This window comes from Hirundo rustica, chromosome 4, assembly GCF_015227805.2.
Source record: "Hirundo rustica isolate bHirRus1 chromosome 4, bHirRus1.pri.v3, whole genome shotgun sequence".
In the NCBI taxonomy this organism is placed as follows: domain Eukaryota; kingdom Metazoa; phylum Chordata; class Aves; order Passeriformes; family Hirundinidae; genus Hirundo; species Hirundo rustica.
The window spans coordinates 75,672,784-75,957,025 of record NC_053453.1 but is presented as its reverse complement, the minus strand read 5'-3'; the positions used below and the strand labels follow the sequence as shown (position 1 = coordinate 75,957,025).

Sequence of the window (284,242 nt, the reverse complement as noted above, 5' to 3'; positions counted from 1 at the left end):
CTGTCCAGGATCAACCTGCAACCAGCTGGGCATTATCCCTATGAATTTAAGACTCAGATCTTCTCCTATCCTCACTTCTTGTGCTAAGCTACACAGAACAGTGGAGAAGAAGCAGTTCTTCCCCCAGGACTTGTGATCAGGAAAAACAGAGAAAGGAAAGGTCGTCCCTGTTGCCTTGGCTGAAGGCTTGAGTCACATCCCACACAGCCAGTCCATATCAGGGTGCAGACCCTGGCCCTCTGGCACCAGGAACAGCCTTTACCACATAAGCATCTCCACAGGGGCCAGACAACACCCACCTGCTCTATCCCCAGCAAAGAGGACTCAGTGTTGTGAGGGTGTTCACCTGCAGTATAAAGACATTAGTTGCTTGTTCCTTGTGCCCATTAAGTTTCTTCACAAGAAAATGCACTTCCAGCTGCATGTCTTCAACCTGAGTTTTGTTCTCCACACAACAAAATCCCGAATTGTTGTAGAGCTTCTCTTGGAGGGAGGAGAATCAAAACTAAATGTGCTGGAGGTCTCTACCAGATGCTGGAAGAACCACAGCAAGGTCACCAGCAAACTGAGGAGCCTTTGGTATCCAGACTGCAGCTCCAAGAAGCACTCATGGGAGATAGGGAGCAGGGAGGGGATAGGAGGGGAGGGAGGAAGGGGATGGATGAGTTTGTTCAGGTCGCCAGTGCTGTGGAGACTGGGGAGAGCTTCAATAAAGGACTGAGTTACCGCTTTCAGAGTCAGAATCTCTTGCAGATATATAGGAAGGAAGGGCACAGACATAGACCCCAGAAACATCCCAGCAGCTGTACAGGCAAGGAAGCTGAGCTCCACTGCCAAAAACCATCAGAGCTTGCACGACCTTTGTGAAGGGTCACCAAGAACCTAGAGCACTGTCTGTCACGTTGATCCTTGGGGCTGAAACATTTAAGGCTGGGGAGGGCTGTCCCAGCTCCAGGGAGGGGCAGCTGAGCCCATGCCTCATCTGTGCATATCACCTAACCCATTCCCCAAGTTCTATCCACTGGAGACCCTCTCCAGAGAAGCTTGCCCCAGGTTTTCACAATAAGTACTGATACAGAATCTTTACTGAGCAATCATTTGCCCTCAGTACATTTTTCCCCAGCCCATAGGGACTGTGAGAAGCTTTCCAGTATTTGGGACCCCAGTACCATTTTCAGGTCATGCTCTGGGACAGTCATCTCCCCTCTTGCTCTGCCTGGTAGTGTCAGCTCCCTGGATGGAAGCCGGGGGGTGTTCATGCAGCAGGGCAGGGAGCAGCACCTGCAGGTCCATCCCCACTGCAACATGGGGGAGAGATGGTTCATGCCCCGCTTCTCTGCTGCAGCAGAAACAGCCCAGGATTTTGCTCAGTGAGAGGTTTTGGAGGTTGGTTGCTGCACCTCCCTGTTAACACCAAGGAGAATCCAGTTAGCTCTGCATGGGAGTGACAGACAGGAAAGTTGCCACCTTCCCAGAAAGTGGTGTCTTTCTTGACCAAGGGGACATTGCAATGCCAATGCCAACTGACGGAAGAAATTTAGGCATTGTGGTGGTGCAGCTGTGGGTAAAGCTGCACAAAGCCTGCTCCGCTTCACACTGCTCCAAGTGAACGCCAGGCTGGGCCGTCCTTGTTTGCTCAGCCCTCCAGCACCTTTTGGAAGACAGGAACAATCCTGCATCCTGCCTTGTCCTCAGGGTGCTGCACCACTCAGCCCCACAGCCAACCCAGTACGGATGGAGGAGAGCCCAGACCTGCAGCACTCTGCCCCAGGACTGCAAGTGCACACAGGTGGCTCCTTCCCACCACTGCTTCGACATTCCCTTCTCTGCCCCCGTGACACAGCTCACACCCCAAGACCAGACGCTGGTGTCCCAGCGGACTCACCTGCCTCACGGTGCCAGCCGACGGCGGGTCCCCGGGGCACGCAGAGCTGCTCACAGACGCCAGGCCAGGGATGCACATACAGACCTGCTCCCACACACAGAGGGGAGCTGTCAGCCCCTCCTGCCACCCGACCCTTCTCACCCCACACTGCTTCTCATTGCACTATCGATGAGTCCTTAATGAGCTTTGCGCTCACGTCCAGTCAAATCAACAGCCAGCATGTCGCGGGTGTGGGGCGGGGGGGTCCCACAGCCCTGGAAAATCACAGTCACTGGGAGAGAAGAGGCTCCAAGGGCATGGGCAGGAGGGAGGACAAAGCCAAAGGGCCTGATGCCAGAGAAGGGGGGAGCCATCAGGCAAGTGGGTTGCAAGGGGTTGGTTGAACCCATACTGCTGCAGCAGCTCCTGCAAGGACTTGTTAGTTCCTGCAAGGATTGAGTGCATTACAGGCTATGGTCAGGCTTTTGGGATGGAGGGGACAGCTGCAGGAAAATGGATACTTCTCCTTTGAAGTGGCAGGTACCAACTATCAGCCAGGAAAGGAGCCACGTGTGAATAACCAGTTTCTTAGTGTGTAAATCTTGTCATTGGCTCTAAACCAGCTTGTGAGGAACCTTTATTTCTCTTTTCTTTTCCTTTCTGGGGCCCAAGATAATTTCCATCCACTGGGAGTAGAGAGAAGTAGCTCTCAAAAGCAGCATGGGGGAGCTGCTGATGCTGTGAGCATCACCTTGTTAGAGGCAGGGGAAGGAGTCCAAGTGGGCTAAAACATAATTCTCCCCGGAGGTGAAACCTTAGCACTCCACCAGCTCCTCTCTTTTGTTAAAACAGAGGTAGGGATGCTTAAAACAGTGCCAACAGTACGTTTAGTGGCTTTCAGTGCCGAGAGTGACCTGACTGCCCTCCTGCTCCTGCATACAAAAGCTGGCTTCAGCCCTTTCATGACATTGCACCAGCTCCACGGAGGCTCAGCTAGGCTGAGGGCACCAAGGTAATACCACAGGTTTTGTTCCTTGCTATCAAAACTCCCCTTCTTTAAAGGCCCCCTCTGCCCCCTGAGAGCAGGCAATAACCCATCACAGCTAAACCTAACCCAGCTCATGGGCCAAAGTCCTTGCCCCACAGGGATGGGAGGGAAAACCTGCTGCCTTATAGCTTTGTTGAGGTTGCTGCTTGTGGTGCCACCTACATCTGTGCTCTTACCCTGCCAATAGGCAATGTTCAAGGATCACATTTCAGACTAAGTGGTCACTAGAGGAGCATGGAGGAGGCAGTAAGACCCCCATCAGGTATTTTTGGCCCTTAAAGGAGAAAGAAGTGGTGCCAGGAAGGCTGGCAAGAGGGAAATTGGAGAAAGGAAATTATTTTTACTGGGTAAACCCAGGGGGCTTTGAGAGCTGAGTGGCTCTCCAGCACACACACTGGAGGCATCCTGACAAAAAGGCATCCTCTCTGAGCTGAAGCAAATGCAGTGAGTGGTAATCCCTTCTGGGGGAAAGCTGTGGGTATGACAGAGCACCCCCATCCCTCTCCTCTTCAGGGAGTCTGTGTCCCTGCACACCACTCTGCTTATTTAGCAGCTAATGAAATTAAAGTAGAATTAAACTACATCTGTGTCAGAAATCTTTCCTTCAGGCTCTTAGCTGGGATAAAAAATCAGCCAGTGAACATGTGCTGCCTTTGCTCCCTAAGAAACCCATTCTGTATCTCAGCAGTTGAGCACAGCTTGCACTGGCCAGACCTGCAAGCACAGGGAGCACATAGTGCAGAACAGGGAAATCATTACCACCCACCATGCCATGGAACACTGCTGGAATTGCTGCTAGCTGAGTACTGCAGGGGCAAGATCAAATCCCTTCCTGATGAACTAAGGCTCACATTGTCTTGGAGAGCTTTTTCTATGGTGGTGGGGCTGGAACTAGAAGACCTTTAAGGTCCTTTCCAGCCCAAACCATTCTATGGTTCTATGACACAACCCTTGGTGAAAGCAGATCTGGCAGAGACACACTTCCCTGGGAAGTGTGCAGGCACAGACCTGGATGTGCTGGACCGTGTAGGAGGCTCAGCTCTCCCTCGTCTGCCTGGCTTGCTTTGCAGTTGCCACGGAGCCCAAGCCGGGTGAGGGTAATGCCTTGTTACTGGGTCAGATTTGCTTTGGCCAAACCAACCAAATTAAAGCAGGTACCTGCAGGTAGTTTCAGAGAGGAGCCAGCAGCAAAGCCCCAGCCTCCTTTTGTCAGAAAAACTTCAGATATCAAGATATCATAGCTCATCCTTTTCTGAGTCCGGCATTAGTCCATCCATCACTGCTCTCTCTCGGTCTTCAGTCTCTCCTCAAGACCACCTGCTGATGTGACACCTCCTAAAATAAAAAGAGAGAGAGAGACAGCAGCAATTTGCTTGCAGGGCAGGTGGAGATCTCAGGCCTGAGGGAACTAGCCTGTTACACGTATTTTCACAGCTCTCCGCAGAGTCCTGGCACCTGAGAACTGCAGCGGGACCACTGGAAGCACCAATTGCCACAGGCAGACTCCCTTCACGGGAAGCACAAGCCACCTCCCCACCCCATGCACTTCTGGTCTGGAAAGAAGAAGGGCCAGAAAGTGGCCATTTCCACTGAAGGGGTAAAAACCGGATATGAAAGCCACAGGTGTTTTCTGTATCACATTTGTTGTGTGAGTTAGAGGCAGAAGCAGGCTGTGAGTATCAAAGGTGCTGGAGAGAAAGAATGTCTCTCAGCATCAGTCTGAGCAACCTCTGCTTTTCCAGAAAAAAAGGGAAGTGGGACCAGGAAAAAAGAGAGTACCTGGATATTTCATACTTGGCAAAAACTAGACATGGACTGGTAAGCCCAAATGAATTTGGGAACATGCCACAGAAAATAAGCAGAATTCATTTGAAAAGATGGGGTTTGGAGCTGCTCTCTTGGTTGTTTTCCATAAATGTTCATGAGACTAAATTTTGATTCACCGATGTGTTCTCAGAAAATGAGAGCTTGGCAGATTCTCAGACAAATACTCGCTGGCTTTGGTATTTGCGTTTAAAGCATTTGGGCTGCCACCTCCAAAGCTTTTGGTGGCTTGGGAAATATCCAACAGAAGAACCCAACCCCACCATATAATCTGTGTGAGTAAACACAAGTGCAAAGAGTATTTTCTAAATAACAGCTATTGGATGTGATGACAGTGGTGAAAGCAGCCAAATAATCAGGCTAGACATCTCTTGGTTTAAAATTCATTTGCAAAAATCATTAACACAATCATTGCGAAATAAGCAGAAGTATAATCACTCAGGGATAATTTGCAGAGGAATAGGGCTGCACTCACTGAAAAGAGCTGTTATGAGGTAAGAAGCTGCCTGGTTCTGACCAAGCCCACCAAGTCCACCACCTCCAAAGGGAAGCAAAGCTGGCCAGCGCAGCAGAGCTGGCAGGCATTGCTTTTTTGAGCCCAGTCTAAGGCATGGCCTCCTCCTCTGCAACCTGAGCAATCCTGCCAGCCTGCAGTGGGGGCCAAGCTGGCCTTCCTCCCTGAGCAGGCTCAGAGATCAGGTCTGGTCTGATGCCTGACATCCAAGCCATCCTATCCTAAAGGGTGGCCAGTAGGGAATAGAGAGGGAAATGGTGTGAGACCAGGGTAGGCAAGACAGGACAATTCCTGTGCTCAATCCTCCCAGCTTCCACTCACAGGTGCTCTGTGTGACTCCCAGCCCAGGTGGCCTGTTGAAGACCCCCCCTTGTGTTGTCTGTCCAGAGTTTCTCCGTCACCAGTGGCAGGACTGCCAATACCTGGTAACATAATCACCTGCCAGCCTCACTGACCTCTTCTCCCCAGGAAAACTGCCAGAATCTCTGCTGCTCCTCACCTTGGGCATTCCCGGTCAAGCTGGGATGAGCTAGTCCTATGGCAGAGGGAAAGGTCTTGCCCCACACATTTATAGCTCTCCACAGGCTGCCAGCCATGTTTCCAGGGTACACAGCTTCTTTGAAATATTATTCATCTGGAAACCTGTCCAATATGTTTCACAGGCAGTACTTTTATTTACAATTACCTTCAGCCACTGGTATTAAATCTGCATTTATGCCACCTGGCCCTGCAGCTGCTAGAGCCCTTAGGAACAATTTCATCTGTAGATGACTTGTTTCAAAGTCTGGGCATTTTTAAATCTCTCCTGCTGTCAACAGCACAAACAGAACATGGTAAAGGAATAAGAAATATTGCAAGAACAAAACTGAAAATAAATACAAGAAATGAAAAGGAATTTCCACCACTGGAGGAGACTAAAGTGACCTGTCAATGAAAAATAGATTGGGTTGGAGCACTTTCATTCAGTGCCTACTCATTTTTTTTTCCCCTGGCATACTCTGGAGACAGGGAGAACTAGTGAGGTAATGTCACTGGATGTTCTGGCAGTAAGATTTTGTCAGGTGTGAAACAGCCAAGTTCTGTTAAGCTCAGCGGGTTTTGTGCCATTTGTCCTGTGCACCCTACCATAACTCATGTGGCTGTGAAATACCTGGGAGAAAAACTTCCTCTGCTAAAGATTTATCAGCACTAAGCTTTCGGTCAGCAAGTAAGACCTGAAGGACCAAGAGTCCCCCAGCACAAAATGAAGAAGATCAATCTGACAAGTCCTGAGACGTCTTATGGGAGAAGAGGGATATTAGGTAGAAGAGAAAGAAAAGACCACTAAAACAAAATCAATGCATTTAAAGATGCCTCTATGGCATTTTCCATATTCTTTCTTTCAATGAAGAGCCTTCACCTCCAGTTTGTGTGGGTAAAGTATTTCTAGGTGTGTGACCAGTTTTTCCATTTGATTGAAATAAACAAGGATGTACCCATTGATGTTTCTGAGAGAAGAGAAGCACACTGTTACACGCATTATTGTGTCTGTGGCTTTTGTCAACAGCTAAAGCACAGTGAAAGCTCAGCCCTCTGCTCCATCACGTCTCCCTCCCTGGGCACAGTGCAGCTGGTGCTGGTGCCTGAGGATGGCCTGTCCCTGTGAGTAGCCCAGGCCACTCTTCTGGTGGGCCTGACACCTGCAGCAGCTCAGTGCCACACAGGTTGAGTTTCCTGGTGGGCAGAGCCAGACCTGAGATGCCCTTCCAAAGCATGAGGTTTAATTACCAGTACCCGCCTCCCAGCAGCAGCCAGCAAGCTCCCAAGCTGATTGCTGGTTGGTCTCTAAGCACTGAGAGTAAGGCACCTGCTTTCAGCTTTCCCCACACATGCTCCAAGGGCTGGAGTCCCCAGAGCAAGCATGCCCGAGGTCCAGGTGACACAGGGACAGGGAGGTTCCCAGGTGGCCCCAGGAGCCACGAACCACTGGTGTCCGGTGCGATTTGGGAGCAGGTTTTAAGTGTGGCAGTCTCCCCTCACCCCCTTGTTCCCAGCCACAGGGGTGTTTGAGTGACACTGGGTGTGCTATGTCCCCGTGACACACCCAGCGCAGCAACAAGGAGCACAAGGCCCTGGGAACAGCAAGTGAGAGCTATCACAGACACAGGCCATGGGATTTCTGCAGGGAAGATTCCTGGTAGGACTTGAGTTACAGCAGCACCAACGCACTGCAGGGTGTTCTCTTAGGTCTTGTCTACCCAGCCAGTGTCACCCATCTAAATCAAAACAAATTGGGCTAAGTTAAACCAGAGCAGCCCACTTTGAAGCATGATTATTCCAGCCTAAAGACCATTTGGGTAATAAGTGGACATAGTCACATTGATGAAAGTGTGCCTGTGCCTGCAGGCTGTTTTGATAAATGTAGTTAAATAAACCCTGATCATCTTTCTGTCAGTGTCAGCAAGGGACTCACAAGGGACTGGAAAGATTTAGCTCTATTGCTTCTAATCCATCAAAAACAGTGTGAGCAGTAACGCTGTGTTCAACTTAGCTCAAACTTGATCCTGATGGACTTAATATAAATTAAAATTAGTGTGAATGGAACATAAACAGAAGTGTCCTCACATACTTTGGAAGATTTAACTGAAATCACATACTCTGTGAAACCAACCTAACTTTAAAGTAAATGTGCCCGTAGGTCTAGCTACATCATTGGTGTAACTCTCATTTTTTTTTCCCTCTTTATTTAAGAGGCTTATGCTAATAAGAGCTCTGATGTAGATGCTTCAAATCAGCATAACCACAGTTATACTGGTGGAGCTTATGCCACTTCCCAATAGAACCGTATGGCAATCTTTCCTACAGGGAGAAGCTTTATTGCATGGCTGTGTTTGACCTCAAAAGCACAGGAGTACAGGAAAAGATACCTGCAGAGGAAAAAGAGAACAGATTTGGGTATGAGATGCAAATGAGGGTTACTGGCAGAGGCACTATAACCACTGTCCACCACAGGTGTCATGATAAGTACACAGGCCTTGGGAAGGAAGAGCAAAGGCCTGGCTCCTCTGTGAAGTGTCACACAGGTACAACTTCATTTATTACTGCATCAGAAGGGACAGAGCCTCCACTGTAAGGGGAAACATCTCCAGCCTGCAGCCTTGTGTGAGGCACACAACCAGAACCAGCCCGTCTGCAGCAATCGAGTTTCACACACCCCCACCCTCCAGGGAAACTGCATCTATTGATAGGATTGGATGCTGGGAAATTGCTTTGCCATCGCTCGATGTATCCTATGTCAGCCTGCCCAAGGGACTATGGCCAGAACAACCAGAAGGCTCTGCTGACACCTCTGCCCACAGTCACTAAAACGCCCTTCCCTTCCTTCCAGAGAGGGAAAAATTTTTGTAACGTTTTACCAAGATTACAAATTACCTCTACTTGTAGTATAAGTCCAGTGCCTCACAAACTCAAAACACTGACAGCAACACATTTACCTGCCAGCCTCTGTCACAATGTCACGGTAGCGATGTCACTAAGGCAAAACTTAGCACAATTCTCCTCCAGATGCCCTAACACACCCCACACCCACGTGAAGACACTGATCTGAGATGTGCTGAGCCTCCAGCTTTCCAAAAGGGACCAGCTCCTTTTCACCTTTCTCCTCTTCACATAAAGCCTCACAGGTGCTCCAAGGCCAAACAGCAAAGGTTTTGTTGCCTCCTCCCTTGACCATGGAAACAGAAAAGTGTGACAGAGCTCAAAAACTCCTAAATGCAAGGGAAATGCCACCCCCTGTCTTGTAGTGCAACAGAGGCTGGAGCGTGCATCATATTAAAAAAAAAAAAAATTAGGCACCAAGTAACTTTTGAAAACTGATTACAGCAGGTAATTCATAAAAAGAAAAAAAATAATAATTCCTATTATTGTCTCAACTTAAACACTGTGAAATGACTATGTTCTGAAACTGCTCAAATATCCTCCACCCAGAGGTTCTGAAAAAAACTGACCTAACTGTGCCTGATCACACTGCTTGCTCCCATGCTTGGGATACCGGACAGGGAGCTTTACTGGAAAGGACAACTGGAGGCTGCCCCTGAGCCTCTGTTTTTCTTGGCTGGTAATTTATGAGTTAGCTAAGGTGTAAAGCACGTGTAAAGCTGAGCCCTGCACAAGAATTTTTGGAGTGGGAGAGCCCAGTGCTGGTGATGAGAGGCAGACACACATGAGACAGGATCACATGGAGCACAAATAGAGAACCCCACCACCATCTCCCACTTCCTTGACTGATGTATGCATCACACCAGCACCAAGGGGAGCCACAGTCACCTAGCCCGGGGAATTAATACCTCATCCAAAAGCACTGCACAAAAACTAACACTGCCTGGGCATGATTTCCCCAAAATTCTGAGCCCGAGCACCAGGCCAGGTCCCATTGCCAGGCTGCCTCCCACCACCCCAGCTAATCCAGGGTTACTGATTTACACCGCTGTGCCTTGCCTGATGGGATTTCTCTTCAGCAGCTCCTGGACCTGTGTGCACGCTGCCTGGAGCATTCCAGTATAAAGACCTCTGCTTCTGGAGAGCTTGATCAAGAAACCCCAGTTCCAGCTCTCAGTTCATCCTCACTTCAAAGCTAGAACGTGGGGAGGAAGCTCATGCTGCATCGATGGCCCTTCTCCAGGATAGGTGAAAGTGACAGGTCGCTTTTATGCTTGAGGAGGGTTTATTTCTCCATGAAAAAAAGAAGCCTATTTCATGTCCTGTTGAAATATGAGGTCCAGAAAGGCACCAGATGGCCTGTAATCTCCCATCCTCCTCCAGAGACCATTATCTACACCATGGTACAACAAAACTGCACACCCGATAAAGCATGTTTTGGAAAAGTTTAGTGGCCACTGGCAAATAATGATTGAGCGTAAGCATGCCTCTGGTCCAAACGAGCCATCCTAGTCCAGAGCTCCCATCCTGGCTGTAACCCAGGCTGGGCAGAAAACTATTCTACAGCCTGTAAAAACAAAACAAAACAAAATAGGAGAAAAAAAATCAAAAAGCCATTTAACAGAATGGTCTTGGCACGTCACCAAGACCAAGACAGGATGGAATTGCCCACAACAGGCTTTGCATAGACATTGAAAGCATTCCTCCCTGGGAGTATCTTTCCTTTCCACATAGCTTTCCAAGCTCAGGCTTGATAAACCAGAACAGACAGCTCCAAAAATACATGTCCTCCTTTGCAGCTGTGGGTCAGGGATTCAAACCAGACCCAGGCTCATGCTCCACGAGCAGTTGAAGGGGCAGGGCTTACTGTGGGTTTAAAAAACACCACAAAGCAAAACAACCTCTGCACTGTCCATCCATGCAGTGTTAGGCACATTTCTTCTCTTCCCTTGGGAGGTTCAGGAGTAAAGTCTTTCACTTTAATACCTCAAGCTTAATCCTGCAACTCTGCACAGGGAACGGGATAGCAGTATATGCACCTCTCCTCAGCCTTTCGAGTCTTCAATTTTATTATTTAATTTTAGAAATAAGTTTTTTTATCTTCTCCTTTGATGAACATTACTCCCTTCTTACCCCATTCAAGCACAATTTTAAGTAATTAGTAAGAGGTTATGTAAGCACATGCAACCTGATAAAGCAAAGGACTGCAAGAAGATGTGTTCTCTATGGCCTCATGACTGCTGACTGTCTCTTTCCCAGCCCTCATTTGCTGTGCAGCTAAGCCACCGGGCTCATGTATCTTATTTCTACCTGTGCAAGGCCCACCTCTCCTCAAGATGGGGAAAGCACCTGAGCAAACCCTTCCCACCACACACCAGGGAAGCAAAATCTCAGGGAAGTCCCCAGGTTCCAGCACAAACCACACAGCCACTGCAGAATACCCATAACTCACACAACATAAACACATTCTGAGATTGGAGAGATCCCTGTTCTAAGAGATTTCATTTCCTCCACTTCAGTCCCTACTGCCCTTTTCCATCTTCTGACCCTTGGCAAACTGCAATAACTGCGCTGGGGAAATCAAGAGCTTTGTTCAGGATGGAGCTGTGGTTCCAGCCCTTGGTAGTTAAACCCTGCACTAGGGCCAGCCCAAAAGCTAAGATGAGGCCTGGAGGGAGGGCATGGCTGCACCCCCACCTCATTGGAAGTTACAGCAGGTCACTGTCCTTTGCCTGAGTGCTACCAGACAGAAGAACATTTGAGAGCCAAGAATTCTCACTGCAATTCTCCTTCCCCCAAAAACTATGTTGAGGGTTGGAGTCACAACAGTTGAAGACATCCTGGTGATATTTGATTGTTTTATCTTCCTTTCTTCAAATTTTGTCCTGTACAAGTTTCAATGACCATTTCCTTCTTTTTTTGCCATTTGTCACTGTCAAAGGAAGAAGGGAGGGAAGGCTGAAGTGGGGGTGAACAGGAATAACAGGATGGAGAAGGATAATACAGGACCTTTTGGCTTGATTTCTTTTTTAACAAACTCTGTTAACCATCTTTTTCTTCTGGAGAGAGGCGTGAAAATGGCCTTTTTATGAAGAAAAAAAACACCAAACAAAACAAACCACCAAACCAACAACAAAAAACCCCACACCCAAACAAAAAAAATACCCCAGAACAACAAACAAACTGGAAACCCAGAAGTGGTAGTTAGGTGTTTACAGGTGTATGTCCTTTTTTCTGTATGCAGTGTTTTAATTCCAGCTGGGAGGAGCAGCCCAGTATGAAAACCTCGTACCTTCCTTGGACTTCAGCTTCAACTGCATTGTGTGCCTTGGCATGTTATCAACAATTACAGGAGAAAAAAAATAAAAATCTCTCCCTTCTCTCCATACCAACCCCTCAGCAGTGTATTCCTGGTGGTGTGCAGGACAGGAGAAGTTTCCCATCAGACTCAGAGGTCTCCAGAGGTGCCCACTTCCACAGGTTGATGGAGACCTGTCAGATCTGTCATACGCATGCAGCAATGCCCGAGACATTTGTATACATTTAACAAACCACAACTCAGTCTCTAATTGTGCTGGGGGTTCCACAGCAAAAGACAGCCACTGATGGCATTCCCCCCTGTTCCCCCAGCTAGGTGTATGTGGGTGTTTTAATTTTTAAAGGAAAGGGAATTAAATGACACTGGGTCACTGAGCTTAGACATAAAATTCCTGAAACTTTGTCAATTCCATCCAAAGAAACTGGATTAATTTCCTGATCCTGGGAGTTTCATGATTGCTTTCAATGGGCACAGCAATGCCTCCTCTAGCTTTATTAAAATAAGTTGCCTCCTGGCAGAGGTGGGATGCTATCGTCAGATTATACATAAGCAAGAGGAACAAGTTCCTGCAGTCAATAACACACCACATATTTGTGCTCCAAAATGAAGAGTTATTTGTTTCTGTCTAGGACTTTTGCAGCATTACTCAACTGCCTCAGCAAAAAAAGTGAACAGATCTCCATGACTTCTCTGACAGCACGACACTACCTCACATCTTAAAGGCATGGCAGCAGGAGTAAAGGGGTAAACGTCCTACCATGGATTGTACAAGAATCGAGATTGGGGGGAGCTGCTTCCCCCACCAAATTATGAACAACATTGGTGGGAGGAAGAGGAAAAATCACCAAAATGCTTACCATGAGGCATGACTGCAAGCCTCTGGGTGCTAAGCTCTTCCCACAGCTATTTGCAGCATGACATTCAGCTCTTTAAAAAATCAAAATACAATAAATGGTATCTTATGTGGTGCTGCAGTCCTTTGCAGGGAATGTGAATGAGGTTTGCCAGCTTTCTCCACCTTCCACAGTAAAACATCTCAAATGATAATGTCCCAGGGAGATACAAATTTTGATACTTAACTTTCAGCGTTCATTTCACCAGCATTTTGTAGTTTTTAGTTTTTAAAGGAAAGGAAATTAAATGGGGAAAAGATTGCCCTATGCTAATTCTCCAGTTAAACTCAGAGGAAACTGCAGCAGATAAGGTTCCCATAGCAATTGGAATAGGTACCGAGCCGCACAGATGAGGCCTGATTTCCGTGCTTACTTTCGGTGCCGGTCGTTTATCTCCACACAGCACAGGGAAAAGCAATTACTTGGAACAAGGAACAAGGGAAAGGAGCCTGTGGCATCTGTGTTTCATTTTGATGGCCATTCTCCAGCATGGTCGGATGCACCAATATTGCAGCACAGCCACACACCAGCGCACGTACCCTTGACCACAGCAAAGCTCCCAGGTGCATCCTGCCACTGGCTTTTCTGGTGTGTTTAGCTGTGAATTTTTGATAGGCCTTAAAGCAGGATTTGGCAGGAAGCTTTACAGCCCCAGCCTCCACAGGACAGAGTCATCTGGCACTGCACCAAACCCAGCATCAGAGAGCATTTCCTCCCACCCATTGCCTCACATTTTTGACTACCCTGGCAACAGCCAACCTGTAATTCGACACAATCTGCTTCCAATGAACCCATATTACCTATTAATTTTGCTTTATCTTGCCTGAGCTGATGATTATTGTGCTTGATTATGTCTTCCTTATCCCCTGAGCAGTCATCCGCAGCAAGGCCGAGGGAGTGCAGTCATTCTCCCACCCTCTTCCTAAAGCTACTCTGCAGCACAGGATCAGGCCCATCAACTCCTTCAATAATTCCTCTACAAAATGCCCCAGCAGTGCAGTTAAATTTGTGGGCATGCAGTCCTCAGGGTCTCATTTTCCCAGCTGTGCTGCAGCTCTTTTTCTTATCAACAGCTCTGGGACTTTTCTTGCACTCCATGAATTTTCTGAAAGAATTGTCAAATATGCATCGGTTTCACTCTTGGATGCATTTCCACTGGGCCGTGTAGCTGTGACCAAGAGCAAGTCCCCTAGATAGGCATTCCTGACTCCCTTTTCCAGACTGAGACTGCCTCAAGATCCATCATCGACAACTACAATTGCATTGAGCACTCTGTCACCCCTTTCCCTTCCAGTGACAGCTGAAGCTGTAACTACTGACACTGCAGTCTCCTTTTGTCATTGGCTATGACATGGTCCTGGCTCTCTCTCCCTTGCACAGAGGTGACCTAGTAATGCACTTTCCGTTGTCGTCCTCCAGCTTCTTACATACTTCTGAACCAACTTATTTACTTCCCATGCTAACACCCCACCATTTCATGCTTTTGCATGCCTAACTTGGTTCCTTCACACCTTTAATCTCTGCTCTCTCTCACCACCCTCATCACTGTGGTTTCTTTTCCCCCTCCTGATACGAATGCACTTTTTTCCCCCTTTTTTTCTTTTTTGCTACAATTCTGTTTTTCTCTTCCCAAGCAGTGTCAGTAAGGAAGGGCACTTTTGACAAGCTGCAGTCTCCAGAGCTGCCGGCAGGAAGAATTGTCCCCAGGGTGTAAAGGAAATGCTGTTGCCAGTGGGTGCAACCAGCTGGCTGGAAGGAGAGGAATTGCCCCAAATGCTTCCGTCAGAGACGTGAAGGAGAGAAGGGAAAAGTGACCACTTTGGGAAGGAGAGAACAAATCAGTCTGGGTTATGGAGGAAACATCCCAGGTGCCTTAGAAGTGGGTTTCTCTCTCTGTGATGCTGAGCACCTCCCGGACTGGAGGAGACGATCCCTCACGCCTCAGATCAGACGGCCCCGCCACGTTCTTCTTCGGCTGCGGCAGATCCTCCGCCGGGGAAATCAGCTGCATCAGTCGCTGCAGAGAGGAAGTCGCTGTTAATTAAGCTGATGAGCAAACTGACGGCCAATAGTGATCCGCAGCCACTGCTGGGGGCAAAGGCACGTAGAGAGCCAACTCTACATGTCCCAGCCCCCTCTTTGTCTCCTGCCGAACGGCTGTGAAACAGAGAAGGAGAGCAGGTTCGCAGGTTCGCTTTAGCTGCTCTCAGTGACAATTATTCTGCCTCTGAGCTCAAATCTGAGCTGATGATCTGATATAAAGCGTTTCTCACAGACCTGCTGCTGGGCGGGAGGATGCCAGCAAGTAGCACCACAGACATTTTCTGTGGCATTGGAAAAAAACCAAAAACCCATTTCTTTTCCTATACCAAGTAGCTTTCCATTGATTTTGGTGGGAGCTGTGAAATGGGCTGATCATCAGATGCTGGGCATCTCCTGCTACGATTCAAAACAGGATGGCAGGCGATAGATACCTCAGCGGCATTTCCCAGGTAAAGCAGTCGCTCTGCAGACTGGTTCCTGCCCCAAACCATCCTCAGCTCCCCTCTTCCCGTCAGCCAGACTGTGATGGTGAAGGCAGGCGTTGTGAGGCAGCTGCCTGCCCTTAGCTCCCTGTGTCCTGCGCAATGCAGGGTGCTACAGGCTGCTCCACACACACGTAGGCAGTGTTGGGACAACTTGGAGTTCATTCTTAAAAAACAAAAATATCTTTGAGCTCTTCAGCAAAAAGTGCTGGCTCAGAAAGACTCTGTAGTGAATTTCTGGTCTTTTTCATCCCATTTTTTAAGCCTCTCTGGTTAGCCACAGAACTTCCTGAAACTCCTGCTTTCCTCCCCCTTTCCATCCTGCAGCTGATGTCCTGCAGCAACCTGCCAGCTCCATAGGACAGCCTATCATTTCCCAGCTGAAACCTGACTTTCACAGTTGCTAACTTTCTCCATTACAAGCTGTTCAGGACAGTGCACGCTCACTCCCCATGCAGAGTGCATCACAAGCAGAGCAGGTAATTCATCCATGACTCGTTGGATTAATTTTAGTGCTCCCACTCCTTGTGAAGTGTCTGCCAGACTCACAGATTTTGTATATTTATTCAAAACTATTTGCCCCGTGATTTCCAAAATTGACCTTGGTCTGCAGCTGCCCTGTGGGTACTTTTTTGTGAGTTTTTATTATTTGGAACTTGAGCTGTCTTAATCAGTGATATTAGGAAACAACATTTGTTGTTTCTTGGTCAGTCAAGGGTAACGGGAGGAATCAGTTTGTAGCAGTGACTGATCATAAATCTTGCTTTCATTGAATAGTCTGCAATATTCAAAGACTGTTCCTGGAAACATCTATGTCAGGAAATTAATTCACTACAATTCTGGGGTGTGACTGGAAAAAGAGAACAAGTATATTTTGAGAAATTTTGTTTTAAAAACAGGTGCAACTATCCTAGAAGGTATTTCATGGCTGGCTTTGATTCTGCCCTGAATCAACCCAAGTTTAGCAGCCAATTCCTTCCCACACACCTAAACAGCATCCTTGGAAATTTCTTCATACTAATGTAGCTGAGGAATCCCTGGAAATTTCAATTAATATCATGTAAACCAAGACAAACAGAAAACTCCTTGATCTGAAATGGGCCAAATCAATTCCTCAGGTGTGCTCTACAATGAGCATTAACACTATTCCCAGCAGCATTTCAGTCCAAGGGCTTGAAGCACTTGATACCTGGTGAGAGATATTGCTTGTTTAACAGGCAGGACATGTGGGCCATTACTTCTCTGACAGCTCCAGGCCCTCATCTAGACATCGAAAGCTCCTGAGCTGTGGGGAGCCAGACATGTCAGCCATGGATTCACCTTCCCTGGGACAATGGAACAAATAAAGTCTTCCTGTACCCAGCTCATCCCTGGATGTGTTGGCAATGCAGGGTCCTCCTCTATATGAGCCCACAACGTGACTGTCAGACCTACGTTACAGCCACAGGGATGCTCCCATCCCCTGCTCACCTGCTCCCTCTGCCCACCCCACCCTCCAACCAGCTGCAGTGAGGATGGGGAAGGACTGGAAGCGAAATTGCATAGAAATTTAGATGTACTGTACATCACTCAGATCTTTCTTCATGGCTCAGATGAGGTGTCATCTCCATGATACCAACTCCCTAGATAGAGTTCTTCCTAGGGCAAGGACAAAGATGTCTACAGTGGAAGAGGACAGGCTCAGGCACGGCACAGGGTAGACCTTTACAGCTCTGTGAGCTGGTCCTCTTTTAATAACTACGGTTAATTTCTTTTTTGAAAATAACATGGTCCTGACCCAGGACTACAAGGGACGAGAAGTAAAGGCAAAACAGATCCTGGTTTTGCACTTGGTTTGCATTGGTAGCTACTGCATATACACGCCATAAATGTCTATATCCTGCACTGAGCATGATGGTGCAACACTGCGTGGAAGACCGGATATTCGATGATCAGCCGGGGAGCTGTGCTGAGACCCTCCAAGCTCTCCAAATTGCCAACAAGAGCTATATGGAGCATTCTGAGGAAGGGCACTTTTCAGAAGCCCTTACCTTTTCAGAGGAGAAATATGCTGTGTACCTCCTCCCTGGGGCCCATCCTGAAACCTCTATGGGGAGCAACAGCAGCACGCCCAGCGACCCCAATCCCAGTACCTGTTTCAGGGGTCCTTTGGTTTTCAGGAGGATGAAAACGGCATAGAGAGGAATACAGACCATGGAGGAGAGTGCCATCAGCCAGCCTAGCACATAGCCCCAGGGCGGGTACTCGTAGGAATTGTTGTATTTCAAGGGTGTGTACTTGATCAGAGAAAACAGGAAGACACCCTGGGGAGCAGAAAACACAAACATAAGCAGAGCCAAGGGGCAGACAATCCTGGCAGCTTGGCCACCCTGCAAGGACTGCAAGGGTGGCAATGGGTGTTCTGCCTTGCACAGGCCAGCAGGGACCTTGCTGGCTGCAGCAAGCAGAGAGCCTGGTGCATGCTGGCTGCACAAGGAGCTCTCAGAGCCAGGGCCAGGCATCTCTGCAGTGTAAAGCCTTCAGGCTTCCGAAGAGTTCGACATAAGCAAAGCTGGCAGCAGCTTTGAGGGTCCAGCAACATTCAGACAGAAATTTATTCATATCAAAGACAAGGACTGTTGTTCTGCCTGGTAGAAAGAACGAAAAGAACCAAACAGGCACAGACTTAGTCCTCCTGGGGCTCTCTAGCTACAAAGCTCTCAGACAATTTGGGCTGGTTTGAAAATTTCCCAGATCTTCAAGTCCTGCTGAAGCCTGGGGACAAAGGACTAGGAATCTTTTGTAAGTTGTAGCTATAGATCTCATCTGTGCCTCCACTGAGGTCAAAGTAAACAACTCTCAACATCAGATACAAGAACAGAATTCGGCTGAGAAAGCATGTAAAAGTCAGTGGAGCAAGACTGGACATAAATTCAAAACAGGCAAGAACTTTCCTGAATTTGGGTGCATTTTATTTAAACACAGTCAAAGAAGTTTTGGAAGATATTTAATAACATAAAAAGCAAATGGCTATACAAAGATATTTCTGAACCATGGGCAGTCCTAGGAACAGAGACTGAAGCAAGTATTTCAGAACAGGGTAATTTTCACTGGTCTTCTATTCATAGGTAAATTGACCAAACCTCTCCAAGCTCTGAGGACACATTCTCTTTTGCCTTCAAATAAACAACTGAGCTTTTCAGGCTCAATTAATTTTCCAGGCAAAACATAAGGCTTTACAAAGGAAATAAATAACCTCAGCTACGGACAAGCTTCTGCTTCTCCATACCAGTTTAAAAAATTTACAGCAGCACCTCAGAGATAAATCAGCCTTTTCTACTGAGATTTTGGGGACCCAGAGTGATGTGTCATGATGTCATAATTGCACTTACCAAGCACAGACCCGGGGTGAACACCAGCCAGCATATCTTGATCAAGGGCCACGGCCGGAAACCAATCATGTCCTCAATGTTGTCATAGAAGCGGTTGGCACCTTGGCCACCAACCAGCACAGAGACAAAGTCAGAGGTCAGATTGGTTTTGTTTCCTTCAACCACTATTCACATCAGATCCCCAACTTTCTTTATCCTCGGTGTTTACTCCTGGTGGAAATATGTCTGTCCTAACAATAGAGCAGCAGGTAATGGGGTTTCCTAGCACTGAAAAGACCCATTTGTGGCAGAATAGAGATGGAGGGTTTAATTTCATCCGTAAGTGTCAGAAAGATTGACATTGAAGAAAAGCACAGTCCTCAGATGGCAGCAGCTGTAAGTGAGAGGATGCAGCCCATGCACTGGTAAGGACTGCACAGGGTAAAGAGAAGTGCCTGGTTTACAGAGCAGCAAGAGAAATCTCTTGCAGGTTAAGCGTACGGGTTTGTGTGAAACCAAAGTGCTAAAAGGAGCAAAGAGAGTGGGGAACACCTAACAAAACCTTCTCTTTGTAAATAAACAACCTGGTATACCAAGGAAGTCATGTCAAGAATCACCACTGAGTTGGGCAGGACTCTTGTCATCTAAAGAGCCAGTCTTCCACGGAATATTTTATTATTGACATAAACTCAGAAAACCTGGCAATTATAACTCTTCTGAAAACCAAACCTTCCATCTGCAAGTGCTGCTGTAGTGTCCAGTGAGAGCTGTCTGGTGGGGTCTGATCTCCTCCTTCTCTTCTCATTAGTTTCACCTGCTGGATTGTTTTGTTCACAGTGTGTGGAACCCACCTAAATCTCATGGTGCCCTGGAATGGGACACACGTCAGAAAAGCACCTAAAAGTCCTGCCACCAGCCAGACTCTAACCATTGATTCTTCCCAACACAAAGCAACACAAAGCACTAAGAGCAAACTTATGCAGTGGCAGAGAGGAGACAATAAAATGCAGATGGATTTCAGTAGACCTTGCAATAAAGTCTGGGATGTCTTCAAGTATCAGAAGCCTAATGTTGGCCAGAAAGAGATGTAAAATGAAGAAAAAATCAAAGTCATTTATAAGGTGCCCTAGCACCTTTCTAACCAAAACTAACCAGGAAAACCAGACTGCCTCAGGCAAAATAAGACAACAATATTAGACAAAAAAAACCCTGAGCTAGTCTTTTCAGAAAAAGGGTTACCAGTTAAGCACCTCTGGGATTAAATAATACCCTATTTATCTTATTAAAGCTTTATCTTGGTGCTTAGCTGATAAAGAAGGACTCTGCTTTTGGGGATGTTCGTCCATCTGTGAATTCATGGTCAGGCCACAGCTCCCAGTTGCAAACATGAGAAGACTGCTTCTTTATATCTCAGCACCAGAGGGCTGGACTAGGCAAAATATGTGCCTAGAGAACTGGCCACAGTTGTGCGTGCTTGGGGAGTTTTATTTTGGTTTGTGGTTTTTATGTATCAGAATTAAACTCTCATATCATGTTTCCCTTAAATACAGTAATTCTACAAAAGCACATGATGCAGCTTTTTTTTTTTTTTTTTTTTTTTTTTGCAGATCTTTGCATTATTTTCTTTATCCCATGACTAATGCCGGCAGAAAATCTCTTTTAAACATGGTTTTTTGAAGTATTTGTGGGGACGGGGAAGGAGGAGGATAGTTCTTTGAACACCTCTTGGTGTTGAGTTGGCAAGTTAACAAGTAGCCTCAAGCAAAGACAATAAGATGTGGTATATCAGGGGACATGCAGCCTTGTGTGGGAGCCCAGCCTACACCAGAGAACTTCCAAGCTGTAAATATCATGAGGATTCAGACAGCGTTTCTGAAAATATATTGGGAATGAAAGGAAATGGTATTTAAAATCAATTTTGCCAAAAAGCCAAAATCTTCCACAGCGTGAAAAAAAGAAAAGAGATACAGACCATGAGAATTGCAGTTTAGAATATGAGCGCAGCACAGTGTCTTTCCCAGAAACACACTGTCATGTCAGACAGATGACAGATAAATTAATTCATTGTACAACTTCAGGGCAGATAAAGTGTCCCTGCCAATTTGGACCTAGGATCTAGTCAAAGGGCCATACCAATTAAAGAAATACGAATATGCCAAACAAAAAGAACATAAACATCCATCCTGCAACAAGGAAAAAAACCCACAACTTATGCTGCAAATTGTGATGTGCTTGTCCACCACCTGTCCTTGTCCCCTTTCTCTGAAGCACAACTGCCAGGCCCTAAATTTCCACAGCCACTGTGGCAGTCAGTGGGTGATGTGATGATACACAATGGGGACTGACATGAACATCCTCAGAGAGTAGATGAACAAGAGGTTTTACATATTCTGCATTTCACAGGCAGATGAAAAAGTAATCAAGCTTAAGAAGTCATCAGTTCAACCACTCAACACTGGCTTTTTGAGCAAATTAGAAGCTGGAGGACACATACTGGAGCAGTGTGCCCTTCCCTCCCAGCACATCAGAAGGATTGGATAAAGCTCCTGCAGAGAAAACCATAAAAACTTCCCCAAAGAGATTTTTGTTGGAGTGAACAAAGCCGTTTGCTTTTATCTCCAATATTCCAAGACGAGGAAGAATGGAATGCAATCACTGGACAATTAACCACGAATTCTGGTACCACTTTCCTTGTGCTGATCAATCCTATATACCTTCAAAGCGGTTGTGTGCTCCTCTGACAAATCATTTAGCCATGTAAATTCACAGGAATAAATTTCACATGAACCTAACTAGAGATTTGCTTACGTCCTTATCTCTTGTCCTAACGGAGCCCTTCTCATTTTACGCAGCTTATAAAAACAGCAAATGAGACCCAAATTAAAAGAGACAAAGATGTAGTTTTACTTTCACCATATTCAATGCACACTGAGTTTCACAATTCTGCTAGTTTGTAATCTATTAAAAATCCTCTCCCTGTCTTTTCCCCCGGGTTACATTTATTTGCAGTCATCTATATCAACTTTCACCCACAACACTGCAATAGGTGATGACCGTGGCTCCACGCCACAGCACCAAGCGTGTATCTGCTCCCTCTGTCTCAAACCTGCAGCATCGACACCTGCACCAAGCCTGTGCAAAGAGGCAGCCACGGAGGCGTTGTGGCACCACGGCCGTGCACCCTCTGGGTACCAGGCACGCAAAGCAGGCCCTTTATGGCCCATGAAGAAGCATGTAAGGTTGCTCACAGCCAATGCATCTGAGAGCATTCAGCACACAGAGCCAGAGCAAGACCAACAGGCAGGATCCAGTCAGGAGGAGGCTGCCATGCCACGCTGGTAGCTACGCTGCACATGAGAAAAAGAACCAGATTTATCACTGCACAATGTGGGTTTACCCCAAGGCCACCCACAGGTACCCTTTGGCATCAGTTTGCTTTAGCTGTTTAAAAAGTGCTAATGATTTCAGCCCTGGCTCTCCTGCAGTGAGGAAGGCCCTTGCTTTCTCCTGGAACAGCTACCCATAATGTGCATGCTGTGACTGCCTGGAAAATAGCCTCTGCAGCACATTTTGGTGGCACCATGCTGTGAATCTCAGTGTTCAAATGGCATGCCTAATTGTAGAAGGGCTGCCGGTCCCAGAGTGGAAGGGAGAGTGGAGAAGAGGTGGGGAGACACCAGAATCCCTCCAGGATCCACTCTCCTCTAGCGAACACGATCAGCAAGTCCAATGCTGCGTCATCCTTCCACAGGCAGGGAGCAGTACGGAGGAAATCCTCAGGTCTTTGGGAGAGCAGCTGCCTGGCAGCAGGGGGAAGCTGCCAAGTGGTGGGTGGCTGGCGTATGTGCTGGGAGAGGGGAAACTCAGAACGCACATTTGTGTTAGCAGAAATGTTGTAATTCTTCACAGGGTAAGCAAGAGGCTCAGTCCTGCCAATTCTGAGGCTGGGGAAAAAAACCCTTTAATCAGTACTACACACCTTCTTTTCCCCACTGTAACACCTCACCTTGGCCCTCTGACTGCATTTTGGACCAGAATCCTCCCAATGGATGCAAAGCAGAGCATCAAGAGGGTAAAATCACACTGAGTGGCACAAATGAACCCGTGGTGGTAAGGAAAATGGTCATTTCTCTGTCCCCAACTACTCCATCTCCCTTTGAAGCTGCTGGGGCAGCATCACCTCTCCTGTTACTCATTGCCTGCCATTGCTACTCTCCATGGGTCATCAGAAAAAGCATATGGCCTGTGTGACTGTAAAAATGCTATTAAACGTGAAAGTAATATTCAGTTTAATGAATTAAGCTAGAACGGTGATTCCCAACCTGTCACAGCTGGATGGGGATCTCCATGTCCCTTTAAATCCCAAAAGGACTGGGCAGAAGGTGACTCAAAATTAAAATCTGACCAGGATCTGTTACTGCAAGTTGTCAGGTGAGCTTACCTTGAAGGACATATTTCTAAAATAAATCCCTCTTACACGTCTGCTTCTCTTGTACTCCCTGGAGCCCAAGACCAAGCAGCTGGACTGGTTACCCCTTCGGTAAGAGAGGAGTTTATCCAAACTAGCAGTTGGCTCCTGCTATACATAAAGCATTTGGAGAAACTGGTAAGCCCTTCCTCAGCAGCTGCACTACAGCCAATGCAACCTCTATAAAACCGTAAGCACCAAAAGGAGCACACAGGGACTGACTGCCCATAACAAGGCAAAGGTGGCACCAAATGGAAGGTGCAGATTCAGAACAAGGAAAAGAAACTGACTCCTCACACAACACCTGAGAAAGCCATGGAACTCCTTGCTGCAGCATTTTGTGGATGACAGAACCTTAGCCAAGTCAACTGGAAAAAAAGAACAGAAGAGAAATAAATAGATTTTGCTTCTGGCACTGGAAATTCTTGGGCAATGAGCTGAGTACTGGATCTAGTTCTATGACCCCCAGCACAAGAAAGACACGGAGCTGTGGGTGCAGAGATGGACCGTGATGACTAAGAGAGGACTGAAACACCTGTGAAGACAGACTCAGAGAGTTTGGGCTGTCCAGCCTGGAAAAAAGAAAGCTCCAGGGAGACCTTGTTGCAGCCTTTGAATATATAAAGGGGGCTTGTAGTGACAAGGGCTAGCAGTTGTAAATTCAAAGGAGAGAGGTTTAGAGTGGATACAAGGAAGAAATTTTTGACTCTGAAGATCCTGAGACAGTGGAACCAGTTGCCCAGAGAGGCTGTGAATACACTACTATTGCAAATGTTCAAAGCCAGGTTGGACAGGGCTTTGAGCAACCTGGTCAAGTGGAAAGTGGCCAAGAGGGTGGACTAGGTGACCTTTAAAGGTTTCTTCCAACCCAAATGGTTCTATTATAAGTTGTGAAAAGCTGGAAGAACATTCACAGAAAGTATCATTCCTAATTTTTCTTCTATTGTATTCCTTCATGAGCATCCACTCCCACTCCTGACTGTTAAGACCCAACATGATGCTATGTTTGCAATCTTTCCCTGAGGTTATGATGGCAATGCTGCTTGAAGTAGTTGGGACCAGCAGATGTGTGACTGTAGGATGTTAAGGTCAGGTCTAAGCTGGCATCTACTACAGCTGTGCAAAATCCTCACAGGCTCATGTAGTTCCCTGAAGCAAAGAGAGGGAGCAGCTGCTCTGCATCACACACAGGATGCTTTGCCCAAAACCCATCAGCCTTGACACAAGCTTCAGGGAGAGGAACCAAAGCCTTTGTGGTCAGGAAGAGATCTCCACAGGATATCAGAGGAGACTCTGCTTACTGCATGGACTAACACACAGTTGGTTTCCTCCTGATAGTTCACGAAGCTCAGTTTTGTCCTGCTCCTGAGTAGTTACAGACTTCACTGAGAGCCAAAGCAGCCCCTCCTATTTTTTTTCTGAGTGCCATCACAGGGTAAATAGGAAGCAGGAATGATCGCAGAAGTAACACACAGCAAGTTTGCATCTCAGAATTTTGTGTTAAATTACTGGCAGGACTAAACTAAATGCACAATGTAAGCAGACAGGGACAGACACCAAAGTACAGCAGTCACTCCTCTAGAGCTGATTTGCTATTTCAAAGGGCAGATGGAAAGAACAGCAAGGTAGTTTAATATGAGGCACTTACAGAGAAGGAAAAAAACATTCCTAGTCTAAATGTGGAGCAATTAAAATGTTGCAAGGAAACACAGTGAAAACTGGACAAGAAAGAACATAATTACAGCACTTCTTTGCTCCCCTGAGGATCTTTTGTATCCACTCTCATTTCTCAATCCCTCATTCTTGCCTTGATAAAGAACAAGACAGATTTTTGTCCTCCACTTACCATACACCCATCCTATACAGACGACTTCAAAAACAGCCAGGAAGAGCAGGCACGTGCCACTGGCAGCATAGTAGTCAAAGAGCTGGAAGATGTACATGCCACCCTGTTGAAGAGATAGAGAAAACAGCCATGGCAAGACTGTTCCATGTCAGGGGAAAATGAGTAAGGCAGGCAGAAGAATAGCAGCAGAAACACTGGACCTAGAGGAGGTAGGAGAAGAGCTTTCTCGTGGGGCTGCCCTTGCTCTTCCAAGAACACAGTCAAACCTGGTGGCAGGAGAGCTTTTCATGCCCATTTTATAATACTGCTGGGCTAGGCTGGCTTCTATGTGCATAAGAGCAGAAGCTGGTTTGTTTGGTTGTTTTAAAACAGGAAGTTCCCAGAATCATTTTTGAAGTACCATGTACCAGTGCAGATCTTTGCACAAAAAAAATTGTGATCTTGAGCAAGGATATTCAGATACTTCATTTTACCTTCATCCAACCTTACATATTGCGCAAGTTCCAAGCTCTGCAATGGCAGAGGCATGTGGCTTTCCTGCTGCTCCTGACTTCAAGCTGAGCCCTGCAGAGTTGCCATCAGCTACCTGTACAGGCCCGTGGACGATTTTCATGTGATTTCTCCAAGAGAAAGCCTTGAAGGGCAAGTAGATGCTTTCAACAGTGTCACTCAAACTGATTACAGTAGGTGATGCCTTTAGCAGATCCATAGCCAGGATCCTGTTGGAGGATCATTCATCTGTGCCTCAGGGGTTTAACAGGAATTAGCTGTCAGTACAGAGCTCATGGAGGCAGCACAGGAGTGCTAAGACCCCCACCCAAGTTTGTGGTACACACAGAGCACATCACCGTGCAGGAAGAGGTAGAGCTTTTAGCTGCAGAGCAGTGCAAACACCGTCTGCATGGCATCACACCAGCACAGCTCTGCTCCTTCTGGTCCCGGGATGACAGGCTTCCCACGGGCTCCAGCAGGGAGGAGGTTATGGCACAGCCATTACCCCTAGGCTCCCCTCCTGCTGCTCTGCGTTGTGTGGAAAACAGCCAGCAAATGATTACTGCCCTTAGAAGAGCTTGTTTCCAAACAGCTCAGCTTGTTTTAGCTCCCAGGTCTGGTATTCGCACAAAGCCATGTGTCTGGCAGCCTCCCTGGGCTGTGGGACCAGGATCTCTGGAGGGCTCAGTGATGCAGTGAGTGCACCAGTGCCACACGGGGTCAAAGCAGCACCGGCTGTGAGAGACACTAGCTAATGCATTAGAAATGAGAGACAATTAACAGCATTGAAGACGAGTTTGCTGTCTCTGCCCAGACCTCCAGAGCTGTGTAGAAGGGGGTTGGGTGCTCAGCTGTACAACCCAGCTACTTCTTGCTCACCTCAGTGACCAGCAATAAGCCCAGCAGGTAGCATATGACTGCAATGGCCAGGATCAGCAGCTCCCGACGCCCCTTCTTCCGAAACACTCCTGGGAACATGTCAATAATAGCTGTCACCATGCTTTCCACACAGACAAACTGCAGAAGAAAACAGGTCAGAGAAATCAGCGTCTCTCCTTCCCCAAGCACACACTTCCCCTCACTGTCCTTTTTGTCCTCTCATCACTCAAATCCTTATTTTTTCATTTTTTCTTTTCATCTGCCTTGGTTCCACCAAAGGCCAGCAGAAACAGAGGAAAAAGGCCTGATTATCCAGGCACAAGGGCTGAAGTTTAACAGAGCAGAGCCTGAGCAAAACACCTGCCTGGTGGACATGCAGGACACCCTCTGCTTCCCTCATGCCAGCAGCAGAGCTGCACACTGCACTCCGCAGGGTTTGTTCCTGCCGTAACAAGGATATGGGATGTAAGGCATGGGCACACCAGTGAGAAGAGGACACAGGGAATGCTCTGGTGGGATGCAGCCCAATTCCCTGTCCCAGACTGCCCTGCTTTGTGCTGGGCCTCACTCTGCAGGGTGCAGTTTTGGGGGGATGTAGCTGGGACATCCTCTCATGCACACTGGGAGAAGATGCCAGCAGAGTGCCGGCCCACATAACCACTGGCCTGCCATTGGCCCCAGCTCTGAGCTCCCACAGTGTGGAAGGGTTGCATACAACGTAGAGAACCTATTTAAGGTATCAGCAAAGCACAGACCCACCTTTATCCTTTCCAATGACTGTGGGGAATGCTCAGGGTGGGGACAGGCCCCTGCATGTTAGATGAGGAGGGGGTTTGTTGTACCTGGCTGTCCAGTCCCAAGAAGATCAGCATGAGGAAGAAGAGGCAGGACCAGAGCTGAGACACAGGCATCATTGTTACTGCTGTTGGATATGCTATGAAAGCCAGGCCAGGACCTGCCAACAGACCACATGATGACCACGTGTGCCCCCCACACCATCACCTGCAGCACAGAGTAAGCTCACATACTTCTTCAAAGCTCCTATTGCCACAGCTCCTTGCCCACCCACGGCTGAAAGCTGTGTTGAGGAGTACCGGTCCTGCAGACCTCTCTGCAGACACCCGTAGTAATAGAGGATGTAGAGAACATCTTGGGTTTCACCTCAGACAAGTACCCTCCCCTTCAGGCTGTTTGTATTCCCTTGGCTCTGAAGCCCTCCAGAAAAACTTACCTGATTCGGCCACTTCTGAAATAGGTACGCCCTGCTCTCGAGCCATGAAGCCCAGTACAGAGAAAATGGCAAAGCCAGCAACGAAGCTGGTGGCACTGTTCAGGGAGCAGAGCATGATGCAGTCCCTGTAGGAAGGAGACCAGTGAGAAGTGGGGATTTCGTGCTGCAGAATGGATGCACTTAGGATCAAGTCTGTGCTCAGCATGCCTAACTGGACAGCACTACTGAGAAACAGCAATGTTGTTCTTGAACCCTTCAGAAGTAAAAAGCTCACAGCAGAACCGAGTTCAAGAGTTCCAGAACTATACATGGCAGAGCAGGGGAATGGGGCACAACCACACAGCATATAGCAATAAAAAAATGACAAGAGACCAGAGAATAGGAAAAACAACAGAGAAAATGAGGAAAACAGAAAACTAGAAGAGGAAAGAGGTTGCAAAAGGAAACAGTCAAGAAAGAGGAGTATTTGAAAGCATGAAGACATACAGGTTCAGCAGGTCTAGTAAAGCAAGGGCAATAAGATAATAAAAATCCTCACTGACAAGGGCTGTGTCTACACTGTCTTTATTGGCTATGCTCAGATGGAGGCTGGGATGTGCTGTGCTGCTTGTCCTGAAACTTCTGTGCACTTGGTCCTTGTGAAAATTGGGCACCACTCTGAGCTGGCTGGGCTGGAAGCCCCACACCCGTGGATCCTGCCTAGCAGGCGCCAGAGCTGAGCCACAGCATCAGCTACGGGGCAGGCACTGTGGACACACTTGGGACACCCAGAGCACAAGGCACGTAAGGAATTAGAGGAAGGAGTCAGCACACCACTTCATTGGTGACTGAAATATTTTGGGAGAGCCAGGAGAAAGTATTAACTGCCCAACCAGCAGCCATGGCAGCACCTATGGGACTACAGGAGAGACGACTGATGTCTCCCAAGCACAGTTCCATTTTACCAGCTGTGAGGGAGCAATATGTGAAAGAATAACAAAGTCCCTGCTTCTCAGGGCTCTGTAGAGGGTGTCAAATATGGTCCAGACAGCTCCACTGAGCTCCATCTCAGGCCATGGATAAAACAGATCTGTAATCCAAGGGCAAGGAGAAGGCCAGACAGACTTGATTAATCTCCTTGATAGGATCAAAAGGCCACTGGCAGTACATTACTCTGATGGTAATAAAGCACTGGAGACAGGGGGTCCAGATATCATCTTTCTACCTCCTCCCCTGCCTAGCAAGTGATGGCAGAGCTGGCCATGTCACCCCTGCCCACCTACTCTGTCAAAATACACAGTGCTGTCCACACAGTGGCTGGAGACACTCTCCATTCTCATTCCTCCCACTCCTCCAGTCTCTTGTTTCCACACTGAGCACTATTAAAGCCATTTGCTGGACTCTTCTCTTCCCTCAGCCATTCTCCATCCCTGTGCTGAGTCCTTGGCAGCTTCTGCACGCTGAGCAACTTAGTCACAGCAGCACGACCCAAGGTCTCCACCAGGGACAGAGCCTGCCTCTGATGCAGCTCTGTGCTATCTGAGGAAATTGCCAGAAGGAAATGAAGAGTCCAGGCTGTTCCTACCTGTAACAGTTGTTGGTGTATTTGTTGTAGCTGCCCAGAGCTGTCAGGCACCCCTCGCAGATGGCATAAGAGAAGAGGATTTGAGTGCCTGCATCCATCCAGACCTGGAACAGAGAAGGTCAGCGGTCTCCAGACCTGACAGCAAAACATACAAAAGGGTGTGCCCTGTTCTACTTTAGTGATGGAGAACAAACCCTGTGAGATGGCAAGGGGGTCTTCAGTGAATGCAGAATCTGGGATACCTGTCTGGAAAATCTGAGCCATAGAACTGGAAATGCTTTAGGAAAAGGCTCTAGAGGAGATGTATTTTCACATCCCACTGAAGGTAACACCATTTCTCCATCCCCCACCTTTGCATTCAGGGTCAAGATGGCATCCCTGACAGCATGGCTCCACCTGAAGCTCTCACTACATATGTCTGTGGTCCCTATATGGCCCAGATGATTAATCTCCTTGCAGAGTCACTGGTGAGTCACCCCAAATGACAGTGTGATCAACAATCTGTGTACTCCCTCCCCTGCTCCCAGATCTAGTTTCCCACCTCTCTGAGGCCACAGTGCACAGTGAAAGGCAGAAAATTACCAAAACGAGAGATTGCAGACCAGTGGGCTGTCATGCACCCAGGTTCCACTTTCTCTGGCACTCCACGGGAAAAGCTGAGTGAGGTTCCTCACCACTGCTCCAGCCCTCTCCTCGATGGAGAGCTTAACTGTGGGTGGAGCTGCAGCTCTGCTCTCACAGTCACAGCCCTGAGCTGGGAGTTTTAGGCAGGCAGAGAAACAGCCTGCCTTTCTGATGGTCTCCAGGTTCCCCACTCATGCTTTCTTTCCTCTAAGCAGCCCCCAGCTGTAAACATCCAGGCAGCTGGAATTTGGTAGCCTTCAAAGGATCGCAGCTCAGGCACTGCTGCCTAAGCTCACACTGATTTCTCACAGATAGGCATGTACACTTATCCCACGTGAACCAAAGCCCTACCTTCTGCCTCAACTCGGTAGCAGGATCTCACTGAAGGGCTCCAAGAGCTCCAAGGGCTGGCAGCAGGGATTGACCCTTTGGCTAGCCCCTGCCCTAGGCAGGTGGGATCAGCCCCCAGGACAAGTGAAGGGAACCCAGCTGGTCACAGCCCAAGTTACATGCAGGCCTTTGGTCTCTGCAGGCACAGGGACCACACATGTCCTGGGAGGGCTCTGATGGAGCCAAAGTGCTAAACAGGCCAGAAAAAAAAAATCAAAAGTGATAGATTATATAACCCTTCCCTTAATTATCTGCATTTAACAGCTAGAAAAACTATCTGTTACATGCTAAAGATTTTATATACTCTTCTTGTTTTGCTGAGCCCATGAGTAGAAATGACCTAATACACCCAAATGCTGCAGACCACAAGCAAAAAGGATGATGCACTCTGTAGGGGGACTAGACCCCTCTCAGAAGTTTTAAGGCTATTGGCTCCTGGACTTCCTTTCATAGATAACAGCTAGATGTTCAGGTCCAAAGGCCAGGGCACTGAGAACTTCTTGTGGCCAGTATTTGCCTGACACCACCCCGACACACCCACCTGTGGGTCTGCCAGCCTGGAGATATCCGGCTTCAGGTAGAAGATGATCCCCTCAGCAGCCCCTGGCAGCATCACCCCACGAACCAGCAGGATGAGGAGCATCACGTATGGGAAGGTGGCAGTGAAGTAAACAACCTGCAGGGACAGGGAAACGAGGAGAGGGGGTCAGAAGGGAGGGGGGCAGGCATCACTTCACCTCATCTCATCTGCAGACCCCCACCCCAGCAAACCTCCCTGACTCTGCTGTTGGCTGTAGCTGCTGCTGCTAACATAGAAGAGGGGAGGGAAAGGAATTAACCAAGGTTACTTCTCACTGGTGATTTAGTTAATCTGCATTTTGTTCTTCGTCCAAGACTGCCACTGGTGGCTCTGCTTTGTTTTTTCTTTCCAGTCAGTGTAATTTCTCTGCTCTCCAGCTGTTCCCTTCATCTTTCTAGAGCTGCAGAAGAAACCCGGATCTCTTCCTGTCACTGAGTTTTAATGAGGTATTAAAATGGTCCTACGCACAGCAAGAGCTTTCCAAATTAAATACCAACTTTTGCTGTCCAATTTGAGGCACCTATGCGGGGGTCTCATTTCCAGAAGTGCTCATGCGTCACTCTCATCCCTTCAATGACCCTGAGCTCACAGGTAAAAACTGGGGGCGACTCAAAGCCTTTAAAGAAAATGTAGACCATTATTTTTGTAATATCTATTTTTACTTCTTTTTGTGTGTGATATAAATAAATATTACAATAGAATTAATCGTCTCTAAACCATTTTTCTAATGTCACATATTCTTTTTTTCTATTTGCAAAATATTTGTGAGCAAGTTGCAGCTTCCTAACATTTATTCATTACTAAAATTCATCCAAGTAATGTGGAGGCTTGTTTACTCCATGGATTCATAGTGATGGGCCTGAAATGACATTTTTTTGTGCTTAGTGATAATTGGTCAAATAAGTCACAGTACATTGTACTTTTACTGTTCCCTGATTGAATGAGAATGGCACTCCTTTGGGCACAAGTATTAAAACCTACCTTCAGAAATCACTTTTAAGGAACATTTATGCACAACAGCTGAATGCATAAGGAAGAGAAACATAGGGCAAAATGAATAAAAGAAATAGGCTTTTAAAAGAAAATGAGTCTTTATGGAGTTATTTGAAGTTATTGTCCTGAGGTCATTATGGTTTCTTTAAATTCGGATTCCTTAAATCACAGAAGCAGAAACATAAGGATCTGGCACAGTTATCTGATTAGAGCAGCCTCTCAGGGAACCACAACCTCCTGTTTAATCTGGAGCTGCTGAACAAAGCTATGCACCTCTTCAGAATTCTTGGGTCTTCTCTAATGCTTGTCTTAGTATATTGTCAACAAAGAAAAAGAGGGAAGCAGATAAATTTTTTGACAGTACCCCTGTAATACTCAAAATTACTGCCTGCAGAGAAGACAGCTGACCTGTTTGACCTGTAGTATATCTGGGGACAGAAAACCCCCTCTCTTACTGTTGCACCATGTCCATAACACCAGGCTGGTAAATAGCCAATAGCCCCGTACCCTAAAAATTGTGATGGAAAAGTCTTCTGTAGTCTCAGGAAGACTATTCCATTTACTATATGTAGTCACTGTTTACTCTCACCTTCTGGCCTGGTTTTGCCAAACCAAGTCAGCTAAACCAGCCTGACTCATCTACTTTAGCTTTCTCCTTGTGGAAGTAGGTTTTGCACAATGGGGAAGCACCAGGCAAAGGAGAAACTCAGTGGAGAAGGCTGAGAGCTAAAGAGAACCTCGGGTGATTTCACTACTCTTCCATGCAGATCACACAGCTCTCAGACCCAATCTCTTGTGAAGACAGCACTGCGGTATTCAAATTAGGGAGCATCAGAGATTCAAGGTTTAAAATGCAGATCATCCATCCCGTCTCCCCATAAAGGTGGAGTTTGGCTCTCCTTCCTTCAGAAATGGTGCACAACAAGTCAGCACCAGCAAGAACCAGTCACCAGCAAAAAACTGGCAAAAATCTAGTCAAGGGTGCAAGCTGTTATCTCATTCTGTTGCAAGGGATGTCCAGCGCAGTTTTAAATTAGCAGATGGGGTTTAATACTGAAACACAGGTGTCAAGTATGAAAAGGAACATCCATGAAGAGCAGAGACAGTGATTTGAAGGAAGAAACCTGTTGCAGAAATTGGTTCCCTCCCTTTGCTATTGGGACATGCCCTGGACACCCACAAGACTAATCATTAATCATCAATCATTGTTAATGATCCGCCCATCTCATTGCAGCTCCAGGAAAGAAAGAGGTTCTGAGCAAGTCAAGGCCATGGCAGTGTCCCTAATACCCAGCCCAAGGCACCAGGTACTCATTCACTCCAAAAGGAAAACCAGTCCATGTGCCCTACAGGATAAACATCAGGAGGAAGTGCTGGCTCCAACATCATTAGCAAAATGCAGAAAGCGACCAACTGACCCCAAACCTGTAGATTCAGAAAGAGCACAAAGGAGAGAACAAGGACACTTCTCCCACCCCAAGTGTTCTGCAGAATATAGCAGGAGAGATTCATTATCTATTCTCTGAGCTGGTTACAGGCAGCAGCTTGTCTGTTTTGCTCAAGTGTTTAATTATTGCCAGGGATGGGAAGTCTGCCACTGCAGAGGTTCTTATTGAAAACACCCTCGAACCACAGCAGGACAATACAATACACTGGTGAGTGGATGATTCCCAAGGGCACTTGGGGAGAATTCATCAGCCACTATGGGTATTTGCAAGTGAAAATGGTAGATTCAAAACTCCCCTCAATTCCCAATTTCTTCCCCATTCTCCCCTCCCTGATGCACCTACTCATTTATTCTTCCTCTTCGGGTTTAAACACAACTGGTGTATGTCAGTATGGACTCAACAGGTTTTAGGTTTCACTTTGGTGCTGGGTCTCCTGCCTCAACTTCATGAAGAAGGAAAAGAGATTGCGGAAGACATATAAGATGGGTACAGGGAGGCTTATGGACTCAGAGGATAATCCCCATTCCTACTTTGCCTGTGGACTTGACCCCTTTCCAGATGCAGAAGTAGCAGATGATCCAGGCCAGCAGGAGACACAGAGCCAGCTCCCAGCGCACAGTGCCCAGTTTGTGAATACCATCCGTGAGCCCCAGGACTCGCTTCCTGCCAGTGTCCAGGGACAGGGAGAGAAGCATTAACACTCCAGACCCCACTCACCCACACAGACCTTTCCCATATTACCCCATCCAAAGGCTTAGCAGCCTATCTATAACACATCTGCCCAGGGCTCCCAGCCATGCAAATCATCCCAGCTCTGCTTAAGGCTCCCCTCTCTACTCACCTCTGCTCCACCATGTCCTGTAGCTGACCCAAACCCTCCCGCTCTCCAAACCCATGGTGCCATGCCCTTCAGATCCTCACTACACAAAATCAACCTGCTCCCCTTTGCTCCTCGAGCCTGGCAGCTCCCCAGCAGAGACAACTCAATCCAAAGCAGGCCACCAAAGCCACTGTCAGCCCACGGCTACCGTTCTTCCACCCCATATGCTACAGACACCCTATATGTAAGCATAAATTATCTCTATGATTCCCATGCTCTTCCCTTAGCCTCCTTCCTTGGAGATTCACCATCATGAAGGTAGGCCACACGAGAGCTCAGCACTGCAACTCATGCAGCTCCCAGAAGCCCAAGCCCACATGCACAACTCCTCTGCACGTTCTGCTCAAAACCACTTCCCTTGGTGTCCCCTTGCCCTCTCTACAGAAAACCCAGACAACTGTTTCAGGGGGGTCTCAGCTCTCACTGAACAGTATGTGCAAGGAGCAGGGCAGGAGAGGGGGGCCAGCACTGTGCAGACTCTCATTGCAAGCATGGGCACACATCATCTTCTATGTGCCCTGTGGTGTCTGCAACAGACAAAGGACAGCCAACCCTTTCAAAGGTACTTCAGGAGACAGAAATGGGGAAAAAATCCAAACCCAGCTGCTGAAGCTGTATCCTTGATACCCCTCTTCTTTAAAAGACTTTCTTCAGAAGCATGTGGAATGACAGGGTGGCACCAGCAGTCATTTCAACCTCTACAGGCTGCACTGATGTCCCTATCTGGGACACTGTCTGGCCTGCTGCAAGGGCCCTCACTCAGACTGTGTTTTAGTGCCTCTAGCACCAAATTCCTCAAAATTCTCCACCTTCCTCAAATTCTTCTCTAGCATCTCATGCATGCATCTCAGATTCCTGCTCTCCAGGGATGATCCTGAGCAGCCTGGTGGATCACTTTCCTTAGACAGCAAGCAGGACTGGGTCAAAAGAAGGTAAGAGTCAGTTTTTCCCCTTTGTGCTTCACTGTGGAGGACTGTTCAGTCTGCCCTGGCCTCTCATGACTGCCTGCCAACCTGGAACACCCAGCACACGTTTCCCGACTTGCAGCAAGCCCTCGCCTGCTTTTGGTGCCTCTCTTGATGGCCACACTCACCCGGGCACCTCAGTGCCAGAAAGGGAACGCACCCTCAAGATGCACAGGGGTACCCGCGGGCAGGCACACCGCGAGCTGCCTTTGGGGTGTGCCCAGTCCTCACACCCTGGGCTCTGTGCCCATCTCCTTGGCAGCTCCTTGTGCTCCCCGCGTTTGGATCTGACACGTGGCACCTCACTCCTAGAGATGCACAGGCCCTGCCCAGGGATTCCTGCAGCTGCAGCCTTTGGATGAGAGAGAGCCTATGCGGAGGGAAAGCATTCACATACTCCCAAAACTCAATCATTGAGGAGGTGGCGTTCGCAGGCAAGGTCCTGTTGTCCAGGCCGGATCTATTCAGAATGTCCACACAGAGATCTACCAAAAGAAAAGGAAGCCGATGACGTGAGAAATTCTCTAGGGCTCCTCCATGAGGGATGCTCCTTCCCCTCTGGGACACTAACCCTCACTCTGGCAGCACACAGATCCTTCATCTTGTGCCATAGATTATCTCATTAAACATCTCATCAAAATCTGGCTCTCTCCAGGTATGAATCCCAATCCAGCAGTCACAAGAGGGGCTTCAGGAAGGGAAGAGGGGAAGGGGAGAACAATTCCCTGCCAAATTGAAAACAGATAGCTACAAAACCTAGGTTATCAAGGGATAGAGACTGTGAGTAGTCAGGACAGAAAAACCCTTTCTCTTTCCACATCATGCACCATTCCCTGTCCACACATGCACAGACCACAGAAGCCTCCATGTTCTCCTTTGCCATCCCCAACCCTATTACAAAGCGTGAAATAAGTAAAAACAGAGGAGATGCCACGCATCCAGTGCACCTCATCTTGCATTTTGCCAGCAAAAGACAATTCACTGGAAAACCAAGGAAACCCAGCTGTTGCTCTCTGTTAAGAGAACATATGTGGCTTTCCCTACAAACAAAACCATTATGGGGGAGCTGAAGGAATTGGATCAGCTGGTTACTTCTGCTGGCATGAAAGAGCAAAGGGACCTGTGAGTAAAAGGCCCACGGGGCAGAGAAATTTAACTAATTACAGAATTTAATCATCTGACGCAAGAGAAAAAGGGAGGGAACCAAGCTGCTGCCATGAAAAACAACCTGTTCAACATGTTAAAAAAGTCCTGACAAAGACATTGGTGAGGATTACCTCACATCTACTCCATCTTCCCAGGCTCAGCACAAGTGCCTTGAGTAAAGCCAAAGCCAGATCTTCTCTGCAGAGCAGAGTTAAGTGAACTGTGTGCATGAAGCAATGAAACCCCTGGCGAATATAACAGTATGGAGGCTGCATGGATGTGATTAACCAGGAAAACAGTGCCCTTTGAGTTTTGTGATACTGGTTCCTTCACTGGAGGATCTCAACTGGCAAAATCCTACGGTGCAGGCTTGGCCTGATTTACCCAAAAGCTGAGTGCACAGAGGAAACTGTTCACAGGCAGCAACTGTCCCAGTAACTCCACAGGAATGGGGGAAAGTAAGGGAACTGTAAGACAAACTGTTGCACCAAAGCTAATAAATAGCTCCTGCCACATGAGGAGAGCTCTACATTGGCTTGAAAACTCTGCCATCCACCTCTCCTGCTTGCCAGAAAATGCCTATTTTTGGTGACATCACGTGGCGGCTCATGAGAGCTTCTTATGCAAACAACAACAAAAAATATTCTCAACAAAACCCAAAAAATTTCTGGGAATTGGAAAGAATCTAGAGGATGACCAAGGGAAGGTGTACCTGAGTTCCAGGCGTTATTGCAGCTGGCCCATGGTAGCACTGAAGTGAAGGAGCTGAACAGGTAGAAGAGTGCCCAGGACAGGATGATGATGTAGTAGACATTCAGATATCCCACAATGACTTGGGAAGCATATCCAATTCCTGTGAAGAAGAGCAAAGGAGGTGAGGATGGGACTGGCAACCAACTCCCAATACGTGAGGCCTAACCCCAAAGACACATATCACACTGTGGTAAGGATGCAACACCAACAACATGGCTCTCCAGGGAATAGTGCAAGATCTACCTAAGGGAAAGAGGAAGGATTTTGTGACTGTGCATGCAGACAGGAAACACTGTTGGTAACTCTAGACAGGTCTGTGGTGAAACAGCCAGAAAACCTTACGCTGATTTGAAACAAATTTTCTGATGGTTACCATGCCACAGCATCATAGTGCCTCTTCTTCAGAAAAATACAGCCCTAGCCTTTGAAGAAAAGGAATGCAGCCAAGTCTCTTACTTCTGGAAGGAGTCAGGCCAAAAACCATTCTTATAGCTGACATACACCATGCTCAGCTTTGGTCTTGGGTCCTGCTTGTGCCCGTTGCTCACTTCGGAAGATTTCGTAACAGTAATCAGACCAGAAAGGCCCAATTCATTTATTTAAAACTGGTTGTCAGTGACCTTTGAGATGCCCCTGCTGTCCAGCTCCAGGCCTGTGCCAGAGCACAGGGGTCTCCAGAGCAGGAGGTCCCAAACTCTCCATGGAGTTTCAAATAGCACTGCATGCCCATGCTCAAGCAAACTAACCAGGCCCCGCTCTGCCTGAGCAGAGATTTCTCCATCTGCAAAACATGGTTGATAAGCTCTCTTCTGGACAGGAGAATTGAGGAAATTATGTTCATCAATAAATTAATACCATTAAACAACCTTCCCCAGGGCCCCAGAAGTCCTGGTTCTTATCCCTGGGGTTTAACCTCAACCCCATCCCATCTCTGGGCTGTCCGGCCCAGTGCACGCAGTCTGATTCCCCCAGTTTGCAGGATGCCAGCCTGCAAATGCTGCCACAGCAGCCCTGGGCACGGGAGTGGGCAAGGAAAGCACAATAAACCAGACAGCTCTCCCCAATTTCTTCGCCTCTCACTATTTGCTCTGGACTGCACACAAGTGTTTGTACATTGATACTTCCATCCTCCTCCTTCAGCTTGAAGGGGCAGTTCCCTGACCCCTGTCTGTGCGAGTGAGGGTGTGTGGTGCTGGCTGGGGGCTGTGCTGGTCCTGCTTCTCCTCTCTCCCAGGCTCTGAGCTCCTCAGAGACCATGGTTCAGGTGGACCAGCACAGCCCCCAGCCAGCACCACACACCCTCACTCACATAGAGAGGGGTCAGGGAACTGCCCTTGCACGCACAGCAGGCAGCAGGAGGAATAACAAGGTTGGGAGAGAGAGGAAGGGGGGCAGAATAAAGGAGAAAGAAAAAAAAAGAATAATAATATTTAAAAAAAGGATCTGAGTCAATGGTGGTTAGAAAGTGTTGCCAGTAAATACTGTAACTTGACTGACCTTCAAAGAGGGGACAGATCTTCCTCCAGGCCGTCACCCCTCCCTGGCTTGTGTACTGCCCCAGCGCCGTCTCCAGGAAGAACAGGGGGATCCCACAGGTGAAGAGGAAGATGAGGTAGGGGATGAGGAAGGCTCCTGCAGAGAGGGGTAAAATGCTGCCTCAGAAACCTCTTCAAAAGCTTATCCTTAAAACCTCTTCTCTTGCCAAGTACCTGGGTTCACAGCTGGAATCAGCTACATAAACATAAATATTTCCCTGAACTTACTGTGCAACCTCTGCTAAAACAAAGAAGGTCTCCACCACCATAATTTCAAAAAAAAAAAAAAAAAAAAAAAAAAAATTATATATATATACACACACACACACACACACACACACACACACACACACACAAGGGTGGTCTGTCTTGTGTTACTGCAGTACTTCTGCATTTGGCATGGGCCAAAACCTAGAGGGAAGGAGTAGCCACGCAAGGAGCTAACAAAAGATAGTGCTGAAGAAGTCCTCCCTGCTTCATGCTCCTGACCTCATTCCAGCTTTCAGCAGGAATGGGGTGAGCAAAATAAGTCCTTGCTTCACATAACCACATTTGCTCTGCCTTTCAGGAGAGTCAGAGCAAAACTCCCACTTGCCCAGAGGATACAAACTTGGAGGCTGGTGACATTTCTTGGTAAGTAATAAATTTGCCAGGATATAAATTTACTTGAGACATATTCCACATCAAATTTGGAAAGCAGATTGCACCAGAAGAACGGAAATAGGGAAAGAATATCTTTCCATAATTTTCAAATTTAAGAAGTTTAATGCATACCTTCAAAACTCATTTTTTGCTAAAATATAGAGAAATGTCTGAAGAGAAATCAACCTGAAATGGCCCTCAGATAAACCCTTGTCAAAATGGAACAGGAAGGAGAGAAAGAGCAAGGCTCTTTCTGAGAAACAATGACCAGAAGAAACTAAGCATAAGAAAAGACAAACAAAAATAACAACAAAAAAGTTAAATGCCCTGAAAAAATGGTTTAGTGCTCTGTTCAGCTGTCTGAAAATTTTTTACACCTTTTCAGTTATGCTGCCAAACCAAAACACCAAATGAATTCACTGCTCTGCTCAAAACTGCTCCTGAGATCCTATTTTCACAGCTGACCTTCCTTCTGCCACCTCACTCTCTTTTTCCACATCCTTAGTGTAGATTTTCACACTTCTGCTTCCCTCCAAACAAGATAAGGTGACTGCCTTCCTCACTGAAACAACTGTGACAGTCTTGCCACTCCATACAATAACCTTTTGGTCATGAACACCTCTCTTGCCAGCGCCTGGAGAGCATCTCAGCTGCTTGCAACCAAGATTAGAGAGCCTTTCCCAGCCACTGTCCCCCCAGGCCCTCTTCTCCCCTGCCAGCACAGGCATCCACACTGACATTCCTTCCAGTGACAATGAGCAACTAGGAACACTTGCCCTTGTTTTTAAGCCAACAATGTTACAATAACAAAGAACATCCAAATTTCCCCTAAACACAGCTGTGTGTAGCTGCAGGAGACCTGGGGCCAGAGGGAAGGAGGCTGGTTCTCAGGGTCAGTCCAGGTTTGCGGGGTAGGAAATGAGAACTGCAGACCCTGAACTAGAGGCAGCTGCTCCTTTCAGTGCTGCAAGACATCTATATCAAATCTGCAGGACAGCTTTATTCTGCACACAGATGAGCCTTTCAGCAGATTCCAGACCCTCTCATCTGATACAATTTGTCCCAGAGGTTGACCCATTTTGGTCTCTGAGCAACAATGGTTTTCTTGCACCTCCATTGCCTTGTCTCTCGTAACTGTCCCACAGAAGCTGCCACTGAAACTCCAGCTCAGGAGAGCCCCTCTCCAATCTGCTGCTCCACTGACGGAGACTCAGTCCTGAGTGGGGCCCCAAAAACAGACCTTCCTTCCTTATGAGTCAATAGTAAGTTCATGATCTGAGCAATTAGATCAAATTTGACAGCGCAGCAATAGATAAAGTTGCAGTTGGTTGCTTTACAGAAAATAAGTATTACTGTTTCTATGGCATCTGTCTTCATAGCTGTATAACTATTTCAGTACATCCAAAGGTGGAGGAAGGTGACAGGACAGCAGGCTCAAGGGTTTGGGGGGTAAGGGTGGGACAGGGATGCAGCATCGGAGCACTGGAGAGAGAAAAGCACCTTCTACAGCAGTAGGGTACTTCCTGCAAAGCAATGTGTGAGCTGCGAGGGAAGGACTCTCCCATTCTAACCTTTCCCAAGCCTAGCCTCACTACCCTCTGAATCACAGCCTTAGATATCCCAGAGCAGTTTAATTGAAAAGACAAATGTTATTCAATAGATATTTAAAGTGAACAAAAGTAGCCTTTTTACTTACGCTAATTAGCATACAAATTGCAAGGACTGCTGAACCGGGTACCACAGGCATAAACTATGCAAAGATATCATCTGAGCTCAGGGAGAAATTTTCCATGAAAACCCCATGACTCCTCTCTCAAAGCATCACTGCAGAACAGGCTGTTCAATCAGATGTACCTCCAGTGTGTCCTAACCTGTGCCCATCTGACTTGCTCTTGGCGCCTCCCATCATAATATTGGAGAAGGAGACTGAAGGATCTGCTAAAAATCATCTCAGGTTCAAGAAAAACCTAACTCCATTTTCTTTAACCATTTCTTACCCTGCCCATCTTTGGTTTTGAGAACATATTTTATTGTCTCTTGTTTAATTTGGATAAACTCCAGAAACAGCACAGAGGACAGGAATTTGGAGGCCCTGAGAAAAATTACAGTGGAACCACTCAGCTATTTGTGAAAGCTCATAGCACCTTGGATAAGAAAGGCCTCTGGGGCATGGTCTGCCCAAAAAGGAAGCTCAAAGCAGGGCGGAGGGAAGCAAGTCCCAGACCATTATTTCAAGGTGTTTTTAGCGAACAAGAACAAAAGAGAAGTTGTTGCTGTATTTGACATGTAATTTGTTATTCCTCCTTTTCTTTTATAAAGTTAGATTTTTATTCACCGAGAAAAGTTAGTGACAGTCAATTATTCCCTTACATTTAATTTTATTGTTATGAGAAATTTCAACTTTTAACCATGTAATGATCTTATTGCAGTGTTACTGCAAGAAAAAAGGAGACACATGCAAAGAAATAAAACGGAAGTTGAATGAACCTTTTTTGGGGATGACTTTTCCTAGCAGTGGTTTGATCACTGTGAGAATTGCTCCATGGGTAGAGGCAGAAATCTCCTTCTAGGGCATATCAGGCCTTAGCTAGGATATCAGCAAAGGATACCAGCTCTATCTAAGCCTTTCCTCCTCTGTAGCAAGCGCCTGAAGAAGATGGATCTGACAGCAGGAGTAGGAAAAGGGAAATATGTAGGGGGAGGTTGATGTTGGCTTTCTGACCACTCACGGCATCTGATATTTTCCAAAGACCAATAATTTCTTGAGATGCCCAGAAGCCTTAAGTTGTTACTAGAGTTCAATTTTTTAGGAGTCCAGATTTGAGAATGCTGTTTTAAGAATGAGTACCCACTGGGGAGCTGGTTTCACTCCTGAGATTTCATACCTCCGGGTTTTGGCAGGAACTAACTTGTTGAAGGATCAAAAAAGGGAGTGCCTTAGAGCACACGTGGCATAGGAGAAATGGGCCCAGGCATATACATATCTCCCATCATACCTACAAATGGAGAACAACTCACGTGTGCTGTGAACTCACCACCACCATTCTTGTAGCAGAGGTATGGGAACCTCCACACGTTACCCAGGCCAATGATCTCCCCGGCCACAGACAGCACAAACTCCATTTTGTTCCGCCACTGGCCTCTCTCTTCCATTTCCTCCGTTTTTATCTCTTCAGGCGTTGTGGTGGCCCCGTTGGGTTCTCCTTCCTTGGATATGGCTCTCGTCATGGCTCTGTGGGGCAGAAGAGAAGGAGAACATGGGGTATAGGGAGCTGCTGCAGGACACACTTGTGGGAAGAGGAATAAGACTCGTTCCCAGTATTATTATGCAAATTTAGGTACATCTAACTGGTGGCATTACTGAGGAGAAGCTGGCCTTTCTAGAAGTGATTTGCTTTAGCAAGGGATACACATTCCTTTGTTGAGATTAGGAAAATAAACTGGAAACAAGTCTCACCAAAGCAGCAGCATCTCTGCTTCCATCCCCACCAGCTGGGACTGCAAAGAAATCAGGGTTTTGTTCCTTTGTAGCAATTTGCAAATTCATCTTGCCGGTGGTTTGGTAAGTTTTTTAATAGCACGTCTGTCATTCCTTCTGTGCCATCCAAAGGAACACCCCCATCTTCAGGGAGCAACAGAGACAGCAATCTGCATCACCCACAACACCCAGCCTTTCCACTGCCGCTGGATCTGCTCTGGACTACTCAAACTTGCTCTCTCCCTTGGCTCTAGAGGCAGCTCAGGCCAAGTACCTCTCCTAGTCAGCAGCTCATTGGTGAGCAGGAACTCATCACTTTTCATGTCTTTTACCTTACAGGACCACCAAACCTTCTATTGACCATTTGCACCAGGATGGTGCACCAAGACCATGATGGCAAAATATTCCCTCCCTTCTTGTGCCTGGTGTCTCTCCATGTCCTTCTGGACAAACACCAGGTATGAGCCATCTCACGGTGAGTAGGGACTACCAGGGAACCTGACCTAAATGGAAATATGAGCAAGTGTAGACCCTGACATCTAACTGTCCCAGCAGCCAAGGAATGCTATGGCACTCGTTTTGGTGTTGTTCTCAGTCAGGTGAGGAGGAAGTGGGAGCAGGAGCTGGTGGGCCATGTTTGCACTTATCCACACAAGACAGCATCATTATCAGTGTCTCATTTACTTCTGTAGAGGAAATTATTTCCTAAATGCTAACTCTCTGGATATATCAGGCCCTGGGGCAAAGAAAGATGCTTGTGTATGAAAAGACAACTTCTAATGAATGTTCACAGCAGAACAAGTAGCTCTTTGACACAGGCATGTTTCCTGCCTGTTATTCAAGTAAAGAAAGGAAATCAAAACTCACAGTGTAATACACCAACTGCTCTCTAACTGCCCTAGGCAACAACAGGCTTTGTTCCCCCATCTGCTTTCCTGAAGGACTCATCCAATTTGCTTTGCTCTCAGCCGCAGATTTCCGGGGACACGGAATGGAGGACTGAGTCTCATGCGAGACATCAACCAGTGTAAGAGGGGCTGCGACAAGATCAGGGGGACATAAACCATAGAGGAGAGCAGTCATGGGCTGGGCAAGATCATCCTCCAGGCAGATACAGCTTCCTCTTCAAAAACATGGCAGAACGGTCCTGGTCCCTATTAAATTCAAGCGGTTTTTAGAACTATTGTCAGTAAGAGCCCATATATGGGCAGCACTGCAGTGGGCACAACCAGTTTTGGCGTCAAATGCCGATGCATGAGGGCACTGAGGAAGCAACCTCTGTTTTATCTCCAGCCCTTGCCTTTTATGGTCTATATGCTGAAAAGCACCCATTTACTGGTATGGCTTGCACTGATCCAAACACCAAGGGCTAAAACTCCTGTGGATCTACATGAGAGCATGAAAGTGAATCAGCCCTCTAACACACTTCCACAAACCTTTAACCCCACATCTAAAGAAGGTGGTGGAACCCAGGAATCAAGGCACACACCCTAAATGCTGGCTTGTAGCTGCAGCTCTGCAGCTCCCCAGCAGCTCAGCAGTCCTTCCAGTCCCAGATTTGCCCCCTTCACTTAGCCCTTCTGCTGGGCTGCATTGGGAGGTGAAATCATCAGGTCCTCCTGCCTGCCATTTCTCACCTTCTAAAGCCCAGGCAAGGCCCTTCTTCCCACTGCCTGCCTGCAGTAAGGCCTGCCAGCTGGCTAATCAGTTTATTCTGACGCTGCAGCACAGCCTCCTCCTCTCTGAGAGGAGCAGAGCTCCACACACTGTCAAATGTGAGAGAAAAAGTAACATGTACTTAATGAAATGTGTTTGATCTGTCACAGCCCTTGGCACATTCCAATTTGCTGCAGTCCAGGGCACGTTATCAAATACATGATGTTTAAGTCTGGGTTTGTTAAGGATGTCCCAGGAACCTGGCAGGAGAAGACTAGCTAATTTGTTTTTATTCTTTTAATGTAAGGTGGATACAAGAGTCAGCCTATTTCTACTAATACTTGGGGTTTTATTTCATTTTTGCTAAACCCGTTTCCCACATGAGTGCAGAGGAAGGTCACAATCAGAAAATCATCTCCTCTCACCTAGCCCTGGGAAGGGAATGTATGAGTGCCAGCCCACAGCCACAACCCTGTCAACAGCCTCCACCTCAGGGACACCTGGACCAGGGTTTTTTATATGTCTTCTGACTCCTGAATAGGCAAACACGAAGGATAGAAGCTGGGATGCTGCAATGAGAAACACAGCTGGGAGAAACACGGAACAGCAGGGGAGACACAGCACTTCTGCCTTCATTTTCCTATTTTAAAAAGGGGGAAAGCACCCCAGCTATGAAATCAAACCTTTTCAAGTAGGAACAGATGGTGGATTAAACTGGTGCCCAAAGTTTCAGCCCTTCATGGAATGAACTGCAATGTCTCCTTTCCCAGACAAAGCTATGCACATTACACATCCCCACTACTTCCCCCTCTGTTTTGCCTGCTGTTTCTAGAACAAAACCTATTCATACACCTCCTGGCTCTTTCCCTGGACAGCTAATCCTACTGTGCCCCTGCTCTATATGTTCTTAGGCCAGATGGGGACTCAAATAACTTCTTGTTTCCAGCTAGGAAAAATTTGGTTCTCCCACAGCAGTCACAGCCACCTACCAGGTAACTTCCTTCCCAAGAGGCAAACATTTTCCTCTTTCTTTGGTTGCCCTCTCCTTAGTATGAGTTTGGAGTAAAGACTGTGCCCCTCACTGCTCACCTGCACTTTTTCTGCTGTTCCTTCACTGAAGTTTGGAGAAAAATCCAATGACTACTTCATTCCCTGCCTCTTTTTTACCTCTGCCATAAAGTTTTCCCAACAGCTAAAATTCCATTGTGATGCAATCCACAGTCTATCCCTCCCCGGACCCTCTCAACCATCACCACCATCCTTCCTCCTCAGCTCCCTCTGATCCCACTAGTCTCTTCTAGAGGTGCTCTGCTGTATTTTCAGCCCTCGGTACTTGGAGGAGATGGGTTTTTTGCCCTTCACAGAAATGAGCTGTAGTCTGTCATCTTCCCACAGAGAACAGTGAGCTCCATTCTATGCAGCTCCATAGGAAATGGTAAAATATTTGGTACTGCGTTTGGTGCATTGAGATAGCTGCATTTTTTCCCCAAAAGATTTATTGCTGGGAAAACAAGAATACACCCGGATTCCTGCAGGACCTGGAAAGAGAGCAGGCAGCACGCAGGCAGCCACAGACCCAAAGCAACGAGTTCCACTCTTGAACCTTTGAATGAGGCAATACAGTCTCTCCTCGGTCACAAATTTTGGACTTGTTTGTCCCACACCTACCACCATGGGATCCTTCAAGTACGGTCACAAAGAACAAGGAAAACCAAGGACTCCTCTGAAGCACTGTGGTCACTCAGCAGTTGCCTAAAATGTGCTGAACACACAGTGCAGGTATGCAGGAGAACAGCATTTTTTGGCTTTGTTTGGAAACAAGATGCCACTGAAGGGGAGAGGCAGTAATAAGAAAAAGAGGAGAAAGAAAGTGTCATTTGAAGCAGGATATGGTGCTATCCTCAGCCTCTCTCAGGGTAAAAAAGGGTTTTTCAAAGTTGCCCAGGTGAGGCAAGGAGCAAGAGTAAGACAAGAAAGATGAGAGAGAAGCCACGTGGAGTTTCGGCACCAGAGGAAGAAGCCAACAGCGATTCTCCTAAAGCTTTTCTTCCTGCAAACTTACTGTCTGCTCCAGACTGCTGTCAGATGGAGTTCCTACTGCTGGGAAGTTAACATCCTCCATTTGACCTCTTTTGCTGTTTTATCATAAGGTAAATGAGATGAGGACAGTCTCCAGAGGGAATAACGAAACAGAAGAAACAGTTGACAAAAATGCCTCAAAAAAAGCAGCTGATAACATTTATGAGAGGATGCATAGTGTTAAAGCTCCCTTGGACACTCGAAGGTGCTGCCTGAACTGCAGAACACAGAATCACAGGTGACAACGCAGACAGCTGCGCTGCATTTATACTTCTTGGTTTCATTTTGAAATAAGCAGCAGCCAAACACATAAACTGCAATTTAAGATGGGGAGGGAGGAATCAGGAAGCAAGAAGACTGGGCTGTGTTACAAAAGGAGGAGCAGGAGGACACAGAAAATTCTCTGGTTGAGCAATCAGAGCCAGCAGTTAGTCGGCAGCTGAAATCCTGCGCTGCATTTTAATGGCAGGAGGCGGGGGCAGCTGTGGGAGCAGAGACAAAATCAGGGCTCATCGAGGAACAACAGTGCCAAGGTACAGCTTAAGGAACCAACCCAGTTAAATTAGTGCAGGGGGTCTGCTACTGGAATTGGTCATCTCTGCAAGAAGGACAAGAAAATATGAGCAGTGGAAGGAAGGGCTTTCCAGCCCATCTAAGAGCAGCTACATGAGCAGAGACAGCTGCTTCCAAATGGGAATGCTGCTGGAGAATGGCTCACTCCAGCTGCATAATAGAGAAAGGCAAGGAAAGACGTAGAAAGAGAAAAACTGATCAACTCTAGGACTGCAGTAGAAATTAAAATGCCTTTCATTTCAAGTAATTGAAAGTTAGTTGGCTTCTTTACACTTTCTAATTAACTTCCAGGTTCTGTGGGCTGCAGGGTATTCTCAAAGCATCTGTTCAGCAACGTTCATGAGGCACAGGAGGCTGTTACAAGAATCAGATCCTACCTGTGTTTTCTCCAGGGTGAAATAAGAGCAATGCTTGTGCAGTCACTGAGTTTGCTACTTAGTGACACCAGAAAGAGTGAGATAAGGAACTCGGTGAGTTCCTTTTGAGTGAGTTCACCGATGGCACAGACATCTGCAATGCAAGATGCAAGGATTACAGAGCACCACCCTTCAGAGCACATGCCCCCAGTGTAGGATGGTGACAAATGGGTTCTGCTCTGTCTTCTGCTGCTGGACAGGAGACCCTCTGAAGCCCCTAACAGTGGCTGGACCTTCCTGAGGATCAATGGCAAATCTCTTGCTAAAAGCAATGTAGGCTGTTTTTCCCAGGGCCAGATCAGTCTCTCTTGGTGCCCATGGATCACCACCCCTGCTCTGGGCTACAGAGACACAGAGGTAGTTTCTTTCTCTAGCCTAGAAAAAAACCAAGACTAACGGATGAAGTCCATAAATGGTGCCTAAATATGACTAGAAACCAGCCTTTGCATCAAACCAGATAATCTCAAGACCTCCACTCAGCCCATAGTCCGGCTGTACCCAGTGCAACACAGCAGGAGGAGCAGCCACAACAGGATCCATCCTCCGTACAGAGCACCAGCTATAGGCCTGGTAGAGACACAGATCCATCCAGGCCCCAGTGGAGCCCCTAGAGCCACCTACCCAATGGCTGAGGCTGTCTGGCCAAAGTCCTGGGGCTGCATCAGGCTGGCTCAGAGGTCCTTGTGGGCAGCCAAAGCGTGCGGCCAGCACGGCTCCTGTCACTGGCTGGAGGAGCAGAGCAGGTGAATGGCACAGAGGGCAAAAGCCACGCTGCTCCCGCACCCACTCAGCAAACAGGTCCCTGCACAGCGGGGCAGCAACCTGTGGTGCAGCCCAGAGGTGCTCCACAGGGACAGGAAAGAGTCTGCGGGATGCCTACAGGGCTGCCACCTCTCTGGGGCAGCAACTGCATGGAGGGAGACACCAGCCAGCAGCCCCGAGCATGTCCGATGAAGAGATGGAGGCTGCCAGCTCCCAGCCCTGCTTGGCCACCTGCTACCATCCCTGCGGCTGGAGGCGAGGGCTGAGGGAAGAGTGGGAAGCAAAGCTGCTGGAGCAGTAGAGCAGAGGAGCCAGCACTGCAGCCAGTGGTTCAGAGGTGGGAGAGCAGCACAGGGAATTTGGTATCGCACTGCTCAAGGCACTTGTATCTAAACCCCCCCAGGTAGGCACACCCTGCCTGACCCCCCAAAAGCACAGCCTGGGGGCACTTGTTGTCAGTGAAAAGAAACAGGGAGCACGGAGGAAGAGCGCTCAAGCAAGACTCTTCCAAAAGCTGGGCAAGCTTGAGGCATAACACTGCCTTATGCTTCCCAGCAGGGAGGATGAGGGGAGCCAATTGTGTGTGGCAGAGCACGGTCCCTCAGCACAGACACGTGTGTGGGCAGCACGGAGCAGCAGAGCAGGGCCACAGGGGCTCCCTGCCGTGACTGCCCCCGCACCATGCTCACGGTTCAGCCCTGCACAAGCCCAGCAGCCCGCGTCTGACCCCAGGCAGGCTCGGCCAACTCCAGCTGATGCACAGGACGAGTCACAAGAGGTGAAATCAGCACAGGCAGGGGCACACAGAGACCATGACTCCAGCAGTGCCCTAAGTGTTTACCAGCAGTTCCTGCCATAATGCCACATTGTAATGTGGTGGGACTGCATCCACCTGCACCCTCCAAGGGGCCAGGTACCCGCTCTCCAGCCTGGGGCACCAAAACTTTCCTCTAGCCCTGCCCAGGAGCACAGTCAGGTAGAGATAAGGCACGGGGCTCTTTAGCCTGCCCTCTGCAAGGACCACATTTGCAACCGTGAATCCAGAACAGTTGGGCTGTTGCAGAGCTGCAAAGGTCAGGTCCAAGGTTCAGCCTCTCATATCAGCAGCTGTCAAAGAGGAAAACTAGGGCAATGGTATTTCCACTGGCATGAGATGAAAGCCCTGATTAGCAGTGATTACTTTAAAAGCACTGTTGATTTAAGAAGACACAGATCAGGTGTTATGAAACCCTCATGCGTTCTGCCTGCGTTTGTTCACAAATATGCCCACAGATTCCAAGAGTTTAGTACATGCAGAAACTCTGCTGTCTCCCTGCCTCACCCCTTCAGGAACAAATTTGATGAAACCTCAGGGGCAAGGAGAACAAGAAGTGCACTCCCAGGCACATCTTTTAAAACTAGAGCCCCTAAGTCAATGTACTGGGGTCAGCACCTCTGCAGGGCAGCACAGGAGGAGAGGACTCATGCTGGCAGTAGCTGAAATGCCTACAGCCTACTCCACTCCCAGAGCCTTGGCTCCTGTACCTATTATCAAACAGGCATCTCTGCCCTTCATCCCTGTCCCTGTCTCACTCACTGTTGTCTCTCTTCTCAATCTTTCTGCTGAGTACTTATCTATCACTCTCTCCCTTTCTCTCTGCTGCCACAACCTTCAGTATCAATTACCCATCCTTCAGGCATCTCTTTGCTCTCAGCTTCCCCCCGTGCAGCATCTCAGCCTGTTCTTTCCTTTTCCAAAGGAACCATTGAAAGAAAAACCTCTTCCCTGGGTTGATCCAAAAGGATTATTTGCCCCTTACTTTCCATCTCGTTCTTGCTTTATTTAATGTTGGGAAGATTTTGCCCTTGCAGATTTGCTGGCCCGCTCTCCAGAGCACAGCAAGCAGCTGGCTGCAGGAGGACCGGAGCCACCGGCACTGCCAGGGTGGCACACGCATCCAGCCAGATCTGCTCAACAAGCTAACACCCAACTCACCTGAAGCCAGCGCAGGTCTCCCCCAGGCAAGCCCCTCCCGTCCTATCCTTTCCCGTCCCACTGGAGTCCAGGCAGGGGATCCACTGAGTGCCAAAGAGACACAGCAAGAGTTAAGGCAGAGACTACCCTCTCTCCTCCTCCTGTCCCACCCCTTCCATCAGCTCCCCCCACCAAATCATCACCCAGCTCATGCGTGGGTGGTGGGACGAAGGGAAGGGAGGTGCATCAGGGCAGAAGAACTTTCTCCCCAGTCCCTTACAACATGCACCTCTCCAGACCTTGAACTGTGGCCCTGACAAGAAAGCAAGATGAGAAAGCAGCCACAGGCAGGCAGGGTAAAGGCCCAGAATTTGTAAATACCAACTACAGCAGTCAGGGAGTAACTCCACAGCCTCTTAACGTTCAGGGCAGGAACTCTCCCTTTGCAGACCCCACAGCCCAGGCTGCCTGCCACATACTCCCACTGTTCTAGGGCTCCACCACTTTAGTGGGATAGGGGCATCCCTCAGTGTCATCCTACAAACATGCAGAATGAAATCTCCACAGAGCATTACGTTAAATCTGTGGCCAAATTCAAGTATCACCAACACCATCAGGTAGGTGGAGTAAAAGGCAGAGTGTGAGTGAGGGAACACTCTGGGGTCACGCAGCCCCTCCATGCCTGTGCCAGATGCTGAGAATACAAACACAGCTCGTGGGACAGAGCTCTGCCAGCAAGGGGAGGCACTGCTGGAGTCTTTATACTGTTTGAGTGCTCAGTAGAAGTGAGAAATCCCCCTTTGGCTTTGCCCTGGCAGCTTTCTTTGTATCCATCCCAGCCCTGATGCGCTTTTCCGGAACTTCCCATGACCAACACCAGTAGCAGGCATGCCAGCCACATTATTTTTTTCAAGATACTTCAGCTCAGCTTTTCTCCTTTTTTAATGGTTGTGTTTAATGCTATCACTCTTTTGTCTTGTCTGCCAATGTGCCTGCTAAATTCCTATTGACCTTTTCATGCACCCATGTGGGAGGGAATGTGGGACATAGCCGACACAAGCTCGGCTATGTCTGGACCCACCACAGGAGCATTTCTCAGCCCCCCAGTTGGAAACACAGGAGCTGACAAAAGTCCTCACTGCCACAGTGTGGGGAAGAAGTAGGTGCCTGCACACTCTATAGAGGTGGTCTGTAATGCTGTCTCTAGAAAATCCTCCACGGGTGCTAGAAGCCAGTGAATCAGATCCCATTAGAGCGTGCTGGATTGCCCTAGGGACAAATGATGCTGGAGAGATGAATAAGGGGAATCAACCCTGGCCTGAGTGGGATCCTCATGATAAACCACTGAGGCAAAGTCTGGAGGTAATAAGGGAAAACATCTCCATTTATTTAGGGCTGTTTCTGGGATTAAACTTTCCAAGCATGCTATTTCCAAAGCTCTTGGCTTTCACCGACCCAGCGGGCTAGTTGAGCGGATTGGTCCCATACTCAAAGAAATGCAGGCTGATTCTTCTTCCTTTGTGAGATCTGGCATCACATCAGACAGGACAGGCTCCCCCTTTTGCCTTTTAGGGCCTGTCTCCAGGGTCCTGAAAGACTGCAAGGTGAAGAGCATGTGCTGGCTCTGCGTTGCCTCTGACCCTACTCGTGGAGGACAGTGCCACTGCCTGTCCTATCACAGAGGACTGGCATGACCCAGCACAACAGAGGAAAAGGTGTAATAGAGGTTATCCAGATATGAAAAGGAGATTGAGATAAGCCTAGGTAAGCAGAGCTGACCTAAAAAACTTGATTTATCCATACTGAAGTGTTTCACAGGAACATCGCAGGGGTTTTGCAAAGCTGTAGATGGGAAATGACCTGTGACATTAAGGTAAAACAAGAAGAAAGTCAACCTAAATGAAAACTTTATCCAGCAATGTGTGAAAATCATTCTTCAGGAGGGAAAAAAAAAAAAAAAAGGCTATTTCTATTTGCCAGCCCAGAAGGTACCAGAAGTTACACTCAGGCTTCAGAGTTTCCCACCAGGCAATAATTCACAGGGTTTTTAAATCCTGCTACAGGCAGAAGCACCTTCATCGCACCACACCAGCTTCCATGTGAGGGATCTCACTGGTGCGATGACCCAGACTGAAAAACACAAATCACACTCTGAGCAGCTCAGCTGGTGGGGTACAGACTGTGCTCAGACCCATCCCAGGAGAGAACAAGGAAAGGGGTGATGCACTCCCTGACCTCCAGTTGGGAGAGTCAGCCCTGAGCAGGCACTCTGGCAGAGCAGCTGTGTAGGTAGGACAGGGCTGCTAAGGATGTGACAATCTGCTGGTCACCCCATGATGTGGGCTCCTCCTCCACAAGTGTGGGTGAGGCTGCTCTTAAACATGCATCCTCAAGAGAAGCACTGCTTGCAATAAATCCCGGAAATGTCCAAAGCACCCCCTCTCCAGGCAGCACGAACCCCCTGTTAAAAGCGGCTCACACACCAGCACTGCTCAGATCTCCACAGCTCTCCCATGGTGCACCCTGAGGAAGCCTCATCACTGCACCCAAGGGTGTACAGGAAAACTGAGAAAGCACTGCTCTCCAGCCACACAGAGGTGTTCACTCCCTCTGCAGCCGCCAGCTCAGAGCCAGCTGCACAGGTTTCCACCCCCTCTCAAAAGCAGAGGAGGAAAACTTTCTTTGAATGCACCAGATACCCTCAACCTGCCAGGCTCAGGGTAGCTGGAGACCAGGACTCAGCCTTTGCTCTGAAGGATGGATGACGCCAACCTCAGATCTGTCCTGCACCTACTCAAAGGTGTCCTCCTCTCCACCCTGCTCACCACCTGCCAGCTGGCAGTGCCCTCTTGCCTCTCCTTTTACCATTTCTTTTCTCAGAACACATGCTGGCTTTTCCCATCATCTGTGTGTCCCCACCCTTTCCTCCCTTACAGCCAGCTCTGACATGCCTACTGAAGAGCCAGCCCAGAGCAGCAGGCTGCCAACCTCAGCCCACGCTAGGGCCATGCTTCCCAGCAGCAGTGAGTCCTGGGCCCCTGAGCAGTAAGACACAAGGCTTCAAGCCAAAACGAGTCCAATCTCCCCGAAGCCCAGATTTTGGAAGAGGTCTGTCAGCACGACAGCCTGTGGGCGAATCCTAACTGTGCTTTACAAACGTTAGAGGCTGCAGAGGCAGCCTCTGGGACAGCTGTTGGACACAGTGAAGCCTGCAGCCCTGGCTGCCCCCCTTCGCTGAGCCACCTAGGGGAGAACTACTGCTGCCCTCATTTGTCCAGACTAATCCCGTCTTTTAACACTTCTGCTAACAAAACAGGAGAAATGCTGATTGCCCCATGGGCACGATGCCGCCGCTTCTTTGGCTGAGAATGTGCCTTGCTGACTGAACACTATGTTTGCAGGGGATTTTCCCCTAGGCATTTGGTATAATTTATTTTTCATGTTTATGGCTAATTTCTGCTTGAGTAAGCCCATGACTTCTGACAACAGTTTCACTGTAACTGATGACAAGTGAACATAACCAGAGCAACAAGAGCTAATGAGGCCCCACAGAACCCTGATGGGCTCCAGCAGCCACAGCACCACTCTGGCGCCGGGCTCCCAGGGAGGAGGAGGCTGCCAGGAGTCTTTACCTGTGAAAGTACAGGCAGGGTGAGACATTGCCTGTTTCACAGCACCCCTGGTATGGCAGAGGATGAGGCAAGGGCAAATGGCTTATGAGCCCAGAGTCAGCAATAAAGGCGGTCAGGAGGGAGGACTGGCAATGCTGGGGAGACATCTGTAGTCTAACAGCCTCTGAGTCGCACAGCAACGCTCGCTCTTGATCACAGAACAAAGGCAGGCAGAGGACACATGGCTATGTGCCTGTTTGCTCCTGCTTTCCCTCCCTGCTCCCTCAGGGCAGCTGAGCCTGGCGTTGTGGGATATGTGACAGCAAACACCTCTGATGCACAGGGCACAAGGACACAAAGGACAAGGTCAGATGGAGATGCAGAGAGGTGCCTGTGCTGCTGCCCAAGGTGTTGCAGCTCTGGGCAGGTCAGATGGAGACAGGGGTAACAAAACCACTGGTACTTCTTGGAAGTAACAGCTTCTCCAGTGTGCCTTTGTGCCCACTCATGCTTTCCTTATCTGCACCATGCAGAGCCCCCTCCTGCAAGCTGCTAACCACGTCAGCACCAAGGGCTCAGCCAAACGTCCTGCATGTAGGACACACTTCACAGGTTATTTGGAGATCTCAGCTTCACAGGATTATGTATCCCAGGAGTGAACATGTTCATCTTACTCTGTTCTCTCCATTTATGCACCACGGCATCCAACACATCCATTTTCTTGTCACCAAAATGTGCAACATGACCCACAATACATCATTCTGCAACAACCATGGAAAACTGCCTTGTAGTTACCACAAAGGGCAAAAGGAAAAAACCTCTCAAGCATCTGTTCAAACATCCCAGGATTTGGGATGCTTTCCATGGCTGCAGATGCATCCTCATTGATGGGTCCGTCCTCGAGATCTGAAGTCTTTCCCCTGCCCTATGTGAGCAGCTCCATCCACAGACAAGGAAAGCTGAGTTTTCTCCACAGGCACCACTGACACAAAAAGGGAAAAGCAGAGCCTGGTTTTCATGGACGGATGGATGGACAGGCCATCCTATCCAAGCACCAATGACCTGGGGCAGAATCTCAGGGACTTCTTTATTTTTAGGTGGACTTCTCATTTGAAAAAAAGAAAAAAACCCACCAAAAATAAAACAAACAAACAAACCCAGGGGAAAAAAAAAAAAAAATCAACACACACACATTAAAAAACCCCACCACTGCAAAATCAACCAAACAAAAAAAAAAATCAAATCAAAACTAACCAAACAAAACAATCAACACCAAAAAACAATCCATGAAAAAAAGAGCCTTTTAATCTCATGCCTGTTATCCAGTAAGTAGTGGGTTGAGTTCCCAGGCAAATTTGTAGGTTTTAGATTCTGAAGGTGCAAAACATCCGATGACCACACCCCTCTTGTCTAAAGGGAGATCAGCATCTCCCCAGCTGGCAAAAGTATGGTGCAAATTCCACAGACTGTAAGGCTAATCTTGGATGCAATGAAAATCCCTTTCACCACATTCCAAATCATAAACAATCACTGTATGTTGATATCACCATATTCCAAATTTCACCAAAACCTCCTTTTAAGCATGGGGTCTTAAAAGTGTGAAAAACTGTCTGCACATTTCAAATAAATTAATTTCAAATTTAGTCCATCACCCTTTTCAATGAGCAAGTTAGAATATACTTGATTCATATTTCAAGCCAGGCGCCATCAAGCCTAACACTTCACTTAAAGTCATGTTAGAAATAAGACACTTTATTTAAGAGTATTCAGCAAAATCTTTGGTTCTCTTGCTTATCTGACCTATCTAGCTCATCCAAAGCTTTACAGCAATTGGGTCATGTAAGAACACAGGCTTGGGAGATTTCCTGGCTCATATATAACCAGATCAATAAACCACATGCCCAATTCACTGGACACCAGTCTATTTTGAAACAAAGCAAATCACAAGGCTGTCAGCAAACTCACACTTTGCCTACATGCAGCCAAGCAGACTTTTACATCAGTTAGATTTTAGAGATAGCTGCGGACAATTACTGTTTTCCACTGTGGTTAAAATATCTTCCCAGTGGGACAAGCCTCTTGTGGATATTACTGGAAAATGAAAGTATAATTCTATTTAAGGTTAAAATTACATTAATAAAAATATCTGTTGCTAGAACTTCTGTATTGAAGTCACTTCTCTCATTTCTAGAAGTAATATTTACCAGACAGTTCCGTATCCAAGTGGCAGGGCAGCTGGTTGGCTCTGTCTTCCATCACGTTGTTGGTCGTTTCCAAAAGGGGCTTTCCTCACATTTCTCAGTTCTTTACTACCCTCAGCTCATGCATGAGCACCACGAAGCACAGTGGTAGCAGGGGAATCTGGAGCTCTGAGGCTGCCCATGAAAACTGGGGCAACCAGCAGAGCTCCCAGCTTCCCGATGTTCTCCAGAGGCAGGGAGGGAGGCACGCAGAAACCTGAGATTTTAACGTGGGAGGTGCAGGCCTACCGGGGGGCAACCCATGGTTGCACATGCAGCCTAGTAAAAGGAACCCAACCCCCTCACAGTCCCTGTGGAAAACAGGCTGGGATAAGGGAAGACAGGCTGGCAATGCAGCCTAGTAAAAGGAACCCAACCCCCTCACAGTCCCTGTGGAAAACAGGCTGGGATAAGGGAAGACAGGCTGGCAATGAGATGAGGTTTCCACGGCCACGCCGGAAGAGGGGCAGAGGAGCCCGGCGGGCCTCAGCCCAGTGGGCGCTCCGTCCTGCAGGTTAAATCCGCAGCGTCACAGGGCCTCCCGAGCAAATCCCCTCAGCACCTGGTGCTCACCGGAGTTTCGCAGCCTCCATGAGCAAAAGTCCGTAACTCCTTTCCACAACGACCTGTGTTCCACCTCAGGTTTCCAGCCTCCAAGAACACTAAACAAGGGGAAACTGAGCCCAGGAAAACCAAACTCGGGAACTTGCCCTTGCCTAGAGGACTAAATCCGTTGGTGCCACCGCTGGGAGCACCGTTCTGAGATGGCCGCTCCCTGTGGGAGGCAGACGCCCGCAGAGAAAAGTTCCTCAGGGGAGCGGGAAGGAAGCGCGAGGAGGATGGCCGGGTCCCTCAGCCCGCCGGCGGGAACCCCTTCCCGTGCCAAGGCTGAGGGCCTGGGGCCACCTTGTGGCTAATGGCGCGGATTGCGCTAATTTGCTTTAATTTGCTTTAATTCGCGTCTTCTGCCCGCGGCAGCAAAAGCCTTGGCCGTGGCGTGGTGCCCGCCGGTGTCCTGGTGTGCTTCAGGAAGCCGAGTGCCTCCGGCTGCTGGCTCAGCTCTGTCCAGGCTCCAGCTTCCTCAGGGTTTCCTGGGAGCCATCCAGCTTCCCAGGGTTACGTGTCCTCTGGCTGCCCTCCTCAGATGCTGGGGCTACAGCACTTAAAAACACAAGCTCTTTTGAGTTTTATTTCTTTTATTCAAACACCCTGGAAACTAGGGCCCCTGTTCGTTGACATAACACACCGATTCCGTTTCCACCACTCAGCCCTTCTTCCATTCACAGGAAAACCGAAATGACTGGCTCCTGAGCACCTGGAATGTAGCACAGAAAAAGACACGGACCTGCAGAGGCGAGGGAGAGCTTCCCATGATCCTTCTCTTGCAAGAAGAAAACACAAATCCACATGCTCCTCTCAGACCCCAGGAACAGCCCAATGACTCATCAGACAGATGACACTTCTGTCTGAGAGCTGGCAGTGGCTCCAGCAGAAGGTGGCATTGCACTCGTCACCAGGATTTACCGCTCAGAGGAGCCTCTAAACCACTGCTTTGTTTTTTGCTTCCTACCCTAACCAAGCTTCCTCTCCTCTGGCCACCCTCCCATATCACTGTGCCAGTGCAACAGACCCAGATGCCCAGCACAGCTCGGCTGACACACATCTCACCTAACATGCTGTTGGCAAGGAATGCCAGTGGGACAAAATAGAGACAGAGCAGATCTAGTCAGGAAAAACACAGATTTAATGGAATGAATGGAGAAGTTCCCAAAGTCCATGCTGGAGCCACAGCTCTGAGACTCTGACACTCTTTACTCCAGGGTCAGTCCTTCCTTTCTGCCCGCCAGAAGCCTGGGGATGCTCAGGAACACTGGTGCTTGATGTGCTCCTTCAGAGGTCTCAGGGAGAGAATTAAGGTGCATTGCTAACTCCACACAGACCATCTCCATGGCAGCCTCTTCCTCAGCCCTTCAAATCTTCCAGAGAAGGGAGCTCAGCCCAGAAATCCCTCTCTTCTTGGCGAGGGAAGAATCCTTGCTTTATCCAAGAGGTGGCAAAGGCTGTATAGAAGCCATCCTGGGGGGAGGGAGGGAGAGCCACACTGGTCCTAGCAATGAGACTCAAGCTCTGTCAGCGTCAAGAGGCCATCTCTGGTGGAGGGAAGGGCCTGTCCTGTGCCCGGCCTGGAAGGCAAATCCTCAAGTGGGCAGGTGAGTTGGCGGAACCTCTGGAAGGCAAAGACAGGCACTAAACACAGCTGCAAGGACAAAAAGTGACCTGGGCCCTCACCTACCAGTCACTGGTTTCATTCAGCCAGCCAGGCCCAGCTGCAGATCCGGTCCATAAATGCCAGAGATGTCCAAAATAAGGACAGTCAGTGCTTCAGGAACTGAGGGGATACACTCATCTTCCAACCACTCATCCCAAGGCAAGCACTGAGAACATGATATATCTAACACAGGGATAATGGAGGAAAGCTCTGTCCTCCATTTGCTCCAGGCCAGGGCTAGAAAACAGTGCAAAGGAAGGTTGGTGACCAAGTACCTCCAGGTCATGCCCTCCATCAGCACGGAGCCTGTGCACACAGGATTGGCTTTAACTGGGACAAGTTCATATGGGGTTACTCTCATACCACATCGTGCTGTGCAGCCTTGCCATGCCCCTGCAGCTGTTTCCACTCCTCCCTGTCTGTGCTGGACACAAGGGTCAGGGGCCCATTGCTGTCATGACCCATTCTTGAACACTTGCAGGAGGCAGGGAATGAGAGGGAACCTGGGGGTTCAGGACTGTTTGTGAAACCTCACCCTGAAACCATGAGCTGTGTTGGGGATGGAATGCTCACCTGGAAGCAAGGCCTGGTTTTCTAGCTTCCTGCCCCTCCAGTGTAATACAGGGCAACCAGCAATGCATCACCTTGAAAGCAGGACGGACCCAGAGCACTAAGACTGATGAGAACTCCAAATTCCCAGTGATCCCCTCCATTCCAAATCTATGGCCTCAGCAGAGACTGGTAAACTCAGCTGACCATAATGCTCAGGGGATCTGGAGCTTTCTCAGAGCAAGTCCTCAAGCCTCAGGTAAGGGCAGCATGGAGACCATCTTTATCCTCTCCATCTAATGACCTTTTTCCTGGTGGTACTTGCCAAGAGACAGAGAAATGAAAGAAGGGTACCATGAGGCAGCAGCCAGCTTGGAGTAGCTCTCCAGCAAGGCAGAACTTTAAAAAAACAGGTCTGTTACAGAAATTAACTCATTTAATTCATTTATTCTGGGCTCCTTGCTAATCAACCTGCAACACACAAATGATTCCACTGCAGGGCTGGAGTTCAATACAAGCACAGCCCATGCCCTGATCCTAGAGCACCAACCTCACCTCTCTGAGGGAGCCCTTGATGGTGGAGAGTTTGTAGACGATCCAGAGAGGGATGCACACCATGGAGGAGAGGGCCAGCAGCCAGCCCAGGGTGTCTCCCCACCACGGGTACACATACTTCTTGTTGTACGTCAGTGGGGTGTATTTGATCAAAGAAAACAGGAAGGTTGCCTGGCAAGGTGAAAGACACCAAGAAAAAAAAGAGAAAGAAAATCAACACCATGAGCAAAGAGAGATCTTCCTGGTGAAGTCTGCACAGAGACTCGTGGTAAAAAGGAGCACCTCAGGGCAGCAACAGAGGAGACATCCGTTAAACAGGGTTTGCTGGGACAGCCCCCACGGGCAACACGGGTCATGGTATCAAGGAGCTTGTCCCACTAGCAAACACCTCTGTCACAGCTGAGCCCCACCTGGCTCCCAAAGCTACAAGCACAAAAAAAAAAAGGCCCCCATGGTCCAGGCCACATAACCCGCTATACATATGCACGTCCCTCTGTATATCTGTAGGTGTCTGTATCTCAGAAGCACCCAGCTCTGCCCATCTTCCTCCCCACAGCTCTTCCTCCTGTGTGTCCTCACCATGCAAACCGCAGGGGTGATGAAAAGCCAGCAGTATTTGATGATGGGCCATGGCCGGTAGCCGATCATATCTTCAATGTTATCGTAGAATCGCTCAGCACCTGCAGAAAGAGGGCAAGTGTGGGATCCCTCACTGCCACCAGGGAAGGAGGGCAGCAGGGTCTGCCTGTCCACAGTCCTGCTTCACCACTGTTCAGGCGGCAACAGCCTCAGCGTAGCCAGCAGTCAGGTCAGGGAGCTCCTCAGGAGCGTGGCCAGCTTTGGTCTTTGTCCTGGAATAACTTCCTACCCCCCAGAACAGCTCAATAGGTCAGCAGGGCCAGCCCCTCAGCATCTCCAAGGCTAGGACCTCAGCCCAGGTTTTACCCATACCTGATGAGCATCAAGACTGAGAGAGGGCTCTTTAAAAGGTTTGAGTCACAAGCCCTCTGAACACAGGTTGAGAAAAGATTTTTCAGACACTCCAATTCCCCAGGGAAGGAGGGTCTCAAAAGCAGGAGTGTGTAGGAACATGCAAGGGATATCTGCCAAGCAGATCCCCCAGGGTGTTCCTGTGAGGATGTCCCTGCCAGCTGAGTCCAGGAGCACCAAAGCAAAGGTTTAGATTCTGCCTTGCACTGCGAAGCAATTACCAAGTTGAGCTACCAACCAGCATTTAGAAAATGAACCAGACAAGACCATGAGATGCCGGAGCTATGGACCCCCCCTAGTTTATACTCACCATAGACCCAGGCGATGCAGAGTGTCTCAAAGATGGCCACAAAGAGCAGGCACATGCCACTGGCAGCATAGTAATCAAAGAGCTGGAAGACGTACATCCCACCCTGGGAAGGCCCAAGTGGGCAGCAAGGTGAGAGAGAGGGGAGAGGAATCAGGCAAAGAGCTAGAGCCAGAGCAGGAAACAAACTCAGTTATCTTCCCCAGAGCTGGAGGCATCTCCCCCTCTGGGATAGGGTTTTAGCCTACAGAAAAGGCTTCACAGAGACACGCAGCAACCCTGCTGCTCTCAGGAGTCTCTGCAGCCCTTCATTTCAATGCAGGGCAGCACAGCAGACAGCAACTGACTGCCAGAGATTGTGGGGGTGCTTTAGAAGACAAAACCTAGGCAGCTCTTGCAGCTGGAAGTGAGGATGTGAACCCCCTTTACAATACACATTCCATCTGATTGACTTTAAAGTCCCAGTTTGCAGAAGGAAATAACTGCATGCAGCCTGGCTGTTTCACTGCCTAGGTTTGCAGGGCTGCCTACAAAACAGGCCTGTGGGTAAGTCCAGGCACAATGTTGCATGTACAACATCAGAGACAGCTTTTCCAACAGTTATGCCCAAATGAAAACAGAAAGTGCCAAGAGCATTCCAGCACTATCAATCCACACACGCATATTGCTAGGCAGAGTTAAAAGTTTTAAACAAGAACAGTTTGGCTCCCAGGCAATTAATCACAAGGATAATACAGAGGATATCAGTATAATAGAAAAGGGGTGCACTCAGGCCTGACAAGTTTCCTTATAGCAAATGTTCCTGTAGCTCCATTCAGAAAGAAAGAGAAGGACAAGGACACTCCCCTTCCCATGCAACAGGCTACAGCTGTAAAGGTTTGGTCTGTGTCAAGATAAATTTACAAATAGGCTGTCCAGAGCTCCTGCTATCAGGCTCGGCAGAAGAAGTATGAGGACTGTGACTGGCACAAGGGGTAAGGGCTGGAAGGGAGAAGATAAATGGCATGAGAAAGGCAGGGCAGCCTCCTGCAGGTCCAGGGCAGCAAGATGGGACACAGCAGCAAGCTCTCAGCCCCAGTGTAGACCTCACCACCCACCAAGCACCATGCAGGTGGTCTGAGCCCAAAATACCTCTGTGAGCATCACCAAGCCAACCAGATATGAGAGGATGGAGACCAGCAGGATGAGGGTCTCCCGGCGGTTCTTCTTGCGGAAGATGGTGGGGTACATGTCCACAAGAGCTGTCACAAGGCTCTCCACGCAGACAAACTGCAAAAAGCAGAGATCCCACCTCTGTCAGCCCATGCTGATCAGCTTCCCAGCCCCGCTGGCTCCCCCTCAGCCAAGCTGAAGCCTGTCCTGAAGAGACAGTGGCTTTTCTCTGGTAGGGAATCACTCCACTCCTGCAGCTTTACCTGGCTGTCCAGTCCCAGCAAAACAACCATGAGGAAGAAGAAGCAGGCCCAGAGTGGGGAAAAGGGCAGCATGACCACAGCCCGAGGGTAGGCGATGAATGCCAGGCCAGGCCCTGCAGGGAGAAGGGCTTTCAGAGCAATGGCATGGCAGCAGAGCACAGCACAGCCGGTTCAGACCTGCCTGAGGCAGCCACCCAGCCAAGGCACAGCTTGTGGCCATGCAGCCTCTCACTCCAGGAACACCTGTGAAACTCAGGCTCCTAAAGGAGAAGCAGGAAGGGAGGTAAGGGGACATGGCAGCCTCTGACTGCTTCGCTGTTGCAAGGGCTGGGAGCCAGGAGAAGCCTATGAGCCCAGGGAGCACAGCACAAGCCCGGGCATATGCCATGCAGGCACCTCAGCACCCTCCCCACAAGACACAGCAGCTGCCTAACCCAAACCCTCACCCTTAGAGGCAGCTTTTATTAGGCCCAACCCACAGCTACTGCATCTCAGTACTTCATGAGCGTGCACTCATTTGTACTCATTTCTCTCTGCTTTTTGGAGGCAGAGAGCAAGGGATGGGAACCTGCAGCTGCAGGCATCCCCTGGTCGCTGGGGGCTCAAGTGGCAGCACCCCCACAGTCCCATCCCACCAGGGCCTCCACTCACCTGACTCGGCCACCTCGGCGATGGGCACACCCTGCTCCTCTGCCATGAAGCCCAGGATGGAGAAGATGGCAAAGCCAGCCACAAAGCTGGTGCCGCTGTTGAGGAAGCACAGGGCCACACAGTCCCTGGGAGAAGGGGGCAAAGCATCAGCCAGGTATGACCCACACCCCATGGCAGCCCCCCAGGGCAGCTCCCGCTTTTCCATCCCAGCCAGCGTGTCTCTCCTAATACACCTGCAGCTTGACTCAGCACCAGGAGCCGCAGAAAGATGCCCCAGGCTGGACAATACAGCAGGACTCCCCCAAGGGAAGCCTTGTCCAAGGACAGCATGAAGATGCATTGCTCACCTAAGTTCCTTGCTTGTGGGATAGTCTTCCTGCACAACTAAATGTCAGGGGTTTTTCTTTTTTTTCCTCTCTCTCCCCTGGTCCCTCCTGTAGCAGCATGTAACAATTTATTTTTGTCTGAGAAGGGAACATTTTTTTTTCCTTAATAGATTTCTCAGCCCAGCTACAGTCTTCTGGGTTCTCAGCACTACTAGGTATCTTCTGGTCTTTGCATTATGAGAAAAAGATAATCACAGCCATCCAATTTATTTTGTCTGATCTATTCCCTTTTGTCTCTGTTTCATCTCATTCTCATCCATCAGCACTTTAAACTGAACATCTCTTATCTATCCAATTCTTTTTCACGCTCGAGTCTGCCTAATCCTCTTGTGACTGCAACCCTGGGGACAACAATAACATTTGCAGCATCATTCTGAGATATTCTGAACCAAACTGAATGCACCCCTTCTGGCATTTCATGACCTGCTCTGACTTTATTAAATGCTACTCTGTAAATCCAGTGTGACTTTTCTGTATCAGTCTTCAGTTATATAGCATTTTTGGGGCTTCATGCTCCGGCTTGCATGTTAACTAGGTCAGAGCCCCTGCATCATACAAATTCAAATTATTCCTTCCAAAGCACAGCCTTTGGCATTGTCAAGGACTGCACAGCACCCAGCACCATTGCTTTGCCTTTGCATTTGGTTTCTAAGGCCCAATGAATCTCCCAGCTGGATAGAAAGGCCACACTCCACCAATCCCAGCTACCCAATGGGAAGCCCAAGCCAGAACCTCATTTCTCCAGTTGCTATAAACTGCCTGCTCTCCACTCAAATTATATTCTCAGTAATTTGATACAAATTCTCACATGTTTCAAATAGTTCCTCGTCCTTCCTGGTGTTTCTCCCTCTTTCCCCTGGATGTATCCATGACAGGTCAAACCCTCCTTGGAAAGGCATGGGCTGGAAGGTGTTCTCCCATTATCTGGAAGGTGGGAAGGGGTGTCACGGTAGAGAGTAAAATGAGGGGATGGCCAGATCAGAGAGATCTCTGCAGATTTACACCTGAAAGGGAGCCAGGAAGATCTGAAGAATTCCCTTGTTTTGACAGGAAACAAGAAATGGTCGATACTCTTTGATGCCATCTTGGACCACTGCCATATGAATGATGGTTCTTTTCCAGGTCACCAAAGGTTATATCTGGCCTGGTATAACAAAAATGGGGCACCATACTGATGTCCCTCTCCCCTGCTAAATCCTGGTTCTGTCTTCTTATCCAAAATAAGCCTGTAAAGCCCAGGACTAACTCATTAAAACTGGGTCCATGCCTGGGAAAGCCTAGCCAAAGGTTTGACACCAAAACTAAGACCAGCGTTCCTAGAAAAGCCAAACAGCACATAGTGTTAAAAGCACAGCACCATATGCAGACGGAGGTCTCTCCCCTTTCTACAGCAACTCCAGCTGCAGTTACAAAAGGTCTTTACAACCCTGTTGCTGAGCAGCCCCTGTCATTATCTCCATGTTACACATTAGACCAAAGGCTAATGTCCAAGGACACGTTGAAGGCCAGAAACAGATGCATTATCTCTTCTTTTCCTACAGCTTTTTCTCTCAAAACTGAATGTGGGAGAAGGGACATGAAAAGAAACAGGCATCCTAGCTCAGCTGTTGTTGGAGAGGCAGCCCTGCAGCAGGAATGAACTCCTAAAGTGAAGAAAGATGCCAAACAAGGATCATGTAGCCAGTGGTGTGCCTGGACCTTTGATGGCAACAACCACAATTTTGAATTTAAAAGATGGAGGGAGAAAGTGCCAGGAGCAACCCAATCAGCACATAAAGTATGGGAAGAGAGGTGGTCTCTTCTCACACAAGCCTTTTAACCCAGAGGATGAATACACCTACAGCAATATGAGTTTATTTTCACTGGACCACTTCAACTCAGCAGCCTGATTCTATCTGGCAACCTGGTCCATCTCTGTTCCTGCAGTCCAGCATGCAATAAACCATCTGCAGGCTCGTATGTAACCATAAATGGCACACAGGAACCCAGAGCACTAACAGCTCTGCCAGTCACTGGGTCCAAATGAACCACAGAAGGATAAATCACAAGGTGAAAGGACTCCAGTTGAGAGCCATTAGATTTCACAGTTCTGTGGCTGCTTGTGCACCCATGTAATAAGGGAGGTTGCAGTGTGGGTTGGGGTCACAAAGTTAGTAAAGAGGATCTGCCTTTGCAGAGTGTGGAAGAGGAGACAGACAGACAACTCCCTTGGGTATAAATCACAGAGAACTGGATTTGGGGAGAAAACACCTGCAAAGAGTTTTCCTATGCCCCAAGTAGAAACAGAAATCATGACACTTCCAAAGGCCAACAGCCTCCAGCAGATCCCTGATGTTCAGAGAGGGGAAGGCTCGAGGCAGCAGTTACCTGTAGCAGTTGTTATGGTATTTGTTATAGCTGCCCAGGGCTGTCAGGCATCCCAGACAAATTGCATACGAAAAGAAGATTTGAGTGCCTGCATCCATCCAGACCTGCAAGGGAGATGCAAACACAGGTGAAAAGACAAGGCCAGCACAGACACTGCACAGATGGGAATAGGAAGAGCCCGAAGGCTGCTGTAAGCACCAGAAAGGCCAGCAGGACTCTGCATTGAAACAAGCCTTTTCTAGGTGCAAGTTTTACAGTGCCAGGAATTACAGTGCTCAGTGAGGCACCGGGGGGAGCTAGGAGTGCCAAAGGGAAGGGATACATCAGGAGCCTCATCCACCCAAGTCACATATAGCTCTTCATCACCACCTCTTTCTTTCTTTGACAAATTTGCAGCACCCTGTGACACTCAAGAGCCTTCCAGCAAGAGGAGAGCTGAAGGAGCCCTCTGCCACCAGAGGAAGGGTATTTGATTTGGGCAAGCCTAGTCTCCCGCTGGCCAGAGCAGGTACATACAGCTTGTGGTGGTGGCCCTTCCCTCCAAGACATAACAGAAAGACTCCAAAACTTAAAAGAAATTCAACTGGGGAGGAATACTAGAAATAAACAGAGTAGATTTCAAAAGACAGTTCCTAAAAGAACATACAAGAAGACTGTTATTCCCATGAGGCCCTTTGCTCTCACTGTCAATAACACAGCCCAGGGCTCTAAGGCTGACATTTGTCAACGCCAAATTTCATCTGAAAGCCTAGCTGTGTTCAGTCACCAGTTCAGCCACTGTCACTGCCTTCTGCAGACAACAGCAAAAGCAGGAACCAACGGTGAGGAATGAAGCAATGACAAAGATTATTAAATAAGCCTCTGTTCTCTAAGATCATTTTTTCCTAGGGGTTTTATAAAACAGAGATAAGACAATCATTCAACCAAAGCTGAAGGGTAGTCACATTGTCAAGGCAAAAGAAAACCAGAAATAAAGTATTGCTGGGACAACTTTATAAGAAAAGTCTTCATTTGACTGCACTCTCCTCTCCCAGAGTGGCAGTGCCAGAAAGCCCTCAGGCAAACGCCAGCCTTGCCCCAGAGCCCCTCTGAGAAGAACCCGAGCCAATGGAAAGCACCACAGTGCTTTCCACAGGTTTTGATGACTTCAAATCACACCCGTATCTGTCAGCCAAGACATCATGTCCTCAGGCGATGGTCAGCTGGGCAGCACCTGCCCAACCATCCCTGTTGCTCAGGCTGCCCTTACCTTACATGGTTCTGCCTTTCCTCTTCCATACTGGCCAAAGTACAATCATGTGGTAAGAGATTTTGCTTTATATTTACTTCTTCCTCCTGGGCTGATGGGCCTTATGAAGGCATGTTCCAATCCCTTTAACTGTCGTTTTCCCAGAAGAAATTCTGGATTCAGCTCAAGGCACAGATGCACAGAATAAATCCTCGCCTCATCCACTGCTGCAAACACCAGCAGGGAGAGAAGGCGAAGTGCTGCTAGGGCTAGGTTTGGTAAAACTGCTCTCCCTGACTGTGCTGCAAGCCACTTGTCTAACATTCAACCCCTCAACCATCACTTAAGTCCATGGAAACCCCGGACTCTGGGTTTTAGATCAAACAGGGAGCAAGCTCAAATCTCTGATTTGTAGAATAGGAAGGGACAGGTGATAAGATGGGACTGGAAAAACTAATTCAAGGCACTAGGAAGTCAAAAAAGTAATTGACCTTGGCATATTTTACTATTTTTGGAGATGAATGGGAAGATGGGTTTAGAGAGCAAGGTATTAATTTTTTCAGTTGAAAAATATTAGAAAAAGATCAAAGCTCTTTTAAAAAATTATTTCTAAAGCATCAGTGTGCTCGTGGGCAGTAAGGGCACAGCTTTCATTTTGCAGCTACATTTCAGGCACAGCAAGGCACTAAGGTGAGCTAGACCAGCAGACACCTTTGCCTCTGTCATTCAAATATCTTTGCACAGAGTGGGATCAAATACTTTGTTAGGTTTGCTTTTTATTTTGCTGTTCATTGTTAGAGCTCTTGTTTTCCATCAGATTTGAGCTGAAACACACCCACTCATGGGGTTTGTAGCTCTTGTAGCTTAATTTGTCAAGATAACAGGACTTTTGCCATTAAACTGTCATTAGACTCAGTTGATGCTTTTCAATCAGATTTAACAGTTGTCAGAAACCTGAAGGATATCGACGACCTATATGGACTGCACAACAGTTAGGGAATGGGAAAAAGACAGGAACTCAGGGTGCCCACTGAGCAGAAAGCTACAGGGAAGAAGAGTCAACCAGTGTTAAATATCACATAAATCACACAGGCAAAGGAGAAATACCCCTCAGGCAGGAAAAGAACGGGTGCTTTACCAGCCACGGTGGAAGCCAAATACCAAGAGGCCAAGCTTCATTAGCTCTGTGGCTTTATGACGTGGCTCATTTCTAAAATCCAGCCATAACCCTGACTGTGTAGCAGAGACCAGCATGGGGTCAGTGGGCTCCTCTCTTCACTGCCTGCTCTTCCCAGTCTCACACCTGTGGGGTGCACACCTGGCTGTGTGGGTGTCCGGCCCCAAAGGGATATCTTTAGGGAATACACGACCTGCCTTAGCATATGCTTTCGTTTGAAGCAAGGCAGCCTGTGGCTGAATCTGTAAATAAAGCTCAGCTTGACTTACAGAGCTTATGATCCTACTTAGCATGACTGTGAATGCCAGCTCAGGCTGCCTACACATTATTTTACAAATTACAAGGTTACTGCAGCTCTTGGGCCAAAGACAAGAGACATCTACAACCTTCCCAGTTTCCTTACAATTCTCAAATTGCTTGAGGGTCAAAGGACTGCCAAAGGACTGATGCCATGTGTGCTCCTGACCCACTGGCGATGGGGTCAAGCAGCAAGTCCCAGGACTGGGGGTTCACTGGGAGGGGAAGGGGTCCAGCCTCCTCCAGCCTCTCACCAGCAGCACCACTGCCCATCCAGCCCCACAGGGCTCATGGGGGCTACATGGACCACTCACAAAGAGCAACTCAAACCTTTTCCCCCCAGCCTGATGCCTGTGCTCATTTCTCTCCCTGTAGTGTCTCAGAAAAATGGATTTTTTTCAGCTGTTCCCAGACCACTCTGACTAAAAGGCCTCACAGGGTCAGGCAGGACTTTCTTTCCACTGCAGATAAAAGTATCCTGCTGTTCTCTGGCCACTGCTCCCAGAGAGACTGGTAAAGTTTATCCTGTTCAGATTTTGCTGGCATATTGGCAGCATGGGTATTTTGATTTAATTATTGTCTGCATGTTTCTAAGCCATCTGCTTTATTTAATTCATAATTCAATTTCTTTGAACATGTTGTTTGCTCCAGTTTGCAATAGCCTCCTACTCTGTTTTTAGCCAAAACCTTTACACCTGAGCTGCAGTCATCCAAGATGCTTATGGCCATTCCTTCGTCCCTAATTTTCTCAGCAATATTCACTTTATTACATGTACTAGAATTTTATAGCTCCCAGTACCAAAACAGATCCTTTCTTAGGAAGTTCTCAAAGCACTTACAAGTAACAGAAAGGCCACTTTCGAGCAAAACGTTATTGAACCCTGGTGGATGCCATACATCAAATACAGGTGGCTTGCTGAGAAGCACTGAACTGTTCCCATCAGCAAGCAGAGACAGAACATCACAGAGTGGGTACGTGCCGTGTGGAGGGTCACGCTTGGTGTAATGCATAGCAGAGAGCAAAAACTAGTCAAGTCTTGAGCTACAGTTCAAGCAGCGTTTCTTTCGCTCACAACATCATGGCTCAGGAGTCAGCCTGAGGCACTGCCACTACCCACCAGCCACCCCACTGCAGCACACAAACACATCCCTGCCTTAGAAGGGGAGATGGTGACTCCTAAGGTTTTACTGCAAGACTCCCAGGGCACGATTTCCAGATGATTGATGCTCCCCTTCACTCAGGACTGGCCCACAGGCTCTCGCCCAAAGGTGCAGCCCACGTCCCACAGCGCTGCACCGGCACAGAGCTGAGACCCTGCTGCACAGCCCGGGGTAATGCTTCCCCCCAGCCCCATTCACCCCAGCAGAGAGGAGACAGCGAGTGGGTCACTGACATTTGTAAAGCGTTCCTGTTCTGTCTGCCCAGCCAACACCCAGCCAAGCATCATGGTCCCAATCCCGTGCCCCGTCTGCTTGGAAAATACTCCTCGGGAGTAAGAATGGAGCTTTGTTCCCCAGTTCATCTCCCTGTGCCAGCACTCGAGGCCCCCACAGTGCCCTGCCTGAGAACACTGATCTCACATTATCCCTGCACCTCAGGACACCTGGGGACCGGCGGGGGCATCGGGCACCCAGGAGCGCCCTCCCAGCGCTGGGGTTACTTTAAACACCGCGAGAAAATAGATTTCTGGTTCGTCCCAAGGAACGCAGCTGCGTGCCCCGGAGGTGCAAAGGGGCGAGCGGGGCTCCGAGGGTCGCTCCTTGCTGCCCGGGAAGCAGCACGGCTTTGCGGTCCTCCCCGCCCTGCTGCTGCGGGCACACAGACGGACAGACACACAGCCAGACAGCCAGCTTCATTCCTTCCTGCCGTGTCAGAGCTGAGATCAGGCGCAGCAGGGCTGGGAACAGGCATGGCACAGGGAGCGGAGGAAGCGTCCAAGGTAAATACAGCTGTGCTTGGCCCCACGGGGATGCCCCGCTGCAGCAAGGCGGAGCAGGACTCCAGCCCCTGTGGCACGCTGTGGGAGCATCACGCTCTCCCTGCCTGCTGCCCGGTGCCTGCTCTCTGTCCCCCACGGAGCGGAAGCAGTGCCCGGCCTCGCAGCCCCTGCCCAGGCCCGGGGAGAGCGGTGGGGACACGGCCACAGCCCACGGGCACAGGGCACAGCTCACAGCAGGAGCACACGGGCACAGAGCACACGGGTACAGCCCGAGCACACGGACACAGCCCACGGGCACAGAGCGCACGGGCACAGCCCACGGGCACAGAGCGCACGGGCACAGCCCGAACACATGGACACAGCAGGAGCACACGGGCACAGAGCACACGGGCACAGCCCGAGCACACGGGCACAGAGCACACAGGCACAACCCGAGCACATGGACACAGAGCACACGGACACAGCCCGAACACACACACACAGCCCACGGGCACAGAGCGTACGGGCACAGCCCGAGCGCACGGGCACAGCAGGAGCACACGGGCACAGAGCACATGGACACAGCCCGAACACACGGGCACAGAGCACATGGACACAACCCACAGACACAGCCCAAACACACACACACAGCCCACGGGCACAGCCCAAACACACGGGCACAGAGCACACGGACACAGCCCAAGGGTGCACGGGCACACGGATACAGCCCGAACACATGGACCCAGAGCACACAGACACAGCCCACGGGCACAGAGCACACAGACACAGCCCGAGCACACGGACACAGCCCACGGGCACAGAGCACACGGACACAGCCCGAGCACACGGACACAGCCCACGGGCACAGAGCACACAGACACAGCCCGAGCACACGGACACAGCCCACGGGCACAGAGCACACAGACACAGCCCGAGCACACGGACACAGCCCACGGGCACAGAGCACACGGACACAGCCCGAACACACGGACACAGCCCACGGGCACACGGACACAGAGCACATGGGCACAGCCCGAGCACATGGGCACAGCCCATGGGCACAGAGCACACAGACACAGCCCGAGCACACGGACACAGCCCGAGCACACGGACACAGCCCATGGGCACAGAGCACACAGACACAGCCCACGGGCACAGAGCACACAGACACAGCCCGAGCACACAGACACAGCCCATGGGCACAGAGCACACAGACACAGCCCGAGCACACGGACACAGCCCGAGCACACGGACACAGCCCATGGGCACAGAGCACACAGACACAGCCCACGGGCACAGAGCACACAGACACAGCCCGAGCACACAGACACAGCCCATGGGCACAGAGCACACAGACACAGCCCGAGCACACGGACACAGCCCGAGCACACGGGCACAGCCCGAGCACACGGACACAGCCCCCGCAGAGCATCGTAACAAACACCCGCCTGCAGAACGGGAAAGCTCCGCAAACCCAGCACGCTGCCTTGCGGCAAAGGCCTGCTGGGAAAACAATAAATACGGGGAACAGATAATATTTACGCGGCCTGTGGTCGCCCTCCCCTCTCCCAGGGAAGCAGCAGCGTTTGCTGGCCATGGAGCAGCAGCAGGAAGGGCCTGGATTTGGGGCTCTGACCCCTTCCCAGCATGGCTACAGGGGCCCACGGTTAACGCAGCAGGTGCCAGCCCTGCAAGAGGCACACATCTCTCATCCTCCCGTGGTGGCTGGAGGGGCTTATCCCGTGCTCAGCATTGACCGTAAGAGCTGCCCTAGTCCAAACCATGACCTCAGTGTTCTCCCTCTGCCGCCACGGGCAGAGGGGACAGAGCCCTCCCAAGTAAAACTGGGGGCATCTTCTCTTGCCTTCCCTTTCTGTCCTATCTGTTGGGAAGCAAGGGCCACGAGGGAAATCTGCAGGGACAAACACTCCAAAAACCAGTCATCAGGGAAATCGGTGAAAGAAAATGCGAGGGATGTAGGGAAGGATGTTCAGAAAGAAATGCACAACTCTGCTGATCATTGGCACCTCCAGTGCTTCTCCGCCCCAGGACTGGGATATAGCCCCCAAATTCAGGGGCCTTCAGCACATCTGGGATGGGTAGAAAGCAGCTTATCACAGAAGCATATTTCTTTATATAAAGACTGGATAAAGTACAAGCAAATACTGCATGGTGGGTGTTTGCTGGAAATTTCGAGAGGAAAATAAGAGTGGGAGGCTTTGAGAAACAATTGCTGATTTTCCAGAGAGACAGAAACTCAGCAGGCTCTGAGAACCTCTCCTCCTCCATTCTCACTCATTAAACCTAAGGAAATCTAGCTAAGAGACTTGATACCAGAGTGAAAGGACACTATTACATTTCTTCTCTTTAAAGCAAACCCAAACACACAAGACAGGCCTTTCTGCATCAAGCCCGTCCATCCTCTCTTTATATCTGTCTATCTAAACAGTGACTGGCAGTGATGTGAAAGCTTCCATTAACAGAAAGCCTGACAGCACCTGAAAAAAGTTCTTTTAATGACAAGTTTTACACACTTAAAACTTAGTTCTACTCTGAATTCCTCTCATTTCATCTTCTCACTGGTGGATCCCACTATGCATCCCTCTCCTTAATCATATTCATAAATTTCCAGAATTTCCAGCTGAATAAAACAATTGATAAAACTGATAAAAGCAAAAGGTTGAGTGATCGAAAGTAGAAATGGAAGATGACCCCAAGACCCTCTGTTGTTCCACACTGTGAAATACACAGGATACATCTGAAGCACAGCAACAGGGTCAAGAAGTGGGAAAAGACTTTGGGCCTAGTTATGGCTGACATGCCAACATCATAATATTAAATCATGTACATATGAAAACAGTGAGCTATGAGCTGTTTTTTTGATTTTTTTCTTTTTTTTTTTTTTAATTTAGGGACATGCAGTTCAAAATAGATGATCTCTCTGGTGGCTTTGCTGTTGCCTGCACATATTTGGGCATAACTGGTATTGATTATTCAACACCTTGGTTTGGCAGTTCTCTGTATGGTCTGATCTACCTATCAAATGTAATTCACTTACCATTCTAATTATAGGCATTTCACAGATTGAGGAAATGAAGATGCAGGAAGATTTGGGGCACTGTAGACTTTGCAGCCAGAAGAGGCCATCATTGATCAGCTCGACTGAGCTGTCATAAGGCAGAATTTCACAGTTCTGTCCAAGGTCACTTGGCAGGTGAAAAGCAATGATTTCCACACACCAGCTTGATATTCTGACATTTAATCACATCTCAGCTGTTGCTGCTCCCCTGGTAGGGTCTGATAAATAATTCATCCCCTCTTTTCACCTAGTTTTTCTTATACTTTACAAGAGCTTTGATTTTGTCCCCTTGTATATTGTTTGCCTTTTGTTTAAACCTCCCCTTGAGGTGCCTTCTCATAAGGCTCAGATTGGAAAGGCTATTTTTTTTTTTTTTTTTTTTTTTTTGTTATTTTCCAGAATCCCTTCCCAAGGACTAAAGAATCTTCTATTTTTCCAGGCATTGCAGGATTGCTGGTAAACAATTACAGCTCACTGTCCTTTGAGCACAAATCAGTTATTATCAACTTGGTCCCCATGGGATGGCAGGACTCTCACCACAGTCCCTACACAGAGACAGGGGGCACAGCCACACCTGTGGGGTTCGGGGCACTAACCCTTCCCTCTCTGATGGGAAGACACAAGAGGAGACTCGAGCCCTGCTATGCAAGTTCAGGAGGATGGTTAAAACATGCTAGAGGAAGGCAACCAGTGCTGCCAAATCCTGCTTTTCTCCCTCAGAAGCGAAGCGTTCATTGGGGAAAGTGGAGTGGGCAGGGAGAAGCAGGTTTTCCCCCCATGGTTCAGCAGAGTTTTCCTTCCCTGGTTCAGAGCCATCATCTTACTTTGAAGGGTTACTCTGCCTTTCCACCAGCATTATCTAGGCTGGAAGCCCTGCTTCTAAAGCACAAGCTGCAATTGAAAAAGTTTGTCAGGACAGACCTAATGAGGACACAGCTAAAACCAACCATGCCACGCCTGAGGTGGCTTAGTTCAGTCCCCTGGGCAACACAGCCACGGTAACAACAGGACTTTTCATATGAGAAGGAGCACCATTCAAAAATATTATTTCATTTCAGAAGCCTCTTGCTCCTCATCAGTGCAAAGGGAGACACAATTGCAGCAAACACAGACGTGTCCTCACGCCCTCCACGCTTTGTTGTAGCTTCATGCCGAGGTCCTACCCACAGCCAGCAGCGCTTCCGTTCCTATTCGCAGCATTAACAACCCGGGCAGCGCTGGTGCTAGACCAGAAAGAGTTAATGGGGTTACCAAGGGTTTTGCTGGCCTATTTTCCAGGCAGGCACCCTTTAATCTCCTTTGGAAACACCTTCACACAAAGGCTGGTACAGCAGCTCAGCTGGAGCCAGGATTTAACGTGGAAGAACGTGTCCCAAAGAGATTAAAAGCAGCAGTCGGGCACTGACCCTCCTGTCAAACAGGCAGGAATTTCTCACTGGGGATGGGGAGGAGAGGAAGGCAGCCAGGTGCCAGGGACCACTCCTGCAGCCTGCCACGGCTCCCACCATCCATGCGCCTGGCGTGCTTCCCAAGGAAGATGGAGCCAATATGCCAGGAGCAGGGCTCACCCCCACAAGCTGCTGGCACCCCAAGCACTGTCTGGTTACACAGCAGAGGAGCCTCCCCAGGAAACGGGAGGGATAGCTTGCACCACCCATGAGAAAGGATTAAATCCCCACTGCCCATAGCCCTGAGCAATTCAGACCCAACTCAGACAGGAAAACACGGGAACAGCACTGGAGGGCAAGAGAGCAGGGACTATCAGAAAACACACCAATATCACAGCTCTGCTTCACGGCCACAGAGGGGAAAAGAGGGGTCAGAAAGCAGAAATTGGAAGAGACTAGGAAAACAAAAAAGAGAATGAGGGCTGACAGAGGAATCCATGCAAGCACAGCTTAGCTGTTCATTCCCCCCCTCCACCTTACCTGAGGGTCCCCAAGGCGGCTGATGTCTGGATAAAGGTAAAAGAGGATTCCCTGGGATGCCCCAGGTAAGGAGACTCCCCTGATCAGCAGAACTATCAGCATGAGGTATGGGAACGTGGCAGTGAAATAAACCACCTGGAAGGAGCAGGAAGGGACAAATGTGAGAGAGCAGCACAGGCCAGAGCACACAGTGCCGGCCAGTAGCACAGCACTGACCCCTAGGCTGGGAGAGGTGGGCAGGGGACGGGCCAGGCTGCTTTGCTGAGCACCTTGCTGTCTCCTGCAGCAGAAAGAAAGGTGTTTTAAAATGCACTCAGGAAGCTTAGGACGTGCCATTGCATATCTGGAGCCAGGGAAAACCTTTCTAGTCCTAAGGGCGACCCAGACCCTGAGCCAGGCTGTCAGCAGGTGGGAGTCCCAGTGGGTCTGCTGAAGCCAAGGGTGTGATACCTACATGCATCAGAGAAGGAGCTGCCCCCAGTACCCATCTTCACATCCCTACTCCAAATAGTCTGAGTGACATATAGACAGTCTCTTCTCCACCCTTCGTGGCAAGGGTGAAGGGGTGTGCAGGTAATGCCCTGGAACATGACTGCCACTGAAGAGCCTCCAGGGACAATGCTGGGGGTCCCCAGCTCAGAGCTGGAACTGGCAAAGGGGTTGTGCCCAGCCCTGCTCACTGCAGTGACTCGCAGCCACCGCCTCTGGGTGACCCCAGTTCAGTCACCCACCGTGGGCATTTCAGGCACAGCGGGGCTGCACGCCTCGGAACTGCCACCAAGGATGCAGACCCAAACGGGACCTGGAACACGTGTCCTCTTTCTTTTTCTGCCACCAGCCCCACGAGCATTGCAGACACACTCAGGTAGGGTTAAAATCCTTCTCCTCTAGCAAAGGAGCTACATCCCTTGGGGGAAAGCTGGAAACCACTATCAGCTAATCCTTCCAGGGATTTCACCTCTAGAAAATGTGACACTCAGTCTGGGGACTACCAGGGTGCTTTCAGGACTGTTCAGGCTGTAGCATGCCACAATGACACCACGTTGCACTCTGTTTCCCACACAAACTGATATCGAGAGCTCATGCAACCTCCTCAACAATTCAAGTAATGTGATTAATCCTTTGGCATTGCTTCCACACCTTAAAGTATTATTGACCACCTTGAGAGGAGGTTGTTCATTATCATGCTAGGCCAAAAAAAGAAATGTTGCTTCTTCAGGTTTTTCCTGTGTGGACGTGCTGAGTGAGGACTTGCATCAGCATGCTTCACCTGAACGCTACCCTACAGCTCTTTTCTCAGCTCTGGCAGTTGTGCTCTGGAGAGCTCATCTCTGGAGAAAGTGCAAAATGTAATGATGTGAAGTGATCCATTTCTCACACCTGCCCATCCATCCAGAATAAGTTGTTTAAATTCCACCTAAAGCCCACCATCCCTTAGTGGGAGTCACAGGCTGTGACTCATCTTTGGCGGTTTCTGCATTAGGGAACATGCTACTGAGAACAAGCATATAATTTCCCTGGACAGTATGACCACTTCTGCTCTGCCCCTGGGTAATCTTTATGATCTGAGTAGTGATTCAAAGAGATTTTGTCTTCTGGATCCACTCTGGTAGACTCCCTCTGAATAAAGCAATGTCCAAAGCACCTGATTCTGCGAGTCCTCCCCCAAGTCAGGACACACACTCTCCAGTGATTCAGTTTTGTATTGCAGGACAGGATTTGAAAGATATCTCATCCTTGAAAAAACCCAGTGCTAGACTATCATCTCTATCTGCAGCTCCAGGTCTTCTATGCATTTCGTGTGCCCTGCTCTGTGTATCTCAGCAGTCATGGATAACACTGACACAGAGATCAGTGAAAAATACCTCCTTGCTGAGGCTCTGGATTGCCTGAGATGTGTGGAGCAGGTTCATCCCTGTCCCTCTGAACCTGCTTCCTGAACACTGTAGAAACCAAGGACAGGATCCTTCAGCACAAGTAAATGCCATCGTTCCCATAGTCTCAAGTTTTCAAGGAGCCTCTGATTTAGAGCTGTACAGTGACAGTAAATCAAATCTGCAGGTCCTGCAAGTTTAACCATCGTCACTGTATTTACCACACAGCCAAGGTCTTCCTTCAGGAAATAACAGGATGCAAGCCTAAGCTTTCTCAGCCCATGAAAGCAAGATTAAAAACAAAGATCATAAAAACAAGTCACTGTCTTTAGAACCTTAGTGTGTGTTCTTCCAGGATGCCGGGTTGCACATTCTTGGCTTAGTCTCTAAATAACATCATTTAGGAGCTCAGGGTACAAACTGGTACTTGTCTGGCATACGATTTGGATTCACATTTTGGTAACACCCTATGTGCTTCACAGCCCGTGTGAATTAGTGTGATAAGATTTCCACTCCACTCACACCTCCACCGAGACCAGAGGCTGAATTTGGAGAGTGTTTTTCTGGATTAAGTTTGCCAAGCTTCTATCTAACAACAGGAACATCTGGATCCAATCAGATATTACTCAGTGCTTGGCTCAGACCCAATCTTTTTTATTTTTTGGGCATTGTTAGGACTAACTACATCACTAGGAACCTTGCTGGGATCAGTGTGATCGTTCTGTCACATGCTGGTCAACAACATCCATGGTTTTATTTGAATCTGATCCACATGCCTCGGCAAAGTGGTTCCATCTGTGACAGCCTCCTGCCTGTGGGAGCACTCCTGGGGTCAGGCACTGCCTGTGCTGGAGGATGAGAACCACTGATCTGACTAGGGTGATTTCAGCTCAGGGTGTTTGACCCTCCACAGGCAAATCCTCAGAATTAAGGAATATTTCTTTCCCAGTGGGGTTATATTCCTACAGCCATCATTTTAGTCAGATTATGAAATACATGGAGGGCTGATAAACCTATGGACACTGTTGCTTCACTGAAAGAAGGTTTCTGTTTTCAAGATCTCACCATCACTAGCACTTCTTGCCAAAAATCACTTGCATTTGACTGAGAACTTGTATCTAAAATGGATGGCATTTGTTCTCAGGACTACCACACTACGTTTGCTGTATCTTAGTACATATTTGCTGTTATTAGACCGCCTCTGTTTTCTTTTACTAGGCCACCACGGCAAGCAGTTGCTCTTTTCTTCTAATTTTACTCCATGGAAACCAGAAAATATCCCTGCAAGCTGCTTGATTTCCCTGTCAAGTTTCATAATCCCAGACCATTCTGGAAGCAAGAGAAGCTGCTAACATCCATGCCATCAACTTGATGGGAACAGGTGCAGCCAAAATTTACACCCCGTCACACATGATGGCTTGTTTGAGACACGCAGAGAAGACACCATTTAGGAAGCACACTAAACCTTTTCATTTCCTTCTGTTCTTGCTGGCCCCAGACAAAGCTGGCTGGGAATGGGGTCAGGAGGCGGTAGCAGAAACTAAGTAATGGGGTCAGTGCAAATGAGAGTGGCACACTCTGTAACAGACAGCATGGAATGGAGCCGGACAGTCACAGCAGCTCTTCCCAAAAACATCCAAAGAAATAACTCTGTGGTGACCAGTGTGGGGAAAGAAAAAGGAGACCTTTATTGCTGGAGGACATGAGCAACTGTAGGAAGAGCTGGGACAAACAAAAAGCATAAAGCTCCTATGGTGCTGAGGCAGAGAGGGCGTTGGGGCCATCACGGTTACCTTTGTTTATGTCTAACGAATTTGAAGATTTTCCAGCTGTGCTTGCCAGCAGAGGCAAAAACATGCTGTTTGCTCATGCTGTGGTGGGAAGGAAGGAACGTGCAATCACCCCACAGGGAGGAAGACTGCAGGGTCTCCTGGGCCTGGGTATGCAGAGGGACTAGATGGGGGCATACACTTTGGAGGTTAATGCTCTGAGAGGCCTCAGTGCTCCCCCCCTTTCCTACCCAAAACCACAGAGCCTGGCTCACGCTGCTGCTGCACATTGAGCCCTACGGGCTCCTGCCAGCCTGCACAGACAGTGGCTCCCAGGGGACCTCAAGGACCTCTCTGAACCTATAAAAGTTGATTAGAACCAGTGCTGGGACCAAGGGAAGAGGCTTGACCTGAACCAAACACTCACCTTGCCCGTGGACTTGACCCCTTTCCAGATGCAGAAGTAGCAGATGATCCAGGCCAGGAGGAGACACAGAGCCAACTCCCAGCGGAGACCACCCAGGTGCTGGATGCCATCAGAGATCTTCAGCACTCGCCTCCTGCATGGGGGGAAGCAAAGGAACACGCAAGGGTCACTGATGCTGGCCACTAATGTTCCCAACACCATGCTGGTTCTCACCTCCTCAGTGCCTGATGGCTCTGGGGAGAAAAGCCCAACTAACAAGGTTCAGGTCTGAGCTGCAAGCCTCAGAGGAATTAAGCAGTGCTCTTCTCTGAAAAATACTGTCAGCCTGGCCCATCACACGTGGGCACACGAAGTTCACCTACATTTCTGACAGGCTCCAACCCTCACTGCGAGGGACACACTGCACTTACCATGCAGAATGCATCAGGACCCCCCAAGAAGCACTGCTGTCCAACCCCATCTCCATAGCACACTTCTCTCTTGAGGCAGCAGCATAATTGACACAGAGCAGCGCAGCATCCCCTTCTGTGACTAAGGCCCAGCCAAGACCACCATAATCCCCACTGCACAGGCAGAGGAGGCCACCTAGAGCATCCTCTTGCAGCCAGTGTGGAGATAAAATCCTGGGCTATGTGGACCCTGGTACAAATGAGGTCAGATAATAGCAGGATTTCCATGTCACATGTATGTCAAATCATTCTCAACACTTACAAAAGTAAGGACTCATCCTCCTCCATCTCCTACACCCTTTGAACCTGAGTGTGAAACCCCAGGGTGCAGCCCCAGAAACCCAAGCCTGAGACAGGCAGAGAGGGACTCGAACTACGCTGAAGCCCAGCAACAACATTCACCCTGTTGCAAAAGACAGCAAATATCCCAAAATAAAGGTGCTGCCGGAGAACCCCTGTCTATGGCACACTGCTGCTGCCCTCCTTGCCCCACAGCCTTGCAGCACATTGAGGGGGTGAGAGAAGGGTTGGAAAAATCACACTGCTCTCTCAGATACGCTTTGTCATGTTGCTCTTTGCCTGCTTCTAAGGATGTGGACTCTAACCAGTGCAAAGGGTGCCACTGGACTGGAACTAACTGGGTGCTGCACTGCAGCCAGAAGAGATCTGTGGAGTGTGCCATCAGCCCACTGGCAGGTCAGAGCTCCTCAAAGAAATGCTGGTCTCCTACCTCCCTGCCCAGGGAGGGCAGGAACAGATGCTGCAGCAGAAGTAACGGACAGTGGAAATTTCCAGTCCCATGCTGCTTATTCACAGGGACGGTCACAGCAGTGATAGAAACAACAGCTCTTGCAGTGTTCAGCCACAGGAAAAGCAGTCTAAGGCCACCGTCTAATCCTTTGTGAGCAACAGGCAGAGGGAGAGCACAGGCTCAGGGAGCACACAGGAGACAAAGAAAATTTAAAAACTTTGAAGTTTAAAAACAGTGTGCCTGTGCTGAGCTGAGGAACCCTGGGGGTGCTGTATGTGCGCTCCATCAACCCCCGAGGACAGGAGAGGACTGAGCCCTCCATCCATCCAAACAAGGGAAATGCACGGTGGCGGCAGAGGGGTTCCCTGCAGGCATTCAGCCAGGGCTCAGTGCTTAACTCAGCCTGCTGAGGATCATCAGGGATCCTGAGCCAACAGACACAGGCCTTTGTGACACATATAAAACTCTGTAGCTCAGGGTAACTAACACAAGGGGAGAGAACAATGAATGCAAGGGACCGGATTTCAGTGTGAAGTCATCTGACCCTAGCACTTCATTTCAATTTTGGTGACTTCCTTAACTTGCATATTAGCTGCCCTATAGCAAAACCATCATTTTTTCTATTTTTGAGATAAGACCGGTGCACACACAGAAGTCGCCAGCCACCATGCCAGAGCCTCCCAAGAACATGCTGGTATCACACAGCAGCATGGATTCAAAGGAAAGAGCTCAGTGAGACCAAAAAGGCCAAACAGTCATAGGGACAGGGACAAAGCATCAAAGAAGGACAAAATCAGGTGGCGCTGAGGCATGCCAGCACAGCTCCAGAGCAACGCCATGGGCACAGTGAAGTTAACCTTGACTGACAGGGCTGTCCCTGAGAATCTTCGCTCTGACCTGCCCAGCTTCCCCCCACGTGTCCTCTCCTAGCAAGGCTGGGTTGATAGCATGTGCTACTGCAGTTTGTCCCTTGCCCAGGGAAATTCTGTCTGAGAGGGAAGGGGTGTGCAGGCCTTCCTTCACTTACTCCCAGAACTCGATGACCGGGGACGTGGCGTTTTCGCTGGTCACGTTGAGCGTTGAGTTCGCCTTCTGCAGCTCCAGGCAGTTCCCTGCAGGAAAGGCCCAGGGACAGGAGAACTTTAAGCAGCAGTGCTCAAAGTACCAGAGGATCTGAAAAGTCCCTCCCTGTCCATCCATAGTGTTGAGACTCACTGACATTGACTCCAGGACAAGTTTTGTATAGTCCCAAGGATGCACAAAAAACGCCCCCTCCCTTCTATGGAAAGGCTGGCAAGAAATCTAGGACACTTAAAAAGGTAGCATTTAATTTTTCCTTCCAGTGGGTATGATCCTGATCAGCACTGGGCCTGTGGCTAACACACAGAACAGGATTGGAAGATGCCAGGAAGGAGGGCACCCATGTTAGCTGGAGTCCAGAGCAGGAGGCACCAGGGAGGTCACCACTGCACAGCACTGGTGCTCTCTAGCAAAGACCGAGATCAACCAAGCGCCAACAGCACTGCAGTCACCCGGCACCCCAAACCCTGTATCCCACCCACACAGGAGCAAGACACTCTCCCGAGGCTTGGCCCTGGGCAGCAGCAGGTTTCCCTCAGCTGGGATCTGCTGGAGGATAGGGAAAGGCTCCACACCCACCTGTGTTCCACTCGTGGTCACAGCTGCCCCAGGGGAGGTCAATGGTGAACGAACTGAAGAGATAAAACAAGGCCCAGGCCAGGACAATGATGTAGTAGAAGTTCAGCAGTATGACGATGACCTGTGAGGCGTAGCCAATTCCTGCAGAAAGCAAGCCCCGAAGGCCGGTGACCCACAGGCCAGGGCACAGGAACAGGATTCCCTCTAGGAGCTGGCAGCTGCCCACAGGATCAGCGTCTGTGCCTGCTGCCCTGCCGGATCAGTGTCACTGGAGTGGCCACCAGAGCCACCGTGGGCAGCACTCCCATCAGTGGGCATCCAGTCAGGGGCCCCAGGCCCCTCTTCCTGCTGCCTTCCCTGCTGAAAGGGTGGCAGTGGCAGGGACCAGGGCAGGGGGTGGGCGGGTTACGGTCGGAATGCCACCCAAAGGGGCAGAAGCATACAATGGCACCTGCTGAGTCACGTCTCTTCTAACAAAAGTCACTTTTAAATATTTTTCACTTTCCTTTTCACTTTTATTTGGGAAGCTCTTTCATTAACACTGCACACCTTCTCTGGGAGGTGTTGGAGAAGCACATGAGGAGGAGGCAACTGTGACTTTCAGAGAAATCAGGGAAATTGGCTTGAGGCTGGATAACTGTGATGAAACAGTGCTAGAAACAGAGGCTCTGACTACTAACAATTCATTAAGACAGCTGACACCTTCAGCAGTAAGGTTTTACACCACCTGCAAGCTCACAAAGATGACAGAGTGTCAACTATAAAAAAGACCAGCAGCATGCTTTAGGTTCCTCATATCCACCAACAGCATTTTCCCCATTCACCTCTTAGAGAACGACCTTGGCTGGGCACAAAAGTCCTGGCCGGAGCTGTGGCCATGAAGAAGGAAACTGGGATGCAATGTAACAGTGAGAACTGTCTGGTAAAGGAGGTAATCCATTTTTCCATCAGGATTTTGCAAAGGGGGCAGCCAGTGGCCCTCCCAGGAAGTGGGCAGGGGATGTGTGGAGGTGAATAACAATCCAGGTTGTGGGGAGACACCTCCTTGCTCACACCCCCCGGTCCCAGGGTCCTCCCCATGCCCCCCCAGCTCCCTCCACTCACCCTCAAAGAGGGGACAGATCTTCCTCCAGGCCGTCACCCCTCCCTGGCTCGTGTACTGCCCCAGCGCCGTCTCCAGGAAGAACACGGGGATCCCACAGGTGAAGAGGAAGATGAGGTAGGGGATGAAGAAGGCACCTGGCAGATTCAAGCGGCAGATAGAAAAATAAGCCCCATGAGGGCACTGAGGTCAGGCTGTCTCCAGGCAGATTCCTCCTGAGTGGGACAGACCTGGAGGGATGGTGGCTGTGGAGATTGGGAGATCACAGGATGACAGGAAAAAAAAAAAAAAAAATCCTCACATTTCATCTTCTGGAGTGATGTGATTACATGAATAATTCAATATGTAAAAAGAATGGAGAAAAAAGTTACAAACAGCTGTATGAAAATACAGAAGAACACTCGCTGTAAAGACTTGACAACTTCTGATCAGGTCGGTGGCTTCTTTCACATCGATTATTGTGACTGAATTAAGCTGACAAACCCATGGATGCTGATACCAAGGCTCTGAGGAGCACGTGGAGACTGACGCCTTTGCCCAGTCTGGGTCGCTCAGTCGTTGGCAAAAAGCAGCAGACATGCCAAGGAAGAGCAAGTAGTGCAGGAAAGGATGAACCTCAGAGCAGCAGCCAGGGCTGCCCTCCTGTTCCAGCCCTGCCATGGAACAGGCAGGGAGAGATTAAATGCTTCAGGCTTTTGATTACCCCAGGCTAACGTTAATTGCAGTAATGGCCTTTACCCCCAGCCCCACAAGAGGGTCCATGCACATCACGTGCCACTCACACGTCACGTGCCGCTGGAGCAGCTCAAGCCCTGCTGCAGGCAGGGACACGGGTCAGGAAAGAGCTGGACTCAGGCAGAGAGCAGCGGCTTGGCCGGGGTGGGCTCAGAGGGCACGCAGGGTCAGAGCTGGCAACCCAGGCAGGCACTGAGTGTGGTTCCCTGCACAGGCCTTTTCCCTGCCTGTGTGAGGCTAACTGTGGGCTCAGCACGACGGGGGAGTAATGGGAAATAACAATCCTGATGCACGAGAGAACTCCGAACAGGGGGATTTCATTAAGGAGCTTAGCTAGCATGCAGGGGCTGGGAAAAGGAAGGGGCACTTTGGGGACTGGCTGGGATTCCCACCCTGTGCTCATCTCAGCCAGGTACAGAGCCACAGCCCCCCTTCTTGCAAAAAAAAAAAACAACATGAGCAAAATAGACATGGAGCTGGACAGTCACACCAGTGCACAAACAGGAGCTGAAAGGGGTGCTGCTTAATGGTTTGACTCAATGATCTTAGAGGCCTCTTCTAATCTCAGTGATTCTGTGATACCTGACAGTCCTGTGGGAACAATGCACAGCTGCATGCATGCTGTCCCCCTACCAGTAAACAAAAATTGGTGAAGGCATATGGCAGGGGAAATGGTTGTCCCAACACCATCCCCTCAACTGCCAACTTGCACAAAATCATATCATCACGAAAGTCAAGCACGTTTCCAAAAAAGATTGTTGTCATATAAAAGTTTGTATTTAACTAAACTCTGGGAGAGGTCTCTGATGCAGCAGCAAGTCAAGCTTTCCAGCCCAGTTTTCCCTTATTTTCAGCCTGCAGTCTGGCCTGTTCCCTAACCCCTGGTTATCTTGTGTTTCAGGAAGGTTTCAGGAGGGTCCTGACATGTAGGCTGTGAAATAGCACAGAATTACGGTGGAGAGAAGGAAAACTTTGCAGAGACATGTCTCTGTGATCTGCCCTAATCCCCTCGCATCCCAGGGGGGACTGGTGTGCTGAGGCCTGAGCAATAGGGCTCAGCCAGGGTTGACTCAGAGGACGAATCCTGGGCCCTGTCTGATTAACACCATCAGTATTATTTAGCTAAAAATAAATGACAAAGACACTCAGGCTAGCTCTGTGTAACCTTGTGTGGTTAACTACGAGAAATGTATCATTTTAAGGAATGTTTCCCAACTGCTTATTTGTAGGGTATCTTAGGGGAAAAACCCTCCCAGCTGGGGGCTGGGCTCTGGCTGGTCCTGGCTGGTCAGGCCGTGTGCCATCAGATCCAGGGGTTTCTGTGCTAAAAATACCATCAGGTCACTTTGGCTAACTGATTTGGGCCTATAAAAGCCAGAGCCACTTTTCAGCTGCGGGTGGATGCACCATGTAGGATTTCCCGGTGACTGGGAAGCGTTCTCCAGGTCCTCGCTGCAGACCGGGGCTCCCCAGCCTCTGCAGGCTCTGGCTGATGGTGGGGTGCTCAGGCAATTGGTGATGGACCTTCCTCAATCCCTACCCTTTCTCTCATTCAGCAATGATTAAGTGCATCACCTTGCTTCCTTTTGCTCGTTGCTAAAGCCGAGCGCGCATTTTGTTGAATGTATCATTTTATCATTTTACTTTTGTGTCGCCTTTGTATTCATAGTAAAAGAAGACCGCTCTTTCCGTCGGTGTCTGTGTTCTTTAAAAGGCCTCTGTCAGCTGGCAGAACAGGGGACACAGGGAGAAATGACTCCCTAAGCAGCCCCAGCGCCCTCCCCATCTCCTTTTCAGCAGAGGGGCCTCGGGACTGGCAGGTGTGGGGAGCTGGGGAGGGGGTGCAGCGCCAGCAGCCACACCACCGACAGGCTTCCCTGGTATTTCCCAATCAGCGGGGCCAGCCTGCCCAGGGAGGGCCTGACCCTGCCACTGCAGGGGAAAGCAAGAGCAAACAAGAGCAAAAAGTACAATTTTTTGCTATTTGTTGTTTGTCCCTGTGTGGGGCTTTGGTATCATTACATGCTTTGGCACTGAGCATTAAATGTGTGAGGGACTACTCTTCCCCTGTTATGTGAAAACATCCCTAAAGAAAGGAAGAGTGCCTGGCTCTTTGCATAACTCAGATTTTGCAGATACCGTTTTTTTGAAGAGGCTCATATTTAGGCAAGCAAAGCAAGATCTGAGAGCAGTGATCACCACTGCCTGCACAGAGTTCAGAAGGGAGAAAGTTATCCAGCAGGGCAGAACTGCCTCAGACTGATGGGAGTGCTGGCACAAGAGTTAATGGTTGTAGGCCGGCTATGACTGACCTGGGGCTGGAAATTAAATAAAGGCCCTGCACCTTTATAGAAGAATGGGAGAAGCAAGTGCCTGGGCCAGCATTCCTAAAGGAGTATAAGGCAAAACCTCTGGCAACTTTTAAAATTCAACTTCATTCCAAGGATTTTGATACAGTGCTGTCTGCAGTGGGCTGGGTTCCATGGGAGCCTTATGTCCTGCACCACCTGATCACACTGCCCCAGGAGAAATCATACAGAAACTTCTTTCCTCGCCACACAAGAGTCTCGAGCCCCATCCTTGCTCTGACCTTATGGAAAGGGAGCAGGAGATGAAAAATTTGCCTGGGACTTCAAATTCCTAAGAGCCTCTACTGCTTCACAGGACTTTGCTTCAGGCCCATTTCTCCAGGGAAAAAAGGCTGAGAAATCCCTTTGTGTCTTGCCTCTGCTGCTCAGGCAGCAGGTCCCCTCTCCCCTGAGCTCTCCCCTGGACCCAGGGCAAGGGGTGCCTGGACAGGATTCCAGCTCCCATCGATGGAATAGTACCCAAGGAAAGTTACAGCAGCGGGACCAGACACAGCTCAACAAGCAGCCAAGAAGCATTTACCACAGGAAAAGAACATGTGGAAAATTTCTCCTTTTTCAACAGGGAAAGAGACTGCCTGACCACCTGGTGAAAAGAAACAAGCACCAAACAAAGCACGGCGTGAAAGTAGCTAAACAGTGTTTAATCCTCTTTTATACCACTGGGATGAAAGCAGTTTAGTGAGGCCCATGAGACTACCCCAGGCTCAAGCCAGGGGATTTCAGCCCCGGCTACTCAGTGCTCACTCCCTGCCAGCTCCCAGCCAGGCACCGCTTCCCTTCTCCCCTGCCCTTCTGGAGGGCCAAATAACAGCAAATCGCCAGACAGGGAGAGCAGCTCGCTCTCTCTACACGTCTCTGAGCCAAAGTTGAAAAAAACTTGGTGTTTTCATGTTTGAAGGTTTTGTCCTTTAAAAGGCAGCCACAAACTGTGAGAGCCCCCAGCAAGGCTCCACCTGCACAGCAAGCAGGCAGCTGTGTGCTGCCAAGGCGCAGTACAGCCTGGCCTCAGGGGCATGGCTGAGCACAGCCCGAGCAGCACTGGAGTGCTGGCACCGCATCAGCCACGTCCTTCCGCACCCTCACAGCCCTGCTGTGGGGATCAGAGGCAGGAGTCCCCTCTCCCCCACTTACATCTCCAGCAGATGCCAAGGGAGCACCATGTGGGGTGGGAGAAACCCCTTCACTATGCCCTGTCCCTGCCACCTGCCTGCAGCACCCAGGGCACAGCCATGGACACACAGGAGCAGGACCTGTGTTCAAGAACTCCTGGGAACTCCCCTGGACCTTTCCTACCCACAGAGCCTCCAACGACATTAGGGCCCTGTGGCCTCTCACAGCACTCCCTGCTCTCACACCAGGACCCACCATCCCATTTGCACAGGATGCCTGAAGTGAGACACACGGCTCAGAAAGCTGAGCTGCCTCCCTGCTCTTCCAGCCTTCCCTCTGCCTAGAGCCACCCACTTCAGCAGCAGGAGCAGAGCTCCATTCATCTCAGGGAAACACAGCTACAGGCACCAGAAACCCAGGGATACTGCCACAGTTATCCATGTTCCATTTGGTTCAAAACAAGCCCCGGCTGGGGCCCAGCTGGCGGCACCATATCAGCAGGTTGGCATCTTCTCTTCAGCCTTGTGATTTGGGCACACCTGAGGAGCTGGCAGGGGCGCTGGGGTGGTGCTGGTGACCAGGTGGCCCAGCCTGCACTTACCTCCACCGTTCTTGTAGCAGAGGTAGGGGAAGCGCCAGACATTTCCCAGGCCAATGATTTCCCCAGCCACAGACAGGACATATTCCAGCTTGTTGTTCCATTGACCACGCTCCAGTGTCTGGTCCTTCTCCTCTTCTTCCTCCTTCTCCTTTTCCATGCCAGGGTGTGTGGGCACCATTTCACCATTGCTGACAGCACCGGGGACTCTGTAATCCATCCCACCTTCAAAAAGAGTTTCCTTCATTACATTCAGCACAAGCCATGCAAAGAGGAAGAAATTTGGACCGTGGGAGGCAAGAACGTGTACACACACACACCTCAAACTGTTCTTCTCTTTCTCCCCATACCGATTCCTGCTGGTTCTCAGAGCACAAACCAGTCCTCAAAAGCCACTCTTAGTTTCATTATTTCAAATTTCCTCATCTCAAAACGTTCCCACCTCTGGATGCTCATCCTCTAAGCCCAGTGTTACACAGAAGACTCAGCAGTTCACCCTGGAGCTCCCACTGTGTCAGGTGTGGGGAACAGACTTAGGGCTGGAGGGGGATGACAGCAGGATCAAATACTTGACAAGGTATTTTATAAGGGTTTCTCTTCTCTTCTGTTGCTGCCTACCAAGGCCTGGTTTTACAGATTGTGCAATGGATGCACAAAGCACACAGAAGTCCTAGACACGGGAAGAGAACAAATTGAAACAATAGGAAAACAAGTTTATCCTTTCAATGGCAGCAACTGTTGCTTCAAGGCTGCATGAAAAGGTGATTTTCAGAATGGTGCTATCCTTCTAACAGCAGGATGAAGCGTGCAGAAGTCATTGGCATCTGGGATCTTGCCTTTCTCAAGGTCTGCCCATTTCCTGCAAAGCTCCCCACAGTACTGCTCTCAGGTCCGAGGGCACCATCTCTAATTACACCTGTGCTAAGAGAAGATCAGCAGAGAGCAGGTGGGCACCACCTCACCGTCCCACCTTCCCCAGGTACCTGCAAGGGGACACCATTTGGATCAGGGAGGGCTGAGCCTATTCCTTCCAGGCAGGACGCTCCGCTGGCTGCCGAGTTCCTCAGCAAGAAGGGTGAGGATTGTGGTTCTTAGCAATTCCCTGTGTCAGAGCTGGGATTGCTGAGGACCTCATGCCAAGGAGGGCGCCTTTCCTGCACGGTGCCAGCCCTCAGTGCTCCGTGCCCTGCAGAGCGCGCTCCCCCAGCCCCAGCCTTACGCTGACATTCATCCCTGCCCCAAACTTCCTCGCCAAGAGAGCAGGAAAAGGCACTGGCAGCAAATGACACTCTCCCCTGCCCAGGGAGAATGAAAAAAGGGCAAACCAGCACTTTCAACCTCTCCTCTCCGCCTAGCTAGTCCCCCTACAGAACACCTGGGGACAAGAAGAAGAGTAAGAAACACTGGCAAGCGTTTGACAGCAGCCGAAGGGAAGGGCTGGGAGGACTCCTCCACGCTAGAAAATGATTAAACAGGGAGAAAACGCTCCGTGACCTCTCCTCCAGGCAGCCCCGGGAGGGTGAGGGGCACAGGGGGAGCAGGGCAGAAGCAAACGGGGGCAGAGGTGTTACCTTGCTGTCGGCGCTGTCGGGGCGCGGGCGACGGGAGAGGCGAAGGCAGGACCGAAAGGTGCTGGCTATTTAAAGTGTGGAAAGAAAAAATTCAGCGGTGGTGTAATCCTAGACTTCGCCCAACCCACATTCCTTCCCCCACCCCCCAGGGCCGGACAAAACCCTACACATGACTGATTTCATGGCCAGTGCGAAGGGGCTCGTTCCCCCCGCCCCAGAAGCGCTCTGTCCCGGCCGGCATCGCCTCCCTGCCCCGCTCTGTCCCCGGAGAAAGGGACACCACCGCTCACAGGTGCCTCCACAGCGCTGCCTGAGGGAGCTGAAGCCTGCTGGGAGGAGGTAAGGACAAAATACGAATTTCCAGTGAATTCCCTGCCATCGCTGCTCCTCAGCGGGGACGGCACGGGCAGAGGGCGCAGCCTGGCCCGCGATTTCCAGCACCGTGATGTGGCCAGGAGCCGTGGCAGGCAGCAAAGCTGGAAATCAACTCAGCTAAGAGCTCTGCTGCTTCTTACTAAGGGCCCAGAACAGCCCCATTGAGAAACTTGGCAGGTTGCAAACTCTCTTCCCTCACACACAGGGATCTTTGCCACCGGTGTTTCCCAGCAGCAGCGCTGCCCCATCCCAGGACATCACTCCAGAAGCTGCAATGGGAACAGAAAACCAAGCAGCAGATGAAAAGTTGTACAGCAAGGAGACAACCATCCCCAGCTCTGCACACCCAGCACTGGGCTGCAAAATGAGCTGTTCTTGCTCCAGAAGAAGGTCTTGGGATCACAGCAGGTAATGACGACATTAGCTCCATGCTTAGAGGCCATAAAAGAGGCAAACAGAACAGGATATTATTCATGGTGGATATGCTACAGCTGTGATGGTCCAAGGAAGTACATGAGACAAGGCTTTAAAATATTTTCATTACATCTGTTCATAATATCTGAGGCAAGAGAGAACAGGGGAAAAACAAAACTTTGGGGTCAGCATCCTTGTATGAGGTATGTAAAGCATCTACAAAACGTGTACAGGCAGTCTGAGAAGGAAGAACACCAGGAAAGAACCAGCAAACACTGTGGTGTCACCATATGAATCTGTGGTAAATCCACACAGCACCAGACTTCCCACAGGAGAAACAAGGAATTGGAAGAGAGGCAGGCAGAGGTAAGGAATTAATTCAGCCAAGCAGTGACCAAATATGCAACTCCTCATTTCAGGAACAGATGCTTGGTTGAAAAGAGGGTGACAACAAAGGTCCAGGAGAAAGGAAGACAGAGATGAGTATGTCATTCACTACATCTCAGTGTAACAACTAATGTCATTTGATGAAAAATTCAGATTTAAAATAAATTTAAATACCTTTTCCTCCCGTTGTGCATAATGAATTAAACATGGTACCTGTGGCCATTACCACAGAATACTATTTGGAAAGGAACCAGGCAAATCCACATGGAGCTGCTCCTCTTCCGCAGCAATTAAACAGGGTGGTCCAAACCAGTGATTCTTGAAAACCGAGGAAGATGGTTTTCCCGTAATTCCTCTTCCAGCAGAGAAATCGTGCAATACGGTGAGAAACAGAAAACATCCCATTTTGTACAGAAAGCCTCTCACAGTGAATAGTGCCGCTGTTAAGCGGAGTAAGAATGCAGGGACTAAAAACAACAGTAAAGACAAATATCTTGCCTTGTGCAACAGATCGGTGTAAGGAGAGAGGAGATTGATTAAGGAAATATTTCTATAGATTGTCAAACTATTGCATCTGTCAGCAGCACTGCACGAATATCCCTCGGTAAGCACAATTACTGCAGCGTCCAGATAGCAGTAATCTTATCAACAAGATGACAAGCTAATTGGCAGGAACTAATAGACTATGATAGGAAAATGTGCAATCAATTACAGACTATTTGACTTGCACCCAGTGAGATAAGGACTGCGCTGAACACAACAATAACCCGAAAATGAAAACAAATGTTTAGTGTAAACATAAGCAGCGAGGGGAAATATTAAATCTACAAGTGCAAAAGCAAGCTGGAAAATCCTGAGCAAAGCATGCTTAAAGTAAAACATCACTTTACACGTATTCTGGAGTGAACTAAGAAAAAGTCCATATGGTTCTGGGAGATATCACTTGAAAGGCCGATTTTTTTTTTTTTTTTTTTTAATCTTTCTATGGAAAATAGAGAAAAGAACCAACAATGCCACAAAGGATCAGTTAAGACTACAGAAAATAAAAGATACTTTCAATACATATTTTTGAAACGGTAGAAGGCAAAGAAATTGAGAGGGATTTTAAACAATTAGAGGCAATAAAAAAATCTAAAGGGAAAAATGCAAAGGATGAAATCTCAATGTCTACGATTTGAGTGTAACTGTATCTAAGGCAAGGGGAAGAACAGGGACAGTCAGAAACAAAGCTTTACCAAACAAGTTTGCGAGAAACAAATAAGAGAAATGGAAAAATGTGAATCTTAAAAAAATATTAAAAAGGAACAAACCTAGGTAATAGGCATGCTGTACTAATAGGAAAACAACTTCATCCAGAGAGCCACCAAAATAACACCATTTAAAAATATTTGGATAGAGGCACACGCATATATTTATATGGATAAGGAGAACAGGGAGGAGCTTTTGTGGCAGCGTGTGCCACCTGCAATCGTGCAAGCTGAACCCCTCAGGCAGCTACAGAGCACCTTCCGGTGCCACAAGTGCTGGCACCTGTCCCACAAGCATCAGTCTCATGCCAACCCCCAGCACGGCACAAGGGGCTTCCTGTGTGGGCGGCCTCCCCTGCAGAGGTGTGAAAGGAGAGGCCGCCTGCTCCGTAAGCTCCCAGCACAGGGCTGATGAGGTGCCAGGCTGTCACCCACCGCTGACTGGGACAGCCCGTGCTGCAGCAGTGCCTCCAGAGCGGGTACCGCAGAGCCAGGCCCGCTGCCAAGCACGGAGCAGCTGGGGCACAGCTGGCTGAGACACTTCTCCCCAACACCCGTTCTGGAGAAGAGCAAGAGCTCTGCACCAGGGGGTCGCTGTCAGCCAGGAAAAGAGCTGGGAGAAGCCACAGAACCTAGTCCCAGGTCTGGTCTTGCTTCGCATCTATGTCCAGCTGAGCAGGGAATGAGTGTTGGATTTCCCTCCTCCAAAGCACCTCCAGCCACCCGGAGAGAGAGCTCAAACCTGAGAAGAGGAGGGTTTCAAAAGGCACCTACTTAGAGGAATGAGGAGGGGAAAAGACAAGAGGGAAATTTTACGAGGAGACAAACACACCCTCTCACGCCTGTGCAAGTAGCAGATACTTTAAAATTAATTACGCCCCAAACCACCAAAGTCTTTTCAGGAGAGTGGCCTGGGCACAACACTGCAGCTGCTTTGTGTTCCCAACACAAAAAGCCATCAGCCATATCTGGCCTTTGCTGAGCACTGACAGCAACTGTGTCCCCAGTGCCACCTCCCCCTCTGCTCCTCTGTCACTCAGGACAAACTGTGTCCACGTGTGTGGGGGCAATGCAATCTTGTGAGCCACCTCCCAGCTTCCAGGAACACAATTTGCCGTTACATTATCTGGGAACCAAAGGCCAGAGCAAATACGATGCATTTCCTCCATCTGATAACAACCCTGCCACTGGCCTCTTCAGACCGAAAATGTTGCTCTGCTTAAAGCAACCATGGCTGTAGTGAGCAAAAATGTCACAAATATGCACAGAAAAGGGATAAATAGAGGCTGACACATTACAGGACCTGGAGACTGCTCAGCAGAGAAAGAAACTGAAGAACAAAGGATTGACTCCTGCATGAGCCACAAGCTCTGTCCCAGAAAGGCACTTACAAATTGAAACTACAGTAGCAGAAGCACAAAACCAGGGCCTGCAGTCCCTGCGTGACAGATCCTGCTGCAGCCTTTCAAACAACCTCATTCAGAGACAGCCTCCCTAGTGAAGAACTGCTTCCAAATAATGACTTGAGGAGGCAGAATCCTGAGGCTGGAAGAACCCTGTCCTCACTGGATGCCTGCAGAGCAGCTGAGCCCTCACTTCTGTGCCTGGGTTTGTGTGTGACATACTCTGTGTGGACACTGTGCTCTGCACACCAGAGACAAACAAGTGACATTTCTTCAGGAGCCAGAGCTCAGGGACAGCTCAGAGTGCTGGAAAACCTGCTCCTGAGGATATCACTGCCGTTCCCCGGCTCCTCTGCAGGCGGAAGCCATGGGCAGTACTTACACAGTGCTCGGTGTGTAGGTGACAGTGTGCTGGTTTGTCCCTCTCCACAACCATGGCAGAGCACAGGAGATCAGCTGAGACCAAAAGAACAGTGCCCCTAGACCTGCTCTGGTTGCAACAGGAATTCCCAGCAGCAGCAGCAGAGCTGCAGATTGCTGTCACCACTCCCTGGCCATGCACCAGCGGATTCCCCCAGACCAGGATGAAAGCAGCAGCTGCTCCTCAGGAGTGCACTTGGCTGGTGGGAGCACCAAACCCAAGACTAAAGCAGGAACATGCAGCATTGCGTGCACAACCACAGGTGCAGCGGGAGTGCAGGAGGCAGATCTGCATCCAAACTCTGCTTTTCTTAGTACCCTATCCCCATTAAACACTGGCCCTTTGCACACATGAGCAAGGAAGAGGGGCTTTTCTGCTCAGAATTCAAAAGTATCCTCATTTCTTTATGGGCAAAATGAAAGCACTGCAAGGTTATGCCCTTATAAGCACATAAGTATAGATACCTATACACATGTATATAAAATGATAAAACACAATATAATATAAGCAGGAGCTGAGTAACAAGCGAAGACTCCTGAGCCTGAAGACTTCAGGTTTTTTTTAGCATCTCCTCTTACTTTCCCCTCAACTCCAACAGGTACCACCACCAGTTCTCAGGCCTCTTTCCTATTCCCACTTTATCAGCAACCTGAACAAACCCTTGCAGAGTAACTGGGAATAGAGCCTGAACACATTCTAAGGAAAGGGCAGAAGTCACTGCTCTTCCAAAATCTAGTCATGGGCTCCCTGATGTGAAAGTTTATAGTTGCATCAAGAAATTAAAACCCACCAGTTTGTTGTTGCAGTCAAGGAAACAACTGGAGGACACTTTCACACCAAGAACCATATACCAAAAGAAAGCTTAATTCAGCAGTCGTGCTGAAGTGACCCAGAACTGAGAGGCACGGGATGAGCAGATTGCTTAGGCACAGGGTAAACTGAGGGATGGAAAAGAAAGCTGTATATTGGGACCACTGATGGTCTTTCCTTATGCTCTGCACATCCTACTCCTTTGAGGTGAAGATAGAAGTCTGAAAGCACCTGCCTGCAGAAAGAATTACATCAAAGCCATTGAAAGGGCAGAGATTTGCATGTCCCTGCATCCTGTCTGCCTGCAAGGGGGATGTTCTGGCAGAAAAAGGAAAAATGTTTCTCAGAGGTTAGACAGGGCTGAATCCTGACAGGAAACCCATAATCTGCTTCTAAACAAGCAAGATTTGGGCAGTGATCTCAGAGCATCCGTTCATACTTGCTTAAATACTCCAAAAAGTATAGAGAAAACAAAAAGATACTTCTTAATTCCCGACTACTGGGCTGGTAAGTACTCAGAACACAACGTTTCAATTCTAAGACTCTAATTCACGACTACTGGGCTGGTAACTACTCAGAACACAACGTTTCTATTCAGGGAGGATCCAATAATGAGCTAGTCAGTCATTGCTTGACAGAATGAGAGGTCTTCAGAGGTTTCTCAAAAAAGTAGTTTCCTAGGCAAAAGTCAGCAAAGTGAAAACTTGGGCATTCAAAAATGGTCAAAAAGAAATAAAGCATAAGTTCAGTTTTTCCAGCTTCCAAAAATCAGAATTACGGCAGATTAAAAATAATAATAATCCTTGCACTGCCAGGAGATAGTCTCTGTTAAAAACATTGCAGGCAGCCCTGGCCCGAGCACAAGGCCCGAGCACAAGGAGTGAGCGAGAGCCACCAGCTCCTGGCCACTGCTCAGCAGCAGCAGTTGGTCTCTTGTTTTGCTCCTCTGGTCACCAGCAGCCCGAGGCAGTGCAGGAGGAAGCAGAGACCTGTGCTGCCAGGCTGCTGCTCTAACCTGCCCTTGGCTGCCCTGCTGGGGTCCCGGCACACAGCACTCACCCACTGCACTGGCTCCGTGCCTGGTGGGGTTCTGAGACATAGCATGAGCAAGACCTGGGGCCTTCACTCAGCTTCCCAGGTGGGTGGAATTCTGCCTGAAGCAAGAATCACAAGTCTTCATACCATGGCTTGATCCCCTGTCTACAAGTCATTCCTGTTCTGGTAGTCAGTTGCAACACATGGCACCAAGTCTCTTTCAGGCTTATTCATTTTTCTCAAAGAAAAAAAAAAAATAAAGGAAAGTAATTTGTCAGTTTTGATAACTTAAGGCAATCTTGTTTCTTGTTTTTCTATTGAAGAATGCCAGAGATGAAAAAGTTAAGGTTGAAAATAGATACAGCTGATGCCTAGAGCAGAAAGCTAACCCTTCCAGCCCAGAGGAGGAGAGGCAGCGGAACAGGGAACGGGTGCCCAGCACCAGGCACAGAGGGTTTAGTGGCACATGCATTTGGTCTGCTTGGGCTCACTCACACACACACCCAAAGGAGAAGGTGGCCCGAGAGCCCTCTGGAGAGAATGAAAGGGCGGCTGCTGCTGCTCATCAGCTTCACCCTCTGCCATTTTTGACTATCAAATCCCAAGCCACGTCACCCTTTTGCCACCATGAATTCAAACAGTGATGCTCAGGGGGCTGACCAGATCAAGAGGTCACACGAAGAAATAAACCCAAACACAAGGTACTTCCTCCATAAACATTACCTCCCTTCAGCCAGAGAGGCTTGTAACATCACTGCTCTTTGAACAAGGACACTTCATTCCTGATCCCTGCAAGCTAATGCAGAGGGTCAGGCATTGCCTGCCAATCATCTGGCAAGTGCTGGGAATGTGGTTTCATTAAGTCTGGCACAGCCCAAATACAAAGCTTGCATGGTGATCAGGGGAGAAAAAAAAAAAAACCAAAAAAACCCACAGTGATGTGTTCAGATCAGGGAAATAACTGAAAACATGAAGCCACTGGAACTTTTAATTTTGGTGTTCACCGTAACTGGGACCTAGAGGAAAAGGGAGACTGGTCTTTGATGTTCTGATTTACCTTGAAAGGTTCCTACTACTGGGTTTGAACCGCATACACCCTAGTGCTAGAATAGAACCCATGAACTCACATGAGCAAAGCTGTGTTACTGCTGCCCAAATCTGGCCCGAGATGCCAGTGGACAGTCTGCAGTCACACAGCTTCTGGGGAAGGAGCCAGGCAGCCCTAGGAGGGTGGGAGGTGAGATCTCCCCTGCTGCAAAGGAAAAGCCGTTTGGGAGGAGCCAGAGAAAAAGGCTGCAAAGGGAGTTTGTCCCGATTTCCTTTGGCCTCACTTCCCTGAGAACAGGGACTGCCCAAGGTGTAATGAAAAGGCCCTGGGGGACAAAAGCAAAAAGCACAAGAAACAATCATGTTTCTCTGAGATCACCAGAGCTGAGAAACAGGGAAATGGAACAGCTGCTGCTTAGGGCAAAGGAAAGCAAGCTCCTTTTTGCAGAAATCTCAGGTGGTGCTCATCCAGCAGCACTCCCTGCACGCTCTGTAAACAGGAGTTACACAAAGGTCATGCCCACTGTCTGGTCCAAGCAGGTATCTGACCCACCAGCTTCCTAGAATCACATTACTCAGCAGGAAGAAATAATCCTGTATGTTATGAACACCTTTCCTGTGGCTGTGCACTATTCCATTATTTATTTGTTCAGCTTTGTGTACTAACTGCCCTAAACCCCAGAGTCTGGCCATTCCAAGACTATTTGTAGCAGAAGCCAGAGGAAACCAGTGCCATGGCAGATGGTGAGGTACAGTGAGTGAGAACCTGGGCTGTGTTCAAAGCTTACCAGTAGGATACAAACCTGGTAACGGGCTACACCAGTGGAGCCTTCCCTTCTGGCAGCAGCAGCACACTCTCACCTGGGGCTGGTCCCTCAGCATCAGGCAGGGTGCTGCCAGGGATTCCACTCCTCCACCAGGTGTTCTCAGCAGCCACTGTCTCCCCCAGGAATGTTCCTAGGCAAAGCTAAAGCATCCACCTCCTGCCTAAGAGACTATCAGGAAAGGAAATAATGCGATGTAGCGTGATCAATACACTGACAATGTCTAATTAACTGCATTTCCAGCTGTATGAAGTGAAAAGTTAAATCACTAGCTGACAGAAGTAAACAGTGTGGTACTCATCCCATATCCCACTAAAACCTGAGTTGTTTTTCAAACACATAGCATGGACTTGTGTGGGCTCTGCTGCCACTGTCCCAGCCAAGCAGCAGCAAACACCTTTCCCTGGGGAGCAGCAGCTGTGCCCATTGCTTGGGGCTGAGCTGAGCACGGGCTGCACCAACCTGCACAAGGACACAGCCCTTCGTCTGCTGGCCTATCACCCAGTCATTAAAAGCAGATGCCAGGCTGGCCAGAGACACCAACCCTCATCCCAGGACCTGTGTGTGCAGAGGTGGCTGCTCCCCTTGGATATAAACACCCACAGCAGTCCCCCTGGCACTTGGCTTTAAATGCCTTTTTTTTTTTTTTTTTGGGGGGGGGGGGGGGTGGGGGTGGGTGATGATACCCAGACTACCAAAAATTGACCTCTGAAAAGCCTCCAATTAAGATACAATCCCTGCCTCGGATTAAAACTATTCACTGCAGCATGGCTTTTGTTTCAAAGCCATTCCAAGCACAGCTCCTTACAAATACTTGTTTTTCAATGACTCCTTGCTACTTTCGTTTCCTTTACCTACAACTTGACACTCGCTTGTGCTGTGCCATCCCATGACACAAAGCTCAGTGCTCTCCATGTCTTGCTGTGCAGTTTCCAGCTGCTACACACATTTATCATCCTCCCAAAGCCAGCCTGGCTGGAATGCCGATAAGGGCTGGATTTACTGCACCTCCTGCTGCCCTGGTGCTCCAAGCAGAGCTCCTGTTTGGTTCAGGCAGGCTGACCAAACACATTCTTAGTGACCACAGCTGGAGAGGATGCGAAGGAGGAGTTCCCTGCTTTTCCTTTGCATCTAACTGGAGTAAGCCTCAAATCGTGCTTTTAGCAGACCACAGCACTCAACTTCTTACAGCAATTTTAACAGTTCTCTCAGGGATATTAAGAAGCTTTTTCCACCCCTAGAAAAACATCTGAACCCCAAGAAAAATAGGAAAATCACTTTCTTGATAGACTGTGATGAACCCTCAGTACATCATGCCATTCAATGAAGAGGAGAAAGACGATGGAACTGATCCTCCTCAAACCAACATCCACGCCCATGAGGGATAATGTGACTGGTAACAGTCACCACTATAACCTTAGCCCGATCTGGTTCCCTCTGTGGGGAACTCCATAGACAAGGGGAGAGCAGTGGGTGCTTTACCTTGACTTACAGCAAAAAAACACTTAGGGAATGGATGGACGACCCACAACGGCAGTGAAAAATGGGGTGGACTTCTATGCTCAGGCTTCAGCAGTCACCAGTTTGAAGTCTTGGAGATGGACAGCTGCAAGTGCAGTACCTCAGGTGTTTTCTTACCCACCTGGGTAGTGGCATAGAGCACACTCAGATGACATCAAACAATGCTGGCAGAGGACAGGAGCAGCAGAGCCCGAAGAACGGGAGGAGGGAAATCCCATTCAGCTGGATCTTTCCTGGCTGAAGTGATGTGCTGATGGAAAGTTAAATTCTGCATCTCAGAAATTACAAACCAGAAGACCTGGGGCTAAGAATGAAAAGGAGTCAGCAGTACTTGCAGCTATACAGGCCAGCCCTGTAGGAGGCTGCACAGCAAAACTATGAGCAGCAGCCTGAAGGAAAGTTATTTTTCCCCACTATCCAACACTTTTAAGCTGTATCTAGAGTAACACATCCAGTGTTACTGGGCTCCTCAGAACATTGACCAACCTGAAACACGGACCACCAAGAGTGTCAGAAGGCTGCAGCTCATGCCACGGCTCAAGGGAGGCTGAGCTGTGTTTGTTCAGCTTGGAAACCAAGGCTGCAGGACCTGCAGTCTCCAACTACCTAATGGATGATTAGAGAAAATCAGGAAATTAGAGAAATGGAGCCAGACTCCAGCAACAAGCACATTACAGCAAGTGAATTTTGCACTGAAGAGGCTACAAAACCAAATGGGAAATCGGAAAAGTCATTGAATGCTCATCCCTGGAAATACTCAGAATTTTATGGGACACAGCCCTCAAAAAATTCCCCTGCTTTTAAAGTCGGCACTGCTCTGGTCAGGAGGCTGACCCAGATGACCCCCAGAAGTAGCCCCCAACCTAAATTACTCTGTGGTTCTAAAAACTGAAAAGATCAATGCAAGTTTCACAGTGTGGCTGATACAACAGACAACTGCCTGTTACTTTATACTGTGTGACTGCGTTCCAAGCCCTTCAGGTAATTCCCATAATATCAACAATATTACCTCTTAAAGTCTTCATTTCCAATGGTCCAGGCTGCACAAGCATTCAGCTACAGATCTGTCAAAAGCATAAATCCTAAAGGAAATGGTACTGAAGGTCAGCAGTGACATTTATCTCTCTGCAAGCAAAGCTGTCAGATTCCAGGCCCTGTTTTTTACAAGAAAAACCTGAAAACACACAGTTTGTACAAGCTATACAACTCAAGCCCTGGCCATTTTCAGCTCCTCACAACAGCTCAGGTAATTTCTTTGACCTTTTGTGTCGGACACATGAAAAGAAATAACACCAGCAGCAGCAAGTAGCCTTTGTAGACTACAGCATTAAGACATGTACCTTTCTAGATACACGAGCTGATTATTTTTTGTGTACTGAGATTTTGTCCCCAAAGCACGAGAGTTTTCCCACAGCTGCAGCAGACCTGTAAGAACATTTTTATCTTGGCTTCAGCTGGCTTCTTTTTTCATATGCTTTTATAAAATTCAAACTCCTAGGATTTGGAGACAATACCACCGCTGTAGCTTCAGGTTTTTCAACCACTAACTACAGGTTTTTCCAAAAGTTAACATTTATTCATAAGTTCATACTATCAGCAATCCTTTGATAGGAATTATACTCTTAAAAAACAAGCTTAAAACAATAAGATGTAAAGCTAATAATGGTCTTCAGTTTATGAACACCTTATCCAAGAGCAGTCGAGACATCTGTGACCAGAAAAAAATGTGGCAACCTCCTTCCAACAGTGGAACAGAGGCTCTCCATGCAGCTACATGAAAAAGAGCTACTAAAAACGTGACTTTTGCATATGATTTGCACATTTCTTTCTGCTGTTTGCTCTTTTCTGTGCTTGTTACAAGCAGAATGACCACGGTTGCATTGTAGAGCTGTTTGTTTCCATCTTGCTGCAACTATTGCTACTGTCAACACTCTCCACCACACCTTCTACGCAGAGAAACAGGAACATGCAATGCAGGTTTACTCCAAGGTCTCTTTTCCAGTTGATGGAAATTACATACAACGACTTCATCGCGACAGAGAATGCGGGAATGGTTACGAGGATATGCTCGGTGGTAACAGGAGATGCTAACCGTATTTTCCCTGTTGTGTCACAAATTCTAGGAGTCAGGAAAGAATACAGAACACTGGGATTCTTTAAGAAATCTTGTACTAGTCTACTTCTGGAACGATTAAACATCTGTGACAGATAGTTTATCCACTCCATATAGGGAAACATTTATGTAGTACCATCAGTTAAAGCTTGAAGGAAAAGTAACAACTGTTTAAATCAGCTTACCAAAACTAAGTGTACATTGAGAAGAAAAAAAGAGTAATTGGAGGCAAAAAGAGGGTATGTCTATCTAAAGCATAGACTCCTTTATAAATAAGTAAACAAATAATACTCTTAAATTTGCTAGGGTGCCCGTTCAGCCACACGCTTAACCACAGCTTGCTTTTGCTTTTAACACCACATGAAGTCTTTAAGGAGCAGGAATTACAAGTCTGTGTCCAATTTGCACTCAAAGCTCCCAAGACTCTGGATCTTCTGCCCTCCATCTTATTTCTTTTTCTTTTGCACATTTTCCTCTTCCCAGGTAGCAGGCACACATAGAAGAAAACAAAGTTCTGTCTACCTGAGCTGAGTTTTCTGTTGGGTTTTTTTTTTTTTTTTTTTTTTTTGGATGGATAATTCTGCCAGATAAATAAACTTTCAAATATCAGAGAACAAGAGAAGGGACACCGAACAGTCAAGACAGCACACTTTTGTTTTTGTCAATATTTCTTTAAATCCCAATCCAGCTCCTAGTAAGACTGGACACTACTTACAACACTCCTAGAACTGCAGAAGAATGGAAACACAATAGGGAGCGAGTGGAGAGGGACGAGACAGCCCAGGGGCTGACTTCAGACATTCACAGACACAAGGCCAGCATCCACGGGAGTCATTAAGGCCCAGATGCCCCACTAATAGGAACAAACCCAAACACAAAGGTAGCACATGAAATGTATTTACCTATTTAAACACAGGCAGCTGGTCAAGCTAGAATGGGGAAGGTAACTGCTAATTCCTTGTACTACAAGGAAGGAATGGAGTAAAAAAACCCAAGCCCACGGGCAGGTTTTTGCTTTGTGAACCTCTGTCTGTGCTGCTGGTTAACAGTGGTAAGTATAAAAAAATCAAAGAAAAATAATCTATTTATAGAACAAGTCAGTAGTCTGAGACATTTAGAAAAAAGTAAAAACAAGTCCTTCTTTAAAAATGGATTTACTAAAACAACTGTCACCCAGTATGACCCCAAGCCCTCTGGTCCCCTGGCAAAGCCAGGGGCAATTTCTAACAAGAACTGTTGCTGATTGTACACTGGTACACATCCAGCAAAGCCAGCAGGGAGGGGTTTGCACTGTGAACAGTATCTGCAGACTGTTTGCTGGTATCACAGGAGGCCGTGCCCGTAGCCTGGTGATACTGGAAAGAGTTGTGAGTGAAACTTTTCACAGAAGCACATGTCAGTGTAACCTCTGAGGTAAGTGGGCTGTCTTCTTTCCTTCCCATCCCTGCGTACAGGTCTCAGAAGCTGTGCCCTGGGCGCTGTACCTCCTCGCCAGCTCCATCCTGCGCCACACAACTTTAATGTGCAGGAGTGCAGAACTCTAAGCAAAGCCTAGAACAGGAGAGAGCATCCCTGTGGAAAGGGAAGCACTCTGCTCTTCCCAAGTTCTGGTCTAGCTAAACATTATCAATGCTTTCTGGCCCTCCTCAGGACAGGAAGATCAGCTGTTTCCCACCGAGGAAAAAATTTTGCCTAGTGGAGTAGAGTTGGGTTTCTTTTTTGGTAAACAGAACCTTTGCTGATTTCTGAGATTATGAGCTCCTCTGCCCTTTAGCTACAAAAGAGAAATTAAAAGAAATTCATCCACTTGCTCCCACCCTTATAGTGTAGTGTTAGCTGCCTGGATACGGAGGCAATTTCATTCTCCCAAGAACACTGCTCCACACACCGGGTTGGCATGGAGAGGCAAAAGTAACTTCCGAAGTCACCTCCTTAGGGAAACCTGGGAGGTCTAAGAGCTCCAGCCTATGCCCACCAGTTCCAGGCCAGCTCCACTGCCAACATGTACTTCTAACACCCTGAAGGGTCTAATCTAACGGCCTCGAGTTTGCTCAGTCCTTGAGAGCAACAGCCACAGTCCAAGATGGAAACACTCGAGTCAGAAAACACTGGCTGGAGCTCCTCATCGGGCGGCGTCTGCAGAGACGAGCCGGTGCCACGCGCCTCGACGTTCCCGCTGTCCGAGGGACGGACCGACTCCTGCACGTCTGTACATCCTTGCAAGAGAAGCTCCGGGGCTACATCAGCTTCAAACCCTCCCCTTCTGAAGGGTTCCAGTGGTCCATTCCCAACAAGTTCTGGGCACCGAGTCGTTGCTAACTCGTCTCCTTGAGATCTTCCATTGGTAGTTTGTAGCTCAACAAGAAGGGAGGAGGTGGGGCGTGGGCAGGGCTGCCGGCTCCCTGCAGGGGCTTCTTGGCACAGTTTATACAGATGTAATCCTCGTTCTCAGCCATCTCTGGGGAGACCCCCACACACACCTGATGGAACCACTCATCGCAGCCCCCGTCACACTGCACCCAGTCCACCTGCAAGAGAGCACAAGAGCAGCACACAGCCTGTTACAAGGACAGGCACAGTTCCTGTGAAGAAAATACCTCCTGTTAAACCTACCTGAGCTACCAAGAATATAAAAGCTCTGGGGCAAAAATTAATGCCCCTATAGAGCTTGTTTAAAGAAGATACCTCAGTTTAGTAAAAACTAACTCTTCCAACAAACCTTGCCCCTCTTGCATCCTCCTTACACTGCAATAATACAAAACCACTCTATTACTCCTGAGGAAGATGACTCTGCTCTCCCCCGATGAAAGGAGGTGTACTAAAAGACATTTAAAATGCTCAGGGATGGTTACAGCATAGGTGAGAGTCTCCAAACACACCCTCTTAGATGGCATTACCAAACAGTGGCTTGTCTAAGTCCTAAGTGTCAGGACATTTAAGCTACAATATAAACTTTGAGCTGAACTTAATGTAGAACAATTTGGAAAAGACAAAAAAATGAGTTAGAATGTAGGAAGGAAAAAAAAATAATGACTTGATTTCTGTAATTCCTTGAATAAAATGTTAATTGGAGTCAGTGGGCAGAAATTCAGATTTGCAGGGTCAGGAACACAGATTCTCCATTTTAATGGCATCCACTGGTATAGCTATAAAATTGTTACTGCTGTAGTTCTGCTTTCCACTTACAGGGGAACATAAAACTGTAGCAGAAAAACAACCATAGTGGAAACCTATATAAAATGAAGAACATTATCAACATACAGATTTTACTTCAGTTTGTAGCCAGCTACTCCTGAACAAATTTTCCAAAGTGATTAGTAATGGACATCAACAGCTGCAGCTTCAGTCATTACATTCCTGTACCTGACATCTTTTAACAAGTATGGCATCCACCTATTCAAAGTACGAAAGTACAGAAATGTACAGAAAAAAAATTATAAAAAAAATTTCATCAGTTCATGTTAAAAGCTGACAGTCACGACAGCCAGTACCACAGAGAGAGGCAGATCAAGTCTTTTTTGTAATAATCCAATCAGATCTAAAATAATTGATTATTTATCTCCAACAAGCAAAATGAACCACTGAAGTCTGCAGATCACTCAGCCTGTGGCATCACTGTTTAAGAGAGTGTATGCAAGAAATACAGAAAATCTACTTCGTTTAGGAACATCACACATCCCACGCCCGCTCAGAAATACAGTCAAGTCAGGAACATTTCTCTCTGAGTCAAAGAATAAGTCCTTTGAATCAGGCAATGCATGTGGCACACAGTCAACAAAAAAAATTGCACAGCTTGAAGTTCAACTTCCCAACCAAAGCCCAGTACCTTTTCCCAGATTCCCATTTTCTATCTTCTGTTTTGAACTACCTAAGAGAATAAGGAAGTTCTACAGTTTAATCTGCTAAATCCATGTACCTACCCAAGTACTACTCAATCCTCTCTCGTTTGTAACCAGACCACTTTGGTTCCTCATGCTGCTCAACTTAATATTACCTGGCACAGGGGTTCTGACTTAGCACGGAATTGCCTGTGACAGAACTAAGGGGAAACTCACTTTGTCCTTGCAGGGCCTTTGGCAGTTCTGAGCAGCACACACAGCATTCTCATCATCCGACTCTTCTGCTCCTGACCAGTCATACTTGGAAGGAATATCCAGAACCTTCTTCTCTCTTTTTTTCTCTGCGCTCTCCTTCGCCAGTTCTACCTTTGCTACAACTGCCTTCTCTCGCTTCTTCTTCCGCTCCTCTTCCTTAGCCAGTTTCTTTGCCAGCTTGTTCAGCTCCTTTGTCTTATCCATGGTGAGTTTTAGCTTCTTCTTCTTGGGTTTTTCCAGTTTCTTCAGCTCTTTAGATTTTTGCTTCATATCTCCAAAGAACTGCTCTGCTCTCTCCAGTTTTCGTTTCCGCTTCCTCTCAGAAGAGTCCCTTCCTCTCATTTTCAGTGGTTTTTCATCCATGCTGTCATCCTTCACAGAAAAAGATACATATTTTACTCAAATACAAACTTCCTGCAAACCTGAGGTCTGAGAAATGTACTTACCTCTGCCTTTACCCTGATATGGCACAAAGAAATCTAGTCAGCAACATACTGTTACAAATTCTAAACAAAAAAAAATCACTTAACTTCATTTCCACCATACTATAAAATCTTCCTAGAGTGTTATCAACTGTGTCAAAGCAGAATCAGCCAAAAATACCCAGTCGAAAAAGTAAACTATCAGCAAGGGTAAGAAGGCAAAATAAGCAATAATTACAACTCCTTTCTCACATTGTTTTTTAATAGAAGTTGAGAATATTAATCATTTGTTAGATGCTCTTGCTTATTTTTCATCCGAGGTCAGTCTTGCCTGTAATTATTTTTGAGAGAAAGCAACTGCTATTTTGGAGATTAAGGAAGAGTAATTGGTGAATTCTTAAAATGTATCAGCAACTCAAGCAAGAAGAGAAAGAGACATCCATTATTTGAATGGCTTCCAAACTGGCAGACATTGTAAATATCCTGGCGTCATCAAGAGCTCTTAAATAACAGATTCAGATCACAAATGGGGCTTAAAACTGGCCAGCTCTGTTCCTGCAGGTAGAATTCAGAGTGACAAGTCCCATTCACACCTGAAAGATTCACTTGTGTAGTCCTTTGTACATCGACTTGATTTCAGTCAATGCAGCTATATACTTTAACCTTAATTATTAATAGATTAAGAACATACTATAAACCAGTAAGGAGTCTGTTTATTGTACATTACTTAATATAGGTAGTCCACCCAAAACCAAATCCTCTCAAGATTATTTCACAGAAGCCTACTTATTTTGAATGCAAATAGACATAGAATATATTCAATTCAAAATGAGCACTTCTGGTCAAGCAAGTATTCACGAAGGTTAACCAGAAAATGTTGTAATGCACGCACACTCTACACTCCTCACCCCACTCCCCTGGAAAAAAGCTTTGCTTAGCTATTAATAAAACAGTCTGGCATATTATTTATAAATTGTTATTTGCTGGCATTCAAACTGCTCTCCAGTCATCTCCCTGCCAAACCCATTACATTAAAAGAGCATTAGATTTTACCAGGGGTGAAAGGTGGTAAAGCAGCGGTACTTGGGAGGAAGGGGCAGTTTTATACTCCACACTTCTAACTGATGCAGTTTGGCAACACTTTAACTCATCCATTGTGTATGGATGGCACGCAGAAAATGAGATACCAATTAATATGTTCACCTAACCTCACTGTTCACAGCATGCAACCGTCCATCTTGTACTACTGTACACCGCCAAAAAGCCAGGAAAGAGCCATCATCTCATCTTCTTCCTGGGCAGCTCAGTAACCCAACGAACCATCATAAAATCCATAGCTACACATGGTCAAATTGACCCCTAACTGCAGCTGACAGATGATAAAAAATGGGTTCCACTGAAGCTCTTCAACCCAGCAGCTGACCCTCTTTTCCAGCACACATCCCTTGCCCTCTGCATCAATGTAGCTAAGTGGTTTTGACTAGACCTCAGAATCAGCAGATAAACCTGCCTGATCCACTGGCAGCTGGGCAAAGCGATCAGGACATCTTCGCAGTAGATCAATAAAAAAACTGCCATGTCTGTGTTACTCTGAGGAAGAAGAGGAATCTTATTGTCTGCATTATCAAAACATGTCCTCCCCAGTAACAAAGTTCAGTAACATACAAGTATCATGTTATAAGTGTAACTTTTCATCTTCCTAAATGTTTCCTGTAACTGTTTTGCAGATTGGTTCTGTTTCCAGGCATAATCAAGAAGAGTGTTTCCTCCCTTAACCTGTTATCTTCCAAACTAACGTTCGCACATGGACCTACTTGAGAAAACTGTTCTAAACGTGGTTAACTGTGGAGGACAGTGCTATGTGGCATGAGTGATCAAGAACTGAATTTCTGGATCACTTATTCTGTTATTTTCTGTAATCTACTACTCTCTCCAGGTGAAATCCAAACATGACAAGCAACTGAATGCTCAGCTATTCAAGATCATCTTTATATGAATTCGACTGAATGTGGTAAGTTTTTTGTTCCACACCAGAATATTTCTTCGAGTTCCCTACCTCCATGACATGGAGAAACCTGTCCTCAGAGGGTGGATGAGTGGCCTGTAAAATCCGCCAGATGTGCTGAGTTTCATCCAGAGATACCTCCAGTAGATCTCCTACCATCATCAGATCTTCCAGCTGAGCTTTTGCTCCAGGTGACAGCTCCAGCACGGGGGGCTCCAAGCTGCGAGGTACCAGCGGGCTCTTGCGAGGCTGCTTCCTTGGTGTGCCAGAACCTTTCAGACAGCAGCCAAGACACGGAATCGTTAAGGCTGGGAAAGACCTCTGAGATGATCGCGTCTGTGCCCAGCCCACCACTAAACCACGTCCCCAAGGCCACACCCCACCTGTCTTCTGAACACTTCCAGGGACAGTGATTCCACCACTTCCCCAGGCAGCCTGTTCCAATGCCTGACCACCCCTCCAGTGAAGAAATCTTTCCCAATATCCCATCTAAACCTCCCCAGGCAAAGCCACATCAAGAAAAAAGGAAGAGATCAAAACCGAAAGAAATTATATTATTTTTTTACAACATTTTAAGGTGGGAAACTGTAACAACCAAAACACATTGGCACAGGTTTATATATCAAGTATCAGGAAACTAACTGCAACGTAACTCTGCTGTACATTCCTCTGGACAACATATCCTGGACAAGTAGTATGGAGAGCAGTTCCACTCCTCACCGACTCTCATCCTGGGTTAGCTACTTAATTTTATCTCAATGTATACAAAAGCAAATACCTTGAGAGCAGCTTTTAGAAGCAGAGGAATAGGCGTGTTCAGCACAGAAGGAGGGAGCGGTCCACATGTGTGTCACCACCTCCTCTGATTTAATGGGGATTTCCTCATCACAAAACAAATTGGGCTCCAAGCTGCTGGAAGATTTTACACTGGCACTGTCCTAAAAAAGACCCACAGAAAACATGCAGTATCAGAATCTAGAAAATACCTACTTCAAAGTAAATTCTACTACGACTGAGCAGCCTGCTGCTCCTAAAGCCCTTCTCTGAAGCACTCTATCGCAGATACCAAGACCAAAGGTAAAAGTTATATCCCTAGTTAAATGTGGATGAACACAGGAACTATGCAGATAGGTCAGTACATTTACAGCTAGTGTATGAGAAACACTTGACAAGCTTCCTCACTCAGCAGTCCCTTAAGGACGGCCTTCAGAAGTCAACAGCATGAAAAGAGGCTCTCTCTTAGTCTACATAATTTATTATTTTGCTTTAAAAGTCTGACTGCAAGCCCAGAAAGACTTGTATCATGAGTAAAGTGGGGGTATGCTGAGTAAATTACAGTGACTAGAGAAAGAAATGATTTAATATTTTAGAAGTATAGGAAAAAAGGGCACTCCAGCACAGCAACAAATATCAACATAATCGCAATCTACACTGCCCTGGAACCAGTATTTTATGGCAGTGTTAAATCAGTTTAAGTTAGGACCAAACACTGAAAGAAGAGGGCTCTTGTGAATATTTCCAGGAACAGAGTAATGATGGCACTGGCTTGTGCTCAGCTCAGTGTGTTGAGTAAGACACTGAACAAGGTATTGGGCAAGACGCTGTCATTTCATGACATAAAAAGGGAGTTTAAGAATTGTAATCTCTCTCTCCGTGGCCTTCAGTGTCATGTTTAAAAGAAAGTGATATACAGACTAATGATTTCTGTACAGAACTGCAAGTAAGAAATTCAAATTTAAATTGCCCAGATGAAAAGGTAGAACAAATATACTCAGAAAGAGAAAGATATTTCTCCCTACACTGTAAAGAGTTTGTATCCTGAACAGTATCTTATGGGTAACATAACAAGGAAGTTCAGGGCTAACATATAAATTGATTTTAAAAAAAATCAGTAGTGGCCATAGGCAGTACTTGTGCAAAGAAATGAGAAAAAAATACAAGACAAAAAAATGAAAACCGATTATAGGTGATTTGACCAGTAAATGTGTCTGCTTGGAAAAAATTTTATAAAAAAATCTAGCTATTGAACTCCTAATGAAGATTTACTGGCAAGAACCATGTTTTAATTACGAGACATAATCAGATCATATTCCTATCTACTTCTGTAACAACTGTGCTCTTGAGAAGACAAAGACTGGTTTTCAAAATGCAGTCTAGGGACCCTTAGGAATTGAAGACTACTTCTACAGGGTTCATGACAAGAGCAAATTCATACATGATGCAGAACGATCTGTATCTTTTTTTAAACAGCCTGGAACATGTCTATGCATCAAAAAGTGAAAAAAACCCAACCCTTAAAAGTCAACTATAAAAATAATTAAATTCTGAGCAACTGTGGGTTTGGGTTTTTTTTAAATCTTGCTTCTCCTAGTCCATACCTGAAGAATTTTATTGGTTGCTTGAAAATCTGTTTCCTATTCCAATCATATTAACTGACCCAACACAACACATTTCTGGTCTCTATCAGCTTTGCTTAAACAGATTTTTACTTTTAGGTTTCTACAATTACATATGATGAACATTCAAATCAAAAGGGTTAAGTAAGATCTTTAAATTATGTCAACAGAATCATAAAAGAAATGAAATTATGCTCCTGCATAACCCTGAGATCCTGGCAAGCATATGCCATCTTTTTTGACATATGCTTTATCACAATCTCAGAAAATGCCACAATCTTCAGAAACGCCTTATTAAGATTCCTGATGCAAAGAAGTTTTGGGAATTACTTTTATATATAAAACTAAATTAATTAAAAGCTGTAGCACCCAACAGCAATGTGTTCTTGTTGGCATTTCACAGGGGAGTGCAAGACAAATTGTGTATTTCCATCAGGCTGCTGGGAAACAAAACACTTAAAAATAGGAGATCACAGCAAATCACACCTGGAGAATGTCCTGCCCCTCTATAAATCAGAATATCCGCCTTAGAAGAATTTACACATCTCTTAAGATAGTGTCAACTCTGCTGTAAAAGACGCTATCAACTAAAAAGAAAACACTGCTCAAGAAGAAACTGTGCCATTGTCTTTGTCTCTACATATTTCAAAAGGACATTTCAGTATCTTGAAAACACGTGGTTTTCTCCACAACTGCCTTTTCTCATGAAGTTCCTCTCTAGATAAAATACTTCAAAAATTTAACTGCAGTTATAATTTCTGTACTGAATCCTGACACTAATTTTACAACACGATCCAGACATCTTGTCTCAAAAAATTCCACACTCCAAACTGGAACACGTGTACCTCCTTTATACAAAGGCTGAATGAAGGGAAAGGTATGAAAACATGAACACAGCTCGAGCATCAGGAAACTTTTTACACTGCATGCCATTTTTGAAGGCTAATCTTTTTGCTGCAGCAAAAACTTTCCAAGAGCTCTCCATATAGATACTTGTATTCATGACTCTTATGGTATCTCTGAACTGGGCAGAAAAACAATGTTTATCCTCCAGGGTGTTATAAATACAAATCCCTTTGTAAGTGTATCTTTTTCCTCCGCACTAAGAGGCACCTTTTGAAATTCAAACAGGACTTTGGAAATTTAGCACAAAAACATTACAAAACTTCCCAATAGTTCAGAGGATGGGGACATGCAAATAAAAATCAAGAAGTACCTCTTCTGCCACAGGCACTAGGGCAGAATATACATCGCTTAAGGTACAATAAATATTCTGGAAAAAAATGGATTAATAAAAGGCAGGTCTTCTGTATTAATTCCATGCAAACAAACCATTCTGGATTATTTACCTTTATGTCATAGCCATACGTCTCCCTGATGTCCTCATCAGAGTCTGTCTCTTCATCATCATAATCCAAAGTCTGCCGTGGGGATGAGGACACACTCCCTATCACTCTGTTAAAGGCTGACTGCTGAAAACTTGTCAAGTGTCCCTAAAAAAAATTTGGAATATGGAAGTGAGACAACAAAATTCCAGGAAAAATCTGTAAAAACCTGAAGTTATTAACAAAGCAAACAGTGGTTCTTTTGGCCTGAGGATACCTGCCTGGACATGACAAAAGAGACCAGTTACACCAAGATGTGAAAAAAGATAGGGAAATACATCAAAGTAAAATGTTTCATTAGATTCTGATTACCTATTTTTTAATAACAGATCTTTTTAATAGAAAGATCAAGATACTGCTTTCCAGTGCTACAAATTATAGCTTCTTTACCACAGCATGACCTGACCTCACTCTCAAGGTGAAGAGATCAGCTATGGAATTATCAGTGTTTGACTACATTCCTCACTGGAATTTCCTAACAAGACACCAAACGCCTGGGAATGACAATCCATGAGGAATAATGAATACTGAGACCTTTGATTCTGTCAAGAGGAAAATGGAATTTGGACACTAAAGTAGCAACAGTTTTAGATCTTGAGGCCTGTACCCAGCTGTGAGAGCTGACCTGGTGTTTCCTACACACACCTTTGGCAGCTGCTATTGACAGCGAGTACAGAGCAACAGGCCCCTTCGTGGAGCAGCAACGTACCAACAGAAGCCAGCCAAAACCCACGGAGCACTGAACTAAGCAAGAAGTTTTACCGGGTGGAGTGCTCAGCTTTTCACCACCCTCCCCTCTCCCCCACACCTCTCCAAGAAAAACAAGGCATTTGGACACAGTAAGTTAGGGCAAGCACAGGGGAAAGCAAGATGCTCCTGTCCCTACCTGCAGGTCGGGGTTAGCTGCTGCCTTCTGCAGCTCCGCACTGATGATCTTCTCCGTTTTCTCCCGAGCTGCCTGCTCCACCATTCGCTGGCTGAGCACGGAGAGCTTGGCCAGCGCGGAGGACAGCTCGTCGGTGGCCAGGGCCTGCCGTGCCCGGTCCTGCCAGCTCATGGCTCGCTCCGTCAGGCACTGCAGGGCCTCTCCCTCGGGCAGGCGCACGGGCAGCTTCTGCAGGGACACCAGCAGGGACAGGATGGTCTCCAGCCGCGGCCGGCGGGAGCGCTGGCACAGGGGGCACAGGAACTTCACCTCCTTGGCCTGCCAGCTGGAGCCCTTCTTCTGAGAGCTGCTTTTGGGCAGGGGCACGCAGCCGCTGTGGAACCAGTCCTTGCACAGCTCGCACTGCAGCATGAACCCGCTGGCCGTCTTGCGGCAGATGCAGAACTTGACTTCCTCGATTCGGTCCACCATGGTCATCTTGGCCAGGTTGGCTGCCCTGAGAGCATGCATGGCTTCAATTTCCTTCTGTTCCCGCTCCTTGAATACAGCCACCTGCCCAGCAAGGACAAAAACACGTCACGACCTTCATAGCTAAGAGATTCCATTTTATTAGCAGCACAGGAAAAGCAAAAAAAACAGCCAACCCAAACAGATCAAGAGATCTAAACTAGCCCAAAATTCAGCAACTATGTGAGCCAATTAAAACTTTTATCTAAGATACCTCCTCCTCAGTTGCTCATTGCTTCAGATGACCTTCTCAATATCTACAAAGTTTCTGAAGTTCATACTATAAGGCCACCAGAAGAACAGGGTTTGACTCCAGAGAAGGAGTCGGAATCTGTTCCATTCATCTGTTTACCGAGACAATGGAGCTGAGCATTGTTTCAGAAGCATCTGAGTGACCACATATCTTCTGAAGCAACTTGTACTGCCTTAATGTTTCCATCCAGGTAGCTATAACCAAACATACTACAGTAAAATAGATTGTGTATAAGCAATATTAATGACCCTGCATATATTTGCTTTATTCCCAGGAAAAGGGCAGCCAGATGACAGCAAATTCTTCCAATAAGTAGCATGAATATCCTCCAAAAAAGAGGAACCAAATAAAACATTCCCCCAGTCCAGTGCCCATGACCAAGCATTTGCAGGCTGACCACAAAATTGACCTAACCAAATATGTGTTAGTTCTGGTTGAGGCAGAGCTGCACCTCATTACTTCCACGTGATTTCAATAAATGTTAATCTTAGGTGAGCAGCCACAAACGTTAACCCAAGAGCATTTAAGTCTTACACATAACCCATGGTATTAAATACCAGCAGTTACACTCTGAACTGTGCTCCCTCTACTTTCAGTGCAATTAAAGTTGAACTACATTCTCGTGTCAAACACCGTACTACGAGGTATCTTTTTCAGTGAAATTAATTTATCAGTTCTTCCCTAGAACTTCTACAGATTAGAGATAACTTAAGCCCTCACAGCAGGAGACACCACCTTTCCCTGCTCCTTACCACAGCTGCAGCATCCCTGGCCTCCTCCAGCCCGTCCTCCAGCTCACTCAGGGATTCCAAGTCAAGATCTTTCTCCTTTTCCTTCTCCATCAACTCCTTGGCCCTCTTCCTCCTGTTCTTACTGCTCCCATAAACACCGATATCAGTGCGTGGACTCAGAACCTGCAAGCAGCAAGGAAACCCATCCTGTCAGAGCCGAGGACGCCAGGCACATCTCCTCAAGGAATGACACCAGGGAACAGGAACCACCCAGCAATCTAACCCCCGTGACACCTCTCAGCTAATGCTAGGAAAAAGACAACACACAGATAAGGACAGAAGTATCTCAGTTACACAACTGGAATGGAATCAGCAACCAGTAACATGGCAGGCCAAAGTGAGAGCCACTGAGTCTGCTGATTGAATTACAGAGTTTATTTAGATTACACTACCATACATATAGCTAACCAAAATACTACACGCAGTTAGGCATCCATAGTTCAACATTAACTTCAAGGGCCTTTATCAATCAAGCCTTGAAAATTATTTCATATTTACATCAGCAATTTGGTGCCTGAAAAACCCCTAAAGGTATGCTATAAGCCTTTTAATATCAATATGAGAGGCTGAAAAGCACTTGTAAGGACAAGGATAAAGCTTTAAGTCATCATGATTAGTTGGAATGCATACTTAAATAAGAAATCTAGCAAATTTAATTCAATATAGGAAAGCTCTAGTTGCTACATTTAGGAAAACGCAAGACCAGAACATATTAAATAACTAGTTAGGCAGAAGAATATAGAGAAAACGCTGTATCTAGAGTGTATCATAAACTGAACAAAAATTAGCGTGAAGAGGTTGCAATAGGGAAAATCCCACCGGAAAACATTAAACATCAGTACCCCCTTTGAGACACAAGATGTAATTACTGCACTTCACACAGCACTAAGGAGTCAGAAGGTGGGGATTCTGTCTGGATGTGGACATCTCACTAAAAGTGAAGACAAACTGCAGAGAATTAACAACAACATAATAAAATGATAAATACAGCCCCTGAGAATGCAGCTGAACTGGAACTGTTTTCCTCAGAAAAGGGAAGCCTCTCAAGTAGATATGATAGATCTTCAAACACATGATTGATTTTTATGAAAACAAGGACAATCACTACATCCACTAAGTGAAATAAACACTAGCTGACTGATTTTTCTTAAACAGTTTATAAAGTATTTAATCTATTTTCTTAGCATTTAAACAATGAGGCAAGTGAAAACATTTATCAATCTGAGACAGGTCTGTGTCCATTTCAGGCCTACATTTCTTCATTGACAAAAAAAAAGCTTTACTTTCCCTCTTCCTTCAAAAGTAAGAGATGAGGTTGTCTATACATAAAACAGGACTAAGCAGACAGACCTTCTGCCTTTTTGAGTCTTTTCAGTGGAGCACAGCTGGACTTACATTCTGTTCTGAAAAGAAACTGTAACCCAGTGTAACCGAACCAGCTCTTCCCTCCAGACAGCTGAGGGCCACCAGGATCAATTTCTGACAGAGAAGTGTGTTCTCCTGGCAGGGCAGTGTGTGCTGCTCACCTGTAGCAGACTGTAGCTGGAGTTCTTCTTGAGGAAGGTCCTTCCCGTGCGCTCCCTCCAGGCACGAGCTGCAGCCACCTGGGACTCCAGCTGGGGCAGGGCATCCAGGCGCACCGGGATGGGGCGGCCCTTGGCAGACAAGCTCTCCAGCTGCTCCAGGTACGCATAGTTGCTCCCATTCTGGGGTGAAATAAATTTCTCTAAGCCAACAATTCCATCCTTATATCAGCTGCCAGCCTAAGTGCAAGCCATACACTATTTTGCCACTGCCTAAAATAGAGTTCCACAGGAAAGGAAAGGAGGGCAGTGTTTCAATCCGCTGTTATTTTAAACAAGTCTCTCATACAGCTTTTATTTTAACAGCCATTTTGACAGGGCAAGCTGGCTTAGGGAGTCAGACAACATTCCATTCCTAGTTATCTGCTGTCTGTTTAACAGCAAGAGTCGTATAGGGGATGACATGGAATCAACTGGGATTCTCACTTCAACTCCCAACAAGTGCCTGGTATAGGATAAGCTGTTCTAGTTCAGCAATCAGCACCCAGAAATATCACAGAACTCTGCACCAAGTTATGTGGTAGACTAGTAGAAGGGGAGTTAATGAATTAATTCATCTCTTTCAGAAAATTCTGGCCACCAGTGCCATTAAATCTTTTACAGCATTTTAGGAAGAAAACAAAACAAAACAAACAAAACAAAACAAACCCAAAAAAATCCACAGCCAGATCCAAAACTGAAAACCTGAGAACATCGTCTGCTGCAGCTAAGTATTTCCAGTTCCAAAACCAAATACCCTATCATAATGAATTTGCTGGCTTTTACATCCACTCTGAAATGCATAAAAGGAAGGGAAATCAGATAGCCAGCGGGGAAACAAATGCACAAAAAGAAAATCAAGTACACAAGCTCCAGTAAGCACGTTTAAGAGCCATAGCAAGGCTTCTCTTCCGGCCACCTTTGTGAGGGGAGGTGCTAGGACACATATAAATAAAAGAATAAAGGACACACCTAAATAAAAGAGTGCAAGGAGAAGATACCAGTCCCTGCTGTAACCCCTACCTGAATGGCCTCCACCTTGGCTGTCCAGTCTCTAGCCCGCTGCAGGGCTTCTTTCAGTGCCAGCACATTGGGCAGGTAAGCAGGGATGTTCTTGGCTTCGTTCACGATGCCCTCCAGAGCCATCATACTTTGGCGTGGTCTAGAGTAAGAAAAACCCAATTCCAGCCTTCTCTCAAAATGCCAGGCATCTAAAGCCACAGGTTTGACAGGCTGCTGATGCAACTTCATCACTACACGGCAGTGTAGGATACCACGGCTCTATGCTTGGAGGGTGCTACAAATAACGGGGTGAGAAAGCTGATGGGCTTGGTGCAATCAAGCTCAAAAGGGCACAGCATCACAACCCCGTAACACCAAGAAAGCTGTCTCGTGTTGGGAGCATGGTCAGGGTTCTTTGTCGAGGGGGATGAATAGCAAAGACAGCAGCAACACCCACAGCTTCAGCCGCCTGCCACTGTGCAACATGAGAGGGAATCAACACTTTTGCAATTCATCAATCTCAAATCCAGCTCTTGAGCAATCTAACTGCTGGGAGGTAAGAAAAAAAAAACAACAAAACCCAACTAAATAAGAAAGGTAACTACAGCTTCAAGGATCCAACTCTTCACCACACTTCTCAGAAGAGGATGAGAAAGTGCACAAAAGTATGTGACTTCTAAGAACAGTTTGGAAAGGAACACTCACCTGGCCTGCAGGCAGACCTTGGCCTTCTCCTCCCACCTCTCTGAGACTGTGAGCAGCTCCTGCAGCTCAGCCATGGCTTTTTCCACAGCGTGATGCGGTGCCAAGCCCACACCAGAGTCAATCAGCTTCTTCATCACGTCCAGGGTGACTCTCTGGGGATCCAACAGGGTGGACCTCACCTCATCCAGCCACCGTGCCTGCTGCAGTTCTTGCTTCAACCTTGGCAGTTCAGGAAGTTCAACATAAAGGCCAGAGCCCATGTCTATCAGCTCCTGCAGCTTGGAAGAGTCTGGGACCTCATCAACCATCGCTTCTTGAGCACGCTCGTGAAATTCTTCCACATCGTCGAGCAGATTCTGAAGTAACATACAGTACAAATTAATTAGGAAAAAACACCCACAGGATCCAAAAGAAAATCCAACTGAGGGATCAGTCAGCAGCGAATTTGCACGTGATCATCATATCATCAGTCTGAGCTTCTACACACAATGCCAGCTAGCTGTCACAAGCCATCACATCCGACAGAAATTAAGTAACAGACCATCCAAACTTATTTGATGGCCTAATGTTTGATACCCTAAGGCATATTAGTTGCATCAAACTCTGAACCTAAAATAGTACAACTGCAAATGACAACAGCTCCCAACAAAACAGAATATTTAGTGCTGCCCAATCAATGTTAGTTTTAAAATAGCGGGGAGAAAAGGGACTTCTGCAAACAGGTCATCATTTCACTGGTGTCAGGGGCATTACAGTAATGACAGCAACACACAGCGGAAAAAAACACACTGAGGAGAAATAACAAGCCAGAAGACGTATGAGAACACAAATACCACAGGTCATGAAAATAATAATGGTGAAGTTTGAAAGTAATATTCCCTAGAGCAGGACCACCACTTATAAGCATGAGGGCTTTATTGCACTAAAGGAAGAAATGAAAATGCAAAACCCTCTTATTAAAGGAGACAATTTCACAGAAATCCAACTGCACTGCTGCAGTTGTCCTCATCCTCGTGTTTTGGCACTGCAATGAAAAAATATCCAAGATAGCAAACAGACAGGAAATAATCTCTGCAGGAGATTCATTCAAGGACATTCAACCAGCATCCTCAATTGATTCACCCCCAAGTCTCTCAAAAAGAGACAGGCATTTCTGACAGCAAGCCGATGGCACAATGAGGAGCAAACCCTGCATTTCCTAACCCTTAGCGTGCTGCCCATTTTGTCTGATGCTGCTTTTCATGACTGTCTGGAAATCAGAAGGCATTTAGAAGAAAGAACAAGATCTACATTAGAAAGATTTTGATTTAGGGAACATGCTCTGAATGCTCCATAGTGGCAACAGTAAATTACTACAGTTTAATAATTACAATGTCTTTTGTGTTAAAAAAATACTCATCATCCAACATGACAATTATTTTGCTATTCATTATGACGGATAATTGCATTCAAATACCATGCTAAAAGCCAGTGAGTGCTTAGGCATAAATTATCATTATCTGACTTCATTCAGAAACTAAAAGACTATAGTCTGTAATTCGTAAAACGATAATATTTATTTAGGGTATTTGACTACTGATTATGCTGAGGCTTCGAGAACATGCACATGCAAAGGCACAGTACTTGAACTAGAACCAGATCCTGAATGCTGAGGGGTAGGGGAAGATGGACTAGCTGGGATAAGAAGGTATTAGACAAAAATACAAAACTGTTAGGAGTTAATTCTACGCCTGCAGCCCTCTCATCTATGAATTATGTTTTAATTAGAAGCAGCTTTTAAATACATCAAAAACAAAAATGTCCTTCTGAGAACAATCTTACATGTCTATCTAACAGATGATGACAAAATTTCATTAATAAATATCAGTAAGTATTTTTAGGTTGTGTATGTGGAAAGAAGTGATGTAAAAACATCCTATCATGAGGATGAGAAAGCACTTTCCACTTTATTAGATGCTGGCAAACTGGTCAAAGAACACATTTGAAGGACAAAGATCAGCATCAACAAGCCTGGCAAACCCACACACTAGAGCCCTGTGGTTTTTTGAAGGAAAATGTTTTCAGCAAAAAAAGCCATTATTATGTAAACAATAAGAAATTCCAATATAAAGCCTCTCTTATCAACACTGAGCTATCATGGAAAAGTTTATACGAAATTCATGAATGGAGGACACAAAACACTAACAAACACTTATGGAAAAAAGGTCTTCTAAAAAAACCCTAACTTATTTTTAAACTTATTTTCAACTAATTTGCCTATGTAGCAGCAGCTGCACCTATGGTAATGTTCGGGCCTCATCCAGTACTATACAACACCTGTAAAACTGTACAAGCAGAGCATGCAGGTTAATAAGTGATTAACATACATCTCAGAAAGTGTTTCTCTAGGCAACAAATCTTCATTAAGGACATTTCTTAAGGAGTTTTCTACAAGTTGGTTAGTAGGTGAAATACTGTTTAGTATTTCATCACCAGTGACAGAGAAACAAATTAAGAGTGCTGCTGAAAACACGCTGTGATGCAGAGTGCCAGAATGATAAATGGTAACAGCAGCCAGGGAAATCAGTAAGATCTGGATTACTTATTAGTCTAGATTCATTCACAGACAGGTGCAAAGATAAATATGAAGGGCAAGAAATGCAGGCCATGCATACAGATTAAGGTGGCTCTAGCCTGGAAAGCAAAGCTGAGATGTATTTATGGAATAACTGACAGTGTGGCAATGCTTTCCTGCTGCCCTGAAAAAGCACGCCAATGTAACCCTCAGAGGTTTCTACAAAAACATAAAGGGTAGGATTTAGCCAGAAACTTCACCTCTACAGACAGCATCGATGATGGAATAAGAGTAACCGGTTCAGAGATACAGAACTGGGCTGCCTGGACAGTGACAGGGGAAGGAGATCTTTTATCTTTGTTTAGCTGCACCACCGGAGCTGACAATGCCTGTTGTCAAACAGGCACCTTGAAAAAGTACACATATGTTTCACATCAGAAGCTTTTCATCCTCTGCACAGGGCAAAATCATCTGTTTAAAAAAAACATACTACCACACCACCAGAACAAAGTAAAAGGTACAACATTATCAGATGAGCAGATGCAAACTCACCTTTACTTGTCGGGCCTGGCTGATAACACACGGCAAGCTGAACAGCTGCTGCACAAATGCTTTCAGCTCCTCCATAGTCAGCTTGGTCCGTGTCCTTCCACTGTCTGGGCTCACTCTGCTGTACAAACGGGCATAATTAACTATCAGGTGAGAGATAAGACAATGATCCTTGGATTTATTCACAGTGACAGAAATTATCTATCAAGTTTACTGAGAAGCTATCAAAAACATTTCATCACCTAAGAACTCAAAAAGAAAAACGTAACTCAAACTGAACAAGAATTCCAAAATTCAGAAAACAAAATTTAACACAATTCCCCTAAGCCTCTTCAGGATCATTTACCCTGCCCTTCAGAGCTACAATTGTCTAAGTGAGTTTCAAACTGAGTTTGTTACAAATAGAAGAATATAGCCCTATAAAGTCTGCTTTAGGCAGCTCAGGAAGTCGACTGTCATGCAGTCTGCCATGCCGGGAGTTCTACAAGCAATAAAAAACAAACAGGAGAGCCTTCTTTATCCTCCAAATACAGAAAAAAATGCTTCTCTATCATGTAACATATCAGCTTTCCAGTTAGAACATACTGTTACACTTGGATCTGTGGAGCAACTAACACTGAAGTGTTCAAATTCAAACAATTATGATATATGCATTATGTTCTGTGTAACAAAGTTGGGCATTATAATTAACAAGGTATTTAGTTTTTACTCTCTCAAAATGTCTTAAGTAATACAAAAACCACACATGCAAGAAACACAACCAACTACAAAACCAAATCTTACCCTCAACAGAGGAACTGCAAGCTACATAAATTTACTGTACAACTGCTGCCACAAGAAATACAATGAATCAATAGTCATTGAGCTATTTTCTATGGGACTTTTTTTCAGTGCACAAAACATACAGGATAGAAGGAAGAACGTGCTCCTGAAAGCTCATGAGAGCAGAACAAGGAACACATGCAGCAGACTGCAGAGGCAGGGCCCTGCAGGGACAGAGTAAGGCTGAGCAGCCACAGCAAGGCAGGCAAGACGGAGAACCAAGGGAATTGCATTGCCCCAAGTCACCGAGGCAAGTCACTGCTTTTCAGCCACCTCACTACCTCCCACAGTCCTTCCTAAATGTAACAGATTGGCTGAAACTATGGACTGGTTTTGCTCTCTGTACTGCTGTGCTCCTCCAGATCCTTTTGTCACAAACATTCAAAGTCAGAACTTACTCTCATTACATTTTTACCACCAGCTGTCTTTCCCTACAACCCTCCCACACGTTCAGGGAAATACTTCATCAGCAATCAAACACAGCTTCTCCAAAGGACTTCACATTTCAGTACATAAGTCAGCGGAAAGCAGAACGTTTATCACACTCCAGCTAAGTCCACCTTTTGGCCCTTTGTGCCACTGTACCTGCCTCCACTCCTCCCTACTCTCAGTGAGTCACAGCACAAAGGAAAGCAAACACTGAAAGAAGCCTGCACGAAGTAAAACCTCAGGGGTTTTAACTCTTCCAAGTTCAACAAAGTAACAAAGAGGCAGATGGAAAGTACTGAAAACCTGCCTGTCCTACCTGTGTTTTTGCTTTTTGCTCAGAAGCAGCTGTGCTACTGAAGCACAGGTCTCTGCTTCTTTCACAGCATCTCGGAGCCTGCGGAAAAGATCGTTCTCCGGGTATTTCCTGTCTTCAGCATCCTCCAACATCACTCTCAGCTCAATCACATCTGTAATAAGAGCACGTAAACAATTTGTATGCAAAAAAAAAAAAAAGGCAAGATATTTTAGACTGCTCCAAAGGCCTTCAATCAAGGTTCCAACAGGGTAGTTCAATTTGAAATGCAAAATCCTAATCCGCATTACATTCTTGCATTATTTCTTTTTTCCAATACATAAACCACAGTACTTCTCTCATTAAATGACAGCACAGAATACAAGTAGGAGTTTCAGGACATCCTATTAAGAATGACAGAAGTCTGACCTTTCTTGTGGTTGAGATTGGCAGACAGAGCCTCTGTAACTCTACTGACCCAAGTGTCGTAAGACTGCGCTCTAACTTTCACTCCATACAACAAAGAAGGAAGGTCTTCTAGTGGATAGCGGTACCTGAAGGGATGGAAAAAAAGAAAAAGTATTAATGCCCATGTCAAACCCAGGATATTGGTAATACTGCTACTTGCTACAGCAAGGCCAGAAAAACAGTACAGGTACAATACCTGTTTGCCTAGGAACCAAGAGACAGAGAGGATAAAAATACTCCTTGAATAGAGGAGGAAAAAAGTGTGACCAAATGCATTTGGCCACTGGGCTACAGCAAACTACTAGATATGAAAGAAAAGTAAGGAGAAAAAAAATCCCGTGTACCTTAGACATTTCTTCTGCATGGGGCAGGGACATAAATCAGAGGGATGATACAAGCACACCAGGCGCTCGGGATTACAGGAACACGTAAGAGCTGACAAGAAGCACGTGGTTCTGCAAGCTGTGCACTGACGTTCATCATCTGGAACCAGCTCAAACACCTCTTCTTCAGACATCAACACTCCCTGACAAAAAGAATTAGACACTTGCTCGAAAATTCTAATATGAGCGGGGGGAGAGGGAAGCAGAAGTTCTTTTGCAAGAAAGGGCTGTCTCTTATTACTCACCATCTGTACAACAGACTCCCTCAGCCGTGTCTCCTCCTCTATCAGCAGAGTCATCTCCTTGCAGACCATGGCAGCCAGCCCGACATCCAGGCACTCTGGATCTGCAGCCATCTTGAAGATGAGCTCCTCGTGGGAGAACACGCAGTGACGTCCCAGCCTTCGGTAGTGACTCACACACTGACGTCCAATGGGCAGCTGCAGAAAACCACATCACCATCATCCAGGGAAAAAAATCATCTCTCAGCTCCCATTTGCCTTCCTTTGACAAAAACTGGGAAAAGACTGAGACTAAGAGATGTATTTGATGCCACAGAGAAAATTATAACAATCTTAAATTGTGTCACAGACAAGGACCAACAGGGTATCAATGCTGGGGAGGGGCATCTTCCATAACCTTATGCACCTAACTTAGAGACTAAAATTTAAGAGTTGTCCTAAGCTCTTTTTTACTTCCAGGGGCAAGAAACTGGCACCAAAGAGAAGCCATCTGGCCTACACTAAGGTGAAAGCATTCCCCTCTGTATATTACTATGCTTAGACATAGACATTTTACCTAAGATTCCTAGAGCTAACCAAAACTGGTATCACTCATTTTGTGCCCTTTAAAGCAAAAGGCTGCTAAAAGAATTTGCCACAAATATTTCTGCTTACATTTTACATAAGCGAAGGAAATTTCACGTGGCTGGTGCAAGTTAAGCAGTTTTTCACAGAGGCTACACACATATTACATCATGAGCACTGGAAGAAAAAAAGGAGCCCTGACCCAGTGCCAGTCCTGCAGACAATTTTTCTGATAAATGAATCAAAGTCTCTGGAAAAGGGCTAAAATTTCCCTTTGTAGTTTAAAAAGCAAAACTAGAGATAGGTTAAGCTAGAGATAAGAGCATAACTTCCACCTGTAAACCCTGGATAGTAACAGAACTCCTTCGACAATTTCCTGAACAATCCACAAGAGCTATGCCCTGATGTGGCACAGCTATCAAATGGTGTTTGCAGCACTAATTTGAATAAAAGGCACAACGACCTGGCACAAAAGAGGAACAAAGACTGTTATAAACCTATCTCCAACATTCAAATGATAACAGTACTTCAAGACAGGACACAGACCTATATCAAATTCAGAAAGCGGCATCACAGAAATACTAAAGGCTCTGTGAGATGCCACTTTTTGATTAACCAATAATTAAAAAGGAAGAACATGTGCCCAAAGTTTCAGTTTGAAGTTGCCTAAAATTACATGCACACCAAAATTACTTTGTATAATGGAAACTTCCCTCAGTTTCTATAAACATAAAACACACTATTTAACTGAAAAGACTGTTCAGGTAGTTAAGTTGCTAACACACCATCTGCAGAGGTCACATAGCAAATATATACAGCAGAACAGACCCAGTCAGCGGTGCAGAAGTTCACAGCTTCAGCAAAGTTATATCCCTGGTTAAATCCAGAGTGATAGGCACGAGGAAAGGTCACAACAAATTCGCCAGCACACTGATTGGTCCTGAAAACCTAAAAAAGGGAGGATAAAGGAAAGAAAAAATATGTAAGATGCAACAGCTTAAGACACGAAAGTACAAGATGTTTGAACGCCACTTTTTGTACCCATAGATCACCATAGGCACAACAGCTATCCCAGCAGTGGTAAGGATTGTTTCTGCCTTCTTAACATGAATACTAGATTTACAGCCTTTTTCAAAAAGAGATGGATATATAAGCCAACAGTTGAAAATTGTCTTTATGAATCCCAAAAGGGATGTTTCTCTATCATCATTTAATCCACTGGACCACAAAGTGCAAAAGCTTCTGGAAAAAAGTTTATGGTTTGCTTTGTTGGGGTATTTGCCAGGGAAGCAATTTATCCTAAGACAAAAGCAAACGACAGTCACTGCTGCTTAGAGGTCTGCAGTCAATTATGTTTGGTCAGAAAAACATTTTGTAATGCTGAGATTTCTACTGAATGCAAGACAAGTATTTTACTATCAAAAGCTTCTAAAGCCATTTCAGACAAGCTTGCTGTTACACAAGGGAAGGGATTTTTTTCTATTAAAAATTAAGTGTAATACACAGCATATGCTTGTTCTGGAAGGTATTTTATGTAGGAAGCTTGGCACACTCACTTCTGTTACGAGATAATTTAAATTTCCTGGTTAGTCTAGGGAAGAGTCTGAAAAACAGCTTTAAAAAAACACCCTATAAGTAATGAATATGCAAATACCCACCATAAAATTTCTTCAGAGTTATGCCAAACCATTGTTATATAAAATCTGGCATAGAATGAAAAAAAGAGAGCACATAGAAGTACTTATGAAAAAATGCTTGTGTGCTACTCACTGGTACACCATGTTCCATCAGTACATTGGGGTTCATAATAGTGACCAGCTGATGCAGGAGATCAGGTTGGGATTCAAACAGCTCAGGAGCCAATTCCTTCATCACATCTTCCAGCTGCTCTGCTGCATGAGAGGGCACACCATACCACGTCTTCGGCTCTCCCCTGCCAGAACACAAGCAGAGGAATGAATACAAGTCAGAGGGAACGGATGCGCACCCAGATGTAAAGCACACCTCACACCAGCAGCACTTTCCTCATGAGCCACTTTACACCTAGATTAAAAAAATGTCTTCAGTCAACAAGCATCTTCTTCAGGATGTGCTATTCTAATCTGAAAAATCAGTTACACTCCAACACAATTCTCAACATACCTGGCAGTAGATTTGCATTGACAAGCCTAACATGGAAGATAATTGTCACTTACCATGCTCCAAAGGGATAAAATGGGCAATCATTTTCCTTCAGGAAGAAGGAATTAGGTTAAATAAACAAGACCGGGGCTGTCACAGCTATGGTCTAAGAAAGATCATGGAACTCCTTGGCTTGGAGTAATTATATTCCTAAATCCAACAGAACAGTATACCAGCCATTGGAATAAAATACATGCAATCTCTCTAATATTCACAACTAATTACTAAAAACCGGTGATCCACTTGACTATTAAGATGAAAAATGCCAACATGGATTAGTTAAGTATGAGGAAACAAAAAGATTAAGAGGACCAAAATTAAACGAGTAATGACTCAAGTACTATTCCAGTCCTTTCTTAACCAAAACAAACTGTGACAACCTAGCATCTCCAGTGCTAAGATTTATTTTTAAAATCTACTTTACTAAGTACAAGCAGCGGTGTGCTGGTACACCTGACAGGGTTTCATGTACTGCACTGTCTGTTACCCAGGCTCCTGGCACACCTGATGGGCTTCCATGTACTGTACTGTGTGTTTTGGATTACACCGCACTGTACCATGGATTACACCGCGCTGTGTGTTACGGATTACACCGCACTGTACCATGGATTACACCGCGCTGTGTGTTACGGATTACACCGCACTGTACCATGGATTACACCATGCTGTGTGTTACGGATTACACTGCACTGTACCATGGATCACCACACACTGCACTGTGTGTTACGGATTACACTGCACTGTACCATGGATTACACCGCGCTGTGTGTTATGGGTTACACCGCACTGTACCATGGATTACACCGCGCTGTGTGTTACGGATTACACTGCACTGTACCATGGATTACACCGCGCTGTGTGTTACGGATTACACTGCACTGTACCATGGATCACCACACACTGCACTGTGTGTTATGGATTACACTGCACTGTACCATGGATTACACTGCACTGCGTGCCATGGATTACACTGCACTGTACCATGGATTACACCGCGCTGTGTGTTACGGATTACACCGCACTGTACCATGGATCACCACACACTGCACTGCGTGCCATGGATTACACTGCACTGTACCATGGATTACACCGCGCTGTGTGTTACGGATTACACCGCACTGTACCATGGATTACACCATGCTGTGTGTTACGGATTACACTGCACTGTACCATGGATCACCACACACTGCACTGTGTGTTACGGATTACACTGCACTGTACCATGGATTACACCGCGCTGTGTGTTATGGGTTACACCGCACTGTACCATGGATTACACCGCGCTGTGTGTTACGGATTACACTGCACTGTACCATGGATTACACCGCGCTGTGTGTTACGGATTACACTGCACTGTACCATGGATCACCACACACTGCACTGTGTGTTACGGATTACACTGCACTGTACCATGGATTACACTGCGCTGTGTGTTATGGGTTACACCGCACTGTACCATGGATCACCACACACTGCACTGTGTGTTACGGATTACGCTGCACTGTACCATGGATCACCACACACTGCACTGTGTGTTACGGATTACGCTGCACTGTACCATGGATCACCACACACTGCGCTGTGTGTTACGGATTACACTGCACTGTACCATGGATCACCACACACTGCACTGTGTGTTACGGATTACACTGCACTGTACCATGGATTACACCGCGCTGTGTGTTACGGATTACACCGCACTGTACCATGGATTACACCACGCTGTGTGTTACGGATTACACCGTGCTGTACCATGGATTACAATGCACTGTGTGTTACGGATTACACCGCGCTGTGTGTTACGGATTACACCGTGCTGTACCATGGATTACACCGCGCTGTGTGTTACGGATTACACCGTGCTGTACCATGGATTACACCGCGCTGTGTGTTACGGATTACACTGCACTGTACCATGGACTACACCGCGCTGTGTGTTACGGATTACACTGCACCATGGACTACACCGCGCTGTGTGTTACGGATTACACCGTGCTGTACCATGGATTACACCGCGCTGTGTGTTACGGATTACACTGCACTGTACCATGGATTACAATGCACTGTGTGTTACAGATTACACCGTACTGTACCATGGATTACACCGCGCTGTTACGGATTACACTGCACTGTACCACGGATTACAATGCACTGTGTGTTACGGATTACACCGCGCTGTACCATGGATTACAATGCACTGTGTGTTACGGATTACACCGCACTGTACCATGGATTACACCGCGCTGTTACGGATTACACTGCACTGTACCATGGATTACACCGCGCTGTGTGTTACGGATTACACCGCACTGTACCATGGATTACAATGCACTGTGTGTTACAGATTACACCGCACTGTACCATGGATTACAATGCACTGTGTGTTACAGATTACACCGCACTGTACCATGGATTACACCGCGCTGTGTGTTACGGATTACACCGCACTGTACCATGGATTACAATGCACTGTGTGTTACAGATTACACCGTGCTGTACCATGGATTACAATGCACTGTGTGTTACAGATTACACCGCACTGTACCATGGATTACACCGCGCTGTGTGTTACGGATTACACCGCACTGTACCATGGATTACACCGCGCTGTGTGTTACGGATTACACCGTGCTGTACCATGGATTACACCGCACTGTACCATGGATTACAATGCACTGTGTGTTACGGATTACATCGTGCTGTACCATGGATTACACCGCGCTGTGTGTTACGGATTACACCGCACTGTACCATGGATTACAATGCACTGTGTGTTACGGATTACACTGCACTGTACCATGGATTACACCGCGCTGTGTGTTTTGGATTACACCGCACTGTACCATGGATTACACCGCACTGTGTGTTACGGATTACACTGCACTGTACCATGGATTACACCGCGCTGTGTGTTACGGATTACACCGCACTGTACCATGGATTACAATGCACTGTGTGTTACGGATTACACCGCACTGTACCATGGATTACACCGCGCTGTTACGGATTACACTGCACTGTACCATGGACTACACCGCACTGCGCGTTACGGATCACCACGCACGCCCCGCAGCAGCGTTCCCGGCGGTCCCTGCTGCCCCCTGCCGGCAGCCCGGGGCGGTGCCGCTCCGCGCACAGGCGGGCCCAGCCAGCAGCCCCGAAGGAACGCGGCTGGAAACAAAGCTAATGCCATTCCCGAGTCTGCCCTCAAACCCTGCGGGCAAGCGTGCTTCCTCGAACACGCGCTGCTCCGCTTTGAAGGCCAGGAGCTCCGCCTCTCCCACACGTCCAGCAAAGTTCCCAAAGTTTCCCGCAGCTCCCCGCTTCCACTGGCTGCGACCGTGTCTGACAACTGGAAACACTGCAATGCCTGAACATCACAACACTTCCAGGACTGTCCCAACAGGCAGAGTTACTCCCAAATTTCTCTTTACAAGGAATACTTCCGTGTGTATGTGGGTCTGCTGCCTCTAGAAGCCATAAGACAGCAGACTTCACTTCCCAGACATCCCAACTTTAAATCATAAACCAGGGAACCAGTGAACTCTTAACTCAGTTCTAAACAAAAAAACTTTCTTTAAAAAGATAGCATCCTGTAAAGCACAATTTTATGGTCACACTGGAACATTGGCCACAAATGAATATTTCATCAGTTAATGAAAAGCACTAATTTCCTTGTCCTGGGTTTGCCTCAACTGAATGCCCTGTCTTGATCCCACCAGAACGCTTTAAAAAGCATCGGTATCCACTCTCAATCAGCCACAGCTAAGAATACTGCACATTTAGCTCTTCATTTACAAACATCCTCAGCGTGCAGAGGCACTCTGACGTAGAACTACAAACTTCCTAAAGCAAGCAGGGCAGTGTAAGGCAGATGCAGGAAGGACAGCCCATACCAATGCAGGTAGTTGATGGAATAGCTCCAGTGGTCTTCAATATGCCAGCAGAAGGAGGAGAAGCACATCCCTACGTACAGCCAGGGCACCTTCATGCCAGAGATGTCTGCATTGATGTGAGCAAGGACTGACTGCTCGAGAATGGGCATGTTGTTCAGGTTCCAACCAGAGAGAGCATAATCCTGCCAAAGGGAGAAAATTTGAACAAATCAGAAGGAACATAAGGACACCAAGTCCGGAAAAGAAAAGTACAAATGAAAACATCAGCTGATCAATTTCTATAGTAGGTAATGGAAAACTTCCTGCAACAAGGAGACATCAAAACCAGAAATAATTCCTTAAATACCACAGTCATCATACAATCATGCTAAGACTTTAACACCAGTTCTAGTATTTCAACATAGCCCATCTTCTTTGGTTCAAGGCTTATACACTTAGGTTTTGACTTCTTCCGCATCACAAGACTGCAGGTTTCATGCTTTTCTGGTGGAATAAAATACCAGCAACACCAGCAGAAGAGCTAAAGGTAGAAGTCTTCAGTAACACAGGACAACTTTAAATTGTAAATAATGCAGTGAATCTCACGTTACTATTTCAGCTTTTTTTAACGCCCATTTTACCATGCTGCACTTTCTACTTTAGAAAGCTTTCTCCTTCTAAGGGAAGAAATTCCTACACACTCATTTGTGAGAGGACAGCATCACCTGTTAAGCACTCTCACCCTCACTTTCAAACACACATAATTTGCTTAAAAAATTGTAATCCTGACAGCCTTAAAAGCCCATTAGTGTCCTTTAGCATTAATTTACTTTCCACTTTTACAAAAGCTGTAAGCACAGATTGATTGGAATTTTAGATATATCCCGTAGGTGCTGCAAGGACCAATCAGGCCCCCAGCCAAACATTGCTGCTGTTTTCCTTTGCTCTGACACTACAAAGACATTGCAGTGAGTCAGAAGACTTAAGTGATCTGGTTAAGAAAATTTTTAAATGACTACCTTCATACAAATACATAAACAATCAGTGCTGACTCACAAAGCAGCTACACAATCACGGCATAGCCAACAAAGGTACACACAGGAAGGTGCAGGAATAGGTGGAAGACAACAGTGAACAGGATTACCTCTTCCAGTGAGCAGTATAAATTGATTAGGGGCTGTGTAACCTTTACCATGTCTGAATTTAAGCATACAAGCGGCAAGAAAATTGCTTTGCTACAGTAAGGTCTGAACGACAACAGGTAATATACTCTCCAGATGATCTTTACAGAATTTTTTATAATTGAATGCTGTATCTACTTCTTCTAATTCTTACAGTATGCACAGAGAAACAAGCTAAATCCAGTTAAATTGTTTCACCCATTAAGAACCTCCTAAGGATGATAGAATCATGTTTCTGGAGCTAACTCTATAATGAAAAGGTTTGGAACACGAAAGAAAAAATATTATTGAAGAGTCTCCTCATACTCTGACAAACTGCAACAACTTGTATATCCTTGCCGGCTAAGACCAAGTGATAGAAAACAGGTGTGACTTAAATCATGAAACAGACCTTGGTTATCAGCAACCAGATCTGTAAAAGAACCTCAAATATCAGAGTAAAGCCTTGCTCAAAAGGAATGTTAAGTACAAAAGCTTGAAACAATTTCTTCCTGTAAAAATCCAAACTGATTTCTGACCTAAATTCTTAATGTGAAATCTTATGCAGAGGAAAGAACGGCGACAGTTTGCATATCCTGTTCCTCACCTCCTCTTCTGGCATCAGCTTTCGTCGGCCATCCTTCACTGGGAAGCCACTCCCAAAGTCCTTGGATGAGATATCAGCCCCATATTCCACAATAACATCTTCTTCTATGCTGCTCACTAAGCGCCAGAACTCTTTTTCTACCAGCTCAGTGGGAACCATCTGAAAGCAGAAGAGATGTTATGGTATGTGCAGATGACAAAAATTATCATTCAAGCAATAAATTGCTATTAACTCCCCGTGAATTTTCATACACCAAGGTCACTCCCCCTCTCCCTCCATCTCTTCGAAGTCATAGTTTGGTCTGTACTCCTCCACAGTGGCTGGGATGTTTCAGAAATATACCACATCACGAAGGAAAGAATAAGCAGAAGAGATGGAATCACCTCAAGTACAGCAAAATACAGGGGGAAGAGGGGACCGCCAACAGAAATCAAGCAGCAGACAGAACAAACCAGCATGCAAATTCCAAACTATTTCAGAGGATAATGACCAGGATTTCTAAACAACAGTAAGGAAATTCAGATATCAGATTGTGTTCAGGAGTTTGATCTTCATATAACTCATCATTACTCTTACATATATGTATTTATTTATGAAGCTTATTCATAAAATAAGCTTTGTTCCCTGTTCCCAAGTTGTATCATAAATTGCAGTCCTTGAAAGATAGAGGCTTAAGCAAGAATGTCCATGAAATAACAAAGAACATGAGAGGAGGAAGACCTCGGTGCTGCATGCAGTCTACAGGACAGAAATGCTAGCCTGAAAAATGCTGCTGTGATGCAAAACAAAACAAAAAAAACCTAACAAAACAAAACACACACACACAAAAAACCCCCAACAACAACAACAAAAAAACCCAAAACCAACCAACCAACCAAAAAAAACCAACAACACCAAAACAAAAGCACAGTGATTATCAGACAGATTCAGTCTATTGATCTGTCTACAAGAAAATACTGTAAGAGGAAGGAAAACAAAGATTTATCCTCTGGACAAACTAAACCAAGACAAAGGGCACAGGAAGGGCAGAAGAAGGGCCCCTATTCCAAACAAGAGCGAGATACTTAGTCCAGTTTATCAAAAAGGGCAAGAACTTTATAACTAGAGTATACCCAATACAGAAAACTCTAACAGTTTACTCAACAGTAAAGCTGTCTGTCCATTGCGGGGAAAAGGTAAAATGAAGCTGAAACGAGACCAGATGCCAGCAAGCAAAACAAATTGTTGATGTGTTTGAAGCTTATGGTGCCTCTTTAAACAAGGCTGAGATGTCTTAGCAAAAATCCAGGATCAGCTGAAACCTCTTCTCTTTTTCCCTTACAAGGAATCCCAACAAAAGCTGAAACTCACATGGACCGGCATGTTGAAATAATCAGACTTGAAGTTATCAGCCATTTCACCAAAGCTCTGGAGAGTATATTCCCTGACAGCTTGTTCAAATCCAAAGGCCTCTCGGGGTTTGTTGCATTCCTAGGAGACAGAACATAGAAATATTGTTCCCTGCAGCAGAGTGACACAGTTACATTTTTAGCAAGAAGCCCCAGCGTCCATGTGAGTCCTTACCCAGCACAATAAGCTGCCAGTTTGGAGACTTTTCCAGCCCAGGCAGCGGTCCCACAACGGAAACAGCCCAGAATTAACGGCCCAGAAGCTAATCTAACACTGTAACCCCAGTGCTCCACACTTCTGCTTTCCTGCCCCCAGCTACACTCCATCAGCTACCGCTGCCAGCCACAGAGCAAGACTGCGCACAAGATGCTTAGGCAGCCGCACTGGATTCAAGCACCTGCAGAATAACTGCTAAGGAACAAACCCCCCAAGTGTTTCAGTCTGATCAAGTCAGCAAATCATCCAGAGATTTGACACTGTGAAAAAATATAACAGGGAAGAAGAAAAAGGAAATTAGAACAGGGCAACCCAGCCAACAACAGACAAGGCCCATCTGAAAGAAAATCTCCAAGTCTTTCACTGTTCTATCTCCGTTCATCCTGAAAAACGCAAAAAATACTGGTGGACATTTCAGCTCCTCTCCCCACTCATTTCTAATGTGTCCTTCTCAGCTCCTTTGGAACTGATACCATATTTATATATACAAGACATAGAGGAACACAAAGATGATGTAAAATTATCTGATAGTCAGCTTTTCAGTCAAACAAACAGGACTGGAAAGGAATTCATCAGTAGTTTCTCTTTTTCTCAAGAGGAACTATCCTTAGACTAATCCGAACACGCAAAGTGGTTCTTAAACGGAGCTTGTGACAGAGAATCTACAACATCTGTGAACACTGTCAAACAATGTTGACCTAAATACATAAAAGGAGCCCTTACCCTACTCTTCCCAGCTTCTGTTCCAGTACCCTGCTGTAAAATTACATTAAGCATATGTGCACAATTAACATCAAAAGTAAAAACTGAGGCAAAAAGTACTAGTGAATACTTCAAACATCTTTCTGCTGTTACTTGCTTACTTTCCAGTACATGTTATAGACACGTTTTCTCCTTCTACCTCTTATTTTCAATGTATTTCCAAATTTTTTCAAGTATTTTCTGTATTATTTGCTAGTAAAAACTTACTTGGCACCAGATCTTTCCTGTGTTTGTTCCTGCTCGCATATTTTTCTTTGGTAACAATCTATCCCTGTTCTTATTAGCAACAATGAAATTTCTTGGGTTTCCACATTCTTAAACTGTTGCAACCTCTCTATTTCCTACCACAGTCTCTAAATTAATTCGAAGTTAGATCGCTGCATTTGCTAACACTTCATTATTGCTCTTAAGAGAAAATAAAGAAGTAGGTTAATCCACCGTCTGAGCAGCAGCTCAAAGGGAAAGTTTCATCTCTTTCCTTGCCTGCAGCAATGAATTTCCACCTCTCTTTAAGCAGCATTTTCCTGAATTAATCTGACAGCCTCATCTCTCAGTGAAGGGTTAGAGCAGCGAGCTGATCCAGCTCTCGTGGCTGCACAACTCTGCAAACACCACCATAAAGGAACCAGCAGGAGCCAGCACTGCGGCAGGGCAAGGGGGGAAATGGGCAGAAAAACGTGCGCACAACTGCTCCTTTTGGAAACAACACAGCCTGAAGAGTAAAAGCCAGTCCCATAAGCACAGAGTTACAAACAGTAAGCTTCTTCCTCTGAATCCTACATCTACCAACTTTTTGAGCTTGCAAAATTTGTTTCCTTTAGACAAATATGAAGCCAATCAAGTGATGTTTGCTGTCTGTCAATCAATCGTCTCTTGGAACTGGGTAGCTCTTCTTTTTCAGCAATGAAATTCAGCTAGCTTCCGCTTTCAGAGCCTAAGCAGTTCCTTTTTTAGACTAAACCAAATCTAAAATAGCTACAACACAACGCTGCATTAGTTCTTTCACTTTCTGCTACAGGCCATTCTGAACAATGCTATAATGTCTTTCCAATAATCAAAGCTCCCTGTTATGCCAAAATTTCATACTTTATTTACTGCAGTTTACAAACTGTGTCATCATTATGTGGAAACATCCATTATAATCCTAGTTCTCACACTTAGTTTCCCACTACCAGATTATCAAGCTGAGTTTCAGCTCTAAACATACCAAGGTCAATTTTTGTGCTGTCACATGACCATATAATAAACTAAGGTTATGTCCAAGCTCTAGAAGGAATGTTTCTCTCTCCTTATGGCTCATCCACCAAAATTCAAGGCTCATCTTGACAATATTCCAAACCAAACTATGCATTCTATATGGATGGATTGCTGAACTGCTCTTCTGATCTTTCCAGGTACACACACAAAGTTTCAGTAGCTCTTGAACTGTACCTCAGCAACGCACTTTGGACACCTCCAGTCACCCTTGGGTACATCAGGAAGAGGAGGAATCAAGCAGAAAGTGTGATAGCTGTCATCACATCCATCACACAGCAGCAGCTTATCCTCGTTATTTCCTCTACCACAAAATAAGCAAACATAGAGATCAACCTGTGGGGGGCAAAAAAAAGAAAAAAGTTACAAGAAGTTCCTCATCCAGAGCCTGCCTTTCTTAAGCTAAGGCACAAAGGATGATATCCTGAAGTCCCATATATGATCATCAACAGTCTCCTCTGGTTTTTGAGAATGATAGCTTATGTTTCATTTCCAAAGCAGCACTATGAGGGGGCAGGAGGACTTTGGCTGCTGCAAATTCACTATCCTTTGCTAACTCAAGTAGCATCTCATTCATGTTATTCTAAGGCAAAACAGTAAGTTAGTTTTTAGAAGGCCCTCTCTTCATCCCTCATATTGTGGAAAACAATTAAAACTAAATCTCTACAAAGACTGCATAGCTAAGGAAAATTTCAAGAAGGTATTTCAGAAATATACACATCATTTGGAAAAGCAGAACAGTACCTTTGCAACAAAAAAGATAACAAACCCCACAAACCTACAGATTTCCATCTAAAAATTCACAAGGAATTAAAGGAAACCACATGTAAAGGTACCAACTTTCTAATTTTTCCCAAAGCAAAGGATAAAAACTCCAAATGATAAGAGAGAAGTATCAATCCCAATACAATAGCAAACAGTTTTTGGAAGTTGTTCAAGACAGTCTCTCAACAAGAACAACACTGACTGGGAGACATTCTCTGGGGTCAGAGAGAAACCCATATAAAGAGATTTCAAATTTTCTCTGCTCTTACTTCCTGTACTGTACAGAGAACTTTAATTAATAGAAACATTTAATATAATATTGAAGAACTTTAACAATCTAAATAAAAAAGAAAAAAGTGGGTATTACTTTATCACTGCTAAAAATTACCTTACACATAAATTTTTACTAACAGCATGAACTTCATGAATAACACCTTCCCCAAATTCTGCTATTACTCCCACCAGCCCCTAGCACATCAGGCTGCAGGTACTCCCTTCACACAGGTCAAAATAACACCAGTAGAGGTGGGGCTGCGTTGGCGGGGTCTGGTAATTTAATCAGCATGTCACAAAAACATGTGCATTTCAGCTGATTAGGCTCAGGTGGATTAAATAGTTAATGACAAACCCATCTCGAGTTACAGCTGCCTAGTTAAATATGCAACCTCCTAGCTATGCAATAACATACTTCTTAAGGAGACTGCTCAGGTTTCCTAAGAAACTATTTGAAAAAATAATGCAGCTCTACTCAGAGGTGTATCGCTTTCCCCTTTAAAAGAAACTCCACACACTCACACCCTCATGGAATACCATGTCTGCCCAAAGCACCAAACCAGCTGCTTTTGGTGCAAGTACATACAAGGGAGGGAGGGCAACTCAGCAGATACTTACTTCCATGTTCTCTTCCCAAAACTAAACAATGCATGAAAATGGCAATCCTAAGTTTTCTATGGTCCTTGCTAGCTACCTCTCACTGGTGATACCTTCTTCTCTCTAAATTCCCATTAATACATGCAATCTCTATGTTAGCGTAAGTGATGATGTTGCAAATACAAAACCTGCACTGAAATAGATACTCACAACAAGCAGACCTCTGACTATGCAGCAACCACAAAAAGTCCTGCTAGCCACGTAACAAAACAGTGTACAACCACGATGACACTTAACATCAAGGGGAGAGGAGGAGATAAAAAGGTGTATTTTATCTCCCACTTAGTAATTCACCAAATAAAATCAATTTCATAGTTAGCATTTAAAAAAAAAAGATACATGAATGATGGAGAAATATACACAAAACTGCACCACAGTGTTTTTCAGTCTAATGTTATATGAGGTGAATGCATCACCAGTGCATTTAGGACTGCTTTCCTCATCCAAGTGTTAAAAAAATGTGTGGAACCAAATAGTACTGCGTCAGAGAATTTCAAAAGATAAGAGTTACAGCAATACAGTTTCTAAACAACAGTTCTGTTGTTACAGCATTTTCATTTTTCACTTATAAATACAGGTCAAATAAAAAGAGTAAGCAAATAATAGCACTCCATTAAAAAAAGTAATAATGAAACTAGACAAAATATTTTAAAATTGAAGTATAGTTAAAATGATCAAATTTACATGGCCTAGGAAAACCATATACTCAGAAGTAGTAGCACAATTGAAAAAATTCAAGTCACACAAATCCTAACTTATCTGCAATGGCTTTTAAATAATAGATGGCTTTTAAACATCCAAATTCTCCCACCTTCCCCCCCCATATAAATATGGTCACTGGAGTCCTTGGGTTGCCTTGGCCTGCCATGGTTGAAATTTAAGATAAAGCTTTTGCAAGTGTTCTCAGGCTAAGAGAAAAAAAGGAACCGCTGAATTCTAAATGAAGAATCTAATTCTTTAGACAGTAAAAGCACAGCCCTTCATTCATGGCTGCACACACACGTTAAGTTATAACACTTTAAAAATAGGAAGTCACATTCTATGAAAGACATTAAGATCAACTGTACATTGCTTTTCCATGGACAAACATCAGAGAATTAAACCAATTTATTTTTATAAAGAAACAGTTTTATTTTTCCTGTTCAAATTCAAAAGAGAAAAGACATAAGATGTGGAATTGCTAAAATCAAACTCCTGAAGCAGTGGAGCACCTCAGAATCTCTTCTAAAGGAAAGCAGCAGTATTACAGCAGTTCTACTAAGGGGAGCTCAAACCAAAACTGAACTACTGAAAGCATTCAAGCATGTGGCAAGTATGATCAGCAAAAAGCTTCCCATTGCAACAGCATTCTTGTCCAAAAGATTAAAACAAAAGCCCAGAGCACAGATTGTTTTTCAAAATACTGTTCTTTCTTCCCGTAACACTACCATCTGCTGCGGCATGCATTCGTTCATCAGTTTGGAGGGGTGGGGATTCTTTCAGGGGAAAAAGAAAAATCTTGGAAAATCAACCAAGTCCTTTCTGTCAGAAATCCCAGCAAAGGCAGCAAACTTACAAAGTTGACAGAAAGAGTTCCTTTGCGCTGCCTCATCTGCATTCCAAACGCTTCTGATCTGGTTCCCTTGCGCCTTCGCGTCACTTCATCTGGAGTAAAATGAAGTTAAACGCTATTAATATCACATCAAGATAGACTTCACCTGTAAAAACACCACAGATACCCAGCTTGGTACCCTGCCTTTCAGATCAGACACTACTTAACAGTCCAAAGAAAGCAAAAATGTCATGTTATACCTGGCCAATCTAAAATCAACAGGGATTAGGGAAAACATCTTTTGCTTATCCTCACAGGTGATCCCAATGGTCTCACAAAAACCAGTGAATTAAACACCTAAAGTTGTGCACTTTGCTGGCAGGATCAGCTTCAGTACTTTTAAATCCTGCTTTCTTTCAGCATGTTCATGGAACAGCTGCTTAATTGTTATTGTTACTATATAATACATAAAGAGCTGAAACTCTGCCAAATTTTAGGGAGCACTCTGTAAATCTCTTGTGAATGTAACCCTAGAACACTTAGCTTTCTTTTTCCAGTTTTGATTTGTCTTCTTCTTAATACTGTCTCTAGAGACATTCAGGAAGATTTAACAGTCTCACCGAAAGCAAAGAGCCCAAGATTTCATTACCCTCTTTATCCTTTGCTCCCAATGCTAGTCCCATCATCTTGGGTCCAGCTCCAAAGATCTGCAGCTTCTTTAGTTCAGTGTTTCTACTCATTTCTCCTGCCTCTGCCTAAAAATAAAAACAAGACCACATCAGCACAAACCACCACTATTTCCCCTCCAGGTTTCTTCACAATTTGTTTCTATTCCACTCTCGAGAATGCGTACTCTTCAAAAGAAGCAGACCTGAAAAGATATGCTTTTCTGCTCCTAAAGGCAATGAACATATGCAAATGCAGTAAGAGACAGACCCTTCTGTCCCAAACTTCCAAATTATTTCCCATCTAATATTCCAGATCAACTACAAGAAGTCACCTCTACACCAAATAAAAGAACTAAGTTTGACATTTTGCAAAAAAAAAAAAAAAAAAAAAAAAGAATGCCAGAGCAACTTTTTCCAAAATCACTATGATTCAGTCAAGTGCCTGGATTTTAATGCAGTTCCAGCAGGATTTCCTTTCTGCTTCCTTGAGTAGAAACATCCACACTACACCAAAGAGTTCCAGAAAACTGCATCAAGCTTGGCAGCTTCTGGGTTTATCTGGGATGAAATGTTGTGAACACACCTCAGATCACAGCTACTCATGTTGCAAGCTCAAAATCAGAAGTAAAAGACCCATTTGGTGATAGCTCCATGCCCCTGCCAGCAAAGTTTCCTCAAGTGTTCTGCTCAAATGAACTTCTTCCTGTTTCTCGTTACTGAGCTACCTCATTTTCTCACATCACTGCCACTAATCTGACAATGAAAAGAAGGAAATATTCTGCTTTTACCTGCAACACAATCACCTTGGCATTCCTCTTTACGCTGCCTCCTTATACTTTGAAAAATCTCTCTGATGTGGTATGGGAGGCCACTACATTCTCACTGTTTAAATCTCCCTCCTGAAATTCACTCAAAAGATCTCAGCAAGCCTATCGGTTTTGAAGGTGGGTATGTACTTTAACAGAAGTTATTCTTCAGTTAACTTCCTGATGACACTTCACCTGTTATTTTTCAAAATTATGGCCTGATATCTCATGCCTGTCCTGCGGGGTGACATGCCTTCGAAGTTTTTAATCAATTATTAGAAAAACCCACAAAATTTTCTTCCAAAATTGCATTTAACGTAACTTTTAAAACATTTGCAATAAACATAAAAAAGATCGTTTTTCTGCCTAAATCAGTAGTTTTTCTTGCTTCCAAAAGACCTTTGAAGATATGGTTTCCTATGCATTATTACTCTGAGGAATTTTTAGTGATATTTACAGTCCCTGTTCCCACTGAACTGGGCATGAATTATGCTAACAGGCATCTTTCCAACCTAATTACCGCTGATATACTAATTTTGAACATTTAGATGTTGCCATTAAATTATTTTCACTTTATATATCCAACTTTGTAAATCTACTGTGCAACTGTGCAAATTTTTCCTCACCAATTCCTCCCTTTTCGGCTAACAAGCCATAAGGAGACACACCCAGAGACTTCCTAGTCCCTCATTTTCCGTTTGAAATTCACTACCTCTACCATTCTCTCAACTAATAGAACATGACAGAATCAACCCACATATTTCAGCACAGACTTCATTTCAACAACAGTCTCCTCAATTTCTACTACTATTGTGAGCAAATACATTTTTCTCAATGAGATATGAAAAACAGCTTTATTATCATATTTACTAGAAGTAAAATCATTAACATGCAGCAATAAAGCTTTACAGCTTAGTTTAAAAATACATTGCCTAAATATATTTTTGTATCTCCAGATTTACTTGAATACCACTAAACCTTATGGATGAAATCCATTCATGCTCAGGTGGAAAGAGCTATAGAGTTTTGAAAAAGAACAGTTTGCATACTGGAAGATGAATGTTTTTTAAAAATCAGGTACCTGTGTAACCTCATGAACACTGACAGGATATTGACACTTAAAGGTGTAAATACCAAAGGTATTCAGAAGCCCTACTGAGCATTTTTTCTGCTGTGTCCTTTAAGACTGTGAAAAAAGTCAAAACTGTGAATGCATGGAAGCAGCAGCATGGTGCATTCCTTGCCATTTCATCACTGCTAAAAACACAGAACTCCAGCTCACTTTTGCACTATGTTTCCTCTACCTAAGTGAAAGGAACTTGATTAAACTGTGATTCTATTCTTATTTCCTCTTTGTCCTGCAGGATACAGACTGTCTTTTACCTTCTCAACTGCAAGTACAACCCAAGGGCTTTTCCTGTATATGGGCCAAGCCTAATCATTGCGATCCACTTACACTGGACTCACTCACTCTTCTCTTGTCTCACCCCTCATCAATTTTGAAACGTTTGCATCCCCACTCCTCCACCCCCAATGCACAAGACTACAATGGTTACAACCAACAACCAAAATATTTACATGTTTGGGGCATGTGTCAGCATCTCCCAGAGTTCTTTTGTTTCACTATTTTTTTTCACAGTTATTCCCATGGAAAGAAATCTTTCAAGCAAAAAGAACTGAAGCTTCTTTTCTTGTGTTATTCTGCAATCATAAAGAAACCTGAAAGCAGATATACTACTTAGAATTGTTTTTAAGAAAATTCTCTGGACATCAAGTTAATATCCTTTGAGAAGACAGCATTTTTGTTCCAGTACTGCAAGTTTTTACCAGAAATCATCACGACATAACCTCATTAGACAAATCCCTTGTCAGCTAAAACACACCCTAATAGATCATCTATGAAGATACACTACCCCTTCCTGAGAAAGTATTCTCAGAAATAAATTTAAGCTTTCCTTATGGATAATTCTCTTTTCCTAATCTCCATTAATTTACCTTTTACTGGAATTTTCTTTACAAGCCTTTAGGAACTCAGCTGCCTTTCTCCAGCTTTTATTTGTGACATCTTTCTTCAGAGAAGAGAGGATAAAGCATTAAGTTTATTTGCTAAACAAAACCTCTCACCATCTAATTATTCCCTTCCTAATTAGAGACAATGTTTTCAACTGACATTTGATTATAGTATCCAGAGATTCTCAAGCCACTCTTCACAGAGGAGAACACCCATTCCCCATCTTCTTCCATTTTCCATATTCTTCGAAAATCCTGAAATTTACTTTTTCAAAGTCTCTCACCCCCTTCTACTGCAGAGGATGTTTCTCTGTTTCAGTAATTCCTGATTACTATATTTATACTTATCTTATTCATTGCCCATTCTAAGGCAAATTATCTGCAAGAAGATGCAGAGGATCTTTGGAAACAACTTCTAGCACCTGGAAATTATCTAGGGAGCTGCAGAGGTCTGTGGAATTCTCCATGCTCACTAAGCAGGCACTGGATTACTGGCATTCAGTAAAATCATTCAGATGTTTCAGCTAGAGCAGAATGACATTTTTTAGCAGGTTTTTACATTACTTGCATATTACCTGCTCTCTAAAGATTGTTTAGACAACCTCTGGTCCAACTCCAGGTGTACATTTCAGACAATAAACAGAGTCCTGGCTACAATAAAAAGGTGCACTGAAATCTGGAACAATGTCTCCATGTTCTCAGATACTTATTTACACTGCTACCATTTCTGGCTGCTGAGGAAAAAATGTCTCTAAATGCTGCTCCAGGGATGCCTTAATATAGTTATTATACACAGCTTCCAACACAGCCAAAACTTACTTCTGTCTGTGCAAGCAGGATGAGTTTTTCCTGTATTCAAGATTTTGCTTCAACCATTTTAAAAACTGTAATGCTTAAACGATAATTCAGCTACAAGCCTAATAAAAAACATTTAAATATATATACATTTTTGCAGATGATCTAAACAAAATGATCTCTTATTTCTGAATTGCAGGCCCTTTAAACAAAGTGAAACAGCTGTACAGTGCTAGGATCACCAAAGAATCATCTTTCCAACGTGGAGAAATGACAAGTACCACTACCCTACTGAAATCAGGAGGAAAAAAGCCCCCACAGGACCTTAATAGCACAGTGACACTTTTACACCACGTGCGAGAAAAAGGACACACTGGCATTTTGCCGTAAGATTCATTCAAATCCGAAGAAGAATTCCACGTAGCAAATGACTGCTGAAGTCCATGCAGCACTCTCAGATCTTCTGGATAGCTCACTACCAATACCTTGTTTGAGAGATCTGGGAAGATCAAGGAGCCTGGGACTGTTTGTGTGATGCACTGCTGTACGGCTATGATAAATAACTTAAGTCAGCTTCAGCAAGCTGAGAAAACACACTAAAAAGGACAATTCAGGCCAAATCATCAGAGAAGAAGGTGAAAATTTATAAAGGACACTCAAACACCTCAGTGACAAGAAAGGTGCATTGTTAAAAAAAAAGCAGTTGAAGAGCATTTGACAGAACTTTGCGGTGCTGGAGCTAAGTCTAGAATGGTCTGAAGCAAGTAGGAAGTTGTGTGCATATCAATCCAGCTTTCGCCCACGCTCTGCTGACGAGCCAGCAGGGAGCCACCAGACTTCATGAGAAAAGCCTCAGGATGCTGCCTGCAAGGACTATCTCTGTCAAACGGGGAAGGCCTGATCTAAATAGTGTGACAGAGCCATCAGGCCAATACCCCACAATTATTTCTAGTAAGACAGCATTTTAAATGGTGGTGATTCAGCCTTGATTCAGATTTTCTCAGGGGTACCTCCCAGGATTTAATATCACCTACTAGAATACCAGAAATTCCTACAACACCAGTAATTCAGAAGGAAGGAAACTGCTTCTCAGCAGAAAAACTGTAGAACTCCTGTATAGCTCCAGCCATCACTGATCATCTCCTCACACATCTGTTTCAGTTCTTCAGAAGAACTGCCTGCCCAGCTTGAGATAGCTACTCCCACATGTAATTCCACAGTTAACCATTACCTACATGTATTTGCATTTATGTCATTAAGGGGTATATTTTAAAAAGGTTTTAGAACTTCACACAAGCAGAAGCTAATTTAACATCAACTCACACACAGCCTTCTGTCTCATTTTCACAGATACACTCAATACCAAGGTACTTAGGCCACTTGTCAGAAAACAAAAAGCAACTTTTACAAGTTTTGACACAAACTGCATCTGCTGCATCAAACCAGGTCTCAGAGCGACAAACTTCTCTGAATTTTAGTTAAATGAAGACTGCTTCCCAGTGGTGCCTCTGAGCAGGCTTCAACAGCCAAAGGCTGTCACGCTTGTGGGAGAAGTAAGTGTTCTCTTTCTGTAAGAGCTGATTGACAAGAATACCTGGGATTTGACACGCCTGGTTCTCTTCAGCATAACATTCATCCTTGAGGCCTGCTTTGGGGAAGCCTGGGTGTCTGAGCTGAGGTCCTCAGCCTCCACTTTTTCCTTAAGATCCAAGTTAGGCTTTTGGATGCCCTAGAGGAGCAGAGCACAGGACACTGTGTTGGTCAGGCAGTGCTGATCGTTCCACAGCCTGTGAATCATTCTCTTTGCTATGAAACAGGACAAGTGAAGTCACACAGCAGTACACACACCATTTGGAAAAGAGGCCAATTAATTCATTCACCCTTCAAAGAAGAAAACTGAATCCCAGCTAGCAGGTTATCAAAAGAAAAATAAACATTTCCAATTAAGCATATAATTTTGCCACATTTTCCTTCCCAACACGGTTGACTCCAGTCCTATAAAGAAATACCAGAAAATAACTACATGAGGTGACATTGCAACTTCTAGCACTATTCTGTCACAGATAAGTACAAGGGTGGCTCCAGCTTTGCTGGCACAGCTGGAGCTTCCAGCAGCCCTGACCCCAGGTCCCAGTCTCACAGGGAGTAGCACAGCACCGGGTGTGCCTTTGGGGCCCCTCTGCACAGCAGGAAAGATGAGAGTCTCACCATGAGGCTGACCCCGGACTGGAAGAGCTCGTAGGGATACAGGATCCGCTCATAGTGAGACTTGAGCAATGAGCCCGTGCCTTTTCCTGGCAGGTAGCCAAGCCGGCTCGCCACTTTAGACCACTTCTTCTCTTTGGTCACCACTTCAAAGCCTCCTTTGTTGGCAACAATCTGAAATGCATAAATAAAAATTTAAGGGTTTTGAGCTGCTCTCACCAGCTTGTGTAAAGCAAGAATCAATTAAACCAACCAAATGTTAAGAGGTTGCATGAAAAGCAACAGAATCCTGAAATTAGCTTCTGTTTCCTGAAGAACTAGTCCTCTAACAACAAAGCACTTACTTATTGTTTCCTATATTTAATGTGATTTTTAATTTACTAGCAAATGAAAACTACATGCTGTCCCGGACAGGAGGGCTCCAACAGTTAAGGTTTATGATGTGCTGGAAAAAATACAAAATCTACCATAAGAACAAACTGAAAAGTTAATTCTCACCAGACTTGCACTCGGCTGTAAAACACAAGTCTGGCCAGCAATAAAGCCCATTCTAACAGATCCCAGGCAGAAGGGAGTGTTGGAACTCAGAACTTACACAAAACCCTGAAGTGAAGAGGCTACTATAAAAAGAGGGAAAAGTGAATTCACTTTCCAACTCAGTCCAGTTATTACACGTGACTTCAACTGGTTTGAGATCAGTAATTCACACACAGAACTATCACTGCTTATATCTATATGTAAACAGAATTAAAAACAAGACCATTTGCCTGCAAGCAATGATCATAACAGCATATGAGTTGCTTCCTCCAACACGCAGGCCACATTTCCACTGCCTCCATTCCTTTTACAGCTTCACTGCCAAGCAACTTAAAACAAAAATGGGTTATAATTCCATTTATATTATTGTAAGACTAATATAATTTTTACAGCAGCGTAGTTTTGCGTTGCACTTCTTTACACACAAGGACTAAATTTCAATGTTTCACATTGATAGAAACCTCAAGGCAAAAACATTTCGTTACTGGAGTGAAATGTATGATTTGCTTGTGAGGCTGAGGTAAACTAAGAAGTCTAACTGTGACAGCGACAAGTAAATTCGTTAATTCTGATTTCTCCTATAATCACACAGAGTTACACTTAAATAAAACAATAATATTATTGATCATTATTTTTCTTCGTATTTACAGAAGAGTTCTAGAAACAACTTTTAAAATTAAACCATCCCCAAACTTCAATTTATCATTAAAATTTCCAGGGAAACTTGTTTTCTAAAATTATCTATGCCCGAACAATGGCTAAAGAAGCCAGTAACGAACCTAATCAACTCAGAGCTGTAAATCTACAGCCAACTGAAAGGCTCCAGTTCATTACAGTGACCCAGATATTTTCCAGTACCAATATTCTGCATATCCCAGTAAGCCACAAAAAGAAAAAAATATTGAAAGACATTTTATCAGCTTTTCTCTGCATTTTATCAGCCCTTCCAGACTTTCCAAAATACTTGACTTTCTTTAAAAGTAAAACATACTCAGGTCTTTACATTTTTACTTACCTAAGAGAAATAAATCTTGATGGGGAACAGAAACCGATGCTCTAACCTAGAAGCACTAGAACTACCAGAACTTTGGTCTTTTCCCTGCAAAAAGAAATCTACCTACTTATATTTAATAGCAGCTAAGTTTATAATGGTACATATGTTTCGCCAGTGCAAAACCAAATTCCAACAGAGATTTGTGTGTAAACTTTGTGTGAAGTTTGGTGTGTTCACCAACTGTAACTACAGAAACATTAATTTCTAGCCAGCCTTACGCCAAGTCTGTTTTGGAAATTAAAGTAAGTATTCCTGAAGTTGACGTTATAAATTTTCAAAGATACATGTTTATAGAAACCTCTGCAGGAAGAGAGGAAGGAGAAATTGCAACAATTCATTACAGAATTGTTGATCAGAGCTGAACTGCACACAGGCACACTGCTGCCTTCCCAAAGAACCCCTTAAACTCCTGCAGCTCCACCACAGGTAAAAGTGTAGAACTAAAAATCCTGATGGCAGCTGACATCAGGACATTCAAGCTAGAGAAGGTAATAAATACCTGCTGTATGGAATCCAGCCAATCCAACTAAAGGTAACTAATTTAATTACACTGTGACATGTTTGGCATAAACATTCAAATCAGAAATGTTTTTTCACTGTTTTTCCCACTTATTTAACCTCCAGATTAATGAGATTAGTGCTGTAACCCAAGCCCTTCCTGTTGCTTGGCTCCTTGAGCTTGAATGAGAACTGAAATCCCTGTCTGCCTAAGGCCTACAAATACTTACCTTGCTCAGACCATAGAGATCCAGTATTTTTCTCTCGACCACAGGGATTTTTAAATTGGATCCTTGGAGTTCCCAAAATTTTGCTAACTGATCCAAGAAGTCCAGTTTCACTCTGGTCATTGCCTGGAATCAGTAAAGGTAGACAATCACATATGTTCAATACCAAATGTGAAAAAACCTTATAGTCCTGAGAGAAAACAAAGTTTTTATAGTGTTTCCATTTTCAATGTGCAACTTGGCAGGGGAGGTATTTCTTTGTCACATTTAAAAAAAACCAAACAAACAAAAAAACTCCACCCTAGAAATAGAAACGTTGACAAAAAGAAAGACCTTTACAAAAAGAAAAGTATATATGCTTCTTCTCTCTGCATTTAAGACCCTATAAATTAAATTCCTACCAAATAACTTCTTGGTCTGAAAACAAAATGCATACTTATGAAATAATCAGCATTCCAGGGAGAAACACAAGAACAATTATTAAAATATACATTGGTGGGGAGGAGGGAAATTACAAGCAGTTTTTATACATGCCTTAACCACACAAAGGGCCTCCTCCCTGGAGTATTTCTGGAGTACTCAAATCACTTTCCATAAGGAGACCCATTTACAAGCCAAACGACATTTTGGTATGTGAACAAAGCAAGACTTTGAGAAATGTTGTAGAGAAAAGGAAAAACCAGGACAGAATGGAGGTCATACTGCTTTCAAGACAGCTCCCTTAACTTTTTAAATCATAAAATTAACCAGCTATAATAAGCCTATAAAAGATCATTTTAAGGCTTAAAAGGCATTATCACAACAGTATGAGGTAACCAGAGGCATCAGAGCAGCAATAAATATTTTAAGAGGAAAAAACTCATTGCTTGTGGATCTCTGAAAGCTAGACACTGGCTGCTCTTACTACACACATGATATTTGGAATTCATTTCAGACACTTGCAGTTGAATGTGAAAAACTCATGTGGTTATTCTAAGTAATAAAATAAAAGCCAGATTTTTCTCAAAGCCAGGGAGAGTTATTTTATACAAACTCTGCCACTGCCAAGTATAAACATTGATGTGGTCTATGGGCTTCTAAAGTGTCTCACATCCAGAAACCTGCCAAGATGCAAATCTCAGGCAGGGAGACTTTCTGCTTTCAGTGCAAACACTAAATTATATCAACAGTGGAAAAGCTCACCTCCAGTTCATTCAGGCGCTGAATTCGTGGAGTGAAACGAAAACTTTGTACTTCACATGCAAATGGAGGCTGCCAGTCCTAAACAGAGACAGAAAGACATTTTATTGCTTCCAGAAACTTCTCTGAAATATGCACAAAACCAAACACCCGAATAACGCCTGAGTAAACAAGCTTCCAACAGTAAATTAGCTTCTCAGAACAACTGGTGATATCATTTTCCAATTTTAAGACATTTTTGTGCTTATACAACAATGTTCCTCCCACCATATTTTAGTTTGAAGAAAGATCCTCACAGATTCAAAAATGTCAAAGAAAATAAGGTTCAAAGCATCTCAGTATGCACTACCTCATGCTAAGCTCAAACATGAGATACACTCTGTATAGCTAATGGGTTATTTATTTACTTCAATAAAAGAATCCACGTATCTTGCACACTGAAAAATCCTCAGTGTCCACAGCAACAAAGACTAAATCAGGCACATTATAACACATCTAACATTTTCCTGCTTGTCTACAGCCATTTCAATAAACACAACACCACTGGCCCGGAGCCCAATCCTTTAACAGGAATGGAGCCTTTAATAATGACTGTCTCAGCACTGTCAGGGCTCTGTGCACCACAAGTACCTCTCAAAACTGCGTTATGACATCAAAACATGCAATTCAGCTTTTTAGCACTTTTTACCAAGGCTTCAGTTAGAGCAGATTGTCCACCTGGCAGTGACTGCACCAGAGGATGAACACGCCATTACAGGTGGACAAGCCACACAAAACGTTTGCTATTTGCTCTGCTGCAGCACATAAAGGCCCTGAGCACAACCTTAAATATTTACAACTTCTAATACTAGAAAAGAGCAATAAATCAGCCAGCTTAGTATGAAACGGCTGATTTAGCAATTATTGCAGGTTGCAAATCAACCCAATGCATGCATCCTGCGAAACCCTGCAAGGCAAACAGCTCAGCAGGCCCGGAAAAACACAAATGCATCCAAAGGCCAGGAAAGTTCCAGTTATCCTCAATGAACAGGCTCTGCATCCGTTCCTTGTGGCCTCTCAACCTGAGCTATGCATCTTATTTTAGAAAGGGCAGCCACCTTGGAGGTCAAGTTTTCACGACGTCATTAAACCAACTAAACACATTCTGGGAACCAAAACAGGTCAGGAGAGAAAGAACCACGAAATCCAATCAGCAACCCCCAGGCCCACACTGTTCTCAGCTACACGCTCTCTTTTCAGGTTTTTACCTCTCTCGCTGTTTTCAAGTCTCTTATTAACAGCCTCATTTGAAGTTTATTTGTACTTTAATAATTTAGTGACGTAAGTGCCTTTTGCCAAGCTGCCCAATGCTCTCCCTGTGATGACCTGCCTTGCCAGGTCACTGGGCTGTAAGGAAGAGAGATGAAGCTGCTGCCTCCTGAAAAGCTGCGCACAAACGTAATGTCCGAACGCGAACAGGCCGGCCGCCCTCCTCTTAATGCTCTAAAACCTATGTTCATGAACAGTGATCGATTACGAACAAATACCCTTCCTTCTCCCTCTTCCCCGCCCGGAGCAAACGCCCGATTTCACCTACAAAGCCTTCCCAGCTTTCACAAGTCGACCGCCGGCGTTTTGGAATTAAAAATAGCGCAGAGTCCCGGGCACGGCCCCGCACTATTCGCTTCTCGCTGCTCCAAAGCAGGCTCTAGAAAGCCCCGCTCGGAGGTCAAAGACTCTACAGGTTCCTCGGGTCCCTGGCACGGACACCGCGGCCTATGGCAAGCAACACACGAAACCCCCGAGCGGGTAGGGAGCGCGGGGGAAGCGCCCGCCCAGCTCCTCACGTCCTCCGCTGGGCCACCGAGGGCCCGGCCGCGCTCAGACCGCCCGGCGCACCCCGGGGACCCCCCGGGCGCAGCCCCCAGGGCGGGCGGTACCTTGGGGGGCCGGATCTTGCAGATGCCGGTTTTCTCGGCCAGGCCGCGGATGCGGCCGATAAAGCCGAGCGGGTCGCTGAACTCCTCCCAGCTGGGCTCGAACACGGGGCACTCGGGCGGCGGCACGAACTCGGCCGCGTAGCGCGACCCGCCGCCCCCCGCCATGGCCGCAGGGGGAGGGGGGCGCCGCCGCCGCCGGGAGCGCAGGGCGGAGAGGGGCGGCCGGGGGGCTCAGGGGCCGGGCCGGGGGCCGAGGCGCATGCCCCGGCGGCGCTGCCGGGCGGGGCGGCGGGACCTGCTACCGAGCGCCGCTGTCGCCGTCCCGGCCGGGGCCGCTCCCCCCCGCCGAGCCCCGCTCCTCGCGTCCCGGCCCGCCGGAAGTGACGCGTCTTTCTAAGCCCTCCCCGGAAGTTTCGCACATTGCCTTCCGATCCAAAAAGTAGTCCCTCCGCCGCGCTTCTTCTGGCGAGGTGGCTTCCGCGTCCGCCGCTCTCGGAAACGGCCCCGCGACAGATTCCAGCGCAAGTCCGCCCGGCCCGCCGCCCCTCAGGGCACTGCGCGGGGCAAGAGGGAAGGGGGACGGGGGAGGGCGGGGCCGCCGCCACTTCCGCCGCGGAGGAATGTGCGACGAACGCAGCCATTCACTTCCGGTTCCGCGGGCCGCGTCGCCCATTGTCTGTGACTGACGTCAGGAGCGCCGCTGGAGGCCACGCCCCCGGCCCCGCCCCTCGCGGGACCCGCCCCTGCCCTCAGGAGCCGCCGGTCGGTAACGATGGAAGTGTCGGGATCGGGAGGGGAGCGCTCGGGTCCGCGAGTCCCACACCGGCCCTGCCCAGGACAGCCCGAGAGTCACACCGTGTGCCCCAGAGCCTTGTCCAAACGCTCCCGGAGCTCCGGCAGGCTGCTGCTGTGCCCGCTGCCCTGGGGAGCTGTTCCAGCGCATGAACAACCTCTGGGGAAAAACCTTTTCCTGACAGCCACCTAAACCTGCCCTGGCACAGCTTCGGGCCATCCCCTGGGGCCCTGGCACTGACACCACAGAGAGATCTGTATCTTTTACCTATCCACAGTCTTCCAAAGTAAATTGCACGACTTTCTGTTTTTAACCAGAACTCTGCCTTCAGTGTACACCAAACACCACATTTCACTTTATTCTTACTGATTATTCAAATCTCCGTGTTGGTGTTTTATTTCAGCTTCAGAAGAAGTTAATTTCCTCCTCCATTACCCGGAGGCTTTACAAGATCTGCTGCACGCAGATCAAAACATTTACCTGCATCACTTCCCTGCCAGATTAAAAGAGGTGTCTCCCACCTTTTACATGCGGGAAACACACCTCCAAGGCAAATGGCTAATTTTCACAGAAGTTACAGGTAAGAACCAAACTGATCTTATGAAACACTGAGCAAATTTACGTTATTGTGTTGTTGCTAGGTATTCCTGCATTTTGTAGGAGGTTTCTGATACGGATGCTTGATCATTTTATGTAAAACTATATAAGCATATAGAACGCAGATGGTGTCCCTACTAGGATCTAGAGGTGACTTATTAAAGAAATATGGGTATTGATCTAGTATCGATACCCAACTGTGACGGACAAAAACTCTCTAACAGTTTAAAGTTAGAAAGTGTATGTTTATTATGGCCGGGCAGCACGGCGGGATATTTCCCTAATTCACACTGCAAAATTCACAGGTAATTACAAAGCCTTTTATTTACAAAAGTGTTGAATAGCCAAAATACAGATGCATATTCATACCCCTGTCACCTCCCATTCCTCGCTTCCTATGCCAATTGGCAAAAAGGCTATTAAGCATGCGTACTTAAAATGAGTCGGAGTCTCTTCTGGGAAGGGTTCACCCGAAATGAGGAAGTAAGATGCGTCTTCCTCGTCCTGACCTTTCTAGCTTTTCAGTGCATTCATGACACAGAATCCTTGGTAAAACTTATAGTTTCCTGCGTTGAATGGGTTCTTTAAGCAGGAAGTCTGCAGTTATCTTGTATCTTTTTTACTGCATCTTGTTTTTTCGTTACAGGCAGAGCTACATAAGCATAAAGTTGACAAGCAGTGAGTTACTAAATCCGGGGTAGCTTATCTAAGATCTGGCTTTTGTTAACTGCTAACAAAGATTACCTATCTACTTCAGCTAATTCAGCAACTTATTATCTTAACTTTCCTAAAAATCTTAGTTCCTCAAAATTAACATCTCAGAGGTTATATATTTCTACACAATCCTTCCACCTTTTTTCTGTTATTATTTGGTTGTGTCTCTCTTCTGATGAGCTATACCAGATTATTTTGAGTAACTACACGTTTTGTATTCCCAACAACAAAATCACCACGTCCCCAATTTCTAAGACAAGCAATGATTTTCAAAAGCTTTGTTTTGAGATCCAGCCTTTTCTGGTTTCCCTGTGGACGCCTCGAGGTTGTTCTTTGTTTACATTAATATGTTTAGGCTAGCGGAGGTCTCTGGAAGGCAATGCTGGGAATGTTGCAGGTTTTCTTAACAGCAAAAACCTAAAAATCTCAGATAACCTGAGGGGGAAGTTTTCTCATCAGTTTGGCAAGAGATCCTTTTTGAAAGAGAATTTTAAGCTTTTCTCTATTACTTGCTCTGGTTTGGGGGCTGTTGGCCTTTAAAACACCACGACATGGAGTCCATGCGTACTCCATATCAGTTTTTATTCTTCTTGGTTATCTGAGGATATTTCTCACATCCCTGAGAGAAGACTTCAGCTCCCTGTACAATGTATGCAGCTGCTTTATGAGCAGCAGGGAGAGCACCCAGGGAATCATAAATATCCTGAGCTGGAAGGGACCAACCAACAAGGGCCATCAGGGCCAACAGCAGCTTTTCTTCTGAACTTTGCCAAGAGATATTGTCTGCCCTGCTCTTTTCTCTGTTTCATGAGAAAATTGATTTGAAGAAGAATCACAGAATCCCAGAATGTTCTGAGCTGTGAGGGACCCCCCGGGATGAGGGAGCGCAGCTGCCGGCCCTGCCCAGGACACCCCGAGAGTCACACCGTGTGCCCCAGAGCCTTGTCCAAACGCTCCCGGAGCTCCGGCAGGCTGCTGCTGTGCCCGCTGCCCTGGGGAGCTGTTCCAGCGCATGAACAACCTCTGGGGAAAAACCTTTCCCTGACAGCCACCTAAACCTGCCCTGGCACAGCTTCGGGCCATCCCTGGGGCCCTGGCACTGACACCACAGAGAGGAGATCAGTGCCTGCCCCCTCTTCCCCTCACAAGGAAGCTGCAAATTGTGATGAGGAAGAACCTCATGCTTTCTTAAGTAAGCCCCCCCCTTCCCCCCCCCCCCCTTTTTTTTTTTCCTTGTCATATAGAAAGTCCATATCTTTAAACAAAGTGCTAAGGTAAAAAGAACCCTAGTTTATTATTGAGCAAATTGTTCTTTCTCCAGCACACTTCATAAATTAGGAAATCGTTTGGTGCATAAATGGCAAGACTACTACTAGGTACTACTGGGAATACACGAGGAGGATGAGGAGGCTAAAAAGCATCAGGATGACCTAAGAACACATTCAATTCAGCCAGAATTCGAGCCAGTAACTTCTCGTGGCTGCTTCCTAATGCCAGTTCATTTTCAAAGAAAAGGGGGCGTTTTGCGTGGCGTGTTTCGCTGGTTTTTACCTTGCCCTCACAAAAGCAGGGTCAGTCGGCGCAGGCCCCGCCTTCCGCCCCGTGCCGTGGCCGCGCACGCGCCAGGGGCCCTCCGCGCGCCCCGGGACCACAACTCCCAGAGGGGCCGGCGCGGAACTGCTGCAGCTCGTGTCCCGGGCGCTGATTGGCCTGGGCCGTCGGCCCTCTATGAAAGCCTGTCTGTGATTGGAGGGGGTGGCGGGGGCGGGGCGTCGCGCCGTTTAAGCCGCGGCGGGGGCGGTGTGGCGGTTGCTCGGCCGTTGGGGCTGTGAGGAGGAGGAGGCGGCAGCGGCGGGACCCCCCTCCCGGGACCTCTATCCCGGGACTCTTCCAGCGGGGCTCCCGCCGGGCGCCCTCCTCCGCCCGCCTGCCGGGGTGCCCGAAGCCGCTGTCCCCCGCCCACGGAGAGCCCGATGCTCTGCAGGGGCGCGATGAGCGCAGCGGACCGCGCTGCGGAGACCCCGCGCAGCGCAAGGTAGTGAGTGCGGGGCTGCTCCTGCCGGGACACGGCGGCTCCCGGAGCCCTTTCCCTACTGCCTGCTAGGCTGGTTTGCTGTAGAGCGCCGTTTGGTCTGCTCCTGTGCCTGCTGTGCGTCCTCGTTCTTCCGTCTTCACGGCTCTCCTGCTCTTCAGTTCAGCAGTGAGGCGCTCACCTTATTGCCTGGGTTACCGCTTTCCTTCTAGTGTTATTTCTCTAAGTGTGTTGTTTAAGGCGTTTCTGGTCCTGCAGAAAGCTGTTGCGCGCAATGCTTACACTTTTGCCTATTTAATGCTTTCCTACAGTGCCTAGAGTTTTTAGGAATGTGCACTGGGGTTCTGATCCAAGCAGCTTTGGTGAGTGGCTCCATAAAGGTCACCATTGCCTCAGCGTCACCTGCTAAATCACTTTCTCATCATTCCTGATCCTCCAGGACCAGATTCTGAACTGTGTTTTCGTTAAGCAGCTTTGTAGTCAAGAGACTTCTTAGCTTCTGTTATTCATAATACCATGTACAAAGAAAAGTCATATCAATATAAATAATGAAAACATCACTTGCTGAGGTTTTTTACTTTGCAGCTCTCTTTGCAAATTTGGTGCTTGTTTTAACAGACTAGATGTTTGAATGCACCAAATATTGTTTTGAAGAAAAATAAAATACATAATTATACATATCTTTGGTTTGATTTACATAATATTGACCTGCTTTCCATGTAGCACTTCAACATAAGATTCAAGAAATTGGCAGCTTCTATTTCAGTGTTGAGGGTGGACAAGCTATGTGAATAAGAACATTAAATACACCAGAAAGGAAAGCACATAGATTCCTAGATCTACACCTTAAATTATAATGACTGGTGCATCAGCTAGCCTGAGTTGTCGTCTTTATTTGATTGTCTGTCTTTAGAAAGTGTTTTTCTCTCTGGGTATCAGATAGTGACTGTCAGAGATTGTTTTCCTGTTTATTTCACAGTGGCGGCTGCTTCTAATTGAACAGCAATGGACTTTTTATCTTCCGAGTTCTGTCCTTCTCTTCTTCTTGTCCTCTTTTCATAGTCATCTTCCCCAAGCAATGTATGAGGCTTTGCTTCCATAACATCTTCTTTTATTTTTCCCATCGGCTGGGCCCTCCTCCACGGTACAATACACCTGCAAGCTTTATCAAAGTTCTTGGTTCTCCTACATGCTGTGATCTCCTGTTAATACCCAGAGAACAGCCAAGCTAATCTGTGTTTTGAACTGAATCTGTGTGACAAATTAAAATCTTTTTAGCTACTTTAGGGAGTGTTTTAATTTTCCTGTCTGAAGCTTACATGTCACCAGCGACTGTTTCTCCGCAGGCTGCCAACCCCCCATGCCTCTTCCAGATCTGCTGAGTCCTGGGCTCCGAGCCAGGAGGACTTTACTCCTCTCCCATCAGTCAGTGAGCGCTTGGGCCATCTAAACCCTTCCCATGAGCTCCTGGAATATTACCGCAAGAAGATTGCCGACTTCGATGAGGAACATGAGGAGCTGATAAAGAGGCTGGAGAAGTACAAACAAACCTATGATGAACAGGTTAGCAAATGGGTTTTTGAACAAGCATGGACTACATGCACAAGCTTAGTATTTTTTTTAATTGAAAACTCAGCACGGAAATCTTGGGATTTACCAGTAACATGGTAGAGGTAGGAAGAAATCAGTAGATTTTGGGGGTTGATTTTAAAATCTGCTCTCTGTCCTCTGTCAAATCAAATGGAAACATGCCTGTAGAATGTTCTTCTAAAGTCATTATGGCTTGGGACAGTGGGAATTTTGTTTTTTGGGTTTTTTTTTTTTATATTAAGGCCTGAGTTTAGATACTCATTTCTGATATTGTCCAGCTTTTTCCCCTTGCTTCTTGTAGTGAAGGAATGCTCTTTTGTACAAATTTAATAGACTTTGACTTACAGATATAATTTGTATTTACTGCAGTGGAATTTATAAGCTTGGCCATGAGCTGTTAAGCAGAAATCTAAAGATTTGCCTTTTAAGAGGATAAAATCTCACAGAATATCTCCAAGATACACAGTGCTCTGGTAGATATCATATATAGCATATATCTGCCTAGCAGTCATCTTTGTGATTGTGGATGGTTCTTTGGAAATAAAACAGTCACTTCTGAAGTTATTGTGGTGCCTCCTCCAGCACTGCTTGAAGCAGCTTGAAAGTCCTTGGGGAAGTATGTACTGCACATCTTACTGTCACATGGGAAAAAGAGAGGCAGGTTGCAAAATAATGCTTTTTTTGTACAGAAATGGTTGGTAGCTTCCTATACCAGATGGAAAAAATAAAACATAGTAACTAGCTGGGTTTCTTGCTGCTAAACCATACAGATATTCGTTCTTCAGTGACTTATTTCAAAAGTAAATGCTGTTATGGAAGCTTTGCTGAGTTTTTGTTGATGCCAGACTCCCCATACCTGCTCTGACCACCAGTGTGGAAGTGCAACCACGGGGGGCACAAGCTGAGGCCTCATTTCCCTGGTGTGTAGTGACAGTGATTCTCAGGGCTCTGAACTCCCAGCTGAAACATTTTAAAATAATTTTTCCAATACTGCCCTCATCTGGTCAAATATTATAGGATAATAAAGTAATTCTTGAGCTGGCTGTTCTAGGCCAGTTCCAGGCTCAGAGCACAAGCAGTTTGAGGTTTGTAAGCGCTGTCCAGTGCTGCGATTAATTTCAAGCACCTCATTCTCTCCTCTCAGCACCAGTTGCAGTGGGAAGTCCGCCACTTGGAAGAGGAGATTGCGGAGCTGCAGAAGGCTTTGAGTGACATGCAGGTGTTCCTGTTCCAGGAGAAGGAGCAAGTCCTTCGCCTGTACTCGGAGAACGACCGGCTGAAGCTCAGGTGGGCTGAGGCACTGCCAGCAGCAGTCGTGCACCGCGTTCTCAGCCAGGCCGGGGGTTCCCAGAGCAGCGATTGCTCCACGCTTCCCGTGAGACCGCACCAGCGAGGGGCAGTGCAATCTCTGGGGCTGCTAAATGTGTCTCCACTTACTATTCTGGTAGTAGAAGGAAGGGCAGGAGTTGAACACTGGTTCAGATTTGAATTGTGTGTTACCGGCTTGAATGAGTTTTGATTGAAGCTGTCTCTGGTGAGCTGACCTTGGCTGGATGCCAGGTGCCCACCAGGACTCTTTATCACTCATCTCCTCTGCTGGGCAGGGGAGAGAAAATACTAGAAAATACATGGGTCAAGATAAGGACAGAGAGGTCATTCACCAGTTACTATCACAGACAAACCAGACTTAACTGGGGGAAATTATTAACAATTAAATGACCAGAGGGCTGGAGCCTCTGTCTTACAAAGACAGGCTGAGAGAGTAGAGGAGACTCTTCTCTTCTGTTCAACCTCGAGAAGAGAAGGCTCCAGGGAGCCCTTTTAGCAGCCCTCCAGCACTTAGAGGGCCTACAAGAGAGCTGGAGAGGGACTATTACAGGAGCATGTAGTGACAGGATGAGGGGCATGGCTTCAACTGAAAGAGGGTGGCTTTAGATTTGTTGTTGGCAGGAAATTCTTCACTATGAGGATGGTGAGGCACTGGAACAGGTTGCCAAGAGAAGTTCTGGATGCCCCATCCCTGGAAGTGTTCAAGGCTGGGTTGGATGAGTCTCTGAGAAAGCTGGTCTAGTGGAAGGTTCCCTGCCTGTGGCAAGGAGCTTTAAACTAAATGATCTGAGGTCTCTTCCAACCCAAATCATTCAATGAAATCAGAGTAGGATAATGGAAAATAAACCCAGATCTTAAAATAACTTTCTTATACACCTTTCTTCTCCCAGCTCAACTTCACTGATGAATTTTCTACCTCTTCCTGAGGAGCACAGGGGGACAGGGAATGGAGGCTGTGGTCAATTTATTATATATTGTCTCTGCTACTTCTTTCTTCTCACTCTCTTTCCCTGTTCCAGCATGAATTTTTCAGTTCAAGATTTAAGAACTGAAATCAAAACATGTTGCTGTGCTTTAACACTTCTCAGGAGTGTGAAAAAAGTCTGATACAGCCCTTAGTGTAGTTTGCTTTAAAAACAATGGACACTTAGAATCTGAAAGATTTTAGGTGGTTCATTATTCTTAAAGCAAAGTCTTTTCACCATGTGCTATTATATCAGCCTACATAGTATTGTCATGCTTGAAAAGAGAAATACTCTCCAATCCTGGAAAAATTGTTGGTGTTCTGGTATTGGCAACATCAGGAATATCTTTGCGAGCTTGTTTTTAAAGCAATATTCTCAGGAACTGCAACAGGTTGGAAAACTTGCAAGCATCAACAGGTAAAGTAAAAGGACAGTGTGTCATGATGTATTAAAAAAAAAAAAAAATCTGCTGACCATTTCCTTTGTATTCCAGGGAATTGGAGGACAGAAAAAAAATCCAACAACTCCTGGCTATACTGGGAACAAATAAAGGAGAAGTTACATATTTTCATAAGGAGCCTCCACATAAGGCAAGTTCCATTTTTTCTGTAGATCTCCTCTTTGGATTGTAACACGCATATCTGTATCCCAGAGTCTGAACACAGGCCAGATCCATCCCACAAGTCAAAGGTTGCTAAATGAGCCCAAAGCAAGAGGGGTCTGTAGCAACATTGGATTTTAGTATAATTCATGGAAGGTAAGTAAGAGCAAGCACACTGGAAGTAGGTCCTCTTAGCATCAGCCTCCTTCTACCTTCAAAACATTCCTCCATTTTGGATTTTTTGGTTTCTGAAATATGAGACAGTCTGGAGTCATCTGACAAATGGCTGTCAAGAAGATGGCAAGAACACCGCAAAAAGGAAAAAAAAGAGTGCAGAAAATGACCAGGCACAGTGTTTGGAGCTCAGCTGTCTCAACATGCCTGTCTCTTAGAGCTTCTGTAAAGAGGAATGTGTCAAGGTTGCTGCAGCAGTTTCCCGGGCTGAAGACTGCTGAAGAGCCATCCCCTCTAGAAAACATTGTGTTGCATATTTTGGAAATTATGTTGAATTGTGTAAATGGCAGTGCATATGATGTGCAATGTAGTTGAACCTACTCAAGAAAGTCATGAGTGGTTTGGATATATAGAAACTACAATGGTAATATAGAATTTATTTTGGAGTAAAGTGCAGAAAAAGGCTGAAATATGCTGCATTGTTCATGGTTGCTCTGCACTGCTCAAGCTCTTCAAAAATCTTGCAGAAGCTTTAAAATTCCTGGTTTAGAGTAACTCTAAAATTAGGCCTATTATGTAATATCAACCTAAAGATAAGCATTGGTGTTATAGCTTGCTCTTTTGTGGACTCCTCTTTTTTTTTAGGTGGGTTTCAGTATTTTTATCACTTAGCTTTTATCTCCGGCTTGTTCAGTATCTTGAATGAAAGTGCTGATAACTGAAGCTTCATGTTTCTCTGTCTTGCTGAGACAAGAAGGAGTATAACAGAAAGAAATAACATAATTTTCACCTTCCTCTTCTCTCTGTGTCTGAAATACCTCCTTTTCCTGCTGAGGGTGCTGATTTTCATCCTAATGAAACCATCAGAGGCAGAATTACTTTCCACTTTTTCTGGTGAAAAATATAGAGGCAGTAATGGCAAAACTCAGCCACAATAAAGGAAAATCTTCAGCATGGGCATTACACTTGTGAATGCCTTCCTTGTCTTGTGGTAGAAGTAAGGTAATGCTATTCTTTTGGATATCTCGTTTTAACTTTTTAAGATTTGTTCTTGACCATTGCACCTTTGGGGAAGTAGACGCTCAGTGCAGATGTTTTGTTTCTGTAGGTTACTGTTCAGCAAAGGCCAGCAGATACCCAGGAACAAGATGATGCTTCTAGCACAGGTACCACACCAAGCTGAGTAGCAGCAGCTCAGCTCTTGCTTTTTTTGTGTTTGTCTCCCGAATGCCAAAATAATTCCTGTTTGTGAATGCTTTGGTAAATCTCCATGAAGTTCCCTGAATGTGTCCATACATATCTGTGCAGTGCTCTTGGCTTCCCTTCAACGTCCTTTAAGAGAGCCTTAGCAGGCTCTCGTGTCGCTGATGTGCTCAGCTGAGGAGGAGGCTGGATGACCCCCACGTGGCTGTCCTGGAGCTGGCAGGGACAGCAGCCAGGCACCTTGGCCACAGTCCCTGCGAGCTGTGAGGTTCTGCTTGCCTCTGCTGCAGACAGTAGTGTGGGTCTGTATGCCTGCATACTCATGTTCTCTTTTGGAATAACTCTCTCATCAAATTGACTGAAATTAGCCTACAAGCTCAAAACTCATTCAGGCCTTGATGTTTGTGCAGCTGTGCCATCTGCCTGTTTATAATTTACTTTAAGAAAACATATCAAGTTTTCTTTCAATATATGCCAGCAAAATTAGGAGGGTGCCCAAATACTGCAATATGATAGAGGGGATAAAGGTATGTCATCAACCAAAGTTCTGGAATTCTTTTCTTTCAGCTAACCCTCCTAGAAGTCCTCATAACTGTAGCAGTGACAACCTGTTTGGTATTCCTGATGAAATTCCTGCTATTCCTTTCCTGACCCTTTCCTACTTCTGTTACATTTTTTTAGTAGGCACGGAGAAGAGCACTCCAAAACCAACAGCAAAAAGAGAGAAACCAGAAAGTTCTGGGAGATACCAAAAAGATGATGAAACACTTCTACTACAGGTAAAAACATTTGCTAACTGATGGGCGTAATTGCTGACTTGCAGAAAATTATTATTTAAAAAATGCTGTCTGCTTAGAGAAGATGTAGATGTACCAGTTGTATAAATCCCTGCATCTTACTATGGATTCACACTTAGTCAGTTTACTTAGCTGTTTCTTTGCTGTGAATGTAAATTTAAGAACAGATTCTGGAAGCTTTATGTAAGCAGATGTTCCGGTAATGTCAACTGAAATACGTTGTCCTTAGTATAGAATGTGTAATTGATGTTATCTCCCATAATTTGATAGCAGACAGGAATTTACATTAAACCCACTGAAGATGTGCAGGGTTGGGTGTTCTGTGGAAGTTTGACAAAAGCAATGTGTTCGAGACAGTATTAGGCAGCCCCCACAAGGTGCACTGATACAATGAAATGTTCCCTTTTTGAGACTTGCATTTAGGTATAGGTAGCATGACAGAATGAAAGAGAAAATGTGCAGAATTATGAATTGGGGAAGATGCCAGAAGCTGTATGTAAGGTATAAGGAAGGATGACTCAAAAAAGCAAACAATGCACAAACTTGTACAGCAGATATTCATGGTGGCTGTTGTTTTTATTATTATACATTCAAGTAGAGGTACAGAAGTGTCTCTGCATATTGCATGGGATTTGTTAGATATGTGCAGTTTAAATCTTAACAATATAAAAATTTTAACAGTCTAATGTTGCTCCTTGTGGTATGCCTCTCTTGCCTACAGCATGATTTTTAAAAAACATTTTAGTTGTTTGAAATGCTTAGCATTAAAACAAAACCAGAAGATTGAGAAATTAGAACTGCCAAAGGTACTATCAGGTAGAGTTTTTGATCTAAATCTTGGAATTTAAGAGACTTGCAAGGTCAGGAGCAGAGCTGGTGTGAGGTCCTGTTCTGTAACGTCTTTGCTTATGCAGGTGAAGGCCCTGCAAGCTCAGCTGGAAGAACAGACACGATTAACCAAGGAACAGGTTGCGGCACTACTGGAGGACAGGCGCATTCAGATGGAGGAAGCTGAGGTCCGGCATCGGAGGGACCAGGACAAGATAAAAGCTATAACAGAAAAGTGAGTGTGAGAACGTGACCATGGTGTAGTCATGAGATGAGGAGAGAAGGAGCAATAAAAATGTTCTGACTTTCAGTGTGTTGCTTCCTGCAACAGGCAGAAAAGCAAATTATGCAGCCATCTGGTAGCGTGTGTGGAAGATGAATGGAATAATCTGCTTATTAAAAATCCTCTCTTGCACTGGAAGAAGAGCACTTCTTTCATTAGATGAGTTAAACTCACATTTAGACCACCTGTCTTCTGTGCTTCTTCCAAGTTGCAGTGATGATTAATGAAATTAAGGTAGGCACTAGGAAAGAAGGTAACTCCACTGGGATCCCTTTTTGCAGGCTCCATAAGACTCAAAATCTCTTATATGAGAGTACCCGGGACTTTCTGCAGCTCAAGTTTGATGCCAGAGCCAATGAGAAAGCATGGATGGCAGAGAAGGACACTCTGTTGAGGAAACTTAGCAAAGACCTGGATCATCTTGTTTTCAGCACAGAGTCAGGAAAAGTAAAGCACAGAGAGCTGAAGAAGATGCTTCAAGTAAATGATGGAGCTTCAAAACACCACAGCAGAGAAATAAAGGTAATTCTTATTTTTGTCTTTGGTTGAAGGCTCTTTTAACAATTTTTGACTAGAAAATTAAAGCACCTTGGCTTTGGCACAATAGACAGTCACTAGCAGCAGCAGTTTCAGAGTTGAACTAGATTGCCTTAAGTTACATTATTGTTGGCACTAATCTAAATTAAAAAAACTCTCCTGCTTCAAAATCAGCATCACTTTCAAATTCCAGATAAAATGTGTAGTTAGGATTTATGGTAGCATGTCACTGTCAGTTTCTTTCATGCCCAGAAAATATCCCTAATTCTATAAGCCATGTGATAAGTGGGGCCAACAGTTTTTAGCCTGCTGATTGCACATGGCTCTCTGTTCCTGTAAGTGCTCTGAGCTAATGGTCTTAGAATGCTGTGTCTGGATCTTCCTTGCTGCTGTCAGGGGAGAATGAGTCCTCAATTGATGTCTTCCAGCTCTTCTCTAGCAGAGTGATTTTTTTTTTTTTTTTTTTTTTCTTCCACTGCACTTCCAGTGAGATGTTGGGAGGTCAGAATAAGGAACTGGAAAGTTAACAGGCAATAGGGGATTGTTTCCATCTAGCCCTGAAATGCAGTACTGGGCAGGCAGCTGTGAAAGGGGAGTTACAGAACTAGTTGAATGTTATTTTTAATGGTGAGCAGTCATACAAAAAGGGTAACTTAATTCAAAGGTCTTGGTAATGGGACTGATGTTGGAATATTGTCCTCACATACTTATGAGCTGTAGTTCCAGTTGTTAATTTTTATTTTTCCTGTCAATAGCTATGGTGTTATCACACTTGCTGATCCAGGGAAGGGGAAGGTTTGTAAGCACAGTCTGGAGTTAATTCTTTCTGTTCCTCCTATGTCCCAGTTACTGCAAGACAAGCTAATGCAGGAGAAACACCTGTCACACATGTACAGAGAGCAGTGTGTCTCCCTGGAAGGGGAGGTGGCTAGGATCTGTGAGGAGAGAGATGCTGGCAAAGAACTCTTTAAGGTAATTAGTCTGTAGTCATCTGCTGGCTGTGTGATGATCTTGCAGCATTTATTTTGTATAGCCTATTGAGTTTTCATCTCCATAGGAACGCTCGGAAAAGATGGGGAAGCGCCTGAAACTGATGACTCAGCGGTGTGAAGCCTTGGAAAAACGGCGTAGTATGGAAGTAGAGGGCTTCAAGAATGACATTAAAAGGCTTCAGCAGAAAGTGAAAGATGTAGAGAAGCACATTTATAAGGTATTAGCTAAGCTTTTCTGAGGCAGACTGTTTTGGGCTTATCCTGTAAATGTGTATTCTCAGTATTTAATGTAGTATTCCCCTAGGGTTAAGGAAATAATTCCTATTCTAAATGTTCCTTTAAATATCAGTATCTGACAAAATTTGCCTCATCTGTATTTTACAAAGCAAAAACGATTTGTCTCTGTTTATCAATTAGGCATCAAGCTTACCAGGAACTGTCCTGGCTATATATTAGCTGTGTATGTTTGTTTTCGCTCTCAAAAGTTCTTATGTGACACCTGTAGCTTACTTGGCTCTCTCAAAATTGCAAGGCAGTAGTTTGATTCAGAAATTTATCCTGCAAAGAAAATGATTATTTTGTTTGTGGGAGCCATAGTGTTTGGTTCTGTTCCAGTAAGAGGTAGATCATTGTCTTAAGTATTGTGAATATTCTGTTTATTACTTTATGTCTTTTGTGACTTTGCACAAATCACTGCAGAAGCATTGGCTGGAAGTCGAAGCTGTGTTCTCTGTAGTAGCTCCCAGATGTGTAGGTGAACATCAGGACAGCTTACAGGAAAAGGCACAGCCTTGATGTTGCTTGGAGTTTAGGATGAAACATTTATCTGTAACATGCTTGAGAGGATGATCTTGGCATGGCTTGGACTCTCCTGCAGGAGTCTGGCAGTGCTACTGATTCATTCTTTTCCTGTACTTTTGAGGCACAGTTCAGTTTACACAGACCAATGCATTTATTTTGATTAAAGACTTCAATTTTATTTTTTTAATGGCCTGTGGGTTTTTCAACTTTATTCTTTAAGGACTAACAGCAGTATATAAAAGGAGGGGGAAAGTGTGCATGATGCCTTTACTACAAACTTGTATGTTTTAAATCTGTGGGTGTGCTCTTTATTGTGTTCTCAATTTCTTGATGCTGTTAACCACAAGAGGGCAGGGGAACCAAATACTTGCAAGAAGTCTCCAGAGTGCTCATCCAATCCTCATCATTTGAGGTCAAAATGACTAGAGATGACTAAATTTCCTGATTTGCATATGAAAATCTTTGACCAAGAACTGCATGATGACACAGTAAGAAACCGTGATGGGTCAAGAGAGTAGAGGGATTTTAGAGCAGCCTCTCCAGTGCTGTGCCCTTGAGAGCGGCTGGGCTGCCATGCTATCCAATTGCAGGGTGAGAGGAAATGTCAGCCCTGCCAGCTTGCCCTCAGGAATTCTGATTATCCAGCAGCCTTTGTTTGGCTTAGTACAGGCCATGTGGCACTGCCTGAGTCAAGGCATTGGACTTGAACTGCTCTTGAATCCTGTGCAGTTCACAGGGCAGCAGGTCAGCCACAGCAGTTAGAACACCTCTAGTTTTAATAGCAAAAGATAAAATGTCATCTTATCTCCTGAGGTACTTAGAACTAGATAGGAGCTACTTGATAAATACTTTACCTTGCCCCTTTTTGTGTGTCTCTAAATACAGGAACTAGAAAGGAGGCAGCAGGCTATGAGTCAACATGGTTATATTCTATTAAGATTTCTTCCTTGCTGGTACTATAATACAACAACATAATGTTAGGAAAGCTTTGTTCTTTATTTTTGGTTCTAGGGCACCTTTCTACTGGTGATGTGCATGATCCTAGAGCTATTAACTTAGACATACTCTTTGCTGGCTACAAAGGGTCTCCTTTAGCGTTGTCTCCCTTATAAACTTGTCATAATACTCCCTAAATTGAATTCTGTAAGGCTTTGTTTTTCTTTTTGTTTTTCAGGTGGCTTTGAATTTGGGACCAGACCAGGATCTTGCAGTTCTACGTGAGGTCCGCCAAGGAAACAAACTAACACATAGAATTCAAGGAGAACTAAAAGACTTAAAAGCAAAAATCTACAGCTTAGAGGATGAACTACGGCACTGCTGAAGCTGAATTATTAGCTGGCATCCTAATTTTAGTAGTAGGACACTGCTAGACTTGAATGGTCATATGCAAGAACAGCTCCTGCTTGTCTGTTTCCTGGCATCCATTGACAAAAGGCTGAGAAAATCTGCAGTTAATATCATAAGTGTACACGAGCCGTTCCTAATGTACCACATTACATTGCTGTTTGAGCTGAGAGATGGCACCTGATAAAACTGACTTTAAAAGTACATGATGACTGATGCATCAGGAGTGTGTGTATGACTGTATCTTCATATCTGGTGTAGGGATCAGTGTATGCTGTCCTTTGCCTTTATTTGCAGCGTATTATAAATCACATAGATGGTTCTTATGAAATTATTAATGATAGAAGGATCTCGTTGAAGATCTGAATTTTAGCTGACATTTTCCTATGTGAGAAGCAGCTTTTAAAATAGTTTATATGATTACTGTGTTGATGCACCTCAAGATGTAACTGGAAATTCTCACATAAAAAGTCAGTACTAAAATGTCTTACATTTGACTCCTGGACAGGAGAACTATATTAAAATGGCTCCCATTTGCTTGGTTTTAACCTAATTGGAGCAAACCTAACTAATTTAATATGGTGGGAAAAGATAGCCCACTGTAGAACTCTTCTGCAAGGATGAGCAATGTTTACAGGAGTTCTGAATGCTTGGTGGGGAGGGAGGTACCTCACAACTGAAATTCATCTTCTCTCCATTTTCTTACAGTTTTTTTAACACACAGAAGAAGCCCATAATAAAGGGGAGCTATTAGCTGTCTTTGTAGCTCTAAAGAAGATAGTGGTTTTGTGCAGAGAAATCGTGGTCAGCTTTTGCTAGAGCAGTTGTTGGTACTGCATTGTAACAAACGGGTGGAAGAGCAGGTGCCCACTTGCTCCATGAGAGCTGTAACTGTAGCTTTATAACGATTCTCCAGCCATATGGTGCTTGTCTTCATACCAGACATCGCAATTCTAGGTGAAATTCTGACAAGGGTTACAACATGGCTTCAGCCCAGTTTATAATTGCAGGTATTCGTGCTTTTACAGTAGTGTCAGCCAATCTTGTTCACCTTGCAGCCTGAGAGCAGAGCCGTACTGGAGAAGGGATTTCAATGCCTCTGTTTCCTACTTTACCTTTTTTTCACCTTGTTTTGAAGTATACGCCGTGTAGGCTACTCGCACTTCCTTTCCCTTTGAGAAGAACTCAGTGTGTGAAAGCAGGCAATTTCTTCTGGGTGTGGAAGTGGCCATGATCATTATGTAGTGTTTCATAGGTGGATATGGAGAAGATGGATGTCTATGTGCTGTGACGGTTTGGAAAAGGAAGACTTGTTTTTATAGCATTAGCTAAAGCAATGCAGGAGGGGAAATGCCCTTAAAACATCCATACCCAATTCAGTTGTCTTAACCTTTTTGTGACAAGCTTGCTGTCCCTTATGGTCCTGTACGGTGGCCTTTATTCTGTATGTGTTCTTGAGGGTGATTAATGACAGACTTCAGTGTGAGTGGCTGGCTGTCCCTGGGTGCTCACCTATGCTGCAGCTTGCGAGGGGCTCTTTGAAAGGGTGTTGAGTTGAAGGTGCTGAACTGTTCAGAAACTGGTTCATGAACAGCTCCTGTGCCGATGTGGACAGGTAAGGAAGGGTATTTAATGCTATCCATCATTTAGTCTCGCTCTCCCCTAGATGGCTGATACTTTCTGAGAGAAATCAAGCTAATTAAAGTGAGTTCATAGGTGAAATGACATACTGCTGTTTTGAAGGTAAGATATCAATCCTAGCATAGGGCCTAAAAGGCTGCTTCTGAAAATTGCTACATAATGAAGCCTTAGCCACTCATTCAGCTGATGGGAACCTAGCAAAAAGGTCTCTTGAACCTATAGAATCCTGATTATTTTCAACTCTTCCAAGCTAAAGAATTGCCTTTGAAATGCCATTCTCCTCACTTGAAAGCCATTAAGTGTATCTGGGTAAAGACTTCAAGCTTTGACATTCAGATTTGTAGGAGTGGGAGGAAGTATTGGGGGAAGAAGGATGTAAATGTTTAATTTCCTGTCTTCCTTACCAATATTCTTTAGACTTCAGAAAGACTGAACAGAATAAAATGACAACATTCCTAATATATCTGCTAGTGTATCAAAATCAAAGTGCAGTTTGAACATGATTCTTAATGTGTCACTAGGCTATGAACACTTCCTACGTGAGGGGGGTGGGAGGGAAATTACGCTATTGTTACTCTGTAAACCCATTTTATTTGGAAGCTTGAATATTTTTCCAAGTGCAGGAAGTGCAAAGTATTGTACATGCTCTTTCTGTGTGACATCACGTGATCATGTGAAATGTTGCCAAAACAAATGGGGACCTTTCATGCCAAGAGCTGCTTTAAAGAGCCAAATGCTTCCTACCACTGACAACTACCCTTTAAAATGTCAACAAAGCATTAATGGCATTTTCAAAAGGCTTTCCTGGGAGAAGTTCCACTACCTTCCTTAATTACTCAATTTTTTCCTACAGTTTTTGGGTAGAAATCAAAAAATAGCATTTACTCCAAAGATGGATTAGCTTTTTTGCTCATTGAAGTTAGTAATGTGTGACTTGTATCATTTCAATACAGCTAATGCTGGGTTCTGAGTGTAGGAGCACAGAATGTGAAAGATTTGCAAAATGTCTGCTTCTAAGATTAGAGACAACTATACTACAGGATTAAAGGTTAGAACTGGACAAATGTTCTTATTGTGAGCCAAGATACTAAAATCTCTTGCATAACTAGGAGAAAAATGAGGAGCGGAGGAAACCTTGTTGTGTAGCTTCATTTAAGTAAGGAAGGAGTGCCTTCTTTTCAGAAGGAATGTTGAAATATTGGTTAAGGCACAGAACCACAGATGATTCAGAGGAAGAGACGAGGTTGTGCAAGAGCTCATTTTGTCTTGCATTAAGAAGACTGATTAATGTGAGTCTCTTGAAGACAATAAAAAAAACACCTATCAAAGGCCTCTATCCTAGCAAGGCAATGCTGAGCAGCAACAAGTAGCCTGAACCTGAAGTTAATTTATAAGGGCATACATTTTTAACAGATTGTGCTTTTTCCCCTTATTATAACAAACTAGGTGTGGAGGTAACAAATTCTCCATCTCTTATCTTCAAATCAAGAAATTATTTCACCTCTGGAGAAGGTAGCTTGTTTTAATATGTTTGACCCATTAGAGCTTAATGAACTATAATGACATGAGCTAAGAGGATATCATTTAGTGGTTCCTTCTGGCTTCAAACCTGTGATGTATTTGTATGCAGTATTTGTTGGAGTTTTTCAGTTTTCATGCAGTTGCTTTAATTACAGGGGCATGCTCTGTCAGCTAGCCCTGCACAGCAAGGTTGCACAAGGCAAAACAAAGCCAAACCAAAATTTAAAAAAACCCTCATGAACTTCCTCTCTCACAATTTGCAGTAACTCCCAAGTGAATTGATGCTGTGACTGCACTCAGGCAGATCAACAGTTCTCATAGGTGTTAGAATAAATCTAAATAATAATGTAGTATATGCTTGTATGCAGTGGCTATATTTAAATTGCTTATGTAAATAGGATGATCACTTCAGAAACAGATACATTTTACCACTGTGGATGGACTCTCCATCCACATAAGGCTGTGATGGGCAGCTTTATGTTCTGGAATTGAAGTGTTTCTATGTAGGCCAGGAATTCTTTGATAATCAGATAGTATTTTTGAGTCTAGCTGGGAGCAACATGCCAGTGTACTTTGTTTCTGGTAGATCTGTTCATACTCATTCAAAGTGATGTTGTTCAGACTTTTAATTAAAGCTCACAAACACATTTAAATGGATGTACTAGAATGTGTTTGTGCCTGCTCAGTCAAAATCCTAATAAAGGTGTCCTATTTGTCCCCATTCAAAGCGGTACCACAGGTCATTAGTGTATTATGGACATTTTAAGAGTTTTTCTTTCTAATTTTTCTGCAATATTTTGCTCTTCTATCTTCCAGTTGCTTTACATTGTAAGAAGACATCCCCCTTACTCCCTAAAGAGTCTTCCTTAAATGTGCAAGTCTTGCTGTAGAAGTATACACATTTTTAGCCTGCGGACTGGGATTACGCACCAAAACATTCTTGGACACAGTGTAGGAAATGTGAGTGGTGGGAGCTGCAGTGGTTCCTTTTGACTGCTGTCTTCAAAGGGTTTTAGACAAAAAGAGCCAAGTTTGGATTCTTAGGTTGCATCAAAAGTTGAGGAGTTTCTGTCCAAAACAGGCCATCAGAGGTAACCAATATTTAACCCACTGGCAGGAAACATTTCTGCTATGACTGAAGTATTTGAGAAGAGTGTGGTGGACTTCTGGTATTTCCCATTTAGCACCAAGTGAACTGTTGGAGAAAGGGCATCTTTGAATATGGGGTAGAGTGGCTGCCCTTCAAGGAAGCTCCAGAAATACAGTTGAAAAACAGAGCCCTCAATAGTGTTGACTGTTCACTTACTAAATTGCATATTTTAAGAATTGTGATGCTGTTGGACTGGGGACAGATGTGTAAATACAGATTATTTGGGTTTATTCAGAAACCTAGAAGGGCTTTTAACACAGAAGTGCTTCAATGTTAAAGCAAGACAATTATTAACTGCACAGGCATGAAGGGATTCAGTCTTGAAATGGGTTTGATTTTAATAAAAAGCTCGGGATTTACCCTGTCTGGGATGTGCCGAACGCTCCTGTATTGATTCAAAGATCAAACGGCTTTTCTTTGACTGTAACCACTTGTCTCAGAGTGATGTCACTTCTAAACCATCCCATACAACAGTTTTTCCTCTTCAGTCCTAGCTTGGGTGGACAGATGTCTACAGGGAGTGCTGCTCATCTTTGTGCTCCAGGATGTCTCTGATAACATGACTGTGATGCATCTTTGGGACTTCTTCAAAAGTAAGCATGATGAGCACAGTCACTTAAAATATAAACCAAGTATTATTATGTTTAAGACAGGGGAAGGAAGAAATTATGCAAGACTAGATTGAAAACATGGATTTCCCAAATTATCAAATACATCTATTAACCTTTTGTTATGGTAAATATCTAAAACCTGCAAAGTCTCTTGAAAGTTCTCAGCTTAAAAGTATAGAAAATCCTTTCTCAGGAAGTGCAAGTGTGTGCTCTAGAGATCAAGAGAATGTTCTGATGTGTAAAAAGCAATTTAGGTCAACTCCTGGGGCAGGACCTGCAATCAGGAGGTGTTCCTAGAGGCACTGGATGAAATTCATGTGAAAATGTGTTCTCTTGCCAGCTGAAAAGGAAGGGCAACCATTTCTATGTGACCTTATCTGGACAGTGAGGACTTGAGAGCTACGGAAAGAGTTATGTACTGAAAAGACAGAATCCTGAATGAGGCTTTCCACTCAGACAGCCAAGTTGTAGGAGAGCAATGGGATTGTGATCCTGTCAGTCAAATCCATGGCTGTGTGTGCAGCAAAAGGAAGTCACAAACCCCAGCCCAGGCCACGCCACACAAATGCTGGCAGTGTAATTGCATTGGTAAAATACGGCCATGTTAGCACAGCCCACTGCCCAGCACCACTTAACTGGGCAAGGAGGTCCTTCTGCTGACGGGTTGTTAATTGTGGGGCCACTCTGATCCCCTTACAGTGATGTTCAACTGCAGCACTGACAGGCATTTTTCTGGGATTGCTCCACCACTAATGCCTTTTAGAGCCCAATCAAATCCTGAGGAGCCAGAGAGAAATAATGGGGAGCAGTGTCTTCAGAAACTGCCTATTCCTCTTAGAAACACTTCTGCCTTTGAGCCATTTCTATGAAGAATGTGGAGATGAAGTCATTGTTTGTGCTTCAGAGCATAGCTGAGGTCAGGAAGAGGAGTACGGAGCCACCAGGGTGGTGAAATCTAGGGACCGTTGGGTATCTTTGGTGTGGAGCTTGTAATTAGCGCTGAAAATTACACAAGAAGACAGAAGGGAAAGAGCAAGTGGCAGATAATTGAACCTTTGGGGAACCTACAGAGAAACAATGTTGGCATGGAGTTAAAAGTGATTTACAGAACAGAGAAACGGTTGTTAGATAACTGGAAGCAAAAACATAACAAGAAGCAGAGATGCTCAGAGATGGATCTAGAGAGGGGTGAGCCAGGAGGAACGGGAGATGCACATTAAGTGCTGCATTGTGTCAAAGGCTGTTTTTACCATGAGGAAGCATAGCCAAAATAGAAAACAAAGAGCAGCCAAAAAATACTCTAGTTGGCTCCTCTGGCAACAAGTCTGTTTCTTTGAAGTGAGTGTTTAGGGTAGGCTGGGAGAGATGTGTCCTGGAGCCAGCAGCAATGTCCAGTATTCAAGGATGGCCCATCAGGCAGGCAGCAGTGGCAGCCCTGTCCCAGTCAGCCCCACCAGCACGGGCCCCATTCCTACTCCAGCTCTCCTGGAACAGCTCAGCTGCTCCTGTCCCTGCTGGGCTGACCCCAGCGCATGCTGCACACAGTGAGGGTGAGAGAACTGGAGCTCTGGGCACGCTCTCGTGTGACTTGGGATGCCTGAGAATTTGAGACTGCTAGTAGACTTGAGATAAAAACAATTGTGTGAGGTGCTTTTAAACATCACTGCCAGAATCTTATTCCTGGACATCTGTTCTTTCTGCAATAAATAAATGATCCAAAATTAGTTATTTTAAGTACAGTGCAGAGCCATTCAAGTTTGAGTTCACTTTTTATTACACATTCAGATTAATTTTGTCATAAATACTGTTTTGTTGTAACTATATTTTAACAGATAGTACCATGCCATAGTAATTTCCTTAAGCTTTTTCTCTAGAGACAAGAGCTTTTCTGTATCACAGCACAGTTCTATTAGGAAAAAGTTGGGTTTCTTTAGAAGTCAACAATACTGCTGTTAGCCTCTACTTTCACCCTGCCCTCCATTTTAGTACAATGTTCACTAAAATATGATTACTTATTTTAATATGCAACAAAGTGCAGTTGTTATTTTTCAAGCATTAGGTTGTTCATTTAAGAAATGAAGACACTTTCCTGTTAAGAATACATCATTCAATTCTCTTTCTTTAAATGGTAAACAAAGTTTAGTTTAGATCTGTATTTATTACACACTTTTCTGCCTTTTTTGGGACAAATACAACAACGTGGTTTATTTCTCTCATGCTGGATAAACCTCAAACTAACACGCCAACAAAAAACTCTAACAGTGTTGTGTCCTCATGAGAGTCCTGCTTTGTAATGATTACACTGCACACAGTTTCCCATTTTTAGTTGTGTGGGTACTGGTGGTGTCTGGCAGCTCTTTCTGTTTACTCTGGAGGACTTCTCCCCCATTATTGAAGCTCGAGTGATGGATGGGCATCTGTCAAGCGGGGTAGGAAGGAGGAACACAAGCACTGCATCCCCAAAGCTGCACACTGGACCTTGTCCCAGGGAGGCTGAGGAAGTCCAAGGACAGAGCCTCTCACCAGGCTCCCCCACCATGGGCTTGTTTCCAAGCTGAGAAACGTCTTTGCAGCTCTGCAATGGGCTACAAACCCTCTGCATGTGCTTTCCCTGAGCAAGAGAAACCTTCCCAGCACAGGCCTGGAGGGAGGTGGCTCTGAAACCTTTGTGAGACGTTCATAAAGGAAACCTGTCATCCCTTGGTCCATCCCAGCGCCGTGACCGGCAACAGCAGCGTCCCTCGGTGCCGCCTGCATGCTGGGGACGTGCTGATCAGCACTTGCTGCCCGGGACGACGGAGGATGCTCCAGCTCCCCGGGCACTGCCGGCACTCTGCCAAGGGTCAGCCTGTCCCTGCGGGACTCACGCTGCTGCTCCGTGTCCCTCAGTGTCATTTAAAATGCTTTCGGAACATTTTAAAAGCTGAAGAACGGCAAGCGTCCTTTTGCGCAGCCTCACACAAAAGAGTACCATCAATTCATTAATTTTAAAAAACAACTTCAGCCTGAGAGTTTCTGTTCGTGGTCCCACACGGCACAGGAGCTGCATCTGTGCAGGAGTGGAGCTGTGAAGGAAAGCAGTTGCCACCACTGACCCAACGCCCACATCACACATTTTTGGAAAGGGGTAACTCTGGACTAGTTCCCCAGCTGGAAACACGATGTACACCCCAGCTGTTATCTCCCATTTTCCTTCACCGAGGAAGGAATCCAGTTTGCAGCCTCCGAGACAGCTCGGTGTTGTGAGTGAAATCAAAGCACGGGAAGGACTCTGAGAAGTCACTTCAAAAGTGCTTGAGACGTATAATGAAGCAGCAATTTCACCCGGGGAAGGTCGTGGTCTTCCCGTAAGCCCCCGACACCCTCCCGCTGAGGGGGCTGACAGCGTAACATCGCATCTGCTCAGCCGCTTCAGAAAGCAGGACTGGAGGCTTCACCAGCCGTCCTCCTCTTCCTCACCGAGCGACGCGCTTCCAAGTACGCACACCTGTTGCACCAGGTGCAAGACACTGTAAAACGGATTCAGCTGTGCGCAGTAACAGCGGATTTGAATCGCCCCCTCTCGTTCTACTCCCCTCTCGGCAGAGGAGTTATCATATCATCTCCCGTTCCCTCACCCGGGGACGCCGGTACCGCCGCTCCCGCGCCACCGCGGCGGCTTTCCGTGCCGGGGCCGGAGCGGAGCCGCCGGCAGCGCTGCCCGGGGCCGGCCCGCGGGGCGGGGGCGGGCGCAGGTGCGGGGGGCGGCGGAGCGGGCCCGGAGCTGCCGCGGGGGCGGCACCGCAGCGCCCGCACCTGGGCCCGCCCCGCGCCGGGGCCGTGCGCCGGGGCCAGCGGCATGTCCCGGGCCGGCGGCGGGGCTCGGGCCGGCGGTAGCGTGTCCCGGGCCGGCAGCGGCAGCAGCGGCAGCGGCGGCACGTCCCGGAGCCGCGGGGGCCCGGCGCCCTGAGCGGCGCCATGCGGGGCCGGCTGCTGGCGCGGCTGCGGCGCCGGAGGCAGCTGCGGCTGCTGCTGGCCCTGGGCGCGCTGGCCCTGGGGCTCTGGGCCGCCTACCTGGAGCTGGTGGCGATGGCCGGCGGCGGGGCCGTCCCGGAGCGCAGTGAGTGAGGCCGGGGCGCGGGGGGAGCGGGGGTCCGGTCCTGGGGCAAACGTTCCCGGGCGCGCCGCGATGCTCGGGAGCCCCTGCGCTGCCCCCTCTCCGCTGTCCCGGCGGTGACCGCGGGGCTTCGGGCGCCGGGGGTTCCCTTCGTGCCTCCGGCCTGCCGGCTCTCACCCCTCTCTGTGGGGAGACCTCCCCGGATCTGGCCGTGCTGGAACTATAGAGCCTGGAGCCACGGCTTTGAGCCGTCTCTCGTTCTTGGTGCCCCGGTGCGAACCCGGGAGGCGGCAAAGATGCTTTGAATGCGGCTTTGATGCGAGAGAAGCGTATGCAGAGCGGCAGGGAATGCATACCCTGGAGAGGCGCACCGCCCGCCCGCTGCCGGCTCGCTCTGGGCACGCTTCGGGGCTGCGGCGGGCTCAGGCGAAGTGCAAGGAGCTGCGCCTGCTTTTTTTTTCTGAGGGAGAGGAAAAGTCTATCAGTGTCGTGTGGCTTCTCTTTCTTGAGTTGTAGGAAAGTTTCAATGGCGCACGGTTTTGTAGAAGGCTGTGATGGTGCTGCTGGGTTTTAAACAATATCAGTACTTGGTGCTAATCTAATTTGAACGTATGTTTTCTACTACGCGTTAGTGTTTAACTATTTATACTTTCCAGTGTATTGGTCCTTTCATTTCGTGCTACAAACATCCTAATTTTTACTCACACGAGCCAGGCTTGTTTTCAGTCTTAAAGCTTTGGACCGTGGCTGTGCAAGGAGCATCGTGAATGTTGACTCCCACAAAGTCCATTACAGGACTTCAGCTTGTATATTTGTTCTGTATTATATGTGATATTAAGGCTAAAAACGCGTATTTATTGTTCCAGTCGTGTAACAGATCTGATTTCTTTGGCTAGGATAAATCCTCTAGTAGTAATCCTCTTTCTGTGCCTGGTGGAATGAGAAGATGAATTGTGCTACGAGTCTACTTTGCATTACATCTTTCATGCGCTCTCACCGTGCCTTTTGTTGTACATCGCTTTGGCAAAACCCCACCAAAAATGCTTAGAGAAGATTTGCACAGGAGGGCAGAGGGCTTGCGCAGAAGCAAGGGAGGAAACAACTGAGAAGTGTTTAAAATAGTGGTTATGAGGAGAGAGGGGCCGAGTCAGGTGTTTGGAGTTGTACAGCTGATGGTCCTTTCACTGCCAGAAATGCTAAGGGGGAAGGAGGGGAGGGAGAAGTGGGCTGGGAGAGTGGGGACGGCAGAGATGTGCAGGAGAAAACAACTTTTGTAGTGAATTGGGTTCTTCCTCTGCTTTTAGACAGGGTTATTTTTATATCTCTGTTACAAACGGCATTCTGTTTTAAGACTGAAACTGGAAACAGTGAGATGACTGCAGTTACTACCAACTAAAACAGAACAGGCACAAAATAATTGCATTACATTAAAGTTCAATTATATAAAATTCCAGGTTCTCCCAAATCCTCCGGAGACATTGCTGCTTGTTGCAAACAGAAGGTATTTAAATGCTGCTGGAAAGGATGGGAGGGTAAAATCCTCTGGCAGGCAGTTCCTCACGGCTCAGCATCACACTGGGCACTCGGTGTCATGTTTTCTTGGCCTTGTAGCCAGAATCCTGGAACCTGCTAACAGGAGGAAGGTTAAGCTGTGACCTTCCCCACCCTTCCTCTTGCCCTACTACCTCTAAAAGCCTGTTTTGTTTTAAGAGAAATCAGAAATCTGAGCAGAAGATAAACAGTATTTGTTTTCTGTTGGCTGCTAAAACTAAGTGATATTTTCTTCTCTGGGACAGGGACGGCTGTGTTTGTGACTCCATGTGGTGACTCTTTTCCAGGATCCTGGGAAGCTGGTGGGGGGGAGCGTCTCTGCAAGCAATTAAGAGTTTTCTTCTTGTTCTTGCATTGTTTTCTGTTGCATGTCCCAGGTGGGAGCCCTACTGTGAGTCACTCCTGGGACCGACCAAGAGCTGCCACCTCAACTTAGCTGATGCAACACCTCCCCAGTTATTAATGATAAAATACAAAAGCTCTTTATTGGGCAATTTTTCTAGGCACGAGGCTAAAAGTCTCCATTGGGGTCAGGAAGATGAAAAGCTGCTGGGCTTGAAAGATCTACAGGAGATCACTGTTTCCATCTCCTCTATCTGTAATGGAGTTTCTTGCCTCTCTAAAAGGCATTGTAGTCCAGCCTGTATGGAAAGCCAAGTAAGTTTTTCTCTTTCCAGGGAAGTGATTCCTCCTCTTGCAAAGCTGTAAGGACTCAGAGAAAATATTACTTTTCCTCTCAGCCATGCATGAGATGGAGCACAAGCCCCTCTGCTACCTCCACACCATCCCTGCTCTCAAGTCAGGGTCTTAGAGCATGTCTCCAGGTGTGGGATCCTCCTGAGCTTTATGCTCCTCTCTTCCTCCTACCCCCTAGAGCAGTGTGTGGTGGAGAGAGCAGATGCCCAGGGCTGGGTGTTTGAGCAAGTAAAGCTTAAAAATTGGGGCTCTGACTGTCCTCTCTTGAGGTATTTGCGGCTCTGCTGTGCAAAGTCAAGCATATAAAATAGTTTGGGTAAAAGTGAATGAGGAGTCTAGGAGAATATCCTGTAATCATTGGTATCCCCTGGCATTCGTGTGCTTCATCACCATATGCTGAGAGAGTCTCTGGCATGAGGTAAAGTTTGCTGGAATGTTAAAGTCAAAGGTTGAGGGATCAGCCTGAGGTGCAGAACTCGCACCTGGTGCACACCATGCCTTGGGATTTCTGTGTGCCAAAGCTGATCTGGAAAGCTGAGCTTTCAGGGAGGTTGGGATGGGCTGGACAGGCACAGAGGATAGGATGGGCTCTTGTGAGTGATGACTTTCCTTTGAAGGTGATGCTGAAATGAGTAGTTGGTCAAGGAAAAAAACTTTTGTTTGTTTGTTTTCTTGTGATGTGAGTGTATTAAGGTGAAATTCCTCCATGTTCTTCCCAGGGAGCCTTGTTGGCAGGACTGTTTGCTCATGGGTAGGAGGGTGTTTCTGTTGTTGTGGGGTTTGCGTTTTTGTTCCTTTTTTTTCTTTTTTTAATTGAGCATGTTTGGCTGGTTTGCTGCCCAGTAGGTGTTTATAGGAATCTTAAAGATGTTTACAGCTGAGTGAAGAGAAACAAGCAGGCTGCTGTGAGCTGAAGATGGGCACACTCTCCTCATATGAAATGTGGGCTGTTGTCATCCAAAACAAGTTGTAACAGGCAGGACACTGCCTCCCTGCCAGGAAAGCCAGGAGCTGGAGACAGGCTGTTTACTGCTGCTGCTGCTGACAGGCACCAACCTCTCTGGAGTGAGCTCTCCACCTGGAATGTTTTCTCATCTTTATGAGCTGCTACACAGCACACTTTGCTCCTGCTGGAGATGGGGAAACTTTATTATTTCAAGGGTGAATGAGGTGTTGGGGAGGGAGAAAACACAGAGGTCTGGAGAGCAAGTCCTGCATCCTGCTTTGCTGCTGTAATGCAGTTCCTTGGCAGCAGGGATGAAAGGGACAAGGGCAGGGAGAGGTCTTTCCTCAGAGAAGACCTTCTTCCTAAAATGCTGCTGCTTCCCAGAGCTGCTGCAGTGCTGTTTGGATGGAAGGAGTGGTGGGTCTGACAGCTCCTCCTGCTCTGTTTTTCTCTTCTGTGCCCAGCAGTTCCTCTCTTGCCCACCTGTGCAGAAGGGCTTGACTGAGGGAACAAGGCTGGTGTCAGTGGGCTGTGTTTGCAGGCAGGATGGGCAACAACTCTTTGCTCTGAAATCTTGTGTCACCGTAGTAAAAACAACCCCATCCCTGAAGAAACTTGAAGGTGAGGTCGTTCCCAGCCATTGCTGTGCAGAATCTGTTTTTTCTGCTGCAGCGACCATGATATTTCTGGAGCCTATAAACCATTTGCACTGATTTCTTTTATTGCAGGTGTGTGTGTCACACTGAGCCAGGCACAAGGAGGGCTAGGTTAGAATCCTAGGAGGTGCAGCTTGTAGGAACAAGGAGTTGGGGCCCCCTTTTTTAACCTGCCCTTCCCAAGTGCTTTAACCTATCCCTGTTCCTCCACATTTTATTATTGTGAGTAAAGAACACTGGGAGCGTGTTATCTTCCTGTCTTGGATTGTGTCAGTGGTTTGTGTCTCACTTAGGTTTTCAGGCTGCTCTTTTCTAACTCAGGCGTGCACACTCCCACTCTCTAAAGTGGAAGATAGGAGGGCTCAGAAGAACCCGTGGAAATGTGCAAATAAAGAAGTCCTTATGGCTAGACTTCCAACTCCCCAGTATATACATCTTCAATATCCCTTTGCTTTCCCAGAACATTGGATTCTTAGCGTGCCTGCACCGTGTGAGCTCTAAGCTGATGTGAATGGGCAGGTGCACGTATTTGTGTGAGAAGAGGATCTGCCAGAAAGGTGAAGTTGGACATTTCATGTAATGTATCACCTTCTCCTCTGCCCCGGTGCACAGGGAGGAGCACACCCACACCTGCAGGTTGGTTCCCGCTCAGGGGCTGCCTCTCGCAATCCCTCACGTGCGTGCTGACCTGCCTGGGCACGCACGGTGTCCTTCGCCTGCAGAGCTGATTGTGCCCGAGGTTCCTCGGTGCTCCTGCACAGAAACGGGGCCGTGTGGTGTCTGGGGTGTGTATTTCCTGTCTGTGCGAGCTGCTGGCCCAGGTATCCCCCTCAAAGGGAGGACTGAGGGTTTGTCTGTCATACCACGAGGCTTGCAGGTGGTGTTTCTGTGCTTGGAAGGACCCCTGTGTCCTTTGCTCCGGGGGTCTGTGCCAGGCAGCACCGTGGCCAAAGCACGCTGTGGGCTCAGGGCTGGGCCCTGCAGGGTGAGCAGAGGTGCTGGGGCATCCTGCCCTGGTGTGTGTAAGGAGAGCCAGCATCCCCAGGCCCGTCTTCACTGCACACACGGCTCTCACAGGCTCCGGGGGACCATCCAGGCTTACAGGGGCTGCATCCCCCTGCAGCTTTGCTTTATGGGGCTCACTGATGCAGCACACATGGGGAAGCCCAGACCTCACGATGCCCGTGCCATGCTTGTCCTGGGCCAGTGCATCCCTGCACTGCTGCTGGGATGTGTGCTGCAGGTAGGTTCTGAACCTGGTGCTTTTTCTCCACTTGACTTGAAGTTAGGTGGGTGTTGGTTTCCTTGGAACTTGGCCTGCAGTTTGTCAGGCCTCAGCCAATCCCCAAATAATTTGCCAAGATTACATATTACCTTTATAAATAAGCTCTTGTGTCATCTCTTCATGTATTCGTGTTAACTATGACAGATTTATGTAGTGGTGTGCCAAAACAGCATGTATTCCTGCACACACGTTCCTGAGGTGAGCTGGGCTGGGTTAGGACAGCTTGGATCTCAGAGGGGTGCCCTCCTGTGCGTGCCCCCCACACCGCAGGCTTGGCAGAGCAGTGTTTTCTCTCCTGCAGATGTGTTTCTTGTGCTGCAGTAGGGGAGGCTCTGCCTTCTCTCACCTGCAGCTTCAGGCAGATGTGAGGGAAGATGGATGTCATCTTTGGTCGGGTGGTTTGAAATGACTGACATCTGCAGGGTGGAAAAAGGCAGGATGCTTCCCTGAGGACAGAGACTGCCATGCAGGTTCTCCACTTGGGAGTGGAGTGATGATGGGGTTCTTCCTCCAGGGCTTACAGGGCTAGCCTCAGGAATTTATATATTTTCTCGAGTTTCCCTTTCCTATTTGTTCTTGCTCTGCACTGATGTTGCCTCTCACAGTCACTTCCCCATTCCATTGCTTTTTTTAGGCTTGCAGTAATAGCTGAGAAGGACTTTCCAGAAAAGGAAATAAGCTGGCTTATTTACATATGGTGTGAGATTTCAGAAAGATCCATGTGCCTTGGGTGGAAACAGTTGTGAATCTGGGCCTCGGATACTCACCCTTTTCATCATGTTAGAAATTCAGAGCCTGTGTGTGTCATGAGCCGAGCCAAAGTACACTGGGATCTTGACCAGAGCTGCTCTGTATTTCTGTTTTTCTGAGAGGACCTTCCCATGCCAAAGTGCAAAGGCCTTGATGTTCCTGATCTGGAGAGAGTTCCTGATGCTTTGAGATGCTTAGATGCTCTGGGATTGTGCTGCCATTAAGTTCTCCTAAGACATCACAGAAAAATAATTCATGTTGCCATAATAAATAATTTAAATCAACTACACAGAATGATATTCAAGTAGCCAGTCTTTAAAATGTGGAATCATTTCAGACAATTCAAATCTTGCTGGGTGGACGAGAGTCCCCTTGAAGCATCAGTGCCCCTCAGAAGATCACGAATTCTGATTTTATGATTTCCCAAGGCTTGGTTATTTCAGCCTTCTCTGACTATTTCCCATTTGAGTTGTCGTGGGGGTTTTTTTGAAGGGAAAAGGGATCAATGTGGGTTTTTTCCCAACATCTAGAAGAAGGGGATTGAGCTGTCACAGATTACTTTACAGTGTAGGTCTGATACCCTTACATGGCAAAATTGTGACATCTGGGGTTATTTTTCCTTTTCCATCAGATACAAATGGTAAGTCCCAGGCCTTTGCATCATCCATGGGACTTTCTTACTCCAGTGACCTCGATGTTAATTTCTGACAATTCAAATATTCTTGGGTTGTTTGGTTTTTTTTACCAGTTGGAAATTGACAGCCAGTGCAAGTCAGGATTGTGAAAACACTGAATCCAGAGCCTTGACTGTAACAGGCACGTGTCATCTTTTTGACTTTCTTTCCGTCGTGCCTTCTGAATTATGAGCATTAGGAACCAGTAGCCTCACATGGCAGCCTGTGTTTCACTGAAATATGTAAATTCAGACTCGCCAGATGGTAGTTCATGGTCGCATACTGTTGTATTCCATTTACCAGTAAAAATGTTTGATCTGTGTCATCACCTGTGATGGCCACAGAATTGCCTAGTAGATCTCTCTTGGACTGGGGATAATCTGCATTTATGATGTATGTATTTTTTCCTGCCATTCTAAATAAATCTTTCTGCCTTCCTTGAAGAGGCTGCTTATTTATTTCCATGTCATTAGCGTGGGCTTGGCCCATACATTTGGAGTTGGCAACTCCGACAGCTTCCTCAGCGCCGCCGCTGATTCCAGCCGAGTTCAGATCTCTGCAGCCCTTCTGGTAAATACTTCACTTCCTAAATTGGTTTTATTTATATTTCGTAATGCAATTTTCTGTAAAATTGTAGTAGTCATGTCTGGATGCTATTAACCCCATGTGAGCTGCAGAGCAAAGTTTATAATGGGCTGAGAATATCCTGTCCAGAGCACCCTGTGCTAACAGCAGGCATTACCTGCTGCAGCAGCTCACTCTGCACACAGTCCCTGTTTTGTTGTAAGCTGGCAGTTGGGAGTGTTTTGTTTGTTTTCCATCAAAAATGCAAAATAAACTAACGATCTGCCAAAACCAAGTTTTCCCGTCGAACCTGACTGGACTATATTTTCCAGAGGTGTACCTTGGTAATAATTGTCTGCCTTACATAAGGGGTAAATAGCAATTGCAGAATGGGCCTTCTCCATGTCCTGAAAACATCAATGCATGCCTGCATCAGAGTAAATTCTGTGACCTGCACTTCTGCCCCATAGTCTGTCCTCTCATACCAGTGGGAGTAGTTGCATCTACTTGGAAATTCAAGATAACATCCAAGCCAAGGGGTTAAGAATGAAGACATTATTAAGTTCTTTCCCAGCTGGTGTGTCATTTCTTTTTCTTGTTAGGGGAACAACAACAACAGCAAGGCGGTGAGAAGGTTTGTTTTTAAATCTGGAGTAGAGCAAGGGTGAGCCCTGAGGAGGAAGGAAAGGCAGGGAGCTCCCTGTGTGGGGCTCCTGTTGTGCCACGCAGTGGGCAGAGGGAGCTCAGCCCCATCCCCTGCCCTCCCTGGGGTGCCCCAGGCAGTGCTGCTGAGCGTCTGCAGGGAGCTGGGTCGGTGGGGTCACAAAGGGCCACACTGCCCCTCCCTGCTCCCCGGAATGTTCCAGGCACGGTCTCCTGGGGAATCCCAGGCATGGCTGAGGGGGAGACCGCAGCCTGATTCCCTGGGCATGGCTGAGGGGGAGACCGCAGCCTGATTCCATTCCCCGGGCATGGCTGAGGGGGAGACCACAGCCTGATTCCATTCCCTGGGCATGGCTGAGGGGGAGACCACAGCCTGATTCCATTCCCCGGGCATGGCTGAGGGGGAGACCGCAGCCTGATTCCCTGGGCATGGCTGAGGGGGAGACCACAGCCTGATTCCATTCCCTAGGCATGGCTGAGGGGGAGACTGCAGCCTGATTCCATTCCCCGGGCAGGGCTGAGGCGGAGACCACAGCCTGATTTCCATTCCCTGGGCATGGCTGAGGGGGAGACTGCAGCCTGATTCCATTCCCTGGGCATGGCTGAGGGGGAGACCGCAGCCTGATTCCCTGGGCATGGCTGAGGGGGAGATCACAGCCTGATTCCATTCCCTGGGCATGGCTGAGGGGGAGACCGCAGCCTGATTCCATTCCCTGGGCATGGCTGAGGGGGAGATCACAGCCTGATTCCATTCCCTGGGCATGGCTGAGGGGGAGACCGCAGCCTGATTCCATTCCCTGGGCATGGCTGAGGGGGAGACCACAGCCTGATTCCATTCCCCGGGCATGGCTGAGGGGGAGACCGCAGCCTGATTCCCTGGGCATGGCTGAGGGGGAGACCACAGCCTGATTCCATTCCCTGGGCATGGCTGAGGGGGAGACCGCAGCCTGATTCCATTCCCCGGGCATGGCTGAGGGGGAGACCGCAGCCTGATTCCATTCCCTGGGCATGGCTGAGGGGGAGACCACAGCCTGGAGTACCCCAGGGGAGCTGGAGGGCAGCCTGGCGACAGCTGAATGGTGGGATCCCCAGGAAGGGGCCCTCAGCGCCCCTCGGCCTCTTCCCGGTCTCCCGGGAAGTAGATCATCCTTGGTGCCACAGGTGTCCCAAGTCCCCGGGAGCCACCCTTGGCGCTGTGCGGTGCCCCTTGCTGTGAGGCCCTCGCTGCCCGCTGCTGTGGGCCCTGCAGCTGCCGGGGCTGTCTGTGCCTGCTGAGCCGCTGCTCCCTGAGCTTCGGGGCCCTCAGTGTCTGTTCAGAGCTCGGGGGACCCACGGCAGCAGGGTGAGTGGTTGCTCAGTTTTTTGTGGAAGGCAGATGATATCCGTCAGCCATGTGTGGTGGTGATGTAAATATCTGCATGGATTTAAATTCATGTGGGTCCTAGAAAGATTTTCAATGCTAAACACAACCTGAAGGGTGCTTTGTGGAAAAAGGTTTTGCCAGATCGATGCTTGGTTTCTCTCCACGTGCTGGCTGGACCACCAGCTGTAAACACCTCGAGGCCCAGAGGTGTATCATTCTCCTCTCCCCTCTCAGGCAGGGGCAAAACCCTCTTTATACAGGTGTTTAATTCTTCAGTACATAAGCAGTCGTGTTTGTGGGTTGAGGAGCATGGCAGAGCTTGTTCCAGCCCTTTTTTTTTGCCCATGTACCTTGGCTGCTCAGTCTCTGTCGTCAATTCCCAGAGCTATTCCTGATCCTGCTCTTTCTCAGCTGCTTCCTCAGCCAGGAAGGGCTTTGTAAGTTGCATGAGTTGAAGGACGATTGTACTGCTCCGTGTTGTGCTATGCTGGGAGCTTAATACTTGAAAAGATGTATTCTAATTCTGTCTCTGCTGTTTTGGTTACTTCTTCTTCTTCAGGGAATTGCACACGCTTTGTGAGACCCGGGGCTTGACAGAATTTAACCTCGGCAATGGTTGTTTTCCTTTCCCATGGAATTACTGGCTGCAGCTGATGATCTGCATTTACTTGTTCACGTTGCTCACCTGCTCCGGTAGCAGAGCTAAGATTGTCAGCATTGAGCCTGAATTTAATTTGCTTTTTTTGCCAGTGCCTTTCATCCAGGGGCAGCTTCTCTGCTGCTGGCACGGTGCTGCTCACCCGCTCCTGGTTTGCAGCTAATAAATGCTTCCACCTTTCTTGTTCCTTCCCTTCTCTGAGCCCTCATCCTCACCCCTGCTGCTCTGCAGGAGTGCAGGTGTTGCTGGCACGGCTCTGCTCCTGCCAGCCCTTTCCTGCGTGTCTCCCGAGGCTTTTCCAGGCACATCCTCCGGGCTGGCCCCTCTGGCTGCAGTGGGCAGGGGGCTCTCGGTGTGTGCTGCTGAGCAGGGAGGTGCTCTCCCTCTGAACTCCTGCTGCACCCTGCCTCAGTCTGGCCGGTATTATTCCAGTTTGCCTGAACTGTCTGATCGCTGTCTGCATTCCATCAGCCCCAGCCGTGCGTTCCTTTGCTTTGCAAATTGTAATTGCTTTGCCGATTAACTCTGGGTCTTCCAGTACTCTTTCTTGAGTGCTTTTCCCCAAAACTCCATGCTTCCCAAAGGCATGACTAGTTGGGGCTTTTTTCCCCCTGTTTTTTTTTTTTTTTTATTCTTTGTAAATTGTGTTTTCACCTTTTTCTTATAACTCTTCGTTTGAATTTGATACACAACATAGGCAGATCAAGGAGGCAAAGAAGCATTTTAGCAAGCTCATTGGAGCTCGTGCAGAAGTAGAGGAAGAAAGAAAAGTGGAAGGTAAAAGCAGAAGAAGAGGAAGCATTTGCAAGTACAGATGACAGAAATCATTTAACAAAAGTAAAGAGTGGCCAAAAATGGGACATAGCGAGGTGAGTGTCAGAGCGGAGTGAGCCACTAAAATATTGTAATGTGGAAAGAACTTGAAAGCTAGATTGGAAGCTAATACTTGAGTTTTCAGTGGAGCAGAGAGGCTGGAACAGAGATCAAAAAAAGAGATGTAGAAAGATGAGGGCACAGGATAAACCACTGTTTTAGGTTTAAAAGAGGTGGAGGGATAGAAGTTGCAGAAGCTTGTAGGGATCACAAGCAGCCCTACCAGGGTGGTTAAGAATGTATTTGGTGTCATATGGGTGTTTGGTGCCTTGAAAATCATCAGCTTGCTGGTTTTGTACTGTGATCAATGTCTGCTGAGGCACCTGCTTCCCTGTGCAGGCCACTCAGTGTGCAGATGCTGCTCTTGACTGGCTCGCTGTGGTTACCTCTTTTTGTCCTGGGTGTCAAACAAATGCTCAGCACTTTGCCAGTTTTTTATACAGAAAAAGGATTTGCTAACATAGGGGGTTTTGTGCATCCCTCCTTATTTACAAAGGATGCGAAGTCCCTTTTCTCTAGGTACAGTGAAAATAGTGAAAATTCAATCAAATATGCTTGGTTTGCCCATAGTCCTGTGGTTTATGGTCAGGTAGTGTTTAATCCAGAAACCCTCTGTATTTGCTGAGGTTCATGCTGCTCTTTTCATAAACCTCAGGGCTCCCTCTCTGGCTTGCTGTGCCTTTTGGGGGTTTTCCTCTTACACAGAGGGGCAGGTGTTGTTTGCTGGGACCAGTGCAAGTTTGCATCCCGACATGGGGAAATTCTTCCTGCTCGTCTCCCACTCCCCCGGGCACTGACTGCCTCAGCAGGGACTGCAGACTCCGCAGGGAGGGCATCCCATCCCCAGGTAACAGTTCTGGGTAGGCGGCGTGCTGGACAAGGGACCGCTATGGGAAAGAGGCAGAGCAGGCTCTGCTGTGAGCAGCGTTTGCAGAGTGATGCCTGTTCAGCTTGGCACGCTGGCATCCAAGGTGCACCGCCTCCAGGATTGCTCCAGGTGTGTAAGACGCACGGGATCCTGTTGCGGGTTTGCAGCCTCAGTTATTCCTGTGGGCAGGATGAGAGCCCTGAGGGCGCTGCCCGGCCCCAGGAGCAGATCCCGGGGAGCTGCAGTTTGTCCTTGCTCCATCAGCCCTCCATCGTGGCACCCCTTTACCCTGAGTGTGCTCACCTCGGTGCTGCCCAGCCTTCCTCAGCGCCTGGGCTGTGCTCTGGGCCTGGAGAGCCCCAGGCTAAAATTATCAGGGTGCTCTCTTGCCAAGTGCTGTGTGTGACCCTGCTGGGCTCGTGGGGAGAGGAAAAAGCTCTTCAGTCTCTGCACACAGAGCACAGTGCACCCTACTGCCTCCGAGAGGGTCCCTGCCAGGGCTGGAGGTGCTTGGGGGGTGCTGGAGCAGTTGGGAGAGCAGGGTAGTGCCAGGACAGTCCTGGGGCACAGTAGGAAATCCTGATTCTCGGAGCTCCGTTTCCTTCTTGTTCCCCCTTTGAATATCACACAAACAGCCCGGGAGGCCAGCTCCTGCTCCTGGACACCTGCAGGGCTCCAGGCGTATCCTCGCTTGTGAGAAGGTTTTTTGGGTAGATGAGGGGTTGGGCTGCCCTAGGTGTGTATTCACCACTGCCATCCTGCCAGAGCAAGCTGCTAGAGACCTCACTGTCCCCAGTAGCTGCCCACCCTAAATGAGAGCTGGGCTGCTCTCTGTTACAGGCTGGCCTGCAGGAGGGGCCCTGGCCTGGTGGTCACAGCACAGATTTGGGTGGACAGGGACGTGGGCCAGCCTTGTCTCTGCTGCTGAGCAGCCAAGGCTTCAGAACAAGCCACTTTGACCTCGCGTGCCTCAGTTAGGGTCTGTGTCAAAGGTGTCAGTGACAATTGTTATTTATTCTTTGGAAATACGTAATGTCCATGAATGGAAGAGCATTCACTGGGCTCCAAGTGCGTTCACTGTGAGGGGAGAGCCTGTTGTTTCTTTTATTCTGCTGCACCCAGCCTGCCCTGCTGGAGCAGCCCTGCTGCTTTGGCTTCCCCAGGAGCGCTGCCTCCCTGCCTTTTGGGAGCCAGCTCTGCTGTTGTGTGTAGAGCAGGGGCAGGAGCTTCTCTGGGCCCCCAGAATACAGATCTCACCTCTGACCTTTCCCATTCATTGCACTTGCCTGAACTGCACAGCCCGGGGCAAAAAAAAAAAAAGGGTGGAAGAATGCAACTGAGGTGAGGACTTGGTCTTTAAACCCTGTTCCTTTTCCCGAGGCCCTTGGGTAGAGCTGTGCAAGGGCAAAGTGTGACCATTGCAGGGAGAGTTACCGAGGAGTTTGCACCTTACTGGTCCTGACAGCTCTAGAGGAGGCAGTCTGAGGAACACCACGGGTGTGGGGGAGAAAAGGGAGCACCCCTTGACAGCCTAATAGAGGTCAGAGTAAGTGTTAACATGGTTTGCATTGGGATTTGGATTTTATCTGCAATGGTTGGCAGGCACAGCTTCTAGGGAAAGCTGGGCCAGCTGCAGGAAGAAGAAAAGAGGAAGGCATGTTCACAGACTGTCTGAGGCATGTTCACAGACTGTCTGAGTTCCTGCCAAAAGCGACGTGAAATTCCCCTTTTCCTGCAAATAGCAGAGAAATGGGAGCAGCTGGGATAGCTGCACTAGCTGTGTCTTCTGCATTTGACCAGCCAGCTTGGGAAGTGTCCTGTCTGTACCTGGAGGCGTATACAGACCATGTATACAGCCCTCTGCCAGCCCTCCACGGCTTTAGATGGACGGGGAAGAGAGAGAGCTGCAGGAACTGCAGGGGGTGTGGTCCTGGCAGGCTCCCCCCTTGCTCCTGCCTCAGCTCCAGGCACAGGTGCCTCCCCCCTCTGTGGTTTCATGCTGGTGAGGTAAAGGAAACAAAACTGTCAAGTGGGTCTCTGGCTTCCCTTTCCTTTTCCCTGCCAGAGTTGGAGTGAGCACTGTCCATGTGAAGGACGTCAAGGTATTTTTAGCATGGGTGAGGAAAGGCAAAGTATGAAATACATAGGCAAATATGCCTCCTACAGCTGCAAGAGGACCTGCCAGGGGCTACTGGTTTTGCTAGAAAGATTTATTTGCCTGAAGCCCAGCAAGGTGAAGAAGACACCACTTTCTTTCACCCCAGGCCAGGGGAAAAGGCAAATGTGTCTTGCTCTTCCTCGCTCACACAAATCCTCATAGAGGATTTTGTCCTGGTGCTGGCACCCCAGGCTCCTGGCAGCTCCGGGCTGTGTGCTGGCAGTGGGAGTGCAGGAGGGCTGGGGATGGAGCCATCCTGTGGGGCACTGGCACTGCTGGGCCAGGGGCTTGAGGCATTTGTGTCACTTCAGCTCACAAGCCTCAGAGGATGGGCTTCCCTTTTCCTAGGTGAGTCCCGTTCTGTGATGGAAAAGTGGCTTTTTCCTGCACTTGCTGAAAACAATGAGAGGGGCCTCCTTGCCCTTAGTGATCATTTACTGCGAAGTGGCTAAAGTGCTTCTTCCATGTTCCCTTCCCCTTGCTGAACTCTGCTCTGATGCTGACTACTGGCAGAAATACAATTTTCTCACCAGACAGTCACCTGAAGTGGCCTGCCTTTGCTGTCTGAGGCTGTCCAGGAGGAGTCTGTGTTCCAGCTGGGCTCCCCTGTCTGTGCCAGCCAGGCTGAGCATCCCTGCCCTGCCCAGTTGCTGGGAAGATGCTCTGTGGTGTAAGTGCTTTAGGCAGTGTGCAGTGGGGCTCCCCCTCTGCCCTGGAGAAGGCGTTGGGAAGGGACTGGAGCTTCCCTGGGGCTGGAGCAACGTTCACTGCCAGCCCTTGGGCCACTGAGGGTGGGCTGGATATTACTTGGAGGGTGCCGCATGTCCCCATGCTGAATTCAGCTCTGCACCCAGTTTGTTTAAAATCCACCACTGCAATGTTTTGCTGCCTCCCCTCTGGAGAGCTGGGCATTTACAAGCTCTGCGGAGATCTCTGCTCAAAGTTAAGCTGCTAAAATTCACAGAGATGCCTTTCTTGGGCTCAGCAGGTCTCAAGGCTGTTCACAGTTCTTGTCTCAGACCCTGAGACTGGTACTGGTACTGGGCTGATACTCTTTCCTGAGGGTGGTTCACTGCTGGGGCAGTTTTACCTGCACTTCACTGCCCAGGGTGGTCTGTGGGGAGCTGGTCTGTAATCAACATCCAGCTGCAGCTCTTCTCTCTCTGAACCAGAGGAGGCCACAGTGTGGAGTGGAGATGAGGTGAGGGTTTTGGCAGCTAGGCAGCGTGCTGCTGCTCCTAAACAACATGCTGACAGCGCTCGGTGAATTGTTCTACAGACCAGAGGCACTTCTTCAACGCCGGCTTTGCTGTTCTGCATAAAAGCCTTGCAGGCTGCAGTGTTTCCTTTGTGTGGAGCCAGGGTGTGGGAGGCTTCATTACACTCTGCCCTGATGCTTAAGATTACAGTTAATGTTAAGGTACAGCCTGAGATCTGTGGGATCAGTATTGGATGCAGTCTTGAAACATAATGAGTGATACAGGCTGTCCTCTGCATTTGCTGTGCACCAGAGGAGCAACTGTTTTCAGGCACTTTCTCTGCAGTCTTGGTCCCTTGCTGCCGTGGGGTTTCTCTTGTTGCCCTCCCTGATGATGGCCAGGGATCCTGTCTGTGTGCAGAAGTGAAGGCACTTCAGGAAACAGTACATGCCCGTTAAGTGCTGCTGTCTCCCGGTAAAACTGTCCCAAGGAAGCACTGTACGTTTGTGGGCACATCACAGGTGTGTGCTGCAGTTTCTGTACCAGCTCCCTGCCCAGGGGAGGTTGGCAGCACTTGAAGAACCCCGGTGTCAGTGGTTGCAGTGCTGTTCACTCCTTTAGGTTGTTGCACCGGTTTCCCCTCCTCCGTCCTTCCACACCCAAAGCCCTGCATTGCTCTGCTCCTCCCTGCACATCTCTCCTCCAGCCAAAAGGCATCCCTTCATCTCTGAGGCTGTCCACCCACCTCACATCCCAGCTTCACGCTCCTCCCTGTGCTCTCTGGGCCGTGGATGTGCTCCCCTCACGTTCCCTCCTCTTCACACATACCTGTCCACCCAGCGTGCAAGTACCTGCTCGTTGCTGACCTCGCCTACTTAGTGCTGTTTCACTGTGTTCCCCTGCATGTTTTCATCACTCTGAAAGCCTTGCTGTCTCCTGCCAGACTCCTGGGACTGCACAGCTTGCAGCATGTTACAGTCCTTTCACCTTCTGGGATCCTTTAAGGGGGAGAACAACGTTGATGTATGCGAGAGGTCGGATCCTGGAATCAATAAGTCATGACATGGCCATTGCCAGGTTCCTTTCTAGGATTGCAAGTGTGCATTTACATTGCAAATCCCTGTCCCACACCATCTCCTCACCTGGAGGGGTGGCACTGTATGGAACAGGAGGGTTACAGTGTACAGAGCTCACAGCTGGGAGCCTCTGGGGAACACTCAAGGTGCAAACAAATAAGGCACGTGTCGTTGTGGGAGGCTACTGTAGACCTCCCAGCCAGGACAATGACACCGACAAATTAGTCTTTGAGGAGTTCAGGGAACGCTTCCAAGTCAACTGCCCATGTCCTTGTGGGGAACTTCAACTTGCCAGAAGTTAACTGGGGGCATCACACAGCTGGTACAACCTGGGAACAACCAGAAGATCCAGAAGAACTGGATGACAGCTTCATGGAACAGGTCCTAAGGGAGCTGACTTGGAAAGATGCTCTCCTTGATCTGCTGCTTGTCTACAGAGGGGGCCACATTGTTGAAGTGGAGATTGGTGGCCATCCTGGCCACAGCGACCACAAAGTGATCAAGTTTGAGATCTCTGTTGACAGGAGGAAAAGTGCTGGCAAGCCCTCAGCCCTGGACACGAGGAGAGCAGGTGAGAGTTCTACACAGGACCGGAAGGGATAGTAAGTTTGTTTGCAGGCCATACAAAGCTGTGAGGAGCTGCTGACTCCCTTGAGGGCAGGAAGGCGCTGCAGAGACCTGGACGTGGCTGGGCAAACACCAACCGTGTGAAGTTCAGCAAGGGAAAGTGACAGAGTTTCCCCAGGGATTTGCTTTAGGCAAGCCAGTCTCACCTCCAAGAATTCCTGCAGGAGGGGAGCAGAGGATGTCACGACAGGGTCTGAACTACAGGAAGCACCTGCTTGATATGGTGGAACTTGATGGCTTAGGGGCTCCGGGGTTTGAAACAGGGCCCTGCAAGTCTGGGTTTGCCTGGAGCTGCTCCCATGGCCATTTAGTGGTCAGCCCTTGCAGGAGTGTAAAAGAAGGTCAGAACTTCACTTGAGGGTGCAAATACTGTTCTCAAAACTCTGCTGCTCAGGAGAGTGACTCCAGACGTACCACAGCACTTCTGAGCCCAAAGACAGGCCATAAGGAGCTGATGAAAGCCAGGCTGTATGAGATTTGAGATGGTCAAACCAGTACATCCTTCATCTGCATAGCTGGATCCCTTTGAGTTACTGGAGTTGTTTGGAAAGGCCACAATGAAAGCGGACACCTTGCACTGAAACCGAAAAATACGAGGAAACCTCTTTCACAAATGGTCACACAGGCACTGCTCAGGAGGAGAGGTGACCAGGGGTCAGTCACTGGTCCGAAGGGTGAAAAGTTGGCTGTGCGACCAAGCTGTCTGTCTCGCTTGCTGCAGCTCATCAAAACATAAATAGAGTGAGTCCAGAGCTGGATCTCAGCCCGGCAGGCAGCGGTAGGGCTCCCACTGGGCTGCAGCCAATGTGGCCGGAGCAGCTTTGTTTTAAAAATGGAAGGGAACATAAACAGGCAGGACTGAGCTCTGACATTGCCTTGAACCCAGATACATCTCTGTCTGGAGCAGAGCAGCTAGCTCAGTGCTCAGGGATAGCGTGAGGTCTCCGAAGGACCAAGGGGAAGAGCTGAGGCAGAAGAGATTTTCTTGTGACAGGATTTACTTGTGTGAGATATCTGTGTCCTTATTTTTTTTCCCCCCCTGTGAAGAGAGACAACGCTGGTCCTACAGCAGAATTCAAAGTGTCTTTGGAGATGGAATCAGTTTCTTGATTTCCCTCAGCACCGTACCGTTTAATGGCAGTTACACATGATCCTGTAAAGCAGTGTTTGGAAAATAAGTCTGTTGTGTGTGTGCTGGGTAATCTCGGCATAGTTAATCCAGTGCTGCAGGAGCCAATGGTGCAAGTGGCGTGGCTGGTATGTTTTTTTAAGGGTTGGATAATTTTATGACTGATAGTAACACTTGCAACTATGCATGGTAAGAGAAGAGTAATTACAATTTGTGCTGCAGGGCATAAGCTGACTGTTTCTGTAGGTCATCAGGACTTTTTTTTCCTTCTCTGTAAAGTAATACAGCTAAAGGTACTTCTGAAGGTTGTTTTCTTCTGCCTTTTAAACATTAGATGTTGGCTGCTGGTCAAAGGTGGATTATCTGATGGGATGAACCAATGGCCTGATCTGCTAATTATTGAATTCCTACGTAAGGCTTTTATTTCCTGCACAGTGAGGCACTGGGACTTTTCAGAGAGACCCTTTTTTGTAAGATGGAGTTAAAGCACCAGCTCTGGCTCCTAATTGAAACCAGCAGCATTCAGTGAGTTTGGACCATGTCTGCCTGCTGAGCAGCCCTGGGCAAGCCTCTGTGGTTTCTGTTCTGTGCACAGGAACTGTATCTCTGGCAGAAGGTCTTAGGGTTGAGTGAAGAAATGGCAATAGATAATCTACCATTTTTATTTCACTTTGTTTGTTTGCTTCTGCAACTTCCAGGAGCAGATCAAAATCTCCTGGCATGTATTTGATATTGTTTAGCAGTTGTATGGGCGCTGCTTTTTCTCTTTCATTTTCCTCCTGACCTGACTAAGGTTAGCCTTTAGACAATCGAGGCTTGTTGTGGATGCCTGTAAAAAGTGAATTAAAAGCTGACCCTCTCTGAGTAAACCAAAACATGGTTTGAAAATATGTTGGGGTTGATTCTTCCAGGGTGGTTCAATCACTCAGAAAACTGACAGAAGGCTATTTTAATTACTGGGAAGCAGAGTGGTAGAAAGAATCCCTTTAATGTTGCTGGTTGTGGCAGCTTGGTTTTGCTCTGTTCCTTCCACTCCTATAGCTGTGCAGCTCTGTACAAACTGTGTACAGCTTTGCACACAAGTCAGCAGCTGGGCAGTTTTGACCATCGGGCAAAATCCCTGGTGGGTGATGATTTTGTTTTTAAAGAGCAAAAAATAACCTGGCTTGGTTTTCCAGCTTGTGGTTTGCGGCACCATTGGTTAGAAAACATCCTTTTGATATAAAAGCAGAGTGAACTGGAGCAAGCTGATAAAAAGAGAAAATACAGGATACTGAGATGCTGCCCTGTATCACCTCTTTGACTGTAATTGCATTTTGGCATCTCATGGGTCCTACTTAAAGCCTGCACATGGAGTTGCCGAACAAATGTGCTCCCTGAGGCTCCTGCTTTGCTTGTGGTATTGAAGCAGTCGGGATTTCACTCGGGGTTTATTCTTTGGTCTCGGATTCACGGGTACCGCAGCCTCCCCAAATCCTGCTCCCATCGGTCTGTTAGAGGCCAGAGGTCCATCTTGTCAGACTGGGGAGGGGGAAGGACTCGCTTTGCTGTGGGAAGTGTGGCCCTGCACTGAGGGACCCTGCACTGAGAGTTCCCCAGGCCTTTGCAATAGGTCAAGAGTCAGCAGGGCCACTTGGTGTCCGCCACACCCAGACCCTGCTGGAGCTCTGGGAGCTTGCTGTCGTGGTTTAATTAGTGCTTTTCTCATGTCTGGGATAGGGAAGTCCTGGGTGGAAAGAATAGCTTATAATTTTTCTTCATAGGACAGTTACTCTTTTTTCTCCTCGTCCTTGGTTCTTTTCTTAGATTTACCCTGGGGTGAGGGATGAGTCACAAAATCCAATGAGCTTTTGTGAGCGGAGCCTTGGGCAGCAGGCAGGGAAGGAGCAGGGAGTGGCAGCTGATCCCCTGGGAGCAGTGGCCACCAGATAAAATGCAGTGCTGCTGGAGCCGGCCGGGGCTCTGCGCTCCAGGCGTTGGCAGGAGGCTGGGGCAGCTGAGGAGAACCTTTGTGCTCAGATGGACCTGTCCTGGAGTCAGTGCTGGGCTTGCCAAGGCAGCCCCTGCAGATGCCCGTCCTTGCCCGGGGAGCAGGAGGATTGCTTCCAGCCGGAGCAGAGGAGATGAAAGGGGCAGGAGGGAACAGCTATCATTTATTAATGCTGTCGAGTTGTGTTTCTTCCAGTGCTGTAGGACTGGGGCAGGACTTGCGAGCAGCTGATGAAAGAGGAGACAGAGCTCACCAGGAGACATGAGAGAGCTCTAAGGAGTAGTCTCAGGAGGGCAGCTGGGAGGCGGGAAGGTCTGTGTGCTCCCCAAAATACTGAGAGGCTGTAAGAGTATGGGAGGGCAAGGGAGTGCCCTTGAGGGGGAAAGGAAAATAAACAAAAAGCATGGAGACGCCAGCTGAGAAGGAATGGAAGAAAAAGGACACTTTTGTTATTGCAGAATTGGTAGACAAAAATATGGAGTTTTTTTCTCTTCTGTGATATTTCCTGTTTGCTAAAGATTTTAAGTTAGTCTTATGTCCAGGGTGTATTTCCCCTCTTTTGAGCTATTGCTGGGTGAGAGCTTGCCTGTCCAGAGAGTCCACTTACATTGCTAGCATAAGTGAGCTCAGGTTTTGTGAAAAACACCTGTAACACTTCCTGGGGTTAGATATGGGCATAGGTTTTAGAAATATCTGAAAAATGTCTGTGGGGTCTGGTGTAAAATTATGCATGCTCTGTTTTTTTGTAACTCTTTACAGTCTGTAGCAGGGATGAAGTTGCTAATTAAACTCTTCTTTTATTTGAGATAACCCAAAATAGTTAGAAACGTTCATCAAGGGCATCCCTCCACAAGGGTTGCTCACAGCCACTGAATGCTTTAGGGACCAGATTTCACCAAAGTTCTGGGACATGCAGTGTGTCTCTGGTTTTCTGACAGTCCCACTTTTGATCATATGCAAAGATGAATAAAAAATGTTGCTCTGATGTTTCCAAGTTATGCAGTTACAGGCATTTGAAGTTAAACCCAGTGAGGCTTGCTTTGCCAGCTTCTGAGATACAGAGATCAGATTTTTTTAAAACTAGAAAGCAAGTTTTTTTTCTTATTTCTAATGAGGATTAGAGTGCCCAGAGGCCTGATTTTTCCAATAGAAGCAGTATCATTTTTGTAACAAACCTGTGTGAGCCTGAGTGCACAGACCCTGTGAGACTCTCCATCCTGGTATTTTTTGATGGTTTAGAAAGTGAAATAATTGAGCCTCACAGTACTCACATCTAGTTTGTGTTACTCTCACCATCAAATGTTGACTGAAAAACAGTCAAGGAGAGCATGGTGGCATCCAGGACGTGTCAGAATTTACTCATTCGGTATTTACTCTTCACAGGCTTTGTCCTGGTCCTTCATTGCTGCTGCTGTTAAGATTGCTGAATTTTCAAAAACCAGCACAGCTGCTTTTCAGTCAGGGTGAAAGCCCCACCTTGCCAGTGCTGTCTGAACCAGTGCTGAATGAGCACCTCATACTTCAGTCAGTGTTGTGAGAAGGTATGACAAAACTCACTCCAGCAGCCCAGACCCTTAAAAGCAGGTAAAACCCCAGTGTGTGTGATAGCTGTGAGCAGGTAAAACCCCAGTGTGTGTGATAGCTGTGAGCAGGTAAAACCCCAGTGTGTGTGATAGCTGTGAGCGGTAAAACCCCAGTGTGTGTGATAGCTGTGAGCAGGTAAAACCCCAGTGTGTGTAATACCTGTGAGCAGGTAAAACCCCAGTGTGTGTGATAGCTGTGAGCAGGTAAAACCCCAGTGTGTGATAGCTGTGAGCAGGTAAAACCCCAGTGTGTGTGATAGCTGTGAGCAGATAAAACCCCAGTGTGTGTGATAGCTGTGAGCAGATAAAACCCCAGTGTGTATGATAGCTGTGAGCAGGTAAAACCCCAGTGTGTGTGATAGCTGTGAGCAGGTAAAACCCCAGTGTGTGTGACAGTGTGAGCAGATAAAACCCCAGTGTGTGTGATAGCTGTGAGCAGGTAAAAGCCCAGTGTGTGATACCTGTGAGCAGGTAAAACCCCAGTGTGTGTGATAGCTGTGAGCAGGTAAAACCCCAGTGTGTGTGATAGCTGTGAGCAGGTAAAGCTCCAGTGTGTGATAGCTGTGAGCAGGTAAAACCCCAGTGTGTGTGATAGCTGTGAGCAGGTAAAACCCCAGTGTGTGATAGCTGTGAGCAGGTAAAACCCCAGTGTGTGATAGCTGTGAGCAGGTAAAGCTCCAGTGTGTGATAGCTGTGAGCAGGTAAAACCCCAGTGTGTGGTAGCTGTGAGCAGGTAAAACCCCAGTGTGTGTGATAGCTGTGAGCAGGTAAAACCCCAGTGTGTGTGATAGCTGTGAGCAGGTAAAACCCCAGTGTGTGATAGCTGTGAGCAGGTAAAACCCCAGTGTGTGTGATAGCTGTGAGCAGGTAAAACCCCAGTGTGTGTGATAGCTGTGAGCAGGTAAAACCCCAGTGTGTGATAGCTGTGAGCAGGTAAAACCCCAGTGTGTGTGATAGCTGTGAGCAGGTAAAACCCCAGTGTGTGTGATAGCTGTGAGCAGGTAAAACCGCAGTGTGTGTGATAGCTGTGAGCAGGTAAAACCCCAGTGTGTGTGATAGCTGTGAGCAGGTAAAACCTCAGTGTGTGTGGTAGCTGTGAGCAGGTAAAACCCCAGTGTGTGATAGCTGTGAGCAGGTAAAACCCCAGTGTGTGTGGTAGCTGTGAACAGGTAAAACCTCAGTGTGTGTGATACCTGTGAGCAGGTAAAACCCCAGTGTGTGTGATAGCTGTGAGCAGGTAAAACCCCAGTGTGTGTGATAGCTGTGAGCAGGTAAAACCCCAGTGTGTGATACCTGTGAGCAGGTAAAACCCCAGTGTGTGTGATACCTGTGAGCAGGTAAAACCCCAGTGTGTGTGATAGCTGTGAGCAGGTAAAACCCCAGTGTGTGTGATAGCTGTGAGCAGGTAAAACCCCAGTGTGTGTGATACCTGTGAGCAGGTAAAAGCCCAGTGTGTGATACCTGTGAGCAGGTAAAACCTCAGTGTGTGTGGTAGCTGTGAGCAAGTAAATCTTTTGGATGGGTAAGCTCCTGGATATTGACTGCTGAAATTCCCTTGCATCGTTTTGGCATCAGCTCTCCAAGCAGAAAAGTGTGTCTTATGTGTGTTATGAAATATGATAGACAAAGCCCTCACATCCTGCTGCAAACAGGATTTACTTTCTGCTCCGTGTTGTATAAATCCTGTGCAATCCTGATGTGGTAGCCTGGCTATTATTCTGTGGTTGCTTTATTTGAATGAAAAAAGTTCTTATTAATATAGTAGGGATATGAATAATAAACTTAGGTTGCAAAACCTTATTCCTTCTGGCATTCAGTCCCTTCTCTTTTGTCCCTCCATTCTCATTTCCCAGGATCACAAAGATTCTTGGCTGTGAAGAGGGTGCACCTCTAATGGAGAGATGGAGAGCACAGAGTGTGAGGGGAAACCTCGCAGGATTCTTGCAGATTCCGAAGTAGTTAATTGTATTGCCATTCTAGGCGAGGCTCTAAATAGGCACATGTGTGGCTTGGCTCAAATCCCAGCACTTTCCCTTGGGACTTCTGCTTCCAAGGTACTTAAAGACAGGTTTTTCAAAAGTAGTGAAGTTGTAAACTTTGGGGTTGAGAGTTGTCAGTGTATTTCGATGGCTGTCTGTTTCAAAACTACTTCACAAATTATTTTTGTGTGGTGAACAGGCTGGAGTTAACTTGGAACGAGGCAAGTTCCAGCCCAGGACTTCATGAGAGAAGACTTGGCCGTGTTCAGGGACCTGATTTAGAGAATCCTATGGGAGATGGTCTTAGGGAGCTTTGCAGGAAGGGACTTTGGGATGCTGGTGCAGGCTGCTTTAGGTGACAGTGATGCTGCCGTGACAAGGGTTCACACCAGACGATTCCCAGAGGTGCTGTCCAACCTCAGCAGTTCTGTGCTTTGGTGTTAGCATGCATTAAAAATATACATTAAAAAATGCATTAAAATAGATTAGGAGAGTACTGAAGAATGAACTCCCCTGGGCTATTTTTGGAGCCCAGGAAGTCATAGATGTCACACACAGTCCTCGTCTCCGTCCCAGGAGACGCTGCACTGGGAACTTTTCCTATAAACAGTGTGTAGCACATAAACTGCACTGCGATGTTCCAGAGCGCCAGAGCCGAGGTCTGATGCTCTCCTAGCAGCGTAGAACCCAGAGCTTTGTGAGTGGTTGGGGTCAGAGGAATGTAAAGGACAGACAGTAAACAGCTTTTGGCAAAATGCAGGTGAGAGGACAGCTGCATTCTCTGGTCTTCAGTTTTGGCAGGACATGCCAGAATTTTGATTATTTTGATAAATGTGATTGTGTAAGGCAGTACACTCTTAACCATTATGGAAAAAGACTGAAACTAGCAGTCAGTGAAGCTTGGTAGGAATCACACCAGGAGCCTGTGGAAAAGGTCAGTAAGACTTAGTAAAGAGACTGAGAAGAGTATTTGGATGAAATCTCAGGTCAGCATGTAAATAGCCAATGTCAGATGGCATTTTCGGTGGATATTTATTCTGGAGGCAGCACAGGAATTACTGTGTGAGTTTCCTGTACTGAATTACACAGGAGGCAGATTGGACAGTTGCTAGGGTTTCGTTTGTCCCAGAGTTCACTAGCTGGACGGGTGCTGGGCAGTAGGAAGCCCTCTTCCTTGGCTTATGGAAATTTCCAGTGCGTTGGAAAGAAAATGAGAATTTTGCAATCGGTGCTTGCAAGCCACTTTAAGCAGTTGGGAGGGCAGTTCTAATGCTCTGGGAGAAAGCTACAGCACAAGTTAAATATTCCACTGAAACAGGATAGCTCTGTGAGGCATGCTGGCCCCACTCCAAGGCAGCTCACCCGGCTGTCTCCTGCTGGGTGAAGGATCACCTCCTGGAAGCTCTCAGGAATGCCTGCTGGTGGCAGGGGTTGCCTGTGGAGAGCAGGGCCCTGCAGCAGTGTTTGCCTGGCCCCTGCAGCCTGGGCTCCGGGAAGTTCAGCTGCGCTCAGCTCGGGAATGGCTCCGAGTTTCTGCTGTCTGCGGCAGAACTCAAACCAGAAATGTCCCAGTAAATAATTTTTCAGTTCTCTGGAAGTTCTGAAAGAGCAGCAGAAATGATTCCCCTGATTTTATGAAATTTAGGGCAGTGTGATAAAACTCTAGACCTATCCCACAGGTTTTCTTAATACAGAAGGTAGCACAGAAATTAGTTAAATTTAAAACACAGCTTAAATGTCATTCACAAAGCACAGTGATGGCACAATTTTGCCATCATATTTCCACTGTTAAAGCATTTTAATTTGTGTTTCCAACTCCCAGCTATAATAACAGTAAAAATATTAATATATTTAAGCTGCATCACAATGAAAAAAAAAAAAACCCCAACAATCTGCAACAACTCAAATTCCCTATATAGGGAGAGAATGACAGGAGATAACAGTATGTAAGGGATTTTTTCCCTAAGAAAGTAGATCTCTTTCAACTTGATCTTCAGAAAGGATCTACACTTGGAATCAGCCAAAAATGAGAGATGCAGATGCAGTTTAACAATTGCTGGCACTTCAGATAAGAAAGATCTTCATCAGCCTCAAAGCCCCTCTCAGTGAGGGATGTGCCTGTGCATCAGCTGAGAGCAGAACAGTTGCTTTGTTTCTTCTCTTTCTGCACTAAGTGCTTTCATTATTATTGCATGTACTTTGCTGAAGCAAACTGCATCTTCTCTCTCAGCCATTAAAAAGTCCTTTAAACTACTTGAGCCATAAACCTGCCTGGATCTCAGCTGTGCTGTTACACAGGGGTCTTATTTGTACCTCCCATAACTGTGTGTCTGCACATCTGCAGATGTGCTCATGTGCAATGACAGCAGCCCGCTGGAGCCTTTAGGGCAAAGTTCAGGGATGGTGTTCAAGGATGCTGTTCATAGATTTTGTGGGCTGCTGGTGCCCCAGGGCCCCTCAGCTTGCTCCCAGTCCTGCTCTGGATGAGGGGTGGGTCAGGGGTGTCTCCTGGCTCTGCCACCCTGAGCATCTCTCCTCCATCATCATCCCTCTCCCAGCTCCAGTGGATTTTCAGGATCCTGGGATGCTCAGAGCAGATGAACTTTTAAGGCAGGATTTACAGAGCAAACTAAAATTGTTCTTCTTGCCTCTTCTTGTGTGGTGTCTCCTAAGTCTTCTTGAGAAAGTTTTTAATTGGAAGACACCACATTAAAAAAAAAAAAAAAATCCCAAGTGATAGTGGAGTCTGTCCAGTTTAGCAGGCTGAAAATATTCAGCAAACTCAGTAAATCTCTCAAACAGGGATTTAGGCCTGAGTGTTTTAGCAGGCTAGGTAGCAGTAAATACAAGCTCTATCTTTTTGTCTCTGTGGAGGTATAGGTTGAATATCAGGGAAAGGTTTTTCCCCAGAGGTTGTTCATGCGCTGGAACAGCTCCCCAGGGCAGCGGGCACAGCAGCAGCCTGCCGGAGCTCCGGGAGCGTTTGGACAAGGCTCACTGGGGTTCTTGGGATTATCCTGTGCAGGGCAAGGAGCTGGATTCGATGATCCTTGTGGGTCCCTTCCAACTCAGAATATTCTGTGATTCTGTGGGACAAAAAGTAGTTTCTGTGAGCTCCTATTTCGCGCTTCCTTAATTATTTTTGTCAAGTGTGTTGCACAGGCTGTTTGAGATCCAAAGCAGGACATTGACGTGGGAGTTAGTTCAGACAGAGGGGAAACAATATTTCAGAAGTTCATATTTTGGTATTATGTCACTGGGTAAGAGCTTGATAAAGAGCGTTTACAGAACCCTGATTTTTCCTCATAGCAACCCATGTTGTGTAAATAAAGCTGTCCCAGGAGCAAGTGTGTGTGCTTTGCAGCCCGTCCCATTGCACAGCACGCATTTGCTGGGAGGCAGGGTGCCTGAAGGGAGGACTGGCAGCTTGTTTTATCCATGTGAGCTTTGGGCCTGTGTCATGGAAGAGCTCGGCATGCTCCTGCCCCCTTAGTACTCTGAGCCTTGAGATTTTAAATCACAGGTACATAGGATTTTCCATTGCCCACCAGAACATTCGCCTGTCTTTGCGTGTGTGTCCGCCCTGACTAGCAGTTGGCGTTTGATGATGATTCAGGGGAAATGAGTGTTTCAAATCTCAGCTTTGCTGAGTAGAGGTGCTGGTGTCAAGCTGCAGCACCGTTCCTCTGTAAAGGCAGATGGAGGCTGGCACTTGGGCTTAGAGGTCAGATAAAGCTTTGGGTGGAGATTTGGTGGTGACAGCATCTGAGGAGAAATTTCTGACATTCTTGAAGAATTTCGTGATATTCCAGTTGCCTTTTGCTGCCATTTTAATTGATGTTTGATCATGTTCACAGCAGCCTTCCAATGGCTAAAGGCAGTCCACGGGAAAGCTGGAAAGGAACTTTGGATGAGGGCATGTAATGATGGGATAAGAAGGAATAGCTCTAAAGAGGGCAGGCTTAGATTAGATATTAGGAGGAAATTCTTTACTGTGGGTGTGGCGAGGCACAGGGTGCCCGGAGAAGTTGTGTCCCATCCCTGGCAGCGTCCAAGGCCAGGTTGGATGGGGCTCTGAGCAGCCTGGGATATGGTGGGAGATGTCCCTGCCCACAGCAGAGGGGTTGGAACTTTAAGGTCCCTTTCAGCACAAATCATTCAATGACACCTAAGTGTGAACCACAAGTTGTAGCTTCGGGTTTTCAATCAAAATTGTGGAAGTAAACTTGTACAAAGGGGTTGCACGCACGTTCCTGAAATACTTGGGAGTAATTTTAGAGCCTCATCCAAACCCCAGTAGCATTATTGCTTCATCTGACTCAAAATGCCATCCTCAGGTTGTTTGCAGTGTGCCATACCTGGAGAGCAGTGCCAAAGCAGTACCACAATCACTGCTCTGTCACCTCCTCTTTGTTGCTTTGGAAGACCTGTTATATTCCTGTGGGTTTGGTATTTATCAGTCTGCCTGCTTCTGGTTCCTCCTCAGCAGAGCAGTTGGAGGGCTTTTGTCTTGTCCCACGGTAGAGGTGCCTCTGTCTTCAGGGCTTTGTTTGATGTCAGAGCAGGGTGTCCCATCCAGAGCCACGGGCAGAACAGTCATTCTGCTGGCCCCAAGAACACAGGCAATTTAGAGTAATTTAAACAATTCAGGAGATATTTCTGGGGTGGCCTGCAAGAGAGTTGGTTTAGCTCGCTTCCTTGCCCTGAGGTCAGGTCAACCCTACCTGCACCATTTTTGGCAGATATTTGTCCAACCCCTTCTTTATTTTCCTCTACCCATAATTGTGTCCGGAGTCTGCCTCCAGTCACCACTGAAACTGAAAGTGCAGGGCAGTGATTTCATTGCAATGCTCGCAGAGACCGTGGAAATCACACATTTCAGCAGGAGTGAGTTCCTGCTTTTGAGGTGAATTCAGGGGAAGAAAATGGTAATGGCAGCTTTGAGCAAAATGGCAAATAGAAATGGCAAGTTGAGATGTAAGTAAAGTGTGGGGATTTTCTCATGGAAGCAGAGAATGGCATTTTCTACAGCACAGAGTTCCACAGAACTTGACTGAAAATCAAGCTGCAAGAAGATATTTTGTGAATGCTGCATCTACATGGAAGTGGCAAGGTATTGAGTGTTCAGGAAAATCCTCACCCCAGATAAAAAAATAATGCACTAGCTATGTTTGGTAAAGTAGTAACAAATGTTGGCTTGAAGGTCTGTCGCTCAGTCGATGTTCAGCCTCACATCTTAGACAGCTCCTGTATTAAAAAAAAAGAAAAAAGAAGGAAAAGTCTTGGAAAGCTCTTTGCGCAGTCTTTTGCTGTGGTGTTTGGATCAGTTGAGAAAAATGCACTTACCAAAGCTTTTTGAAAGCTTTGTGGATGACCTTGTTGAGCTCTCTTGGGTACAGTCCTGCTGCAGAAGGAAAAGCAGATGGCAAAGGCTGCTGAACATAAAATTGCCATTTTCTTTCTTGAGTTTTGTAGGTACCTCCCTGTGCTCAGGGGAGAGAAGCTGCCTACATAATGTTACTTGTTGTTAATTGCATCTATTCAGCTACCACGGCCATCAAAGCAGCAGATCTGTGGGTGGTAGAAAGCATTTCGAAATGTGGGTGTGTTTGCAGGCTCAGTCCTCACTGCTGTTCAGATGATTCAGTACAGGTGAGCTGTTGCAGGCAGGAGCCTGCCAGGTCTGTGTCCAAGTGCAGCCTGTGAGCTGTTGCACTGGGGTGCTGGTAAATGCAGGCAAAATTCAGCTGTACATAACTCACTGGAGCAGGCCTGGTGCCTCTCCTGTCTCTGAGGGTACAGCCTCACCAGTGCCCCCAAACCTGCCAGGGTCAAAACCAGGCAGAACATCTGCTTTTCACACCAGTCACCTTGAGGTTTAGGGAGGGATTTTTCAAGTTGTTACTATTATTTGTATTAAAACCAAAAGAAGGCAGGCAGCAGAATGTGCGTCACTGAGGATGTGGTCACTGGGAGGGAATTGGTAGAAACCCATGCAGATGTTTCAGGATTAAAGGTATTTCTGAAACAAAAATAATGCCTAATGCTACAGTTCACCATCAAAATAGCAAATTGCTTTTACCTTAGAAGCAGAAGTAAAAATCAAACCCTAGCCTCGTGTACAAAACACCTGACTCTGTATTCCTTTCACAACCTGCTGGTTTTTCCAAGTGCTCCAAATACTGAAGTTGAAGCAAGGCAGATCTCACCCCAGTAAATGTTTTGATGCAAATCCCATATTTTGAAGACAATGACTGGCAAAAGGCTGCCTTGGTAAGTGTGGTTCCATGATGAGAACTGCTCAAATACCCTTGTTCCTGGTATGACTGGAATCAGCCCTCTCTGGCTGGCTGTAGCTGTTTTGAGAACTCTCTAGCTGTGCATGAAGACTGGAAAAGCAGAGACTGCTTTTGATGGCAGTGTTGTACAGAGAGGCAGACACAGAGGCAGCCTGTGTGCAGCACAGCGTCTCGGGGACAAGCACACCATAATTGCAGCACAATTACCACGTTCTGCAAATTAAAGAGTGGAGCTTGCCAGCAGTTGAGGATTTTAACTGCACAGCTATCATGGCCATAATGTCAAAAATGTATTTTATGATTTGAAAGCCTCTGTATGTGTTTTATGTGGTTTAAGATGGCCCGTGGAATACCTCAGGAGGGCTACAGACTGGCCAGCATTCCCCCCTGCTTTGCTGCAGAAGTTAGCAGTGCCAAAATCATGGGCTTTTATCTTCTGCTGCTGAAAGCAGCAGTAGGTGCTCTTCTGCTCAGTCTGCATTTGAGCCAAGGTTTGCTCCTTCCCCCGAAAAAGAGTGCTCTGCTCTTCCCCCTTCCCCAGTCTAATCCTTTGGAGAGGGAGAGGAGAGGGAGAGGATCACCCTTCCATGCTCACATGAACTCCTGAACCTCCTGTGCCTTCAGCGTGGCAAGTGCAGACAAGCCAGAGTTTACAATAGTTCTGCTCCAGTACATTCAAGGTTGAAACAGAGGCATTTCTGGAGCTGACAAAGGAGCTCAGCCCCATGATTTTGAAGGGTAGTGCAGCTACATCATAGTCTTTCTCAATCAAATCCAGCATTGCATCTCCATGTATGCATATCCTGACTGAGCATTTGGGCAATATTTGCTAGATAATTGTGTGGCATGGGTAGTTTTAATGATTTAACTAGGGCAATGGAAAATTTTAGTGACAGGAGCAAGATTGGAATGACATTTTCCATGAAACCAGTTAGTGCCCCAGCCATTGTTTATCAGCTCCTCCCTTGCTGCATGAAATGCATTTCCTGTACCTAGAGGGGAACAGCAGCAATGTGTTATTTGTGGGTGAGCCTGGCAGCGAGGCTGTGTTAGTGCCCTGGGTAGTTCATGTCTGCTGATTTTCCTCTCCTTCCCAAGTGCAGTGCTCTGCCTATTCCTCTGTCATACTTCAAGTACTTTTAATGTTCTGCGGGTTTTTGTCAGTTTGCAAAGCCATTCACATAGCAGTGAGTCAGAGTTGTACCTGGAGGAAGAATGGAGTAATTTATTTCTGCACACAAGGTTCCTAACTTGAGCTTTGTCCCTGGAGGAGGTCAGCAACCTTATTTGTGAGTTGTGCACTAACCAGAAATGGGAAGGTTTGCAGGGCTCCCTCTGTAATGCTGGGTTTTGTGCTCCTTGAATGCTTTTAACTGCAGGAGTGATGTTCCAATATTGACCTGAGGACAAGAAGTGCACTCTTTCCTGTCTGTTCCTTGAATTGACCTAAATAAGTAACTGAAGAGACTCCCTTGGCCTGGCCCGACCCTTGAATGGGTTTTTTTTGGTAGTTTCTCTGCCCCCATCTGTGATGCATGACTTGACCTAACTCACCCTTATGTCCAAGAACTGTTGGCTGTCTCCTTTCACTGTGTCCTTCACCCACGTCTCTTGGTAGAAGGTCAGGTCACTCCTCATCTCCTGATTCTGCACTGTGCTGTGGGGCTGTGCTGGGTGCGTGGTGGGCAGGAGATGGGTGTTGCTTCCTCTGCAGAGCGGCACCAGCAGTAGGGTTTGCTCTGGTCAGGGTGAAATGTGAAATGCTTGTCAGACTCTCTAAACACCTTCTCACGTTCGGTTTTGAGCAGCCTTCAGCAGCATCCTTTGGACTAGGATGTTTGCCAGGCCCCTAATGGCAATGGCTGGGGGTGTGGGGTGTTGCCCCTGCATACCTGTTCAGCCAGGAGGAGCACTGGGAAAGACCTCAAGTGGTGCTGGAGTCCCGTGGAAAAGCAGTAAGTTGAAAATAATTCAACCAGGATAAGAGGAGAAATGAGACCATCCAAGGGAGAGTTAAAACACCGAGCCATGGTGAGGGGTCTGTGGATGCTGGGGGTAATGAAACCCTGCTTCATTCCTGCCAGTTGCTTTCTTCCCCTATCTGTGCAACAAAAAGAAGAGGGGAAGGGTCTCAGATGAGAAGGAAAATGCTTTTGTGCCAAACAGCCTGTGGACCTGCTCTTTCCTGAGGCTGCTGAGTGAAATTGCTCAGCAGGGTTACAAAAGGCCTGGCTGGCATGTGGGTGTTAATAGCATTTGCAGCTATGTAATCAGCAGTAACAACAGCAGAGTAATCAAATCTCATCTTTCAGAGGGGAAGTTGATCGCCTGAGTGTGTCTGGGATTTCCCCTTGCACGATTGCCAGGTATCTTCACAGGCTAATTGAAATGTCAGTGCTGTCTGGGGCTGGATGGATCTAATCTCTGCACACACAGAGCAGCTCTGGTCACACTCCTGCCCCGAGGCCTGATAGCTCCCTGGATACTGCTGGCTCTTATCTCTGGCTGCGGCTTTCTGCTCTTCTAGTTTTATTTTTTTCCCTCTTGAACTAGGCTTCAAGTGCCTTGCTCTGGCAGAGTCCTAACTGTTGGGTGAGATCTCTTCATCTCCACTTGCAGCTTCCTTCGCTGACTTTTAACCCAAGAGCAGTAAAAAGCATGTCTAAGAAGAGGCAGGCATGGCGCTCTCCTGCCCAGACCCTGGGCAAGAACCATCTCCAGCTCATTTTCTCCTGGTACAGCTTTTCTGTCTCTCAGTGGCTGATTCACTGGAGCTGTGGCCAGCTGGCTCCAGACTGCCTGCCTCTTGCTGGGGCTCTGCTGTAGGATGCAGCCTCTCTTCCGGCCTCCTCTTCAGCTTCTTTGCCTTCTCTTTGTATTCACCTCCTCCTATTTCCAGTCGGGTGCTCATGAGGGTTTTCCCTCATGAATCCAGAGGAGCGGCTGAGGGTCGGCCCTGCTGGGCATTTGGATCCTCAGCAGGCACCTGCCAGCCAGCCTGATGGGAACAGGGACAAAAAGGACCACTTTTCCCTGCAGAAGAACCACCTTCATGTTTTTGGGTGATCCCTGTGAGACTGGAACCTTGGACCATTGGGGTGCAAAAGTGAAAAGGAAGATGGACTTGTGCTTGTAGAGAGGAGGTGGGACTGATGCCAAGGAGGGGAGTATGTGGCAGCAAGCCTGCCTGCTGCTGCTGGCAAGCTGTGCCTGCACAGTGCTGCCTTCCTTGGAGGTGTTTAAGGTGAAAATCAGCCTTGGAAAACAGCTGGTGTACTTTGGGAAGTGATGGGAAATGCTTTGGGAAGTGAAGCCCAGAAGAGAGGAAAGCAAGGAGCTGGCTGGTGCATCTGTCTGACAGGCTGATGGCAGCAGTGCCCGGCCCAGCATCTTCCCCTGGCTTTGGGACAGGCTCTTCCCAAGCCTTTGGTTTCTGCCTTCATGGTTTTTCCGACTTTTCGCATCCTAGCCAGAGCCGGTTTTGTAGAGGGACTGGAGCAAAACCATCAAAGCTAATAGTTTTGGCATTCCTTCTCAGCAGCACCGAAGCGTTTGCTGAGGTATTTTAGTTCTTGACTCCTGCTTTTTTCCAGGCGTAGGCTTGTTGACTTTAAGCAGCCATCAGGGGCGTGCTGGAGCCAGTGAGCAGGGAGAGCTTGAGGACAGGCTGAGCCTGTGCTGGATCACCTCGCCCAGGTGCTCCTGAGACAGGAGGTGCCCTCAGGGCCCCTCTCCAGCCGTCACACAGCAGTGGAGACCTGCAAGGCCGTGTCCTGAGCCCTGTAACGTGCTGTGGGGAACACTTTGGTGAGCAGTTGGCCTCGGGAGGTGTTCTGGCCGCAGGGAGCTGCAGGAGATCTGTCTTTGCTGTGCTTTCCTCCTTTTAGTGAGGAAAGCTTGGCCAAAACCAGGTCCTTCTCCAAGGGTGTCCTGTGGAGACCCCCAGGGACAAGCCGATCTTTTCAGAAGGAGCTGGAGTGCCAAGAACTTTCTCTAAGGGGACTGTTGATCCTATTATATTCTGAAAATCATTTCCTACCATGCTGGAGAATTGGCTTGCCAAAGCACAAATTACCCAGCAAGGAAATCACTGCCTCCAGCTTAATTCGTAGCTCCTTTGTCTGTTCTGTGCTTGGCTGGTGTGTTAGGTAAATATTTGTACAACACAGAGAATTGCCTCCCTTTCTTCTCTTTTCCAGGGGTCAGAGAAATGTCAGCCATTGGCACTTGAGTGCAGCCAGGCCTGTGTGTTTGCTGGGAGGCAGGCTCTGTGCCAGCCGTGGAACACAGGGCTGTGGTGGCCAGCAGCCCTTCCCAGAAGAGGCAGGATGATGCTATGTCCTGAGCTTATTCCACAGGGCACTGAAGTGCTGAGTTTAACCATGGAACCAAAAAACCTCTCCCCTCTGCACGAGAGAAAAAAACCTGCTTCTCTTGGTCTCTGCCCTCGGTGAATCCCCAGGGGTGAACTGACTTTTGTTGCCTTTTCTTTTTTTCCCTGGTGTACTTGGTTCCTCTCTAGCCAGCTGGGCTTCAATGATCCTTGTGGCTCCCTTGCAGCTCAGGACATTCTATGCTTCTGTGGGTCTGTTCTCTGCAAAAAGAGCCTGCTGTTCTCACCCACCATTATCAGGAGCCCTCAAAGCAGCAAGTGCTGAATTTCACATGAACTGCAAAGTCTGTTTCAGCCCCGTTCTGAGTGGGGCTGTGTGTCCAGTTGCAGGACACTCCCAAACAGTGCTTTCTGCCTCATTGCTCTGAACAAGGGGAAAACTCACCAGTTACACATAAAATTATATAAAGACCAAGGAGTTTCTCCTTTTTTCCCATGCCAGTCAGTTCCTGAAGCACAAGTTGTGCTTAGCTGCATTAATCACCTGGTTACTCAACCATTGACTGAAAAACCTTTCGCAGAAGATAAATACTGACATTGGTATTTTAGTAATAAATTTAAATGCATAGCTTCAAATCAGAATCTGGGTGTGAGAAGATCTTGATCAGGAATTTGTGACTGTTCAGCATCTGACAGGGCCTCAATGAAACCCACACATCCAAGCCAACACCCACAGCAGGAAAGCAGGACACCCCAGTTGGCTCTGAGCCTTGTCTCGCACTTGAACCTCTGACTACTTTCACGTTTTTCACATTTCTGCACTTTCTTTTTGTTAATTGCCCCCTTTGATCAGCACACCATAGGAGGCAGCTTTCTGCTCACCTCTGCCAGACCCTGTGGGACCCAGATTCAGGAGAGAGTAGAGACAGAGTTTTTCTGCCCTGTATTGTATCTGTAGTTACAATAACTGGCCGAGAGCTTAGCGCAGCCAGGGAGGGGAAAAGGCAAAGGGCTGTTTGTGAATTTGAGTTCCTGGGGTGGTTTGGGGTTTGCCTTGACCTCTGTTGTAGCCCAGAGATGTTTAGGGGCTCATCTAAGCCCTGTGGCCCCCTCCAAAGGCAGCAGATGGAGCCTGCTCTGCCCGAGGCACGGCGAGTCTCCCGTGCTGCTGGTGGGCTGGGCAGGGTGCAGGTGGGTGGGTTGGGTGAAGATGGGTGTGCTGGCTGTGGAGCAGCAGGTGTTCCCCTGCGCTGGGCTGTTCTCGCCCCTCAGAGCACATTCCTGCCACCTCTGGCTGTAGGAATGGTGCAGAAGGCTCAGACTCAGCACTCAGAGCTGTCGGGATGGTTTCCTGTATATACCAAGGCAGCCAACTTCTTTGGGCTTCCCAGAGCTTTGGGGATGACCTTGCATTTTAAAGACAGCGGGGAGGGAGCCTGTGTGCTCCCCCTGGCACCTGGGTGTTGAGTGGTGTGCCAGCAGCCTGGGCTGCTGCAGGTTTGGCACTTGGCCTCGGGCTGGAGCCGTGCAGCGTGGGCACAGCGCTGAGGCGCTGGCAGGCTGGCCTCGGGCTGGAGCCGTGCAGCGTGGGCACAGCGCTGAGGCGCTGGCAGGCTGGCCTCGGGCTGGAGCCGTGCAGCGTGGGCACAGCGCTGAGGCGCTGGCAGGCTGGCCTCGGGCTGGAGCCGTGCAGCGTGGGCACAGCACTGAGGCGCTGGCAGGCTGGCTTTGGGCTGGAGCCGTGCAGCGTGGGCACAGCGCTGAGGCGCTGGCAGGCTGGCCTCGGGCTGGAGCCGTGCAGCGTGGGCACAGCGCTGAGGCGCTGGCAGGCTGGCTTTGGGCTGGAGCCGTGCAGCGTGGGCACAGCGCTGAGGCGCTGGCAGGCTGGCTTTGGGCTGGAGCCGTGCAGCGTGGGCACAGCGCTGAGGCGCTGGCAGGCTGGCTTTGGGCTGGAGCCGTGCAGCGTGGGCACAGCGCTGAGGCGCTGGCAGGCTGGCCTCGGGCTGGAGCCGTGCAGCGTGGGCACAGCGCTGAGGCGCTGGCAGGCTGGCCTCGGGCTGGAGCCGTGCAGCATGGGCACAGCGCTGAGGTGCTGGCAGGCTGGCCTCGGGCCGGAGCCGTGCAGCGTGGGCACAGCGCTGAGGCGCTGGCAGGCTGGCTGCCCGCTGCCCGAGTGCCCACACGGTGATGGGGTCTGCCAACCAAACGGCCCCGTGTGGGGCACTGCAGGCAGCGCTGGGCTCTGCTCACCAGCACTGCCCCCCCAGTGACAGGGCAGCAGGGCTGGGCTGCGTCTGCTTGCCTTTGCTTAAACCCACCGGCTCACTGCGGGTTTGGGAGGGCGTCAGAATCGATCCTGACCTCTCGATTGAGCAGAATGAGAGGGGAAGGGAGCTTCAAATGAAGCTTCTTTGGGCCTGGAGGGTGACTTCACTTGAATAGCAGTGTGCTTGACAGCATCACGGCTAATATTTCAGATGAGTGTCCATAATTTCCTTCAAGAAAAGGAAATTGAAGCTTTTATTGTGAAAGTAGGTGCATATAAGAATAATATGGTTTTGATGGTTAGATTAATTAGTACTCTAGTTATTGTCTTATTTTTCTTTGGCGCTGCTAATTGATAAAAACTGATATTCTTTAGTTTGACTACTGGGATTATCTGACCAATCAAAAAAAAAGTTCCCAGTCATGTGGTGATTAATGAAATATATTAGAACTATGATGAATCTTTAATTTAAGTATTAAATTATAAGAAGGAGGGAAGAGCTTTCAAGGAAGATGAAGGCAGTTTTTCTCTCTGTGCCAGTCTGCCAGCTCCAAGCAACATAAGCATTCCAGACTGTGAGAGGTCTCTCAGCCTTGTAAAGATCGGTTTATTTTGGTGACTGCTGCACTTTCTTTGTTTCAGCCTTTTCCCTGACACCTTTCTGTTTCCTCTGTACAGGATACGAAAGCTGGAGGGAGCTTGCTAAGGTTCTGTCATTCACCAGGGTCCCAGGTGGGGACGTGAGCCTTCAGCTGGACCATCCACAGGAGCTGGGACCCCAGGTGAGGACGGGTGTCCTTCTGCTGCGGGCTGTCCTTCGCTCGGGAGAGGGAGCTTCCCCAGGGCAGCGTGCGAGCGGCCCCACGGCGCTGTGAACCCGCGGGGGCTCTGCTGCAGGCTCTCGGCTTATTTTAGATGTACCAGAGGGACCAAGCTGCCTGCACCTGTGGCACGGGAAGGAAATACACAAGCAGAAGTGAAAGGTCAGGAGTTTATTGCTCTCAGTGTAGCACATCTCAGTACTGTTGACTGGAGGCAGTGCTAGAAGAACTCTGGCTTGAACATTTTTGAGCACAGAGAATGAGCTAAGTTTGAACTCTGTGCTAGCAAGCAGTTAGAAAATATGGGTATCCTTTGTTTCATCCTGTTATGTCCATGGTATCTGGCCTGTCCTCTGGAAAGGGAGCTTGAAAACTTGTTTTATTTTCTCATATGTTCCTGCGACGAGGTTTGAACCCTCTTGTAGAGCTTGTATAGAACCATCTTGTACGTGTCAGTGCCGTGTCATTTATCGGGTTACTTTGACTTTACTTGTATTTCAGATCCAAGAGCTGCAGATAGGTGAGAGGAATAAATCAAATTACGCAGCTGCGGACAGCCCTGTCCCATGGATGCCAGAGGTGGGTGCCTTCCTCCATCGTTTTGTGGGGGGGGGTTATGGCTAGAGACCTGTACAGCAAGCATGAAAGGCAGGGATGTATACCTGGAAATTAATTCACTTCTTACTAGAAGTCCACTCCCTATCACCTTCTCCGTGCTTAATGACACTTACAGACCTGAGTAATCATCCGGAAAGACTGGAGTGTCCAGATTCCAGATAATTTGGTGTTTCCATGAGTCCTCAAGGCTCCAAGCACTCACCCACAGTTCCAGGCAGCCCACTACCTTCCTGAAAGTGAAGTTTGTTCACGGCTGGGGTGTGTAGGGCCAATCACTCCACAAGCAGATACGTGACTGTGGCACGCAGAAGTGTCACGCTGCTCTTGCTCTGGCCTTTGCCATCCAGCCCCTGGTCTTGTGTGTGGAGATTTCTCCACTTCAGTGGCACTTCCCTCTACAGAGACCCTCCCTGGTGACCCTTGCAGGCTGGGGCAAACACTCCCTTTGTTTCCTTCATGCCTCAATTACTCTTTCCTCCCCTGTTCCCTTATCTCACCATTTCTCCTCAGATAAGGGAGCAATGCAGCCTGCTTCTAATGAGAGGGCCACCAGCCAGGGGACATTTAGCTAATGGAGCTGGCTCACTGAATTCCTCAAGGTGATTAGAGACCTGCAGGAGTTGAGGAGCCTCTGTGACTCCCCCGGGAGGGAGCAGGCTGCTGGCCCTGCACCCAGGTCTCCAGAACATGCTGCTGGAGGGAGAGTTGTACCCATCCAGCCCCAGCCAGGAGCAGTTGAGGTCCCTGCAGCCCGGCTCTCCTGGCAGCAGCAGCAGCAGCAGCCACCCTGCGGTGCCCAGCCGCAGAGCAGACACCGCTGTGGTGTGTGTCACAGCAGGGCTCTGCAGGGCTGCTCCCAGCTGGGCTGGGCTCCTCTCCAGCTGCAGGGCCCTGCAGGCAGGGTGCTCCCCGCCCAGCCAGGGGCAGCAGGGTGTCAGGGGCAGGGCTGCTCTGCGCCCAGGGGTGGCGCTGGGATTTGCTGCTCCCCTCTCCCACCACCGGCCAGTGCAGGCTCTGTGTGGCACGTCCCAGCTTCCCTGAGGCCCTGCCCTGTGTCTCTGGTCCCCTCCCTAGGGATTTCCCAAAGCAGATGAGCCTGGGCAGTGCCCAGCTGTGGTGTGCAGTGAGCCTTTAGGGGCTGGAGGTGCACGCTGTGGCCTGGACGCTTTCATCTTTGGCTGTATAAGGCAAAACTTCCTGCCCTTTCTGCAGCACTGTGTGCACCCAGAGGGTGAGCAGAGTCCCCCTGACTGCAAACAGGCCAGTGCTTCGCCAGTGCCAGCTGCAGGAGGTGGAGAGGGGTCTACGGACACAGCTCTGTCCAGAGCTGCTTGCTGTCCTCCTCACCACGCACTGAAATTTCTCCCGGCCTGGGGATTAAGTTTTTCTGTGACTGCCCAAATTAATTACCCAAGGTCTGTAATCCCATTGTGCCCTTCCCACAGCATCTCTAATAACTTAATTGCAGCCTGATTCCTGGGGTGAGGGACACCAGGTTGCCTCACACAGGTCAGGGAGCTGGGCTTTGTTTGAATAGAGAGGCATATTCCTGACAAACATAAATAATTCACAGGGTTTCAGGGTGAGCTGGCTGCCAGCACTGCCGAAAAAGGACAGGTTTCAACTTTCCTCTCTCAGTTTCAGGATAGGAGATAGGCAGCTTAAGTCTTCAGCCTTGGATGCTGTGGAAGCATGCAATGTGGTAGCATTTGGAAATCCCAAAGTGAAGTTTTGCTCTGGCATCTGGGGGAAAGGGGGGCTCGCCCTCGCTCCTGGTTCCTCAGCCGCCCGTGCTTGTGATGGTTGGTCCCTGTCCTTACTGTCACTTCCAGGCACCAGAGCAAAGTCTTGCAGCTCTCAGCGTCACCCACTGCTCAGGCTGGAGAGGTGTTGGGGGGGTGTTGCATTAATTCAGAAATGTGTCTGGCCATGGTCAGGGCAAACCTGTGCTGTGGGGTGTGGGAGTCACCGTTTGACACTGCTGCAGGTGTGGGCAGGACTTTCAGAAAGGTGCCTGGTTAGCCACTGTTCCATTTACCTCTGCAAAAGCACCTGCTCAGCTCTGAGAGCAGAGGGGTCTGGGCAGTGCTGGGGTGCATTTAGAACGTCCTTTCCTCCTTCATGCCTGCGCAGCCTTCTCTGTGCAGGGAGGTGTGAGAGACGTGCGGGAGCACAGCCCCTTGCAGGCAGCACAGGTGCTGCACAAAACCAGAGGGTCGTGCTGGAGCGTTGTCCTGCTACCAAACCTGCCCACAGGGGAAGCATCCTGTCCTGAGAGGATTGAGAGACAAAGCTATTGCTGCTCCCTCTGTCTCCCTCTGTCTTCCTCGTCTGCTCATGCCCACCCTGGCAGGGGCTCTGTTGCTGACGGGTCTGGATGGATTCCCACAAGTGCCCAGCACAACAGAGCGTGCAGCCCAGCCCAGCTGCTGGCTGCTGAACGTCACCCAGCCAGGCAGGAGGGGCCACAGCCACTCTGAGGAGACAGAAGAGCCTTACAGGCTCAGGAATTTCTAGCTGGCAGCACAATGTTGCCTTTCTTCCGTGGCTCAGGCCCTCTCTGTGCTCTGTTTATCATTCCCTGGGCTGCGTGCAGCTCGCAGCTGATTCGGCTCTGTGATGCCAAAGGCCTGGTTTAAATTAGGAAAGCCTTCTCCCCTCCATCCCACTCCAGTTACGGGGCAGGAGGTTGTCTCTGCTGCTGCAATCCTCCCAGCACTGCTGCTTGCCCAGCTCACTCTTCCCTGGCCTCCTTGCTCAGCAGGAACCCCTGGGTGTGTGGTGCCACCCTCCAGAGGATTTTGACATGATGGGGTTTGGGCTAGAAGAGCTCTGGGTTCTCTGATTCCTGATCCTCCTCTAGGCTCAGTTCTTGTGGCAGGGCTGATAATCTCACATTTCTCACTGGAAGGAAGTGGAAACTGCAAAGATTTTACTGCTGTGCTCCAGGGCACACTCACACTGTGCTGTGCTGCAGGGCACACTCACACTGTGCTGTGCTGCAGGGCACACTCACACTGTGCTGTGCTCCAGGGCACACTCACACTGTGCTGTGCTGCAGGGCACACACCGTGCTGTGCTGTGCTCCAGGGCACACTCACACTGTGCTGCAGGGCACACTCACACTGTGCTGTGCTGCAGGGCACACTCACACTGTGTTGCAGGGCACACTCACACTGTGCTGCAGGGCACACTCACGCTGTGCTGTGCTGCAGGGCACACTCACACTCACACTGTGTTGCAGGGCACACTCACACTGTGCTGCAGGGCACACTCACGCTGTGCTGTGCTCCAGGGCACACTCACACTGTGCTGCAGGGCACACTCACACTGTGCTGTGCTGTGCTGCAGGGCACACTCACACTCACACTGTGTTGCAGGGCACACTCACGCTGTGCTGTGCTGCAGGGCACACTCACACTCACACTGTGTTGCAGGGCACACTCACACTGTGCTGCAGGGCACACTCACGCTGTGCTGTGCTCCAGGGCACACTCACACTGTGCTGCAGGGCACACTCACACTGTGCTGTGCTGTGCTGCAGGGCACACTCACACTCACACTGTGTTGCAGGGCACACTCACACTGTGCTGTGCTGCAGGGCACACTCACACTCACACTGTGTTGCAGGGCACACTCACACTGTGCTGTGCTGTGCTCCAGGGCACACTCACACTGTGCTGTGCTGCAGGGCACACTCACACTCACACTGTGTTGCAGGGCACACTCACACTGTGGTGTGCTGCAGGGCACACTCACACTCACACTGTGCTGCAGGGCACACTCACACTGTGCTGTGCTGTGCTCCAGGGCACACTCACACTGTGCTGTGCTGCAGGGCACACTCACACTGTGCTGTGCTGCAGGGCACACTCACACTGTGCTGTGCTGCAGGGCACACTCACACTGTGCTGTGCTGCAGGGCACACTCACACTGTGCTGTGCTCCAGGGCACACTCACACTGTGCTGTGCTGCAGGGCACACTCACACTGTGCTGTGCTGTGCTCCAGGGCACACTCACACTGTGCTGTGTTGTGCTGCAGGGCACACTCACGCTGTGCTGTGCTCCAGGGCACACTCACACTGTGCTGCAGGGCACACTCACACTCACACCGTGCTGCAGGGTACACTCACACTGTGCTGTGCTGTGCTGCAGGGCACACTCACACTCACACTGTGTTGCAGGGCACGCTCACACCGTGCTGTGCTGTGCTGCAGGGCACACTCACACTGTGCTGTGCTGCAGGGCACACTCACACTGTGCTGTGCTCCAGGGCACACTCACACTGTGCTGTGCTGCAGGGCACACTCACACTGTGCTGCAGGGCACACTCACACTGTGCTGTGCTGCAGGGCACACTCACACTCACACTGTGTTGCAGGGCACACTCACACTGTGCTGTGCTGTGCTCCAGGGCACACTCACACTGTGCTGTGCTGCAGGGCACACTCACACTCACACTGTGTTGCAGGGCACACTCACACTGTGCTGTGCTGTGCTGCAGGGCACACTCACACTGTGCTGTGCTGCAGGGCACACTCACACTGTGCTGTGCTGTGCTCCAGGGCACACTCACACTCACACTGTGTTGCAGGGCACACTCACTCCGTGCTGGCAGTGCCCTTGGTGTGTGACCTGTGCCTGTCCTGGGCCTGAGCTGGCATCGTGCACTGCTATTTCTGCAGGGTGAGAAGCAGCTGGGGAGAGGTGCTGGGCCAGGGAGGAGCCTCAGGGGCAGGAGAAACCCTCTAAATGGGAAGGTCAGATAAAACCAGCTCCCATTGAAAGCTCAGACTCCTGGCTTCTATTCCTGCTTCTGGCCAGATCCGTCCATCCAGAATTTTCAAAGCAGATGTTTTTAAGGGAAGAAGGGGAACTTGTGGCTTGGTAGATCCTTAATTTCCCGCACTTTGCAAAACAGGGCTGGGTAGTTCCAAGCTGGGAAGTCAAACATAGTAACCATGTTTTAGAATCATGTTCTAAAAACTGTGTTTTAGAAAATCCACTGAAATTTCTGTTCGTAGGAATTGGGAGTGGTGGTGATGTTGCTCTAGAACTGCAATCTGCAAAAGCCCCAAGCAGGGGATCCTTACAGTGTGTTTCATGAGAGGATCCTCATATAGCAAACAGAAGAATTTCTCAGCTGCCTGTGATGGGCAGCTATGAATCGGGTTGGAGGGACCGAGGTGATAGAGTTTCAAAACAGCTGCTATGCTGATGACTTGTGGGGGCCTAAAATTAAAGCCTAGCTCAGTTTTCAGTCCTAAAGCATCACTTTGGGCAGCCAGCACTTGTCTGTCAATAATGTTCTTTTTCTCCCTTTAAGAAGAAATAGAAATGAAGTTAAGCTGCTGTAACTCAGGAGAAAATCTGTTGATTTAGAAAATATTTTAAAATCTCATGCAAGAGGCACTTCTTATTTACCAGTTAATTATTTCTAGTAGCTTTGAGTGCAAGAAAGGAAGGTGATCTCATTAGCTCCTGCCAGAATCTCCTCTCTGGAGGCTTTGTAAAGACTTTGAAGGCAGGAGTGTTGGGCTAGAAATCTCAGGAATTATCTCTTTAAGTAGACACCACCTAGTGCAGTGGTGTCTGCCTTATTCTGTATTAGGCTGCCCTCTCCCTAATACTGCCAAACTGCAGTGAAGCGTTGTATTGCAATGGGACTGGTCCAGGTTTTACTCTGCAAACATTTGAGCAAGTCTAGCCAGTCGTTTGGGATTTGCCTCATAAATGTCTGATTTTGTATTTGGGCTGCCCCATGTCAAAGCCAGCCCAGCTTCACGGCAGTCCCAAGCTTTGAGATCATCCCCAGGCTGTTTGGCAGGAGTGGACTGCAGTGCCAGCCTGTCCACAGTGTGGGAGTGTTGTGCTACTTTTCATAGAGCTCTGAGCCTGCTGTCTGCAGTGTGCGAGCAATTCTCAAAAAAAACCCAAAACACCAACAAACCAGCATCACTTGTGGATAGCAGCAGACTTCCCCAGGACTCAGCTTCTGGCAGTGATTCTCTGTGATTCTCTGTGGGAGCCCAGCCTGCTCTGCTCGCTTCATCTTCCGCAAGAAACAGCAGTTGTCATTATTTGATTTGGCTGGGGAAGGCAGTGTAGGACCCTTGGGTGTGAACCTGGATTTGGCCAAGGGGCACAGGACTGCACAGCGATTAAATTCCCATTCAGTGTTTGTCACGCTTGCAGTGATTTATTTGTATTGCAAGTTCCTGCAGAGTCCCAGGCTTCTTTTGGCTGCATCCATGGCCCTGAGCCCTGTGTCTGTCCCCACTCTGATTTTGTGCGTTGTTCTGAGCAAATACATCCACTTTGTCTCGCTGCTTTTCCTCTTGTCTGGTGAGCAGAATCCAGGCTGAGGGATGTCAGCAGAGGAGAAAGAGGAGGAGGTGTCAGTGGGGGAATCCTGGGCCTGCAGACATCCATCAAGCCCTGGCAGTGGGGACACCAGAGAGGGAGGGCTGGCAGGAGAGCACTCCAGAGCAGCAGTGGTTGTGGATGTGCTTTGCCTGGCACACAGAAATGGTTTTCACGTGCACAGCTAAAGTCCACGGCTTGCAAGGAGCGTTACTGGTGCAGAGCCAAATCTGCTTCATGGCCTTCCTTCAAGCCACAGTTTATTTCCAAACTCACCCCCAACCCACCATCCTGGGGAAAACAATTCACTGAAGAAGTTTCTCTGGCAGCAGTGCACGGCGAGGTTGGACCCTCCTGCACTGAGCTGCTTCGGGCCTGCTGGAGCCTCCCTAGTGAAAAGTAAGAATTTGCTGCCATCTGTAGACATCTGGGAGCTGTTCAGGCTGTTTCCCCAGCCCTGCTCCCACAGCCCTTATATAGGCAAGGCAGCCACAGCAAAACCTCCCCGCTCCCAAGGCAACCTATTCCTTTCTGCAGCGTTTTGCCATCTAAGGTAGCTTGTGCGGTCTCCAGCTTATTTATTCTTCAGTGCTGAGTGCCCGTCCTGCGAGGGGGGATTCAGCATCCAGCTCCTCTGGTTGCAGGCAGAAAGCTTGGGCTGTGCTGGGGGGCAGACAATGATTCCTTTCTGCATGGCTCTGACAAGGATAAAGTCTGTCCTTTGGGGAGTGAGTTGCTGATGTCCCACCATGGCCAGCAAGCTTTTCCCAGCCCAGCTGTGCTCCGTGTCTCAGCTGGACACTGACAGCCCCTCCTGCCGGGGCTGGCTGTGTAGCAGGGAGCTGTACTGACACTGCACACCTCCCGTGCTCTCTGGCTGGAACCCCCACTCCCCTCAGTGTTTCTGTGTCTCTGCAGAGGCTGTGCTGCCACCGACCTGCCTGTGCTGCTACTCCCTGCCCTCCCCTCCTTGTCCCCACCGTCCTCCATCAGCTTCACCTCTAAGGCATGCTGTGAGAGGGTGATCTGCCATCTCCCCTCCCTAGGGCATCCCCTCTTCCTCAGGTCAGGAGAGCAGCCCTGAGATGCTGAGGGAGTCCAAAACACCTTGAGGAATGTGGGACGATACATCACGGGGAGCTGTTGGCACCCTGCAGTCTGTTCCACACCACGGCCTCAGAGCGTGGCCCTGTGGTCCGACACCTCCCTGATGGAGCAAATCCCAGCCATGGGACTGAGGTGTCCCCAATATTAGCACAGTTCCGTGGTGCCCCACGCCTTCAGCAGAGGAGCAGCAGTGCTCTGGACCCACGTCTCCTGCAGACCGGTCCATGCTGGCAGAGCAATCTCCCTTCACTGTGCCGAGGCTGTCAGGGCAGGGGAGAGACCCAGGCATGGCTGCAGCAGTTCATGGTGCCCCACTCCTGCCTTCTAGTTCCAGGGCCAGGCCAACCTGCACGTGTTTGAGGACTGGTGTGGCAGCTCCATCGAGCAGCTCAGGAGAAACCTCCACTTCCCCCTCTTCCCTCACGTGAGTAGGACCATGACATCCACTGTCCTGCGCTTCCCAGCTCAGCTTCCCAGGGGGATCACCCTTGCTGCCTTTATGCCCTGTCCCTGCCTGCCTCTGTCTGCTCTTTGGCAAAATCCACCGCCCCCCTCTCATCCGCCTGGTCTGTCCTGCTGCGGGAGCAGGAAGCTTTCAGGAGGGTCCAAGGGTGGCAGCCCTTGTGCTGCACAGGGGAGGGTCATTTCCCACAGGCTGGCCTGCCAGGGCTCAGACACAGCCTGAAGGAGCCCTGTATTTGGTGCTCTCCTTCCAAGTGGCGGGGGAATGCCATGTCCTGTCCCCACCATCTCAGTGGCATCCCCCATGCAGCTTTCCTTTCTCAGCAGGACCTGCTCCACCTCATTTCTTGGTTTGCTCTTTCCCTGGGCCTCCATCACATCCCATACCCCATCCTCCTCTCAGAGAGAACCCTCCGCCCACCTGTCCCAGGGTTTTTGATTCTCCCCTTCTTCCTGTCACATCTAAAGTTATTTTTATCAACTTTTTCTTCCACTCCAGACAAGAACCACGCTGAAGAAGCTGGCCGTGTCCCCAAAATGGACCAACTATGGTCTCCGGATATTTGGTTACCTGCATCCTTTCACCGATGGTGAGGGCTCTGAGTGCCTTCGCTCGTGTCTCTGGTCACCCTCCCCTCCCTCCCCTCCTGGTGGCCTCACTCTGGCCAGCCCAAAGCAGGTCCCTCCCTGGGTGGTGTGTGTGACTGCCCGTGGCCTTGGCGTGGCTGGGAGCACATCTGCCTCCTCCCTTGCGGGGTGGGAAGGAAGAGCGCAGGAGAGAGCAGATGGGAAGTGCTGGATGAATAACTGCTGCTGTGAGTGCCCAGCCCCATGGCGTGCCCGTGGGCACGAACAGCCCCTGAGCTTTGCCTCCCTCCCTCGCACGGCCAGGGCCGTCCATGACATCAGTGCTGTCCCTGTGCTGTTCCCCGGGGGGGCATGGATGCCTTCTGACAGCAGCTGACATCTGTGTGCCCCAGCTGCAGGCCTGTGCCCCGAGCAGCCTGCTGGCACTCACCCTCTGTCACGGGCCCTGGCCTGCAGCTGCCATCCCCCTGAGCCTGGGCGGAGTGAGCATCAACACCTCTGTCTCCCTCCGTGGCTCCACGAGCACGTTCCTCCATCCAAACACAGCATCTCTAACAAAATTCTGCTCTGGCAGCAAAAGCGATGTCAGGGGAGGCTTTGCATAGACTTCTTAGCTCTCCAGGTTAGATGTCAGGTGAAGCCAGTGCAGGAGGGGCAGTGACCCAGTGACTTCTGTAAAGCTGGTTTTCAGTCATGGCAGAGTTAAGAGAGTTCAGAGAGATTCAAAGGTGGGAAGGTGATAATATCAGAAGGGAGGGATGGTCTCACCAGGAAAAAGGGCAAAAGGCAGCGTTTCAGAGGAGCAGGATCTGCTGTGTGCACAGGCCCTTACCCCAAAGCCCTTCTCACTCCCTCCATCTCTCGACAGGGGAGTTTCAGTTTGCCATTGCTGCGGATGACAATGCTGAGTTCTGGCTGAGTCCAGATGAAAAGCCCTCTGGTGTCCAGCTGCTGGCCAGTGTAGGCAAGGTACAGCGCATGCTGCATGGCTTCTCCCACCGAGGCTTTCCTGTTCCTGTGGGAGCTGAGACCGTCCCAACTTTCTGCTTCCTTGGAATACCCAGGTTTCTTTCCCTGCCCAGCTACAGACAGCGTGATGCCAGATGGGATATGGCATGTGATACTTCGTACAGTTTCCTCTTGGTAGTGCTACTGGCAGTCCCCCGCTCAGAGTTAAGGGACTTAAATCTGTCCACAGGTGATGGATTTCACAGATGACTTACCAGGAGGAACTGGAGAGAAGGGGGAGTTCAGTTTTCCGGTTTTATCATTGTCAGCGCAGTAACGAGGGAGGAAACTCATCTTAACTAGAGCCATCTTCTGTCTCTTCACAGACAGGGAAGGAGTGGACCGCACCAGGAGAGTTTGGGAAATTTCACAGCCAGAAGTCAAAAGTGGTGAGGTGAGTGAGCAAAGTCCCTCAGTCCCAGCCACCTCTGCACATGACCAGGAAATCACAAGGACAAGGGAAAAGCACCCAGGCTTGTCCTGAAGAGTTTAGCAATACAGAGAAAGGGATTACTCTGGGGTATTGCCAAAGCTTTGCTGATTTACTGAGGGAATGCAACACTGGATTTTTCTTGCCTGGAGCAGTTGGCCACCAGCACATGCAGGCTCCCCTGTATGAACTGTATCCCGAGCTTCCTGCCTTGGAGCTGGCCAGGTTTCCCAGGGGCCAAAACCCAGCAGGAAACGCTGAGAGGGAGTTATTCCCAAATAACTGAGAAGGGTCTGGAGCACTCCAGGTGCTCAGTGAAGCTGCCTATCTCACTGTCAGGATCTGGATTTTCCTGGCAGCGCTAATCCTGCCTACCCTGAGAATTAGGTTGTTTCATGGGTGTGGTTGCTCTCCACTCATTGTCTGCTGACAAGCCGAGAGATGTTCCTTCACTGCTGGTGACGGACACCTTGTTCTTCGCAGGTTGTCAGCGGCAGGCAGGTACTACTTTGAGGTGCTGCACAAGCAGGATGACAGAGGGACGGACCATGTGGAAGTGGCAGTGAGTCTGTGGGAATGGTGGGCCCATGTATGTGTCCCCAGAGAGCTCAGGAACACTGTTTGTAACCATTTCCCTCCTTTCGCTGGCCTCAGCTCCTCAGTGCGCGAGATGCAGCTGATTCTTTCCAGAGCCCTTACCTGCCTGTGGGATAGCCTGGCCATGTGTCAGGACCCCTTCCTCTGCTTACTTGGGATAGATCTGCCTTCTCTGGGGTCTCCTGCAGCTTTTTGGCCTTTCTTGGATTGGATTTGTCCTGAGGGATCTCAGCTCATTCCCAGACTTTTGCTGCTGGGTAGATTGGGTCCTAGTAGGAGTAGCGTGTTCCTTTCATTCAGGCTTGGTGAACTCCGTAGGTATTTCATTTCAGTGTGTTCCTCTGTTCCAGTGGAGGCTGAATGACCCAGAAGCGAAGTTCAAAGTCATTGACTCCCAGTCTCTCTCCCTTTTTGCTAGTAAGTATCTTCATCATGAGTTTTCCCAAGCACCTCCCCATTCTTCCTGAGTGTATCAGCATCCAGTGTTTCGCCATGAATCATTGTCTAGCCAGGCAAATACCAGGCATACACATCACTGGGACAGAAAGGTGGAGGCAGTTGTGGAGAAAGACTTCTGGACAAGGCTGTGACTCATGACTAAACATGGGAGAATCGGAAGCAGGATTAGGACATTATTTCAGGGAGGTCTGGAGGTAGTGAGGAAGGGCAGAGGGGAGGGTCTGTGAAGGTGAGAAGTGTTGTGGATGGAGAGTGACACGGATGGAGTTTGCTGAGAGCCAGGGGAACGTGAGTCCCAAGGCACGGGAGCTGTGGGGGTGTGCAGAAAGCTGGGCACAGCCAGGGATATTGAATTCTTCCCATTTTAGAGTAAGATCCATGGAGACACAAAGTCCTGTGACAGCAGCACCCGAGGAAAAATGTATCAATACCCAGTTTTGAGTGTGAGCTTCCTGTTGTTCTTGGCTTACTGTGGGGCTTCATTCCCTTTCTGGATAACGTCCTCCTCAGCCACTGAGGTTCCTTCCCCACGGTCCTGATCCTTCTCCAGCACAGGGAAAAGCTTTGCTCCTCAGGTTTCTCCTCTCATTCATCTCTCTTTATCTCCTTTGAAAAGAAACTTCTTACTAATAACAGAGAGGTGTCAGTAGTTCCTGCCAGCGTGGGGCCTGCTCAGCACACACTGCCGGTGTGTCCAGGGCAGGAGGTCATTTTCCTCCTCTGCTCATCACTGCGTGTGTGCTTTCAGTGAAGGCCCTGTTCCCACCCCGCAGTATCTCCGGCTGCCTGGGTCACAGCCTTTGCCTGTGCCGGAGCAGCGTTAGTGCCACGGATGCAATGCCGTTTGGAAAGGGCTGGCACTGGGGACAGGTGCTTTTTGGGACGAGGGACAGGTGAGCCCGTGGCTCCCCGCTGTGCTCTCCCTGGTTTCCAGACGAGACGCTGCTGAAGATGGATGAGGTTGGGCACATCCCGCAGACGCTGGCCAGCGGCAGGAGTGCTGCTGGCAGTGCCGGCAGCAGGGCACACCCAGCTGACATGTTGAAGCCTGACCCCCGGGACACTCTATATCAAGGTAAGACTTGCAAAGCGGCTGGGGAAGGATTGTCCTCCTACACTGCAGTTATCCAGACCATGCTTTTTTATTCCTGAGAACAAAGAGAGGGGCAGCTGCAGTATCAGTCACTGTAAGACACAAAGCACAGAGTAAAGCCAGCTCCTCGTTCTTGGGATGCAGCTCCAGCAGCATCCCCAACACGTGTTTTTGTGTAAGCCTCTTAAAGGAGCGTAAAGAGTCGAGCCGTGCAAGAAGGTTTGTTTAATGCCTTTGTTAATATTTCACATGGATGAATAGAAGCCAGGGACAGAAGCTGGTGCAGGGGTTGCAGCAGGGCTCCTCCTGCAGCGCTGGCCCGTGTGTTTCTCCCCGCAGTGCCCCTGCTGAGCCGGTCCCGCGTGCGCCAGGCCCTGCCCGAGTGCCCCTACAAGCCCAGCTACCTGGTGGATGGATTTCCTCTGCAGCGCTACCAGGGACTGCAGTTCGTGAGTTGGATTTCCTCTCTGGGGCTTGCCCAGGGAGGCACGAGCAGGAGGAAGAGATCCCACCAGCCACGGGCTGAACTTGCCCTTGCAGGGAGTCTCACAGTGGCTGAGGGTTTCATTCTCCGGGGGGGACTGCAGTACGTGTGGGTTACTAAAGCCATGGACATCTCTTCTGGAGGACTTGGCCACCTCTCTCACTCTGTTGTAGCACTTCAGCTCACAGTTAGAGAGGTGGACAGAGGCTGGGGGAGAGGGTAAAAGGCACACGCATACGTGTATCCTTGTGTGCTTCCTTCTGCGCTCCATCCTCACAGCCTGCTGCTGCAGAGGCAGAGTGAGCAACGCCTGCTCCCTCTGAAAAGGGCTGGTTACCCTGCCACTGTGTCTGGGTCACCTTGGGACTGATGACTGGCATTTGTGAGGGTTTCACTTTGTCTTTCTCCCTTCTTCACAGGTTCATTTATCCTTTGTTTACCCAAATGATTACAGCCGCCTGAGCCACATGGAGAAAGACAACAAATGCTTCTACCAGGAAAACCCTTATTATTTGGAAAGGTAGCATGCTGTAAATTTTGGGTTTGCTAGCAGGGTGGGGAGGAGCTTGAAAGCTGGAATTGGTGTGGAATTTCATGCTGACTTCTGTAGGACTTTCTTAATTCTTAAAGATCCCCTAAGTCTTGCAAAACATGCAAGACATTCATAATTTCTTTTGATAACTGAAGTGAAAATATGCGTAGGTCTCAAAGGGAAACTACCAGCGCTTTTCTTGCAGGGTTAACCCAGTAGCTGAGTCAGAGCATGTTTGTTCTCTTACATCGGGGAGTGTATTCCCAGCAAGCTTGGCCTGCCAGTGGCTGGAGCCTCCTCATAGCTGTCCCTGTGAAAGCCAAACGTTGCTCACCACAGGCCTCTCTCTGGGGGAAGAAAGGCACGTCACTCATCTTCACTGCCCTGGTCCCAGTGCTGGCCCCACAGGGGAACTGGTCCCTACTGCAACAATCAGACACCTTGTGTAAGGACTGCCAGCCATTCAGGAGGACTTTTTTGCAGGATGAGGAGGGTCATTTTACCAGTAAGATAAATGACTGTGGCCTCCCTGCACTCAGGATTTTCTTCCTTCTTCCAGGAAAGGGCAAAGTAACTTTCATCAAACTTGTGTTTTGCTTTTCTCGCTGCAGATTTGGATTTTACAAGTACATGAAAATGGATCGGCCAGAGAAGAGCCTGGACTCTGGAGAAAAGACAGAGCAGCCAGGTAATGTCAGAACCCAGAGGATCCTTTTATCTGTCACTTTTGTGTGTGGTCTTGCAGCACCAGCTGAAAGAAGCTCTCGACTTTCCTCACCAAGGAAGTCTCAGCCTTTCCCTGCCAGATTGCTGTGTCTGGGAGGAGACTTGTGCTGCCACTTTTACTTCCCTTCAGGGCGGGTTGGGAGCTCACCAAGCAGTGGGCTGCAGTAGACAGCATGACAACTCTCAGGCGCACAGCTTAGCTGAGGTGCAATTCCATAAAAGCACGGGCAGGAGTACCGCAGGCGGCGGTGTGGCAGCCTGTGGTCACCCCTGCCCTGCAGGGCTGTGGCCAGACCCACACTGAGGGCAGAGCCAGACAGCTGCACGGCCTCCGGCAGCGGTGGGTGATGGCAGCGGGAGCACAGCTCCCTCGTGGGAGAGCATCCCCGTCCCCCTGAGCAGGACACGGCACCGGGACCAGGCCACACGTAGCTGCCCCCTGCCTGGGGGCGCCTGGCCAGGGCACGAGGGCGGCGGGAGGGTGCCAGAGGCGTGACTCGGATTGATCCTGCAGGCTCCCAGGAGGGGAACCCGGAGGAGCTGCAGTACGAGGAGCGGGACGTGGAGAGCACCGGCGTCCCGGAGCGCGCTGGCACCGGCAGGGCAGGGCCAGCAGGCCGGGCCCCCAGCAGCGTGTGGGGCAGGGACAGCGTGCACCACGATGACGACTATTCCCTGCGGGAGCGCCGCCGGCTCCTCTCGGTGCCGCCTGACGACGCCGGACAGGAGACACGGAGCAGGAGGACAAAAGGGTCTGGAGTCCGGTCAGCCGTGCTGGCCTCCACCAACCAAAGCCTCGGCCTGACTGGCCTAGAGGGAAACCCCGTGACAGCGAGACCCCGGTTAAAAGCTGGAGTCAAAGACAATTCCAGGAGCCCTCGGCAGCACGCCAGGGCCATCCCGGGGAGAGCGCCTGTCAGAAGGGCAAACCCTCCTTCCGGGACTGTGTCTCAAAGGCCGCGGTCTCTCGGCCGCCCCAGGGACTCGGGGGTCACAATTCCCGACGGGGTGGGACCTCGAGGAGACCTCGGCACCAGGAGGGACAGGCTGCGGCCAGGCGGCACCGTGGCAGCCGGGAGGGGAGCCCCAGTGCCTGGGAGAGCCGGGAGCCCTGCGGAGCAGCGGGCGGCCGGCGATGGGCATGGGGGCACGGGGGAGGCACAGGGGGCAGCTCCTGTGAAGGACAAGTCTGGAGGAGCAGAAGAGGAAGAGGTGGATGCGGAGCCGGAGGAGGAAGAGGAGGAGGATTTCGATTACGTACCAGTGTTTGACCAGGCCGTCAACTGGGAGCAGACCTTCAGCATGAGCAACCTGGACTTCCACATGCTGCGCACGGACTGGATTGACCTGAAATGCAACACCTCGGGAAACCTGCTGCTGAGAGAAAGTGAGGCCCTGGAAGTTACACGTGTCTTCCTGAGGAAGCTCAACCAGAGGAGTAAAGGGTAAGGCACGGTGAGAAATCCAAGGGGCTCTGTCCCAGAGCTGATTTACCGTGCTGCATGGGGAATACCTGTTGTGTGAGTAACTGGTGAGAACCAGAGCGTGAACTAGATGTGACAAATAACATTTCAGGCAAGGAGTCTGTGTAAAACACTGGACCTTAGGCACACTTCTTTTGCCTGAGAAATGGTACCAGCAAAAGCTGGTTCTCTTTTGTTACACGGTCTCGGTTCCTTTCCTTCTCAAGACTTACCTTCCCTTCTGGCAAACAGACACACTTCTCTAGCCTCTGTAAGCTAAACAGTCGAACTCCTGACTCTTCTGCTGGGCTGGCCTTAATTTTTATAATTATTTTACCAGTCTTTTTCCATGCAGGTTTCAGTTGGTGTTAATCTTCCTATACATAAGTGACCAGCATCCTGGATGTTTTATGGAGCAGGTGTTATTAGCTTCTAATCCCTGCTGGAAGTAGGCCTAATGCTACGTATTAAGATCACATTTGCTTTTTCAGGGTCACATCAGTCACAGCCAGGTGTAAGCGATCAGTACACACAAGATTTTCTCAGGATCTTTAACTCACGTGGATCTATTTTATAGCAGAAACTCTTGTTATGATCCGGAAGGGCGTGACCTGGCATTTCACCCAGTTTTGGCCATTCTGAATCTACAGCTCCTGCCAGTTTTTACTGTATGATTGCTCAGTGCTACTCCATATTCTTGTTTGATAAGCTGTCAGTTTCAGTAGCCCAAACACACTCCTTGTGCCAAGATCGTTGTAGGTGGTGTTGAGTACACTCATTATTACCAGCCCTACACAATCATTCAGAAACATTTGTTATTTTCTGTGTCACCTTTATTTCATTTCTCTTGCCAAATATTTTCTCTTGGCCGGAGTCCCAGGTCTAATCCCACAGGCTTGCGGATTTAGGAGGAACAGGTGCTAGACGTTCCCATGGGACTCGGGCAGCAGAGCAGCGAAGCGGGGGGAAGCCGGGGCGGGAAGGTTTGTGCTGCCCGAAGGAAGGAGCAGAGGAGGAGGCGCCCGGGGCTGTGCCCACTCCAGCCGTGTCCCCGCAGGCGCTTCCAGCTGCAGCGCATCGTGAACGTGGAGAAGCGTCAGGACCGCGTGCGGGGCAGCCGGTACCTGCTGGAGCTGGAGCTGCTGGAGGTGCTGGGGCGCGTCGCGCGTCGCCTGCGCCTCTCCGAGTTCGTGTTCGCGCGCGGCTGGCAGGGCGGCACGCACCGCGACCAGAGCAGGATGAGGAGCCTGGCCTGGGGCCACCGCCGGCACCTGATGGCTGCGGCCAGCGAGCCCGAGCTGTGCTGGCCCCAGGGCTTTTCCTGGAACCACCGCGCCGTGGTTCACTTCGTGGTGCCAGGTGAGGGGCCCTGCCTCCCCGGGACGTGGAGGGGTGGCCCCGTGGGGGCAGCCCTGCTCGGTGGGTCCGAGCCAGTCCCAACCATCTTACCTGGGTCGCTCCCAGCTTCTGTCCTCTCCAAGTTAAATACCCTCAGAAATACCATAGCGCCCAAGCAGCCGTGGCTTGTAAGCTCACCCCTGACACGTGGTGGGAAAGAACCCGCGCTGATTCCTTGGCTCTGTGGACCAGGTTTTCAGCCTGGGCCTATTTCATCGTCCCTGAAGGGTTGTTGGGGTTTAACAGGAGGCAAGAAGCCTTGCCTGTTGAGAAGAAACACCACCATTGAAATCAGTTTGCTTTGATTCTCCCCTTGTTGCGATACAACCAGTGAAAAACCAGGCACGTTGGGTACTGCAGTTCATCTCCGACATGGAGGAGCTGTTCCGAGTCACCAAGGATCCCTACTTCAGCATCATCATCACAGACTACAGCAGTGATGACATGGATGTAGAGAAGGCTCTGAAGAGGTCTGCCTTGCACAGGTGGGAGTACTGCTTGGTCACAAAAAGCCACTCACACACGTTGTGCCTGCAAACAGCACATCTGGCAGTCTCTGTGTGCTGACCAGGCACAGCTGGAACACCACAGACACCACCCATCCAGACCTTGCACATACCCATCAATATGTTCTTGTTCTATGTGCATATATAAATACACACATATATACACATGGAAAAGTGTAAGGCAATGGCTGGTGTAGTCTTCCAGCTAAATTTATTTGATTTGTCTCTTTTTTCAAGATTGCAAGAGAGAAGAGAAAGCGAGTCTCGCGGTGATGGGGCAGGGGGAGGAGAGGAACAGACAGGGAAGCTGTGAGAAGTGGGACAGAGTGTGGAGACCTGAGCTTGCTAGAACGACCCTGCTCTGATCTGACACAACTTTGCCTGGCCATTTCCATTACATGCCAGGGGTTTCCAGGTCTAGTCCTAGGACAGAGCTGGGCTAGAGCTGAGAAGAGTTTTGCTAGGCTCTGTTCAGGGGCAAAGCTCTGTTCTCTGGGCACACTGGGGCCAGGAACAGTGCTGAGCTTGTGCATTCCCCCAGCAAAGGTTTCCTCTGCAACAGAGGGCACACGGGGCAAGGGCAGCTGCACAGCCTGGTGCTGGTGTGGCACTGCCTGCGGTGCCTCCTGTGCCACTGAAATTCCCTTTCCCCTCTGACCCCCAGCTATCAGTACCTGAAGCTGACAGGGAATTTTGAGCGTTCTGCTGGGCTGCAGGCGGGGATAGACCTCGTAACGGTGAGTCTGGGGGCCTTGGGTGGGCAGGGGAGTTTGTAGTGTGTGTCTGTGGTGCCACTGCCTTTGGTACTGAACACACTGATTTTTAGGGAAGGGAATAGCATAGCAGACCAGTTCAAATGTGGGGGTGTTTCCTGTCCTTCCAGAGTAAGGGTCTCTATTCTGAGGAGCCTGTGCCCTGTTCGATTCTTGTTCCACCTGCTGGGACTGTCAGACAGGAGGGAAATCAGCAGGAGCAGCTTTGTGATCCTGGCTCTGCCAGGTCACAGTCATGGTATTTCACACTCACCACTGAACAGCCACTCAGGGGACGTTTAGCCAGCCCTGGGCATCTCAGTTTCTGATGCAGTAATGAGATTCTGACTCCAATCTCTCTGTCTTCCTGCCCCTCAAGAAAGGTTTACTCAAAGTCAGCCTGTTTTTTTCCCAACCGGTGCTGTTGGTTCCAGGACCCGCACAGCATTGTCTTCCTGTGTGACCTCCACATCCACTTCCCGGCTGGGGTCATCGATGCCATCAGGAAGCACTGTGTGGAAGGCAAGATGGCCTTTGCACCCATGGTCATGAGGCTGCACTGCGGGATGTCCCCACAGTGGCCTGACGGTAAGAGGGCTCAGACTTTGGGAAATGGGGAAACAAGAAGTGCCTGCCTGCTCTACATTTGTTCCTCTGGCACAGACAAGGGCTGGAGCTTGAGGTACTTCCAGGTCCCATGGGTGAGTGTGTGTTAGACTTGGGATGGGGTTTAACAGCGTCAGGTACCTAGAATTTGAGATCAAAAAGCTAGCAGAGCCCTTTATCTGATGTTTCTGCTGGTTATCTCCTAGGGCCCTTTATGGATTTAAGAACCTTGGAAAAATTGTCCTTTATTTCTGTCTGTCCATCTCTCTCTTTTCTTTGGGGCCATAGCCTGTCCTGAGGAGAGCTGGTATACCAGGAGTGAGGGAATCCAAGCCAAGGTGGAGGGAGAAAAGCAGGACATAATAGGATTTCCTTTAGACAGAGGTGCCGTCCTGAGCCATCCAGGCACAGGGACAGCCCTGGGAAGCTGGGACAGTCCAGGAACTGTGTTGCCAGACAGGAGATGGGAGAGGCTCTGCTAATGAGAAGTTGATGGGACAGACCCTGCTGTCTGCCCACAATCCCTTCTCATTCCCAAAGCTGGCTGGCATGGTTGGCTCTGCCTTGGTGCTGAGTTCACTCCCTGGTGTCAACACGGTGCTAGAAGTAGCTGGAGTCTCACTCCAGCAGCTCTGCTGGGGCCATCAGTGGTTCAAAGCCCCAACAAAGCTGTGCCTCTTTTGTGCTCTCCTCAGGCTACTGGGAGGTGAATGGGTTTGGTCTCCTGGGCATATACAAGTCTGACCTGGACAAAATTGGAGGCATGAACACAAAAGAGTTTCGGGACCGCTGGGGAGGAGAGGACTGGGAGCTCCTGGACAGGTAGGCATCCACTGTCATTGTTCAGGTGCTCAAGAGGGGAAGCCCGTCAGATCCTGGAGAACCAGTGACCACGGGAGTGGGGGTCCAAGGAGATTGAGATAACTACTGCCCCATAACCTTGGCCAGGGAGGGGGAGCCTTTGAGCATATCCTGACCTCAAACCTGGTATGTGAGGAGACACAAAACACTCTACTGCAGCCACTAGTGAGAGAAGAGCTGTTTTCTGCTGCCTTCCAGCCACACTGCTGGTTGGTCTCATGCAGATCAGGCACTGGTGCTTGTGAAGACTTTGTCCTCTACAAGCACTGCAGAGCGCAGTCTGGGTCCCTCACATTTACCATATATATAACATCTAGCAATTGAATTGCCTTGAAGACCAACTGGTGGAGAGGCATTTAAAAATTATGAGGTACAGTTAAGATTTCTGAGGATTTTGTGATGAGGGATCTCCACTGCACAAATCCTGGGCCTCTGGGTTTGGAGTTGTAGGGTTTGGGCTCTGTCCTGTCTTTGCTGTCAGCTGACCGCGATCCAGTGCTGCCAGCCGTCTTTCCTCCTGTCTTGGTGTGTGCAGGCACTCCTGACCAGTCCTGCTCCCAGGGGTGCATAAACACTCAGAAAGGGTCATTAGACTCCTGCTTAGGGCTGTGGGATCCCCCATGGCTGTTCTGGACTATCCAACATGCTTGCAGTCTCTTGTCAACAGCGCAGCTTAAAAAGGAGTTTTCCTGGGGCTGAGTCCCTCAGTATCTTTGTGATGAAATTTCCCCTAAGTCTACTCTTCTTTCTGCCAGGATCTTACAGGCTGGGCTGGAAGTGGAGCGTCTCGCCCTGAGGAACTTTTTCCACTGGTTTCACTCAAAGCGGGGCATGTGGAACCGGCGCCAGCTGAAGACGGCGTAGCCTTCGACCCCGGAGCTGCTCGGCAGCACTGCCACCATCTCATCCAGATGTGCACTTTACCAGGGCACACAGCCGAGTGCCCCAACCCTTCCTCTGCCTCCAGAGCCTCTGATGGCACCTGGCACATGGCACAGCCCAGGAGCCAGGGGCCAGCGGGGTGGGAGTGTCTCTTGTCAGCTGCTGGATCCAGCACACGGGGTCCGTGTGGCTGGGGAGGTGTGTGGGGAGATGTGACAGGGGAAGGACTTGTATTTCCTGCCATGCAGTCTGGTGGAAGGTACACTGGGAGAGGTGCCGTGTTTCCTGTTGAGTCTTGCACCAAGCAGACACAAATCCCAGCTAAGCCCAGAACGGTTTATTCAGAGCAACACGGCTTCTCTTTCAAAACTTGAATGAAAAAGAAAAAAAAAAAAGAAAAGATCCCACAACCGTCCCCATTTCCTCTCCCTTGCCCTCTCAGTACCTGAGATTTTGGACAGGGGACCAAAGTTCTCTGATCAGTATTGCACCCGCATGCCCGTGTGCTGACTTTAGGAAATCTGGATGCAGAGGAGCTGGTAGGCACTTCAGGCTGCTGGTGCTTACATGTTTCTCTGTGCTTTTCACTTTGGTCATTATGAAAACCTGTGCTCGTGTTCAGCCCGTTATGGGCCGTGGATGGATTGGAAATACATTTCCCTTAGGGGAGCCACGTTTGCCTGTAGCTGGGTGAGCTGGCAAGGGTGATGTTACAATTCCACCTAAATTACTGACCCACTGCCCGAGGGTGGTGGAGGGGCTATACGGGGAGGCTAACAGGGCATCTCAGGAGGAACTTTGCAGCCTTATCTGACAGACGTGTGTTTGTCCTAACGATATCAGGGAAACCCTAGCAGGGAAGAAGTGGCAATATTTTATTAGTTGAAATATTGTAATTTGTCAGACTAGGAGACAGAGTCTTCTGCTCTCAAGATCCTGTACATTTATGCAGCGTCTAAAAGTTAATTTAATAAGTTATGGCCTCACAGTTGTGCCTTGTCATAGTTTGACCCTTATGCAGAGGGCAGGGCTCGTGGCTGGAGAACCAGCGCAGCTGTTGGTGCTTCATCAGTGCAGCCCAGGAGCTCTGGCCTGGTAGGGAGGAGGTGGCCTCAGGTCTTGGCACACGCACTGGGTGTAACCAACAGCGAGGACACAGGAGTGAACAAGAGTGAACAAAAGGATGGGCAAACCCATGCTGTCATTGATGCAAGAACTGTGGAGAGAGCCCACAGCTGGCCTGGTGCTACAGGGGACTCTCATCCCATAAAACTCCTGTTAGTGTAAGGCAAGATGTTTTTACCCTGTAACCACTTTAGGAGACCATATAAACCCAGAAATGCCAGCTCTCTCAGTGCTTTACACTGGCGCTTCAGTGTCCCCATACCATGCTGGAAAGGTCTCAGGCTGGAGGGGAGAGTGTGACATAGGATGCTGCTTGTGGTGCCCAGTTCTGTGGAGGATTGCTGGGAAGGGGTAATGGGTATATGCAGAACACAAGCAAAGCTGGCTGGTGCTAGGGTTTTTTTGCTCCATACTGACGGAGTAGATGCCAATCAGAATAGGCATTCATTTACTGCTGGGTCTGTGATTCTTGACAAGTCCATCAAGTTCTGCTGTTGCAGTAGAAAACTGAACATGCAAGTTCTGGCACGTGAGATAGAAATCCTGTCAAATCATCTGTTTGCATCAGTCTGGGGGTTTTTGTGAGTGACGGATTTAGAAAAGGTCGACCAGATACCAGAAAGTTCTGCTGTGCAGTGAGCAGCTGTGGTGAGAAGTAGACAGGAGAGATGGCTGTGTCTGTGAATCCATGGAGCCTTTGCCAGAGTGGAGACACTGAATATCACTGAAGAGGCAGCTTTAGCAGCTGCCCGCGCCAGAGTAGCCTTCCTATGGAGGGAAAATACTTTACCCATGCAGACACTAAGAAATTAAATCATGGCAGTTGGGGTCAGAGGGAAGAGGCAGACGACAGTCAACACTTTCTTTGAATTTTTTTTTTTTTTTTTTAAGTATTACTGGAGTTTGGGAGACCTGTGATGCAATGTTGCAATAAGCTCTGTTTCTGCCTGGAATGTGCAGCGTCAGACATGCTCTGGGTGCAAGTCAGAGCCTGTGCTTCCCTCAGACACGGCACGCTGCAGGAGTGTGCAGGTGCGCTGCTCTCAGGCTGCAGGAGGGTGCCTGTCCAGGCCGGCTGTGGCACGCGGTGCCTGTGGAATGGGAGCGGCTGGCGGCAGGGACACGGCCAGGCGCTGGCAGGAGCGGCTGTCCGTGCCCCTCAGCCGGGAGCAGCGCGGTGCCCGCTCTGCAGAGGGAGAGCTGCTGGCTTCCCTGGCACCCTGCGGGCACAGCACGGGAGCAGCAGTTATTTGTGCTTTCACAGCCGCCCGTGGATGTGGTCTGCAGCACCTGCACTTAGCAGCCATCCATCTGCAGACGCTGCCAAGGATTAGGTGCATCCTGAAGGTAACTCACCTGGCATAAATGACAGGGGACAGCCAGCCTTTAAAGAGTGGACTGGACAGCAGGGTGCACCCCTCAGAGCAGCACTGCCAGCAGAATTGGAGGATTTTGCCCCCATTTTTGAGCTGTGACTGTACCCCTTCCTTCACACGTTGTAACCCCAGCCAGCGGTCAGCAGAACTACCTCGTGAGGACTCCTTGGTGGAGATGTAAGGAGTTTTTTGTCATTTCTGAGTGGCCACTTTCCCTGCTGTCAGAGCTGCCATCTCAAGTGTTCTTCCCTCTCAGTGGGAATTCTCAGCTGGTGTCCAAGCTTTACAGTAGTAAATGTGATTAATACTAATTGGCACTAGCTGGCAGCCTCCCTGGAGGAGCCTGGAGAGCCCATGGGGACACAAACTCTTCAGCCCACGTGCTGAGACCTCCCTGCAGGGTGAGGGAGAGCAGGGGCTCCACACTCCCCCGTTTGCTGGCCAGCAGCAAACCTTGCAGGAGCAGTGCTGGGCTTTGCTCTGAGGCTGCTGCCCCTCTTCCAGAGCAAGCTGCAGCTTTTCTCCCCAGACAGAGTCACAAAGAGGGGAGAGCAGGAAGCACAGCTGGAGCAGATCCCTCAGCCATGCAGTGAAAGAACATGGCCAGGAAGCTGCCTCCCCTCAGCAGCTGGTCACATTTCTGTCACCAGGATCTTTTTAGGAAGCTGTGCTGGAGTTTCTGGCCTTCATGTGCATCCTGGCTGTGTCCTGCCTGGACAGCTGGAGGAAGTCAGTTGCATAGGATTTTCCTTGCATCAGGCCAGGAGCAAGCTGCTCAGGAAGCTCTGTGGCTGGGGAGATGATGGACAGTGCTGCAGATGAGACCTTCTCCAGGCTAGGATGTGACCAGGCTGGGGAGGTGATGGACAGTGCTGCAGATGAGACCTTCTCCAGGCTAGGATGTGACCAGGCTGGGGAGATGATGGACAGTGCTGCAGATGAGACCTTCTCCAGGCTAGGATGTGACCAGGCTGGGGAGTCCATGCCACCATGTGTGAGGTGCAGGGCAGGGGTCTCTGCTTACAAATGTGACTGTGTCTTCAGGACTGGAGTGTGGTGCTCAGGCTTGCTTTGCAGGTCAGCAAGAGAGTGAAGAAGGGCTGACTTTTAATCTGAGCAAAGTGTATTGTGTGAAAATTATTATTTGTTTCCTCATTGTCTTAATGTTTGCCCGGTGAACATCTCTCCTCACGTCCTACAAGTGTCTGAAGTTGATTGTTTTTTAGATGCAGATGCCTTGTGTTGAAAATCTGAGTTGTACCTTTGAGTTACCTGCCTTAAAGTGGCTCTGTGCCTTCAAGACGACTCCTGGGCCACGTCTCTGTTGGAGCTGGGGGTTATACAGATCCTCCTTCGTGTTTTATAAATACATTGTCTTCCTACAAGAGCTCTATTCTGTCTGTGTGTTAACTTGCCCCCACATCACTGTGCAGCAGAAACAGGATCCAGGTGTGCTCCTGTGTGTCCATTAGCTGGAAGCACAGGCAGCCCCAGGCAGCAGGAGCTCTGCAGCCAGCCTGGCTGGGAGGTGCAGGGGCAGCCAGCAGTGAGCCCTGCTCCAGTCCCCTCTACATCTGTGGGAAATGGGGGGGCAACAAAACGGTTTTCCTCTTGTCTACACGGGTTTATCACGTGAAACAAGGTGGAAGCAGTGGACAAATGCACGTTTCAGCAAAGCCTGAGTGTGATGTGATGAGAGGATGTAGAAAACACGGAGGTGCTCCTGGCAAACAGAGTTCAGTTCCTGGAGAAGAGCACAGGTGGGAGCCCAGACCTGAGCTCAGTGCTTGGCACAGGCCAGGCTAAAGGGAGGTCAGCTCTTGCACAGCAGCTGCTCATTTGCATTCCATTTTGGCCCATTTACACTTCAACTGTGCCTTCCTTGAGTATCAAAAGCTTGGCAGCAATGAGAGTCACACACAAAGGGGAAAAGGCAGCCAAGGTTGCTAATGAGTGTGATTTCACTCTAACAAGAAATTATTAATATTAAAGGAGATGGAGGGGAAGTATTGCCGTGTGCTGCCAGTCTCTTGCTTGCCTGGGGTGAGTGGCAGGAAGCTCCCTCTGCTCCTGCAGGCCTCACATGCTGCCAGACCCAATCCAGTAGCTCTCTGAAACAATGATGAAGTTAAGATTTGGTAATGGAATTCCCCTCACTTCTTTCCCAGCTGAATCTTCTCTGGTTTTCCCTCTCTTTCCAATTCGGTCATCAATGCCGATCGCTTTGCCTCTTGCTCCACGAAGCAGTGAGTCCTAGGGTTTGGGGGCTGCACGCAGATGCCACTTTTTACCTTCCCATGAACCCAGCCAGCCAGGAGTGGCTGACAGCCCTTGGCTTGTGGTTTTGCTGTGCCTACAGCTCCCTCTGCTCCCTCTAGAGTGAAGCATTTTCCTAGAGGAGGCGGGATAAGAGGCTTCCCAGAAACATCCCCCCTCTGCTGCCAGTCAGCAAAGACTGAGGACCCGGTTCAGCAGCAAACTCAGAGTCACCCCAGACCAAAGTGGAGGACAAGTCTCTGCCTGCATCACCGAGAGAACTCAGACTGTGCTCAGCTTTGCCACTTCAGGTTCTGGTAAATACATTGCTGCTGTTTTCCACCCTTCCCTTTTTGTGCAACTTTCCTTCAGCTCAAACCATCACTGTCAGCTTCAGGTGCTGAGCTGCTGCTGGCCCTGGCCTTACCTCCCCCTCCCTGGGCAGCATCACTCACGGGCTCTCAGGAAAAGCACCACGTGTGACTGTCACTAGTTTGGGGTGTAAAGGCAAATACAGAATACAAATTAAATCCGTGTCTGTTTCTAAGTGTCAGACGCTCCCAGTAGCTCCAGCAGATTGGTGTGAGGATGTTTTCATGGCATTTCTCTCTCAGGGGTGGCAAGGATATACAAAATGAGAAGTCCATACTAAACTCTGATGCTGCAGTACAGTGGAAAAACCATTTAATAATCAAAAGAGTATGTAATTATTTAAATAGGCTTACATAAGGCTATTAAAATACCATTTTTTAGCATGACAATAGATTTTAAAAATTTAGGATCGAAAATTTTTACTCTTTAATAAAAATCTTGAAGCTCATTAATTCAAAGGATTTTTTTTTTTAAAGGAAACAAATTGTTCTAATACAAGAGAATTACCAGAGCTGTCATTATAAACTAAATACATTGTAAAACATTTATTTCAGTGATAAGAATAAATCATAATGGTGATTTTTTTTAATAGAGTAATAAGCTATTCAGCTGTAATTTTTCATTGTGGCAATAAGCCTAGGCTGTGTCCTTATGTATAATGTTTCTTCATTTTCTACTAAATATTGTCAGGCTATTCTGACATCATTCTTGATAGGTCCCTGATGATGACATCAGACCACAAGAACTGTTTTCTGTCCATGTTAATATTCCAGTGCTGGAAACATCTGATTGCTTTCTTAACTACATCACATTTAATTTTAAACAACTAGGAAAACATTTGAACTGGTCCTAGCTGTCTTCATGTACACACACCATTCTATCCTAGGAAAAGTTATTTTTTAGTTTGAGAAATCCATTCCAACATTTGGGAGGTAAACTGTTAGATAGAATTACTTTAAGGGCATCAACTTATGTTTGAGACAAAATAAAGCTGGCCTTATTTATTTAGTCTACAAAGTAAATCAGTTTTCTCTACCAAATGAGCCAATATTGAATATGTGAAGCAGGCAGCTAAAATAAGAAAAGAGATTTACAGAAGTGCACTTTTTAAATGTATACCTGCTGCCATTCCTGCAGTTTTCTCTTGCAAAGTTTGCTCTAGCTTGGAAAGGCAGTGCCCCCACCCCTCAGAACTGCAAAAGCATCGCATCAGGGGCCGCTGTGCTGTGGCACACACACAGATTTGGAGTTTAGCTCGGTTGTCTGGACTCGGCTGCTGCTGAGGTCAGTGGAGACGAGGAGAGCTGCACTGCTCAGACCCTGCAGGAGGAGGAGAAACACCAGTAAGGTCACCTCAGACCCCTCTGTGAGCATGGCCAGAGAGGAGCAGTCACAGCCACTGCTGGACACCACAGCTGCCCCTGCACATCTGGGATGCTGCTCTTCAGCCCCGGCCCCTCTCTGGATCCCAAACCAGCCACGTTTTACAGAGGTTTTTGGCCTTTGCCTCCACCCTCACCATAGCAGGTGTCTGTTGAGCTTTCCTGTTAGCTGCTGCCCTGGCACGTGCATTTAAACCGTGTTTACCTTTTGCTGGCCATGTAAGCAAGAAATGTGAATTTTGCTTCTTGAGCTAAAGTGCCTTTGATTTAAGAACATGCCATTGCTGGTGTGACTTGGGAACCCAACCATTTGGATGAGCTCTTATTTACTGGGCTTCTTGGAAAAGGAGCATTAGGTGCTGAAAGCAGTCCCTGCCAAACGGCAGTGGCTGTTGTAAAGAGCTCTTCCCCCCCTGCCTTGCCCAGCACCTTCCTTTTCTTCTGCTCAGATCGTGCTGCTGTCTTGGGATTCCTCCCAGAACACACGCGATTTTCTTCCCCAGCTTTAGCTCCCATCCACAGCTGCTGTTTGTATCTAGCATGAGCTCTGCAGTCTTCCAAAAACCACTTGGTGCCCATAAATCCCAGCACCTGGGATGTTTGGTGTTCTTGCTTTGGAGACCAAGTGAGGAGAGCTCCTCCTCCTCTGGGGGAATTTGTTCAGTGGCTGCAGGTGCCCCGGAAAGGTTTTGCTAATCGGTGCAGCTTTGCCCTCTCCACCTTGCAGTGAAGTTTTTGAGAATGAGGGGGATGCCCTGCCAGGGGCTGGAAGGGATGGGAACTCGCCCTTTCTTACCTGAGTCCATTGCCCCATGAATTAATAAGGTCCAAAGTTCCTGGTAGGGTAGAGGCCAGTCTTCTGCACGCCGAAGGCTGTGATGAAGATGTTGAGGATGACTGTGATGAAGATGAGAGCTGTGGCGGCGTTGTTGAGTATATTCAGGCGGGGTTGCTTTGCAAGGTCATTCAGGTTCAAACGAGCTGCGCAGTACAGGGCAAAAAGCGAAGGGAGTTTGCAGACTGACTCCAGGTCGCCCTGCAAGCCCCCCCCGCCTGGGAAAGTTCACGGTGCCCCTGGGTGCTGAGGCCACAGAGCAGAGGGAGCAGTCACAGGAATGCTACGGGAGCCACAGCTTGCTCTGGGATGACACAGAATGGATGGAGAGAGAAAATCTCGTCTTGTTTGGATCTTTCGGCAAAATCCTTTGTTTTGCCGGGGAGGTGCCGTGGCCCCGCCATGGGTCAGCCCCAAATAGGCAAGTTACTGCTGCTCAGTGCCATGGTCCCCCAAGACTGCACAGCCACGGGGCATGGTGAGGGCAGGCTGTGGGGCACGGGGGACAAGGGCAGCAATGCTCTGCTTGCACTGGGAGGCCAGTTCCTCCCCGATGTCACCTGTGTGGTGACACAGCTGCCAGCCCTGGTACGTGATGGTCAGTGCTGGCTGATGGACACCGATCCCTTCAGACACAGCAGAGCCGGGGTCACCAGGGCTGCCTGCCCAATAAACCTTGCAAACAGCAGCCATGGTGTGGTCCCTTGTCCCCTTTCTCCTCCCAGCTGGGTCCAGCCATCAGAGATGCCACCAGGGAAAGCTGTGGGGTGTGTGACAGGGGAAGGAACACGTCACAGATTTCCCAAAACCTCCAAACTGTGTCCTCCATAAAAACCCATGTAGGATATTCAGGGAAATGCAGCATTTGCAGGTTTTTAGTACTGGGAATCTGTTGGAGACAAATATAGCAGCTCCTGTATCAGATGGAGCACTGGGCAAGCACCAGCAAACCAATGCTGGTGTTAATGCGCTGCCTGCAGGCCCCCAGGAAAACTGTGGGATCGGTTAAAGGTGAGGTAAATATAGGGAATACCTCTGCCTAAACTGTTCTGTTAGGTCCCAGACGAAGTAAGATATAAAACACAGCTAAAATGCAGTGTCTGCAAGAGCTGCATGAAGGGGCACACAAGAGCAGGGGCAGCAAGAGGCCCATCGTGGCCAAATCCCCACTCTTTCCCTGGGACGGTGGGAAAGGGAAGGAGGAGTTGTGCTCAGAGAGGTGCGAACGGAAAACGACGCACCCGCCGTTTTGAGTGACACCGACCGCCCCACCACCCCACCCAGCCCCGGATGGGCGCAGAGGGGCCTGCCCTGGGGAAAGGGGCTTCTCCCTGCCACCCCCACGCCCGGCAGCGTGCAGGGGACCCTGCCCCGCCGCCCCGCGCCGGGCCGGTGCCTTACCGGTGATGATAAGGAGAATCCCAATCATCACCTGGAAGAAGAGGGAGATGCTGATGAGCACGATGAGGGTGGCGTAGTACTGGAAGGAGGTGCCCTGCTCCAGCACAGCTTTGAGCTGGGTGACGTTGGCCATGAAGAGTGCCACGTCCAGCATGCTCTCTGCCACGCTCTTCTTGGTGGCGTAGTGGTTGATGTTCATCGGCCCGTTGATGCGGAGGTGAGGAGTCACGCCCTGGGGAGACAAACCACGCACTGCTGAACCGGCACACGCCTCTGTGTCCGGCGGATGCTCTCTGCTCGCCGGGTTTATCCACAAAGCCCGGGAAAGGGTCAAAGTCGTGTGTTCTAAACGTGTCGAGAGTAGCCAGTTTCCCCTCACGGCTGCCTCGTGGTATTTACAGGCACAAGATACTTGCTGTGATCAGGAGCTCAGCAGGGTTAAAAAAATAAGGGGTATTTTCGTGGAAAACAAGCTTGTCCAGAGTTACAATGATGTAGATTATCCGAAAGCCAGGGATTTTGCAAGGAATATTAAATTCTCTTCCTTCAGGACACGGACAAAACTCAAATGCACAGGGGATTAGAGACAGATCTTCTCTTTGGGTTGGGTGTTGTGTTTAATATCATTAGCAATGATGTGGATGAGAGGATGAGTGCACCCTCAGTTTGCAGGCAGCGCCAGGCTGGGTGGGAGTGCTCTGCAGAGGGACTGCAGGGACTGGGCTGTGTGAGGTTGAACGAGATGAAGGGCTGGGTCCTGCACCTGGGTCACAACAACTCCATGAAGCACTGCACACTTGGGAGGAGAGGCTGGAAGGCTGCCTGGCAGAAAGGGACCTGGAGATGCCTGCTGGACAAGAGCAGCAGTGTGCCCAGGTGGCCAAAAAGGCGACGGCACGCGGCCTGGATCAGGAACGGCGTGGCCAGCAGGACCGGGGCAGGGATTGAACCCCTGTACTCGGCACTGGGGAGGCTGCGCCTCAAACCCTGGGTTCAGGTTTTGTCCCTTCACAATCCAAAAAAAGACATTGAGGTGCTGGAGCAAGTCCAGAGCAGGGCGGTGGAGCTGGTGAAGGGTCTGCAGAGTGAATCGTGTGAGGAGCAGCTGAGGGAGCAGGGGGTGTTCAGCTGGCAGAAGAGGAGGCTCGGGAGGGACTGCTGCTCTCCACACCCGCTGAAGGGGGCTGTAGCCAGGTGGGGGGCAGCCTCTTCTCCCCAGTGAGAAGCAAGAGTAACAAGATGAGCTGGCCTCAAGCTGCACCAGGGGAGGTTTAGACTGGATATTAGGAAAAATCTCTCTTCAGGAAAAGGCTTGTCAGACCTGGAACAGGCTGCCCAGGGAGATGGTTGAGTCACCATCCCTGGAGGAATTCAAAAGCCAAGCAGATGTGGCTCTTAGAGACATGGATTAGTGGTGGCCTGGGCAGTATTAGATTAGTGACTGGACTGGATGTTATCTCTAACGTCCAACATGAACCATTCTATGACTCTATGACTGGCAGTGGCTGGGCTTTATACCTTCTCTGAACTATTTTTGCTGGCTTCTGTCTTACACAAGACACTAAAGCAGATGAAATAGTCCACAGGTTTGTTTCTGAAACCAGAGACAGTGTTTTTTCAAAACATCAGGCACTGAAATGCAACATGACAAGGGGTGGGATCCGTCACACCTAACCTTAATTAATCATTCAGGCAGGGGTTTTTGGCAGTGGAAAGAAATAGCTGTTTACAAAAGCCAGGTCAGCTGGTTGCCCTTAACCTAATTGCAAGGTGTAGCCAATTTGGCTGCTTTTAGCCATCCATCGTTAAGTGAGTTCACCTGTTGCTCTCTTGACCCAAGTGAGTTAAAAAAACAATAACAACAACAAAAAAGTGCATTATCATTTTCCATTCACTCAGAGCATCACAAGCTGGTATTAAACCACCGGCAAAGACAATAGTTACAAGAGTTTCAGATGTATCTGCAATAAACTGTGCTCTTCTTTCTTAAAAAGGAAGAAAAACAACACTTGCGTGTAGCAAGAGGCTTCAGCTGTGAGTAATCGGCCTCCTGTCAGCTGCAGAAAGGCCAGCAGCCTTGCCCTCAGCCCTGCCTGATGGGCTACCCTTTAAAACCAGGGCTGAGGGGTGGCCTGTGCCTCTCTGTACTCAGGAAAGGAGGAGAGCTTGCTCTGGGTGCACGCTGGATGTGCCTGCATTCAATGGTGAGTTCTGTTTTGCTCCTTTTGTACCAGATAAAGTAGAAAATGTAATCTTTCCTCCACGCTCTAGGCAGTCCCTGGGGAAGGGTCGTGGCTCGTGTGTTATGCTGTGACCTTGGCTCTCTTTGAGCAGCCCTGGGCAAGAGTGGCTCTCTTTGATTTGGGAGAGCAGGAACGAAGCCAGTGGTGCTGGGAGAGCAGTGTGTGTGGGCTGTGTCTGATGCTGAAATTGGGGCTGACTTTTGCCGGGGGTTGTGGCCCCAGTCTGGTGGTCACCCTGGTGTGAAAATGTGAGCAGGAAGGGCTGTGGGTGTTGTGAACTATGGCTCCTAACAAGGGACTCGCTTGGGGTAGGAAAGGGCTTTTGGTTTGGTTGGGGTTTTTAATCTGATAGCTCAAAGCATTTGGCTCTTGCAGTTTCTGGCAGTGGCATTGCTGTAGTTACATGGCTCCTTTGCAAAGCCTGTATTCCTTGCTGTGGGAGGTAAAAGATACTGGAAGGAGGTAAAAGTAGAAGTCTAAAGAATTGGTAAAAACTCCAAGGCTGTGTGTAGGTGTTTGAGACTGAAACACTGCAGCATGGTGCCAGGGGCAGGACAGAGGCACCTTGAGGAAAGGAGGCCGGCAAAAGGTTGTGTTCAGTGGAGGCATTTCAGAACCTATACTGAGGGACTGCTTCCCCCTTAGATGGCTTAAAAACCGGTGATCCTGCTGGAACAGAGAGGGACCAATACCATGTGCAGGGTTGGTGATTTGATCCCTCTCATCTGCTGTTTTCCTTACTCCTGGAGCACCAGCCCCCTCCTTGCAGCCGGACAAGGCTGAGCATTGATAGCTCATCTCTGTGCAATGATGAGTTAAGGGGGTGAGAACAAGGCCGCCGCACAAACAGAGCAGAGCTGCTGTTAAATGAGGGACTGGTACCAGGAGGCTGAGACATCTGCTCCTGGCTGCTTACGGGGAGAAGAATGGGGCAAGTCAGGAGCTCTTGTTGAATGAAAACACATCCTGCTTTTGAGCTGCCCTCACCTTCCTTTACCTGCAGTGTGAAATGGGGCAGAGTTGCAACGTCCTGAGCTCTGTGTCGCAGGTGATCGGGCAGTGAAAATAGACAGCTTTGATGTGGACTGTTCTCACACGGGTGAGTGTGATGGCATCCCTCAGCCACTCCTCATCAGATTTGTGCCCTAGTTCCTTTAGCCCACTCAGTTTTGTGGCCCTTCTCGTGACACACCCCAGCACATGGCATGTGACTCCTTGTGATACAAGGAAAAGTTACAGAGACCCAGGTTTTTTATGGATTTGGCCTTCAGTGCTCTGTCTAGTCCAGCAGCTAAGAATGGAAGCCTTATGTCTCAAATAAGGAGAGGCTTAAACAAAGCAGGAGTCTTCAGAGAGCTGGCACTTGGGTTAATGCTGGAGGATGGATTTGCTTGGGATGCCTGTGCCACGACGGTCACCAGCGAACCACCATGTGTGAGGTGTGGATACATGGCTGTGACACCTTTTTTTGAGCTGCCAGAATGCACACAAAGCTTTCCAAAGACCATTTCTCCTTTTGCTTTCTTTAAAGTTCAGTCCTGTAAACTCCTGCAGCTCAGGAGCTGATTCACAAGCAGCTTGGGTGTCCCTGTGGTAGGATTGCTCAGACCTCAGTGTGGGGTTATGTGGCATCACCGAGGAGATGAAATGATTCCCTTTGTGCAAACAGAGCCCGAAGTGGAGTCACAGGACATACCCGAAGGCTCTCCAAGGTGATTGATGCCATCAGGCTGGAGCTGGTGATCTTCTAGTCCCTCTGAAAGGATCCCTCTGAAAGGAGTGGTGATCATTGCTCCCCTCTCTGATGTGTCAGAGTCCAGGCTCACCTTGAAGGCGTTGCTGCAGAGCCAGCACCTTTGCTGGAGCAGCACCTTCCCAAGGGGGCTCTCTCACTGCTGCCCACGTCCGAGAGGAGGGAATTAGCACCTGACCGACTCCATCCCAGCCACGCAGCAGTGCTGGATGAGCTGGTGCTGCAGCTTTCCTGTGTCCCATTTCTGAAAGCTTTATCTCTCCCTGTGAGACAGCCTCTCTCTCTGCAAGGACTTCAGTGTGACCCAGGCAAATCCCTTTCCTTTTTCTCTTGTGTAAACGTGGCACAGCAACACAGATCCCCTCAGGGGCCGGGTGAGGCACCCATCTATGTTTTCTAAGGCAGAGGCTTAATTCTCACTCGAAAGTGTGCACATGCATACAGATATTTGACTCCCACTTCTATTTTTAATTTTTGTCAGAACTCTTATGGAAAGAAGGATCAATATTACTGCAAAAAAAGAATATATTATATATATATTTTTTTTTTCTTTCTTTCTTTTTTTCAACTTGTTCTCTGGTTTTGCTGTAGGGAGCTCTCAGGTCCCCAGGCCTGTGAAACCAGGCTCTGGTACCAGAGGGTATGCTAAGCTCCACAGCTCACTGAAAATACCTGAAAAATTTCCACTAAAATTAGTTTTCAAGAGAAATTCTTTGGGGTTCTCATGCATTTATTTTTTTTTTACAAGAAATGTAAAAAAATACACAAGAAATAGCTACTCTCTTCTGTAAACTTTTGGAGGAGCTTCATCTAAATATTTCTTTAAAAGCTGGCAGATATTGGGGCAAAGGGGAGCAAAAACCTTTTCTAAATTTTCTTGGACAATTTCTACAAAACCTGCAGTTTTGTCACATTTTCCAGATTAAGGGGAAGAAGAATTCGAGAGCAGATCTAATTGCACCCTCTGTGTAGTTTATGGGTTTTGTGACCCTATCCCCAGGGAAGAAGAGCCCGAAAGAGGCAGTGGAGCAGCATGAGGCCCCCGAGAATGAGGATGATGATCCTTATGGGAGCACTGTCTCTGAGCAGAGCTGTATCCTCGGCCATTCCTTCCAAGGGAAACGCTGGAGAATGCCAAAGAAAACAGACACAAATGTAGGCCACGGGCTCAGAGGGGTGAGTGCAGAGACAGCACCACGGGGATCCCTGCCCTGAGCAGCCACACGCAGCATCAGGCACAGGGAAAACCCGGGGAACGCTTCCCCAGCGTCGGCCAGTCAGCAGCTGCAGAAACACTTTGTGAGCGTTGGCTGGCAGAGGTGGGAGCACACGGACAGTCAGCATCCCCTTGCAGGACAGGGCAGGAGCACGGGCATCTCTGCTGCTGTGGGCAGAGAGCAGAGGGATCAATCCGAGCCTGGCCCTCAGTCAATGCTTCTGCTTCTAAGGGCGTGGTTGTTAGCTGCTCCCCTCCACCGGGGCAGCTCACCCCTGCAGCTCCTGGCCACTTCCCCTGGGGTGAAGGGAGCAAATTTGAACTTTTTTGGCCTCCCTGCCCAGGCACAGAGAGCGGTGGTGAGCAGAGCCCTGCTCACCTGGTGGGTTGGGATTCCCTTGCAGAGTTTTGAGTGGCAGCTCGTGGCTGAGGAGGCAGGTCTGTGCACAGCCCCACGTGTGCAAGAGAAGGGGCGCTTTGGCCAATACTGGCTATATTGTGAGCTTGCTGAGGCAGAGGCTGTTCTTCTCCAGTTTGGCACAACAGCAACTCTCCTGGCAGCTTTGCATAAACAGAAGTAACGCAGTAAACCTCATTGTGGGTACTGCAGGTGGAAGGAAAGCTGAGTGCTCCCTCCTCAGCCTCTGTGGAGGCTCTTGGCTGGTCCCGTCATGCTCAGGGTTTTTTCCTTTTAATACAGCCATCTGTTCTGGTCACCAGGGGCCCTGCTCAGAGCCAAGTGTTGTGTTGCCTTCAGTTCATATTGCATAAATCCCAGAAAATAAATCAGAGCTGCTTTCCTAGTATCTCTCCCCATGTATCATGGTCCTGATGGAGATCTGTCTCTGAGGTGTCCTCACACTTCTGTGACGGGTCACTGCTGAGCTCAGCAGAGAACCCATTGACACTGTTTGGATGTGAGCTCTCCACCCAAAAAGTGACCTCCAGCAGCTGGGAGCCAGTGCCCCTTCAGAAGCAGAAGCCTAGGCAAGCGGCAGGCACAGGCTCTGCGGACTGGGCGAGCGCCGTCCGTGTTCTGTGGTCTGCCAAACCTGGTCTTTCTGTTTGCTTTGTCTGCCCCGTTTCAGCTCGTACCTGCAAGCCAGGTGCAGCGTTTAGGACCCTCATCCCTGAGCCCAGGGGTGCCAAAGGAGAGCGGCTCTGTCACTGGGGGGTGAAGGAGCCGCGGGGTGAGGCTGCCAGCACGGCCTGTCCATTTCCCGGCTGGGAGGGACCGCAGCGCTCTGCTCTCGCTGGGCTGCGGGAACAGAGCGGGATGGATGCTGACAGCAAGGCCAGCCCTGCCCGGGGCTGCAGGGGAGGCGATGGGCACTCCTGGCACTCCCGGCAGTGCCCTGGGGAGGCGATGGGCACTCCTGGCACAGCCCCGGCAGTGCCCTGGGGAGGCGATGGGCACTCCTGGCACTCCCGGCAGTGCCCTGGGGAGGCGATGGGCACTCCTGGCACGGCCCCGGCAGTGCCCTGGGGAGGCGATGGGCACTCCTGGCACGGCCCCGGCAGTGCCCTGGGGAGGCGATGGGCACTCCTGGCACGGCCCCGGCAGTGCCCTGGGGAGGCGATGGGCACTCCTGGCACAGCCCCGGCAGTGCCCTGGGGAGGCGATGGGCACTCCTGGCACTCCCGGCAGTGCCCTGGGGAGGCGATGGGCACTCCTGGCACTCCCGGCACGGCCCCGGGCTCTCTCCCGTGCCCCGCGGCGCCCGCAGCTGCAGGGACCTGCCTGTCGCATCGTGTGCCCGCTCCGCTCTTCAGCTCCGCCGTTCCGCGTTCTCCTCATCTCTTATTCATCCCGCACACCCTCTCTGCCCGTCTGCATCTTCCGTTCAGCTGCTCCTGCCTTCCTGTTCTCTCCCTTCCCGTTCCCTTCTCGCCCTGTGCCTTTTACCTCGCCTGTCCTTCACGCCTTTCCCTCTCGAGCCCCGCTGCCTCACGCACCCCCAGCCTGGGCTCTGTCTCCCCGCTGCTCTGCCCCTCTGGCACCCCGTGCTGCTGCCTGGCAAGTTGCTCGAATCTGCTCGCTCTGACGCCACTCAAGGCTTCCGATGCTACAGGGCAACATAAATTATGTATCGCTCAAATAACTGTCTCACCAAATCTATATTAAACTCCCTCGTTAAGTATATTTATGATACCGAATTGGAGGGATCCAGGAATCGACTGGCAGGCTGCAGGGCTGAGCTGGAATACGAGATCATTTTTCTTTTCCAGGTAGCTGGGATGAGGGCAAGGCGGGAAGGGTGGTGGCAGCGCTGGAGGAGCCTCCATCCATAGGTTAGGAGCAGTTTGTGAGTTTGGGGCTCGAGAGCTGCTTGGCACGGTCAATGACAACGTGCTGATGTGTGATCTCCAATTGCTGAACAGAAACAATTGGGTGGGGGGACAGCTCTCCGAATATATGGAATTGGGAGTGCACTCAAAAGGATTAGTGGGAACAATTATTTCCAAAGTCAGGATATAGAAGCTGCAGCCTATTCAAGTCACTAGTGTTTTATACCAGTGTTTTGGGGAGGAGAAAAAAAGAAAAGGGGGCAGGGGAAGGCTAAAAACAGCTTTAGAAGAAAAAATTCAAAGTAGGTTAGCAGAGAAAATGAGTTTATAAAAAATGGAAGAGCAGCCGGGAGGCACAACAGTAACTACTGCATTGTGCTTACAAAGCTAAACATGTTAAGATGACTAAATCCCCTAGCTGGATGGCTTATGGCCTGAAATATTAAGAAAAGCTGGGTCTGATTGCAGGCTGCTGCCAGATCCAAAGAGCAAATGTGTTCATATAAATCATTTTAATACAAAACATTCATAAAGTGAGGTCCTAAAACTGAACTGTTTCCAAGTCTAAGCATGTTTGTATCCAATGTTGAGGGGTCAGGTTGATTTCCAAAACTGAGAGAACATAGTAACAGCTGCACTGGATCAGAGCAGAGGTCCAGTTCCCCTCTGACTGTGGTTTGTAGCAGATGTTTGAGGAGGGGAAGAGTAAAATCTTAGAATGGGACAGGCATATAGCAATGCTCCCTTGTGACCTGTAACTCTGTATTTAGAGGTGCTGCAGCCCTGGCCTGATGCTGCTTTTCATGTGAGGTAGCCCAAGGTTGATTTGTCATTTGCCGTGTGGCTCAGGGCATCCTTGTTGCTCTCCCTGGATTTTAGTTTTCCCTATCTGAGAATTAACACGAATCCTCCTGTGGGTGATGTGTAGGAGGGGAGAGAGCTCCTGTAGAAGTGCAGCGTGTTCCTGTGTTCTGAACATAATCCACCTGGGCTGAATTTGTGCTGCAGGGAAGCTGATGAAATCAGGTAGATGATTTTCTCATTCCCAGGGTGGTTCACATCTCGCAGCATTTCCCTCACTCTGAGACACTGGAGCTCAGGTTCATCTGCACATTTTGAACTTCACATGCCCCTGGCCACCCTTTGGCGCTCTCCACAGCGAGGAAGCTGTGTGAATCCATGTGGAAAGAGGGAAGAGCGTGACTGAGGGTTTTTGGCAGAGCTGATGGCACTGCACCCATGGGCAGTGCGACTCGGGGGTTCTGGTCTCTCCTGTGCCACACACACCACGGGCCATGGGCACAGATTCCGACACAGAGAGGGGCCTCCACTCCTCCTTGGGTATTCTCAGAAGGTGACTAAGGAGAGGGAGCTCATCTGTGCAAAGCAGCTCTTGAACGTGTAAGTGGTAGCTCTGTAAGGTCTGCCAGTCTGCTGGGAAACCTTTGCAGGGTCAGAGTCACAAAGCAATGGAAATCACTCCATGGAATGCCTTAGAGGCCTTGAGGTGTTCCCTTCTAAGCAGCTGGGGTCGAGCTGTTGTCCCTCTGAGCCTGTAAGGAGTTGAAGTGGTCAGTTCAGTGGCTCTCTGCTCCCCTCACCTCTCAGCAAGAATTTCCCCTGCAGTTCAGGTCGAGAAGGAGTTACCACAGTTGCAGAGGCAGGGGATATGACCCACAAGGGGGGGGAAATGCTTCTATTTTCAGAATCAAGTGGCACCCAGGCACCTCATCACATCTTGTGTGTGTCCTGTTATGGCAGGCACAGACTTGCTTAAGAGCATGCAGGCAGCCTGCAGCAGAAGTAGCCCAGAATGTGATCCAGTTTTCTGACATGCAGCATCACCTCCCTTCCTTCACACTGCATCTTCCTGAGCCCCTGCTCACTGCTGCAACCAAAAACTCCCCCACTCTGCCTCTTCCTTTCCAGTTTTCCTCTTTCATTGGTACATTCAGTGTCTTTTGTTTGGGGGGACGCAGATGTTGTTTAGGGGATGATCGTGCACAGGAAATGTTCAGGTTTCTCTGCAGTCTTGCTGCTCTTAACTGAAGTTACGTGACTCTGAACCAACAGGAAAATCCAGGTGGGGTTTTGTGCCAGATGGGGGTTTGTGCCAGAACCTGTATTTTTGGCCATATGAGACAGAAACCTGAAGCAGACAAAACCTTAAGATGGAATTACCTCACATCAAAAGGCACACACAAAAAAAGAAAAAGGCTTTTAGCTTGTAAAACTGATGTGAGAATAGACTATGAAGCTTAAAAAAAAAAAGGCAAGTGGGGGAGAGGGGGAATAATTTAATTAGATAAATGGTTGGATGAGGCATATTAACTGTTAACTTGCTCACCAAGGGAGCCCTTTTTAGTTCAGAGCAAAGGAAAGACTCAAACCCCTGGATGCAGAAGGAAAATCTGAAATTAGCGGATCCGGTGCAGTGTTGCTTTATAAGAGTTTCATAATTTGAACGCTGGGCCAAGGCCCTACCTTAGGATACAGTACAGTAAAGCTCATGGGGGAGGTTTGAGGTGGTGATAGAATGGAAGGTTTTCCTTGGTAATTAAAAATATTAAGTTTGGCTTCCCATTGTCCTCCTGGAGTTCTTTCAAGGGTGGGGTCATTCTGTTGTTTGGGTTTATAGCTTGCTCTGTTGACAGAAGGATTCATAGAATGAGATTGTTTTTGCTTTTTCTTCCCATCCTCCAGTGCAGCCTGGCAGTGCTGTAAGAGTTATGCATGTTAAGTTCAGGGCAGTGATTTAATGGGTTATAAAAATGGCCATTGGTAGATCAGTACTTTAAACATAAATTGTGAATGACTGTTGGGCAGAGACCAGAAGTGAAACAGCTGGTGGGCAGAAATATCTCCCACTTTGGAAAAATGGTACTGGGACTTCCCTCTCTAACTTCCACTGGGTTCCGTGGAAGTTAAACTATTAAAACATTTATCTTTGTCCATCTCAGCTGAAGTTCACAATGCTAAATTAAATTATACTCCAAAAGTGTGGCCCTGAAAGCATCACCATTAAGATACTTTGTTATCCTGCATCTCTGCTAATAGACTAATGATTTTTTTTTCCAGTGGATTATGGATTTGGACATAACTATGACTAAAAAGGGTTATATACCTTCTAGACAGGCATTCTCGGTTGGGAGGTATTGCAGCAGTGCACTGGATAATTTGGAAACTTCTCTGAGCAGCTGCACAGCAGGATTGAAGTCTAAGGGCAAAGAGTTCAGAAATCAGCATTCTTTGGTCTTCAAAGATGGCAATGTAAGTTATTTAACTTAGTGCTGGAAGTATCCATAAGTAAAAGTAGTGCAGCAGGTGTCTCTCTCTCTTGTTTTTCTTCCATTGTCTGTTAAATTTTACTTTTGTTTTAATTTTATGCTTTTGTATTGCATTTTAAATAATACACAAGGTGCTGGCTGGAAGGTAACAGGGAATGGTGTTTACAACAAATCTTGGGAGAGGAACTGTAAAAAGAGCTACTTCAGAAGATTGTCATGCATGTAAATCTGGCCCTTATTAAATGTGATATATTTTTAATGGTTATTGTAGCCCTAGATAATGTTCTTTTCAATAGTGGATGCAAACAATGTGACATACATTCTTCCCTAAAATTTCTCCTCAGATAAAACCGTCTCTCTTGCTTTAACACCGCATGTCCTGAATGTCAATTTTAGCCCCCTGAAATCTTCAATTTTTCTTTCCTGCACTGCTGGGAGGTCACTGCAGTAGGGCTTGGAGAGGTTTTATGTTTTGGGCTCAGATTCTCATGCAGCTGATGCTGTGGCTGTTCAGCTTTATGCAAAAGGAACATTAAAGATCAGATTAGAGGGTGATTTAGAAATAAAACTGGCCTTAACCTAAATTCTGTGCGACCTCACTTGCTGATAGCACACGGAATGCAAGCAAACATAAACTTCACTCTGTTTCAGTTCTCAAAGCAATGATTTAGAGCAATTGTGCTGTGAAAGAAGTGTCCCCATAAAGCCTTAAATGGTGAAGGTGTGCTTGTCCCAGGTCTGGCAGGAAAAGGAGCTTACACCATCACTTTCTACCCCAGGTCACAGACAAAAGGGCTTTTAGGGTGCCACATCTCAAAATTAGATTGTTTCAGTGAGCCAGGAAATGGAGTTTGGTGCTTCTAGAAGTGTGGAGGGCCTTCTAGGTTTTGAATAGAAATGAGTTAGTGAGCAATCCTGGGTTACCAAGAAAGCTCATGTGGCTGAAGCTGTGCCTGTGAGATGCTCTGCAAGCAGCAGAAGTGTGGGGAGGAAGGTGGGGTGGCTGGCTCCTGGTTCCTGCCAGGGGAGCCAGGCTGTCCTGGATGGGTTTGTCCCTGAGCACAGCAGCAGGACATCAGACCCTGCCGCTGTTACCCATCCAGCACGCCTCACCTGTGAAAGCAATAACTGATTTATAAATCTCCCACTGCAAAACTACCAGTGGTCTCTCCTAAGCATTAGGCTAAATGTGATCCCTTTAATGAGCCTAACAGGGCTGGAACTTCTGGTACAACCAGAGGGACCTTGTTCAGGCAACAGCGCAGGAAAATACTGCTCTCTGAACAATTATACTGTCTGAGGCCTTACTAGTCACTTGGAAGGAGGTGGATGAAGTGAACTCCCAGCTTCATTATGCTGACATTTGTGAAGTGTCACAGGAAGTGCTTTGCATGGGGGAAGCCAAAGCAACATTTAAGCAAATGGCTGTGGAATGGCCTTTTGCCTGCAGCTCCTTGGAGACAGGGACGGGTTTGATGTGTGCCTGACTCCGTGGGCAGCTGAGCCCCTGCTGAAAGCTGTGGGGGAGAGAGATGCACTGGAGCTGGAAGTGAGTGGGCAGCCCTGGGGTGTGGCTGGCTGTCCAAGGGTGCTGATTAATAACCCCTATTGGCTCTGGATTTGGCACGCTTTCAGCATTTGTGTGGATTTGAGGCAATCTTCTCTAGTGTAATTAATTAAGATTAATTTAATTAGACTGTAAAAATAAATTAAGTGAATCAGAGCCCAGTTCAGCTGAAGCTGTGCTTGCTTTGACAACCAAAACAATGCCTTTGAATCAGTTTCCTTGAATTAATCTCAAACTAGGAGTTTCCCTGTTCGGTATCCTTGCTGACAACAGAATTGTCTTCAGGAGGAAGAATGTTACATCACCACATTGGAGGGGAAAAAATCCCCCCCCCAAACCACATGCACACAGCACCCTGAGATAAGATAAACCTAGAACTGCCCTGGGTTATTGGACACACCTGGTGGTTGTGAGATTAGTTAGTGATGTCTGAGATTACAGCAGTGACTGTGGATGCCCAAATAGAATGAAATTGTCACTGCTGACAAGGTAAGAGAGCTCAGATGAACATCCAGATCTGTCACATCGCTCAGATGTGTCACATCTTAACGTGGACAGTGAGATGGAACATTCCAACCGTGGCCAGGAAAGAATTCAGGAGTGGTCATTGTCTCTGGCTGTGCTGTCAGCTCCACTCCTGCTGCTGATATGGCACCTGCACCTCTGAATTTGTATTCTCTTATCACTGACGCACTGGAGGGTTTGGCAGGTGATTCATGTACCCTGGTTCACAATTCATCCTGGGTGAAGTTTGCAGAAAAACCTATTATCTTTGGTGTCATGTACGTGTGAAAGAAACACAACCCATGACGAGATTCTTTCCTAGCAGTTTTCCTCAGTGTGGCCTACAGACTTCTGCCTGGGAAATTGGAATGGGGATTTTGTTCTGGCAGTTTATGCACCATCCTATCACTTCTCTCCGTGTAGTTTATTCAGGTTATGGATTAACTAAAAAAATCATTTAGTGACCCCTTGGTATAACAAGACATCAGTTGTTATATTTACCTAAAAACCCATATGAACTGATTTTTGTGGTGGTTTTTTTTGTTTTGTTTTGTTTTGGGTTTTTTTTTTTTTTTTTTTTTTTTTTTTTTGGCGAGGGGGAAGTGTATCCAGGGCAGAAAATCCCAGCAGCTTCTTCCCTTTCAAACAGTTTTTTGATGAAAGAGCCATGCAGTGCCAGAACAGCTGATGGCTTTGAAATGGCAGCAGGAGCTGTGCTGGAGCATCCTCTGTACTTAGACACCCCAGTAAGAGCCACAGGCCTCTCTGAGGAGACAGGAAGGCCCATGTGTCAAAACTCCATTTCTGGAGCTTGCATCCTTCATGCCAGGAGATGGTCAGAGCATTGGCACCACTGTCCTGCTCTAACCCTCGAGCTGCTGCAGGATTTATCCATGGCGGCTCAGGGCCCAGCCAGACTCCACTGGCATTAATGGAACGTGTAATTGATTTGTGGAGTAAAGATGCATCCCACAGCCTTGTGAGGAGGAAAGGTCTGCTCCCTTAGCGAGGGAGGAGGCCGATGCCGATAGTCCTGGAGCAGCTCGGAATAAGCAGCTGCTTTCCCAGGCTGGCTTACGCTGCTGCTGTGCGTGTTTACCCTCACAGGACAAACGAAGAAGAGGTGTATTTATTGACGGGGTAAACAGGTCCACTTCTCTGCCCAGAAACCAGTTTGGTTAGTCAGCTGGGTGTTGACAGGAGAGGGAAGGAAATCATTACGAGAGACTGCGTAGTAGGCACGATAATGAGCCATGTGGTTGGTACCAAACAATAGAGGCTTGTGTGGAGCCCAGGGAATGCAGAGATAATTTTACCTCTCCAAACAGGAGGGCATCAAGCTGCGCTTCTCTGCCTGGGAAGTAGGTCAAGAGGAAGTGCACTTTCAATTCATGTTCATCTCATAATTATTTCACGTACTCAAGAACGGTATTTCTGTCAAGGGGAGGCTGCCTCTGTGGGCAGTCTCACGGAAGAGCAATCCTCCCCTCAGAGCAGCAGCGTGCACATTGGAAGCTTTCAGCAGCAGCATGCATCAGCACTGCCTTCCACAGGAGCTGTCCCTGCGCTTGCGCTGTCAGTGCTGCCCTTGCCGAGCCTCCCGGTGACCCCGGCAGCCCCAGCAGTGGGGTGGGGCCGGGGGTGAGCCCGGCACCGCTTTCCACTTGCAAGTCCAGTGGGACTCAGTGGAGATGAGATTGCTGCTGCTAAAGCAGGCAGGCACCCTCGGAGCTCCCGGGGCCCAACCCTGTGCGCAGAACTCGGCCAAGCGTGGAGATGCCTCAAGTTCCTCGGGGTCATATCACTGAGGTGTTAAATGGGTGGAGTCTCCAAAAGCACTCTGAGCAACCTACTGCAATGTTTGACCACCATCGGAGAGTTTCTTTTTCCTTAGAGATTTCAAAGGTGTGTTTTAGAGATGGATGTCAAAGGTTAAGTCAGGATAAATCTATATTAGACTGGGTAGAAAACAAGTGTTTTAGGGTCAGCCACACTGCCTGCTCTGGTTCCTTGATTTATAAGTACCAATACATATACCTTGCATTGATATATCTACATCTCTCTACCTCTAGATTTATATTTCTGAAGTAGAAGACAGTCTTTCCCAGAAAAAAAGTCAAACAGTAAAGTAAAATGATGTTCAAAGTAATTCTTCCCATAATTTGAAGGAATGTGTAAAGGAACACTGGGTAGAAAACAAAACAGCTAAGCTTAGAGAATTATGACAACGTGATGACTCTAATTTAGCATTCAGCTGTAGAGAAGTGTAAATGTGAGATTAAATACAGCCACTCCAATTTAACAAATCTTCTGTTGTTTGCTGAAAAGCAATAGACATAGGATGGGAGATGCTGCTGTTAAAAAGACTTTTCTTTCAAGCTCCAGAGTATAATCTCCACATATGCCAGTCACTAAGGTTTCCTTGAAAAAGTGACCTAATTTTTAAAAAAGAATTGCCAATAGCACAGAAATCCAAATCTGCTGCACCAAATTGTGTATGTTGCAGGTCTCTTCCTGTAGTAAAATATTTAGGAGCTAGTTCTATTCTCTGCCCCAGTTAAACCTTTTCTTTTCCTCCCCCATAAAACTTTTTTGGTTTCACCATAACTGAGAAATAGTTGCATTATCATTTCATCATCATGTTTCCAGATAACTAAATTGAACTCCAGTGCAGGTAGGACTATGTGGGTGTTATTTTAGTCTGGAAAGAGATTTAAAACTTTAAAATGAGCTAAGAAGGGAGGCTGGGGTTGATGGAAAACAATCAAGTTTTTTATTCCTGCACTGGAATTACTTCTCCTGTTGCATTATACATGAAACACAAACCTCAGCCCCTGCATCAGTTATATGGCCTGAAGTAACAGCAGCACGCCTGGGATGAAGAAATCTTTTCCTCAGGTTGACAATTGTCATTTTCCACCTGACAGATCCATGTTTACTGCACACCCCAAACCCTCGATTCCCTCTGCTGTGTTTCTAATTTTTTTCCTAGCTACTAGCCATTTTTACCTGGTTGGTGCACTATTTTATTTCCCCAAAAATTGTCGCACTAAAATCAAGTAAATAGCTATAATGTCGGAGCAAAATTTCTATAATGTTTATTTGGAAGACTAATTTTCCCAAAAATTCTCTTCCTTTCTTCCTCTTCCCTCATGCTATTGCAGACAATTTAATTTAAGGAGGGAAAAAAAAAAAAAAAAACCAAACAAAAAATCCACACCACCCAGAAACAAAACCAGAAAAGACCTTTAGGAGTTCTGCTTATGCATAGCTGATGCTTCTTTTGTTGTGTGTTTTCATGCTTGCCCAAAAAAAAAAAAAAAATCTACCAAGAAGTAGCTTTATATTCCTACCACATTTTTGCTTAATCAGTGTTCAGTTGTAATCAAGACTCTAATTTCATAATCATTAGCACTTTCAGTTCTGGTAAACTCCTGCATCATCACGTACACTTGTCCTTTGCTTCCTTATAATTCTCAAAGCCAAATTCCTGTAACAGGAAGGAGGAGCATCAATGGGGCAACTCCATTTATCTGTTCTCAGCTTTTTTGGGGGCACTACCTATTTTCCATCTTTCACCAAGGTACTCCTAAAAATCTGGGAAGCTAATGCCATGCCTGAGTATTTTCCCTCAGGACTCCCAAGTGCAACACAGCTGGACTAACAGTGCATTTAATTATCACTGCTGCTAATAAAGCGCAAGATTCTGGAAAGTTTAATAGGAACGAGTAAGTAAGTACTTGGTATGTTAGTGCTTATTTAAACTTCTAGACTTTTAATCTCATTTTCCTAGTAGCCTCTCTTTTCTTTGGTAATAATGCCTAAAACATATTTCCAATAACTTTCAAACTGAGTAGAGCTGGTTAATTCCTAGAAAAGAGACTGCCTGTGCAAGCTTAGTAATTCCTGGTAATGACTGTAATTAGACTAAATGAGAACAGGACCTGAAACTTAGTCCAGCATATTCTGAAAAGATACTGAAAATAATCTCATTTTTCTTGTTAGGATGTTACATGAAGAACTTTCCATCTTCTACCTTGTCTAAGGGAAGACACAAAATTTACTTTCTAGTCAGTTTTCTACATCTCTGTCTAGTCTTGTGCCTTATGCTCCCCATGGCCATTTCACAAAGCAACCAAGAAAATGATGAATGGATGCGCTTGGGAAAAGAAGCTTTCATTGTGAGATCTGGACAGGAAAATGTGAATGAAAACTGGAAATTATTCTAGGAAACTTTACTAGATGACTAAAAACCACAATTTCATAATCGTGTAAAAGGACATCTTTGGTTAGTGGCACCTCCTAATGAACTGAGGAAGTAAAGGCAGCTATTAAAAATATATCAGATAAATGGGGAAGAGGAGAAGAAAGAGGAAGGAGGCAGCAATTATATAAATTAGAGCCCGTGGAAATATAAAGAAGGGAAATACTTGCAAGGGAGCAAAAGAAACCTCTAACTTGCAGCCTAGGGATAGTAAGGCATTTTTAAAAGGGTAACAGCAATAAAATCCCTTCTAACAGTAGTATGGCTCACTTGCTTAGTAGAAGCTGGTGCAAGTCTTAATGATTCAGGAACAGCAGAAATACTCAGTACTTCTCTTTTGTGCTTAAAGAGAATCGGGATGATGTAATCAAGCATCATGGGCATGCAGAAATACTTTTCAGCCCTCACAAATAGCCACAAAAGATGAAAACCAGCAGCCATAAAGAATGAAAAAATAAACCCCAGCATGCCTAAACACAGCTTTCTCTTGCCAGCTTTTAATAAGTCTTTGAGCAACCAGAAAACTTTTGAGTCTAGAGGAGGGTTACCACAGAGAGAGGCAAAAAGAGGTGACCTTGGTAACCCTGGCTCAGCTTTGATAGCAGAGGGCAAATAAGGAGAAAGTTTGACATGGGGTTCAAGTAGCAGAGAGGAAAGGGAATAGACAATATTGTGCCCAATAGAAAGTGAGGGTTGGTTTTTGGGCATTCTTTTTTTGTTTCAGAAAATATTATTTGAAAATATTGGTTGTGTTAAATGATATCCCGTCACATTTATTGCCCTCTGCAGCCCTTACTGAGCCCCGGTGATGTGCTCTGTTGGGCAGAATTAGTTGGTGCTGTAGCTGTTGTTGAGTGCTACAGCTGGAACCATCCAGACTAGGATGGACACGACTGCTGCTGAGCCAGTTCAGTATTTTTATCTGTGTCGTTTTTGGGCCCAAAGCACTTGAAGTAAGTGTAATAAAAGAGCCTTGCAGGCCTGGAGAATAGAATATGGGAGAGGCAGCCTGTGACAGAGGGCAAGTGAAACTGAGGCTATTTAACAAGAACCTGTTTGCATGAGTTTGTGGAGATAGGGAGGGCAAGAGGGGATCAGTTGGCTTTGTGCGTCACAAAGTGAAACCAGCCTCAGTTGAGGCAGTATGAACAAGTCACTTGATTCTAATCAAATGGCTAAATGCTAGGTAGTTTTGCCAGCCAGTTTGCATTGTTATGACATGAAATAATACGGGTTACTGTAACTATTTTCCATATCTGGTCTTTCTAATGATTTCTAGGTACAAGTGAAATACCTTCTGAGCATTAGGAACTGGAAGGCAGATTCAGAAATGGATTTAAGGATCCTAATGGAAATAGCACTGAACAGGAGCTTGCTGTGGGACATGGCAGTTCTATAGTGATGACAGGAGCAGAGCTGTGTTTGTAAGATTAATTTGTTTAATATCACAATACCTGAGAAACTTGCTCACAGCTGAGAAACCTGTAAAATCTGGAGAGTGCACAGAAAAAAAGCCATACAAATCATGAAGATGCTATAAAATGCCTTGCAATGGGAAACTGAAAAAGATGCAGCTGTCCTGCTTAAAATAAATGTTAATTCAGATTTAATTAGTATCAGGTACTAAACCAGCTTTTAAATATTGCTGGAGAATGCATACATACATCCTTCTAACAGGAAGCTGAATTGAGGTTAAGTTTAAATTGAAAATGAAAACGGGGAGATAACTTGCCAAGAGAGGGGATAAATTCTCCATCTCTTGAAATCTTTAAATCAAGATGTGACACCTTCATATGCTCCAGTCAAATCCCAGTTACTGGATTTGGTACAGAAGCAGCCAAGTGGTGCAGCATCAGCCTTACTCACAAGGCAACACTGAATAATTCAGTGATCCCCAAGGACTCCTGAGTATCTGTTTCTCTTGCTAAACTTTTGAAATGTATTGCTGTACACTGGTAAACTTGAGTCAGCTTTGCTGCTGATATAGCAGCAATTCTACTAATCTATTTCACTACAGATAAAGTTAGGTTTAGTCAATTTTTCAGTTTAATCATGTAACCCTTTGTCATCTTTGTTCAGACGGATCAGGTTATTGATGCCAGAAAGTGTAAATTTCAAGACATTCCAAAATCAAGGATGTTTATAAGGACCTTGCCATGTGATGATGACAAAGTGCATTTCTCTGAAAACTGTATATATATATTTTTAGAGAAGCTGTATTTTTCCTGCAGTGACTTCTCTGCTTTTGTGTAGCTTCCTGCCAGAGAATGTTCTAAAATCTCTGCCATGTATCTGTATCTTTTATTGGTTTCCTCTCCATAAATAATCCAGCGTGGCTTTAAAAGACAATAAATGGTAGGGTTAAGTAGACAGCAAAGGCAGTACATCACTCAGATCTGGTGGTGTTTTGACATCAAACGTTTCTTTAGCTGAACGGGTTCACCTGGCTACATGGTCACCATCTGAGCCAAATCCTGAGCTGAACAACCCCCTGCTGCACCCTTGTGCATTGCAGCCAGGTGAGCCATGCACCCCTGCTCCTGTAGAGCCCACCTGGAGCATCCAGCTCCAGGCCCAGCACAGGAAAGGTGCTGACCTGTTGGAACAAGTCCAGAGGAGGCCACCGAGTTGATCCCAGGGCTGGAGCTCCTCTCCTACGTGAACTGTTGAGAGAGTTGGGGTTGTTCAGCCTGGAGGAGAGTCTGGGTACGCCTTGGGGCACTTTCCTGCACCAAAAAGGGGCCTGTGAGAGAGTGGGAGAAGGACATTTTCCAAGGGCATGCAGGGATAGGACAAGGGAGAAGGGCTTTAAGCTGAAGGAGAGCAGGTTTACAGTAGGTATCAGGAAGAAATTCTTTACCCTAGGGGTGGTGAGGCTCTGGAACAGGTTGCCCAGAGGGTTTGTGGACCCCCCATCCCTGGAAATGTTCCAGGCCAGGCTGGATATAACCTGGTCTAGTGGAACGAGTCCCTACCCATGGCAAGGGGATTCCAACTCTACCCATTCTATGATTCTTTGAAGAGGTAAACCTTTTGAGAACAGGTTAGAAAGGGGCTGATCATTAGTGTGTGCTGGAACAGTGTGTGTAGTAGCTGGCTTTGGCTGGTAAATACCCAACCCTTACTGGTGTTTACCTTTAACAACCTCAATTACATGCTCTAGCAACCATCACTGAATTTCTTGTAGTGTAGTTAAAGTTGTTCTATTCATCTGGAAACAGCCTGCATCTCAACCAACAGTTACATATAATCAATAATTACATAGTAGATAGCTGTGTTTAGATCTTCCTCTGTTTCTCGGGATCAAGAAAGGGAAACGTTTTAAGCAGAAAATCTCAGTCCTCCACACAACAATCTCATAAAGTGTGAACTCTTCTATTTTAATAATCAGTGTATTATAAGCACAAAGTGTTTGTTCAAGATCACTTGCTAGAGAGTTTGGAATTTGCTCTGTGTTTACTAAGACCACGCACTCGGTGGTTCTTACACTACTGGAATTGCAGAACCCAGGGAGAATGGAGACTGCTGTGATAGCCAATGCCTTGACACTGGAGCCTTAACCAACAATGTCCAAAGCTGATTCTGAGCCCTGCAGCCTGAGGTGAGCAGCCAAGCTTTTCAGCAGAAAGCTGTAACTGATCCAGGCCTTGTGTGGCTAGGATCCAGAGGAGAGAGGGTAACACGCACTCACTTCTTGGTTACGTTCACTTTACTTTGTTCTGATCTGGAAAGATGATGCTAAATGCCTCAAAATTTTTTGGGAAAGAAAAGTTAAAGGGGAAAAAAAAAATCTATATTGTGTTGAGAGAAAAAGTTTCAACTACTCAAAAAATATTTTAAATGTTTTGTAACATAAAATACTGGGTCAATCGAATACAAAATAAAGAGTTGCTTCAAAGGGAAAAGATTAAATGTTTCATTCTGAAATGTTTAGATGGAAAACTTTGACAAATTCTGGTATTCTCAACACAGTTTCAGAAAGATTCATTAGAACATTTTCCAGTGGAAAGCTATTCCATATCAAGATTTTTTTCTGACTAAAACTTATAGCTGAGCTGTTCTATTGCTGGAAGTAGACGTTAACAACACTTGTTCAATATTTCATCAGCAGCTCTTTCAGGACTCTGAGCTGCCTGAGGGGGAAAAAAATACAAACTCAAAAAACCCTCTAAATTTCCTGTGAAATGTTCATATGTCACAGTTGTCAAATTGGCAACAGCAGCATGCATTTGGAAAGATGGAATTTTTTTTTTTTTTTTTTTTTTTTTTTGTTTAAAGAGAACTCTTCATTCCAAAAAAGACCATAGAATCATTCCAGACTATAGGGGAAGAAGTAACTTCCCTTATGACCTGCTTTGTAATGAACCCGGATTGTCCACATGTGTAGCCCTACCTGATAATATTAATGTTCAATGGTTTACAGATTGTAATCAAAAAAAGAAAATGGAGACTAACAGTTTGAATAGCAGCTGCTCAGGAGAATATTCGTTAATTTAGATCACAACTCAACAATGCGGTTCAGATAACTTAGTCCAACAGTTGGAAGCACATTGAAAATGGTTTAAATTTTTCCTTGTTTTTCATCTTGGCAAATATAGCCATAGAAAAAAGACTGCTGGATGATTGCATAGAGACATTGAATGCATGCCCCTGGTGAATAATAGCATATATAGTGGACACTGATTCCAAAAGAAATTTTAATGTGTTGAGCTATCAAATTATATTTTGGCAAAAAACTTGGTGGTTAGTATTATATTTTGTGGTCAAATGATGTCAGCCTCTGCAGATCAGCTGGGTCTACAGAGTGAAGAATTAAGGGCTTGCTGTCAAAACTACCCTGTCCCTGTGGATAGTCAGGTCGCTGGAATGTTAGTAAAATTACTGCAGTGGATCTCAGCTTTTCCAGCTACAGTCAGGGTTAAGAGATAGCTACTGCTGCAAACTGAGCATGAGTACTTTTCAAAATGCATTTAATCCCTTGGAGTGCACCTAGAAATGGAGGGGAAATGGAGAAAGCACTTCTTACCTCAGCTATATGTTTGACAGTTAAATGAACAAGCATTCTGGGCAGCTTGCAAGTTTGCACTGTCAGGAATATATTCTTGAACTAACTGAAAAAGCACTGCCTTGTGGAAATGACATCTCCATATGAAAGAAATTATTGCTGCTACCTGGAAAAGTGCACAGAAAGGACCATCCTGGCAATTCTTTTCCTTTGGGAATCCAGGCTCCCATAGAAAGACAGACCACAATGAGATCCAATAGTAGTGCCTAGTACAAATGGTTTTCATTCTGTTTGTTTCTTCCCATGCCCAAGACCCCCCCAGACCATTTCTGTTACTGTGGCAGGAGGATATGCAACGTGCAACCCCTCCAGATGCGTTTGAAAGTTGCTGAGGAGTAAAGCAGATGCTGCTCCACCACCGTTTCCCCCCAGGACCCCACATACCACAATCATCTTTAGAACGAGTTTTCAGTCAGCGTCCTGCTGCGTCTTGACACTGAGCACCCAGGAGGAGTCGACCATTCCACTGGGAATGTTTACTGTGTCTTGAGGATGTCCCAGCTGAAATGGTTTAACTATCTACTTCCAGCATCCCTTCATCAAAGTCAATCAGAGAAAGCTCACGTGGCTCCCTGTGGAAGCCCTCATGATGGGGACATGGTTGAATGTGCCTTATTTGCCTAATGGCTTCCTCCAGGCCTGCCCCTGCCCCTGTGCTCCCTGTGCCCATGCTTCGTTCTGCCACTGCCTCCAGGCTTACCATCCATCTCCTCCACCTCCTCTTGCTCATATCTCTGCGTGTTTGCCATGTTGCCGTGTGTTCTTGGGACCTTTGGTTTGGCACTGCAAGTACTCTTGTGTGCTGCTGGGTTTTAGTATTATTATTATTATAAAGAAATTCTGCAGGTACAAAGAGATTAGCAAGTCTTGGTGCCATAAAGAGGTGAACAAAGAGAGAGTTTTGTGTGATTTTTTTTTTTTTTTTGGGGGGGGGGGTAGGTAAGCTATTGATGTGACCGAATCAAAGTTGGCATCAAATTTCATAATTCAAAACTGCTATTAAATCAGGCTCAAAGGAATCAGGAAAATAATAAATCACTCCAGAGTATTGAAGTCAAAGTTAATCACATATTTCTTAATAACAAGTTATTAGAAGAAACATTGCCTTAATCAGGCTGAGATGAGTTATCACCCCTGCCATTCAGCAGCACCATCAAACTGCTCTTGTAAAGGCCTGGACTAATATCCAGCAGATGTGGGAGGCTGACCTTGTAAATCATCTTCTTCCACCATAAAAGTAGCCTCATTGGCTACTGATAGCAGTGGGGCTCCCTGAAATCTGCTTTAGAATTAGAAAGGGAAGGTGGGGGGTTTTCCTGCCTTAAGTGAGATGGAGAAACCATTTTCCTTTCGTTTCCACTCACAATAAATAGAGTGTGACTCGAGGCGGTTGGGAACACCCGCATGAGCTGAAAAGCTGGGTACCTGTTAGGAACTCGAGTGAAAGAGCAAGAAAGGCCCTGCAAGTGTCAGCTTCATGTGCCTCTGGAGTACTTCTTGCTTTGCTCATAAAGTCATAGGAGGGAATTGATAATTTCAAGCTCAAGCCCTCTCCGTGCCAACAAATGGAGTCAAAATATGAATCTGCTTTGTACCCTCAGGAGAGAAGTCCCTTTCTCATAGAGTGGAGGTTGAAGAGTTCCAGATGTCCTCCAGGTTACGGGCAGAGGTACTGAATGTAAATCTTACTTTTCTTTTCGACCCCTGTGGGTCTGGCTGGAGATGCAAATGTCCTTGCTGTTTTACACTTCAGATAGTTAGCAATGCTTCTCACTGAAGCTGAGAGAAGTTTTAAATCAGCAATTTAAAAACCTAAAAGAAGAAAGGCTAATACCCATGTTATTTTTAATTAGTAAGCCAGAGCAATTGTGTATAACTAAACCAGAGCCTGGAGTGTGAATTTTGCTTGAGTTACGAAGTGATGATTAATCCCTAAATGAGGTTTCCTGTTCTATTCTTTAAAATCAGGGATTGTTCTGCCTCTTAAGAGAGGAAAAATCTTTGTTAAATTACGTTTGCCAAATCCTACTGGCAGATATTCTGGCTGGTAAAGACAAAAACTGTTGTGCTATTAATGCATCAAAATTAATTATGCCAGTATAACTGGTTATCTTTGGCACAAGTACAGAGCTTGAGGGACCAGACATGGCACTGCCCTCTTTGTTACCATGGTAGACAATTATGAAAGGAGTACAGATCTGGGCTTGCATAACTCAAAGCAGTTCTGACCAGATTGTAAATTTCCAGGTTAAGAGTAAAAGAAATATTCCTTTCTCAAAAGCTGTTGTTTAGGACCCAGAAGGAATCTGACCCACTTGCAGGGGGAAAAAAATTACGGTTGAAAGAGATACGATCAATGTTGTACTACAAAGGAATTTTCCCAAACCACACTTAAAAATTCACTTGATGTGAAATTCTACCACCTGGTACAAGGTGGTAAAATAAGCCAGGTATGGCACAAGATTGGTGTTTTTAGCTTGAACTTCTCTGGCCATATCTTCTATATTTGGGGCTGAATATGCAAGTGAAACCGTGAGCTGCTTCTGTGAGGCTGCGGTAAACTCTTCAGCCTGGGTAGGATGGGGTGGTCTGGGTAAGATGGTATTTGTTGCCTTAGACAGTTGCTTTTTTAAAAATTGAAGCTTGGTCAAACTGTAATCACTTACAGGTGCAGTAAGGTAAACAAATAACATCTGGGGTATAGAAATACATTTTCTACCTGCCATGAGTGAAAAACACCTCTTTTGGTAATCCCATGGGTGCAAGGCTGCAGAAACTTTGTCAGGGAGTGGCAGGCAATGGTAAGCCTGATACATAAAGAGTATCAGCAAAATCCTGTCAGGTTTTGTGTCTCCCTATTCCAAAGGAACTTCTCCAAACTTCTCTGCAGAGCTGCCTGTAGTCAGTAGTTGCAGCACATGTGAACAGTGTGCCAAGCAGTGCGCTCTTTGCATGTGCCAGATGTAAGCAAGCGGTGATTTATGTGTGCAAATGCCTCTAGGAATACGTGCACATGAGCTCAGGGGGAATTTAGCATGAGAGCTTTTGAAAACTTGAATTCTGAGTTGCTTCCCACATTGTTTGTTCTTTTGCATTAGAACAGGCTCTGCTTCTGAAAAGATACAGAGTGGAACTGAGATCAGAACTTCACAAGAAGCTGAGTGGATGAAAGTTTTAGCTCAGTAACAAATAGAGGTGAATGCTGGTGAGTCATCTGCTAAGGTTTGAGGGCAGATAGCTGGACGAGAAATTCCAAAACATTCTTTTAGCACCACAAAAATCTCTCTAACGTCTGACCATAACTGTAGTGCTGTTCAAAAGCAGAACCTGGGAAGATGGGAGCAGTTCACTTTCTCAGAATTTAACTTCCAAATACAGCTGCTGTATTTGTAAACTTTTAAAGTGGGTCTAACAACAGCAGTTGCACATCTGTCACCTCTGTACGCGATCTGAGCCCAGCCAAAAGAAACGAGTGTGTGTGCGTTTGTAGGGAGGCAAAAACACTCCGGTAATGCTGCTATTGAAGGTCCTTTGAGGATTCTGACCAGGTGCCTTCCACATCTAGGGCAAACAAAACTGGACAGAGAAAATGGGCTTGAATGCTGCAGTGACTCATGAAGCTTGGTGAGCTTCTCTGTATTTTAGCTTAGCGATAGCTGCTGTTTCAAGCCACAGGGAAGCCGTGTGGGTATATCTGCTAGTGAGTAAAGCATTACACAGCTCCTAGAGGCTGTGATGCCTTGCCATCAGGGTATGTTCAACCCATAAAAGCTATTCCCAGTTGTGTGTCATCAGTTCTAATTGCCCCTCTTCATTCTGTTGTGGTATTGTATAATACAGCTCGAAGAGGCCAGAATTATTCTCTTTTCTGCATTTGCAGCTGAATACATCTTCTGAATTACACTAATTATTCTGCTAATCTCCTTCCTGACTTGGCCGAATTATCTCTGAAAATAGCTGTGGTCAACAATAGGAAAAAAGTGAAACTAGCAGCTACAGAATACCTTGTTTAACTCTGAGGGTTACACCTTGTAGCTATGGTGATCTAGGAGTCCAGAGCAAATGCTCCTGCTGGGAGTCTTGTGTTCACTTGAACTTTTGCTTTCCTAAGACTCTGTTCTAAGCGAATCCAGCTCAATAAACTAAGCTAAATTAAAATAAATAAAGAAATAAAAAAGTTTAAAATATACTATTTTCTCCAGCTTTAATGAGCCGAACACTGTGAGAAGGGTTTGGCAAATTCCTGCACAAGGGCAAGGTGGGATGTGTCTGGGAGCAGGAGATTAGGAAGGAGCAAAGGGTCATAGGCTGAAGTGGAGCAGGGCTTCCCCCTTCGGGAGCAGCAGGCTATTAGATCATCCTGATATCTAATCTTTCTGCTCTTTAGTCACTGCTCAGGCTGGGGGTGTCTTGACAAAACCTTCGTTACTGGTGTTTTTACCCGTATGACACAGAGGAAACATGACTCGTGTCTCATAATTTCCTTCATGTAAGCAGTGAGTAGGAACTCCAGGGTCTCTGTACTCCAGGCACACACAATGACTACTCAACAGCTTTGCTGTCTGAGGAGAGTGCTGTGCTGGGAAATAAGAGTGATATTGACTCTGAAAGTACCTACAAAGAGCAAGATCCTCATGTGAAATACGAACTGAGAGATCCTGAGGAAAGGAACTACTTATCTCAATATATGTTGTCCTCTTAAGGTCACTTAGGTACAGCCAGGGCAGCAACATCTGATGATATGTTCATGCCAAAAAGTCCTATGCATTCCAATTCAGCCATAAAAACTGTTAATGATGGAGTAGAAGCTGTATTTCACTGCAGGTTTTGCCACTGTGACACCACAAGCAACATCTTCAAAGTACAACATATGAAATACAGGCTGAGGTTCATGTGTAGCCCAGAGTGATGCAGAATTTCAGGTTTTGTCAAAGGTAGCCACACTGTGGAATGGCTCCCCTGCAGAGATGGCCTCACAGCGCAAAGTGAAAAGTCCAGATGCAAAACTCCTAGCAGTTCACGCGCAGCTTGCACCCATCTCTCACTTCCAGTCCATAATTTTTCATACACTTAAATATGGTTATACACATACTTAAAGTCCAGACTAGTCTCAGAAAACATACAAGAGCATGCCAAGAAGGAATTGAAGCAGAGTACATAGAATTTCACCTTAGAGTGAAGTAGCTGTGAATGAACTCACCAAGTGCTCTGTGTATTTGCACAATGTAATCATTGGTTACTTGATTTGTGTACAGGTGCTCAGATTGTGTATGTGGAATGTGAGGAGTTGATTTACTGAAAACATTAAAAAATACATTACAATGCCCATTTCAGTTCACCACAAAGAATGCTCCCAAGCTTGCCTGTACATGTTAACTCTTTTCTGTGTACCCTCCAAAGTCTGAGTGCACTAACCTATTTTCTACATCACCAAATCAGTGATGGTATCTATGGAGCATTTTATTCACCTCTCCTCGGGAAGGCCGTTCATCATTTGCAGTGAGCCTTAGATAAAAGACTCTTCATCTGTGTAAAATATTATTATTATTGTTGTTGTTAGGCTAGTGTTTTCAGAGGGTTTTATTGGAACCTGATGTCCTGCCAAAAGTAACACCCTGGGAATCTTTCAACAACTGTTCCTGGGTGTTCTGTAGATTACTGCTGTTTTCTCATACACTGTTCCTGGGAATTACATTCTCAGATAAGAAAAACGTCCATCCTCTTCCCTCTGTGAAAAGAACTGCTGTTCTGGCTCTATATTAAAGGATTAGGGTAGTGGGTTTTTTTTTTTTTTTTGGTGACTTATTATTCTGGTTGTGTTTTGTTTCCTCATTAACCCCTTTGCGAAACAGGTTCAAAATGTAAAATAAGATTGGTGTGTGAATGATCTTGTAGCATTATGCAAACACTTTGCATAGCTGAGAATGGCCAGCTAAATAAGGAAAATTGGACCCAGACGTCCAGTCAGCAACTTTCAACCCTGCAGGGACAAAGAACCTTTAAGAGCTAACTTTATAATGAGGAGCTGTAGTACAGCATGGCAGATATTAAAGGGAGGCCCAAATCCCCTTAGTGACAATTGTGTTTTTCTCCTGAGTAGCCGTTGCTTTGAGAGACCTTTGGAAAGGGTTGTAGCAAATGAGGCCTTCCTAGGAGACTGTACTGGGGAAGCAAATACCTCAGAGCCAGAATAGGAATGGGTGGAGATTAAAGCAGAATAACCATTTCTCTGACAATTGAATGCCCAGACTCTACAAACACAGTCTAGTTCTGAAGAAAGCATTCACATTCAGACACTGAACCTGTTAAGATTTTGGAGTGGGAAAACAAAACTCTGCAGGAACTGAAGTTTTGTATGGTTCCTTTTCCACTGTACCTCGTGTTTATCCTGTAGTTTCTCCCTTCAAGATGGCCAAGGGACAGAAATGGTGCAGAACAAATGCCCTGGGTTTCAAGTGAGGTTCACTCAGTAAGCATTGTGTACCAAAGCTGGATTCTTGGAAAGGGATAGCCAAAAACTGTGTCCAAATGAAATCCTAAATGTTTGAGGAGGGATGAAAGAGGTTGGAAGGAGGAAGAAAAATTCTGGACCATGTCGGACAGACTGGGCACTGGATGACTGTGTTTGAAGGGCAGTTGTGGTGGTCTTTATTCGGCATGGGCTTAGACAAATGGCTCATGTTATCTCCCAGTTTTACTTATGCACCAAAACATTTACAAGGCCTGGCGTGAAAAGATTGAGGAGTTTATCCCTGTAGTTTATTCACCCCAATCACACCCTTCCCTTCTGGGTTTCTGGTTTCTGCCTCCCCCAGCAGAGCTCACCCCTGTTGGAGCAGCTCAGCTTTGCTGTCAATATGTTGTGCAGTAGCCCTGGGGTTTTGTGGTGCCTTTCTATGCACTCACTACAGTATTTTTTTTTTTTTCCCTCCTTGAAAAGAACCCTAAACAAAACCCAACAAAAAGAAATACCAACTTGCCTCTTTTTTTCTTATTCATGTCTTCTTATATTCTGGCTGGGCACCCTGATACTCTGTTTGTTGCTGCTACCATGACCAGAGAAAGTGGGCAAAAGAAACTTTTTTGCACTTATTAATACAACCAGGGACTTTTAATGTATACTTATCCCTATCTGACAGGGAGATTAATATTTAGTGAAATTGTTGTAATTGTTTCATCCAGTTTTTGACCCTGGCACCAAACAGTTTTGTTTTCTTGGGCCTTTTGTAGACCTTTTACATCGCAATCCATCCTCTGCCCTCCCTCTATCATCTCAACACCTCAGCTCCTGCAGCACTGGAGTAGAGAATGTGAATTTCGCTCTGCTCACAGGTATCAACATGTTAGCATTGACTGTGTACGTAACGCGTGTGCCTTGGGCAAAAGGCAGACTGAGTGCTGCTCCGTAACAGATACAATATTCCCACAATTTCAGGTCCCCAAAGTATCATCTGCAGCCCAACCAAGAGAAGTCACAGAGTCCTACCTGCCCTTCACAATGCACCAAAAGTAGAGGGCCTTTAGAGTCCATAGATCTTTCCACACACAGATTGTGATCAGTAAATCACAGCCCTCTCTCAGCCTGTGTATTTGGCTGGTCCTGACACAAACTTCCCACAAGTGTGGCTCTCATTTCTGCTGAATCAGCCTTACAATTACACCCACTGAGCAGATGATAACAAGAGAAAAGTACTTTGTCAGTGTGCAGGGTACAAATGTATCATGTGTACGGAATTGTATCATCTGTAATGGAATTGACTGATCCAGCTGGAGGAGTTACCGGGCCACACATTGTCCCTCAGCTCTCAGAGGTCAAGAGTAGGACTAGAGACAGTGTCTTCTGATTAAGGGGTAGCCACTGGGAGCAGCACCCACCAGCCATATCTGCATCTCTATATGCACACAATGTACTCCATAAACAGAGTTATCAATCCACGGACATGCATCTTTAATGTACAGGGCTTGTGGTAAAGCTCAGGGCTACTTGCTCTTGCAAAACTCCTTTGAGGTTTGGTTGGCTGAACTTTACTTTTTATAAGTCATTTGATAATACATAAAACAAAAAAAAATGGGAGGAACATAAAAATTATATTAGGCACACCAATAACAGACTGACTGGGCTCCTAGCTGAGAAACAAGTTCTCATCAGATAGGAAAACACAGGGAGGAGAACAAAGGAAGGAAAAAATTGCTTTTGGATCAGAATAAAAAGGAATGTGTTGTTATAATTTCAGCTACAGAGTGATGCATCTTTTCATTTTTTAGCTATTCTTTGCTGTTGCTGATGACAGGGACACCTTTCCCTGCATCTGGCTAAGCGTCTGAGTCAGCTGTTCCCCCAGAAGCAATAATGTCCCTGTTTGTGCAGTGTGTGAGTGAGGCAAGAGGAATCACTCTGGGATGGCCCTGCTCCACCCTGGCCCCAAACACCTGAGTTCAGCACTATGCTGGCCCACAGCTGAGCCTTGAGCCCCTTCCCTTCCCAGGGAGGGGTCTGCAAGGGAACTGCCCCTTTGCCATGGCCCAGAAAACTGAGCACCCCAAGACTCTGACCCTGTTGGGTAACTCAGGGTGATGGCTGGGGGCTCGTGGCTGAGGGCAGTGCAGAGGGGTTTGGAAATGAATCAAAGGGCTCGTCAACTCCGCATCCATAACCAAAAGCCAATCTAATTAGTAGCCACTGAGACTGTTGCCATCGGTTCTTGGGTTGCTTGTCTGAGTCTAATCCTGGGTTCAAATCTCTACACAAGGATACAGATTTGCAGTGTGCCTGTTATCTCCTTTTTTTGATGGTCTCAGCAGAATAACTGGGCATTAGATCACCTCAGGGATGAAACACCCCTCTTGCTAGACATAGTAACTCAGACTAGGAGGAAGTGGGCCATTCCATCTTCTCTGGTTTCTGGGGACAGAGACCTCTGGGACTCTGTTCTCTGTATCTGTTCCCCCCGTTTGGCTTAATAGCATTCATAGTCTGTGATTTTCTGGAACACACCCTGCTGGAGCTCTCTTCTGGGGCTGTGCTCCTCTTTTTTTTCCTTCTCTTTCATGATTTGCTCCCTATACTTTCTTAGTGAGGTTTTGGTGTATTTGTTTCAATGGGGTTTGTCTGTTTGTTTGTTTTGTTTTGGTTTTGGTTTGGGGGGGTTTTTTGTGTGTGTGTATGTGTGTGGTTTTTTTCTACTTCTGGGGTACTGAGGTTATTCCTTCCTCTGAGGACATGTTAGCATTTTTTGTTTTGGTAGGCCCATGTCTCTTTCACCCAATATCCGTGTAGCTGCACCTAGATGTGAGTAGTTCTTTCCCCTCAAACTCCATTGCACCCTGGCTTCTCATAGGAGAAGCAGGTAAGAGGGGCTTTTATTGTACCAGCGGACTTTGCCCATCCCTCTCTGGGTCTGAACAGGCCAGCATTATTTCACAAGTGCTAAATCCACTCACAATGGTTTTAAATGGTTGAGCTGCTGAGCCAGCTGAACAGCAAACACCAGAGGGGAAACCACATTTCGTGAACGCTTCAGATTCCTTCAGACTGTACGTGGAGCCATTAAGAGCAAAGTGAAGGCCCTTTGACACAACACCCTTCGGCAACTTTTTCACAACCACATGCCAAAAATGAGGGCTGGCTAAGGAATTGGTCCAGAGTCAGCTCCCGAGAATCTAGCACAAGAGGATGGAGTTCAAATCTGTTTTGGTTAAAAGAAAACAGCAGCACAGTGTATTTTCTTGTAGCCTATGAATCTGTGCTGGATGTCTCCTTGATCAGTGAGGATTGCCAGTCAAGGCATTACCACGTGCAAAAGATGAGAAAAACACCAAGTGCCAATGTTATGCAGCTTTTATCTGTTAACTGTTTGCCTTATTTTTTACAAATAAGTGAAGAAGAACCCAGATTGTTTATCTGTTGTCTTCTGACAATCATAGAATAACTAGATCTTCAGCTAGCATAACCAGCTAAGAAATATTCAAGAATTCAAGCAAGTATCCCATTGCAGTAAGACAGACGAAGATAGGCCAGTGTAAAGGAGCTGCTGTTTCTGTCTCTGTCCAGACATATTCCTTAAACAAGTTCTTTCACAATGATCTGGGTTAGCTTAGATACTCAGTAATGGAAGTTTCCTAGCTGAGATACTCTTGATAAAGTGATTACTTTGAGCATTGCATTGAGGCAGCAATAATAATTGATGGTGGTCATGAGGAAGGATGAACCTCCCCATTCTAGCTTCAGTCAGCAAAAACTGTGTGGCCACAGCCTGAAATCACACAGAGACATGCAGCAACATTTCATCTTGAATCAGCCAGAAGGAGGTGCAAAGTTCAAGTCGAAAAGTTGCATCAAGAACCTGTATGGTCATTCTGAGTCAGAATTTCTGTTTAACATATTTCAGCTTGTTTCACTTTGGCTTTGGGATTTCGCCCTACACCAATGTGGTTGAGTGACTCTAGTTCCAGCAAGAAAGAGGTGTAAACACAGCTGTGTGTCTGAACTTCTGAAAGTGTTCCAAAACTTATTTCCAATGGATGTTGAAATTAACATTCAGCAGGGGAAGGAATTATGTATGGTCTGTTATTGACAGCTTCAGTTAATGTTCTTCTTTACACTGTGTGAAGCAGCAGAGTGGTCTCTGGTAACTAAAACCATCTTCAACAATTCCTTCAAGAATTGATGGAGATTAAGAATTCAACTGGTGAGAACAAAGTTGAAACCCAAGAATACTGCTGCTCCAGGCAATTCACCCTTCCAGAGATGCTCAGTCTTTCCTTCCTCCTCCTGTCATCGTCTACTGGGGTGCCCTTGGGTACATTAGTAGTCATTTAACCATCTCTGCCTTGACTTATTATCTGTAAAACAGACAGGAAAACACCTCTTGCTCCATGTGGAGATTGTGAAATTAAATTTATTGATGTTCATGGCTCTCTTGGAGAACTAGGGACAGAAGTACCTGGTTCTCACACAAGTCCTGGGATAGTATTTCTGTGCTGTTATTTTATGCAGAAATACTCCTTCAGTAAAACATAGGTTACAGGAGAATAGCTGGCTACCCTTCGGCTCTTGTTAGGTTGGTAGAAGTTATTTTTCTCACATAATCAAGGCCTATGGTGAATTTGGGCCTTCTTTTAAATCTCACAGAATATTATTCAGTTATGTAACTGCAAAAGAGCAAACTCCTGGAAATATGCATAAATATTAGGGAAAAAATAAAGAAAAAAACCCAAGAGAGCATGAACAAGCCACAAACCAGAACATTATCTCATTTTCTTGTTCTCATTTCTCTAAGCCTGCCAACAGGATTCCCCCAGAATTTCCAGCACTCACTGAACCTTGACCCAAGCAGCTTCATGAGAAATTTCTTCCCCAAGGGTTATTTTGGATAGAAAGTTCTAAGATCCTGGGTATAATGGTTTATAGGCTGTAATTACAGTCACGTATCTGATTCATGTAACTTGACAAGGAATTATAGCTTGGCTAGTTCAAAGGAGTGTGTCAAGGTGTATGGTAACTGGTGATGTAGATCTTGCAGCCTCTGCACTTGGGCCCTTCCATCATTCTGGTGCGCAATTCAAATGTTTCTGTTATATGTTTACATACCTGAGGCAGTCTAGATTACAGTAGTGGAGCTCATTTCTGGTATTGCTTTTCCTCAGAGACAGTTTTATAAACACTTGACTCACAAGCCAGGCATAGGGAAATGGCAGTGAAAATGCCCATTCACCCTTTTGTACTTGGAGAAGCTCACACTTCTGTGTGTGGTTATTGCATGCCTGAAGCGCTGCCCATTTTTGGTTCTCAGAAGGGAAACATAGCAAAATAATACAGATTTTACAGTAAGGGCTGAGAAATGGTGACTTGGACTGGAGGCTTCCATTTTTAATGGAAAGTAAGGGGAGATGCTGTACCTGTGAGTCAGCTGGGGGCAGAGAGAGGCAGGTGCCTGGATCAGCCCTCAGGCACTGGCTGGAATGAAGGTGAGAAGGGCAGCTATTTGAAAAAAGATAGAAAAATTCAGTTTAGGTGTGTTTTAACAGGTATTTCACGTTGCAGAGGATTCCCAGTCACAAAGATGTCTCAGTGGTTTACTGTTGGTTTAAAGTGGTTTACTTTACTCACAGACAGGAGAGCTGTGTTGCCAACACCATAACCAGGATTATGGTCACTCCCTAAAACCACAATTCCTTGTGCACTGGAATCTGCAGGATGCCAGTGTGGGTGGATGAATCTGTATCTGCATGTGTGGAACGGCTGCACGGCAAGAGATCGTGCAGCCCCTGATGGTTGTGGCTGAGGAAGAGGATGATGCTACAAGAGATGGTGCAGCCCCTGAGGGCTGTGGGTTAAGTGGAGGAGGGTGCTGCAAGAGATGGTGCAGGCCCTGAAGTGCAGGCCCTGAGGGCTGTGGCTGAGGAAGAGGGGGGTGCTACAGGAGATGGTGCTACAAGAGATGGTGCAGCCCCTGAGGGCTGTGGCTGAGGAGGAGGAGGATGCTGCAAGAGATGGTGCAGCCCCTGAGGGCTGTGGCTGAGGAGGAGGAGGATGCTACAGGAGATGGTGCAGGTCCTGAAGGCTGTGGCTGAGGAGGAGGAGGGTGCTACAGGAGATGGTGCAGGCCCTGAGGACTGTGGGTGAGGAGGAGGAGGATGCTACAGGAGATGGTGCAGGTCCTGAGGGCTGTGGCTGAGGAGGAGGAGGGTGCTACAGGAGATGGTGCAGGCCCTGAGGGCTGTGGCTGAGGAGGGTGCTACAGGAGATGGTGCAGGCCCTGAGGGCTGTGGCTGAGGAGGGTGCTACAGGAGATGGCGCAGCCCCTGAGGGCTGTGGCTGGGGAGGAGGAGGCGCTACGAGAGAAGTGGCGCTGCTGGCTGCCGAGCCGGCCGGGCCGAGCTGCTGGAGCAGCACCTGAGGGCTGGCAGCAGGGTTGTCCTGGGAGGGTTTGCTGTGGCTGCTGGCTGACCCAAACACGGTGTAGCCGTGCTGACTTGCTGTCACTCTCAGTAGGTCATGGGCGCCCGGGCCCCTCAGCCTCCTGTGCCGCACGGGTGCCATCTTGTCACGCAGGTCCTGTGCCAGTTCACCTCCTGCCCATCCCCGCGGGGACAGCCTGTGCCTCCTGGGCCGTGGTCCCTCGCTGCTCTCCCTGCTTCAGCTGTGCAAGCTTTATAAAGAAAGTCTGCTATTTTTTATAAACTTTTGTAGCAGTCAGGCTCTAGGGTTCTCTTATCTCAGGGCATGTGGCAGCACCCTCTGACCCAGGCTCTTCCCTCCCTCCCAATTTTCTCTTCAGAAATGTCTGGACTTCATCAGGTTGCTTTCATAGACTCCAATTTTTGTCCCTCACGGCTTTTAACATTTTAGTTGTGACTCGAGCTCCGGCTGTGCTAAGGTCATCAGACATGTCCAGCGCAGTGTGGGACCAGGCTCCCTCCCTCAGACGTTGCTGCTTTTCCTTTACTGCCCCTCAGGGTGAAGTGTGAGGGTCCAGATCAACCACTGGTATAAGGACGCTCCAAGGGTATATTTAACTCCACACAAGCCTCATTTTCCCCAGATACCTTAAAACCCAGAGTCCAGTTCCTCAAGATGAAAAATATTGTCCCTGCGTTTGGGAAGGGCCTAAGCAAACATTCACCCCAAGTGGGAAAGCTGGCCATGTCCAGGTAGAGTGGGCAGGAGGAATGTAAAAGGAAGAGGGGAAATGTCACATCTGACAATAGAACCAAGAACCAATTAGTACTGCTTGCAAGAAAGTCTCCTTCTTCTCAGCATGTTGTGAGCACATTTGTCTGTGCTCTAGTGGGAGTTGCTGGTTTCTGGGACCAGCATAGGTAATGCTATCTACACTTTCAGCTGTCCTGGCAGCCAGGGAAGAAAAGCAGAGGGTTACTCTTGCTCCAAAGTGTAATAACCTATTTCACACCTGTCTTTTGACCGACTAGGACCCAGTGAATCTGCCCAAGCCCTGTAAAGGCTCTACTCTCAAGAAGCAGCCCGAAATCTTGCAGTCTGGGTGGCATCCACTAGTGAGAGCAGTCATTGTTACTGTTAGGGTCTTCCCTGCTTCTCCCACTGGCTACACCAAGACCTGAACCTTCAGATTACTGATCTGAAGTGAGGGGTAGCTGCCACTGAAAGGAGGGGTTCTGCTGCCTGTACATGCTCTCATGGCCACACAGTCCCAGTCATGGACAGGCATGTGATCCTCCCAGGAACCACTGCAGGACAGCAAACCACAACATTAACCCTACCAGAAAGTGGTTCATTTTCTTTGAATTTATCTCTCTGAACCAGCTTTGTCAGAGTCCAATGAATGGCATAGGTGATGGGCTGTAACCCTGGGAGTGGGATCTTGTTTGAAAGGCTGGAGTAACTGAGTTAGTTTTGTTAAAAACATAGTGAGATAAGCCCCTCAGATGCTTGATGACTGGATTGCACGCAACATATAAGGAGTCACAGAAATGGATTTTTCTGGAACACTTTGATTTCTTTTTGAAAGGCTCTTTCTCAATGCAGACTTTCACTGTCCAGGCCCAAATGAGAGAGCCCAGATAATGCTACAGAAGTCCACTGGGGCAGGCCATTGCTTTGGTGGCAATACAAGACTGCCGCCATTCCAGGAAATGGCTGGAGGAGAGGAGAGGTCCTAGAGCACTAGAGAGAACAAACTGGCTGCTGCTGGAGAAGCAGGCAAATACATGCCCAAACCAGGAACTTGTAAGCATATCACAGCCTTGAGGCACAAGCTGAAGCCACAAAATACCAAAAAACTGAAAGTCTAGCCCAGCTATGAACACACTCTCTGCATGCCCTTATCAGATTTAGACTGAAAGTGGGATGTGAGAGATGGCGTTTACTGTGGTAAGGGGGACTTTCCAATTGTTTTGTGGGCATTTCAGAGAAGTCCACACTGTTAGACCTGTAGCTAACTCTGTTTATCTGCCTTTCTAAATTATGCCTGCTGTAGATCTGGTCAAAAACTGAGCACTGCAAGTAAACTGTGCAATTACTTGAAATCTTTTTTTCCTTGCAAGTTACTTGTAAACCTGTCTTTATTTCCACAGATGTATTTTCCATTCAAGGTATTCATGAAGCAGCTCCTGCCAAAAAATTTCAGTGTAGGGTCTGTTTTCCAGAATGATTATTTTAGCTGTTTACTCTTCTTACTTTTGAAGTATGAATGATTCCCTAAATGGTGAGGTATTAGTTCTGCTTCTCATCCCAGAGGATTGTAATTTTTTTTTTTCTCCAAAGAGTAAGAAACTATAAAAAGAAAGACACAACATAAAATATATGACCTCTTTTGCAGTATGAACATGGATGACATTTCATCCAGCACACATCCCTTAAACATCCATTTGTACAGAACATAACACCTCTGCAAGAAAACATAAAAATGTAAATCTAATAAAACTATGGAGCCGCTTAGTATCAGCCCCAATCCTTGCTCTACAATATCCATTTGGGGCTCTAACAGACCTAGCTGTGGCAATATGTGTGAGTTTCAGCTGCCCACAGGGCTGTTCCTGGCTCCTGCTGCTGTGCTGGGAGTGGTGGAATGATGTTGTCTCAGTCGCTCCCATCCAAAGTCTGGGACATTGGCTTCAGTCACCAATGGGACAGGGTTGTGTTGAGATGCCACAGCCTGAACTGCAGCAGCCGAGCAGATTTAATGGGCCTTCTGCTGCTGATAACAACGGTGCTGTATGGCTCCCTCCTCCCTTCTCCCCGCTGCAAATCTCTGTGAAAGGGTTGAAGGTGAGTCTGGGGCAACAATAGCATAAAGGAGTACAGACAAATCAGCCAGAGTGTTTCTATCAAAGCCATACTTCTAATTTATAAACTGTGTTTCCTGAAGTAAAAGGAAATTGGTGATGGGATGTTGTTGGATTGTTCTGTTTCTATCCCAAATGTATTTTTCAGATCCCAGCTATCTCAGGAGGTACTCTGCTATACCTCACTGCTCTCTGCCTGGTTTCTTGTCAAGGCAGGTGTTTAATAGAGGAAGGTGGAAGTTTCACTTGGAAGCCACAAATAGAGACATCTGGGGAGAAAAATGCATCATTCAGATTAAATAATGTCAAAGTTTTATCTTTTAATAGGTAAATTAATCTTTTTAATTACAATATTTTCATTCCAGTTTTATTTATTTTCTCAGCACTTGAGTGGCTGGCATGAATCAGGTAAGGCCGCACAGCCCTGTGCCTCTTTGTTATTTCAGCACCATTTCCTTTTTGTGTCTCTTTCTGCACCGTTTGAGGTTTTATTGGTCTTCCTAGAAGTCAGAATGGGAAAACAGACTCCTTAGAAACACAGAGAACAAGAGAATTTTTGTAAGGGACAAAGTGGATTAGTGGGAGATACTTCTTGCTGTTAAAAAGCAGTCCTAGGTGCCACTTATGGAGAGTTGGTGTCTAACTTCTCTAATGCAAGCTACCACTTGTTGTCTGGTCAGCAATTGTGCCACGGCCTGTAGGGAACTGAAAGGCATATTTATTTTTATCCTGCTATTGGCTTATGGAATTTGAAGGTACCTTTTTTAGCCTGCATTACTGTAAATATTGTTACTGGACCTCCCGACCTCTTTTCAATGTTTGCTCGCCCCAATATTTGACCTTCTAACCTGCCCCAGGAGATAGCAAATTCCACAGGCTGATGACATGCTGGATGAGGGAGTCCTGTTACAGACACTTTCAATTTTGCTGAGTGAGCTCCTGTTCATGCTTCAGAATAAGCAAAAAACATTGGGGACTGATCAGTTCTCTTTAGAGCCTTCTTAAATCTTGATCTTGATTGCCTTTTCCTGCTGTCTTCTACATGAGGACAAAGGTCCATTTTTTTAATTTTAGTTACCTGCCTAGCCTGTCCATGTAAATGTTGCATAAGAAATGCTAGGAGGTGCTGTGCAACTGCTTCAGACACAGGACCCTCAGCCTATAAATAAAAATTCCTATTTCTGAATTGTATCATAGTTAACTTTCATGGCTGCTCCTGCTTCTCCATCCAGGAGCTCTTTGAGGAGGAGGAGTGAGTCACGCGTTACAGCGTGCAGAGCGCATTCCCCAGGATCTTTGTAAACCCGCAGCTGGAGACTTCCGAGGAAAGAGGCTTTTAAATGTACTTTCCACTGAAAAACACTTTTTTTTCCCTCTGTCACTGACCACTCCTCTTACCTCACACTTGTCAAGTCACATAATTTACAGGACTCTCAGCTTGTCTCAGCTATTGTCCTGAATCCTGTTTCAGGATTCTGCCAACTACATGAAATTGTCTTCAACAAATGATTTTGGATTTAAATCACTTCAGGAATCATCATCAAAAACATTTGAAAGTGATTTTAATATGATGTCGTAAAAATGTGACTTAAAACGTCTGATGGCAGGCTTCACTCTGTTATTACACACCACAATCATTTGAGCAATGATTCGAAACTACCAAGGCACAAGTAAAAGTTACCAAGAAAAAACATAGAGGTTACCAAGATCAAATCAAAGTTACCAGGGCGCAAATCAAAGTTATGTGCAGTATTATGGGTTACGTGCAGTATCAATCACTTACCAAAGATCTGCTGCTGGTAAAAGGTCTCTGCTTTGAGAAGCAACCTTGAGGGTTGTCACAGCGCAAGAGGAAATCGCTGCCATGCAGCCAGGCTGCTTAGCCAGGAGAGCCCAAAGAAGGCTCACTCAGGCCTTTATTTATAGACTAGAGTGGTTGGCTTGCAGTCAAATTGCAAGTGATAGTAAAGGTATGCATGAGACTCCTTGTACCCGCAACTTTCTTTGTTCCTTGATAAATGAGTCTTGGAAGGCCACTCACTATTCATGTGTTAATCGCATGATTGGTGTTCCGAGCTCATGCCTCCATGCTCACTGGGTCAGCTCTGCTCCTTTGTGCGTTTTCAGAAAGCAGATTGGAAGCAGAGGAGTTCTTGGTCCATTTGCAGCCTATGCTTTTACATCCCTTGGAGCCTGAACTAAACTACATTCGTTTGGTTGAGGGGTTTTATCCCAGTGGGTAACACTCCCTCTCCTACCACGGTGTATTTCCTGATCGTGAGCATGCCAGAGTCTGAGTGCAATCACCTGTGTTTTGTGCTGCCTGCTGGCTTCCCGGGAGGTGTCACAAAGGAAATTTTATTCTTGGGGCAGTCTGTAGTGGTGCACACTCTACGCCTCTCTGCTCTAGAAACAGATAGGATGTTCTCAGTCCTGCAGCTCAAGGAACATTTGGCCTTCTGGGCTTACTTATTTGAGTATTGTAAAGGCCGAAGATGCTGGTGATCACTTTTGAATTTTCACTTAACCTCAAGAGAAAACTCTAAACCCCAGATTTTTCAATAGTTTATGAGATTTTTTTAAATTAGTGAAGCTGACTGTTTTTTACCTATTACACCTGGACTTAAAATTCATGATAGACCTGAAACTTTCCATTGAGTGGAATGATCTAATATATAATGAGATATTTTGACTTTTTATTTAGCATAGTTTTCTTGTTCCCTCTTTACCATCAGTTCCTGGGTTAATGATGCCTGTCTTTTCTCCCTTATTGTCTAGTTCTAGGAAAGACTGACATTTATTTCTCCCAGTCTTAATAAAGTTCATTTTCACTAACTGTCATAGTTACCTGTGCATCTTCCTCACTAACTGTGTCTCTTACTGAGCATAGCTACTCCCAAGTCTCCAAAAACTGCTCTGCACCTCATATCTCACTGGAGATACATTCTTCAGGTTTGGGGAGTCTCAGTTCTTCTTTCCGGTTAAGGAATATTGTCCTGATTATTTCCAAGGGCATAAATCTTACCATTTTGATTTCTTTGACATGGGTCAAAGAAACAAAAATTGTGACCCCAGATAGACTTCCCCACTGCTGAGTCTAAGGATGATTAAGACCATTTCAGATATAAAAATCAGCTGCAAAATTTGGACCCTGATGCTACCTACTCAGGGCTGAAAGCTGTGCCTTAGGCAATGCATCATCTTCTTCCCTTCTCCACAGTTTTTTGAAGTGCAGATCTGGACTTGAACTTCTGAGTTTTGATGGGTGTTTGTGATCTGGGCTTTTGATGCCATTTCATCTCTAACAGTCTCTTTTTTCCAAACCCTTGGGTAGTTGCCCTTTCCGAGAACGCACGCTGCGCACAAGAAACACCCTTCTTAAAAAACACAAACACTCCGAATAGCAACACAGAGAACTGAAAGAGTTTCACCAAGAAGTTTTGTTTCTCTATAAACGCTACATAGGAAACCTTGGCCTCTTCACTCCCTCAGTATTTGCTGTATTTATTTCTTTTTCTCCTCTCCAGATTGAGAGTTTCTGCCAAACAGAGAAAGGCTTTGTGAGATGAGGGACGGATCAGACTGATGCAGCTTGTAGAGTGTGTGCTGCCGTATTCTGAGGGCTGAAAGCTAATCTCTTCCTGTGCTGCCCCTCCTTCCCCAAAAAGCATCTCTTTTTGGTAATATCCCTCTTCTTACCCTTCTTTTTTTTTGTAAAAAAGCTCGTAGCTGCTCTTGGCAGAACACAGCAGACATCCTGCCACTGGTTTTTCTTCAAAGGGGAGCAGAGGAAAAACGCAGAACTGAGTTTTCAAAGGAAATTGGCTGCCAAAGCTGAGGAGCAAATGATAGAAGCGGTGCACATTTCCCCCAGACTGGGGTTCTCCCTCCCTCTTCCCCTGCCGCGGGTGTTTGCCCAGGATGGACTCACGTGAGGGTTGGTGCTGTCCCTTTCCGAGGCCATCCTTGTGCGGCAGCTCTGTCCTGAGCAGGCGGAGCGCTGTGTGCTCGCGGGGCTCTGAGCGCAGGGCCAGGACAGCTGCTGGAACAGCCCCGTGGAACAGCCCCGTGGAACAGACCCGCTATTCATGTGTGCCGGCCGCCCGCCTCGGCATCGGCTGGGGGCGAGACAGGGGCGGCAGCCCGTTCTTCATTGTGCAGGCAGCCCTGGAACAAGCGCCCCTGTGAGACTTTCCATGACACTCGTGTCCGTCGCGTGTCTGTGCCACCCCTGCCAGCCCAGCTGAGCCCATGAGCTCACTCGGGCAGGGCTGATGTGGCTCGTGTACCAAGAGGCTCCTGGCGTGGACTGTGCAGCCACAGCAGCCGGCCTGACCTCTTCCCTCCCTCCCCGGCGCACTGCAGATGGACAGATGGAACACCAAGGGGCGAGGAAACGAGGTCCATAAAGCTGTGCCTGCTAGCTGCTGCTGCAAAGATAGTGTTACACCTCAGAGAAAATTGGCACTTGACTCTGTTTAGTCCCTTCTCCTCGTTTTTCTCCCCAGCCAAAATGCCCTTCCTTTCCCCTCCCCAACACTTTTTTCTTAGTTGAATTTGATATGTCTGGTCTTAGCTGAAATGAAATCTTGCTTTTCGCTAAAGTTAAAAACAACTGTGAATGACACTGGAATGGAAATGTGTGCAGCTGGAATCAAGACACAGTGTAGAAAAACGTTATTAATATTAGGTGGGTTCCTCAGGCAGAAATATCAGCAGTAATTCTCTAGATTTTAGAGAAAGTGCTACTTTGTGCTACTTGCAAATCAGGTAGGAGTGTCTGGCTTTTGAAGGAGAATTTCTGTAGTTACAGTAGCATAGAAAATTTATGGTAAGGAATATATTCTGTTTAAACAGTTCAGCCAAATGCGTGTTCTGATACTCCAGCCTGCCTAAAAGTGCTGACAAGTCTGTCAGTAGATGATCCTGCTGCATTGATGCTTCCCAGCAAAAGGCCTCATTTTACAGTGAAAATACTAGTGCTTAGTACTGCAAGTTCACTTCAAAGTGCTGATGAATTTAACCTCTCTGCA

At 47.4% G+C, this 284,242-nt stretch overlaps 6 protein-coding genes and 1 long non-coding RNA gene across 16 annotated transcripts; 3 read left to right on the top strand and 4 right to left on the bottom strand.

Moving 5' to 3' along the window:
• Positions 1-14,305: 14,305 nt before the first annotated feature.
• Positions 14,306-50,204, bottom strand: SLC6A12 (solute carrier family 6 member 12). The gene is made up of 15 exons (XM_040061600.1): positions 50,130-50,204; positions 42,226-42,422; positions 38,511-38,645; positions 36,973-37,113; positions 35,512-35,599; positions 33,800-33,932; positions 30,790-30,924; positions 29,235-29,338; positions 27,671-27,795; positions 27,282-27,394; positions 26,440-26,577; positions 25,069-25,171; positions 18,776-18,876; positions 17,537-17,707; positions 14,306-14,896 (listed from the first exon to the last, which is right to left on the bottom strand). The coding sequence occupies exons 2-15, from the start codon at positions 42,416-42,418 to the stop codon at positions 14,753-14,755; spliced, it is 1,824 nt and encodes a 607-aa protein (XP_039917534.1). The 5' UTR covers positions 42,419-42,422; positions 50,130-50,204; the 3' UTR covers positions 14,306-14,752.
• A 7,481-nt stretch (positions 50,205-57,685) lies between these two features.
• Positions 57,686-99,528, bottom strand: LOC120751962 (sodium- and chloride-dependent GABA transporter 2). Of its 3 annotated transcripts, XM_040062525.2 has the most exons (18): positions 99,461-99,528; positions 98,936-99,224; positions 97,433-97,624; positions 89,491-89,555; positions 87,923-88,144; positions 83,110-83,244; positions 82,006-82,146; positions 81,374-81,458; positions 79,147-79,279; positions 75,077-75,211; positions 65,449-65,552; positions 62,696-62,820; positions 62,045-62,157; positions 61,761-61,898; positions 60,633-60,735; positions 59,912-60,012; positions 59,333-59,503; positions 57,686-58,186 (listed from the first exon to the last, which is right to left on the bottom strand). In XM_040062525.2, exons 5-18 carry the CDS (start codon positions 88,137-88,139, stop codon positions 58,067-58,069), a joined length of 1,821 nt encoding a protein of 606 aa, XP_039918459.1. In that variant the 5' UTR covers positions 88,140-88,144; positions 89,491-89,555; positions 97,433-97,624; positions 98,936-99,224; positions 99,461-99,528; the 3' UTR covers positions 57,686-58,066. The 3 variants fall into 3 exon arrangements, with proteins under 3 accessions (XP_039918459.1, XP_039918457.1, XP_039918461.1); XM_040062523.2 differs by lacking the exons at positions 97,433-97,624; positions 98,936-99,224; positions 99,461-99,528 and adding an exon at positions 89,781-90,055; XM_040062527.2 differs by lacking the exons at positions 89,491-89,555; positions 97,433-97,624; positions 98,936-99,224; positions 99,461-99,528 and adding an exon at positions 88,240-88,374.
• Positions 99,529-100,528: 1,000 nt separating this feature from the next.
• On the bottom strand, positions 100,529-150,430 carry KDM5A (lysine demethylase 5A). Of its 4 annotated transcripts, none has more exons than XM_040063472.2 (28): positions 150,386-150,430; positions 148,051-148,128; positions 146,872-146,994; positions 144,556-144,726; positions 143,942-144,076; positions 138,718-138,823; positions 138,093-138,181; positions 135,020-135,178; positions 132,572-132,691; positions 131,222-131,380; positions 129,476-129,657; positions 125,169-125,331; positions 124,227-124,346; positions 122,838-123,032; positions 122,554-122,735; positions 122,171-122,295; positions 121,766-121,916; positions 120,202-120,319; positions 117,096-117,451; positions 116,412-116,550; positions 115,353-115,532; positions 113,788-113,949; positions 112,276-112,827; positions 111,354-111,497; positions 108,387-108,546; positions 107,660-107,880; positions 105,143-105,553; positions 100,529-103,615 (listed from the first exon to the last, which is right to left on the bottom strand). In XM_040063472.2, exons 3-28 carry the CDS (start codon positions 146,989-146,991, stop codon positions 103,403-103,405), a joined length of 4,833 nt encoding a protein of 1,610 aa, XP_039919406.1. In that variant the 5' UTR covers positions 146,992-146,994; positions 148,051-148,128; positions 150,386-150,430; the 3' UTR covers positions 100,529-103,402. The 4 variants fall into 4 exon arrangements, with proteins under 4 accessions (XP_039919406.1, XP_039919407.1, XP_039919405.1 ...); XM_040063473.2 differs by lacking the exon at positions 150,386-150,430 and adding an exon at positions 149,967-150,143 and having other exon boundaries at positions 120,202-120,316; XM_040063471.1 differs by lacking the exon at positions 150,386-150,430 and adding an exon at positions 149,967-150,131.
• A 770-nt stretch (positions 150,431-151,200) lies between these two features.
• Positions 151,201-165,750, top strand: CCDC77 (coiled-coil domain containing 77). 3 transcript variants are annotated; one of them, XM_040063477.2, is made up of 11 exons: positions 151,201-151,339; positions 155,449-155,665; positions 156,837-156,979; positions 158,480-158,576; positions 159,870-159,927; positions 160,646-160,743; positions 161,676-161,824; positions 162,154-162,394; positions 163,256-163,381; positions 163,467-163,619; positions 165,377-165,750. In XM_040063477.2, exons 1-11 carry the CDS (start codon positions 151,314-151,316, stop codon positions 165,521-165,523), a joined length of 1,455 nt encoding a protein of 484 aa, XP_039919411.1. In that variant the 5' UTR covers positions 151,201-151,313; the 3' UTR covers positions 165,524-165,750. The 3 variants fall into 3 exon arrangements, with proteins under 3 accessions (XP_039919411.1, XP_039919410.1, XP_039919409.1); XM_040063476.2 differs by lacking the exon at positions 151,201-151,339 and adding an exon at positions 153,882-154,105 and having other exon boundaries at positions 160,649-160,743; XM_040063475.2 differs by lacking the exon at positions 151,201-151,339 and adding an exon at positions 153,882-154,105.
• Positions 165,751-174,473: 8,723 nt separating this feature from the next.
• Positions 174,474-236,397, top strand: B4GALNT3 (beta-1,4-N-acetyl-galactosaminyltransferase 3). The gene is made up of 20 exons (XM_040062621.2): positions 174,474-174,568; positions 211,430-211,533; positions 212,074-212,151; positions 219,991-220,086; positions 220,624-220,714; positions 221,581-221,681; positions 222,047-222,114; positions 222,634-222,712; positions 223,098-223,164; positions 224,141-224,281; positions 224,639-224,748; positions 225,203-225,303; positions 225,927-226,003; positions 226,556-227,486; positions 228,562-228,863; positions 229,234-229,387; positions 230,073-230,145; positions 230,595-230,748; positions 231,462-231,588; positions 232,383-236,397. The coding sequence occupies exons 1-20, from the start codon at positions 174,538-174,540 to the stop codon at positions 232,489-232,491; spliced, it is 2,994 nt and encodes a 997-aa protein (XP_039918555.1). The 5' UTR covers positions 174,474-174,537; the 3' UTR covers positions 232,492-236,397.
• A 1,528-nt stretch (positions 236,398-237,925) lies between these two features.
• NINJ2 (ninjurin 2) lies at positions 237,926-283,315 on the bottom strand. Of its 3 annotated transcripts, none has more exons than XM_040061653.2 (4): positions 283,141-283,296; positions 241,257-241,488; positions 239,817-240,001; positions 237,926-238,958 (listed from the first exon to the last, which is right to left on the bottom strand). In XM_040061653.2, the coding sequence occupies exons 1-3, from the start codon at positions 283,171-283,173 to the stop codon at positions 239,838-239,840; spliced, it is 429 nt and encodes a 142-aa protein (XP_039917587.1). In that variant the 5' UTR covers positions 283,174-283,296; the 3' UTR covers positions 237,926-238,958; positions 239,817-239,837. The 3 variants fall into 3 exon arrangements, with proteins under 3 accessions (XP_039917587.1, XP_039917589.1, XP_039917588.1); XM_040061655.2 differs by lacking the exon at positions 283,141-283,296 and adding an exon at positions 280,993-281,115 and having other exon boundaries at positions 237,945-238,958; XM_040061654.2 differs by lacking the exon at positions 237,926-238,958 and having other exon boundaries at positions 239,864-240,001; positions 241,288-241,488; positions 283,141-283,315.
• Positions 243,357-245,791, top strand: LOC120751597 (uncharacterized). The gene is made up of 2 exons (XR_005700469.2): positions 243,357-243,460; positions 244,145-245,791. It is a non-coding gene; the product is annotated as an uncharacterized LOC120751597 (long non-coding RNA).
• Positions 283,316-284,242: the final 927 nt, after the last annotated feature.

What these genes read in the sequence shown, in the direction of transcription:
- B4GALNT3 (XM_040062621.2), top strand. Translation starts at nt 174,538, where the DNA reads ATGGCCGGCGGCGGGGCCGTCCCGGAGCGCA. An exon ending in GTCTCTCTCCCTTTTTGCTA is followed by an intron (nt 223,165 to 224,140) that starts GTAAGTATCTTC and finishes CCTGGTTTCCAG; the next exon opens with ACGAGACGCTGCTGAAGATG. An exon ending in AACCCTTATTATTTGGAAAG is followed by an intron (nt 225,304 to 225,926) that starts GTAGCATGCTGT and finishes TTCTCGCTGCAG; the next exon opens with ATTTGGATTTTACAAGTACA.
- CCDC77 (XM_040063475.2), top strand. Translation starts at nt 154,044, where the DNA reads ATGCTCTGCAGGGGCGCGATGAGCGCAGCGGACCGCGCTGCGGAGACC. An exon ending in ATAAGGAGCCTCCACATAAG is followed by an intron (nt 158,577 to 159,869) that starts GCAAGTTCCATT and finishes TTGTTTCTGTAG; the next exon opens with GTTACTGTTCAGCAAAGGCC. An exon ending in AGATGATGCTTCTAGCACAG is followed by an intron (nt 159,928 to 160,645) that starts GTACCACACCAA and finishes ACATTTTTTTAG; the next exon opens with TAGGCACGGAGAAGAGCACT.
- LOC120751962 (XM_040062523.2), bottom strand. Translation starts at nt 89,869, where the DNA reads ATGGCAGGGAATTCACTGGAAATTCGTATTTTGTCCTTACCTCCTCCC. An exon ending in GATCTGTCCCCTCTTTGAGG is followed by an intron (nt 82,147 to 83,109) that starts GTGAGTGGAGGG and finishes TGCTTTCTGCAG; the next exon opens with GAATTGGCTACGCCTCACAG. An exon ending in GGGTCAAGTCCACGGGCAAG is followed by an intron (nt 75,212 to 79,146) that starts GTGAGTGTTTGG and finishes TGCTCCTTCCAG; the next exon opens with GTGGTTTATTTCACTGCCAC.
- SLC6A12 (XM_040061600.1), bottom strand. Translation starts at nt 42,418, where the DNA reads ATGACGAGAGCCATATCCAAGGAAGGAGAACCCAACGGGGCCACCACA. An exon ending in GATCTGTCCCCTCTTTGAAG is followed by an intron (nt 37,114 to 38,510) that starts GTCAGTCAAGTT and finishes TCTTCTTCACAG; the next exon opens with GAATTGGATATGCTTCCCAA. An exon ending in TTCAGAAGTGGCCGAATCAG is followed by an intron (nt 27,395 to 27,670) that starts GTAAGTTTTTCT and finishes GTCTGTTGGCAG; the next exon opens with GTCCTGGCCTGGCTTTCATA.
- NINJ2 (XM_040061653.2), bottom strand. Translation starts at nt 283,173, where the DNA reads ATGGCCTCGGAAAGGGACAGCACCAACCCTCAC. An exon ending in GGGACAGCACCAACCCTCAC is followed by an intron (nt 241,489 to 283,140) that starts GTGAGTCCATCC and finishes TTGTCTCCCCAG; the next exon opens with GGCGTGACTCCTCACCTCCG. An exon ending in GATTCTCCTTATCATCACCG is followed by an intron (nt 240,002 to 241,256) that starts GTAAGGCACCGG and finishes TGTACTGCGCAG; the next exon opens with CTCGTTTGAACCTGAATGAC.
- KDM5A (XM_040063471.1), bottom strand. Translation starts at nt 150,131, where the DNA reads ATGGCGGGGGGCGGCGGGTCGCGCTACGCGGCCGAGTTCGTGCCGCCG. An exon ending in AGTCCGGGGTCAGCCTCATG is followed by an intron (nt 144,077 to 144,555) that starts GTGAGACTCTCA and finishes CTGCTCCTCTAG; the next exon opens with GGCATCCAAAAGCCTAACTT. An exon ending in CCAGCTACAGTCTGCTACAG is followed by an intron (nt 113,950 to 115,352) that starts GTGAGCAGCACA and finishes TGCTGCTTGCAG; the next exon opens with GTTCTGAGTCCACGCACTGA.